This window comes from Notechis scutatus, chromosome 4 (genome assembly GCF_049901735.1).
Source record: "Notechis scutatus isolate UNSWTSFEM ecotype Mainland chromosome 4, rNotScu1.2, whole genome shotgun sequence".
Lineage (NCBI taxonomy): Eukaryota > Metazoa > Chordata > Lepidosauria > Squamata > Elapidae > Notechis > Notechis scutatus.
Genome location: NC_142012.1, coordinates 9,200,458 through 9,436,201, shown reverse-complemented (window position 1 = coordinate 9,436,201; position 235,744 = coordinate 9,200,458). Strand labels below are relative to the sequence as shown.

Below are 235,744 nucleotides of genomic sequence, written 5' to 3'. Positions count from 1 at the left end.
ATTTGTACTTCGCCTATAAAGCCAGTTATGACCCCTACATGACCCCACGGGAGTCTGACAACAATAAAATACATGTTCTTACACAGGAACAGGAAGCTCAAGTGCAGAGCCCAAGAGAAGGTATAAAAACCCACCCACTCTGAACTCCCTGTAGTCAGAATCACACCTGCTTGGTGGTTCTGCTTCATCAATAAATGGGCCCTCTTTTCAATCAGCCTCCAGACTCCATTTTGTCTCCTGTGCCTTTCTCCCAGATTGGAATTGAACCAGATGGATATTTCTTCACACATGGCGGAGGAGGTGACTTTGTTCCTGCACCAAGCAAGGGTGTGGACACGATAGCGAAACCTTCCTCTTGCAGCTGTAAGATTTTATGATCCCTGCATCTTTCCTTATTTTTATGACTCGGCCTGTTTTTTTATGATAAGAGAAAGCAGTTATTTTTATGGCGCAGCTTTTTCTCACAAAGAGCTGCAGAATGTAATGTTTACATTGGGGATCGCCAAATCCCGGGTCCGTGGACCGGCAATGGTCTGTGGCATGCCAGAAACTGGGCCACGCAAACAAGGAAAGCATCGTGGGTGCAGCATGAAACACTCCACTGTGTCCACGGAAAAACCCCACGGAACCCGTCCGGCCCAAAGTTGGGGCTGGTTAAATGGTCAGGTACTTAGCAGCGTTAATTAGTTCTTAGAAAAGGGCAAGATCCCTGGTACGGGATCAAAAGTCAGGCCCTTGGAAACTGGCAGGGACTTAAGACAGCTGTAATGTTCTTAGAGCAGGGGTGTCAAACTCAAGGCCTGCGGGAAGCATCCAGCCCACCGGGTGCTTAGATCTGGCTCGCGGGGTTGCACTAGAGACAGTGAAAGACCAGCCCATGGGGCCTCTGCCAGGGAAAACGGAGCTTGGGAGGGATGCAAGCTTCGTTTTTGCTGACAGGTTGCAGAAGGCCACCGCAGCCAAAAACGGAGCTCCCACACTCCGTTTTCCCTGGCAGTGGGTTGCAGGAGGCCGTTGCAGACGAAAATGGAACTTGGGAGCCCATTTTCACTGGCAGAGGGTTCGGGCGATCCTAGGCGCCCCTGGCACGAGTGATGTTGAGCTGGCCACGTCCTCCTGTCCCCCCCACCCCGAGGTCAAGCACAACCCTGACCTGGCCCTCAATGAAATCGAGTTTGACACCCCTGTTCTAGAGTTCCCATAGCCGCCATTTGTATCCTTCTGAGGCGGCTTCCAACAATCAAAGTCAAGGGGGGAGGAGCCAGATTCGCTTAATGGCAGCATGATTCGTTTAACAACCGCAGCAATACGCTTAACAACTGTGGCGAGAAAGGTCTAAAACAGGGCAAAACTCATTTAACAACCTAACAACCTGCTTGGCCATTTGAAATGTGAGGCTCAATTATGGTCATAGGGCTACCTGTACCTTGCTGGAGTCCTAGAACAGAAAGCGAAGTCATCTCCACATAGGAAGATTGTTTTCCTCGAAGAATATTTGACGGGCCAAGCAGGAAGTGGGAGAACCAGTTCCAGGCGGGGTAACTTCTCCAAACTGATCCCTTCATTTGTAATGGTTCATTACTTAAAAGAAAGCAATGCCATTAAATCCACTGACCTGAAGTTGGGGAAAAGCATACCTATGGAGAAATAAAAAAACTCCAGCGCTCATAGCTATTACCACTCCTCACAAGGTGGAGCTGTGTCCTTCCCACCGAGACATCCAAAGATGAACGAAAACACAAAGGTTGTAGCAGTGGTGGGATTCAAAAATTTTTTACTACAGGTTCTGTGGGTGTGGCATGGCTTGGTGGGCTTGGCTTGGTGGGCATGGCAGGGGAAGGATGCTGCAAAATCCCCATTCCCTCCCCATTCCTGGCAGAAAGTAACTGCAAAATCCCCATTCCTGTTGTGGTTAGCCGGCAGCAGGTGCGGATGGCTGAGGAGAGCGAGGACTCAGATGAGGGGCCAGGACCATTAGAGAGTGGACTGCTGCCTTCAGAGATTGTCGGGGCTGGCAGCAGCGATGAGGAGGTTCCCGAGGAGCCTGTGCCAAGTGCGCATGAGCGCAGGATTGCTTGGAGGAAAGAGCAGCTACAACAGCACGGGCGACTCGGGAGTAAGGCTGCAAGGTAATGGCCCCTCCTTCAAGAAGATAAAAGCCAGCCGTGAAAGGAACGTATTTTGCAGAAAGCAAAGACGTTTTGAAACTCCAGCCTCGTGGACATTCCAGTATCCTGAGTTTGTATTTGAAGATTCTTATTTTGCACATTATTTCTTGTCTGTTATCTTTTGGCAAGTCTTGCACAGTTTGGGAAGACTTGTGCTTATCTCAGCTAATTATTTTGTAAAAGCATTACAAGGTTTCTATTCCTTTTGGATTGTGTTTGATTTGTTGGAAAAGGGTGTAGGTCAGAACAGTTACCTCCCCACCCCACTAACCTGCTTTCCAGCTCCATTCTCCTGTGCCGGGCAACCAAAGAAGACCCAGCCAATCAGCTGGGACTTGGGAGGCAGAGAATAGACGAGGGCGGGGCCAGCCAGAGGTGGTATTTGCTAGTTCTCCGAACTCAAAATTTCTTCTACCGGTTCTCCAGAAACTGTCAGAACCTGCTGAATAACACCTCTGGGTTGCAGTGAATTAGCCAACATGTGGACTATCTGAGTGCCCACTGCAAATATATGAATCTGGCTCTTTGAGGTGTCAACAGAATGAGAGGTTGGAAGGGACCTTGGAAGTCTTCGAGTCCAACTGAGCTCAAGGAGGAGACCCTATGCCATTTCAGGCCAATGGTTGTTCAATCTCTTGTTAAAAACCTCCAGTGATGGAACACCCACAATTTCTGGAGACAAATTGTTCCACTGATTAATTGTTCTAGCTGTCAGGAAATTTCTCCTGGATCTCTCTTTAATGATCTTCCAGCCATTACTCTTTGCCCTGCCCTCTGGTGCTTTTACAGCAGGGGTCACCAACCTTTTGGACCTTAGGGACCACCAAACTCATAATTTTAAATCCTGTGCACCAGAGACCCTGGGAAAATCCCCAAAAAAGTCTGCAGGAAAATTCCTCACCCCGTTTTCCTACCGATCGATTATTTATTTGGGATTGCAGGATACTGTTTCCAGCTCCGTTCTCAGGGAGGGAAAGAGAGAGAAAGAGAGAGAGAGAGACTTTTGGTTTCATGCAAGGAAAGCAGCAGAAGTCTTTCTTTCTCTCTCCCAAACTCCACCGGAAACGAGTCTTTGTGAAACTTGTCATGCCGGTGCAGCCTCTTAGAGCAGGAGGCCTTGCAGGGTCCCAAAGACAGATTTCTGGCGGAGTTTGGGGGAGAGAAAGAAAGACTTTTGCTGCTTTCCTTACATGCAGCCAAAAGCAGAAGAAGAAAGAAGCAGAAAGAAGCAACCCGGTGGCCAGGCCAGGCAGGTGGGGCAAGTGGGGTCCCTCCCTCCTCCCTTTCCCTCCTCCCCTCACTACCTCATGTTGTTCGCAAAGCAAGCGATGCAAATCTTGTGTTCCCATGGCCCATGTGGGTGGTGCAGCCTTGTGTTCCCATGCAGCCTGGATTAATTGCTTTGGGGGTGACATTTCTTCCCATGCAGCCTGGATTAATTGCTTTGGGGGTGACATTTCTCTAAGGACCACCAAAATTTTCTCACGGACCACCAGTGGTCCCTGGCCCACTGGTTGGTGACCACTGCTTTAGAGAATAGGTTGACCCTCTCTTCTGTTTCCAGAAGCTTCCTCCAATATCAGGAGATGTCTAGTTTAATGAAAAGAAGGTAGTCCTTCTTTTTATTAAACCAGGCATACTCAGTTTCTGCAACCGTTCATCATGTTTTAGCCTCCAGCCCCCTAATCATCTTGGTTGCTCTTCTCTGCACACTTCAATGAGTCGAAAATAAAAGCCAACCTAGAAATATATATTTAATAACCGTGACTTGCTCGTTGCTTCCTATTCTTCCCTCGCACCCTCAGCCCGTCGCTAATCTAAGACATCAGCACAAAGGGGCACCCATTCCCCCCTCCGTTTCCGCTTGCAACCAGGTGGGATCAGTTCACAACCAAAGTGAGCTTTGTATCGTTTGTGTAAAAGGCTGACATGGCCAGGAGCTTCTTGAATGAGCTTGTTTACAATCTTTGATGGTCGCTCAAAGTCCAGCAATCTGCCTGCATCCTCCAGCTGCTTGTAAAACTGGCATAAAACTCACACGCACAGTCGGAGGCAGAGAGGCCATTCAAAAACTTATTTTTAACCCCACGGGACTCCAATGCTGAGAAAAGCAGAGATACTACAGGTAGTAGTCCTTGACTTACAACAGTTCATTCAGTGAGCGTTCAAAGCACTGGTGGGATTCAAAAAATTTTTAATACCAGTTCTGTGGGCATGGCTTAGTGGGGGTGATCAGGGGAAGGATACTGTAAAATCCCCTTCCCTCCCCACCCCACTAGCCTGCTTTCCAGCTCCGTTCTCCTGTGCAGGGCAACCAAAGAAGACCCAGCCGATCAGCTGGGGACTCAATGGGAGGCAGAGAATAGATGGGGTTAGCGGGGCCAGTCAGAGGTGGTATTTGCCGGTTCTCCAAATTGCTCCAAATTTCCACTAACGGTTCTCCAGAACTGGTCAGAACCTGCTGAATACCACCTCTGGTTCAAAGGTACAACGGCACTATATAAACAGAGCCATGGAATCAAGATCCCAGGAAGTATTACTACAGTTTTATAAAGCCTGAGTAAGGCCACACCTGAAATACTGAAAACTAATTTTGGTCACCATACTATAAAAAAGATGCTGAGACTTCGGAAAAAGTTCAGAGAAGAGCAACTAAGATGATCAAAGGCCTGGAGACCAAAACATACAAAGAATGGTTGCAGAATTTGGGTTTGGCTAGTCTAGAGAAAAGAATGACTAGAGGGGACACGATAGCAGTCTTCCAGTATTTGAGGTGCTGTCACAAAGAAGAGGGGTGGGTCAAGCTATCCTCCAAAGCACCTGAGGGCAGGACAAGAAACAATAGCTGGGAACTAATCGAGGAGAGAAGCAACCTGGAATTAAGGAGAAACTTTCTGATAGTGAGGACAATTAACCAGTGGAACAGCTTTGCCTTCAGATGTCGTGGGTGCTCCATCCCAGGAGGCTTTTAAGAAGAGTCTAGAGACAGTCACCTATCTGAAATGGGTTTAAGCTCTCCTGCTTGGCAGGGGGCTGGACTAGAAGACCTCCAAGGTCCCTTCCAGCTCATTCATTCATTTAATCATTGCAGTTGCTAAGCAAATCCAGATTTCCCCGCTGACTCTGCTTGTCGGAAGCCATCTGGGAAGAAACATAAGTGGTGATCACATACCCCGGGAATGCTGCAAATACATGCCAGTTTGACAAGCATCTGAATTTGGATCATGTGTCAGGATTCTGGCAGTTACCCCCATTTAAATCATGAGTCTCGAGCCAAACTTCCAAAACTTTAAAAGGATTTATTGGGAGTTAAAATGCCCGGCACTGCCTGAGTGTAGCCGACTCTGAGACACATAATTCATGGTCACCTTTGACCCTGGTTTTCCCCCACTGCCTGGGTGTATCGTAATTCATATTCTCCAATGGGACACATCCATAGCCAAGAGTCATCAATCGTGCTCTCCAGTTAGAATTTTGCGAGGCAGGAACTTCAGTCACCTAGTTACCATCTTTAAAAACATTTATGGACTGCAGTTTCGGTTGCAAGCTGTCGCACTGCTCCCCCCTCCCTTTCTATTGGCAACTCTAAAAAGACCATAGAAATATTTTATGAGTTGACATCGTGTGTCCATGAGGACACTGCAAGAGTCGTGTGAAAAATGGTCGTAAGTCACTTTTTTCACTGCCGTTGTAACAGCAGACAGTCACTAAACAAATAAACTAATATGTCAAGGACTAGCTGTGGCGTGCGATCTGCCCTTGAAACCCATCTAGCCATGAGGGTTGATGCCAACCATGGCTTCACCGTTGAACCTCAGTGGCTCAGTGGTTAGAGTGCAGTACTGCAGGCTACTTCTGCTGCCTGCCGGCTGCCTGCAATTTGGCAGTTCAAATCCCACCAGGCTCAAGGTTGACTGAGCCTTCCAACTTTCTCAGGTGGGTAAAATGAGGACCCGGATTGTTGGGGGCAGGAGGCTGACTCTGTAAAACCGCTTAGAGAGGGCTGGAAAGCACTGTGAAGCGGTATATAAGTCTAAGTGCTACGGCTATTGCTTAGTGGGTGAAAACCGTGCTGTGTTTTGATTAGCAACATTAATTATCGCCATTATCACCATGGTTGTCACCTCTGGGACAACCATGACCTGGATGACTGAGAATCTCCATAGATATTTGATCAAATCTGACAGCACTGAAAGTTTTTGTATGAACTGATTTAAAGGGACAGAATTTATACCAAGGAGGGGGCTGAGCAACCTGCAAGCCTGGCTGTCACTCAAGAGTCAAACATTGATTGCATAAAGAGTTCTCCGCAGTTCCGGAGTAGTTTAGCTACTCCAGGTGTGTCTACAAATTATTATTATTATGATGATCAGAAGAAGCCCCTGAGCTTCTTTTGAGGCAGTTGAACAGGTGCCTAAGATAATTATTACCGTGTTGGTAGTTTCTACTGAGGAAGCTTTTCTCTTTCTTTCTTTCTTTCTTTTTTCTTTTTAATTCATCCAGCCCTTTTTTCTCTCCTTGCATTTTTGCAGCAAGGAATCCCGGAGATTAAGGCAGATAGTGGGGGGGAAATCTGTCAAATGTAATTGCCCGGGGAAACAATGGCAACCAGAACGAATTAATCTTTTAAAGAGCTTATAAAGTTTCATGTGGGATATTACCAAATGTCTCTCAATTAGCCAATTAAAACATCACTTGTCTTTTTCGAGATGCACGCCATGCAGACGGTTTTGCATGATTGTCTTTCTGGAAGAGAAATCCTTTAAAGTTTTAAATGCGGGTTGAAAAGGAAGGAGGCGAGATGGGGCTGAGTGAAAATGGATCCAACCCCCCTTCCTGTACTACCTGTGTTTCCCCGAAAATAAGACGAGATCTTGTTTTATTTTGGGTCCCAAAATAAGCCCTAGGGCTTATTTTCAGGGGATGTCTTATTTTTTTCCTCCTTCTACAGGAGGCCCACTTCTTCTGCATGCTCATGGCGGGGCAAGAAGCCACGTCGCATGCCAGCACCACCGCCGTGAGGGAGAGGGGGGGTGGAACTGCCCCATGCACTCCACACTGGCTTACGTCAGGGCCCCCCCGCAGCCAGGCCACCCATGCCCTGACACCTGCCTTGCCTTGCGGCCACGGCACCAACACACTGCTCAGCCTCCTGCTCCGTTGTGGCCGTGAGCAAGGAGAAGTGGGCCGGAAGCCAAGGGGGCTCCTGTTGCACATGGATTTTTGGGTTGCTGCCGCGAAGCAGGTATCAGGGCATGGATGGTCTGGCTGTGGGGGCCCTAAGATAAGCTGGTGGGCAGCTCCACCACCATCCCACCTCGCCTTGTGGCCGCAGCACCACGAACAACCAGAAGGAATGGCCGACTGGCTGGCTGTGCAGGCTCTTAAGTAGGGCTTATTTTGGGGGGTAGGACTTATATTAGGCACAAATGTGAAAACATGTTAGGGCTTATTTTTGGGATAGGTCTGTATCTGGCCAACATTCATATATCCCATGTCAGCCTCTGCAACCAAAGAACTTAAGTCTTCTGGTAAAAGTAACACCGACAAGAATGCAGAATGGAAACCATAATACAGATAATCCTTCACTTAAAATGACTTGTTTAGTGACCGTTCAAAGTTACAAAGGCACTGAAAAAAAGTAACTTAGGACCGTTTTTCACACTTATGACTGTTGCAGCATCCCCATGGTCACATGATCAGAATTCAGGTCCAGGTAGCCCTCGACGTACGGCCACAATGTAGCCTAGAATTGATGTTGCTAAGTCTGACATGTGTTAAGTGAGTTTTGCCCCATCTTATGACTCTCCTTGCCACGTTTGTTAAGTGAATCACTGCCGTTGTCTAATTAGTAACACGGTTGTTCGGTGAATCTGGTTTCCCTGTGGACTTTGCTTGTCAGAAGGTCGCAAAAGATGATCATGTGACCCCAGGACACTGCAACCGTCATAGATGTGAGTCAGTTGTCAAGCATCTGAACGTAAATCAGGTAGCTATGGGGATGCTGCAATGGTTGTAAGTGTGAAAAATGGTCATAAATCACATTTTTCAGTGCCATTTTAACTTCAGACAGTCACTAAGCGAACTGTTGTAAGTCGAGGGCAACCTGTACTTGGCAACGGATTCATATTTATGACGGTTGCGGTGTCCAGGAATCTTGGGATGACTTTGCGCGACCTTCTGACAGGCAATGGGGAAGCCAAATTCACTCGACTACTGTGTTACTAAGTTAACAAATGCAGTGATTCACTTAACAACTGTGGGAAGAAAGGTCGTAAAATGGGGCAAAAGTCAACTGTCTCGCTTATCAACAGGAATTTTGGGGTCAATTGTGGTCGTAAGTTGAGGATGACCCGTAATGGTTTTTGTGCACTTTTTTTAATCCTTCGCCAAGATTTTGTACCATCTCTTTCTTTTGGTTTCTACCAACATGTTTCTCTGTGGCTACTTAGAAGGCCCATTTCTTGAAGCACCTTCCTTTTTATGGATGTTATTCTGGGTTATCGTCAGGCCAAAGGTATCGAAACAGTAGGAAGTTCAATGTCAAGATTCGGGTTAATGTCAGCGTTCCAACTAACCAACCTCCAAACCAATAAACTCTGAGACAAGTATTTCCTCAAAGTCCCATTTTATTAGAGTTGTCCTATTGGCACATCTGGGAAAACCTGAATCTGAGTATTCCGGGTTTCCCCTTCCCAAAAATAATTCAAAGATCCATCCCCTGCACCCATCCGTCCATCTCATGGTCCAATCAAACATCGTCCCAACTGGAGACATTCCTCTAGACAGTCCTCTCCAGGTGCAGGGCAACATGTCCTTGACTCTGTGAAAAAATGTTGTTGAGTCTAATCTTCCATCTCTCTATGAAATCCCACCTCCCAAATTCCCAGGCACTGAATGTGGCAGCCTCGAAGCTTCCAAGTAAATGTGGCTTCCAAGGCTGACACTCAACTCAAGAAAAAAAACCTCCCAAGCAGTCAGGTAAACAATGGGAAAACAGGCTGACAAAGCCCAGATGAGGTCATTTACAATCATCTGGGCAAAAGGTTAAGATGAAGTCACCAAGTTGAAGTTGACTCCCGGTGACTTCAAGGACATGCCCATGAGGCTTTCTCCACTGTTGTTCGTTGGAACAATAAAACGTTCTACTTTTGTGCTAAGGGACAACTTGTTCTCAAATCGACAATTGGAATGGTCCTGCAAGAAAAACATTTATGTTCTGCTTCCATCTCCATCTGAGTATCTGGCATACGACACCTAAATCAGAGGTGCCCAACTTTGGCAATTTTGTGACCCGTGGACTTCAACTCCCAGAATACCTCAGCCAACATGGCTGACTGGGGAATTCTGGGAGTTGAGGTCCACAGGTCTTAAAGTTGCCAAGCTTGGACGTGCCTGTTCTAAATGATGGATTAATGAACTTCTTCCACCGTAACCAATGCCGATGCAAAACAATCGCACTACAGCTTGTAAGGCTGGGTTGATGGACCTGACGCCAGGGCAGAATTCTAAAAAATTACCCTGTTTCCCCATAAATACAACCTACCCTGAAAGTAAGTCCTAGCTTGATTTTTATACATGTGCCCAAAATAAGCCCTACCCCCTCCCAAAATAAGCCTTAATTAAGATCCCTCCCACTCCAGAGCAACCAGGTAAAAATTAAGCTAGGGTGGGGATGGAGCTGCCCTACTACTTACCTTTAGACAGTTGTAGCCAGGCCTCGCACACCCCGACACCTGCCTCATCGGCCCATTTCTTCTGCAGCTGGCAAGGCTGGCAAGGCTTTCCTGAAGGCCTCTGTAGCTGATGACAAAGCTCTGGATCGATCCAGAACTCTGTTATCGGCTGCAGAGGCCTTCAGGAAAGCCTTGCCAGCCTTGCCAGCCGCAGAAGAAGCAGTTCCTGAAGGCTTCTGACAGCAAAAAGGAGGCAGGGATGACGTGCACAAGTGAGGTTAGTCAGTGGATGACATCCCCCCAAAATAAGACCTGGTACCTTTTTTGGTGGCAAAAAAAATATAAGACAGGGTCTTATTTTCGGCGAAACAAGTACTAGCTGAATAAGAAGCAGAGAATGAGAATCGTCGGTCATGTATTAATAGCTGACTGTTTAACATCTTTGTTCTGTGTGGTCCTGGGTGCTCTCTGAGATTGGTCATTTTCTTACAGACGTTTCATTACCCAACTAGGTAACATCATCCATGCTGGAAGGGAATGGGGTTTGCTTTCTGTTTGTATACAAGTGGCTTGCCCTGTCTTTCTTGGCAATTTCTTGATTTGGCTGTTGTTTACTGTTTGATCGTTTGTCTGATTTGGTAGTTGCTTGCTTGGGGTATTGTTTATTGCCTGATTGGTTTTCTGGCATTAATCTTGGGTGTTAATCTTGGCTTATCTGAGATTGTTAGATTGTTACCTGATTGGGTAATGAAATCTCTGCCAATAAACCACCAAGCTCAGAGAGCACCCAGGGATTATAATGAGAGTGAGTGACGGTATCAGGGAAGTCCTACCTTAGCACTTGGCCACCACAGGTGCCCCCAACATGAGTCCTATACTATGCCCATCCTGGCCACGCCCCACATGCCCCCCCAGCCCTGCGTGATTAAACACAACCCTAATACGGCCCTCAATGAAATAAAATTTGACACCCGTTTTGAGGGCAGCAATTGCTGGATTCAGCTGCCATCATGCATCACTTACAGGCAGGAAAAAAAACCTTACTCTTCTCCTTAATAAAGCAGGTTGGATAATTGTACATGGCTGCCTGGAACTGGGGAGATGGGTGTTGTTAAGCACCTGTCTGAATCCCTGATTGCAATGACCTATTTTAGCACACAAGTCTAGAACTCTTTGGGGAGAGCATCAAACCTGTCCTGTGTCCCAAAATATCCCGGTGGACAGGTGGTAGAAACGAAGGAGAAGCAAGGGAAGATGAAGAGAGCCTGCTGGGCTATAAGGAACACTCCTTCCCCTTTCACTCTGCTCACCTCGATGATAACGTCTACAATCTGTCAATCGGGCTGTTGACAGAGGTGGTCTTCAGCAGGTTCTGACTAGTTCTGGAGAACCGGTAGCGGAAATTTTGAGTAGTTCGGAGAACCGGCCAATCCCACCTCTGACTGGCCCTGCCCCCATCTCTTCTCTGCCTCCCATTAAGTCCCAGCTGATTGGCTGGATCTTCTTTGGTTGTCTTGTACAAGAGAACAGAGCTGGAAAGCAGGTTAGTGGGGTGGAGAGGGAATGGGGATTTTGCAGTAACTTCCCCTGCCACGCCCACCAAGCCACACCATGGCCACCAAGCCACGTCCACTGAGCCATGCTTACAGAACCAGTAGTAAAAATATTTTGAATCCCACCACTGGTCTAGCGTTCTTCTGATACAGGCTTACAACCACAAGTTCAGCCCAAAACATTTGCTGCTAAGCGAAAACATTGCTTAAGTGAGTTTTTCCCCACCACATTTCTTTCTTTCCACAGTTGTTAAGTGACTCACCGCCGTTGTTAAGTTAGTAACCCACCCGGCTGTTAAGTGAATCTGGCTTCCCCATTGTCAGAAGGTCACCAAAATCTGTTCACCTGAGCCTGGGATGCCGCAACCGTCATAAATATGAGCCAGTTGGCCACAGGTCCCAGTTTCGATCACGTGACCATGGAAATGCCGCAACCGTCATTGTAAGGGTGAAAAAGGGTTGTAAGTCCCTTTTTTTTTGGTGCCGTTGTAACTTCAAACAGCCACTGAGTGAACTGTTGTAAGTCAAGGACTACCTGTATAACACTAAACTCATTTTCAGAACTAGCCTGGTCCAGGTTGAAACCGTAGAGGATTGCACTGTAGAGAGGAAAATAAGGTGAAATAAGGCTTCATCCCATCCATAATATCAGCCTCCTGAGTTAATCAATACTATAAAATCTGGCCATACGAAACCCCTCTGCAGCTGTCACCTTCTGAATCTGGAGCACAGACATATACAGGTAGAATTCAGTGACAGGACAGCTGTTGCCCCATTTTACGGCCTTTCTTGCCATAGCTGTTAAGCGGGGTGGGATTCAACCAGTGTTACTACCAGTTTGGTGATTATGTTTTGCTGTGCGTGCATGTAAAAAAACCTTAAGCTGTGCCACCCGGACAGCTGAAAAGCGCTCCGCACAGGTGCACGACGTTTGAAAAGCCTCTTCTTTCCTGCTTTTTCAACCTCAGCTGTGCCGCGCAAAGCGGCTGAGGTTTAAAAAGCAAGAAATAAAGGACAGGTAAGAGCCCAGGTGGGCGGGTGGGCCAAACAGCAGCAAACACAGAACCGGTTCGATGTCTGTTGCTCTTCATAACTACCGCTTCTATAGAACTGGGCAGAACCAGTAGCATCCCACCCTGCCATTAAGTGAATCACTGCAGTTGTTCAGTTAACAACACGGTTGTGAAGTGAATCTGGCTTCCCCATTGACTTTACTTGTCAGAAGGTCATAAAAGGGGATCCCATGACCTATGGCGTGTTTGAAATTTTTTTTTTTTACCACCGGTTCGGTGGGCGTGGCTTGGTGGGCGTGCTTTGCGTGCATGCACACACTTTGCACACACGTGTGCACCAAACATGCACTTTGCACAGGTGCAGAGGCGTTTTGAGTCACCTCCTGCAATCCTGCACTCTCCCTGTTGCTTCAGCAGCTGCCGCGCGGCAATTGCTGGGCCACGCAAAGCAGCTGCGCTTCAAAAACAGGACATAAAAGTTAGTATGGGACCCAGGCGGGCAGGTGGGCCCAACATCAGAGCATTGGAGAGAACCATTTCGGTGTCCGCTGCTCATTGGCGCAACCGGCTCGGCAGAACCGGGCCAAACCGGTAGAATACCACCACTGCACATGACTCTGGGGTATAATCTGTCATAAATATGAGTCCGTTTCCAAGAGTCCAAATTTTAATCATGTGATTGTGGGACACTGCAACAATCATAAGTGTGAAAACCAATCATAAGTCATTAAATGGATGCAAGGAGTACCTCTGTAAGGCTGAAGAAATAACTGAATGGAATGCCATTTTTTTTTTCCTGCTCTTTGGCTGGCAATGAGTGACCAAGGAATTTCAGACCTGACCTTGGAAGCATCTAGAAGCACCCAGGATACATGGGTGGAGAGCCAGTTTGGCCTAGTGGTTAAGGTACCAACCTAGAAACTGGGAGGTGTGAGCTCAAGTCCAGGTGCCTTAAGGCCCGAAAGCCTGCTGGGTGACTTTTGGCCAGTCACTCTCTCTCTCTCAACCCAACCTTTACCTCACAAGATTGATGCTGTTGGGAAAATAAGAGGAGGAAAGTATTTTGGATACGTCCGCTCGCTGCCTTGAGTTATTTATAAGTATAAATGGATGCCAACACAAACATAAAAGAAATTCCATTTCATTCCTTATTGTCCGCACAAGGCGAAGATATATGATGTCATCTGGAAAAGGAACTATTTTATGTGGGAAATTAAACATGTATGTGGAAAGTTCAGAATTGTCCTAAGGGAGGATGACCTCTTTGCCCAACCCAGTGACAGAGTAGTGAGTAGTAAACTACTTTTTCCAAGGTTTTTTTATTACAGCATAATTTGTCACTGGCAGTGAATGACAATAGCAGTTCATTGACAGGCAAAAAAGATGCCTCATTGGTTATTTGGATGTCTTTTTCATTATTGTTATGATTGTTGTTGTTGTTATTATTATTATTATTATTATTAACACTATTTCATCCCAGTTATTAAGATGTTGTTCACGGAGGTTATCCATGGAGCCATGCAGGCTCTGTCCCTTTTTGAGTGGGTACGCAACAACACAAACAAAATAAAAAGGGTTGGTTGGGATTCAGCCAGTTCCTACCAATTTGGGAGAACCGTCTGTTAACTTTCTGAGCAGTTTGGTGAACTGGTTGTTGGAAGAAATCATTAGGGGCAGAGAACCGGTTGTTAAAATTATTTGAATCCCATAACTTGGGGCTCCTACCACAATGCTACTTTCGCCATTCTGCCCTTCCTCCTATCGATGTCACTAGTTGAAAATCTCCTTTTAGACAGGGATCTCCAAATCCGGCGACTTTTAAGACTTGTAGACTTCAATTCCCAGAATTCCTCAGGAGAATTCTCAGAATTGTAGCCCATAAGCCTTAAAGTTGCAATGTTTTTAGAGACAGAAAGACAGAATGTTCAGTTGGGATGGGGAAGAGAGGCATAACATAAAAGGAATGAAAGAGAAAGAAAGAAAGAAAGAAAGAAAGAAAGAAGGAAGGAAGGAAGGAAGGAAGGAAGAAGGAAGGAAGGAAGGAAGGAAGGAAGGAAGGAAGGAAAGAAAAGAAAGAAAGAAAGAAAGAAAGAAAGAAAGAAAGAAAGAAAGAAAGAAAGAAAGAAAGAAAGAAAGAAAGAAAGGAGTTTCTTAGTTTTATGTATATTTCTAGTTCTCATCCTCACACGTTGGCAGCTCTACCAAGAAATGCTACTTTCATTAGGTCTGCCTTAGGATTACAGGAAGTCCTCGACTTATGGCCACAATTCAGCCCAAAATTTCCATTGCTAAGAGCAAGACAGTTGTTTAAGCGAGGTTTGCCCCATTTTTTTTTTTTTTTTTTGCCATGGCTGTTAAGCGAATCGCTGCAATTTCTAAAATTAGTAACATGGTTCTTAAATGAGTTCTGGTTTTCCCCACTGACTTCGCTTGTCAGAAGGTCGCAAAAGGAGATCGTAGGATCCCGGGATACTGCAACCATCATTAATACATGGCCAGTTTCCAAATGTCTGAATTTTGATCGTCTGATCATGGGGATGTGACAAAGGTCATCACTGCGAGAAACGGTCATAAGTCACTTTTGCCATTGCAACTTCAAACGATCACTAAAGGAACAGTTGTAAGTTGAGAACGGCCTGTATTCCATGCAATCAGCATATATGGCTATCATTCTAAGACTTCCACACCAACCCCAGGCATTAGACTGCATCCCTTCCAAGTTAATTTACAGACCTTGGCTTGGACATCCAGCTGACCAGGGACTTCAGGACATAATGCAGGTTGGCTGGCATCTTGATTTTCTCCAGAAGCCCCAAATACGAACTTTTGCAATTTTAGCATCAATGCTGCAGCCTCCTCCAAGGGAATATAAACTGCTCTTAAGAATTCAGTCCGGCACGAGGAGAGGAATGACAGGAATAACAGGATAACTCAGTCGGAAGGGACCTTTAGAGGTCTTCTAGTCCAACCCTCTACACAAGCAGGAAACCCTTTCAGACAAATGGTTGTCCAATCTCTCCTTAAAAGCCTCCACTGATGGAGCACCCACGACTTCTGAAGGCAAGTTGTTCCACTGATGAATTGTTCTTGTCAGGAAATTCCTCCTTAGTTCTAGGTTGCTTCTCTCCTTAGTTAGTTTCCATCCGTTGCTTCTTGTCCTGCTTTTGGGTGCTTTGGAGGATAGCTCTTCAAGCTGGAGGAAGAATCCACCATGGCTTTTTCCTTCTAAAGTTGCTGTGTCCTTCTAAGGTCAATGCTGTTCTTACATCTGTGCTACTCTACAATCCCAGCCACTTGGCTGCAGGCACTCAACAAGACTCTGAAGCCACGGGAGGAAAAAAAAAAAAAATCCAGTGTGTGACTGGGAGGAGAAACTTTAATGAAGTTGGTGATGATGACTGGGGTTGGCCTTGACCTCAATGGAGCCTCTGGAAAATTCCCTTTCATAATTCCCTGGTGATTCTGGGCCTACCCATTTTTTCCCCGCCTGATCTTCCTGCTCACTAGGAGCACTCACTTATGAGCTTTCGTGGGAAGCATCTTCAGTGAACCAAAGGAAATCTGAATTTGTAATGTAGATTCCACTATGATGTGTTGCAAAATCCATCTGCAGTTTGCCAGAACTACCGTGTTTCTCATATAATAAGGCTGGGTCTTATTTTTTTTTGAGCCCTGAAAAAATGGCTAGGCCATCTTTTCGGGGGGTGACTTAATTCCCCTCCCCTTGCATCTTCGGGCGGGCGGGCAGGCGGCGATGGCTTGGATGTTGACCTTGGCGTTGGTGGGGCACTTCGTATCGGGGTCAACGCAGGCAGCACCATATCCGGGTGTGCAACAAAAGTACTTCCTAACGGCAAGCCACCCCACCATTCCCCCCCCATTTCGCATGTTTTAATATAGGCCTTAATTTGGGGGGAGGGGCTTAATTTCATTTCATGCCTATAAAACATGCTGGGACTTCCTATTGGGGGAGGCCATATTGTTGGAGAAACAGGGTACGTATTAGGGTTGGGGATTATAGTCTAGCTTTCCTCCAGAAGCGCACAGCTAGAAAGTGGGCAGCCTTGAGTTCAAGTCCTGCCCTTAGCTGTGAAAGCCAGCTGGGCGACTTTCAGCCAATCATCAAGAGATCATGAGTTCAAGTCCTGCCTTAGCTGTGAAAGCCAGCTGGGCAACTTTCAGCCAATCATCAAGAGATCATGGGTTCAAGTCCTGCCTTAGCTGTGAAAGCCAGCTGGGTGACTTCGGTCCAATCACTTTCTCTCCACCCAACCTTACCTCACAGGGTTGTTGTTGTGGGGAAAGTAGGAGGAGGAAGGCATGTAGGATGTGTGTGTTCTCCGCCTTGTGTTACTTGTAAAAATAACAGGTGGGATCTAAATGAATAAATACTCTGTTTTTCTTAGCGCAACAAATTTGTGAAGACATTTGGCCTAAGAGAGGTGGACCCAACTTTTCCTCTAGACCTTCAATGGCTGAAGAAAATAGACATTAAGTTAAATTTTACTACTCCTAGTCCACTACTTTATACCAAGGCAGGGTTGGGATTCTACTGGTTCGGACCGGTTCAAGTGAACCGGATATTAAATGTGCATCTGGTTTGCCAAACCAGTAACAGATAACAGATAACTAGAGTTGGAAGGGACCTTGTAGGTCATCTAGTCCAACCCCTTGCCCAAGCAGGAGACCCTATACCATTTCTGACAAATGGCAGTCCAATCTCTTCTTGAAAGTCTCCCACAACTTCCGAGGGCAGGCTACTCCATTGGTTGACTGTTCTCACTGTCAGAAAGTTTCTCCTTATTGCCAGGTCCTTATTTCTTTATTTCCAGGTCCTTGTTCGGTTTCCATCCATTGTTCCTTGTCTGGCCTACAGGTGACCACTGCCTGTCCCCTCCCAGGAGTCTCCACGCAGCCTATTTTCAATGCAGGTAAGTGCAAGGTCTGTGCATAGGCTCTGGGGGGGGGGCTTCCGGAAGTCGGGCCTGTTTCAGGCTTCTGGAGGTCCTCCAGAGCCCAAGGGAGGCCATTTTTTTGCCCTCCCAGAGGCCTGAGGGAAGCCTCCAGACCCTTGGGAAGGTGCAAAACGGCCCTCCCGGAAGTTCCAGTAGGCCACGCCCAACATGGCCATACCCACCCAGCAACTGGGCAGCGAACCGGTTGCTGGGATTTTTGAATCCCATCCCTGTACCAAGGGTGGGCAACTACAGCCCCTTTACAACTTGCTTGACTTTAACTCCCAGAATGCCTGAACACCATTCCATGCCGGCTCAGGAATTCTGGGAGTTGAAGTCCATGGGCCGTAAAGGGCCATAGTTGCCTATCCCTGCCTATCCATGCACTACAATTTAATGAATGCTATAAACATCGGCTGCAGTCCACCAGGGAATGAATTTCTAAGCAAGCATATAGAAGCTTGTCCTGCCACTGAACATCTTGGGCATCCTTCTAAATTCCAAATATCCTCTTTTCAGTTCTGCAGAGTTTATGGAGGCTACATTACAGATTTTTTTTTTGTTTGAATATATGTTTCATCGATACATTTTCCTTTTAAAGAGCATTAAAAAAAATCCACGTCTATCTGAACAGCATGTTGTCTGGGCACAATTAATTTTAAGTAGAGAGACAACAATAACCAAAGTCATATTAATAAACTTAATAAACATACCACAACATAATAATGCCATTAGTTTATTCATCTTACAAAATTTCCAAAACAAATTTTTATTATCTTTTTAGATTCTGTTTAGTTTCTAACCTCTGTTTCTATTAGTTAAAAGGTAGAATGTTACCCTTCATTGGTAGAAGGAATCCCATGTTAAAAAATATTCTGTTTCTTCCTTTTCTTTTATCTTAAGTTAAGATATTAACTTAAGAAAAATTACATATATTTTTTTCATCTCTTCACTAACCAACAATTCTCCATGCTTTCTGCCTTTCTGTTGTTGTTGTTGTTGCCAGCAATGAAATGGTGGCACAAACTAGCAGGATTCTCTGTTTCCTGTTCATCAGAGATTCATTCCAAAGATAAAATAATTAGGGCCTCAGAAAAATATCTCACATTTCTGGTTGGAGGACAAGAATGGAAAGAAGTAATTGCACCAAAAACAGCTCATGCCACTTTACCAAATGGGTTCTCCCTAAATAGCTGTTGAAGATACCTGTAAAATCACAGCTTTGCCAACATCACACGGCCAACATATCGCTTGCAAAAACAAAAGAAGGCCCTGGCGAATGGATGCTTTTCTTCTTTTGATATTTCCCCACCCCCAACAGCAGTTAATCTCAGACCACAATTTCAATTCAGATCAGGTCAGGCTCCTTATCTTTACACCACGGATAAAAATAGATGCATAAAAGCTACAAGCATCAATCATAAAGATGCCAGCAAGAAACATTTAAATCTCAATTTTTTTCAGTATTAATAGATATGAATGCGGACAACTGAGAAGATTAGAACTTTTCACTGTATCTCTCCCTTCTTGAAATTCTGCAGGATTGGTGCTCGTTAGGCCCGCAGTTTCAGGATTTTGATTTTTTTTTTTCCCTTCAACACCTATCCTTGGAAGCCTATTTTTTCCCTTATAACTTTGAGTGAAATCTTTAGCTCTTAAATTTCTCCCACCCCTCCAAAGTTAACTGCAATGTTACATGTGAACCTTGTTACCTGATCTCCTTCCTAAGGTACACTCCCAAATTTACAATATTTGTCTTACAAATATTCATTTAGCAGCTGTTCAAACTTACAATGGCACTGAAAAAAAGTGATTTACGACCAGTCCTTGCAGTTAAGGACCATTGCAACATCCCCACAGTCACATGATCAAAATTTGGATGTTTGACAACTGGTATGTCCATATAGACCAGGTGAAACCAGGCTTAATAGCAGTAACTCTGAAATGGATAAATATGAACTAGCAGTGTGCAGCGGCAGCCAAAAAAGCCAATGCAATCCTAAGTTGCATTAACAGAGGGATATAATCAAGATCAAGTGAGTTACTTATATCACTCTATAAAGCCTTAGCAAGACCACACCTAGAGTATTGCATCCAGTTTTGGTCACACATTATAAAAAAAGATGTTGAGACTCTAGAAAAAGTGCAGAGAAGAGCAACCAGGATGATTAGGGGACTGGAGGCTAAAACATATGAAGAACGGTTACAGGAACTGGGCCTGGCTAGTCTAGTGAAGAGAAGGACCAAGGGAGACATGATAGCAGTGTTCTAATATTTGAGAGGCTGCCACAGAGGAATGTGGGGTCAAGCTATTTTCCAAAGCACCTGAAGGCCAGACAAAGAACAATGGATGGAAACTGAACAAGGAGAGATTCGACCTAGAAATAAGGAGAAATTTCCTGACAGTGAGAACAATCAACCCAGTTGCCTTCAGAAGTTGTGGGAGCTTCATCACTGGAAGCTTTCAAGAAGAGATTGGAGGGCCATGTGTCAGAAATGGTGTAGGGTCTCCTGCTTGGGTGGGTGGGGGGTTGGATTAGATGACCTACAAGGTCCTTTCCAACTCTGTTAATCTGTATGTATTTATGATAGTTGTACCGTCCCTGGATCATTTCAGCTGTGGTGGCACAGTGGTTAGAATGCAGTATTGCAGGCTAACTCTGCCGACTGCTAGCAGTTCGATCCTGACAGTCTCACGGTTGACTCAGCCTTCCATCCTTCCGAGGTGGGTAAAATGAGAAGCCAGATCATTGGGGGCCATATGCTGACTCTGTAAACTGCTTAGAGAGGGCTGGAAAGCACCATGAAGCGGTATATAAGTCTAAGTGCTATTGCTATTGTTATCGCCATTTGCAACCTTCCCAGCTGGCTTCCAAAAAATAAAGCTTAACAAGCATGCTATTCATAAATAATGAATACAGAATTAGCCTGCAATACTGCATTCTAACTACTGTGCCACCAGGGCTCTTAAGAGTGGGATATTTTTCATCTCCTCAAACGGTGTGGCATGGCCCAGTATGACATGCCACAGAGACAAAGCACTGAAGCAGAGGTCTCCAAACTTGACAACTTTAAGACTTGTGGACTTCAACTCCCAGAAGTCCACAAGTCTTAAAGTTGCCAACTTTGGGGACCCCTGCATTGAAGGAACAAGCCAATGCAATGAAGATGACTTTAGCAGGACAACCTGATACAGCAAACTATGAGCAGAAGCAATTTATGAACCAATGCAATTAATTCTTGGTAAACAAGAATTTTGTGTTGATCAAGCACAGTTCTGCAAGCGGAGAAATAAGGAAGCCAATGTTATTTCTCACCACAAAATGTTGCTTCCTCCCCCCCAGCCTCTTTATTTAAGCTTTTTGCTGGCACTGTGTTTCTCAACACACCTGTCTGGACCATTTACGTTGGCATAAGCACGCTGGATGGAAATTAATCAAGGAGAATACAACCTAGGAGTAAGAAGAAATTTCCTAACAGTGAGAACAATTAACCATTGGAACAATTTGCCTCCAGAAATTGTGGGTACTCCATCACTGGAGGTTTTTAAGAGAGATTGGACAGCCAGTTGTGTGAAATACTATTCAGGGTATCCTGCTTGATCAGGGGGTTGGACTAGACTAGAAGACCTCCAAGGTCCCACCCAGCTCTGTTATTCTGTTATAATAATGATCAGAGACCCCCCTTCCTTCACTGCATTTGATACACCGTCTGGAATGGTATTTCAATATTCATAGAGTTAGATGTCTTTCTATAAATTAAACCAAATGCCAACTGCTTTCGAGAGTAGAACAGGGCCACTTTACAGATTACAGATTATCAGAGTTGGAAGGGACCATGTAGGTCATCTAGTCCAGCCCCCCCGCCCAAGCAGGACACCCTACACCACTTCCGACAGATAGGCAGTCCAGTCTCTTCTTGAAAGTCTCCAGTGATGAAGCTCCCACAACTTCAAAAGGCAACTTGGTTGATTATTGATCTATTCTAACCTCTCCCCTCCACACACACACTTTTTTCTGGGGCACATGATTTTTGTCTATGGGTGCTTCTTTGACATCTGGTGAGCTTGGGCCGGTCTCTGCAGCTTTCTTGGCAAAATTTGTTGGGAGTGGTTTTTGTGGCTTTCTTCAGAGGACTGAGAGAGATGGATGGCCTTGAATCAGCCAGCTGGCTTTTGTGCCTAAAGCAAGACTAGGATTAACTGTGGAGTTGCTTTCCTTCAAAAGTTGTGGGTGCTCAAGAAAAGCAAGAGACTTCCAATAAGAGACTGGACAGCCACTTGTTTGGAATCGTATAAGATCTGCTGCTCAAACGGGGTTGGACTAGAGGATCTCCCCGTCCAACTCCATGATTCTATGTTCTAAGCCTAGAGCCTTAAGCTCCTTTTTGGGCCCCAAAAATCAACATTATGATTTTGACCTTGAAGGCTGATTACAATTTAACAATGTACAAAGACATTTTCCCCGTGTCATACATACTTTAAATTCCGCATTAGCCTTGCTATGGACACGGTAAGAGATTAGATTTGTATTAAACTCCCAATTCTGTGAGGAATGTGTGGAAGTGATCAAAGGTATCTCCAGTTGTGGAAACACAGGGCATTAATTTTGGAGAAATATCTTGTCAAAGGACTCTCTTTTTTTTCATCTCCCCCCTCCCACTAATTAAATCGACGCTGCTCCTCACCAAATGGCAAAGCATTCTCAAGGGATTAGAGAATGGTTGGATCTCACGTTATCCATTGCCACGGATTCCTCTCATCTGAAGGCTGGCTAATCCATCAGCAATTATTTTCTATCTTTTGTGAAGGGTCACACCTCAAATACCAGCTAGATTCCAAAGGTTCAAAGGCAGGCAAAACAAAACGACTTTTTTTTCCCCCTCAGAAAGTCGAAAGATTTGGGAATGTAAGATCATATGGTCTTCCTTGCAAAGGTCATTCAAGAAGGTGACAAGTTGTAGACTGTAGTAGCCGGTCCAGGTATCTAGTACAGTCCCAAAGGTGCTTTTTCAGGAGGCAACTGGACTTTCTTGATTTTTCTTTGAAGATGTTTCACACTCAAAGGTGGTACTCAGCAGGTTCTGACTAGTTCTGGAAAACCGGTAGCGGAAATTTTGAACAGTTCAGAGAACCGGCAAATTCCACCTCTGACTGGAGATTTTACAGTATCCTTCCCCTGCCACGCCCACCAAGCCATGCCCACAGAAATGGTAGTAAAAAAAAAATTGAATCCCACCATTGGTTTCACTTCTCATCAAAGAAGCTTTTCCAGCTCTGACAGGATGGTGGGGAATGGAAGAATTTATATTCCTTGCAGACAGCTGGTCATTTGCATCCTTTTAGAGGGTTGTTGAGGCCACTTGAAGGTTTATCTGTGCCCTCAGGGTCACCCGAGTAGTGCAAATGGTTGTTGTAGCCTGCAATTTTTCTGGAAATCAGCTCATGCTCCCACACCATTCAAAGGGTGTTGATCCCAAATTGCATCGCTAAAAGTCTGTAGAAAGCAACTGGTTCAAATTCACGGAGGAAGCTTCTATTACTAAGGATCCTCAACTTCCAACCACAATTGAGCCCAATTTCCAAGTGCAAAAATTAAGTGAGTTTTGGCCCATTTTATGACCATTAAGTGAATGACTGCAATTATTAAGTTAGTTGTTAAGTGAATCTGGCTTTGCTTGTCAGAAGGTCGCAAAAGACGATCACATGACTCCAGGACACTGCAACCGTCATAAATATGAGTCAGATAACAGATAATCAGAGTTGGAATGGACCTTGTAGGTCATCTAGTCCAGCCCCCTGCCCAAGCAGGAGACCCTACACAATTTCTGACAGATGGGAGTCCAATCTCTTCTTGAAAGTCTCAAGTGATGACGCTCCCACAACTTCTGAGGGCAAGGTGTTCCATTACTCCTTCCTCTCTGTGGCAGCCCCTCAAATATTGGAAGTTGGAAGACTGCTATCCTGTCTCCCCTGGTCCTTCTCTTCCCTAGACTAGCCATGCCCAGTTCCTGCAACTGTTCATGGTATGTTTTAGCCTCCAGTCCCCTAATCATCCTGGTTACTCTTCTCTGTACTTTTTCTAGAGTCTCAACATCTTTTTTAAAGTGTGGTGACCAAAACTGGATGCGGTACTCTAGGTGTGGTCTTACTAAGGCTTTATAGAGTGGTATTAGTACTTCCCTTGATCTTGATTGTATCCCTCTGTTAATGCATCTTAGGATTGCATTAGCTTTTTTGGCTGCTGCTGTACACTGCTGGCTCATATTTAGCTGGTTGTCCACTAAGACTCCGAGATCACCCAGTCTATATGTGTATTTTTGGTTTTTCTTGCCTAACTGTAGGACTTTACTTTTCTCTACATTGAATTTCATTTTGTTAGATATGGCCCAGGGTTCTAGTCTGTCAAGATCCATCTGGATCTTGAGCCTATCTTCTTGGGTGTTAGCTATTCCTGCCAGCTTAATATCATCTGCAAATTTGGTAAGTTCCTCTTCTTGGTAAGTCCTTTGCCAAGTGTCTGCCTTTTGATCATGTGACCACAGGGTTGCTGCAATGGTCCTAACTGGAAAAAAAGCCAATTTTTTTTCCAGTATCTTGGTAACTTTGAACGGTCACTAAATGAACTGTTGTAAGTTGAGGACTACCTGTAATTAGGAATCTTGGTCTCTGTGCCATTCCAGCACCTTAGCCTGTACATCCCACTGGCTCTTAATAGAGATAACATCTGATTTGATTGGTTCATGCATGAGAAGCCACTTCCATTTAAGGGACTCGCTGAATGCTTGGAGGAATTGTTCTCTATACATGAACATTATTTTGGAAACTTCTTTGAACTATATGGGCTGCCCATTCCCACTTTAATTTTGCATTTCAGGCATGCTGTTGAGCAGGTAGGCCTTCATCCTAATCATACCTTCTGGAAGGCCATTCCTTCCTTCCCTACAGGAGAAAGGAGTTGGTTACACATAATTTTGGAACATCTCATCAATGGGGCATCTTTGAAAAGTGAGCTTCCCAATGTCTGCCAGGGCTAATCATTCCCGTTTCCCCACCTCTGTTAAGTGGCAAGAAACTGGCGTATCCTAAAGAAAGCATCCCTCAGCACCTCACTGTTTTGCCATCGGCATAGGAATATTTCACAAAGGTAAAAAGAAAGGTATTTTTAAGAGAACCCCCGGCGAGATATTAACTATATCTGTACCAGCAAGTTTATCTGCATGAGGTGCGTCTAAAGCAAGGAGGTATAAAAATGGATTTTTTTAAAAAGAAAAATTAAGATTTGGTTTCTACACTGCCCTATGGAAGAATTAAAAGTTTGAAATCTATATTAAAAAAAAATCAAGATGATGATTAAAACCACACAATTAAAACTCAGCATGTGCAAAGCCCATTAAAAAGGAGAGGATGCCCTTGCAGATGGCATCCTGTTACACTCTGTTTAATCTGTCAATATAGGCAATTTTTTGCCTAAAAAGGAGAAAGTGTGTGGGCTGCATGAATTATGAAAAAAGATGATGGATGAGTGGGTGGGTGGGTGGATGGGTAGATGATAGACAGACAGACAGATCAATACATGATAATAGAGACAGATAGATGATGGACAACAGGATAGATAGATAGATAGATAGATAGATAGATAGATAGATAGATAGATAGATAGAGGTGATATAGATAGATAGATGATAGATAAATAGATATAGATAGATGATAGACAGACAGATCTATACATGATAATAGAGATAGATAGATGATAGACAGACAAACAGAGTAGGTAGGTAGGTAGATAGATAGATAGATAGATAGATAGATAGATAGATAGATAGATAGATAGATAGAAAGAGTAGGTAGGTAGGTAGATATAGATGATATAGATATAGATGATAGATAGATAGATAGATAGATAGATAGATAGATAGATAGATAGATAGATAGACAGACAGACAGACAGACGGATGAGTAGATGGATGGATAGAGAGAGATGGAGATGGAGAGAGAGAGATGGATCTATCTATCTATCTATCTATCTATCTATCTATCTATCTATCTAGAGATAGAACTGGTTCTTGATTTACCACTTCTCCTTCGGCAACTCCAGTTCTGAAGTTCCCGTGGCTGCCCCTCTCCCCTATGGTCACATGACCACAACTGGGATACATGGCAATTGACCCGCATTTGTGGTCATTTTTTATGAAAGTCAACATTTCTGTCTGGTTTGGCGCAAAAATGTCCCCAAGTGAACAATGGGTCTGCTTAACGACTAAAGCATTTGCTTAAGAACCACAGAGTCACTTAACGAACATCATAATTCGCTTAACGACCAGAAAAAGGTAGCACAATCGGGTCAGTCATGTGATGAGCTGCTTTATAACCATCATGGCTAATAATGGGTAGGGTCTATTATGGTTGTAAGTCAAGGATTACCTATAGATAGACAGGCAGACCTGCCTTTGTCTTTGTTCCTCATCATGGAGTTCCTGAAAATATTTTTATTTTGACCTAGCATTTAGGGGTAGATTTAATTTTAACCCTTGTTCTTATTTGTATTTGGGAGTAAATGGTGGCTAAATTATCAATTCTCAGATTGTATCACCTGGAATTATAGTTATGGGACATGCATGACCACAAAACTAGAAGTTTCTTTATTATGTTTCATATTTCTTAATAATTCATCTCCGTCAGACTTGCTAAATTAGAGAAGTCTAATCTATACTAAAGTTTTTATATCTTTACTTATGTTTTTTAAAAAATTCATAAACATCAATGGGTTACTTTAAGGTGGCTTTTGGTTTTATTGTTGCAAAAATGTGTTGAGCCATTGTTTATCAGTTGCTGACTGTGAGTTGTTTGATATCTTTTTACTTTTGAAGACGGCCATTAAAATATCTCACATAAAACATTTGCCTCTATCTCAATAGTCAAGAATTTACTGTGGGTTAAACAAACCCCCCTTTTTTAAAAAAAAATTCAGATCCAGATGAATCTTCCCCAATTTATCCCCTCAGAAGTCACTCTTTCTTTTCTACTTGTACATCTCAAGCTGTGAATTTGGCAGAGTCGCCTGCCTTTCAAATTTCACACACACACACACACACAAAAATAAAGCCAGGAATGAGATGAAAAGAAAGTGTAAATCATTGGCTTACAATGTAAAAACAAAATTTAAGAACGTCGGAAGAATCCTGCTGGATTAAACCAAGGAATCCTGTTTCCCACAGTGACTTTCCAGATGCCTTTGGGAGAAGATATCTCAAAATTGGATTAATGGCACTGAGAACAAAAACTAGACGGCCAAAGCTTCTAATGGTTTATTTATGTATTCTTAGTTATTTGTTCCCTGCATTTATTATTTTAACGAATAATTCAAGATGGCGAATATATTCAGCACATCTTCTTCCTCCGATTTTTCCCACAACAACAACCCTGTGAGGGATATTGGGCTGAGAGAAAAGGACTGGCCCAAAGTCACCCAGCTGGCTTTCAGGGCTAAAGTAGGACTAGAACTCACCATCTCCCAGTGATTGGCCCAAAGTCTTAACTACTAGATGAGAAGAAATGCAAATTGTTCTTCATAACTACATGTTAACATCTCATAGCAGTCCTGCTGACTGTTGGCCTTGTTATTGAATTATATGAGATCTCAGGCAGGTGGTGACAGCCTATGAAACTGCCAATTTGCCACACACATGCACACACACACACATAAACACACCTCAAAATAACACCACACCTGCTGGTGAGATTGTGCCCAGTCCACAAAGCCGTGTGACATAATAGATGTGTTAGTGATGCTTCTATTCATTCACCCCATTCTTATCTGTGAGTATTCCAGGCTGCTAGCAGTGAAAAGCAAAACCATATATAAAACAATTAAAAGCTAACAAAAACCAGGGCTAAAATCATTATTATTCCAAGTGAAAACATCGGGCTGAACACAAAGGTCCTGGAAATTACTTCCCACTTGGGGAAAGTGTGTTTGAATACACGTGTTTTTACTTTGATACAGGTAGTCCTTGATTTACAATCACAACTGAGTTCAAAATTTCCAGAGATGGTTGTTAAGTGAATTTTGCTCCATTTTACGACCTTGCTTGCCACAGTTGTTAAGTGAATCACTGCGGTTAAGTTAGTGACACGGCTGTTAATTGAATCCAGCTTCCCCATTGACTTTGCTTGTCAGAAGATCGCAAAATGGGATCACATTGACCCCGGGACACTGCAATCGTCATAAATACGAGTCAGTTGCCAATTTTGACCATGGGGATGGTACAACAGTCGTAAGTGTGAAAAACGGTCATAAGTCCATTCTTTAAAGTGCTGTTATAACATCAAACAGTCGTTAAATGAACTATTGTAGTTTGAGGACCGGCTGTACTTTGTTAAGTTATTCAGTGAGTTTTGCAAGAAAGGTCATAAAATGAAAACTCTCTTTACCACTGTCTCACTTAGCAATGCAAATTCTGGGCTCCACTGTGGTCCTAAGTCGAGGACTACCTGTACAGGTGCAGCAATTTTTTTTCTCTCTCTCTCTTCTGTTTCAGTTTTTATTATTATTGTTGGTGTTGGTGAATGCTTCTAGACACACTTTGCTGGTCCTTTCTAAAAGTCTGTGGAGATTCTTTGGGTCATGGTTGTCCCAAAGATGCTTTTTCAAGAGGCAATTGGACTTTCTGGTTTTTCCTTGAAGAGGTTTTGCTTCTCATCTAAGGAGCTTCTTCAGTTCTGCTGAGGAAGAGGAAGATGTTTCACTTCTCTTGAGGAAGAAGGCGTTTCCCTTCTCATCCAAGAAGCTTCTTCAGTTCTGTTGAGGAAAATGTTTCGCTTCTCTTGAGGAAGAATACATTTCCCTTCTCATCCAAGAAGCTTCTTCAGTTCTGCTGAGGAAGAGGAAGATGTTTCACTTCTCTTGAGGAAGAAGGTGTTTCCCTTCTCATCCAAGAAGCTTCTTCAGTTCTGTTGAGGAAAATGTTTCGCTTCTCTTGAGGAAGAATACATTTCCCTTCTCATCCAAGAAGCTTCTTCAGTTCTGCTGAGGAAGAGGAAGATATTTCACTTCTCTTGAGGAAGAAGGCATTTCCCATCTCATCCAAGCAGCTTCTTCAGTTCTGTTGAGGAAAATGGTTCTCTTCTCTTGAGGAAGAAGGCATTTCCCTTCTCATCCAAGAAGCGTCTTCAGTTCTGTTGAGGAAAATGTTTCGCTTCTCTTGAGGAAGAATACATTTCCCTTCTCATCCAAGAAGCTTCTTCAGTTCTGCTGAGGAAGAGGAAGATATTTCACTTCTCTTGAGGAAGAAGGCATTTCCCATCTCATCCAATCAGCTTCTTCAGTTCTGTTGAGGAAGAGGAAGATGTTTCACTTCTCTTGAGGAAGAAGGCGTTTCCCTTCTCATCCAAGAAGCTTCTTCAGTTCTGTTGAGGAAAATGTTTCGCTTCTCTTGAGGAAGAATACATTTCCCTTCTCATCCAAGAAGCTTCTTCAGTTCTGCTGAGGAAGAGGAAGATATTTCACTTCTCTTGAGGAAGAAGGCATTTCCCATCTCATCCAAGCAGCTTCTTCAGTTCTGTTGAGGAAAATGGTTCTCTTCTCTTGAGGAAGAAGGCATTTCCCTTCTCATCCAAGAAGCGTCTTCAGTTCTGTTGAGGAAAATGTTTCGCTTCTCTTGAGGAAGAATACATTTCCCTTCTCATCCAAGAAGCTTCCTCAGTTCTGGCAGTTCTAAATTCTGTATCTGCCAGTTCTGAAAGAACTGAAGAAGCTTCTTGGATGAGAAGCGAAGCGTCTTCAAGGAAAAACAAAGAAACCAAGTCCACTTGCCTTTTATAAAAATACCTTTGGGGCCCTTTCTAAAAACAATGAAAATAAATAAGTCAAACATCCGTTCTTCAACAGCAGCAAAACGCTGACAAGCATATATATATATACAGAAGAAACGGTGGATTAAACTGGGCAGGTTTAAAATGACAACCCTTTCCATTTTAATTTTTGTGCTCCTAAAATGCCTGTGAGAAAATATGGGTCTTGAACCCTTGATGAAAAGGTAACAGAGGCTCCATTGTTTCATCTCCTCAGGGGTCCATTATGGGGGGGTTATCCTTCTTCCTTAGTTTTAACTCTCTGGTAATGGTCTTTTGAGTATGTTCCTTCTTAGAGGTCTTAATTGAGGGTGCTGCAATGGGATTTGATGTGAAAAATTTAAAACAGATGCCCCCAATGGAAATAATGTGTTTGATGTTCTTCTACTTATTAAGCTTATTGCTATAGGATTACTTAAGCAAGGGCAAATGCCCTAAGACCCTATCTATCCTGCGACCCCTTAAAAAAGTAGATTATATAGAACTAGCTCGATACTCAGGCTTCGCTACGAAACTACTGTATGTGGTTAGTTTTGGGCTTAGTTTGGGGGGAGGAAAATAAGAGGGGGGATTCTGTCTCTGCCTACCAGCATCCACCGGTATTCATCTGGCTAACGTCTTGTCAGTGTGTGAGAGAATTGAGGGCTGTTTGGAAACTGAAACAGTATTTGTTGTGTGAGCAAGAAGGAGAGAGCAAGGAGCCTGGGCTTGGCTTAGCTCAACTGTTCTGTACTAATGTTAGTTGCTGATGTGAAACTAAAACTGAAACTTCTCTCCTCTGCTTGTGTCTTGCATTTGGAGCAGGTTTCTTTTCAGGCTGTGAGGGGGAGTAGAACTCCTCAGCATCAGAGCGTGTTAATAATAATATACAAAATACTAATGCTCTGATGGGGTCAGTTTGAAAAAAAATCCTTTCTTGGTAAGCACCTAGAAGCCAAGAGGAACATATGTGCCAAAGTACCAACTATTCACAAAAGACAAGATTTAGAAGATTATGGGTTGTGGGGGGGGTTAGGGTTAGGGTTTTGGAACCCAATCTGATTATGGAGTTGAATGATGCTGATTTCTGACAGGATGCCGTGCTTCAGAGGCTTAAAATCCCCCTATATGTGATATATTGATCTATTCATAAAAGGATTAGCTAACTTTGAAGGTTAAAGCCTTGATGTGAAGGTGAGTGGAGCAACCGGTTCTCTGCCCGGTTGCTGGGTGGGCGTGGCCATGGTGGGTGTGGCGTAGTCAGCCTCCTGCACCACGGTGAGGGGGGCGTTTTCACCCTCCCTGGGCTCCGAAGGCCTCGAGCCTCCAGGAGGGTGAAAATGGCTTCCCCGGGCTCCGGAGGCCCTCTGAAGGCCATTTTTCGGCCTCCCTGGGCTCCGGGGGCTTTCCAGAGGGGCGGGGCAGGGTGGGCGGGGCCAGCCAGTCATTGCAACTACCAGTTTGGTGAACCAGTATGTAAAATTAGCATCCAGTTCACCCAAACCGGTGCGAACCAGTAGCAGCAGAGGTGGTATTCAGCAGGTTCTGACATCTGGAGAACCCGTAGCAGAAATTTTGAGTAATTCGGAGGGCCGGCAAATCCCACCTCTGACTGGAGATTTTACAGTATCCTTCCCCTGCCATGCCCAACAAGCCATGCCCACAGGACCAGTAGTAAAAAAAAAATTGAATCCCACCACTGAATAGCAGCCCACCTCTGATGATCAAAGAAGAATGCAACCTATGTTTTCATAACTCTTAAAATCATCGTTCTTTTATGTTGCCTTTGATGAGATGGGTGGCTATACCAATCGCATAAATAAATATTTTCACTTTAAAATGATAGAAGATAAGTGTGATGACCCGGGGCATGGCACAAAAGCGACAAAGTCACAAAAATAGGTAAAGTCCCTTTAATTCCTCCACCTTGGCCCCCAGTGTCCAGTTATCATCGGCTGGAGAAAAAACTTTCCCAAGAACAGTTTTTAAAGGGAAGAAATTCCATCCAAAGTACATATAAATTATAAATAAAAACCAACTGAATTAACAAGATAGGGCAGGATAAGGAATTGAAGATTTCAAAAGATAACGAAATACACACAGTTGGCAGGATGCCAGAACCCAGATAAGACTTGACAAACCAAAATAACTCATACTTTGCTTCCAGCAAGGAGCTGTGTGCAAACACCCTCTTTATCCTGTTTTCCCAGCTGCAGCTAATGAAGGGAATCAGGGCCGTTTTCTCCCCCGTAACCCACGTTGCTCCCTTATCCGTTCCTCCCTGCATGCCCTAGGATGAAGAGGGGGTGGCCTGGGTCTTCCTCTGAATGCCCAACTGGACTGTGCCCAGTTTCCTCCACAGCCACCGGAGCCACACTCCCACTCCCTGTCAGCTGCTCGACCTCTCCCTCGGAATCAGATTCCAGCAGGGGCATGACAATAAGGCAGCTGAACCACAGGTTCCATGTTATGAGGATTAAGGTGTAGGTAGTCCTCAAATTACGACCACAATGGAGCCCAAAATTTATGTCGCTAAGCGAGACAGTGAAGTTGAGTTTTGCCCCATTTTACGACCTTTCTCGCCGCAGCCAAGTGAGTCAGTGCAGTTGTTTAAGATAGTCGCAAGGTTGTGAAGTAAATCTGGATTCCCCATTGACTTTGCTTGTCAGAAGGGGATCATGAAACCCTGGACATGAAACCATCATAAATACACGCCAGCTGTCAAACACCTGAATTTTGATCACGTGACCCTGGGGATACTGCAATGGTCATAAGTGTGAAAACTGGTCATAAGTCACTTTTTCCAGTGCCGCTGTAACTTCGAATGGTCACTAAATGGATGTTGTAAGTCAAGGGCTACCTGTATCCAGTATTGCACTAAAAAAAAAACAACCTTTATGCCTGAATTCTGTATCTGCCAGTTTGGGCGCTAATTGTTACTCTATTGTCAGAACTGCCCTTGTGTGTTCCAACAAGATGATTTATTGTTAGTTAATTGCTGGGTCAGAAAGAATGCGGACAAGGGTGTGAAATAAGGAAGGGCTGCTCTATCCTCATTTATTTTGTTATTATGTTTACCTTTGGTACACCAAATCCAGCTAGACTGAACGCCATTTGCTAGGAAGATTTCCAAATATTGTAAAGAACCCCTTTGTTACACGGTGGTAACGCCAGGTCTTAAAGTCACAATCAAGGTTGTTTTTTTGCTTTTTAACTCAGCGAGTGTGTGAATCATACAGCGCCCATTTGAATTTTTCTTCTTCTTTTTATTGCATTAATGCCTATCGGCAAAAAAAAACAACCCTGAAAGCTGAGCAATGGACATCACACATTTGCTCCCTGGATTTTGCCAAGACGCCAGTTTGCACAAAGTGAAGCCCTGGCAGACAATTATCAGAGTGTTCCCCCCCGCCCGGTTCAACCCTTGGCAACCTTCATCACAAAACCGTCCTGAATGGTTTCAGAAGTTATTCAGGTCAAAAAAATAATTCGTGTTTTATCTCCTGGGAAACTGCAGAAACTTTCCAAGAATGAAGTTAGCAAAGCAAAAGGAAGGAGCAGGGAAAGAGCTGGCCGGCGTTAACCTACGGTCTCTTCACAGGCAACAACAAGGCCCCAGTGTCAAAGCAACAAGAGCAAGGGCACACACGCACACACACACACAATCACACACCCTAAGCTGAAAAGAACGCTTCTTTAAACACAGTGCGCAAGCAGGTGGCCAAATTCCAAAGAAAAAGGCATTTAACGGGAAGGTCCAACGAGACACGAGCGATCTGGAATATCTTTGTCCCTCTGCCTGAGGAAATTTAAGGAATTAAAGTTTACCGCACAGGCTTATGTACCGGTCAGTTTCATAGTCTTTATTGCAACATCCAAAAGGAAAAATCCCACAAAATGCAGGGTTTTGCTTTCCTTTGCAGGAGTTGCTAGAAAGGGCTGTGCAAACATGAGGTGCACATTTGAGAGGCATGTTGGAATGGGACATCCTTGTAACTTTAAGGAGAAGTCAAGTGGGACCACCATAATCCCGGGGTGCAGGTCAGAAGAAGGCAAGGACAATCCACCTCTGCACTGTGGGGTCCTTGGTGCTCTCTAAGCTTGGTGGTTTTCTTCCAGATGTTTCATGACCCAACTAGGTAACTTTGTCAGTGCTAGTCCGGTTTGGTACCTGAGGGAAATACAGGTAGTATTGTCTGTAAGAAAACAACCAAGCTCAGAGAGCACCAAGGACCCCAGAGTTCTCCTCTTCCTCCTCCTCCTCCTCCTCCTCCTCTTTACCTCTACAAACCCCACTCCCTTCCAGCACTGATGATGTTACCTAGTCGGGTAATGAAATGTCTGCAAGAAAACAACCAAGCTCAAAAAGCACCACAGACCCCACAGTTTTTTTCTTTCCCTTTCCCCTTTTTATTTTTTATAATTTGTCAAACAAAAACAAAAACATGAATACTATAAAAATAAAATTACAGGGGACGATAGGCGCGTTAGTGCGCTTATGCACGCCCCCTTTACGGACCTCTTAAACATGAAGTAAGGTCCCTGGAAGTCAAATTGTGACTAAAACTGTGAAAATTTGTAACTGAGACAAATGAATCAGGTAGAGCATTCCAGACTTTGACAACTGTATTACAAAAATCGTATTTTTTACAGTCAAGTTTAGAACGGTTTACATTGAGTTTAAAATGGTTCTTTGCCTGCGTATTATTGCGATTTTAATTCAGAAAAATAGTCATTTACAGGTAAAACAATGCTACATACAATTTTGTATGCAATACCTAAGTCCGACTGCAAGCAACATAGTTCCAGGTTTTCCTTCTCCTTCTCCTCTCCATAAACCCCACTCCCTTCCAGTACTGATGACGTTGCCTAGTCGGGTAATGAAACGTCTGCAAGAAAATAACCAAGCTCAGAGAGCACCAATTGATCCGCCAATTTTTGTTGCTAAGCAAGACAATTTTAAACGAGTTTCGGCCCATTTTATGACCTTCCTTGCCGCAGTTGTTAAGCGAATCACTGCATTTGGTATGTTAGTAACACGATTGTTAAGTGAATCTGTTTTCCTCATTGACTTTGCTCATTGGAAGGTCGCAAAAGTTGATCACATGACCCTGGGACCCTGGAACCATCATAAACACAAGCCAGTTGCCAAGTGTGGAAAACGGTCATAAGTCACGATTTTGTGTGCCATTAGAACTTTGAGCGGTCAAGATGGATTTTTTTTTTTTCATATGTGGTGGCAATGCCCCAAAGCCAGAAAATATTGGATGAAAGTACAAAGATGGTTACAGGAGATAACAGAACATCAAATAGAATTTAAACCCGAACTATTCCTCCTGGGAGTAATTAAAGGGAAATTTAGCAAACAAGTCCAATCAATCATATTGCATATAATAACGGCAGCGCTGATAGTTTTTGCGCAGGGTTGCAAATTAGAAAACATACCGTCTGAACAGGTGTTAATGCGGAAAAAAAAAAAGAATTTGCCGAGATGAACAAACTTACAACAGAACTAAAAGGCAAGGAGGAATCAGAATACTATGTGGTATGGGATAGATCCAGGATGGCGAACCTATGGCACACATGCCAGAGGTGGCATGTTGAGTCCTCTTAGTGGGCACACAGGCCGTCACCAGCTGCTCTTCTGATTACTAGTCAGCTGGTCTTTGCAGGTGCTGGAGCGCCAGAAACCAGCCTGAAAAACTGGGCCGATTTCTGGGCCATTTTCTGGCCCTTTTTCAGGCTTTTTCATGCCATTTTGGGCCAAAAGAAGCCCAAAAAAACTGGCCTGCAAACTGCCCAAAAACAGCATGAAAATGGCATGAAAATGGCCCCAAAAAGGCTTGAAAACAGCCCCTAAAATGGCCTGGAAACAGCCTGGAAAACAGCTCAGAAAATGGCCTGGAAATTGCCCGAAAAACAGCCGAAAAGCAGGCTGTTTTCAGGCCAAAAACAGCCAGAAAACGCTTTGGAAAATGGCCTCAAATGGCCCCCAAAACGGCTTGAAAATGGCCCCAAAGCAGCCAAAAACTATGTGTGCATCAGCCAGCTGGTCTTCGATTTTTCGGCCCTCCGGCACGCTCACATGGATGTGCGTTCCAGTTTGGACATTCAGTGCTGAAAAGGTTCGCCATCACTGAGATAGATGGTATATGTGGGTAGAACATAGGAATAAGGATTAATGTATAGAAATAAATGTAAATATATGTAATACCGATGACACAATACCGTTAACAATGTAAATAGAGATGTGTAACTTTGAAAATAAATAAATAAACAAATAAATAAAAATAACTTTGAGCGGTGACTAAATGAAAGGTTGTAACTCGAAGACTATCTGCATTTGGTGGTGAAATTCAGCTGTGATCAAATTTTGCAGAATTTGGCCTGTTTGGAGAATGGCGTGGGTGGAATTCCACTCCTGGAGTTAATCACTCTGAGCAAATACCACAGGGGAAGAAAAAAAATGTTGACAGGCTGCTTGGAAGAAGGTGAAGCTGAATTATTTTCATTAAAAAGATAAGATCGCCCAGGATATTTGGAAGCCGAGAGCTTCGACTCTTCAAACCGTTTATTGTTTTCTTTAATAACCACACAGGCTGCTTTTAACCCATAGCTACACACCCAGGAGGGTCACCCAAGATGGAGGACCTACATACTTTCTGGATTCATTACAAGTGGGAAAAAAATGTTAATGACCGGGAGAAGGGAAATGAAAACGGTTGCTTGTCTCTTAAGGAACAAGACCTCCTCTGTGGGTTTCCAGACAGGAAACCTTGAAATGCTATCAGCACTTTGGAGTGGAGAAAAAAAAGTATAAGACATTCCGATCCCTCGTTGAAATAGCAGCTGGATGCTTCCTGTAAGGGGCAGCTTTAAGCAAGCGGATTAAAGACACATGATTCCCAGGGCTCTGCATATTTTCATTGCTCTAATGTGATGGAACTCGGATAATTCAATGTGTTGATAGGGGTGGAAAGGCAACAGCAGCAGCACTTATATACTGCTTCCCAGTGCTCTACAGCCCTGTCTAAGTGGTTTACAGAGTCAGTCAATGGCCCCCAACAATCTCAGTCCTCATTTTACCCACCTTGGAAGGATGGAAGGCTAAGTCCAACCTTGAACCTGGTGAGAAACTGCTGGCGGTCGGCAGATAGGTTGCAATACTGCAATCTAACCACTGCGCCACCAAATCTCCTTAGAAACTCTACAGATAAACAGCAATAGCCCTTAGACTTACATACTGCTTCCCAGTGCTCTACAGCCCTCTCTAAGCGGTTTACAGAGTCAGCCAATGGCCCACAACAATCTCAGTCTTCATTTTTTCCCACCCCAGAAGGAGGAAAGGCTGAATCAACCTTGAGCCTGTGGGAATCGAACTCCTGGAATGAGCAGGGAGTTAGCCTGCAGTACTGCATCCTAACCACTGTGTCACCTTGGCTGTTTGATGACAGAAAGGTTGAAGAGAATTCTTTTGTGAGAAGCCTCCCATGCTTCCTCCTTCTCCTCTGATTTTGCTGCTGGAGGGACCAGCGGCTGACAGGTCACAACACACATTATTAACTTAACAACTACAGTGATTCACTTAGCAACTTTGGTGAGGAAGGTCGTAAAATGGAGCAAAACTCACTTAACTGTCTTGCTCTGCACCAGAGATTTGGGCTCAATTGTCATCGTAAGTCCAGGATTTCCTGCATGTCAAGAGGATTGCATCTGAGCATTTCCCTAGAATGGAGATCTGAGAACCAGCAGAATAGAATAGAATAGAATAGAATAGAATAGAATGGAATAGAATAGAATAGAATAGAATAGAATGGAATGGAATGGAATGGAATGGAATGGGATGGAATGGAATGGAATGGGATGGGATGGGATGGAGTGGAGTGGAGGTGGATGGGATGGGATGGGATTGAATGGAATGGAATGGAATGGAATGGAATAGAATAGAATAGAATAGAATAGAATAGAATAGAATAGAATAGAATAGAATAGAATAGAATAGAATAGAATAGAATAGAATTCTTCATTGGCCAAGTGTGATTGGACACACAAGGGATTTGTCTTGGTGCAAATGGTCTCAGTGTACATAAAAGAAAAGATACATTCATTGAGAGTCAAGAATCATCAGGTACAACACTTAATAATAGTCATAGGGTGCAATAAGCAATCAAATCATACTAGGAAACAGTCAATATATATCATAATGATACAAGCAACAAACTTACAGTCATACAGTCACAAGTGGGAGGGGATGTGCAATAAGGAGTGATGAGAAGATTAATAGTAATAGTAGTGCAGACTTTGTAAATAGTTGGACAGTGTTGAGGGAATTATTTGTTTAGCAGAGTGATGGCATTCAGGGCAAAACTGTCCTTGTGTCTAGTTGTTCTGGTGTGCAGTGCTCTATAGCAGGGGTCCCCAACCGCCGGTCCGCGGACCGCCGTCCGCGGAACAAGCTTTACCGGGCCGCTGGTTGCTGGGCGCCGCCATCTTTTTTGGTAAAAAGCGCTTCTGGTGAGCTTTTCCGGGTAGAAAGCTCACCGGAGCGCTGTTTCGTCATAAAAGATGGCGGCGCCAGCGCTGGTGAGCTTTTCCGGGTAGAAAGCCATTTCTACCCGAAAAGCTCACCAGAAGCGTGCGCCGCCATCTTTTATGACGAACAGCGCTCCGTGACGCCACCGAAGCGCCTTTTCGTCATAAAAGATGGCGGCGCCCAGTTGACGCTGCACCGGGCCGCGGCGCCAGCTGATGTCGGAACCGGGCCGCGGCGTCGAAAAGGTTGGGGATCCCTGCTCTATAGCATCATTTTGAGGGAAGGAGTTGAAACAGTCCAGGATGTGAAGGGTCTGTAAATATTTTCACAGCCCTCTTTTCGACAAGCTGAATTCCCACCCCTGAGAGCACAGATTGCATCTCCAAATGGCAAGAACCACAACCAAAATATTTAGGGGAAGACTTTTCCCAGCCCTGTTCCCTGAAATGACAAATGTCTCCATTCCCACAGCATGACTGCCAATGTCATTTGCTTTCCGTAGGACCCATTGCTACTCCTTGTTAGATCAGAACAACCATATGGAAGTAAGCAATGTTCCCCCTGGCTTAATTTAGGTTTTCACACTGGGATTATTTTACAGATGGTGTTTGTGTCAGAGGATCAATTTAAATATAGTCATTAGCCAAAATAATCTCTATTTGTCAGGGGGCATAGCTAGGTGGACGTGGCTAAGTGGGCATGGCCACGTGACTGGGTGGGCGTGGTTTCTTTTTTGCAGCAACCGCAGCACACACACACCCTTTGTGCTCCCTTTTTTTGGCCTCCTGGGCTTCAGGAAAGCCTCCTAGGAGGCCAAAAATGGAGTGGGGAGAGGGCACAGCAATCACACACACACACACCCTGCGCGCCCCTTTTGACCTCCTGGGCCTCAGGGAAGTGTCCTGGACGAAGCAGTAAGACAGCGAGGGGGATCCCGGCACAGCTGTTCATCGGAACAGCTGATTGTCAGCAGGAATTTTTTTTTTAAAAAAATATCAGTTCGGCTGAACCGCTAGCTGTTTTTTTTTACTACCGGTTCTCCTGAACAGTAGCATTTTTAACTACCAGTTCACCCAAACCAGGTTGAACCGGGAGAAGGCCACCACTGATTTCCATCCATTGCTTCTAGTCCTGCCTTCGGGTGCTTTGGAGAATAGCTTGACTCCCTCTTCTTTGGGGCAATCCCTGGAGACATTGGAACACTGCTATCATGTTACCCCAAGTCCTTCTTCTCATCAAACTAGACATAACCCAGTTCCGAGACTCTGAAATTTGGCAACCTGAAGACGTCTGGCCTTCTACTCTTGAGGTCTATACATCTTCAAGTCGCCAAGTTTGAAAAACTGCTGCCGCATACATTTTTAAAAATTCATTCTACTCTCTGGTTTAAACATTTTAAGGTTTAACACACACACCCCCACTCCCTGGATTGTGATTACGGCAATGGAAAATTCATTGGATCCTATAAAACTATTTGTCTGCTGCTAATTAGTGTGCAAACTCTCCCAGTATAGGAATTTGGGAGGATGCGACCTTGGAAAATTGCCAGAAAGGATGATTTAATGAAAGGTTAGATCTGTTATTTCTGATGATGCAGTATGCATCATAGATATTCTCGATGACATAATCAGAATAATTGACAAGCAGGAAAAAGGAGTTCCAAAATATGCTTGGGCCTAACCACATTTATCATTTATAATTCCTTAGGATCAAAATAGGGCAGCCACTGCTGGCCTTCAGCATCTAACTGGAACTAGGTTTGTTTTTCTGTTCTTAATTGTTTAGCTATTACCTGCAAAAACACTAGAGTAGAGTAGAGTAGAGTAGAGTAGAGAATAGAATAGAATAGAATAGAATAGAATAGAATAGAATAGAATAGAATAGAATAGAATAGAATAGAATAGAATAGAATAGAATAGAATAGAATTCTTTGTTGGCCAAGTGTGATTGGACACACAAGAAATTTGTGTTCAGTGCATAAGCTCTCAGTGTACATAAAAATACGTTAATCAAGAATCATAAGATACAACACAGTGCCTGTCATAGGATACTAAATAAGCAACCAAAATAATGCTAGGAGCTAAATAAAACAATATAATTTGTAAAGATACAAGCAACAAGGTTATAGTCATAAGTAGAAAAGGAGATAGGTAATAGGAAGGATGAGAAGAATAATAGTACTACAGTCTTGGTAAATAGTTTGATGGTGTTGTGGGAATTACTGTAGTTGTTTAGCTGAGTGATGGCATGCAGGGAAAAACTGTCCTGTCTAGTTGTTCTGGTGTGCAGTGCCCTATAGCCAGGGGTGGGATTCAATTTTTTTAACAACCGGTTCTGTGGGCATGGCTTGGTTGGTGGGCATGGCTTGGTTGGTGGGCATGGCTTGGTGGTCATGTGACTGGCTGGATGTGGCCAACTCAACATCACTCACATCGAGGCACGCATCTCCTTGCCTGGCCTCTCGTGACTGTGAGGATGCTGCAACAGTCATAAGTTGAAAAACGGTCATGTCACTTTTTTCAGTGCCATTGTAACTTTGAACAATCACTCCACACAAGCAAAGTACCAGCAAAGGAGGGGGGAAAAAACTCCAGAAAAGTTCCTGAGACAGGAAGTCTAGTCCTGCCAAGAATGTAATAAGAGTTAATGGAGAGGCAGTTTCTGTAAGCAACACCAGAATGTTTCCTTCCTGGCTTCCTTACAGGATTAGGCCAGTCATTTCTTCTAACAACCGGTTCTCCAAACTGCTTAGAATATTAACAACCGGTTCTAGCGAATAGGTGCGAATCCCACCCCTGCCTATAGCGTAGTTTTGAGGGTAGAAGTTGAAACAATTTATGTCCAGGATGTGAGGGGTCTGTAGTTATTTTCACAGCCCTCTTTTTGACTCTGCACTATACAGGTCCTCAATGTAAGATTAGCAGGATATTATGCATTTTTGTTTAGTATCAAAATTGATATTGTATAATGTGATCAGGCCACAAAGGAATATATTAACCTTTGACCACAGCAGCCTGCTGGGTCACACAACATTCTCTGATGCAAAATGTCTGTTAGCTATATCAAGCAATTAATTTAAAGTTTCCAGAAAACAGGACTTGTTTTATGCCCTGGAACAATTTAAATTCATCAGACAGCTATGTCTCTTTAACAGTGAACAGGAAGCAGATCATAAAAACGAGAGAAAGCAGATCATGAAAAAAAGAGAGAGAAAAGTATGTGCATGCTCTTTCTTGACACAACATTTAGTTGAGTTCTGAGCCAGTTAAAACACTTTTATAATGAACAGCATTAATCTAGGACTGATAAAAGCATATAAAAATAAACTCAGTTTTTGCTCTTCTGAAACTGTGCCCAGAAAAATACTGAGACCTCAACAGCAATCCACCTTTAAAATAAACAAATTTTCTCCCACACATCCACCCTGTGAGCTACTTCACAACGGTACACAGTACACTCACAAATCCAGACTGAAAAAGTACCCTCTGACCGAGGAGATTATGAATTATTTGCAATTTCAAATGAGGTTTATAAATATAACACTGAAAGACCAAAGCACAGAGCTAATTCCTCTAGTGGCCTTATGTTCCAGCAAACACAGCCAACATAAATCAAGCTTTTGGAACCATAACATCGTATTTTCTCACTGGGAGTAGCAACTTTTGGATGTGTTCTACTATCTTTAGTTCAGGGAAGGTTATGGAGCTATGGTACTGTGTCTGCAGGATTTGGGTTTGGCTAGTCTAGAGAAAAGGACGGGATGGGACATGATAGCAGTATCTGAGGGGCTGCCATAAAGAAGAGGGGGTCAACTTATTTTCCAAAGCACCGGAGGGCAAGGCAAAAAACAATGGATGGAAACTAATCAAGGAGAGAAGCAATCTCTTGCTTTTTGGTGCTTTGGAAAATAAGTTGACCCTCTGGAAATGTAGGTCGCTTGTTTCATTGATCAATTTTCCACCCATTGCTTCTTGTCCTGCCCTCAGATGCTTTGGAGAATAGCTTGACTCCCTCTTCTTTGTGGCAGCCCCTGAGATACTGGAACACTGCTATCATGTCACTCCTAAGTCCTTCTTTTCACTAAAGTAAGCATACTCAATTCCTGCAACTTTTTTTTATATGTTTTTGTCCCTAGGCCTTTAATCATCTTAGTTGCTCTGAAAAGCAGCTCTCTTTCTCTCTCTCCTTTGCTTTACAATCCAAAAACTTGAGGGGGGGGGTCCTTTTGAGACATTGGCCATGCCCCCATTCCTTCTACGAGCTCATCTGCCTCTTATCGGACTGCTGATTCACCTACATCTTATCCGATTGCTGCTTAAGCTGTAGCTCTCCTTCTTGTCTCCCAAGGTCGTTCCCACATACCATTCCAACTCCAAATTCAAGAAGATGGAGGCTATAAGAAAAGTTGCCTTTTCCTTTCCCTACTCCCCACTCCATCTGGACAAGGCCAAGACCACTTTGGGCAAAACTCTCTTAACAACTATATCCAGGGATGGGATTCAACCAGCGTAACAACCGGTTTGGTGAGCGCGCGCAGCGTTTGAAAGCCGCCCATTTTCAGCTCTAATACTTACCTTCAGGGGTGGGATTCAAATTTCTTAACAACCGGTTCTGTAGGTGTGAGCTAAGTTGTGGGTGTATGTAAATATTGAATTTTTTATTTAAAAAAAAAGAGCAACTTTTACCCAAAAGCAGGCAAAGCAGGCAGGCAGATTGAGTTGCTCACAGAATCACAGATAAACTTAGAGATCTATCTATCTGCAATCGTCTACCTGAGTCTGCACTGAAAAGCTTCAGTCCTAAGGAAGGTTCGGCTCCGCTTTTAGATTAGTTGAAAGCAAGAAATCCAAGGATTTCCTGCTTTCTAGCTAATCTAAATTTCCTGGCAGAGCAGAACAGCTGATGGTCGGGGGGGGGAAAGGGAAAAATAGCAACTTACCAAACCAGGCAAGTTGGATGGCTCGCATGCCAGGTAAGGAGTGAGTGGGCAGAGAGGGGCGGGGTCAGCTACTGGAGTGATTTGTCAGTTCTCCGAACTGCGGACAATCGTGTGTGCAGCGTTTGCAAGAAATCATTAGCTGTGCCACCTGGACAGCCGACAAACGCTGCGCTCGGGTGTGCAGCAATTGAAAATCCTCTTGTTTCCTGCTTTTTCAACCTCAGCTGTGCTGCGCAAAGCAGTGGAGGAGGGAAAAGCAGGGAATAAAGGACAGCCTAGAGCCCGGGCAGGTGGGTGGGCCAAACACCGAACTGGTTCGGTGTCAGCTGCTCTTTGCAGCTACAGGTTCTATAGAACCGGGCTGAACTGGTAGCATCCCACCCCGGCTTACCTTCTACTCAGCCCCAGTAAGTAAAACAGCTGAGGCGTGGCAATCCGCTGTACCATGCGGATCAGCTGTGCTGCAATACATGGAAATAAATGACAGACTAGGGCAGGGCCAGGTGGGCAGGGCCAAATGATTGCCGGAACTACCGGTTCGCCCGAACCGGTTCAAACTGGTAGAATCCCACCCCTGACTATCCCCTTAGCACAGATGTGGCTAACCTTTTTGGGCTCCTGTGCCAAAAATAGTGCGCGCGCTTGCAGGCTCACTGGCACGCGTGCCAGCACCCAGAAGGCAATGAGCATGCGTGCGCAATCCCCACCCACCCACCCTTGCCGCCCCCTTACCTGCACTGCACCTTACAGCTGATTTTCAGCCAGTTTGAGGCTTGAGGAAGGCTTCTGCAGGCTTTTCAGGCCAAAAACTAGGTCTGTTTCGTCACTTCCGGTATTTCCGGAAAAACAGGAAGTGATGAAATGGGCCTAGTTTTCGTCCTGCAAAGCCTGCAGAAGCCTGTAGAAGCCTTCCTCCAGCCTCTGGGAGGCTGAAAAAGGCCTCAAACCAGCTGAAAATCAGCTGTGAGGAGTGCGTATGCGCAGTGAGGTAAATTTGCCTGCAGCTTGCGTGCCGGCACAAATGGCTCTGTGTGCCACCTCTGTGCCATCATGGACTTAGCAGTTAAATTTTGGGCTCCATTGTGGTCATAAGTCGAGGACTACCTGTACAAGTGAGGTTCCTTCTTTCCGTCATCGAGAAGTGGAGGGAGAGGACAAAAAAGGATGAAGGATGACCCTGAACAAAAAACTAAACGCTAAAACTAAAAAATGATTTTTGTTCCTGGAAGTATTGATGTGGTTTGCTGACCCGCTCTTTCTTCAAAGGATATTTTCTTTCAATAAAAGAAGTCACTTAATTTTGTGACTCTTGCCTGTTAGGGCTGAGAAGACAGATTCCACATTTGTTTCTCTGCCATGACAAGATTTTTTTTCCCCCACAGATTGCCTAGGACAGGGAAATGAGATCTGCATGTTGAAAACCCCCAACCAATTTACTTCACTTTCCCAGCTGCCTGCAGGCCAAATTATTCTCAGGAACCGGAGACAGCAGCCATTCGCCTTCAGGAAACCTGACAGGCCTTGGGTGATAATGATTACCTTTCGATTGGAGAAGGTATCTTCCATATCTTCCTTACAGCAATATCATCTTGCACTAAGATTATCTGCTGTGCTTCCGGATGACCAAAGGAGATTTGGTTGGGTATCTGCAATTTAGAGGATCCTTTGATGTCTGGGATTTCTCAAACTTCAAACGTGAGAGATCCATGTGTGAACTGGGCAGCCGTATAAATTTGTTTAATAAATACAATTAATATATCTTTCATAAATCAACCAATAAATGGGAAAGTATCTGCAGCATTATTTTAAAATTATGTTCCTTTCCTTTCCTGTCCTACCCTTTTCCCTTCCCTTCCTTCTTTCCCTTCATTCCCCCCTCTCTCCCTCTCCCTCCCTCCCTCCCTTCCAACAGGTTTATCTTTAACACGGCTTAAATTAAGGCAAGGGTCTTCAAACTTGGCAAGTTTAAGACTTGTGGACTTCAACTCCCAGAATTCCTGAGCTAACATGACTGGAGGAGGAATTCTGGGAGTTGAAGTCCACAAGTCTTAAAGCTGTCCAGTTTGAAGACCCCCTGGATTAAGAGAAGCAGGCCCAACTGAAGCAAGATGCTGTTAATCATCTCTGTATCAACAGAGGAATGGTATCAAGATCACATGAAGGGATAGTACCGTTTTATATTGCTTTGGTAAGGCCACACTTGGAATATTGCATCCAGTTTGGTCCACCACGATACATAAAAGGATGTTGAGACTCCAGAAAGAATGCAGAGAAAAGCAACAAAGATGATTAAGGGACTGGAGGCTAAAACATACAAAGAATGGTTGTGGGAATTGGGTATGTCTAGTTTAATGAAAAGAAGGACTAAGGGCGATAGGATAACAGTGTTCCAGTATCTCAGGGGCTGCCATAAAGAAGAGGGAGTCAAGCTATTCTCCAAAGCACCTGAGGGCAGGACGAGAAGGAACAGATGGAAGATCATTAAAGAGAGATCCAACCTAGAACTAAGGAGAAATTTTCTGACGGTGAGAACAGTTAACAGTGGAATACAGGTTGTTGGTGCTCCATCAGTGAAGATTTTTAAGAAGAGATCGGACAGCTATTTGCCCAAAATGGTATGGAGTCTCTTCCTTGAGTCCAAAAGTAGGATATTAAGACTTCATAACTTAAATATACGTTAAGTATGCATACGTGGATTACATTTAACTTATTCTCTCTAAAGGGTCTGTCCCATTTTTCTAATGAAAATAATATTCCAAGCAGTTTATAAAAAAGAAACCAGTAGAATACAAGTAGGGAAATGTTTCATGTTTCTAATGTTTTAGTTTAATAATTTTACGGTGGTTTTTTATGCTGCTTTAACTTTTGATTGAGAAGCATCCAGAGTTGGTTATAAGATAGATGGCTGTATAAATGTAAAACAAAACAAAACAAAATATAAAATAAAATAATAAAGTATAAAATAAAATAAAAAAATAAAAAAATAAAAAAACAAAAAAAAAACAAAATATAAAATAAAATAAAAAACAAAATAAAATAATAAAATAAAATAATAATAAAATAAAATAATAATAAAGTCAAATAATAAAACAAAAGAAAGTATAAAATAATATAATACACTAAAATTATTAATAAAATAAAATAATAAAATAAAATAATAATAAAATATAAAATAAAATAATATAAAATAATAATAAAATATAAAATAATAAAATAAAATAAAATAATAAAATAAAATACTAATTTAAAAAAACAGCCACTTGTCTGAAATGGTGTAGGGTTTTCAAGGCCCCTTCCAGCTCTATTCTGATAAAAAAATAAAATAAAATGCAGTAACATAAAACAAAACTCTGAAAAACAGACAGTGTTTATCCCTACATACCAGCCTCTTTTCTTCAACAGATAGAAAACAGCTTCATTCATTACAAGGGATGGGTTCAATCTTCTCACACAGCCAGCCAGACTCATTTCTATTTATTTATTTTTTTAAAAAAGGGCTAAAAGGATTCCTCTCCCCCCTCCCCTCCAGAAACAGAGAGGTGTACACATGTATATAAGGACAATGGTGCAGGAAGGACAAAGCAAGTGAATAATAACCCCATGGAAACTATCCCCAAATCAGAAAACATTTCACCTATATCTATCTAGCTATCTCCCTGAGCATGGACTCAGGCCTCTGTACCAGATTGCTGCATGTGGGCACAGGATAGAGGAGATGAGAGATTTTAATAATAATATTTTTTTAAAAAAAGAGGTTTATTCTTGGTCAGCAGGTTGCTATGGAACTCGAGAGAGATGGCATTCATTCCTACCGCCGGACTCCAAAGCTGTCCGTTCAAGCATGCCACGGGCATTCTTCGAATTCCACCAACTTTGGCAAGCAATACCCCCCTAGACAAACCCCAGACAGGAACTATTCCTGGGACTCCAGACAAGGCAGCGCTCTCTCTATGGGGCTGGTGGGCTGGTCTAGGAGCAGAGCCTTTTGTCTCTTTTGAATCCACCCCCATCAGGTGGGAGCAGGGGGAGGGTTGGAATAGAGAATTCTTTGGAGGGGTGGGAGGCAGATATTCAGACGCGGAGAAAACCCAGGGAAGAGACTCAACCATTGGAGGGCCCAGCAAATTGGCGGGTGATATGGGTAGTCCTCGCGTTACGATCACAAGTCAGCCCCAACATTCCCATTGCTAAGTGAATCATGTGTTAATTTCCCCAGTTTTATGACTTTTCTTGCCACTGTTATTAAGTGAATCATTGCAGTTGCTGAATTAGCAACACGGTCGTTAAGTGAATCCGGCTTCCCCTGTGGCCTTTGCTTGTCAGAAGGTCTCAAAAGCTGATCACATGACCCCGGGACTCTGTGACCAACATAAATAGTCTTGGTTTAAATCACGTGACCTTGGGAATGCTGCCATGGTAGTGTGAAAAAGGGTCATACGTCACTTGTTTTCAGCGCCGTTGTAACGTTGAATGGTCACTAAATGACCTGTTGTAAGTTGAGGATTACCTGTACTAATCAATGTCACCTGTCAGTCATTTTGCACACATCTATCCACAGGGGAGGAGGGCACGGTGGTTCAGCAGTTAAAGACGCTGCGGTTATCAGCTGGGAAACCGAGAGCCTGTGTTTGAGACCTGAGTGTTGTGCGATGGGTGAGCTCCCATGCCTCGCTCCAGCTCCTGCCCATCTAGCAGTTTGAAAACATGCAAATGCGAGTAGATAAATAGAATAGAATAACAGAGTTGGAAGGAACCTTGGAGGTCTTCTAGTCCAACCCTCTGCCTAGGCAGGAAACCCTATACCATTTCAGACAAATTGTCTAGATCAGGGGTGTCAAACTTGATTTCATTGAGGGCCGCATCAGGGTTGTGTTTGACCTCAGAGGCTAAGGTGGGTGTGGTCATGGGAAGGCGTGGCTATGGTGATCATGACCAGCTTGACATCACTTGTGTCAGGGGTGCCTGTGGCCTGATCACTCTGCCAGAGAAAACAGGCTCCCAAGCTCTGTTTTCGGCTGGGACGGCCTCCTGCAACCCTCTGCCAGAAGAAAACAGAGCTCAGGAGGGCCACGTTTTTCCTGAGCTGGTCCTTCGCTACTTCAAGGGTGGCTCTGTAGGCCAGATCTAAGCACCCCACGGGACAGATCTGGCCCCCGGGCCTTAAGTTTGACACCTCTCTAGATTCTCTAATCTGTGCTCTTCAGAAATCCCCATGATCATGTGGTTTACATTTAGCAGAAATTAGGTGTCCAATTCAGCCGTTCTAATCTGTTGAGCTACCGCGCCATCAGCCCCCTCTACCACAAAACAAGACAAGGGCAGTATGGACAACGGTGGGATCCGGCAGGGTGAGAGCTGTGAATCATAAACACAAAGCTTTCGCTGTGTCCCAGCATAATAGATACACTACCCCTGTTGACATTAATAGGGACACCAAGTTGACAGGTCCAGGTAGTTGCGTTGACGATAACTCAAATAAACAGGGGATCGTGGTCTGAGATGAAGAACTTGCTTTAGAGAAGGGAAAGTGGGAATCAGGTATTACACATCGGTCACGCAAGAAGAGCAAGGTATCCAAAAAGAGAAGCCACCTTCTCTTAATAACATTATTAAATAGGTACCATTGGGGAGGTAACAGCGTTCTGTGCGCCTTTGACCAGGGATGGTATTCAGGGGATTCGGACCAGTTCAGGCGAACCTCTAGAGAAAATTTTAAATGGTTCATAGAACCAGTAGGGAAAATTTCGACTGGCCCCGCCCACCCGCCCCTGCTCTTACCTCTCACCTCTCCTATATTCTGCTGTTTCTTAGTTCAGCTGATTCACAGGGCAGAGTGGATTGCCACGCCTCAGCTGAGCTAAGAAACAGCTGATAGTCGGTGTTGCTGTTATCTGCGCGCATGCAAATCGCGTGTTTGGCGCACCCGGCAATGCAAGAAACAGCTGATGGTCGGTGTTGCTGTTATCTGTGCATGCACGAATCGTGCATTCGGCGCGCTCCAGGGAAGGTAAGAAACAGCTGGTGGTCTCTGTTTGTCCCATTTGTGCGTGCACGAAGCAGGGGGCAGGAGGCAGAAAAGTTCAGCCAAGTCTTCTCCTCCTTCTCCTTAGTTTGTCAGCCCACACCCAAAGGTGGAGAGTGTGGGGCAAAGGTACGTACATAGGCAATTGCCCTGTCTCTGCAGCATCGCCCATCTGACTGAGTGGACATGGCCAACTCGACATCCCTTACAAGCTGCTGCCCCACCTTGCCGTGAATGACGTTGAGTTGGCCATGCCCACCCAGTCACATGACCACCTAGCCACGCCCACCAAGCCATGCCCACACAACTGGTGGTGGTGAACTTTGAATCCCACCACTGTCTTTGATGTATACCCATGCTGGCCACGTAACCACAGAAAATGGCCTCATACAACACCAGCTCCCTCAGCCAAGAAATGGAGATGACCACACCCTGCAATTGGACACGAATCAGAAACCTTTACCTTTTCTCTACAGCGGCGGTGCAGACTTCAGCTTGGCTGTGATTTCCCACTAGAGTAGAGAGATACCTCGCAAAGGACTCTAATGACCTATAACTGTCATCCCCTGTCAAGCACTTCCCTCTATAAATATGCTTCTGCCTAGACACGTCACCATATATTCTGAAAGTCCTTCTTTGGAATCACCAATCCGTGGGGCCTCTCTAATTAATCAGTAGTAAAGGGAAGACAGGGGACATATTCATCACTTATACCGCGAATCTGAAGATGAACACATCTGCTTAGGGAATAGTTGGACTTTTGAACACTGAATCAACTGAAGTATGGTGTCAACCAAACTGTTGTGGCCTGTTGGCCACCGGCCCTTCCAGCAGCCGAATCAGAGGAGGAGGAGGAGGAGGTGTGGGAGTCAGGGTCAGCATCAAGGCAACCCAAGAGCTCCAAGGGGGAAGAGGAAATGCAGCTGGAAGAGAGAGAGTCAGAGGCTGAGCCTAGACTATCTGTCAGCCCTCAAATGGAGAGTCAACAGCCTCTAGGTCTGGAGGTGGCTGATGAGGAAGAGGAGGAACAGCTGGGTCCAGTGCCTGACACTGCACAAAAGGCAGAGGAGAGGAGAGCAGTGGAAATCTATGAGCCGGTCCTTGGGAAGGAAGAGCCACCACTGCTAGCAAAACCCCACCCTAGCTCTGGGGATAAAAGTCAGGGGGCAGAGACGAATAGACGTGGTAAAGAACTATTCATCTCCCTGCTGGCGCTCCTAATAAAGGAATCATTTATTTAACTTCAGAGGGTTTGTTGTGTTTGGGGAGCTGGGTCAAAACACAAACACAGAAAACTGTAGCTCTTGAAATCGGGGTATTGTGGCAATTGAAATTCAAAAGCAGTGGGATATATAGCATCAATCAACAACTTGAAGTGAATGTATTTTACCCCCAGGTACACATGAAAGCAGCTGTGTGACTCTAAGAAAAGATGCAACTGCTTTAATGAGTTGCAGACAGGTGGCAAGATGTCTGCCCCATAAGCATGCTCTTTATAAACACAACTTTAGGACCATTTTGAATATGCGGTGGTCATGTACTGTAGTGCAAAATGTCAACAAGTGAAGACAGAGAGCCAGTTTCTGCCAGATAAATAGCAATAGCACTTAGACTTATATACCGCTTCACAGTGCTTTTACAGCCCCCTCAAAGCGGTTTACAGAGTCAGCCTCTTGCCCCCAGCAATCTGGGTCCTCATTTTACCCATCTCGGAAGGATGCAATGCTGAGTCAACCTTGAGCCTGGTGAGATTTTAACTGCCAAATTTCAGTCAGCCAGCAGTCAGCAGAAGTAGCCTGCAGTACTGCACTCTAACTACTGCACCATTGTAGCTAAACCTTGTTAATTCTGTCATCATTGGATGCATTGTGGATTCCTATTTCACCCTAGGCTTCTATTCCATACCCAGTGGCTATTAGCTAGGCCAGGGATGTCCAACCTTGGTAACTTTTAAGACTTGTGGACTTCAACTCCCAGAATTCCCTAGCCAACCATGGAGTTGAAGTCCATAGATCTTAAAGTTGCCAAGATTGGACACCCCCTGAACTAGGCTATTTCTGAACTTGGGTTTAGTCATTTTCCAGAAAAGTATAATAACCTTTCCCGGAAATATCAGCAGGTAGCAGACACAAAGAAGGTATTGTGAAGATCATCTGGAGAACTTCCTGCTGCTTCGCACCTGCTACATGTTAATCATGCAACTTGACCATTGGCCAATCCACCTGTCTAAAAATCTGCTGAAAGTCACCCCACTCCATTTCACGAAGAGTCATTGATGCTGTTCTTCCTGCAGACAGGTGAGATTTGTGGGTTGGAGATCTGGAACCATCCATCCTTTTCCTTAACTCGACTCACAATAAATAACTAGGGACAACATTCCTTGTGCCAGCCTACTTCTCAAGGACTGAGGAATACTTTTTTATTTCATTCCTTGCAATGAATACTTGGGTGAGGGTTTAACCTCACATAATCTAGGGGAAACCCTTTCACTACGGTAACTGGAAATAAATGAAGTTGTAATTCAACATCCATAATCACTAGTTTGATAAACAGTCTGATTTAACCCGTGTGATAGGACATAATCTTCTCCAACGGTAATCTGGGTGGAGGTGGAACGGCACAGTCAGAGCAGGGCTGAGTTTTCTCATGCTTACTGAAAAAAACATTGGGCTCCAGGTAAGTAGGCAAACAGGTAGAATTGTTCTTCCTTTTGAATCCCACCCCTGCTTAGCAGACGAGGCTAACATTCTAATGTTTTTACTTTTATTAAAACCTTCAATGTTTTGTTTGAAAGGCTGTCTTCTCCCTGTTATATCTACCCAACCTACCAGAGCAGGAAAGCAAGGAATACTTCTCCTAAGGAGGTTGATCTAGTGGGACCAAAAGAAGGGACTTCTTTGTGGTGGCTCCTTCTCTCTGGAACATCATCCCTGCAGAAATAAGATTGGCACCGACTTGGAAACCCTTTCGCAAGGCCAGGAGGACTTGCTTGTGCCAACAGGCCTTGAGAACTTAGAGAGGAATGGAACCCATCAAGTAACTTATTTGATTAATTGTTGTCACCAAGGAATCGGGTATGTGTGTGTTGATGCTTTTTATTGTTCTATATAAGATTTTTAACTTTGCAAGCTGCCCAGGGAGTCACTCCTGGTGCGTTGGGTGTCCATGTAAATTTTCTTAAATAAATAAACAAACCTTCTAATTGTTTTATACTGTTTCTTTACTGTGATTTACGGTAATGTAAGCCTCCCAGAATTGCTCCAGAGATGGGTGGCATACAAATAATAAATAATAATAACAATTCCAATGGACTCAAACAGAATAATTGCCAAGAAATTCCACATACATGCCAGTACCTTCTAGCAGAATTATCACTTACCCACTGCAGTGATTCAGAGGTGGTATTCAGCCGGTTCTGACCAGTTCTGGAGAACCAATCGCGGACATTTTGAGTAGTTCGGAGAACCGGCAAATACCACTTCTGACTGGCCCTGCCCCCATCTATTCTCCGCCTCCCATTGAGTCCCAGCTGATTGGCTGGGTCCTCTTTGGTTGCCCTGCACAGGAGAACGGAGCTGGAAAGCAGGTTAGTGGGGTGGGGAGGGAATGAGGATTTTACAGTATTCTTCCCTTGCCACGCCTACCAAGCCACGCCCACAGAACCAGTAGTAAAAAAAAAATTAATCCCACCACTGCGGTGATTCACTTAACAAGTGTGGCAAGAAAGATCGTAAAATGTGGCAAAATCCACTTAGCAACTGTCTCGCTTAGCAACAGAAATATTGGGCTTGACTATGTAGGTGGAGGACTACCGCTAACAGTTTTCCAGAATCACGTGGGGACACAAACCAGAATTACCCCGATCAGCCTGTCATTCCAGCAATTATTTTAATATCTGATACATTTACACAGAATTTCAACTCTCTTAATTGCTAGTTATTAGAGAAGAAAATAGTTGAAGATGATTATAGCATATATTATAGCTACTATTACATTACATTATAGTATATTTTAATAGCTATAGCTACATTTGGCTTTTAAAATCTCAATGGGAAAAAAAGGCTAGCATTGCGATCCTATTGTTTGTACTTATATGTGGGATTTTAAAGAGAATTTTATCTGATTTATTATTGAATTTATGCCCAACTTTGAGCCCTGAAGGCTGATTGACATAATAACTGTATTTATTTATTAATCGTATTTTATTGCCACCCATCCCATTACAAAGGGACTCTGGGTGGTGTACAATAATTGAATAAAACAGGAACTTGATTAAAAAAAAACCATCACTATCAAAAGATAAAAAAGAGATGATTAAAAGAAGAATATTATCGAAAGTTTTGAAATATACAAAGAGCACAGAGAAAGCAAGAACACAAATCACAAGGCAGCCTTCTTCGACTTAGAGTATTTAAATGGCTCCCAGACCTAATGAAGTTCTTCCTGAGAGGCCTCTTAAAGTTCACAAGGTTGAGAAACACTTTGGACTTTAACTCCCAGAGTTCATAGCTGGCTGGGGAATTCTGGGAGTCCACACGCTTTTAAAGTTCCCAAGGTGAGAAACACCATCTTAACAATAGCAGGGAAGGAGCCAGCCTAACTTTTTTTGGCGGGGGAATGTTCCACAAAGATAGGTCCATCTCCTTGGACCTATCTACTGTGCAGACGGCAGTGGAATCGGACAGTGGGGAAGAACCAGAACCAGTCCGGGAGTCTGGAGGGGACTTGGATGAGGGTCCTGCATCCGATGCAGAGATGGGGCCAGGACCATCTGGGAGTGGGGTGCTGACTCCGGAGCCTCCAACGTCTGGCAGCTGCGAGGCAGAGGAATAAGGGGAGCCTGTTCCCAGTGCGCATGTGCGCAGAGCTGCTAGAAGGTAAGAGCAGCTGAGACAAAAGGGGCAACTCGGGAGTAAGGCTGGGCGGTGATTGCCCCTCTCATAAGATATAAAGGACATGCAAAGGTAGAGAAACCTTTGTAGGAAGCAAAGTCGTTTCGCTCTGTTTGGATTAATCCTTGAAGCTCTGTGTGGGCTTTTTACTTCAGTTGGTTTTTTATAATTCATTTGGCACTTTTGTTGTTGGCAGCCATTCAAAGGAGAGAAAGGTGGGTGCTTATTTCGAGGGACTGTTTGGGACTCAATACAGGCCGGGAATGAACATAATTCCTAGCGTTGAAATAAAACCAGAGTTGTTTTAACTAAGCGGTGTGCTTCATTACAGTCTGGGAAGCCTTGGTCAGAACACCTACCAAATGCAAGTCCCTGGCTGATGGAATCCCTAACATGGCCTTTGAGGGAGCCATTAGTCTCTCAGCTTACAACTACTGACCATCTGATGTCACAACAGCACTGGAAAAAAATGATTGACAACGGGCCCTTGCTCTTACGACCGTTGCAACATCCCCAGGGATGCAAGACCAAAATTGGGACGCTTGGCAACCCAATGGTTTTAAGACTATCCCAGAGCCATGTGACCACCATAGGCCACCTTCCCAGCTGGCTTCTGACAAGCAAAGTCAATAGGAGAAGCCAGACTTGCTTAATGACTGTGTGATTCACTTAACAACTCTACTGATTCACTAGAGTGTGGGAGTGCCTGGCCTCCTGGCCACCGGCTCATCTGGGGGGAGGAGTCGCCGGGTTCTGGATTTGTAGTAAAGAACTGCAGAGGGGTTGGATGTAAACATAGACCAGTGATGGTGAACCTTTTCAGCACCAAGTGCTCAAACCAGAAAGCACGTGCATGTGTGTGTATGTGTGCATGCCGGAGTACCAGAAAACTGAAGACCAGTGTGCACATGCCTGTTTTTGTGGTGTTTGTTGGCCTGTTTTCAGGTCATTTTCAGGCCATTTTGGGGCTATTTTCAAGCCATTTTTGGTTGCAAAAAATGCAAAAAATGGCCTGAAAATGGCCAAAAAACCACGCCATTTTGGGGGCCATTTTCCGGTGCTCCGGCATCCACAAAGACCAGCTGGCCAGAAACCAGAAGAGTAGCTGGCGATAGTGCGCGTGCCCACTGAGAGGGCTCTGCATGCCACCTCTGGCACGCATGCCATAGGTTCATCAGCACTAGACCATGGGGTAAGGGGAGAGAGCTTTGGTGCTGGGCCGCTTTGCGAGGGCTGCTCAGAGCCATCTTTTGTGTGCAGTGGCAGGTGGGGTGGCAAAGCACTTCCTACGTTTTCTAGGCTTCGGCCCCAGCCTTTCTCTTACGAGAGGCTGCCGGTGAAAGCGAGGAGAAAGATGCCCAGGCTCCATTCATCCCAGCGGAGGGGTCATTGCTGCACGGAATCCGGTTCCGACTCTCGCCAACCTTAGCCCTAATTAAGGCTGAGAGGTGGCGAAGTGCCTGTTGTGTTTATTTCAAAGGCCAGGTGAGCCGCTCTGTGAGGAGAGGCTGGGAGGGGAAGGCCTAGGCAGGCTATTCAGCCAGTTCACCAAACCGCATGAGAAGTTAGCTACCGGTTCTAGGGAACCGCTACGAACCGGCTCAATCGCACCACTGCTTTCATGGTTAAACCCAGCATCCTGATTTGGACACAGAAGCAGACTGGCCACCAATGAACCTCATGTGTGGGGGAGTAATTATTGTAATTCTGTGATTTATACTCCCAATATATTGGAAATACATTTCATATTTACAAAGTCTGCATTACTATTACTATTAATCTTCTCATCACTCCTTATCGCCCATCCCCTCCCCCTTGTGACAGTACAATTTATATTGACTGTTTCCTACTATGATTTGATTGCTTATTGTTCCCTATGACTATCATTAAGTGTTGCACCTGATGATTCTTGACTCTTGACGAATGTATTTTTTCCTTTATGTATACTGAGAGTATTTGCACCAAGACAAATTCCTTGTGTGTCCAGTCACACTTGGCCAATAAAGAATTCCATTCCATTCCATTCCATTCATTGAGGAAGGTTGGTTCACAAAATTACAGGTAGTCCTTGAGTTATAACCATTCATTCAACGTTACAACAGCACTGAAAAAAGTTTCTTATGACCATGTTTCACGCTTACAACCGTTGTAGCATCTCCATGGTCATGTGATCAAAATTCAAATGCTTGGAAACTGATTCATATTTATGACAGTTGCAGTGTCCCGGGGTCCTGGGGGTCCCCTTTTGGGCCCTTCTGACAAGCAACGTGAATGGGGAAGCCAGATCACTTCTCAGTCATGTTACTGGCTTAACAACTGCAGTGATTCACTTAACTGCCGTGGCAAGAAAGGTTGTAAAATGGGGCAAAACTCACTTAACCATTGTCTCACCTAGCGGCAGAAATTTGGGTATCCATTGTGGTCATAATTTGAGGACTACCTACACCTCAATTTTTATAACATGGAACCTGTGGTTCAGCTACCTTCTCTCATTTTAAAGTGAAAATATTTATTTATTTATCAAATTTGTATAGCCACCCCATCTCACCAAAGGCAACATTTAAAAAGATGATTTTAAGAATTATGAAAACATAATGTAGTATTTTTCTATCATGCATCACCCACTTATTAATTGCACCAGAATGTCCCACTCACCTTACCATCAAGGCTTTAACCTTCAAAGTTAGCTAATCCTTTTGTGAATAGATCAATATCACATATAGGGAGATTTTAAGCTTCTGAAGCACGGCACACTGTCAGATATCAGCATAATAAAATTTGCAGATTTACAAACATTTTCATATCAGAATGGTAGAAATAAATCCACCTTCAAGTCAACTTCGATTTTTACTAATGATATGACCGGGGTCTGTTTTGTTTTCCTGACAAAACCCAGAAGTGTTTTTTTCTACGGTTTCCCTCCCAAAATGTTTGTTTCTTTTATTTCCTCAAACTCCCTGAGATTTCCTGATGGTGCCCATTCCAAATCCTCACTCACTTCAACCCCACCTAGCATTTATTGAGACTAGAGAGGTGCTGCCCCCTACGGAGGATAGCTGTAACTACTGTATGACTTTAAATCTTGTTAAGATTTATTTTATACTAATCTGTCCAGACTAACTGCTTCCCTTTTATCACACACAAGCACAAAAGGTAATTTAATACCATACTACTGCTTTAGCAACATTATTAATTGGCACACTCCGAGCTTTACTTGTAAGACAGTGGTAACGTCATTTCTGAATAATGGAACGCAACGAAAGCAAGAGTTCCATCCCACTTCTCACTGAGTAACTACAATCAACACTTTATGCCCTTTGGAGTACAATTTGTACCGCAACTACAATACATGTTGAACTTTCAGGTTCTCTTCCCTTTTAAAAATAAATGAAGCCAGAAAAAAAAAAGAGAACAAAAAGGGGTTACTGGTTGGTTTGGAAAAGCAAAAAAAAAAAAAAAAACGGAAAAAAAGAACTTATATTGCCTGAGATGATTAAATTCTGTTCAAGGATTTAATGCAACTGTTTGTGTACGTATCAGTTGAATTGAAGAGTGTAAATATTAAAACTGTGAAGCAGCCATAATTAATTTAGTAGCTGTGATCGAATGCAAAAATGGGGAGATAGTAAGGCGCCTTCCTCACACTATATTTCACTCCCATCTAGCTACCATTTCCAGGAAAGGAAGAAAAATATATTAAACAATCAATCGTGGCCAGGCACAACTCAACCCTTTTAATCTTTTCTTAGATCCCTACCATAATGCTGTTAAAATCAGCAAGTGCTTAGATGGGATTAAATCTACTAATTGTTATCTGCTAACTTGCCTCCCTATGTTAACTGTGTTTAAAAACTAATTAGCAAACAGGTGAGGCTTTCCATCGGCAGTTCTGTACGTTAGAAAGATTCAAGAAGAAAGAAAACATAAATAATCTTAATTTTGAATTTGCAAATTAGGCACTTCACTGACAGACTCTGAAACAACTGATACGCGGAGGTGTGACTCACAGGCCTACTAACCTGCATATTAAAATTAATATCTGCTACCACCCAGCAAACAGTTTTTTAATGCTCTAGGCTCTTTTCTTTCCACCTGTAAGACATGAAAATCACAAGTCGGACCAAACTTTCTTCTCTAAGCCAACATTTCAAACAGCTGCGCAAAGTTTGAAAAAGTCATTTTCTGTCTCCATGGGATCAAGGGCCATTGCAAAGTGTTTTCCTAGTCTTCCTGCTCAGTTTAAAACATTAAGCCCAAAGGTCCAATCTTGACTACTTTAAGACATCTGGACTTCAACTCCCAGAATTCTCTACGGGTTGGGGAATTCTGGGAGTCGAAGTCCACAAGTCTTAAAGTTAGCCAAGATTGGACATCCCTGCGTTAAGCAGTTGAGCTCTTCTTTTCGCAGGACGGCTGCTCCATTAATCAAAAATTCCTTACCTTTATAAAATGCCTTGGTCACATCCTTGCTGGTTTTAGCAGAGTTCTTCAAAGAGGAGACAGGACCCGGTCGTACTTGTGGTCATTTCAAGCAGGTTTATTCCCCCCCAAAAAAAAGAGAGAAAAACTTAGTTCCCCGGCTGCTACTTCCTAAACAGCTTGCAGTCCAAAAAGGCAGGTGGATTTCTGCAGACACTCAGCACGCTTGGAGAGCAGCCAAATCGGAGGCTCAGCATAGCTCAGGGCTCAAATTACTTTTCTTTTACCTGCCAATTACCAGCCAGCCTCAGCTGACCAAGACTGGAGTGGTGATGGTGATGTCAGGGGAGAATCGGAGAGACAGGAAGGCGGGTGTGTGTGGGGGGGAGAGAAATCAGTGTGAGTCACTGTCACTCCCTCCCTGTATGTGTGTGTGTGTGTGTGTGTAGAGAACTGACTTGCATCACTGCCGAAAGGAAAGATGGCGGGACTTTCTAACAAGCAGCTCAACACCCTGCCAAGAATATATCTCATGAAAATCACCTCAGAAGGAGGTGATTTCCTGGTCGATTGGCTCGTTTCATAGGACCGCTTTATAAAGCCTGGGACACTTGGAATACTGCATCCAGTTTTGGTCACCACAAGATAAATAAAAGAGGTTGAGACTCTGCAAAGAGTGCATAGCAGAGCAACAAGAAAGATTAAGGGGTTGGAGGCAGTGGTGGGATTCAGCCAGTTGGCACCACTTTGGGAGAACCGGTTGTTAACTTTCTGAGCAGTTTAGTGAACTGGTTGTTGGAAGAAATCATTAGGGGCAGAGAACTAGTTGTTAAATGATACAACAGTGGTGGGACTCATCTCTGAGGGGGATGAGTCTGCCTACCGAGATGAGGTGGACCACTTGCTTTTGTGGTGTGGAGACCATAACTTGGTCCTCAACACCAATAAGACCAAGGAGCTTATAGTGGACTATATAGAAGGAACAGATCAGACATCCAGCCCTTGTTTATCAAGGGAGACCGAGTGGAACAAGTGGCCAGTTTTAAGTTTCTGGGTGTTACCATAAAAGAGGACCTGACCTGGGGTGCTCACCTTGCAGCCCTGGTCAAAAGGGCCCAGCAGAGATTATACTATCTGAGACTTCTCAGGAAACAACAACTGCATGAAAAACTCCTGGTGACCTTCTACTGCTGCACCAGAGAGAGTATCTTAACATACTGCACCTCTGTATAGTTTGCCAGTTGCACAGGGGCAGATAGGAAAGCGCTCCAGAGGGTTAACGTCATTGCCCAGAGGATCACTGGCTGCCCTCTCCCCTCTTTGGAAGAGCTTTATAGCTCCCGCTGTCTTAAGAAAGTTCAAAACATTCTCAAAGATCCATCTCATCCTGGGAACCCCCTTTTTTTGAACTATTACCATCTGGCAGACAGTACAAAATAATAAAAACAAGGACAAATAGGCTGAAAAACAGCTTCTATCCCAGGGCAGTAGCTCTTTTGAATTCTGCTGTATAGTGCAGTGTTGGTGTGGTGTCAGGGGTTTTCAGTTCAATGTGTGGAGGGTGAAGGATGTGTGTTTGTGTTTATTTTCATGGTCATGATGTGCACTGAAGATGGTGTTTGATTTTGTTGTACGAGGTGCAATGACAATAAAGTAAACTAACTAACTAACTAAATTATTTGAATCCCACAACTGGCTGGAGGCTAAAACATACGAAGAACGGTTGCAGGAATGGAGTATGTCTAGTCTAGTGAAGAGAAGGACCAGGGGAGACACGATGGCAGTCTTCCAATATTTGAGGGGCTGCCACAAAGAAGAGGAAGTCAAGCTATTCTCCAAAGCTCCAAAGAAGGCAGGACAAGAAGCAATGGGTGGGAAACTAATCAAGGAGAGAAGCAACCTAGAACTAAGGAGACATTTTCTGACAGAACAATTAACCAGTGGAACAATTTGCCTTCAGAAGTTGTGGGTGCTCCATCAGTGGAGGCTTTTAAGAAGAGACTGGACAACCATTTGTTTGAAATAATACAGGGTCTCCTGCTTGAGCAGGGAGGTTGGTCTAGAAGACCTCGAAGGCCCCTTCCAAAGCTGTTATTCTGTTCCGTTAAACTTTAGCAAATAGAGGTGATTTACTGGTTGGTTGGTTTCATCTTTTTCAAATGAAGTTCTTTTAATGACGTTTTTATTATCTTGAATTGCGCTTTTGAAGCCATCCTGGGGCTGTTAAGGGAGCGGCTTATCTGTTTCCTAAGCAAGTGACAAACAAATCAAATCCAGAGAAGTCCTAACCCTATTTTGAGAATGGTGGCAGACTTCACCACTCGATACAATAGCATCAGTATTTATTTATTTATTTATTTATTTTGTTTTCATGGTTTTTTAAAAATTGTTTTAATGGTATTTATACATTTTAAACTGACGCCCAGGGTCAGTTGGCTGAGTTGGGCAGCTATGAAAAACGAATGAAGAAATGAAGAAATAAATATTTTCCAATGAGTCGATGGTTTGAAAACAGCAATCCGGCCTTTGGCATGATGCCCTTCAAATATTTGGGACTGAAACACCCAGATTTGTTATTTATAAAGTCTACAGTTATGAGAATTGTAGTTCCTTTTGAAGAAAGGAAAGAAGGAAGCCTCTGGAAGTCTAATAGCAAATATGTTTTGCATGCATGGAAATTCCCACCTCCATTAGTAAACAGCTCTGTGGACAAATATTTGTATATTCATGAATAATGTTTCTAAAAAGATGAAGAACTTACTACTCAAAAGGTGATGGTTAACTGAACTAAAGTACATGATGAATGTGTAGTGTTGATGGCAGACAATGTCAACCAAATAGTTGGAATTTATGTGGTGTTTAATACAATACCCCTGTTTGTTTCTCTATGCCACTATGTTTGTATACAGTTTGCAGTTATGCAATTGTGATTCAAGTTTCATCTTCTTTCCTTCCTTCTCATACAACTTCCTTCTTTCTTTTTCCCCTTCCTTCCCTCCTTCTGACATATTTTCCTCTTCTTTCTTTTTTACTTCCTTCCTTCTTTCTCATACAACTTTCTTCGTTCTCTTTTTTCCTCCTCCTTCCTTGCCTCCCTCTCTCCTTCCTTCCTTCCTTCTCATACAGCTTTCTCTTTTTCTCCTTCCTTCCTTCCTTCTGACATATTTTCCTCTTCTTTCTCTTTTTTCCTTCCTTCCTTCCTTCTCATACAACTTCCTTCCTTCTCTTTTTTCTCATCCTTCCTTCCATTTTCTTTTCTGTTCTTTATTTCCTTATATTTCTTTAAATGTTTTTCTTTCCCTGTCTTTTTCTGGAAAACCCTTAAAGAGAAATAAAGAAAAAATCAATTTCAGGAGTCCTTCTCCCTCTCTCCTTTTCATCTCAAAAAATCTCTATCAACATCATCCTTGGAAAGACATTTAAGGCAGCTGCCAAAGAAGCTGACAATTAAATTCACCGCAACTTTTCCAAACTGGCTTTTAACAAAGTCTAATTTTGCATTTTGAAAGCTTTAAAGTTTCGGATTTAATTTTTATTGCATTTCTGATCTGCTTGATTTATTTTTGTATGCCTTCCAATTTGCTTTTGAAGGGGTGGAAAGGCTGTATTGTTTGGATGGCTTGGCCTGGGCTAAAAGCTTTCAAATGCAAGCTCACTTTACACTGATCCATCTAAATCTTCCATGGAAGGAAAAAAATATGAAAAAGAAAAAATATTCACATCAGACCTGACAAGGTCAGAATCCTATGTCTCCAATGCCATCAGTCTGATTCGTTTTGCCTGCAGCCTTATCAAAAGAGAAGAGATGATTAATCTTTGCACAAACCTATCTCAAGCAGAACATTACAAACTGCTGTTTAAGCAAGATGTCCATGGCAGTGATTTTATTCATAACCGCTGGAACCAAATCCATCTGCTAATTGATTTCATTCACAAAAAGCGGGATTGACTGGATTTAATTTCTGCAGGCTCTGAGCCAAAGCTTGCATGAAATGACATTAATACGGTAAGAAATGGAGGGGAGGGGAAGGGACAGGCAGTTTGGTTTAAGGAGGAGTGACTTAAAAATTAAAAATAAAACTACTAGTGGCCTTGTGGTTCTTGAAGAACAATTCCATCTATCTATCTATCCATCCATCCATCCATCCATCCATCCATCCATCCATCCATCCATCTATCTATCTATCTATCATCTATTTATCATCTATCATCTATTTTTCTATCTGTCTATCTGTTTAATCTATCATCTCTCTATGTATCATCTATTCGTCCTCTCTATTATCTATCATCTCTCTATGTATCATCTATCTATTTATCTATCATCCATCTATCTATCATCTATCATCAGGGTATTTATCTATCATCTATTTCTATCTATCTATCAACTCTCTATCTAATCTCACTATGATATATATTATCAAACTATGATCTATTTCTACCTATCTACCTACCTACCTACCTATCAAGGGACATGGTAGCTCAGTGGCTAAGACGCTGAGCTTGTCGATCAGAAAGGTCGGCAGTTCAGCGGTTCGAATTCCTAGTGCTGCATAATGGAGTGAGCTCCCATTACTTGTCCCAGCTTCTGCCAATCTGCCAATGAATGGCTGTACATTGAGGACTACCTATACATGAACCAAAATGCCTCCCAACTTTCTCGTTCTCCGATTCTCCGATCCAAACCAGTAGGTTAAAAAAGTAGATCAGTAGGCAGACAGAGAAATCAAACACGCCCTCCTTTCCCCACCTCAAGGTCAACCACAGCCCTGATGCGGCCCTCAATGAAATTGAGTTTGACACCCCTGATGTCAACTCATAAACTATTTCTATGGTCTTTTTAGAGTTGCCAACAGAAAGGGAGGGGGGAGCAGTGCAGCCGCTTGCAAACCAAAACTGCATTCCATAAATGTTTTCAAAGATAGTAACTAGGTGACTGAAGTTTCTGCTGTGCAAAATTCTAGCTGGAGAGCTTGATTGATGGCTTTTGGCTATGGATGTGTCCCATTGGAGAATATGAATTACGATACACCCATGGGGTGTGGGGAAAACCAGGGTCAAGAGTGACAATGAATGATGTGCCTCAGAATCGGCTACACCCAGGCAATGCTGGACTGTTTAACTCCCAATAAATCCTTTTGAAGTTTTGGAAGTTTGGCTCGAGACTCATGATTTAAATGGGAGTAACTGCCGGAATCCTGACACCTGATGTATATTGCATTGAATCTGTGAGTTCTTCTCCTGAAAACTAAATTGGGAAAACCCACCCACCCACATCGGGTTGGCCAACGATATAACATGCCTACAGTGTTAAGATGCAGCAAGATAACTAGTCCCTCAGCATTCATTCATAGTACATGGAGTCCTTGAACTTTCTGATTTCTTTGGGAACCTGCAGGTGCTTTAAAAAACATTCAACTCCCTTTGGTTCTTGCCAAGGAGCTCCAAAGGGCAACACTGGAAGAAGATGACCATTTGTGGAGTCGGTTTCAGGATGGGAGAGCTGATTGTACTTCCCTGTAACGTATGGGAGGATTAAGGAGCTGAACAAGCTTAGCTTATTAGTCAGCGAAGTGACATCCTTGCTAGGATATGATCTTCGGTTTAGAGCCCTGGTGGCACAGTATTGCAGGCTAACTTTGCCGACTGCCAGCAGTTCGATTCTCAACAGCTCAAGCTTGACTCATCCTTCCATCCTTCCGGGGTCGGTAAAATAAGGAGCCAGATTGTTAAAGACTAGGGGACAAAATTTGGAACTATGTTGCCATACATGTTGACAGCAGCACTTTACACTCAAAAATGGAAGGACACTTCTACCCTGAAAACAGACAAATGGCTGCAAAAGTTGACAGAGGTAGCAGAGACGGCTAAATTAATTGCTTTGACCAAGGAAAAAACCCACAAATATCTTTGTTTCTACCTGGAAACAGGGGTGGGATTCAAAAATCCCACGAGTGTGGGAGCGTGAGCGTGGCCATGGTGGGTGTGGCCTACAGGAACTTCAGGGAGGGCCATTTTTTGTCTTCCCAAGGGTCCAGAGGCTTCCCTCAGGCCTCTGGGAGGGTGAAAACAGTGTCCCCCGGGCTCCGGAGGCCCTCTGGAAGCTGGAAACAGTCCTGTTTCTGGACTTCTGGTACCTCTGATACTTCCATTTTTTGCCTTGCCAAGGGTCCGGAGGCTTTCCTCAGGCCTCTGGGAGGCCCAAAATGGCGGCCCTCCGGAAGCTGAAAACAAGCCCGTTTCCTGACTTCCGGGAGGCCTGTTTTCCTCCCTCCCAGAGCCTCTGCATGGACCCTGCACTTACCTGCATTGAAAATGGGCTGCATGGAGAGTCCTGGGAGGGGCAGGGTGGGGTGAGCATGGCCAGCAGCTCAGTTCAAATACCGGTTCGGTGAACCAGATGCAAATTTAACATCCGGTTCGCCTGAACCGATCTGAACCGGTAGAAGCCGACCCCCGCCTGGAAACCACTTCTGGACTTTGTGCTTGAGGTAGAAAAAAATATGAAACTTTGATTTTGGGCTTTACCAATTAGATGTTAGGGAAATGGCTAGTTTAAACTACCATGTAAAACTAAAAAAATGTGGTTTGATGTTATTACCCTATTCTACTGCACCAAAGAGAGTTGGAAGTCAATGCCTTTTCTTTCTCCCCCCTCCTTCTTTTCCACACTTTTCCCTTCCCTGTTTCTCCTCCTTTTTGCTTTTGTATTTTTTGTGTATGTTATATCATCCATTTTATATATACTGGAAATTCTAAACAAATAATTTAAAATGAGAGTAGGGTAAAATACAATAGTTCTGGGATAAAAATACAATAATTTAATATATAAATATATAAACTAGAATAAAATGAGATAAAATTATTATTATTTTTATCAGCCCCACAATCTACTCCAATCATAAATTAATAAAATTGTCATAAACATTAAAAAAACACCATAAGGTTGGGGGGCAATATGCTGATACTGTAAACTACTTAGAGAGGCCTGTAGCGCACTATGAAGGGGGACATAAGCTGGGGTGGGAATACTGCAGGGTTAACTACTGGTTTGGGATTTACGAGATTCCCTGCCCGCTGTGAGCTGTGCACCTGTAAATCTTCATTAGCACGTGCTGCCGAGAAGCAGCCTTTGAAACAGCCCTCTTTTCTTGTTTTGTTTAACTGCAGCTGTGCCTCGTTTGGCAGCTGAAGTTGAAAAAATCAGGAAATAAAGATCAGGTAAGAGCCCAGGTGGGTGGGTGGGCAAAAACATCAGCAGACATAGAACCAGTTCTATGTCTGCTGCTCTTCAGAGTTACTAGTTCTTCAGAGGTGGACAGAACCGGTAGAAACCCACCCCTGGACATAAGTCTAAGTGCTATGGTTATTGCTGTAGAGTTATTTAGGAGCCGTGGTGGCGCAGTGGTTAGATTGCAATGTTGCAGGCTAATTCTGCTGACCGCCAGCAGTTCGATCCTGACCTCAAGGTTGACTCAGCCTTCCATCCTTCCGAGGTCGGTGAAATGAGGACCCAGATTATTGGGGAAAATAGGCTGACTGTAAACCGCTTAGAGAGGGCTGCAAAGCAATATGAAGCTGTATATAAGTCTAAGTGCTATGGCTATTTCTCTTTCATTAGATTTTGCTTGCAGGATCCATATTTCTTCCCAGAAAGCGCTTGAGTCACATCTGCACTTTTCTCTGTCTATGGAAACATGTGACTCAAGGCTGAAACTGGTCAGCTTTATACAGGAAGTCCTCAATTCATGACCACAATTGACCCCCAAATTTCCATTGCGGAGTGAAATTTGCCCCATTTTACAATCTCTCTTACCACAATTGTTAAGGGAATCACTGCAGCTGTTAAGCTAGTAACACAGTTGTTAAGTGAATCTGGCTTCCCCATTCATTTGGCTTGTCAGAAGGTCACAAAAGGGGATCCCTTGACCCCAGGGCACTGCAACCACCCCAAATTCCTGCCAATTGCCAGACATCTGAATTTCGATCACATGACTATGGAGATGCTGCAATGGTCGTAAGTGTGAAAAACGGTCCTAAGTCCCATTTTTCAACACCATTGTAATTTTGAATGGTCACTAAATGAACAATTATAAGTCAAGGACTATCTGTAATAAAGAAAAATAAATATATAAAAGGAAATGCTTCCCCCCTTGATCAAAAGAATAAAAAAATTAGTAACTTAACCACTGCTCTCTTAAAATATAAGAGATAATCTCTTCTTTCCATATCCAATATCTTATCTATAAACTCACTTAATTGTCTCACTTAGCAACAGAAATGTTAGGCTCAATTTTGGTCATAAATTGATATTATGATAATCTCTTCTTTTCATATCCAATCTCTTATCTATACACCTTATCTAGAAATCCCATACTTAAAAGCATCATCATTTCAGTCCTGATGTCAGCAAAGGTTACTAGAAATAACAAGGTATCTGTTTTAATCTTGATCAAATAAACCAGCTCTTTATTCCTTCCGTTTTACTTCTCACAATCTTGATATTTCCTTGAAAATAATGTCCTATAATTTTTTTTTCTTTTTTTTCTTCTGTTCCTTCTCACAAAATTCTTATACTTGTACGTATTTCAATCTTGTATGTCATATTTAAATTTTTATATCACACAGTATTGCCTTATTTTAATCGTGATGCTTCTGAGATGAATCAAGAAACAAGCAAATAAAATTCTTCAAAGCTTTAACTATCCTCTTGTTAAGAGGGATTAAGGCCACATACAGCTGCCCATCTCACAGCAGCAACTGTGAGTGACATACAAAGATTAAAGTGTTTAACTGGTTGTGAACTTCCACACTATTAAATGCAAAATAATTACAATAATTTCTTGGAACACCTGAGATTTTACCTCTTTATGGATTGCTGAAACTATACCAGCCAGGAGTCAACATGAATTTTATAATTCAATGCTTGGTACAGCTGTAGAATTGCTCTGTTTACATTATTTTTTACTAATTTTGTGGTTGGGTTTCTGGATCCTTCCTCCATCCAGAGATTAAATGATTGGGGCCATTTTCAAGAGCTGTGAATGTCTCTGCAAATACATAAAAATAAATAGGTGCTTCTTCTTACTGGATTAACCCATTTTCTGGGTTCACAGAACATAATAAATCATACACTGATTAAATGAACTGGGCTGGCATTACATTATTGGACAATAAGCCAAATAATCATTAAAACTAATGAAGTTTTACCTTGGGGAAAGGCAATTGCTAGATCTTTCAATATGTTAAATAAATAAGAGACGATTAGGGGGCTGGAGGCTAAAACATGCAAAGACCGGTTGCAGGAATTGGGTATGTCTAGTCTGGTGGGAAAAAAAAGACTTGGGGTGACATGATAGCAGTGTTCCAATATCTCAGGGGCTGCCCCAAAGAAGAGGGAGTCAAGCTATTCTCCAAAGCACCGGAGGGCAGGACAAGAAACTATGGGTGGAAACTAAGCAAGGAGAGAAGTAACCTGGAACTAAGGAGACATTTCTTGACAAAACAATTACTTACTGGAACAAATCAGCTCCAGAAGTTGGGGTGCTCCATCACTGGAGGTTTTCAAAAAGTGATTGGACAACCATTTGTCTGAAATGGTATAGGATCTCTTGCTTGAGCAGGGGTTGGACTAGAAGATCTTCAAGGTCCCTTCCAACTTTGTTATTTGGATAAATATCTATAGTTAAACTTGTGATATGAACTGAATCTGTTCGTCACAAAAGATGAGAAGTTCTCTAAGTGGCAATGAAAATTGAAAATGTTATCCTTTATTCTATTTGACTTCTAATATTTTGGAAATAGCCAATCTACTACTTAAGCTGATTTCTCACAGTTGTAATAGACATAAACTTGTTTTTTTCCAGCAAAATTTAACTCAGAGGTGTCAGTCAGAGACAAAAATATTGAGATGGCAACCATAGACAAGCATTTTAAATCCCCCAAAACAAGACAGGCCTTTTAATTGTACAGTCACAGCCAACTACAATTATGAAATAACTGATTGGAATGAAACTGAACAAGCAGAGATTCAACCTAGAAATAAGGAGAAACTTTCTGACAGTGAGAACAATCAACCAATGGAAGACCTTGCCTTCAGAAGTTGTGGGGAACTTCATCATTGGAAGCATTCAAGAAGAAACTGGTCTGCCATCTGTTGGAAATGGCGTGGGGTCTCCTGCTTGGGTGGGGGTTGGACTAGATGACCTACAAGGTCCCTCCCAACTCTGTTAATCGCTAAACTACCTTGGCCTTTTTCATTCTACAATACACTGGCGGTTAAAACTAAGGTTTAGGGGAAGATACCACACTCTACGGGTCTCCAAAGCTTTTACACAGCCAAACAGGGCCTCCAAATGCTTCTTTGCTTTGGACAAAAGACCACTGGTTGTTTTTCATTGAAAAGAGGGTTGCAAAACACAAAAAGTAATGATTCTGGAATGGCTCACATTCCAGGCTGGATGCCGAATGAACACTTCGGATTGCAATGAGACGGATCTGACTTTGTATTTTGACCTGATTCTCAAGTTTGATAGAAGTGTTTGGGAAGCATTGCGCTCCAGCAAAGTTCTCATTCCGTGTGGGCAGAATTCCAGCTTTGAAATACAAAAGATAGGCAGAAGAGAGGAGGCTTTTAAAAAACAGACTGCAAACAATTTTTTAAATAAAAGAAATGGGGAATGAGAGAGGAAAAACCTTATAATCTGACCCTCTCCCTAGACTGCAGGGGTGTAATATCCAGCAGTAAACAGCATTCAGAATGGTAGAATGTTTACAGAGAATATTTACAGACCCCTCACATCCCGGACATAAACTGTTTCAATTCCTATCCTCAAAACGACGCTATAGAGCACTGCACATCAGAACAACTAGACACAAGGACAGTTTTTTCCCCGAACGCCATCACTCTGCTAAACAAATAATTCCCTCAACACTGTCCAACTATTTACAAAGTCTGCACTACTATCACTGTTAATCTTGTCATCACTCCTTATCACCCATCCCCTCCCACTTGTGACTGTATGACTGTAACTTTGTCGCTTGTATCCTTATGATTTTTACTGACTGTTTCCTAGTATGATTTGATTGCTTATTGTACCCTATGACTATAATTAAGTGCTGCACCTTATGATTCTTGACTCTTGATGAATGTATCTTTCCTTTTATGTACACTGAGAGCATTTGCACCAAGACAAATTCCTTGTGTGTCCAATCACACTTGGCCAATAAAGAACTCTATCTAAAGAATTCTATCTATCTATCTAGAGGGTTTCCTGCTTGAGCCAGGGGTTGGACTAGAAGACCTTCAAGGTCCCTTCCAGCTCTGTTCTACTCTTTAGTCTCGAAATATCAAGGCTTCATATGCAGGTAAGTCCTTGACTTACAACTATTTGTTTAGCGAGCATTCAAAGTTACAACAGCATTGGGGGAAAAGGGGACTTACAAACAGTCCCCACTCTTATGACCATCCAAGTATCCCTACGGTCATGTGATCAAAATTTGGGCGCTTGGCAACTGGCACGTTTTTACAATGGTTGCAGGATTCCCAGGGTCACATGATCAACATTTGCGACCTTTCCAGCTGACTTCTGAGAAGCAAAGAAGCTGAATTTCCTTGATCCGCTTAACAACTGAGGTGATTTGCTTAACAACAGTGGTGAAATAGGCCATAAAACAAAAGATGCAGGTAGTCCTCGACTTACGACTACAATTGAGCCCAAAATTTCTCTTACTAAGTGAGAAATCTGTTATGTGAGTTTGTTCCATTTTACGACTTTTCTCGCCTTCGTTGGTTAAGCGAATCACTGCACTTCTTCAATTAGCCACATGGTCGTTAAGTGAATCTGGCTTCCCCATTGACTTTGTTTCTCAGAAGGTCACAAAAAAGGATCACAAAAAGTGACCTCGGGGACACTGCAACCGTCATAAATATGAGTCAGTTTGCCAAGCGTGTCTGAATTTTGATCACGTGACCAAGGGGATGCTGCAATCATCGTAGGTGTGAAAAATGGTCATAAGTTACTTTTTCAGTGCCTTTGAAACGGTCACTAAATGAACTGTTGTAAGTCGAGGACTACCTGTATTATAAATAAAAATATAGTAAAGAAAAAGTAAAGAAATATATAAAGAAATGGCTTCTCCCTTTATACGCAACAAATATAACCATTTTTCCTTATTTAACTTATCATCTTCTCTTTACATACAATAAAGGATCTCTTTTATCCATATCTAATCTGTTATCTATAAATAAATCATCAAAACCTCCTTGTTCAGTCCTAGTCAGTAAAACTCCATTAGCAGTTACCATAAATAGATAACAACCAGAGATAGATAATGGCATATCTATTTCAACCTTGGTCAGACAAGCCAACTTTATATTCCTTCCCTTTACTTTTAACAATCTTCATTTTCCATCCCTTCAAATAACGTCGTAGAACTTGAGTTCTTCTCATTTTTAATTCAGCCCTTCTCACAACAATCTTCAAAACAAGCCTCATTTGTAAACCCAACCTAGGAAAGTTGCCAGCCTCACGTCTCAATAAGGGACAATACGAGAATCAAAATCCCGGGGTACAACTACTCGTTACACTTCCCGCATGGCTTGGTTATTACCTACCTGCGGACAACTAGCTTCAGTGTTTTCCAAGATCCTTTTACTAAGGAGATAGCTTTCTGCCTGGAGCTGCTTAGATAGACTTCATTGATGAGAATCACTTCATCTCCGGGTTGCAGCCGGGCGTTCAAAAAATCTGCTTTCCCTCCTTTTTCAATCTAGGACAGGACAGGTGGAGAGAAAAGAGACAAGTTAGAGAGATGCTTTCCCCATGCCTCTTGCTGTCTACATCTTCTCGCCTTGAAGAAAACAAGGACCTAGGTTACTATCTGCCAATGCATTCACATGTTTTCATGGGAAATCTACAGGTTGCTTTAATACAGTCAGTCCTCATGACCACAACTGAGCTTGAAATTTCTGATGCACAGCAAAAAAAAACAAAACAGGGTAGAATTATGCAAAGCAATTCAAGGCCAAGAGTAGATTAGAAAGACCAGAATCTGACAACTGAAACTTATTTTAGCATTGGCTCTCCATCCTACCTAAAACAGCAAGTTAAGTTTTGGTAGCCAGAACCCTGTTATCACCCAAAATACTAGAAAAGAACATCCACAGCCATACATTACAAGTGGGGGGAAAAGACCAGAGAACCTTCAATACAATTTTCCACTATTTTTCTCCAATTATTTTCAGTTGATTGCTCCTTCACAATAAGAACAATTTGACATTTTTTTGAAGGAATCAGGCTAAGGAAGTTGTTATACCGCTTTTCTGGACGCTTAACAAAAACTCCGGTGCCTATAAGTGAGACACATTATTCAACACAGCTGGGGGGAAAAAACCCAGCACAGCTAGTCCTCAACTTATTCATTTAGTGACCATTGGAACTTACAACAGCACTGAAAGAAGTGACTTATGATGATTTTTCACACTTACGACCATTGTAGCATCTAACGGCGTGTCAAGTTTTTCAACTTTCCATTTCCAAACATTTAGGGATGCTCAAATGTTGTGACATGCCTTGGAGATTGTAAAGATATTTTGGTTGCTTAAATATAATTTAGATGCACTTGGTAAGCAACTACATAAATATTATAACTTTTTAACATTTTGTTTGTTTCATTCCCCATAGTTACATTATCAAAATTCAGATGCATGACAACTGATTCATATTTATGACCGTCACAGTGATTCACCTCACAAGCGGCTCAAGAAAGTTGGCAAAATGGAGCGAAATTCACAATTTCCCCAAAAATACAACCTACCCTGAAAGTAAGTCCTAGCTTGATTTTTACACATGTGCCCAATATAAGCCCTATCCCCCAAAATAAGCCCTAATTAAGACTCCACCCACTCCAGGTAAAAATTAAGCTAGGGTGAAGATGGGGGTGTGTGGAGCTGTCTTGCTACTTACCTTTGGACAGTTGTAGCCATGCCTTGCACCCCCTGACACCTGCCCTGCCGGCCCATTTCTTCTGCAGCTGGCAAGACTGGCAAGGCTTTCCTGAAGGCCTCTGTAGCTGATAGCAAAGCTCTGGATCGATTCGGAGATCTGTTATCAGCTGCAGAGGACTTCAGCCTTGCCGGCCACAGAAAAAGAAGTTCCTGAAGGTCTCTGACAGCGAAAAGGAGGCCGGGGGTGATGCATGCAAGTGAGGTTAGTCAGTGGATGATTTCCCCTGAAAATAAGACCTGGTGCCTTTCCTGTTGGCAAAAAAATTATAAAACAGGGTCTTATTTTCGGGGAAACATATTAGTTATTTATATAAAGCTTTTCCCCCCATTTAATAGTTCATTTTTCAAATGAAGAAGTTGAAGAAATGAAGTTTCTCCAGAAAAAGAGGAACCGTGAGTTCGAAAAAAGCTCATGTGTTTAATAAAGGAGGTGTATACTCAATGCATCATATCCCATTGACATGGATGAATTAGCTATTATTAGCTATTTTTATCTATAAGGAGGGTAGAGAATTAAAGCCCCAGCTATTATTTCGAAGAGCTGGCTTCTAAAGAATTTTGCAGAGTTTATTAGACCAGCCCATATTGGTCTATTCATCCAGCACTCTGTTTGTTTGTTTTCTTTAAATAAAAGCATGTGTTGTTGAAAAGGCACCTGGATGAAATATTTGCATTTCAGGCGTGGTAGGAATCCTGTAAACGAGAGCAAAAACCAGAATCCTGTATGAAACGCATTGTCATCTGCCAATAAAAGGACGGAAAGACAAATATTATATGTGAATGTCTGTTTCTAAAGATAGGGGAGCGGAGTGTAAAATCAAGAAGTAAGGAGCTTTCATGGCAACCTGAGATGTTGTAAGATACACGTAGTCCTTGACTTACAACAGTTTACTTAGTAACTGTTTGAAGTTACAACGGCACTCGAAAAAAAATGACTCAGGATCACTTTTCACACTTATAACCGTTGCAACATCCCCATTGTTGAATGATGTACATTTGGCAGCTTGACAACTGATTCACACTTATGACCGTCGCAGTGTCCCAGGGTCATGTGATTCCCCTTCGGAAGTTGTGGCAGCTTCATCACTGGAGGCTTTCAAGAAGAGATTGGACTGCCATTTGTCAGAAATGGTGTAGGCAGCGTCTCCTGCTTGGGCGGGGGGGTTGGACTAGATGACCTACAAGGTCCCTTCCAACTCTGTTAATCTGTTAAACCTTCTGCAACCTTCTGACAAGCAAAGTCAATTGGGGAAGTCAGTTTCACTTAACAACCGTATTACTGATTTAACAACCGTGGTGATTCATTTAACAAATGTGGCAAGAAAAGTCGTAAAATGGGGCAAGACTCGCTTAACACATTTCTCACTTAACAATGTCAATTTGGGGGTCAACAGCGGTCTTAAGTTGAGGACTACCTATTTTACTAGGGTACTGTTTCTCAACTTTGGCCACTTTAAGATGTGTGGACTTCAACTCCCAGAATCCCCCAGCAAGCATGGGGATACTGCATGGCCCTGTGAAAAACGGTCATAAGTCACTTTTTACAGTGCCGTTGTAAGTTTGAACAATCACTAAGCAAATGGTTGTAAGTCGAGGACTACCTGTAAAGATTCCCCTTGCACATATGTGCTAATCATTTCTAGCTCTAGGGGGCGGTGCTCATCTCCGTTAGAAAGCCGAAGAGCCAGCGCTGTCCGAAGGCGTCTCCGTGGTCATGTGGCCGGCATGACTAAACACCAAAGGTACACGGAACGCTGTTATCTTCCCACCTATTTTTCTACTTGCATTTTTACATGCTTTCAAACTGCTAGGTTGGCAGAAGCTGAGACAAGGAACGGGAGCTCACTCCATTACATGGTGCTAGGGATTTGAACCTCCGAACTGCCGACCGTTCCGATTGACAAGCTCAGCGTCTTAGCCACTGAGCCACCATGTCCCTCTAAAGAGAAGTCTAATGATAGGAAATGTCTAGTCCTTCGGGCTTTTAAGTTCCTATATTTCACTGGGGATCTGAAAGTATGTAGAATGACTATAGGTGGTCATCGAGTTACAGCAGTAGTCATCGGGTTACCGCGTGGCCTGTTTTTGGCCGGTTGAGTGCTGCGGGAGGCTGGAGAGGCCGAAAGGGGCTGTGGGGAGGGGGCAGAGTGCTGCACGGCAGCTGCTGAAGCGACCGGGAGAGTGCAGGCTTGCAGGAGGTGAGTTGAAATGCCTCTGCACCTGTGCAAAGTGCGTGTTTGGTGCACACACACAAAGTGTGCACACATGCACAAAGCATGCCCACCAAGCCACACCCACTGAACCGGTGGTAAAACTTTTTTAATCCCACCACTGCACCACAGGTGCCCCCAACACAAGTCCTGTGTCATGCCCACAACGGCCGTGTCCACCCGTTTTGGCCAGCAGAGGCACCGCGGGCTGGTCCTTTGATATTTCCAGGCCAGGCCTGCAGGGCGGATTTAAGCATCCCACAGGCTGACACCCCTGCCTTAAACTCCACTCAAGATGCTACCTAGCCTGGTAACGAAATGTTCGGAAACCAACCCACAAGCTGGGAGAACGAATCTTTACTCTCATCCTAAACCCGAGGGACAGATATTCGCCGCTATTTGTCATTGAGTAGGATTTTAATAACATGGGCCTATCTGCAGGGGTGGGATTCAAAATTTTTAACAACCAGTTCTGTGGGTGTGGCTTAGGTGATGGGCGTGGCTTGGTGGTCATGTGAGGGGGTGGACATGTTATTGGCTGGGTGTGGTGAACTCAATATCACTCACAGCGAGGCACGCATCTCCTCGCCTGGCCTCTCATGACTGTGGGGATGCTGCAACAGTCATAAGTGTGAAAAATGGTCATAAGTCACTTTTTTCAGAGCCATTGTAACTTTGAATGGTCACTCCACACAAGCAAACTACCAGCAAAGGACGGAAAGAAAACTCCAGAGAGGTTCCTGAGACAGGAAGTTTAGTCCTGCCAAGAATGTAAAAAGGGTTAACGGAGAGGCAGTTTCTGTAAGCAACATCAGAATGTTTCCTACCTGCCTTCCTTACAGGATTAAGCTAGCTTGCCTTTTTTATACACTGTGTTCCCAGCTGCAGTTAATGAAGGGAATCAGGGTCCTTTCCTCCCCCGTAAGCCAAGCAACTCAAATTGCTCCCTTCTCCGTTCCTCCCTGTGTGTCCTAGGATGAAGAGCGGGTGAGCCTGGATCTTCCTCTGAATTCCCTCTCCCTCGTTCTACCTCTTCCTGGCTCTGCCCAGGTGGACTTTGCCCTTCCCCAATTTCCTCCACAGCCAACTGAGCCACACTCCACTCCCTGTCAGCTGTTCGGCTTCCTCCTGGATTCAGACTCTGACAGGGGCACGACACAATGGAACAGAAGTTGCCTTCAGACATTGTGGGAGCGCCATCACTTGAGACTTTCAAGAAGAGATTGGACTCTCATCTGTCAGAAATGGGGAGGACCTGTAGGGTCTCCTGCTTGGGCAAGGGGTTGGACTAGATGACCTACAAGATCCCTTCCAACTCTGATTATCGGTTATCTATTAATGATCAAAATTCAGATGCTTGGCAATTGACTCGTATTTATGATGGCTGCAATGCCTTGGGGTCATGTGATCCCCTTCTACGACTTTCTGATGAGCAAAGTCAACGGAGGAACCAGATTCACTTAACAACCGTGTTACTAACTTTCTAAAGTTACAACGACACTGGGGGAAAAAAGAGATTTATGACCGTTATCCATGCTTACGTCCATTGCAGTATCTCCATGGGCACATGATCAAAATTAAGAGGCTTGGCAGCTGGTTCGTATTTATGATAGATGCCGTGTCCCTGGGTCACGGGATCCCCCTTTTGCAACCTTCTGACAAGCAAAGTCAATAGGGGAAGCCAGATTCACTTAACGACCGGGTTACTAACTTACTACAACTCCCTTAACAACCATGGCAAGAAAAATTGGCAAAATTCACTTAACCAATGTTTCTGTGATGACTCAGGGCATGGCACAAAAGCAACAAAGTCACAAAAATAGGTAAAGTCCTTTCAATATCTCCAACTTGGCCCCCCAATGTCCAGTTATCATCGGCTGGAGAAAAAAAACTCTCCCAAGAACAGTTTTTAAAGGGAAGAAATTCCATCCGAACCCAAAGTACATAAAAAATACAAATAAAAACCCAACACAAACCACACTGCCACAATTAACAAGACAGGGCAGGATAAGGAATTGAAGACTTCAAAAGATAATGAAATACACACAGTTGGGAGGATGCCAGAACCCAGATAAAAATAATTCACGCTTTGCTTCCAGCAAGGAGCTGTGCGCAAACACCCTTTTTATCCTGTTTTCTCAGCTGCAGCTAATGAAGGGAATCAGGGCCTTTTTCTCCCCCGTAACCCACATCGCTCCCTTATCCGTTCTTCCCTGCGTGCACTAGGGTGAAGAGAGGGTGGGCCTGGGTCTTCCTCTGAATGCCAGCCGGACTGTGCCCTTCCCCAGTTTCCTCCACAGCCACCAGAACCACACTCCCACTCCCTGTCAGCTGCTCGACCTCTCCCTCGGAATCAGATTCCAACAGGGGCATGACAGTTTCACCTGAGGAACAGAAACATTGGACTCGATTGTGGTTGTAAGTCGAGGGTTATATCTGTATTTTTCATCTCAATGTACCCAATTAGGCAATATAACATTATGAAAGTGTTGTCATATATTGAAAATTACCTAGCTAGAACTTGGAATGAAGCCTGTTAGAGAATCCCAGGATTGTAAAATGGACCGGGAAAATCCGAAGAACATCTCAGAAGTTGACAAATAGAAAACAATTTCTCCTTTGTTGCTAGGAAACCAAGATGAAGGCATTCGTGAAGTCATGGGGAGATTTTTTTTTTCATACCTTCATCCAAGCAGTCAGTGGTGTTGGGTGTTGGGCAACACCAGCAAATGGTTAATTGTCTTATTTATGGCCACAGCATTCTTGCTGCCATGAGGAATGGTGGTTTGCGGTTCGGCCATTCTGTGCCAAATGGCCAACTTCAGTTTTTATGCACCACCAAGTTGCAAAACCTGATCTGAAAGAATCAGGTGCAATGGGAAGATTTTTTCCCCCCTCGCCTTTGAGAGGTGAGCTTCACCTGCTTGCGTGAGAGGCCTCTCTGAAGACCAAGCTAGGGAAAATCCCAAAGTCCAGAAAGTACAATGGGTCTTTGAGATGTCCATTTGGGTTAAATGTAGTGGTATTCCTTGACTTACAACCAGAATTTCCACTGTTAAGTAAAATGCTTGTAAAATACAGGTAGTCCTCAACTTATGACTACAATGGAGCCCACAATTTCCTTCCTTGCTTCCTTCTTCCCTCTCTTACTTCCTTCTTTCCATCTCTCCTACCTTCTTTCCTTCCTCCCTCCCTCCTCTTTATTCGCACACAACTTTCTTTTCTTTCTTTTGTTTCTTTCTTTATCTTTCTTTCTTCCTTTTTTCCTCCCTTCCTCTTTTTTCTCACACTTTTTCTTTCTTTTTTCTTTTTCTTTCTTTCTTTCTTTCTTTCCTTCTTTCCTTCCTTCTCTTTCTTTCCTTCCTTCTTTCTTTCCTTCTCTTTCTTTCTTTCCTTCCTTCTCTTTCTTTTTCTTTCTTTCCTTTCCTTCTTTTGTTTCTTTCCTTCTTTCTTTTCCTTCTTTCTTTCCTTTCTTCTCTTTCTTTCCTTCTTTCTTTATTTCTTTATTTCTTCCTCCCTCCCTCTTTTTTCTCACTTTTTCTTTCTTGCTTTTTTTTCTTTCCTTCTTCCTTCTTTCCTTCCTTCTTTCTTTCTTTTCTTCCTTCTTTCTTTCCTTCTCTTTCTCTCTTTTTTCTTTCTTTTTCTTTCTTTCCACAGTTGTTAAGTGAATCATTGCGACTGCTCAGTTAGTAACATGGATGCTCAATGAATCTGGTTTTCCCGTTTGACTTTGCTTCTCAGAAGTTTGCCAAAAGTGATCACATGATACCAGGACACTGAAACCATCATCAATGTTGCCAACTGTCTGGATTCTGATCCTGCGATGGTCATAAATTTTAGAACCAACTGTATGTCTTTTTTTTTTCAGAGACGGTATAACTTTGAATCGTCGCTAAACTAACAATTATAAGTCAAGCACTCTTCTTCCTAGCAATTACTCCTGCACTATGGCAGGTTGTAAGTCGAGGACTACTGTACTCAAAATTCTTGGGAATTTTGCTTCCCTGTGTTGTGAGTGCTCCATCACTTGAGGTTGTCAAGAAAGTGTTGGATGTTTGTCCTGGTTGATACAAGGTGTCCCACAGGGGGCAGGGGGTTGGACAAGAACAGAGGGGTCAACCTCAAGGCCCATGGGCTGGATCCGGCCTGAAAACAGCAAAGGACAAGCCCACTGGGGCCTCTGCCAGCAAAAACAGAGCTCAGAGGGCTGCCCCCCTCCACGAGTTCCATTTTCATGGCAGAGGGCTACCAAAACACACTAAAAGAAAAACAAAAGGAGAAATGTTTCCCCTTTTGCATTTGAGCATCCAAGAAGGGACAGGAAAGGAGAAAAGGAAAGAGGAAAGGCAAAGAAAAAGGAAAGATGAGAAGAGAGCAAGGAAGGAAAAAGAAGAGGAAGGAAGGAAGGAAGGAAGGAAGGAAGGAAGGAAGGAAGGAAGGAAGGAAGGAAGGAAGGAAGGAAGGAAGGAAGGAAGGAAGGAGACAGGTAAGAGAAAGGAAGGAAGGAGGGAGGGAAGAAAGAAGGAGAGAGATAGGAAAGAGGGAGGAAGGAAGGAAGGAGGGAAGGAGGAAAGAAGGAGAGAGAAGGAAGGAAGGAAGGAAGGAAGGAAGGAAGGAAGGAAGGAAGGAGAGAGACAGGTAAGAGAAAGGAAGGAGGGAGGGAGGGAAGAAAGAAGGAGAGAGACAGGAAAGAGGAAGAAGAAGGAAGGAAGAAGGAAGGAAGGAAGGAAGGAAGGAAGGAAGGAAGGAAGGAAGGAAGGAAGAGACAGGTAAGAGAAAGGAAGGAAGGAGGGAGGAAGAAAGAAGGAGAGAGACAGGAAAGAGGAAGGAAGGAAGGAAGGAAGGAAGGAAGGAAGGATTATAATGAGAGTGAAGGAGGGTCTCAGGGAAGTCCTGCCTTAGCACTTGGCCACCACAAGTGACCTCAACACGAATCCCGTGACACGCCCACAATGGCCATGTCCACCCCTTGCCATGTCCACCTGCCCCTCCCCCTCCGGCCCGGCTTTCCAAGGTCAAACACAACCCTGCTGTGGCCCTCCATGAAATCGAGTTTGACACTCCTAGACTAGAAGACCTCCAAGCTCCCTTCCAGCCCTAGGAGTCTATGGTTGTGTGAAGTGAGAATTAATGGCCCAGGGTTGCAAATCACCAGCTTTTACGGAGCTGCCTTTAGAGAAGTGAGTCACTTCTTAACAAGAAAAGTGGGTAGATTTTTTTTTTTTTTTTTAAACAGCCCTCTCATAAAGCCGGAGGCCATATCGAAAGAAGGTCAACAAAAGATGTGAAGTACAAGTGCCTCCATTGAGAACAGGGCAGTCAACGGAGAGCAACAGCCCAGTAAAAGCTGCTGGGTGCCAGAGGTCATGCCTGGCCTTCTCAGCCCAAAGGGGAGCCGTGGAGGCGGGGCGGGAGGGGGCTGCTTGTGCCCTTATGGCTTGTTTGAGGATTGCTTTTTATGAGCCATGCACGTGTCCTCGTAGACCGTCAATGGCAAGTCCCACAAACAGGGGTGGGGAAGGCGGGTGGCCGTATTAAGCAGCAGAGATTTCTTCAGGAAATGCAATGAGCTGCTTGTAGGCAGCTTAGAGGGAAATATGGCCACTGTTTATTGAAGCTGTTGCGTCAAATGTATATACCGTCCATCCTTTTTCTCATACAACCGTTCTTCTTTCCTTCTCCTTTTTTCTCAACCTTCCTTCTTTCCCATACATCCTTCCTTCCTTTTTTCTCAAACAACCTTCCTTCCTTCTCCCTTTTTCTCAACCTTCCTTCCTTCATTCCCATACAACTTTCCTTCCTACCTTTGTCTCATACAACCTTTCTTCTTTCCTTCTCCTTTTTTCTCAACCTTCCTTCCTTTTTCTCATACCTTTCTTCTTTCCTTCTCCCTTATTCTCAACCTTTCTTCCTTTCTTTCTTCTTTCCTTCTCCTTTTTCTCAACCTTCCTTCCTTCCCATACAACGTTCCTTCCTTCCTTCCTTTTTCTCATACCTTTCTTCTTTCCTTCTCCCTTATTCTCAACCTTTCTTCCTTTCTTTCTTCTTTCCTTCTCCTTTTTTCTCAACTTTCCTTCCTTCCTTCCCATACAATGTTCCTTCCTTTCTTCCTTTTTCTCATACCTTTCTTCTGTCTCCTTTTTTCTCAATCTTCCTTCCTTTTTCTCATACTTTTCTTCTTTCCTTCTCCTTTATTCTCAACCCTCCTTCCATCCTTTTTCTCATACCTTTCTTCTTTCTTTCTCCTTTATTCTCAACCTTCCTTCCTTTTTTCTCAAACCTTCCTTCCTTCTCATTTTTCTCAACCTTCCTTCATTCCCATACAACCTACTTACCTACCTACCTTCCTTCCTTTTTATCTCATACAACCTTCCAGCCTTCTTTCTATCCTTCTTTCCTTTTCTTCCCTCCCTCTCCTTTTTTCTTTCTTTGTTTCTCCCTCTCTCGCTCCCTCTCCCTCCCTTCTTCCCTCCCTCCCTCCTTCCCTCCTTCTTTCTTTCTTTTTCCCTTTATTTAAGTAAATGCATCAGAAACAGATAGAAAATGAATAAATAAATACATAAATAAAACACGTCCAATAAACCCAGGGAAGTGTCTCTGCGTAGCATTTTAGCCCAGCCGCCGCCGCCGCTGCATCAGGAGGTCAAGAGGGCATGCGCCATTCAGTCCAGCTGTCAAACCAGATAGCAGAAAGTTTAGACAAGGCAAACATAGCAGTGAAACATCTCTGATTGTTCTCTGCTTCATTTACCAAACATCTTAACTTCCAGATGGCGAAACACAAAACTTTCAACAGCAGAAAGTCTGAAACAAGCAGACGCTAATGGAGGACGTGTCGACCTCCATTTGGTCCTGCAGGATTTGTTTTCATATTAGAGCATGAGAAAGTAGTTTTTATTATTGTCACACTATTGTATAGCTGTCCTGGGACTGGCAATAGCTGCCTGGGCCAGCAAATTTCCCCATCTAATGAGAAATGCCAAATCCCATCGGCACTCAGAAATGTCTACATGCAAAGAATAGGCTGTACTAGCTAACCTGCGCTTTCTTACTAAATTATAAAAGCAAAAATAGAAAAAAAGTAATTGCTATTACTTCATTATTGGAGTAGTTGGTCCAATCCCTTTTAGGAAACATGTCCAGGACAGTGGTGGGGTTCAAAAATTTTTACTTCCTGTTCTGTGGGCGTGGCTTGGTGGGCATGGCAGGGGAAGGATACTGCAAAATCTCCATTCCCTCCCCACTCCACTAACCTGCTTTCCAGCTCCGTTCTCCTGTGCAGGGCAACCAAAGAAGACCCAGCCAATCAGCTGGGACTCAATGGAAGGCAGAGAAGAGATGGGGTTGGCGGGGCCAACAGATTTGCCAGTTCTCCAAACTACTCAAAATTTCCGATACCGGTTCTCCAGAACTGGTCAGAACCTGCTGAATACCTACCTCTGGTCCAGGAGGTTCCAGCATGTCCATGCAGCATGTTCAGCATCCTCCTGGACATGTTTCATAAAAGGGATTAGAGCGCTCTCATTCCCAAATCATGTCCCGTGGTATCTTAGGAAGCTATGGAATATTTTAAATTTTCAAGGGAAACACAACAGTACTTGATATTTGTCAACTACTAGATTGAGATAGTTCAGTTTTGATCTAGGGGTACCATGAATTTTTTTTTTCAGACACCAAGGGTTCAGAATTTCAGAATAACCATTGGAAGGGATCTTGGAGGTCTTCTAGTCCAGTTCATTTAGTGACCATTCAAAGTTACAATAGCACCGGAAAAAGTGACTTATGACCATTTTTCACACTTACAATCGTTGCAGCGACCCTGTGGTCCTGCAATCAAAATTCAGGCACTTAGCAATGATTCATATTTATGACATGCCATCCCCTTTTGCAATCTTCTGACCAGAAAGTCAATGGGGAAGCCAGATTCACTTAACAACTGTGTTACTAACCTAATAACTTCAGTGATTCACTTAACAACTGTGGCAAGAAATCTCGAAAAATGGGGCAAAACTCACTTAACAAATGTCTCAGTTAACAACACAAATTTTGGACTCAATTGTGATCATAAATCAAGGATTACTTGTGTTGGTAGGGTAAGCTACTGTAATTGCAAGGAATCAAATTCACTCCACAGCTGAACCCCAAGGTACAAATATTCTTTACTATTGGAATATGAAGCCTGATTTGCAAAGGAGCTTCCATTTTTATTTATTTTATAGATACACAATTAACACAACTATCTTTAAACTTTAAAAGTTAGAAAAGAGAAAACTACAAACAAATAAAAATGTAACGAAATAAAAAAGGAAAAGAAGGAAGGGGAAAAAAATCTATCTGATATCTATCCATGCATGTAAGTCACTGGTTTACTATGATTTGATCCAGACAAAATATTATTGTAAAATATCAGGAAATCTTTGGCATAATAGAGATTTCTTACATAGTGCTGCTTCCAGAAAACATTAACTTTTCCTACTCTTCTCCAACACTCATTCCTTGACATTTGGAATAATGTCACATTTCCAATTTTTCAAATATTGGAAAATTCTTCAGTCCTTCACTTATGACCACGAACTGAGCCCAAAATTTATGTTGTTAAGCAAGACAGTTGTTACAGGGGTGGACTTCAAAATTTTTAGCAGGGTTCTCCGCCTGGTTGCTGAGTGGGCGTGGCCATACTGGGCGTGGCCTAGTCAGCCTCCTGCACCATAGCCGGTGTGTGTGTGTGTTTTGCCCTCTCCAGGCTCCGGAGGCTTTCCTCGAGCCTCTGGGAGGGCGAAAACGGCCTTCCCGAACTTCTGGGAGGCCCGTTTTTTGCCGTCCCCGAGCCTCCGCACACATCCTGCACTTACCTGCATCCAAAACAGGCTGCGTGGGGACTCCTGGGAGGGGAGGGGTGGGCGGGGCCAGCCAGGAGTGGGATTTGGGGGTTCTCCAAACTGCACAGAATCTAAGTTGGGGCTCTCCCAAACCCCTTCGAACCTCCAGCAGCCCATCCCTGACTGGGTGTTGAAGTCCACAGATCTTAAAGTTGCCAAGGTTGGACACCCCTGTTCTAAGCCTTGGTTTGCCTAATTCACCATTGGCTGATGTTGCTCAACACTCTATAAGACAAGACAAAAATTCCTTGTGTATCCAACCACACCTGACCAATAAAGAATTCTATTCTATTCTGTTCTGTTCTGTTCTTTCTATTTCTATTTCTATTCCTATTCCATTCCATTCCCTATTTTCTATTCTATTCTATTCTATTCTATTCTATTCTATTCTATTCTATTCTATTCTATTCTATTCTATTCTATTCTATTCTATTCTATTCTATTCTATTCTATTCTATTCTATTCCATTCCATTCCATTCCATTCCATTCCCTATTTTCTATTCTATTCCATTCCATTCCATTCCCTATTTTCTATTCTATTCTATTCTATTCTATTCTATTCCATTCCATTCCATTCTATTCTATTCTTTCTATTCTATTCATTCCATTCTTCCATTCCATTCCATTCCATTCTATCTATTTCTATTCCATTCCATTCCCTATTTTCTATTCTATTCTATTCTATTCTGTTCTGTTCTGTTCTGTTCTGTTCTATTCTATAAATCATGATTTACAAAGCATGACACCTGTAAAGGAAGCCCTTTTCTTCCAAAAAGATTTGGAAAAGCACAGGAAGGGGAATCTTTGAAAGTGTGATTTTTCAAACCTGAGGCAGGAGTGTTCAAGGGGTAGGACAAAAAGAAAAATCTTGCCCACTTTTATGCTTCAGCCCAGCACCAAGCATTGGGTGTTCGTGCTGCAGAACTTGACTGCCCCCATATGTCAAGTTTAAGAACTCTTGTTAGTGCTTAATCCAATTAGCTACTTGTGTTGCTTTTAGAGGCTTTCTGCAATCTATATCACAACATTCCTGTGATGACCCAGGGTGGGATACGAAACAAACACAGTCACAAAAAAACAGGTGAAGCCCCTTTTATTCTTTCACTTTGCTTCCAAGCTCCAAATATCTTTGACGGAAGACAAAAAACCTCCCACACAAACAGTTACAAGAAGGAGGGGGGAAAAAACGTCACAAACCAGGCAAGATAAGGGCTGGAGGACATCCACAGATAACAGAACACACACTGGGAAGGACGCCAAATTCAGAGAGGAACAATCAACTAGAGATATTTCCACGCTTTGTTTCCAGCGTTTGCCGGGACGCATCTTATTCAGTTGTCACATGAAGAGGATCAAGGCCCTCTCCTCCCCAGTAGACCACATCTCTCCCTTATCCTCTCCTCCCTGCGTGCCCTAGGATGCAGAGGGGATGGGCCTGGTTCTTCCTCTGTCTGCCCAGCCGGCCTCTGCCCTTCCCCAGCCTCCTCCACAACCTCCGGAGCCACACTTCCACTCCCTGTCGGCTGTTCCTCCTCTCCCTCAGAGTCAGTCTCCACCAGGGGCATGACAATTCCTGTACAGTTAGTCCTTAACCTACAAGCGCAATTGAGCCCCCAAAAGCGAGACATTTGTTAAGTGAGTTTTGCCCTATTTTACGACCTTCCTTGCCATCGTTGTTACGTGATCAGTGCAATTGTTAAGTTAGTAACACAGTTGTTAAGTGAATCTGGCTTCCCCATTGACTTTGCTTGCCAGGAGATTGCAAATGGGGATCACATGGCACTGCAGCCATCATAAATATGAGACAGCTGCCAAGTGACAATGGGGATGCTGCAGTTTCACATTTTTCAGCGCTGTTGTGATTTTGAATGACCACTTAACAAATGGTTGAAAGTCAAGGAACCCGCTGTAATAAGTCTACCCCATGACAGCAATTTAATAGTGAAACTGAGCATATAAATGAGAACACATCTCCTTTTCTACAAACATATCAGTTTGCATTTATTTATTTGTCTACTTATTTATCAAATTTAGAGAGCCAACCAACTCCATAAGACTCTGGAGCAAAGTCAATGGGGCTAGCCAGAGTCACCTAATGACTGCAGGATTCACTTAACAACTGAAGTGATTTGCATAACAACTGTGGCACAAAAAGGCGAAAAATGGAGCAAAAATCACTTAACAACTGTCTTGCTTAACAATGCAAATTGTGATTCAAAGTCAAGGACTACCTGTATTCCATGTAGCATTCGATTGCTCAGAAAACTAATCAATTCAGTGTGATGGATGGTGGGATTTCCTTCCATCTTTCTTTCAAAAATGCGGCTAAACTACAATTCCCAGCAGAACCCTTGGAGAGTTATCAAGGAGCCAGAAAGTAGCATTCACTCTTTAGCTAATTACCATGATGCAGATCTTTTATTTTGGATCTCTAATTGAGTCCCTCAGTTGCTAAATAGCTTTATAGGCTCCCTGCCCATTAGAAGAAGGCTATTTTTAGAACACAGCAGGAATGGTATTCTTGGAATCAAGAAAATGACAGCTGGTTCCCCCCGGCTGAATTGCTGTCTAGAGCCATACTTTTTCTGCAGATTTAACCCAGAAATGACATTTTCTAGACCACGGGTAACTTAAAAACCTGTGGACTTCAACTCCCAGAATTCCCCAGCCAGCTGTGCTGTCTTAAACTTGTCAAGGGTGGATATTTCTGCCTGAGTTCATGGCAGTCAAGACGGCTTCCTGACCATTCCCACATGTCCCCTCAACACTCTGTACCCCAAGCCATGACGTTCTTTAATTCTCAGATGAATAAAGCTATAGAAATCACTAAATTACTTGAGTGTATGTTGATTTACAGAACCTGTGGTGATTTATTATTTCTTATGGCTGTGCAATGCTTCAGGCTTCCCCATAGCACTGCAATTCCTTTAAGCAGTTGCTAAGGTTCTCTTCAAAAAGAGCAATCAGCCTTTTGAGGTGTTTTTGCTAAAAGTTGAAAATTCAATTAAACCAGTAGTGTCTTGGCAATTTTAAGACATGTGGACTTCAACATCCAGAATTCTCCAGCTAGCATGGCTAGCTGAGGAATTCTGGGAGATGAAATCCACATATCTTAAAATTGCCAAGGTTGGACACCCCTGAAATAAACAAAAATTAAACTGATAAAATCAGGGGTCTTCAAACTTGACAGCTTTAAGGCTTGTGGACTTCTCAGAATTCCTCCTCCAGTCATGTTAGCTCAGGAATTCTGGGAGTTGAAGTCCACAAGTCTTAAAGCTGTCAAGTTTGAAGACCCTTGGATAAACTGATGAAGTGGGATGCCAATAATTCTCTTTGGGCTGAGTGACGTGAGTTCTGGTCTTGTTCCTGATGGTGTTGCATGATGTTTGGATTTGGGACAGTCCATCAGCAGCTCATATGGAGTTCCCATCTGATTAGCGTGTCACCTGGATTCATGCCAAAATCCAAAAATAACATCAAAGAGGTTCAGAAGTATTTAAGATGGCTAGAGGCACTGTATTCAGCGTGAAGAAGATGCAGCTTCCATGCAGAGCTTCTCCAAAAGCAGGATGGAGGAAGGCCCTTTGACAGATTCCAGGAGATAATTTATTTATTTGTATCCCACCTTAGTTCCCCAAAACAGTGAACATATCATATTTCTACAGTATTTTCCCCAGAACAACCACCCTATGAGGTGAGTTGGACAGAGAGAGTGACTGGCCCAAAGTTACCAGCTAGCTTTCATGCCTAAAGTGGGACTAGAACTCACAGTTTCCTGGTGACTGGCTTAAAGTCACTCAAGTTTTTCATAGCTAAGATAAGATTAGAACTCACCATCACCCACTTTCTAGCATGGAGCCTTAATCGCCTATTTAAAAATATATTTCCTATGTATGAATATAAAAATGTAGAGAAATATGTCCTGTTTCTAACCTCTAACCTGTTGCTTTTTTTTAAAGTTACTCTGTCACCCAGTTTCAGCTTTCAAACATTTTTTTGGAGTTTGTAACATTGACACATTATCAGCCTGGACAGTGGGATTATAATCGCAGAACCAACTGTTCAAATTCTTTTTTATTTTTATACAGTACTGTATATAATATGTGTATGTATGTATGTTTGTATGCATTGGTGTGCATGTGGATGGATAGCTAGATGATTGTTGATAGATAGATATAGATGATAGATAGATAGATAGATAGATAGATAGATAGATAGATAGATAGACAGACAGACAAACAGACAAATGGTGGATAGATGATGGATAGATAGTTAGATGATAGTTGATAGATAGACAGATAGACAGACAGACAAATGATGGATAGATGATGGATAGCTAGATGATAGTTGATAGACAGACAGACAGAGAAATGATAGATAGATAGATAGATAGATAGATAGATAGATAGATAGATAGATAGATAGATAGATAGATAGATAGATAGACAGATAGACAGACAGACAGATAAACAGACAGACAGTCCTGGAGTCCATGTCTATTATCGTATATATTATTGCATGGAAAAACTGCACACTCTTTTTTAAAAAATCCATCTATAAAAAACATTTTTGGAAAGATCAATTCGTTGAGATCTAAAGCTCAAGGCAGACACCTCTTAATACAGTTGGAAAAACCACTATGCCTAGTTTGCCAATTGCTTAACTTTAGACCGCATGATCTATTTTAAAACACAAAGCCCTGCTTTTCCCCCCCCCTTAATAAGATGCCAAAGTGAAGTTTGTCTTATGGGAGCCTTGGAGGCAGGGTGATATTTCTGCTGGAAACTGGAAGTGGATTTCGGGCCAACTGATTACCAAGGGATGATCATAAGACTGAAATGACACTGCACTTGGATTGACAATGTAGCCAGTCCGACATTACAAGTTTCCAAGGCGAAGAGCTAAGGAGATGGCAGGAATGTGTATAAATCCTGTGATTTTTTAATAGGATTTTGTAGCAAATCTCACTAGCCCCTCTAAAATGTACCCCACGGCTTCTTCAGCTATACAAAATATCAATCACACAGTTGTTCTGTCAAGGAATTGGGCAGCAGCTGTCCAAATGAAGTCAAAGACACGGATACAAACACGTAGTTTTATATAAATAAATACACTGCTCAAAAAAATAAACTCCAAGTCAATCACACTTCTGTGAAATCAAACTGTCCACTTAGGGAGCAAGACTGATTGACAATCAATTTCACATGCTGTTGTGCAAATGGAATAGACAACAGGTAGAAAGCATAGGCAGTTAGCAAGACATCCCCGATAAAGGAGTGGTTCTGCAGGTGGTGACCACAGACCACTTCTCAGTTCTTATGCTTTCTGGCTGATGGTTTGGTCACGTTTGAATGCTGGTGGTGCTTTCACTCCAGTGGTAGCATGAGGCGGAGTCTACAACCCACACAAGTGGCTCAGGGAGTGCAGCTCATCCAGGATGGCATATCAATGCGAACTGTGGCAAGAAGGTTTGCTGTGTCTGTCAGCGTAGTGTCCAGAGCATGGAGGCGCTAGCAGGAGACAGGGCAGTACATCAGGAGACGTGGAGGAGGCTGTAGGAGGGCAACAACCCAGCATCAGGACCGCTACCTCCACCTTTGTGCAAGGAGGGACAGGAGGAGCACTGCCAGAGCCCTGCAAAATGACCTCCAACAGGCCACAAATGTGCATGTGGCTGCTCAAACGGTCAGAAACAGACTCCATGAGGATGGTATGACGGCCCGACGTCCACAGGTGGGGGTTGTGCTTACAGCCCAACACTGTGCAGGACGTTTGCATTTGCCAGAGAACACCAAGATTGGCAAATTCGCCACTGGTGTCCTGTGCTCTTCACAGATGAAAGCAGGTTCACACTGAGCACATGTGACAGACGTGACAGGCTCTGGAGACGCCGTGGAGAACGTTCTGCTGCCTGCAACATCCTCCAGCACGACCGGTTTGGCAGTGGGTCAGTAATGGTGTAGGGTGGCATTTCTTTAGGGGGCCGCACAGCCCTCCATGTGCTCGCCAGAGGTAGCCTGACTGCCATTAGGTACCGAGATGAGATCCTCAGACCCCTTGTGAGACCATATGCCGGTGCGGTTGGCCCTGGGTTCCTCCTAATGCAAGACAATGCTAGACCTCATGTGGCTGGAGTGTGTCACCAGTTCCTGCAAGACGAAGGCATTGATGCTATGGACTGGCCCGCCCGTTCCCCAGACCTGAATCCAATTGAGCACATCTGGGACATCATGTCTCGCTCCATTCACCAATGCCACGTTGCACCACAGACTGTCCAGGAGTTGGGGTATGCTTTAGTCCAGGTGTGGGAGGAGATCCCTCAGGAGACCATCCGCCAACTCATCAGGAGCATGCCCAGGCGTTGTAGGGAGATTATACAGGCACGTGGAGGCCACACACACTACTGAGCCTCATTTTGACTTGTTTTAAGGACATTACATCAAAGTTGGATCAGCCTGTAGTGTTTTTTTCCACTTTAATTTTGAGTGTAACTCCAAATCCAGACCTCCATGGGTTGCTAAATTTGATTTCCATTGATAATCTTTGTGTGATTTTGTTGTCAGCACATTCAACTATGTAATGAACAAAGTATTTAATAAGAATATTTCATTCATTCAGATCTAGGATGTCTTATTTTTGTGTTCCCTTTATTTTTTTGAGCAGTGTATATTTCACATTTGTATTTAGAGCAGTCAAGATGGTCAGGAGCACAGGAACCTCATGAGGTAAAAATTCAGACAGCATACAAAGCCTGCCGAAGAAAAAGACGGGGAAAAAAGGGAAACTCCCCCTTTACATCCACGGCAACCAATTATAGCGCAGATTGCCTCATCTGCATGAGCCCACACTCTCCAACCAATCAACTACAACTGTGTATTCTGGTCCATTATAGCAGGGGTTTCCAACCTTGGCAACTTTAAGACTTGTGGACTTCAATTCCCAGAATTCCTCAGCAAAGCTGGCTGGGGAATTCTGGGAGCTGAAGTCCACAAGACTTAAAGTTACCAAGATTGGAGACCCCTGCATTATAGGATTTACTGTTCCAGCTACTAAATTAAATAATACATTCCTCTCTGAAATTCTCACATTCTTCCTATTGCATGAGTTAATATTTCTCTCTGAGGTGTATAATAAACTGAATTTAGAGTTACTTCCCAATGTATTCAATGCAATGAGTCGATCCCTTTGATATCCTTTGGCACTAAAATGCAATGAATCATTAACAACACGTGCGGTTTAACTTATTCAGATATCTATAGAAATATAGAGTTACAGACTTGATTTGATTCAGCAAATTATCTAATGGGAAGGGAAGCGCTCGGGGCCTTAAAAACATTTATTGTACCATTATTATGGGAAAATGTAAAAGAGTAAATGTGAAACGTTCAGAGAGGCAGTTTGGTCTAGAGGTTAAGGCACCAGGTGGAAACAGGGAGACTGTGAGTTCTAGTCCTGCCTTAGCCATGAAAACCAGCTGGGTGACTTTGGGGCAGTCATTCTCAATCCAACACACCTGATAGAATTGTTGTGGGGGAAATAGAATGAGAAAGATGTGATCCAGAACACTGATCACTAAGTGGAGCAGTGAAGTGAGTCATGGCCTATTTTACAACCTTATTGCTGTGGGAATTAAGGGACTCACATGGTTGTTAAAGAAATCTGGCTTTCCTATTGATTTTGCTTATCAGATGCCAGCTAGGAAAATCGGAAATGGCAACCATGTGACTCCAAATACATGACAGTTGCCAAGCACCCAAATTTTGATCATGTGACTAAAAGAATGCTGCAAAGATTGTAAGTGTGAGGACCACACTTTATTAGGTGTTTTTCAACATTGTTGTAACTTTAAATAGTTACTAAACAAATGGTTGTAAGTTGAAAACTGCCTATTATCTGCCATCATCTTCCCATACAGGTAGTCCTCAACTTATGACTGACTCCCATGCCTCTTCCTCCTCCTCTGATTCAGATGCTGAAGGGGCTGGCGGCTGACAGGCTACAACAATAAGTGTGGAAAACGGCCATAAGTCACTTTTTTCAGTGCCATTGCAACTTTGAACGGTCACTGAATGAATGGTTGGAAATCAAGGACTTTCTATATGGATGAACTCAGGCAGCACCCCTGAGCTGTAGTTTTGACTCTGTTATCGCACGTAGGATGTGATGTGACATGCAAAGCAAACCATGGCTTAGTGTGACACCGCTCCTAATCCATGAGGAATAAAGCATTTCAAAAATAAAGTGCTTTAATAGTTAGTTAGTTAGTTAGTTAGCTAGTTAGTTTAGTTTGTCAAGCATGTATGAGAAAACAAGTATAAGTATGAACATAACATATAAACATATAAGTATATATATAATAAATGAGTACAAATAAATGGGAACCGTAGGACAGGGATGGCAGGCACGCTGGTGTGCTTATGCACGCCCCGTACAGACCTCTTAGGAATGGAATGAGGTCCACAGTAGACAGTTTAAGGTTAAAGTTTTGAGGGTTTGAGGATGTAACAACAGAGTCAGGTAGCGAAATAACAGGCATACGATATTCTTGGTGTTCTTGAAATACAGAATTGGCTAAAAGGAAAAAAAAAGCCAGAAACTAAACTCATGATGATGATGTAAAACACACTTTAAGCATGTCTGACCTTAAGGGAATTGGTTGTTGAAGAAACCAAACCCCACAGGCCCATTGTTGTTGCTTGAATGGGCTGTATTAGCTGTAATAAGCCTTTTGTTTTTAAAGGCAGGATGTGGTTTCCTCTCTTGTAAATGTTTTTAGCCCTGGAAGTTTATTACTGTATGCCGGTAAATGTTCCTCTTTAAAGTCATGGAATATCTTGCCGCATTTGGCAGCATCCTTGGTTTGCATGGCAGCTTGTGTTATGGTTGATTTCTATTATTTATATAGGGAGTTTTTAATGCCATTTTTAAAATCCTGTGGTATCCTGTCCAGGGTCCATTAGGGTGGTAAAAACAAACAAATAAATGCATTTTGTATTGCTTTGTGGAGAGCAGTCAATATCTCTTTGGCTTAAGTTCACCAACAGAATAGTCCTCGACTTACGATTGGTCACTTAGCAACTGCTCAAAATTATGATCAACTTTGAAAAAGATAATTTCAACCCAGATCCAAAGTTCCAATGGCCGGCCCACCCCCCTGCAGTCACATGATCAAATTTTGGGTGCTTGGCAACTGGTCTGTATTTATGGCCATTTGCATCTTCTGAAAGGCACATGATTGCAATTTACTATGGGCTTTTTTTCTTTTCTGGAACCAGAATTTACTTTGACTTTCTGGCAAAAACTTCCCATTATAGCAAACTACAGTTCAGTTACTCAATTCTGTTTTTTGTTTTTTTCATGGAGCCAGCAATTAAGACATGAAGAACTGGGTCCATAATCCTCTTGTTTCCTTCTTCTACTCCTTCCTGGAGGACCTAAGGCAGCTGGATGTAAGCAGTGATTTGATAGTCTTTATTTCTTGTTGTGGGTCTCTTGGTGCTCTCTGAGCTTGATGGTTTTCTTGCAGACATTTCAACTGGGCAAGATCATTGCTGACGCTAGCACTGATGATGTTACCTAGTTGGGTAAAGAAACATCGACAAAAAAACCACCAAGCTTAGATCACGTAACACTACAACTGTTATAAATATGTGATGACCCAGGGCGTGGCACAAAGGCAACATAGTCACATAAGTAAGAAGAGTCCCTTTAGTACCGCCAACTTTGCCCCCAATGTCCAGGTTACCTTTGGCTAGAGAAAAAACTCTTCCAAGAACAGTCTTTAAGTGGAGGAAATTCAGTCCGAAAACAAAGTACATACAAACTGTAAATAAAATTCCATACAAACCATGCTGCAGTAATTAACTTGACAGGTCAGGAGAAAGAATTGCAGACTTGAAAGGCCACACAGTTGGGAAGACACCAGGAACCCAGATAAGCCTTGACAAAACCAGATAATTCATGATTTGTTCTCAACAACTTGCTGTGCACAACTTCCCTTTTTAAACACTGTGTTCCCAGCTGCAGCTAATGAAGGGAATCAGGGCCCTTTCCTCCCCCGCAAGCCATGCAACTCACGTTACTCCCTTCTCCATTCCTCCCTGCGTGCCCTAGGATGAAGAAGGGGTGGGCCTGGGTCTTCCTTTGAATTCCCTCTGCCTTGCTCTACCTCTCCCCTGCTCTGCCCAGCTGGACTTTGCCCTTCCCCATTTCTTCCATAGCCAACAGAGCCACACTCCCACTCCCTGTCAGCTGCTCGGCCTCCCCCTCTGAATCAGATTCTGATAGGGGATAGGCTGATAGGCTTTTTTCCCCTTTACAAAATCCCGAAAGAAAAAGGGAAATTACTAGATAGCTGATATTTTAGAAATCTTTTGTTAATTTTTTGAATACTTCTTTGGTAATTGAAGTAATTTAGAAAAAAATGCATAACTAAAATTTCATACTATAAATCTAAGGAACTAAACTATAGTTCCTCAAAGCTTGAGTCTCAAAAGCTACATAGCTAACTTTTTTTTGGAGATAATTTAATACAAACAATAATTTGCCATATTCCCACTTGATAATTTTTCCTGTTCAAGAGACATATCAGACCACACTCGTTTAGTTTAGTTTAAAGAAATGCCAAATGGATTCTAAAAATAATTTCACACACACACACACACACACACACACACACACACAATGTTAAACCATAAAGTGGTATTTAGCTATAGTTTAACATGTAAATCGAATAGTGGCTTAGCTAACAAATCATTAAAGAAAAAGTATGCAGCACATTGTGGAAAGAAACTGAGAACAGCTTCTGCTCTGAAATGGAAGATTCAGAAAGCAACAAATCCCACTTTTAGCCAACATATTAAGATTTTTTTTAAAACTTTGAATGGAGCAAAAAATGTAAAAGTTGTTATACTCGGAAAACTCTTTATCCCTTTTGCAAAATGTTCAGTGAAACCTGATGGCTTATATATGCTTGTCAGTTGATACTGATTCAAATAAAATTTGTACATATCTAGCACAAGCCTAGCACATTCTATATTTGCAACTAACATTTAATGCAAATAAAACATTTACATTTTTTTAAAAAAATGAAGAATATATTAACTAAAAAAACCAAAATATATAGATGATTGGGTCATTTTTTGCAACCCTTGCTGGAGCCCTATTAAACTTTTCAGTTGAAATATGTAATTTTAAGCACCCAATCGATTTAAATAACCTTAATCCTCCTGAAACGAATTAGCCTAAATCATGTTAAATCCAAGCACCTCATTCGTTATTGGTTACAAATTAGCTCAGAGGTTACAGGATCTACCTTAAGCAGATAAAAATTGTTTAAATCAAAAATGTATGTCTCCATATCTTTGAAATGTGCTCTTTCGAAGGATCTATATAAAACAGTACCTAGTGGTCTGTGCCAAATACAAAGGTTTTTTTCCCCCTTTGGCTTCACAATGGCCTAAAAATGTTGAACAACCTACAAATCACAAGACAAATTCTCACTCCTTCCTCATTCTTTCCTGGAATGCTTTGCTTCATCTGGTACCCTTGTAACGAATTCTAGCTTTTAAATTTGCTTTAAATTCCTGTTAAACTCTTATTTAAATCAAATAAACAGGGTTACCTTGGAGATGATTAATGGCTCTTTATGCTCCAGTCCGCCTTTCAGTGTAAATCCCCATGGAGCTCCTCCTTGGAGCGATACTTCCAAGTAAAGGTATCTCCCTTTATGGGTTGAGTTAGCTTCTGAAGAAGAAATGACATTTCTGTTTACATTGTCCAACATCATGAACCTCATAACTTTGCCTTTCCAAGGGCCCTCTGAACACACCCTCAGTAACCTGAAGAGTTTGGGAACGGGAGCATTGAAGATGAAAAACCTCCACATTCGTGATGAATTATCTCCCTTTCTGCCAGATCGTAGGCTGCAAGGATCACCAAGAAGGACAAGTCCATTTTCCTGGTGGCTACAAGAAGTCCACGGTGCTAGACAGAGAATTCTTTAGAACATTCGGGCACCTTAGCTGAACCAGTCCAACTTCATGAGATGTTTTCAACTCGACACGTTTCTCCTCCCTCTGCAAAATCCTTCTCTCTGAAAATCTCTTTCCGTGAACATTGCCCAATCTGGGCCTTCTTCACAGCGTCAGGACCAGGAAGAAAGCGAAAGAAAGAAAGAAAAGGAGCAAGAAGATAGAGAGAAAGCGAGACATTTCAATCTGTTGGGGAGCAAACTTTTTAAATGAGCTCCTAGTGCTTCGGCTTTGATTGATGATTGGCCCTTTCTCCCAGTCCCTCGGCAATTTACCATTACAATGGCTGTTTTTTCCTCAGTTCATTGCCTCTGAAGAATGAAAGCATCTTCTCCGGTTCTTCAACAGGCTTTTCTGCTAGCTTCACTGTTTTGTGGTTTGTCAGAAGTAGCAGGGACAAAAAAGGAGGGTGGGAGGGGAGCAAAGCCCAGACTTTCCTTTCTTTTCTCTTTTCTCTTTTTTTCTTTCTTTTTCTTTTTCTTCCTTCCCTTCCTTCCTTCTTTCCTTCTTTCTTTTCTTTTCCACTTGCTCTGTAGAGCTTGGATGTCGAATGACTTGCCCAGTTGAATTTATACAGGGGGAATGAGACTGTGCCAGGAAAACAGGAAAGGCAGGTGAAATTAATCCCTTGCAAAATGTGAAGGAGATAGCTTAGCTCTTTTCAGCTTTTCCCACTCCGCTGCCTCTGTTCTCAAGCCTTCTGTTGTTGAAGGAGAGTGTTCAGAGCAGAGAGGCAGCAACAGCCAGAGAGAGAGAGAGAGAGAGAGAGAGGAGTGATTTGTTAAGGATTCCAGAAGCTGCTAGGTACAATTGATTAAAAGTGCATGCAATATAAAGTTGATAGCGGTCATTTCCACACAATTGCTGTACTGGAAATGAAACTCCGCAAACTTCAGAACTCTGATGGCCTCCAAAATAGTTTGATATCCACTAGAGATGACAAGACAGAAGGGTTTCAGTACTTGAGGGGCTGCCGCAAAGAAGACGGGGGTCAACCTATTTTCTAAAGCACCAGAAGGCAAGACAAGAAACAACGAATGGAAACTAATCAAGGACAGAAGCAACCTAGAACTAAGGAGAAATTTCCAGACAGTGAGAACAATTAACCAGTGGAATGGCTTGCCCCCAGCTCCATCACTGGAAGTTTTTAAGAAGAGATTGGATAGCCACTTGTCTGGAATGGCATAGGTCTCCTGCTTGAGCAGGGGGTTGGACTAGATGACCTACAAGGTCCCTTCCAATTCCCTTACTCTGTTAAATGTATGAGACTACAGATTCCGTTATTCCCAGGTTCAGTTAAGAGAACTGTAGGTCAACACATAAAATAAACTTAAAACCTTCATGTTATGTTTGTCTGACTTCATACCACGATATGTGGATGCTTGCATGGAAAGAAGGCAACCTTATCATTTGTAGAACATTGTGAAAATATTGTCTTATTGCACCAGAATCAAAAATAAACAACCTATCTCTGTCTTTTCAACCTTCTTCAGAATCAACTTTTTCAAAATGCAAAAGTGAAAACATACCAAGAACTCTCAACTGCATTAGATGTCATACTTACAAATGGAATACTCCAGGTTCCTAATTTCTAATCCAATCTAGCTACCAAATATGCAACATTTTCAATGAAAACAAAACAAATGGAAGATGAAAACAGCACTCAAAATAAGACAAATTCATTCTGATATCAAAATATATTGTATGATATGTCTGCTGATAGGTAAGTATTTATTAGATCTGGTGAGGAAAACTATGTTTTAAGCACAGACTTTGAATGTAATTAAAAGACAAAACCTCTAGGTGTCAACAGAAAACCAGATTCTGTGAAATGTTTTAATCCATAATATCTGTTTGAGAGATCTAGAATGCACTGGGTCCATTATTCTCTGACCTGATTACCAGTTTGGACTGGATCAGTTAGCAGAGGTTCATTATGTCAGGATGACTTAAAATTCTTTTCTACAAAGTGATGATTGCTATTTAAAAAATCCATAATCTAAAGAGTAAAGTCAACAGGTCTTCTTCAGGATCAATAAATAGTTAGAAGAACAGGAAGAAGATGGCGAGCGTAACAAAAAGTTTCCACAATAATTTCCAGGCCAGGTTGGGGAGTTTTCTTACTCCCAGTGAGGATAAAAGATGCCATTGAAAAGATATATGAGATATTTGTGTGTGGGTGTACACCAGAGGTGGCATTCAGCAGGTTCTGACCAGTTCTGGAGAACCAGTAGTGGAAATTTTGAGTGGTTCAGAGAACCAGCAAATACCACCTCTGACTGGAGATTTTACAGTATCCTTTCCATGCCACGGCCACCAAGCCATGCCCCCAGAACAGGTAGTAAAAAAATTTGAATCCCACCACTGGTGTACATACAGCTCTCACAGAAGCCAGACAGGAAGGAAGGAAGGAAGGAAGGAGGGAGGGAGGGACGGAGGGAGGACGGAAGGAAGGAAGGAAGGAAGGAAGGAAGGAAGGAAGGAAGGAAGGAAGGAAGGAAGGAAAGAAAGACTTGCAAATTAAAATTAAATTCCTTGTAAAATAAGGCACCCTATTAATAAAATTATTATCATATCTCAATATACTGACTTTTGTCTTACATAAACCACTCTCACACAGAGATATGTACCAGCAATTAGATACTTAGAAGATGTTAATCAAAGCAAGGAAAGAATGGACAGGAAAAGGGACATTTGAACCGATAAAGGGCTTCATAAAAGAGGGAGGGAGGGAGGGAGAGAGAGAGAGAGAGAGAGAGAGAGAGAGAGAGGTGGAAATTTTAAACCTTTTTTTGTTATACCCAAACAGCGCTTTTCTTACTTTCTGATTTTTCCTGGCTCTGTCACCTTTTCTCTTTGGTTCATCTATTTTTTCTCTCCTTATTGTTCATTTTCTGAGGATTGATGGATTAACTGTTGTCATTGTTGACATTTCACGGCATCCCAGACAGGCTTTGTCCAGGATGAATTTTCTGAGGGGAGCATCTTAAACTTTTACATGGTCTTTTATCAGGATAAAAATAACAATGCTCTAAAAGACAGGGATAAAAAAATTCAACAGTAATCTGACAACTTGCAGAAAATAACAGAATGAACTTTAATAAAAACAAATTAGGTTTCTTCACCAGCGAAAAAGAGATCAAACGCACAGCTACAAGATAAATGGAATAAAATTTAATAAAAATAAGATTCTTCACAAGAAGAATGAGATCAAGAGCACAGTTACAGGATAAATGGTGCTTTGTTTTGGTAATGTTACACTTGTAAAATATCTTAGAATTGTAGCTGATCACAACCAAATATAAGAAATGTTGAGTCATGATGGTTGCTGAAAAAGGAAATGCAATTTCAGTCTACAACCTAACCCCATATTATGGAAAGTAATAGTTCCATTGTATCTTAATTCATCTGGTGATAGCAGGTCCAGTTTTGGCCGCCCAAATTTATAAGAAAGAAACTATACAGGTAGTCCTTGAGTTACAACCACAGATTGAGCCCAACATTTATGTTGCTCAGTGAGATGGTTTTTAAACTCAATTTTGTCCCACTTTATGACCTTCTTATCACAGTTCTTAAGTGAATCATAGCAGTTCTTCCATTAATAACACGGTCGTTAAATGAATCTGGCTTCCCCATTGTCTTTGCTTGACAGAAGGTTGAAAAGGGAGTTACATAACCCTGAGACACTGCAACTGTCATAAATATGAAACAGTTGCCAAGCATCTGGATTTTGGTCATTTGACCATGGGGATGCTGCAACAGTCATAAGTCGCTTTTTTCAGTGCCATTGTAACTTCAAACGGTCACTAAATGAACCATTGTAAGTTGAGGAGTACCTGTTTTAGAAAAAAAAGGTTAATGAGTTATTGAGGAATACAGTATTACAGTATTTTGAGCTGGGTTTCCCCAGGCAATCCTGTTATGTGGATGAAACTTTTTTTCCCTTTTTCTCATGAACTTCTAGATTTGGACTCACCAGTGGGGAAGATCATCTACAACAAGGTGTCCAACCTTGGCAGTTTTAACCTCTGTGGACTTCAGCTCCCACATTTGGAGCTGGGGAATTCTGGGAGTTGAAGCCCACAGGTCTCAAAGAGCTGGGGAATTCTGGGAGTTGAAGTCCACAGGCCTTAAAGATTTGGGGAATTCTGGGAGTTGAAGTCCACAGGTCTCAAAGCTGGGGAATTCTGGGAGTTGAAGTCCACAGGCCTCAAAGATTTGGGGGATTCTGGGAGTTGAAGTCCACAGGTCTCAAAGAGCTGGGGAATTCTGGGAGTTGAAGTCCACAGGTCTTAAAGAACTGGGGAATTCTGGGAGTTCAAGTCCATAGGTCTCAAAGAGCTGAGGAATTCTGGGAATTGAAGTCCACAGGTCTCAAAGAGCTGGGGAATTCTGGGAGTTGAAGTCCACAGGTCTTAAAGAACTGGGGAATTCTGGGAGTTCAAGTCCATAGGTCTCAAAGAGCTGGAGAATTCTGGGAGTTGAAGTCCACAGGTCTCAAAGAGCTGGGGAATTGGGAGTTGAAGTCCACAGGTCTTAAAAGCTGCCAAAGTTAGACACCCCTGATCTACAAGGTTTGTGGCATGGCTTGTGAAGCGTGACAAAGAGCAAGGGCAGTTCTTTTTTCTACAGCAATTGAACAGGCCCACCTTGCTAGCGAAACTGGACACCCGAAGTTGTTGAGTGTGGTTCCCACACAAGCACATAGCTCTTATCAGAGGTGGAGTCTGTTGCCTAGGTGACCCCACCAGACAAAGGCAGGACACTGGCTGCTACTGATCCCGCGGTTTTGCACCTCAGCAGCTCTCTTTGGTGATCAGTGCTTCCCTGTGTGCCATGTGCATAAAGAAGAGTAAAGCATGAATCCCAGGGCACCCCTCAAAGTCTCCTTCTCTCCTTGGATGCACACAGCAAGGTCATTGCATGAGCCAGTTCCGCACCAGAACTGGCACGAGAAGCACTCATATTTGCAAAGTACAACAAAACAGAATTTCGTCAGAGGCACGTCAGAGGTAGGTGTCTCATTGCAGTTTTTTGCTTCACAATGTCTGGCTTTGTTCAAACTTTGGGGAACCCCCAGATTCTAATTCAGAATGACCTCTCCCTGCACTTTTTGCACACAATTATTTTATGGTGGAAAAATCTAGTCTCTTTCTTAGACAGTTTGGCGGAAAGAGGGCTGTGGCATCACTGAATTTCACAGGAGAGAACGCTGTGCTTAGATTTAAAGCTTGAGGGGTATTTCCCAGTTAGACAGAGAGATTTGGAGGGACAGAATAACAAGAGTTGTAATATTTTAGCAGATAAGTATATGGGGATTAGGATGTGCTGAAAACCTACACAACCTATAAGCAGCCACTTTACAACCTGATACACAAGTGCATGTGGATAGAATCAACAGATGAAGTTATCGTGTAAATGATGCATTAAATGATAAATACATTAAAATAAATAAATTAAAGCTGTCAGGGTTGAGAAACACTGAACTAGCTATATTGAGCTAGGCTCGAATACACCTTGTAAGCCTAATTAGGCTTTCCATTCCTTCCCCCTTATACTTATACGTCAGGGAGAAAAATCTTTTCCTCAGCTTTTCCCTGTTTCCTGGATCAAAACACATTTTGGCAGATGCCATTGTTGAAACAATCTTTGTACAGTTTCTCCACGCTATTCTTGGCCCTCAAGTCAGCCCCTGCAGTGCCACCTCCCAACAGCAGAGGCCACTGTGGTTCCGTAGGCCCCTGCTGATCTGTCCAGTCTATTTCTTAGGCCACTGGTCCTTCTCAGGTGAGTTGCCAGGGGGCGGGGCAACCTGCAGCAGGTGGGACACACCTTGGGCCTCGGGGAGCAGGCTCTCCCCAGCGTCCCCCATTTCCTTGTGCTTTCGAGGCTGCCAAACCTCTGGCTGTGTTGAAGGGAGATGCTTTCAAGGTGGGGCAAACCAGCCTCACCTGGACGCCATGGGTAGTCCAAGCTGCCTCCTAGGATCAGAGACCGATTGAGCCCTTTGAAGGGGGTTGGACCCCAGGGTGCCATCCAGGCCTGGCAGACTGCTCCAGCAGATGGGTGAAGCTTTCCAGGCACCCAGACGTCTTAGCAAGGGCTCCTAACTGGGATTTGAAAGGGGGAGAGACCAGGGAGTCCGACAGATCGCCCTCCGTAAGTCGAGATTTTGTATGAGATCCTTGGTTTTCTATAAATAAACAAATACATTTGAATTAGCAGAGCATAACAAACCGAGCAAAATTCATATATGATGGTACGGTTAAAAAATAATTGATATTTATTACAGTGATGAGTACAAGGAGAAAATATATCTCGGGAAAAGAGGAAAAACTAAGGTGTAATTATATCCTTAGATGAATCCTTAGATCCTAAGTTGATCCCTTAATCTATTCTGGACCATACTGCTCCATCTTCTCATTTTTAGATATGAAGACCTTCTAAAGCAGGTGCTCCAACTCATGGCCCATGGGCTACATTTGGCCCTGAATAGCTAGTAGTATGGCCCCATATGATCACATTTAAAAAACAAAAACAAAGAAACAATGGAAGTTTGCTATTGATATACATCAACTATATTTTATGTGAGTCCCAAGGTAAGGCAGTGCAGCTCAGGCTAGCCAAAAGATTGGATAACCATACTGATGGATGAAAAACACACAAATAAGAATATTTTTAATATCAGAATAAGTTTCGTTTCCTCTTAGTTCTCTTATCTAAGCTCTAAGCTCCTGTTATGTATAAATGAGTGTCTCACAGAGGCTTAGACTCACAAACAAGCCAACGTCATTTTGGTGTAGCCAAGTTTGAATCCCAGTTTACGAGATTAACTTACGTTTAACTGTGTTGTGCGAAGCTAGAGAATTGAGTAGAACAAAACAAAGCGTACCATGAGATTAAAATTGTGAGGTTCAATAGCCACACAGAGTCACCTTATAGGAGAGAACACAAAAAGTGTAATAAATAAATAAATAAATAAATAAATAAAATAAACACAAAGGGGAATCTGGAATTGTTTGCAGCCTTCTGTCAAGCACCAAACATCAAGATAGTTCAGCCTCAGCACAAGTACACCTATTCATTGTTAATAGGTGATGCCTTGAAAATTGGTTTTCTGAAATTAGAAACTACCCTCAAATGAGTAGACTAACCTGTTCATATTTCCAGATAGCAGCTAACCAGTTTGTCACAAACTCAGCCATTTCTGCTACCTCCTTAGATATGAACTCCTGGGATCATTTTTCTCCTCCTTAACCAATCACAGCCACTTTCGACATTCACCTCCTATTGTTCAGTTACCATTTTCAACTACTGTTGTTGTTGATGATTTATTTAAATTTATTATAGCCTCCACTCCCATAGATTCTGGGCTCTTACAAATACAACAAAAAAACTCTACCACTTTCTTGTTTCTTATCTCCTGGCTTTTATAAGTAGGGCATGTGTACAGGTAGTCCTCGACTTAATGACCACAATGGAACCAAACATTTCTGCTGCTAAGCGAGTCCATGGTTAAATGAATTTGCCCCATTTTACGACCTTTCTTGCCGCAGTTGTAAAGTGAATCACAACAGTTATTAAGTGACTGTGACTCTGTGACACTGTCACTGTCACCGTCATAAATACGAGTCAGTTGCCAAACTTCTGAATTTTGATCACGTGACCAGGAGGGTGTGGTAATGGTCATAAATGTGCAAATTGATCATGTCATTTTTTTTCAGTGCCATTGTAACTTGGAACAGTCACTAAATGAATTGTTGTAAGTCAAGCACTACCTGTATTCATTTACTGACGCACAACATCTCAGTGGTTGAAGATAGGCAATGATGTGAATATTCATATATATATATATATATATATATAAGTGAACATAAGCTAGGAAAAAAGGCAAACTTCGTGTTTCTATTGCACGCTGCTGTATTAATGATTAAAAGATTGCTTGAAAATTTAATGGTTAATGATTGTTCTGCTATAACACAGAGATGCTTAAGAGTGTAAGGAATTCTTGTAAATTTCCAGTGATGGCATACCTCGTTTTATCATGCTTTGCTTCCTTGTGCTTCAGAGACCCTCTGCCAGCAAAAAGATTGCAACTTGTTGAAAACTCAGATGATGGTTAGCATTTTTTTTAGCACTAGGTGTTATTTTATTAAGGCATTTACATTGTCTTTTTAGACATAAGTGCTATAGCACACTTGGGGACACGGTGGCTCAGTGGATAAGACACTGAGCTTGTCGATCAGAAAGGTCGGCAGTTCGCCAGTTCGAATCCCTGGTGCTGGGTAACGGAGTGAGCTCCCGTTACTTGCTCCAGCTTCTGCCAACCTAGCAGTTTGAACACATGTAAAAAATGCAAGTAGAAAAATAGGGACCACTTTGGTGGGAAAGTAACAACTAGCACGTATGTGCGAGGAGAACCTTTACCTATAGCACACTTAATTGCCGTGGTGGTGCGGTGGTTAGAATGCAGGATTGAAGGCTGACTCTGCTCACTGTCAGCAGTTTGATCCTGATGGGGCTCAGCCTTCCATCCTTCCGAGGTCAGTAAAATGAGGAGCCAGACTGTCGTGGACAAAATGCTGATGTTGTAAACTGCCCAGAGAGTGCTATAAAGCATCATGGAGGGGTTTATAGGTCTAAGTGCTATTGCTAATTGATTAGAGACATAGGGTAAATAATATTTATACGCATTGGGAAGTCCCAATATTTTGTGTGATTTGCATTGTTACAATATTCGCTTTATTTTGATGATCTGGGCCTGAATGTTGTAAGCTGCCTTGGGATGAGATGGATGGCAAATAAATTTAATGAATAAATAAATAACCCACAATATCTCTGAGGTTTACCTGTAGTCCCTGGGATTCATTTCTCTGATCACATGACCATGGGGATGCTGCAATAGTTGTGTGAATAATAATCATAGCTCCCTTTTTTCAGTGCCGTTGTAACTTCGAATGGCCACTAAATAAACGGTTATAAGTTGAGGACTACTGTGTGTTTATGCAATTGGAAAAATTAAGGCGCATCTTTTAAGCATATGATTGAACCAAATGGCTTTATATTTAGAATAGAATAGATAGATAGAATAGAATAGAATTCTCTATTGGCCAAGTGTGATTGGACACACAAGAAATTTGTCTTGGTGCAAAAGCTCTCAGTGTACATAAAAGAAAAGATGCATTCATCAAGAGTCAAGAATCATCAGGTACAACACTTAATAATAGTCATAGGGTACAATAAGCAATTAAATCATACTAGGAAATAGTCAATATAAATCGTAAGGATACAAGCCACAAAGTTACAGTCATACAGTCACAAGTGGGAGGGGATGGGCGATAAGGAGTGATGAGAAGATTAATAGTAATAGTAATGCAGACTTTGTAAATAGTTGGACAGTGTTGAGGGAATTAGTTGTTTAGCAGAGTGATGGCATTTGGGGAAAAACTGTCCTTGTGTCTAGTTGTTCTGGTGTGTGCATTGCTCTATAGCATCATTTTGAGGATAGGAGTTGAAACAGTTTATGTCTGGGATGTGACGGGTGTTAAATATTTTAGGAGACAACCTTAGATCAAAATCAGATCTGCTCTTGGTTTGAAGTAAATTAGAAGACCTTTTCACAGTTATGCAGTTGTGCAGGTTCTGGCAAAAAACCCTAATTTTTAGAGATGTTAATTATATAATATAACCATTTTCTCTCCCTGTATGATTTAGGAGCCCCTTCATTTACCTTTTATGGAATCTGGTGTAAGAGATATATGATGCTTGAGAATGTTATTTGCGTGTATTGTTTTTGAGATTGTGAAGTCCATTTTTAGGAAAGCATTTTGTTAGTTTATTTAATTTATTTACCACCCATCTCGTAGTGAACGAAGAATGCATTGTTTGACACCAGTTTTGCAAAACCAGCCTTATTTTTAATCAAATCTCCTCCAGAACAATCAAACTCCACTGAACGTAAGAGAAGTGAATTATACTAACACAATCTCCTTAACACATCTGCACCACAAAGCCCATTTTTTCTATTTGTAGCTCCCAGGATTCATTATTTTTCCTTCTTCCTAGTAATTTTATGGGCAGATCAAAAGCCAGGTCAAGCCCATCAAAATCGAAAGGGAAGACAAAAGACTAATCTTTTATACATTTACCTACCTTACATAATAATAAGCCATTGCTCTTGATTGAAGCAGCCAGCCAAGCTCCAGGATATAGTCACATCAGAAACTCTTAGCTATTTAATGTGTGTTCTTGGAATACTTAAAGTACTGCACAATATAATATAATTACACAGATGATAGCTCTGAAGATGTATGAGGTTCTTACCATCCCCAAAATGATTTGATTTGTTCCCCTGTATTAGACTGTCACCAGCTCCATTGAATTAACTTGGATGACTACATTAACTACAATGAATACAAATAAGGGACTTGATTCTGCTATTCTGTCAAGAGCTGATTAAATAGCATTTGGAGATCCGTTCTTATTTAGCCATTTACATCTCCTTCATCTGTTAAACAGCCATGGTTGCACTGAGGCAACAGGGTTGTAGTCGTTCTGAATATTTGCAATTTGCTGTGTGTATGTGTGTTACACAGGCAGCCCTCGATTTATGAACCACAACTGAGCCCAAAATGTAGCTTGCGAAGCGAGAAATTTGTTAAGTTGAGTTTTGCCCAATTTTGCGACTTTTCTTGCCACGTTTGTTAAGTGAATCCCTGCAGCTGTTAAATTAGTAACACCGTTGTTAAGTGAATCCGGTTTCCCCATGGACTATGCTTGTCAGAAGGTTGCCAAAGGGAATCACGTGACCCAGGGACATTGCAACCGTCATCAATAGGAGTCAGTTGCTAAGTGTCTGAATGTTGATCCCGGGAGGCTGCAATGGTCATCAGTGTGCCAAATGGTCATAAGTCATTTTTTTCCCATGGCATTGTAACTTCAAACGGTCACTAAATGAACGGTTGTAAATCGAGGACAACCTGTATGTATTGTATATTTTGGAAAGTACGGGCAAACAGTTTTAGAAAACCAAACCCTATCTATCTATCCTGCTTTGTTAGTCCTCGACTTATGACTGCAATTGAGATCCACATTTCTGCTGCTAAGTGAGACAGTCCTTTAGTGAATATTGCCCTATTGTACAAGCTATCTTGCCACAGTTGTTAAGGGAATCACTCAATGGTGGGATTCAAATTTTTTTACGACCGGTTCTGTGGGCGTGGCTTGGTGAGCGTGGCATGGCTTGATGGGTGTGACTTGGTGGGCGTGGCAGGGGAAGGATACTGTAAACTCCCCATTCCCTCCCCACCCCACTAACCTGCTTTCCAGCTCCGTTCTCCTGTGCAGGGCAACCAAAGAAGAGCCAGCCGATCAGCTGGGACTTGGGAGGCAGAGAATAGATGGGGGCAGGGCCAGTCAGAGGTGGGATTTGCCGATTCTCCAAACTACTCAAATTGTCCACTACCGGTTCTCCGGAACTGGTCAGAACCTGCTGAATACCACCTCTGGAATCACTGCAGTTGTTAAGCTAGTAACGTGGTTATTAAATGAATCTGGCTTTCCCATTGAGTTTGCTTTAATCAATCAGAATAGAACTAGAAGGTCCTCCAATCCAACCCTTGGTCAATGGATTGGTCAATCCAATCCAACTCTAGCAAGAAACCCTATAACAGTTCAGACATGTGGCTGTCCAATATCTTCTTAAAAGCCTCCAGTGATGGAGTCCCACAACTTCTGAAGGCAAAGCTGTTCCACGGGTTAATTATCTTGACGGTTAGGAAGCGTCTCCTTAATTCGAGGTTGCTTCTCTCCTTGATTAGTTTCCACCCATTGCTTCTTGTCCTGCCTTCTGGTGGAAAATAATTTGACTCCCTCTTCTTCGTGGCAGCCCCTCAAATACTGGAACCCTGCTCTCATGTCACCCCTAGCCCTTCTTTCCTCTAGACTAGCCAAACTCAAATCCTGCAACCATTCTTCATATGTTTTTAGTCTCCAGGGCTTTCATCCTCTTAGTTGCTCTTCTCTGCACTTTTCCCAAAGTCTCAACGTCTTTTTTGTAATGTGGTGATGACCAAAACTGGATGCTGTATTCCAGGTGTGGCTTTACTAACCAGTCTTGCTTGTGTGGTCTTACTGGCTGGTCTTGCTCGTCAGAAGGTCACAAAAGTGATCGCTTGACCCTGGGACCCTGCAGCTGTCATTAATGTGAGTCAGTTACCAAGCCTCTGAATTTTGATCGCATGACTGACGATAGGAATGGTGTAATGATCATAAGTGTGACAACTGCTCATATATTGCACTTTTTTCAGTGCCTTTGTAACTTTGAACAGACTCTAAACGAACTGTTGTTAAGTGGGGGATTATCCAGTGGTGGGATTCAGCCATTTCGCACCAGTTTGGGAGAACTGGTTGTTAACTTTCTCAGCTTGTTGTTGGAAGAAATCATTAGGGCAGAGAAGCGGTTGTTAAATTATTTGAATCCCACCACTGGGATTACCTGTGTATGGAAAATGCCAGGTCTCTATTCATTCAGGCGGGCGGCGATGCTTGGATGTTGACCTCGGCGTTGGTGGGGCACTTCGTATCGGGGTCAACACAGGCAGCACCATATCCGGGTGTGCAACAAAAGTACTTCCTAACGGCAAGCCCCGCCACCATTCCCCCCATTTCGCATGTTTTAATATAGGCCTTAATTTGGGGCGAGGAGCTTAATTTCATTTCATGCCTATAAAACATGCTGGGACTTCCTATTGGTGGAGGCCGTATTGTTGGAGAAACAGGGTATTTTAGATTATAGTAGGACTCGAGTGATTGAACATCTCTCTATGTCTTTAGAAATGCAACATTCCTGAACAAAGACAGTCTCTAGTTCAATATCTCTCAACCTTGACAACTTTAAGATGTGTGGACTTCAATTCCCAGAATTCTTCAGCCAGCATGGCTAGCTAGAGAATTCTGGGAGTTGAAGTCCACACATCTTTAAAGTTGCCAAGGTTGAAAAACATTGTTCTAGCTTTGCTTTTCTGCAAGATGCTAGTTTTCAGTGAGCAGACCTGTTTTTAAAAATCTGTGTATACTTCCATTTGCACCCCAGCAGGAATGAAAAAAATCAATTATAATTAAGTCAAGTTAAATTTCTGTGTCAGGTCTTAGATCCTGGAGGATAGGTCTGGGAAGCTCTTGTCTATTTTCCCATACAAGTAATCCTCAACTTACGACCACAATTGAGCCCAAAATTTATGTTGCTAAGCAAAATATTTGTTAATAGCTATAGCACTTAGACTTATATACTGCTTATAGTACTTTACAGCCATCTCTAAGCAGTTTTACAGAGTCAGGGTATTGCTCCCAACAATCTAATATAAATCACGTATTGTAATGTCTTTTTAGTGACATGATTTTGTCAAAACATTTATGAACTTGATTTATAGTGTTGCAATAAAATAATTGTTATTTTTTGCAGGTTTTACAAGAATGAGTAAGAATATTAATGAGCTAAGGTAGTACCTGCTTTTACACTATTACAGACCTTTCAATTATGATTTGCAATTAACGTTTTGCTCAACATTTTACCATTATAGGTGGGATATTATAATAATAAAATATTTTCTCTGAGTAAGTGTTAGCATTTCTCTGAATAATAAGAAACCTCTGGACATCTTTAAATTTGAAAGGCATTGGTGCTTTTCACTTTCACTTTACATTTAAGAAATGTATTAACAATATAGTAGGGCGGTACCTATTTTGGAAACTATTCAGAAGGATTCATTCAGAATTGGAATTTGCATGAACATAGCACCTCTCTGCTGCTCATTAAAGCAGCTGCCTCATTCATTCTTAGACTTCTATGTGTTTAAAAAAGGATGTAGTTGCTTCAATAAGTCAAACCATTAAAGCAGCTGTGTCTTTTAACACAAAACAGTCACAATTCTTTTTCCTAGTCTTATGCAGACGTTTCGGGGAAAAACACAGTTGCTTTAATAAGGAGTAATAATCTTCTATATATGTAAAAGCGAAATACCACTCATGCATCATCACAAAATCTCCAGAACCGTAAAGCCTACAAACTTGAAATTTGGCATGTGTGTTCCTCTTGGCTTCTAGGCGCTCACTAAGAAAGGATCTGATGCTAAGGAGTTCTACTCCACCTCCCCACTTGAAAAGAAATCTGCTCCAAATGCAAAACACAAGCAGAAGAAAGCAGTGTCAGTTTTAATTACACAGCACCAAGCAGCTTTAGTACAGAACAGTTGAGCTAAGCCACACCCAGGCTCCTTGCTCTCTCCTTGCTCACACAGCAAATACTGTTTTAGTTTCCATGTTTCAGTTTCCAAACAACCCTCAACTCTCTCACACACTGACAGGACGCTAGTCAGATGAATGCCGATGGATACTGGTAGGCAGAGGCAGAATTTTTTTCTCCTTATTTTCCTTCCCAAAAACCAAGCCCAATCACATAGTTTCATAGCGAAGCACAGGTACCTAGCTGGTAGACTTATATACCACTTCACAGTGCTTTACAGCCCTCTCTAAGCAGTTTACAGAGTCAGCCTCTTGCCCCCAAAATCTGGTTCCTCATTTTACCATAAAGAGGTATCGTGCCAGTAGGAGTCCAAAGTAGCTCCTTTCGATCTATTCTGAAGAATGCATAGTGTTAGAATCCAGCACAGATTCCATTTACGATTTACCACTGAATTGCACAGGGAAGCATTGAAGAAAAAATCACAAGAAACCTTGAAACTCCAGGAAGAAGCCACCAAGTTCTCTTCAGAATCCACTGGACGTCGGGAAGGAAAGTCTTCTCCTTTCCTTGCCACAGGTATGTTTAATTAGCACGTACTGCAAATTATAGCTGGCCTTTTTTCTGCAGACGGACCAGAAACATTTTCAGATCGCCGAGGCCAAACCTGGCTCACCTAAAGCAACCAAATCGTTTTGAAGGTGCAAACATTATTTTATTTGCATACATACAGTATATACTGGGGTGCTAGGTAAGTTTTGGTATTTTGCTGAGCAGTCCGGCAGCATTCTCAAGAGCAGGAGGAAAAGGAAAACACAATTGCGGTCAGGTAATTTCCTACTTGGCGTCCATTTCCCAATGGTGGTCCCTAAACAAGGACTCCCTATAAATTACTTTAATGGAACAATGTTGCTGAACAATGCAGTTTTATGCTGCTTTATTAGTTGCTATGGGTTACAGTTCTGAGAACCTCACTGTTTGAGAAGTGTTAATTCCTCATCATGGCAAAAAGGCAAAAACCTTGACATTGTGTGTGTGTGTGTATGCGCACATGAATGTAGGGAAGCTGTTATGAGCAGTTATCCAGGGGTGGGATTCTATTGGTTCGCACCTATTCACTAGAACCGGTTGTTAACATTCTAAGCAGTTCGGAGAACCGGTTGTTAGAAAAAATTACTGGCCTAATCCTGTAAGGAAGGCAGGAAGGAAACTTTCTGGTGTTGCTTACAGAAACTGCCTCTCCATTAACCCTTATTACATTCTTGGCAGGACTAGACTTCCTGTCTCAGGAACTTCTCTGGAGTTTTCCCCCCCTCTTTTAGTGGTACTTTGCTTGTGTGGAGTGACCATTCAAAGTTACAATGGCACTGAAAAAAGTGACTTATGACCATTTTTCACACTTACGACTGTTGCAACATCCCCACAGTCATGAGAGGCCAGGCGAGGAGATGCGTGCCTCGATGAGAGTGATATTGAGTTGGCCACGCCCAGCCAATAACATGACTACCAAGCCACACCCACCAACTAAGCCACGCCCACAGAACCGGTTGTTAAAAAAATTGAATCCCACCCCTGCAGTTATCCCCTATCTTATCAGGTGTCATGGTTGTGACTGCTGATTAGAGACATAAGCAATCACTTTTATTTTTCATTTCTTCATTAAATTTATATGCCGCCTATCTGACTGTTGGAGCGACTCTGTTGTGGCCTGACAGCACCCAGCGGAACTGGCTGCAGATTCGGACAGTGAGGAGGTTTGGGAGGAACATGAGCCAGTCCTGGAGTCTGGGGAAGGCTCTGACGAGTGCTCTGCGTTGGAGGCAGAGATGGGACCAGGGCCATCTGACAGTTATCAGCTGGCTTCAGAGTCGGGCATTAGTAAGGCAGAAGAACAGCTGGAGCCTGTTCCCAGTGTGCGCATGCACAGAGTTGTCAGAAGAAGGGAACAGCTGAGGAACAAAGGCTGACTTGGGAGTAAAGGCACAGGTGACGCCCTTTTCCAACAAATCAAACACAATCCAAAGGGAACAGAAACCTTATAATGCTTTTACAAAATAATTAGCTGTGATAAGCACAAGCCTTGCCAAACTGTGCGAGGCTTGCCAAAAGATAACAGACAAGAAATAATTTGCAAAATAAGAATCTTCAAATACAAACTCAGGATACTGGAATGTCCACGAGGCTGGAGTTTCAAAACGTCTTTGCCTTCTGCAAAGAACGTTCGTTTCACAAGCTGGCTTTTTGTCTTCTTGAAGGAGAGGCCATTACCATGCAGCCTTACTCCCGAGTCGCCCGTGCTGTTGTAACTGCTCTTTTCTATGAGCAACCCTGCATGCAGGCGTACTTGGCACAGGCTCCTCGGGAACCTCCTCACCACTGCTTCCAGCCCCCACAATCTCTGACGGCAGCAGTCCACTCCCTAATGGTCCTGGCCCCTCATCTGAGTCCTCGCTCTCCTCAGCCGTTTGCACCTGCGGCCGGCTAACCACAACAGGTGGATGGTGAATGGCCCCTCCCATAAGGAATAAAAGAGGAGCGAAAGGGGAATGGGACTTTGCAGGATTAGTTCATTCCGGCAAGTATTGCGGCATCTGAAAGATACCGGCCTGGCAACTCTCCATGCCTGATTAAAAGTCTGTAATTGGGAACTATTGTGAAAGACTGTTGGCCGGGACTTTGTTGGAGAGGAAATTCATTATAAATCAAATAAAAGGGGTTTATTGGGACGAGGACTCAGCTTCGCGCTGTTGGGGAAGCCTGAGGTCAGAGCAGACTCTGAGTGGTGTACCGAGTAATAAAAAAAAAGAGAAAATATAAAAACAGTTAATATGAATTTAATAGAGATGACCATTTCTCCCACCATTATGTCATTCTGTGTTTTCTTCAGTTACTGTCTAATTCTTGGTCCATCTGTGTGTTTTAGGGGTTCACATGATGACCAGCCCAAAATCATCGTCCAGTTTAAACAAGCACAGCAGTACAGTCCTGGATGCCACCTCCTACGCTATTCCTAGTTCACACAGCAGTAGTCCTCCGAAGACAGTTCCTTCCAAATATGACTCGGAGATCAGGAGCCCGAAAAAATCAGTTAGCTTTTCTGGGAAAGAGCAGGTGGAGAACATCCTGGGAGAATATGCACAGCAAGTGAGAGACTTGCAGAAGAAACTAAGCGACGTAAGTATCAAGTTTGTCCTGAATTTTATTTTATTTTTTAAACTTTATTTGTTTATTAAATTTATTAAAGGCTGCTCGTTTAGCTCTTTTCGGGGCAACTCTGTACAATTACCTGCACGGTTAATATTCAACTTACCACCATTCATTTAGCGACCGTTCAAAATTACAGTGGCACTCAAAAGCATGGCACTGACGACCTGTTTTCACACTTACGGCCGTGGCAACATCCTCAAGGTCATGTGATCAAAATTCAGACGGTTGGCAACAGATAAGTATTTATGACATTTGCAGTGTCCCGGATTCATATAAATCTCCTTTTGCCACCTTCTGACAAGCAAAATCATTGGGGAAGCTAGATTCACTTAACAACCTGTTCAGGGATTTTGGTGCGCGATTCTCAGTTTTGGCTTTGCAATATTGCAATGCACATGATCTCTAATACATTGTACCTTTCTCAACAAATGGAGTCAAGGATCATTTCTAATTAGAGATTTAAGTGGTGTCAGGTCCAACAGGTCATGTCACTTATTTCAGTGCCGTTGTAACTTCAGTCACTAAACAAATGGTTGTAAGTCAAGGACTACCTGTAGCAGGAAAGCTCTGAGTCAATTAGTTTCCTAAGGAATACTTTCTTTCCGTTGCTTTTGTTCCAGAAAAATCTCTCCCCTGCTTCTCTCTCTTTGCGGTTTCCTCTGTCCCTTTCTCCTAGCATTTATTTAATTATCTTATTTCATCTCCTGTAGAATACAGAACAACACGAGCAACAGAAATTCGCTTTACGGCAATCAATTATTGAGCTGCAGACGAGTCTGGAAAACGCGATGAGAGAGAAAGAATCCCTTAGTGAATTAAGGTCAGTCTCCTCATAGCCTAAACCAGAGGTCTCATTCTCGCGGCCCGCGGGCCAATTGCGGCCCGCAGGACGATATCCTGTGGCCCCCACCGTGATATGAAAGTATAATATTAGTGTATAATATAAATATAAAGTATAATATAAAGTATAATATTATGTGGCCCAGCCTCACCCAGACTCTGCCTCCAGCGGCCCCCAAGTAAATTGTGTTTGAGACCCCTGGCCTAAACCGATCAGAGTCACCATTCCCAGGTCAATCTTTCTTGGTGATTACTTTTTCTGAGTTGGCTCCAAAATGATTTCAGTAGGAAACAATTTCAAAGCCAGCTGAGTCTTTCTTTCTAACTCACTGTCCACTGTCCAGTTGGGGAATTCAGAAAAAGAAACTCCTGGGACATTATTTTACTGAATAAACCACATTGGCACAGAAGAAGCAAAACCAGCTCTGGATTTCCCACGCAAAAGCAAGCATAATCCATTCTCCCTTTCCCTATATGGGCCACCCATAGTCCATTATGTCCACCAATCTCTTCAGTTCATTTGGTTATGGGAACTGGCTGGCCACGCTGGGACATCTACTCGGGTTGTCCTTGAGGGGGGATCAGTGTCTCCCGGGAACCAATGATGCTTGGAGGCCATTCCCCCCACCCTTGCATTCGAATCCACCACCACCTTTGTCAAGCTGCAAGCGAAGCAGAATTTAGGCGAAGGTTCGAATCAGTCTTGATACTCATCTTCCCAGACAGGGAACAATAAATACAATAGCAATGGCAGGGCTTCTCCTTATCCTTGTGGAATGGAATGGAATGGAATGGAATGGAATAGGATAGATAGGATAGGATAGGATAGATAGGGTAGGATAGGATAGGATAGGATAGGATAGGATAGGATAGGATAGGATAGGATAGAACAGAATAGATGATATGGAATGGAATGGAATGGGTTGAATAGGATAGGATAGGATAGATGGATGGATGGGATGGATGGAATGGAATAGAATAGAACAGAACAGAACAGAACAGAACAGAATAGAATAGAATAGAACAGATGATATGGAATGGGATAGGATAGGATAGAATAGATAGGATAGAATAGAATAGAATAGAATAGAATAGAATAGAATAGAATAGAATAGAATAGAATAGAACAGATGATATGGAATGGGACAGGATAGAATAGAATAGAATAGACTAGACTAGACTAGACTAGACTAGATAGAATAGAATAGAATAGAATAGAATAGAATAGAATAGAATAGAATAGAATAGAATAGAATAGAATAGAACAGAACAGAATAGAATAGAATAGAATTTTTATTGGCCAAGTGTGATTGGACACCCAAGGAATTTGTCTTGGTGCAAATGCTCTCAGTGTACATAAAAGAAAAGATACATTCGTCAAGAGTCAAGAATCATAAGAAATAGTAATAGAATAGAATAGAATAGAATAGAATAGAATAGAATAGAATAGAATAGAATAGAATAGAATAGAATAGAATAGAATAGAATAGAATAGAATAGAATAGAAAGATACAGAAGAGTCAAGAATATGAAAACCAAAGCATGGTTGATTTGTGATAGTGGCTCTTTATTGGCCAAGTGTGATTGGTTAGAATGCAGTATTGCAGGCTAATTTTGCCCACAGCCAGGAGTTCGATCCTGCTGTGGCTCTGGGTGGACTCAGCCCTCCATCCTTCCAAAGTTGATAAAATGAGGACCCAGATTGTTGAGGTCAATATGCTGACACTGTAAACCGATCTGTAAAGCGCTATAGAGCGGTATATAAGCCTAAGAGCTGACTGCTGGCTGAATGCAGTATTTGATAGTTCGAATCTCACCAGGCTCCAGGTTCACTCAGACTTCCATCCTTCTGAAGTAGGTAAAATGAGGAGCCAGATTGTTGGGGGCAATAGGCTGATTCTGTAAACCACTTAGAGAAGACTGTAAAACACTGTGAAGCAATATATAAATCTAACTACTATTGCTATCACAGAGTTGGAAGGAACCTTAGAGGTTTACTACCCAACCCCCTGCTCAAGCAGAAACTCTATGGTATTTCAGACAAATGGTTGTCTCTTCTTAAAAACCTCCAGTGATGGAGCACCCACAATTTTTGGAGGCAAGTCACTCCAATGGTTTATTGTGCTCACTGTCAGGAAATTCCTCCTTAGTTCTAGGTTGCTTCTCTCCTTGATTAGTTTCCATCCTTTGCTTCTTGTCCTGCCCTCCGGTGCTTTGGAGAATAGCTTGACTTCCTCTTCTTTGGGGCAGCCCCTGAGATACTGGAACACTGCTATCATGTCTCCCTTAATCCTCCTTTTCATTAAACAAGACATACTCAATTCAAACGTTCTTTGTAAGTTTTAACCTCCAATCCTCTGGTCATCTTTTCTTTTTGTAAAAAGTTTTTTTATGTTTTAACAACAAACATAAACGCAAAACAACAAATAAAATCTTCTTTCAATTATACAGTGTGTCGGTTGGTACATATTTCTTGTGCCCAATATCTATCGTCTTTCCCTCTTAGATTTAAATTTATATTCATATTATACTAATCAACTTTCCATATCACGTTATGTTATCATTACATCATCATTAGACTTTAGTTGCAAGTTCACATTGTCCTTTTCAAGCAAATCTCAAATTTTTACAAATACTAACTTACATGATGCTGTAATTCCTTCCATAATAATCAATTATAAGATATCATTACCATTATTTTATATTTACTATTCTATTGCCCTCTGATCATCTTTGTTTTTCTTCTCTTCACTCTTTTTTGGTGGGGAGGGTTGGATTCTTTCCTGACCAACAGACGAAAGGAATCCCAATCGCAAGAAGGTCACAATAGCAGGCTGAGGGCCACGGTGGACGAGTTGCAGACGGCCAGCCTGCTTCAGGAGGAAATGATAAAGGAATCCAGTAGCCAGATTGATTATCTGAAAAAATTGGTCCAGGGCCACGACGAGGTGTTTGAACAGCTCCGCAATCTTCTCCTGCACTACGAAGGGGGTCCAGACCAGAAGACGTATGGATACGAAAGTGTTGCCAGTCTCCGTATCTCCTACCTGCCCGCTGCTTTCGCCAGGATTCTCCAGGACTTTGAAACGGAGGTGTTGCGTTTGAAATCCCAGTTTGTCCCAGTACGTGATTTTTTCCCCCCCTTCTTAAGTTGCTTATCTTCACCCCAAATTTGGAAATGTACAGGTAGTGCATCGACTTACGATCACAACTGAACGCAACGTTTATGTTGCTGGGTGACAGAGGTGGTATTCAGCAGGTTCTGACCTGTTCTGGAGAACCGGTAGCGGAAATTTTGAATAGTTCGGAGAACCGGCAAATACCGCCTCTGACTGGAGATTTTACACTATTTTTATTTTATTTATTTATTTGATTTGTCAATTGTTTACAAGATAATAAGTATAAGTGTATACATAGTTGTGAATACATGAGATGGGTACATATAAGGAAAATAAAAGAATAGAGAAACAATAGGACAGGGACGGTAGGCACGTTGGTGTGCTTATGCACGCCCCTACAGACCTCTTAGGAAAGGGGTGAGGTCAATGGTAGACAGTCTAAGGTTAAAGTTTTTGGGGTTTGGGAAGAGACTACAGAGTCGGGTAGAGTATTCCAGACATTGACTACTCTATTGCTGAAGTCGTATTTCCTGCAATCAAGTTTGGTGCGGTTTACTTTGAGTTTGTATCTATTGTGTGCTCTTGTGTTGTTATGGTTGAAGTTGAAGTATTCATTGACAGGTAGGACATTGCAATGTATGATTTTATATACCATGCTTAAGTCAGACCGAAGACGGCGTAATTCAAGGTTTTCTAGTTCTAGAATTTCAAGTCTGGTGGCATAAGGTATTCTACAATGAGTAGAAGAGTGGAGAACTCTTCTTGTGAAATATTTCTGGACTTTCTCAATTGTGCTAATATCAGATACGTAATGTGGGTTCCAGACTGATGAACTGTATTCGAGTATTGGTCTAGCAAATGTTTTGTATGCTCTGGTTAGTAGTGTGATATTACCAGAGAAAAAGCTACGTAGGATTAGGTTAACAACTCTTAATGCCTTTTTGGCTATGTAGTTGCAGTGGGCTCTAGCACTCAGATCATTAGAGGTGAGTATTCCAAGGTCCTTTATAGAGCTTGGGTCATCAACAAGATCTTGACTATTCAGCTTGTATTTTATTTTCTGATTTTTTTGCCAATATGTAAGACAGAGCATTTATTTGTTGAGATTTGAAGTTGCCATTTGTTTGACCATTCGGATACATAGTCAAGATCTTTTTGTAGGGTAGCAGTATTGTCTGTAGTATTGAACAGTTTTACATCATCAGCGAAGAGAACGCAATTGCTCTTAATATGATCACAGAGGTCGTTTATGTAGAGTATGAAGAGAGTTGGTCCTAGAACACTACCCTGAGGGACACCACTATTGACAGGTACTGGATTTGATAGGACTCTCCGATTTTGACCATTTGTTGTCTGTTTGATAGGAATGCTTCTATCCAGTTATTCAGTTGTCCAGATATACCATAGGATTTTATTTTTAGGAGTAGTTTGTCGTGTACCACTGAATCAAAGGCTTTACAGAAGTCTATGTAGATTGCGTCTATTGCTTTGCCCTGGTCGAGTTGTGTCGTCCATATGTTTTTGCAGTGTAAGAGTTGCAGATTACAGGATAGTTTTTTTCTGAAACCAAATTGTTTATTGGAGAGTAGGTTGTTTGTCTCTAAGTGGAGGATGATGGATTGGTTAATAATTGATTCCATGACTTTGCAGGTGACGCAGCATAAGGAGATTTTCAACTAGGCTTGGGTCTCCTTTTTGAAGATGGGGATGACTGTGGCTTGTGACCATAGGTTAGGCAAGGAGCTGGTCCTGAAAGATTTTTCACATATTCCATCCAGTCCAATAGATAGAGATGGTTTTAGATTGCGTAGTGATTTTTCAACATTGTCTTCTGTGAAATCGATATGTATTAGGTCATTGTTGTTATCTGTGGTACGGTTAGGAAATACTGGGCAAGATCCATTGCTGTTTACAAATACTGAGCCGAAGAATGTGTTAAGATGTTGGCTTTAATGGTGTCGCGTTGCAGTCTTTACCATCAGGTCCTATCAAGGGAGGATGGACCTTGAGTCTTTTAGTTTGTTGTTTACAAAATTGTAAAAAGCACGGTGGAATTGGTGCTTAGAAGGTTTTCTTCTTGTTTAATGTGATAATTGGTGCATTCGGTCTTTATCTGGTGGCATAAGTTTTGTATCGGTTTTTGAAATTGGCAACGTGACCAGATTTGTTTTTCCGCCAAAGTGATCTCTTTTTGGATTGAAGTTTCATTATTGATATGGGTAATCTTCTTTTTGTTTTGTTTTGGGAGTTGTTGTTGGAACATATAGTATGATGACTCTTTTGATTTCAAGTAAGAATATGTTGTAATGGTCTTCAACGGTATTGCATCCAGAGAATAGAGATTGCCAATCAAGGGATGAGAGGTCGTTGTCTATAAGATCATAGTTGCCTTTTTGAAGTTATAATTGGGATTACATCATTGAGGTGATTTTCGTGTGGACGATGTTGAGACAAAAATCAATCATATTGTGTCACTGCTGGAAAAGGGGTTCTTTAGTTTGTATTCCGTAAATTAAATTCAAACTATTGCAGAAGATGAGATCGAGGCAGTTGTTTAGTCTAGTGTTGTTGGTTACTAGTTGTTCCAGTCCCAGATTTGTAATAGCATTGTAGAAGGTTGTGTGTATGATTTCAGTTGTACAATTATTTAGGTCCAGTCGATATGAGGTAGATTGAAATCTCCAAGAAAGATAAAAGGGTATGGGCAGGATGTAGCCCATGTTAGTAATGTATTTAGCTTGTTTACATGTTCGATGTCATAATCAGGTGCTCTGTAACATAGTAAGAATCGAATTGTGATATTTAAGGATAGTTCACAGATGATGGTTTCAGGAAGGCAGCTCTGGGTAACTTGGATATTTTTTAGATGTAAGATTTTTATAGAATATAGCAACACCACCTCCTCGACGATTTTCACGATCTGATCGGTAAACATGATAGTCTGTTACTGTGGTAATGGAGTCGGGAGAGATGCATTGAGCCATGTTTCACAGACAAATATAATGTCAAGTTAGCCGTATTAAGGAGGATGAGAAATTCAGGTATTTTATTCACGAGGCTTCTTGTATTGAGTAGTTTGCATTTAAGTCCGGCAGTAGTTAGAATTGAGGTAGTTGGGCGCGCATGCCTAGTCTTGGGTGATGGTGGATGGGTTGAGGTAGGGTTGTGGTTGAGGGTAAAAGTTGAGAATTGGGTTTGCGTGGCTTACTTTTGATACAGTCAGCATGGTAGTCAATGTACAGGTCCTTCTCTCCATTGTCTAGACGGTTTTTGAGTTCGATGCGGAGTACACGGGAGCGGGCACGTTGCTGTATGGTTAGGTCAGGGCGGCAACGGAGGTTCTTGTGGTTGGTGTTGGTTTTGGCGAGTGAGTTTATAGTATAAATGAATTTACGTTTGCTTGATTCGCTTTTGCAAATGACCCTGCACAAGCGTGGGGGCCACAGAGCCGTCTCTATTTTGAGCTCTCGGTCGATGCGGGAAATGTCAAGTATTTCATCAGCGGAGATGGTTGATGCTTGATAATTTCTGATGATGTTTCGGACAGTTGTGATGTCATCATTGACTATCCTTCCCCGCCCACGCTCACCAAGCCACACCCATAGAATCGGTGGTAAAAAAAAATTGAATCCCACCACTGCTGGGTGAAAGTGAATTATTTGCCCCATTTTATGACCTTTGTTGCTGGGAAACTTCCCTCAGTTTATGACCAGATTGAGTCCAACGTTTCTGCTGCTAAGCAAGACACTTGTTAAGTGAATTTACCACCGCCGTTGTTAAGTTAGGAATATGGTTGTGAAGTGAATCCAGCTTCCCACATGGACATTGCTTGTCGGAAGGTTGCAAAAGAGGATCGCATGACACCCCCACCCCCCCCCAGGACATTGCAACCATCATAAAGAGGAGTCAATTTCCAAGCATCTGAATTTTGATCACATGACCATAGGGACATTGCAATGGTTGTAAGCAGTGGTGGGATTCAATTTTTTTTTACTACCAGTCCTGTGGGCGTGGCTCGGTGGGCATGGTTTGGCTTGGCGGGCGTGGCTTGGTGGGTGAAGGGGAAGGATACTGTAAAATCCCCATTCCCTCCCCACCCCACTAACCTGCTTTCCAGCTCTGTTTTCCTGTGCAGGGCAACGAAAGAAGAGCCAGCCAATCAGCTGGGACTCAATGGGAGGCAGAGAATAGAGGGGGAGGGGCCAGTCAGAGGTGATATTTGCCGGTACTCAAAATTTCCGCTACCGGTTCTCCAGAACTGGTCAGAACCTGCTGAATACCACCTCTGGTCATAAGCAAGGGTGGGATTCTACCAGTTCGGCCCAGTTCAGGCAAACCAGTAGCTCCGGCGTTCATTTGGCCCCGCCCACTCGCCCCTGCACTAGTCTGTCCTTTATTTCTCTGTTTTCCAGCTCAGCCGATTCACGCGGTAGGGCAGTTTTGCTGCACCTCAGCTGTTTTACTCACTGGGGCTGCAGTAGAAGGGAGATATTAAAGCTAAAAATGGGAGGTTTTCAAATGCTGCATGTGTGTGTTTGAACCGGCTGTTAAACCGGTTCAATCCCACCACTGGTCATAAGTGTGAAAAATGATCATAAGTCACTTTTTCCAGTGCCGTTGTAACTTAAAACGGTCACTAAATGAACTGTTGTAAGCAGAGGACCACCTGTAGTCAGAGAAAACAGGAGTGAGGGACCATCTAATGCTATCTTATGGAAATGTCGATGGAATTCCTCAGAAAACATGTTATCAGCCCTGGCAATAGGAGGAAGTAAATATTGATTGAGGCAGAATGAAAATGATTGTCAATGTAAGTGTAAAAACAGATACTCAACAACCGTGAGGCTATTCCTCTTATCTGTCTCAGCACCCACGTTTCATAAACGGGCCACAGTCCTCTTGAGTGCTGAGGAAAATTCTTTTGTCATTTACGCTATATAGTTGCTTGTATTAAAATAAATTTTAATCATCCATAACTTGTGACATTTTTATCAGCTGGAAGAGCAAATGGATATGATGCAGAGAGAATCAGAGTCGAAAACTGAAATTTTGCTTCAGCAACATCAGGACAGGTATGCCATTTCCGGTTTCTTCGTTCTGAATGTATTTCATATCACTTTCCTGTCACTCATCAAGAAAGTTCCCACAGCAGATTACAGATGGTCCTCGACTTACCACCACGATGGGGAGGAAAAGTATGATTGTCAAGAAAGGCAGTGTGATGACCCAGGGCACGGCACAGAGGTCACACAGGCAGCTGGCAGTTCAAACCACCCCTTTATTGCTCCAAATTTCTCCAAACGCTCCCACCTTTCTGGCAAGTCCCAGAGCAAAGTGATCTCTCTCTCACACACACACACACACACATGCCTCAACAGCCTCTGGCTGCAGGTAGTCCCAATGCTGTGAGCACCACGGCCGCAAAGCAAGAAATCCAGCAAGAATGCAAGGAATCCAAGAAAGTTCCAACGTTGGCACTCAACACTCCTGGAATTCAGCATTCGTTCCCGACAAGTGCCTCTCCTCACAGCGTCTCCTTAAGTCTCTGTCTCCAGGTGTCTTGTGAAGAGGGGTGGGGTGCTCTCCTCCCAAGTAGCCGGGTCAGTCTGCGCTGTTCTCCCCTTCTCCCCTTCTCTCCACTCTCCGTGCTCGTAGATCAGGAGGGGGCGGTCCTTGCTCATCGCCTGAGCTCCGTCTCTCATGTTCGCTGCTTAGCCTCTGTTGGTCATCCTGTCCCTCTTCCTCCCTGCTTACAAGCTGTCCCAATCCCGAAAGGGCCCGGCCTGACTGGGCTTGCTCCTCCCCATTTTCCTCCCAAGCCAATGAAGCCGCCCCCCCTCGATCTCCGTCTGGCTTCCCCATTGACTTCGCTTGTCAGAAGGTCACAAAAGGGGATCGACACGACCCCGGGACATTGCGACCATCATAAATGTGAAATAGTTGCCAAGTGCCTGAACTTTGGTCACATGATCCTGGGGATACTGCAAAGGTGGCAACGATTAAAAAAACAGTCATAAGTCACATTTTTCAGCGTCGAACGGTCACTAAATGAACCATTGTAAGCCGAGGGCTACCTGTATATATTCTCATGGCAAAAATCTTTTCCTATTTGCCGTGTTTTATCCTAGATTTCTAACTTGATCCTGCTAAGGCTTGGGGAGAGATAATCGGCGCATTAGATCGCAGGTGCTTTAGCACTATGACTTTATGGCCTTTTTCGTTTTCATTCTGTTTTAATAACAGCGTTGAGAGGCTGATCGGCGAACATGAGCAGGATTTGGAAGTACTGAGGGAGGCAGCGAAGGCTTCCCACAGCCACGCCAGCAACATTCAAAGCCAGATGGAAATCATTCAGTACGTAAAACACTTCCAAAGGGGCATCCCACCAAATGTTCCCGAGCAGAGTTTTATGAAACTTGGCCACTTTAAGACCTGCGGAGTTCAACTGCCCAGAATTTCCCAGCCAGCACATCTAAAGCAAATCAATGGTGGGATTCAACATTATTTTTACTACTGGTTCTGTGGGCGTGGCTTGGTGGGCGTGGCAGGGGGAGGTTGCTGCAAAATCCCCACTCCCTCCCCACCTCACTAACCTGCTTTCCAGCTCCGTTCTCTTGTACAGGACAACCAAAGAAGATCCAGACAATCAGCTGGGACTCAATGGGAGGCAGAGGATAGATGGGGGCAGGGCCAGTCAGAGGTGGGATTTGCCGGTTCTCCAAACTACTCAAAATTTCTGCTACCGGTTCTCCAGAACTGGTCAGAACCGGCTGAATACCCATCTCTGAACCAAATGCCCCAAAGTTGCTTATTCCAAAGGGCAACTGAACTTCCTTGTTTTTTGTCTCCTTTGAAAACATTTCTCTTCTCATCCAACAAGCTTCTTCAAACATATCTCAAAGGCAACATCCACTTGCCCTTTGGGGGTGAGGTGGGGGAAGCACCTTGGGGACAACCGTCACCTGGATGATTGACAATCTCCACAGACATTCAGCTGAGTTAATGTAAGACACCCAGTCTGGCCATCGGAACTCTTGTTTCAGGCATTCCAGCCAAAGAATGAAAGAGAAAGCCTTCAGCACAGCGTGGTGACCTCCTCCCATCAGGCTCTTTGTCCCAGGGTCCTGGCCCTCGGAGGCATAGAAGGCGCAAGGCACAACGGCCCGCACGAATGGACATACCTGTTTCCTTCCCTCCCCCAACCATTTATCAAGCTCTTCAAACTGCACGTACAATATTTATTTGCCATAACTGCAAAACTGCAGGAGTGGTGCGGTGGCAGCGGGTGGGATTCTACCGGTTTGGACCGGTTTTATCGAACCGGTTGTTACGATTCTGCACAGTTTGGAGAACTAGCAAATCATGTCCCCTGGCTGGCCCCGCCCCTCTCTGCCCCTCCCCTCCCAGTCAGTCCTTATCGCGCATTCACAACATCGCTGACTGTGTTCTCCCCCGCCCAGTATTAAGGTATTTCTTTTTTCTCTCCTCCCAACGATCAGCTGTTCCGATGATCAGCTGGGCCAGGATCCCCATTGCTGTCTGACTGCTTCGCCCAGGAGGCTTCCCTGAGGCCTAAGAGGCAAAATGGTGCGCGTGGAGGGGTTGGGGGGGCAGGGAGGGAATGCTGCTCCTCCCTGTGCTCCATTTTTTTGCCTTCCTGGGCCCCAGGGAAGCCTTCTGGGACTAAAAATGCCCCCCAACAGGCTTCCCTGAGGCCTAGGAGGCAAAAAAAAAAATGGGGGGAGGGGGTTTGCTGCAAAAATGAAAGAAAGAAAGAAAGAAAGAAAGAAAGAAAGAAAGAAAGAAAGAAAGAAAGAAAGAAAGAAAGAAAGAGAGAGGAGGGGAGGGAGGGAGGGAGGGAGGGAGGGAGGGAGGAAGGAAGGAAGGAAAGAAAGAAAGAAAGAAAGAAAGAAAGAAAGAAAGAAAGAAAGAAAGAAAGAAAGAAAGAAAGAGAGGAGGGGGGAGGGAGGGAGGGAGGGAAAGAAAGAAAGAAAGAGAAAGAAAGAAAGAAAGAAAGAAAGAAAGAAAGAAAGAAAGAAAGAAAGAAAGAAAGAAAACACACCCACCCAGTCACATGGTCATGCCGACTTAGTCACGCTCACATAGCCACAGCCACAGAATCGGTTGTTAAAAAATTTGAACGCCACCCCTGTGCGGTGGCCTGGAGATGGAGCTCTCGCCTCACAATCAGGATCCTAGGTAGAGGCAGATATTTCTCTCTCTGGACACACCTGAACAAAAACTCCGTATTGGTGACAGGAAGGGCACCCGGCCATTAAAACACTCGGCCAGCTGCATTCAGTTGCCTAGACTCCTCCCTGCAAGGGATTATGGGGTCATTAAAAGAGGATAATAACTGCATTTCGGGCAGTGATTTGTCACATCTCCTTGTCTGCTTAGATTGCAGGCATCATTCTCACCTTTATAACCATGTGGTCTGCTCCTGAATATTTCAGATTCCCATTTGGGTTTGATTTCCTTTCTTTATTCTCAGAGAACAAGCCAAAAATCAGAAATCTCTGTATTTGCGCCAGATCAGTCAGCTGGAAGGCACGATTTCACAACTGCGCTCTGAGCTACGGGAAGCCATGAGAATGTCCCAGGATAAGGTGAGTGCAAGAGGGTTCGTGACCTGTGAAATGTGGGCGAAATTCACCCTGATGATTATAAACACAGCTCATTTCCTGACCACAGGTAGTCCTCAACTTACAACAGTTCATTTAGTGACCGTTCAAAGTTACAACGGCTCTGAAAAAAAGTGTGTTTTTCACACTTAGGACCGTTGCAGCATCCCGTGGTCACGTGGTCAACATTCAGACGCCAGGCAACGGGCTCCTATTTATGACCATTGCAACGGGCTCCTATTTATGACCTTTAGTGACCTCCTGGCAAGCAAAGTCAACGGGGAAGCTGGATTCGCCATACAAACTTTTTACTAACGTAACGGCCACAGCGACTCACTGAACCACTGGGACTAGAAAGGTTGTAAAGTGGGACAAAATTCACTTAACCACTGTCTCGCTTAGTGACATAAATGCCGGGCTCAGTCGTAAGCTGAGGACTGTCTGTATTCTGAGACACTGTAAAAAAAATCATCAGTGCAAGTTGCCCTCAAGTTACGAGGCGTTGCTTAGCGATCGTTTGAAATGCTTGAACAGGGGGTTGGGCTAGAAGACCTCTAAGGTCCCTTCCATCTCGATTCTGAATCTAATTGAATTGAAATTTCAAGGGATCTACCTGTGGGGGGTTTCAAAGTTCACCAGGGAGAAAAGACAACTCTTAATGGCCTTCCAGAAGCCCATGAGAATCAGGGATGCTCTGAATTTCCTGAGGAAACCAAACTGGACATTTTGTTGGTAGCTGGTCTTTCTTTTTTTTTCTTTTTTTCCCCTTTCCGGACCTCTCTTCCTATCTTGTAAAATTATTTCCAGCTTCGCTTCTGTCAAAAACCTGTGGAGTTTCGCCATTTGCAATTCTTCCTCTCAAGAGGCTTGTATGTGTCATATCGAGACACAGATACATCCAGGACTGAATATTTTCTAAAAATGAAAGATGAGGGGTTCATCCCAGAGAGCACCTGAGGCACTCCTTGGTATCGTAAACTGAAATATTTTAACAGCTGCTCTGTGTCCAGGGGCGGGCTGCCCTCAATAACCTCAGAGAGACTAGAATAATAAACCAACACCTTTTTTGGAGGCTTTTTTCCTTTCTGGGCGTTCAGCCAAGAGCATTTCACACCTCGTAAAAGTGTTGCAAGCTAGATAAACAATCCATTCAGCTAGAGAGAGAGAGAGAGAGAGAGAGAAGATAATATAGCCACTAGCCTCCGAGGGGATTAATTCTCAAATAATAAGAATCACGTAACTCACCAGAAACTCCACTAAGATCCCTCTCACAGTCACTGCTATTAAGCCTGGTTTCACCCAGTATTTTATTTAAGTATTAAATTAAATGCACAAAATAATAAACCACTTTTTGGTATATTACCTTTTTTTAGGTAATTAGGGCAAAGAAGCGAAGTCAAATTGGCCACACCCCAGTCACATGACCACCTAGCCATGCCCACCTGGCCAGTTATTAGTGCAGAGAGCCCCTTGCTAAAAGCCCACCCCTGTCTATTTCCCTACCTGCCATCTAAAGACTGAATCTAGACTCTGTGACTTTAACATCAGCCAACCATTTATCTTGCCATTTTGGTGGCCTAGCTAGGTGAAGAGTTCTAGTGTAGGGGTTTCCAACTCCCAGTGCAAACAAGCGAAGCCCCATCCGTGGGATCCAGGTAGCACGTGAACCAGTGGTGGGATTCAAATATTTTACTACCGGTTCTGTGGGCGTGGCTTAGTGTGGGTGTGACTTGGCTTGGTGGGCATGGCAGAGGAAGAATCCTGCAAAATCCCCATTCCCTCCCCACTCCAGGGGGAAGATTACTGCAAAATCTCCCCTCCCCACCCCAATAACCTGCTTTCCAGCTCTGTTCTCCTGTGCAGGGCAACTAAAGAAGTCCCAGCTGATCAGCTGGGATTTGGGAAGCAGAGAATAGATGGGGGTGGGGCCAGTCAAGGTGGTATTCCAAACTACTCAACATTTCCGCTACCGGTTCTCCGAACTACTCAAAATTTCCGCTACCGGTTCTCCAGAACTGGTCAGAACCTGCTGAATACCACCTCTGATGTGAACCCACACCCCCTCCGATCCATGGAAAAACTTCCCTCCACAGAACCAGTCTCTGGTGCCCAAAAGATTGGAGGCCACTATTCCAGAGAACCCAGATCTTAAACACATTTCTTTTATGACATTTCTGGCAGGCTTTATAGTGATAACGTCACCCTACTATGAATTTTAAAATGAGGGAAACTCATCCCTGCGTTGCCCACCCAACTTCAGTCACACCGGATTCCGCATAATTATTGTTAATTATTACTGCTTCCCTACTACACGGATACACTGGACGAAGGAAATTTCAGTTACTGGTCTATGCCTACTCGGAAATAATCCCTGGTTAGTTCAATAAGCTTTCTCCAAGGTTTCCGACATGCACAGAATGGTGGCTTAATTTGTTGTCATATTTATTTCAACTTAACTATATGTACTATTGCAACTGAAATCTTTCTGTATTTTTCTCAAAATTCCCGGATAGACCATGAACAATACTAGCCTGACAGGTTTCTAATAAGTACTACAGTAGTTTGGAGGTTTTTAACAAGAAATTGGACAACCATTTGTCTGAAATGGTTATAGAGTTTCCTGTTTGAGCAGTGGGTTGGACTAGAAGTCCTCCAAGGTCCCTTGTTCTGTTAAAATTCTGTTAATTAGCCTTTGATCTGCTCATTATTTCTGAGCTGGTTTATACTGAGACGAAAGTATCTGCAGGTTGTGGTGGGAAAAAAAATATCAAGATGGCAGCTATGGCAATGTGATTGAAGCGCTACCTGGTTTTCGTGTGTGACCAGACACAACTTCCATCACACCATCTTCAGTGGACACCCTTGTGTTGGTGCATGCACGAACACCTGTGATGACCCAGGGTGGGATACAAAACAAACACAGTCACAGAAAACAGGTGAAGCCCCTTTTATTCCTTCACTTTGCTTCCAAGCTCCGAATAACTTTGACGGAAGACAAAAAAAAAACCAACTCCCACACAGATACACAAAGAAGGAAAAAAGCAACACAAACCAGGCAAGATAAGGGCTGGAGGATGTCCACAGATAGCACACACTGGGAAGGATGCCAAACTCAGAGAGGAACTATGAACTAGAGATATTTACATACTTTGTTTCTAGCATTTGCCAGTACGCAGGTCCAAACTCTTATCCAGTTGTCACAGCTGCAGCCCATGAAAAGGATCAAGGCCCTCTCCTCCCCAGTAGACCACATCTCTCCCTTATCCTCTCCTCCCTGCGTGCCCTAGGATGGAGAGGAGACGGGCCTGGGTCCTCCTCTGACTGCTCAGCCGGCCTCTGCCCTTCCCCAGCCTCCTCCACAACCTCCGGAGCCACCCTTCCACTCCCTGTGGGCTGTTCTTCCTCTCCCTCAGAGTCAGTCTCCACCAGGGGCATGACAACACCTCTCTTACATAAAAGTCCAAAAAATTAAAGAACACGTAGTATGGTTGATGTTAGTTGTGGATACCTAGAATTTTTGGCCGCAGTACAGAGGTGCATTTGAGTGGTGCGGTGGCCTAGAGGTGGAGCTCTCAACTCACAATCAGGAGGCTGTGAGTTCGATCGTAGATAGAGGCAGATTTTTCTCTCTCTGGGCACAATGAGAATGTAACTACTGAATATAACTCCGCATTGGCGACAGGCAGTGGTGGGATTCACATTTTTTTTACTACCGGTTCTGTGGGCGTGGCTTGTTAGGCGTGGTCGGGGAAGGATACTGTCAAATCTCCAGTCAGAGGTGGTATTTGCTGGTTCTCCGAACTATTCAAAATTTCCGCTACCGATTCTCTAGAATTGATCAGAACCTGCTGAATACCACCTCTGGCGACAGGAAGGGCATCCGGCCAGTAAACACTCAGCTCCATTCAGTTGCCCAGACTCCACCCCACAAGGGATTATGGGGTCGTTAAAAGACGATGATGAGTACTGAGGTGCATTATTGAATTATTTACCATATCCTGAATGAAACTTGAAAAATCAAAGCTGTCACACTTCTAGTCCAGGTAGTTCTCCATTTACAACAGTTCATTTAGTGGTCATTCAAAGTTACAATGGCACTGAAAAAAGTGACTTATGATGCTTTTTCACACTTGCAGCATCCCCATGGTTACGTGATCAAAATTTGGACGCTTGGCAACTGGCTCGCACTTATGACGGTTGCAGTGTCCCAGAGTCACGTGATTCCCCTTTTGCGACCTTCTGACAAACAAAGTCAATGGGGAAGCCAGATTCACTTAACAACCGCGTGACTAACTTTAGCAGCTGCAGTGATTCACTTCACAAGGGTGGCAAGAAAGGTCGTAAAATGGGGCAAAATTCTCTTAGTGACTGCCTCACTTAGCAACCCAAATTTTGGGCTTAACTGTGGTCGTTCGTCTACTTTTACCAATGTAGCGGGAAGGATTAAATGTTGTTAAAGATCGTGAATGAAGTTAAACTCCAGAATTCCAATATTTTGGTCGGCACATTCCACACGTGAAAATTATAGGTTGAAAGTTAAAAAGACTCCCAAGTTGGTACTTGATTTGTGATGTCTTCATGGATGTGGACAATCATGGACGTGGTGGCTCAGTGGCTAAGACACCAAGCTGGTCAATCAGAAAGGTCGGCAATTCGGTGGTTCAAATCTCTAGCGCCGCGTCACGGAGTGAGCTCCCATTACTTGTCCCAGCTTCTGCCAACCTAGCAGTTCGAAAGCATGTAAAAAGTACAAGTAGAAAAATAGGGACCACTTTGGTGGGAAGGTAACAGCATTCCGTGCGCCTTCGACGTTTAGTCATGCCGGCCACATGACCATGGAGACGTCTTCGGACAGCGCTGCCCCTTCAGCTTTGTAACGGAGATAAGCACCACCCCCTAGAGCTGGAAACTAGCACGTATGTGAGAGGGGAACCTTTACCTTTTAATTCTCCATTGCTGCCTTCTAAGGTATTTTTCCTGGTGGTCTCTCAGCCAGCTCTTAACTAGATCTGGCCAGGTTTAGCTTTTTCAGCTCAACAAAAGCCAGCTAAGCATTCCCACTTTCTTGAGCCAGGCTACAAAGTGAAGTAAAAAAAAATAAAAACTCTGAGATTCTTAGGAACCTGCATTCTGTGCCCACCCTGAGGGTCATTTCTGAGTGTGTTTTTGTGTTAATGCTTTAGATAGAAGATCTGGAGAAGCAGCTGCACCTGGTTCACTCTGAGATGACTGAGGCTCAGATTGAAAGGGATCAATACAGCCAAGAATCTGGAAACTTAGATGATGAGGTTCAGCAATTGTTGGTAGGAATCTGACACAGGTCATAGCCTCAATTTTTTTTTAAAAAAAAAGGCTTTTGTAAATCTCGGGGTTCATAATCGAGCTAAGTCGGTCAAATTCCATGACTTTACAAGGAGCTCAGGTCATTAGATCTTACACTAGAGGACCAAACTCATCTTCATGATAATGTCACACAATCATACTTTCCACTTCAGAGGCACTGACTCTGGAGCCCTTCGCAACCGACTGACCAAGTGTCCGTGGGGTGTAGGTAAAGAGTTGCAAATTTACTCCCACTCCCCCTTTGTCACACTGCTTGTTGCTTAAGAGATTATGAGTCTAGAGTTGCTTCCTTCTGCCTTTCCTTCAATGGTGGGATTCTATTAGTTTCCCTACCAGTCCAGTGATCACACACCGCGCGCGCCTGCAGCTTTCCAAACACCAGCTGAGGCTCTGCCACGCCAATCAGTTGAGGCAATAAAGAACAGAAAAGTGCAGGGTTGAGTAGGAGGACCGATCCTTCACTTTACTTTTCTTTCAGCTGATCATCGGAGCTTTTTTTTTACTACTGCTTTGGTCTAACTGGCAGACATTTTTGCTATTGGTTCAGGCAAACCGGGCCGAACTGGTAGCATTTCACCACTGCTTTCTTCCCTGGCATATGTGCGTGGAGTACATACTCTTGATTATACTTTTATTTTATTTTTTATTTATCAAACTTGCATGATGCCCATCTCGCTAAAGGCAACTTTATCTACATGCACCTCTTGGTACAATGTAGCTAATTAAGTACTTTACTTATCTCTATAGAGGCTGTTGTTAAATAAATCTTATTTGTGTTAATTGTTTGATGTTTTATATGTGTATGTATATGTGTGTGTGTGTGTGTGTAATATATATGTATGCGTGTGTGTGTGTGTGTGTGTGTGTGTGTGTGTGTATATATATATATATATATATATATATATATATATGTATATATATATGGCATTCGGCTTTGTTCGGGTATTTTCCCACGTCATTGTAGTTGTTCTTTTAAAGTTGTAGCAACGTTTCAGCAGAATCTCATCTGCCATCATCAGGCTTCTGTATAGTGTTCATCTGTATAGAACTGTATAGTGTTCATCTATACAGAAGCCTGATGATGGCAGATGAGATTCTGCCAAACGCTGCTACAACTTTAAAAGCACAACTACAATGACGTGGGAAAATACCCAACAAAGCTGAATGCCATACATGTAAGTCTTTGTTCGGTATTTTCCCCGTCATTATGTTGTGCTTTTAAAGTTGTAGCAACGTTTCGGCAGAATTTCATCTGCCATCATCAGGCTTCTGTATTGTGTTCGTCTGTGAGTCCACAATACAGAAGCCTGATGATGGCAGATGAGATTCTGCCGAAATGTTGCTACAACTTTAAAAGCACAACTATAATGACATGGGAAGATACCCGAACAAAGCTGAATACCATAGATAGATAGATAGATAGATAGATAGATAGATAGATAGATAGATAGATAGATAGATAGATAGATAGATAGATAGATATAGATATAGACACAGACACAGACACAGACACAGATACATACATACATACATACATACATACATACATACATACATACATACATACATACAGTGTATGTGTGTGTGTGTGTGTGTATACCAGTATATATACTGTATATCATTTTCATGAATATAGGGAACATTTCTTCTACCACAGTAATGGCTTTAAAAATGCCATTAGATCCAATGAGAGAAATATTAAGAATATTTCAAGTTTATAAAGTGATTTTGGGACAAGGACTTAGCTCTATTCAATCCATTGTTTGGATACTCATGTGAAAGGAAAATAGATAGATAATAGATGATAGATGGATGGATAGATAGATAGATAGATGGATGGATGGAAGGAAGGAAGGAAGGAAGGAAGGAAGGAAGGAAGGAAGGAAGGAAGGAAAAGAAAGAAAGAAAGAAAGAAAGAAAGAAAGAAAGAAAGAAAGAAAGAAAGAAAGAAAGAAAGAAAGACAAAGAAGGAAGAGAAAGAAAGAAAAGAAAGAAAAGAAAGAAAGAAGGGAGGGAGGGAGGGAGGAAGGAAAGAAAAAGAAAGAAAGAAAGAAAGAAAGAAAGAAAGAAAGAAAGAAAGAAAGAAAGAAAGAAAAGAAAGAAAGAAAGAAAGAAAGAAGAAGGAAGGAAGGAAGGAAGAAGAAGGAAGGAAGAAGGAAGGAAGGAAGGAAGGAAGGAAAGAAAGAAAGGAAGGAAGGAAGGAAGGTCAGCTAGCAGTCTGAAGCAGGAGCCTGGTTTGGGGCATGAAAAGGAAGATGGTAAAAGAGATGAGCAGCAAGAGAGAAAGGAACCTGTTACATCTCTTGCATTTTTTTCTCCTGAAAACGTCTATTCTCACTTTTTTGCTGCTGCTAACCATTGCTTATTATTATTTTCACTACGGAAAGAGGCATAAAAATTCAAGCAATGCAGTTCAGTTCAATCTCACACTGAGCTTGTAGCTTCAGAACCATCATTTTGGAGATAAGAGGACTCTCAGGAGAAAAAAAGACATTCTGGATCTAGTCCCAAGAAAAACCACCATGTTTCTGGAGTGACCAGCTGAACATTTTTTGCCTCCCGGACTAGGAAGATCCTCAGATATTTCTGCTTAGTAGATTGTAAAGCATACTTTCCTTTGAGCTTTATTTCATTGGCCATGCATAACTTGAGCGTGAAAATGTTTCATTTGCTTAGGATAGACTGCTCCTGGATTGCAGGGTTATCCTCCATTTACGACAGTTCATTCAGTGACCATCTGCAGTTACGACGAGGCTGAAAAAAAGTGACTTATGACCGTTTTTCACCATTACAACCATATCAGAGTCCCCATGGTCACGTGATCGAAATTCAGACGTTTGGCAAGGGATTCATATTTATGACGGTTGCAATGTCTTGGGGTCATGAGATCAGCTTTTTGCGACCTTCTGACAAGAAAAATGGGGAAGCCGGATTCACTTAACAACCGTGTGACTCATTTAACAATGGCAGAAGTCTGTGGAGATTCTCCGTCATCCAGGTCATGGTTGTCCCAAAGGTGCTTTTTTTCAAGAGGCCACTGGACTTTCTGGTTTTTCTTTGAAGAAGTTTCGCTTCTCATCCAAGAAGCTTCTTCGGCTCTTTCTTCTCTTATCCAAGAAGCTGAAGAAGCTTTTGAGATGAGAAGCGAAACCTCTTCAAAGAAAAACCAGAAAGTCCAGTGGCCTCTTGAAAAAGGAAAGCACCTTTGGGACTTTACAATGGCAGATTGACTTAGCAACCGTGTGGCTAATTTAACAACGGCAGATCCACTTAACAACAGTGGTGAGAAACAACGCACAATGGGACAAAACTTACTTAACAAATGTCTCATTTAGCAACAGAAATGTTGGGGTCGTAAGTCGAGGCCTACCTGTACACCTTTCAAGCTTTATTTAAAGGGGTTTTATATTTCCCCACATTCAGAAACGATGAAAGCCTTGCTTAATGGGTTGCCTTGCCTTGTAGGCTGAGCTCCACAAGAAAGACGTGGAGCTGAATCTGGAAAAGGAGCAGAATAAGAGGCTCTGGGATCGAGACACGGGGAGCAGCATCACCATAGACAATCTGCGGAGAGAGCTGGACAACAAAAACATGGAGCTGCAGCGCGTGGACTCCGTCGTCAGGTCCTTGCAGATGGAGTGTGAAGGACAAATTCAGCGTCAGGTTAGAAAAGGAAGAAGGCCCCACCAAACCTGAGGAAAGCCCAGATCCTGAGCATTTCCCAAACTCCTAGAATACTTTATTTGGCCAAGCATGATTAGACACACAAGAAACTTTGTCTCCGGTGCAGAAATTCTCAGGATATACAATGCAAAGCCACCAAGTATTAATAATTATGCTATGATACCAATAACAGGGAGGTGGTAGACAAATTGAGAAGGATACTAGTAATACAGGTAGTCGACGTATGACCACAATTTATGTTCTTAAGTAAGACATTTGTGAAGTGAGTTTTGCCCCAATGGAGGTGGTAGAGAAGATGAGAAGGATACTACTGATAGAGGTAGTTTTTCGGCATAACGAGTAATGGATTTGCTTAACGGCTGGAGATATGCTTAGCAATCCTGGTGATTCTCTTAACAACCACGGCAAAAACGGCCATAAAAATGGAATTGGTTATATGGCTGACGCACTTTATGATGGTCGTGACTTATGACCATGACGGGCAGGCTCCATTGTGATCATAAGTTGAGGACTACTTGTATGAGCCGTGGTGGTGCAGTGGTTAGAATGCAGTATTGCAGGCTAGCTCACTGCTCACTGCCAGCAGTTCAATCCTGAAATGGCTCAAGGTTCACTCAGCCTTCCATCCTTCCGAGGTGGGTAAAAGGAGGAGTCAGATTATTGGGGGCAATAGGCTGACTCTGGAAACTGTTTAGAGAGGGCTGTAAAACACTGGGAAGCGGTATATAAGTCTAAGTGCTCTTGCTATTATTTTGCACGCTCTGTGTTTAAGAATATTAGAAGAAAGGACAGTGGAAGATTACGATGCTCTCATGGCATGGGTCCCCAATCCGCGGTCTGTGAACCAGTACCAGGCCATGGCATGCCAGAAACTGGGCCGCACAAGAAAGCAAAACTCCATCTGCATCCCACAAAACCACACCCACTTCGGTTCATGGAAAAACGTCTCTCCACGGAACTGGTCCCTGGTACCCAAAAGATTGAAGGCCACTGTCAGCTGGTGCTCTCGTTCAAAATCCAAGAAAGAAATACTTAGACTCTTGTAATTAGAGAAAAGATATCTTTTATTGGAAATTAAGTGGTAGCAACGAGAGAATTTGAATCTGAGGAAATAGGCGCGTACATCACATATATCAAGGAGTGAAATGTCCCCACCCCCAACAGTTCAAACGGTTCTTCCAATTAAAAGTTGTGAAGCTCAGCATGTGGACATCTCCAGGTGGTGATGATTAGTTGACCTTAGCTTACTCAGATAAAAGTTTGCAGTTGCGCAGAGAAGAGAACGCCAAGCAAGAAATAGAAACCTCCTCAGTTTATACAATATTAGTTAGTAACATCTCCAGCCTTCCCCCTTCCTCCCCCCATTACTCATGACAGCCAGAAAGAAGATCTTGAAGGCTGACAGCCACTGCCTTATGTCTATGGAGATTCTCAGCCATCCAGGTCATGGTTGTCCCAAAGGTGTTTTTTCCAAGGGACAATTGGACTTTCTGGTTTTTCTTGGAAGACGTTTCACTTCTCATCCAAGAAGCTTCTTCAGCTCTGACTGGATGGTGGGGAAGGGAAGGATTGATACTCCTTGCAGACAGTTGGTCATTTGCATCCCTTTAAAGGGTCCTTGAGGCCACTTGGAGGTTTATCCATGTTCTCAGGGTCACCTGAGTGGTGCAAATGGGTGTGGAGTCTCCTTGGAACTGTTGAAAGGACGGTGTTGTAGACTAGAGATTGGTGATGTCGTATCCCTCCCGCTCTGTTGAGGGAGGGCTGTTCAGTTTTGACATAGATGGCCTTCTCCAATCTACAACATAGTCCTTTCAACAGTTCCAAGATGGCTCCACCCCTGTTTGCACCACTGAGGTGCAAAAGAATGCAAATGACCAGCTTCGAGCAATCACTAAGTGAACTGTTGTAAGTTGAGGACTACCTGTGCTGGCATGATAGGAGAATGCTCCAACCCTTTTGCTAGTTGCCACATTAGCGAGTTTTTGTGAGTTAGGAAAGACGCTACCAGTCTCCCGGTTATTATTAAAATGCTGATTATGTACATAGGTGGAGAGAAAGAATCATGGCAGGACTCTGATACGTTCCCCAGTTGAAGGAGGATTGCAAATTTCAACTGGTGTAGTTTCACACACACACACACCCCCAAAAAAATGGTTTACTGCAGAACCTCATCTAGAGTAGAGAAGTTTTAGTGAAAAGAAGAACTAGGGGAGACATGATAGCAATGTTCCAATATCTGAGGGGCTGCCACAAAGAAGAGGGAGTCAAGCTATTCTCCAAAGCACCTGAGGGCAGGACAAGAAGCAATGGGTGGAAACTAATCAAGCAGAGAAGCAACCTAGAACTGAGGAGAAAATTCTTAACAGTGTGAACAATTAATCAGTGGAACTACTTGCCTCCAGAAGTTGTGAATGCTCCAACACTGGAAGTTTTTAAGAAGAGATTGGATAACCATTTGTCTGAAGTGGTGTAGGGTTTCCTGCCTAAGCAGGGGGTTGGGCTAGATCACCTCCAAGGCCCCTTCCAACTCTGTTATTCTGTTCCAGGGGTCTTCAGACTTGACAGCTTTAAGACTTGTGGACTTCAACTCCCAGAATTCCTCCTCCAGTCATGTTAGGTCAGGAATTCTGGGAATTGAAGTCCACAAGTCTTAAACTTGCCCAGTTTGATGGCCTTTGCTCTATTCTCTTCTAAATTATTAGCCAGTGGTGGTAGGATTAGAGAAATGAGGCTCCCTCCGTCATGTGGTCCAGAGACTATCTCTGAGCCTGGTCTACTTGTCACGATATTTTTTTTATTATTGATTGATTGATCGGATTTATATTGCCGCCTATTTGCCCATGGCGACTCAAGGCGGCCTACAAGGTATAAAACCACATTTAAAACATTAAAACTAATAAGAAGAATCAAATAAATTAATATAATAAAATCACCCCCTCCCCACCTCCCACCCCAGCAACAGCAGATCATATGAGCCATTTAATGGGCTCCATCTTATTCTGGGTTCCCCAGGCCCGCTGGCAGAACCAGGTCTTCAGCACCTTCCGGAAGAGTGTTAGAGTGGGGGCCATTCTAATCTCTGGGGGAATGATGTTCCAGAGAGAGGAAGCCACCATGGAGAAGGCCTTTGTGAGGAGTAGAGTGGTGGTTGGTGTCTCCCGAGGCTTGTAGGCCAGAAGCCAGGTTTCCCTTAAGCCGCTCCTCTTCCTAGTTCTGTTCCATTTGGGAATAATCTCCTTCGCTGCAGTGAAAGCATTGGGGAAAACCATGTCTCTTTCCTTTTCCAGATGTCTGCAATTAAAGAGAGGAACGACAGCCTAGAGAGGGAATCTGCTGTCTTGGCCCAGCTAAATTCAACCAAAGAAAAGCTCCATAAAACTGTCCAAGATCTGAACGAAAGGAAATTAAGCCTGGATTCTGCAGAGAGGGTCATCGCTGATCTGAGATGCTCCCACCTGGAGAAGGAAAGAGTCATCGAACGCACCAACGATGAGATCGAGAAGCTGCGCGGACGGGTGGATAGCAAACGGGAGGAGTTCCAGCAACTGAAAAGTGAAAGCGAACTCTTGCGGAACGTGCAGTCCGACTGCGAGTCCCTGAAGGTGCAGCTGGTGGAGAAGGAGAAGGTGATTGAGATCCTCCAGAAGCAAATCGAGAGCATGACCGAGATCGTAAGCCAACATGGCCGGACAGCTGGCTCCATGGAGACAGAGAAGTCTCAGCTCATAAAAGAAGTCGGCGAGAAGAAGGTGGAACTCCAAGAAATGAAGGTGCCTAACTTTCACTGCCTTGCCTCTGCTGAAAGACGCATTTTTCTTTTTGATCCCAGGGAGTCCTCGACTTACGACTGCAATTGAGCCCGATGTTTCTGTTGCTAAGCGAGAAACTTTTTAAATAAACCCCATTTTACAGTCACTAAATGAACTATTGTAAGTCGAGGACAACCTGCAGTAGACCACCACTGGTTTTGAGATATGAAAACCACAGGCAGAGGTGGCATTCAGCCGGTTCTGACCAGTTCTGGAGAACCGGTAGCAGAAATTTTGAGTAGTTCAGAGAACCGGCAAATACCACCTCTAACTGGCCCCACCAACCCCATCTATTCTCTGCCTCCCGAGTCCCAGCTGATCAGCTGGGTCTTCTTTTATTGCCCTGCACAGGAGAACGGAACTGGAAAGCAGGTTAGTGGGGTGGGGAGGGAAGGGAGATTTTGCAGTATCCTTCCTCTGGAGTGGGGTGGGAATGGAGTATCCTTCCCCTGCCATGCCCACCAAGCCATGCCATGCCCACAGAACTGGTAGTAAAAAAAATTTGAATCCGTCTATCGACCACAGGGTATCACTTGGTCCTGGAAACACTAACTCCATTCCCTTCTCCTTGGCTGATTGCTCTGTCTTTTGGCAGATGCCATGCAGTCATTGCACTGCACTAAAGCAGTAAGCCTTTCACCGTTCTCATTCCTGAAAACAGACACATTGCGATTGTTCAGGACGAATACAGAGATGTGGGAGAAGGAACGGCAGAATCTGGAGGTAGAGTGAAATGAGGGATCCGCCTAGAATCCCTACATAGTCACAAGCAAACTAAGTCCAACCCCCCTTGAGAGCCACTGTCCCTTATCTAACTCTTAACCACGTGATGACCATTACTTGAGATGATGGCCGTGCATAATGAGGGAAGATACCCTTCTCTTAGGAGAATGAAATATTTTGAGAAATATTTAAAAGGCAGAATAATTATATTTCCCTAAAGGAGGAATGGAGAAATATGCTCTTGGAGACAGAAAAAGACAGCCCCCACCTTTCTTAATAGCCTCCAGCAGATATTTTTTGCCCATTAAGAAAGACTGGGCCATCCTATTTAGAAAAACAAAAGACCTTCAGCTCCTGGATGATGGGATTAAGACACGACCCTCCAGGACATAATAGGATTAACCCACGAGCCACAGAGCTCACTACATTGCACAGTCTCCTCAGGCAGGGGTCTTCAAACTTGACCGCATTAAGACTTGTGGACTTCAACTCCCACAATTCCTCCTTCGGTCATGTTAGTTTAGGAATTCTGGGAGTTGAAGTCCACAAGTCTTAAACTTGCCAAGTTTGAAGACCCTTGTCCTAAGGGCATTGCATCAGTGTCCAAACTTCAACCAAACCTGAGAGCTCAGACAACCTACAGAGCCAGCTATGACCCTCTACAACAGCCAATAGAATACATGTTCTTGCACAGGAACAGGAAGCTCAAGTGCAAAGCCCAAGAGAAAGTATAACTACTCCCCACTCTCCACTCCACCTGGTCAGCTGCCCAGGACCACAAACCCATGTGGTTCTGCTTCATCATTAAGCCATTTTTCCAATCAGCCTCCATGTTTCCAAGTGTCTATAAATCAGCTTAACAGGACCTTTCTTTGGTGTGTTTTTTTTCTCTCCCCCAACCTAGAATTTGCAAGAGAAGAAGGACAGCCAGATTCGTGAACTGGAGGCCGGCCTGAGCGACATGGAATTAGAAAAGGTGAAACTGATGAACGTGTGCTCGGAAAGGCTGCGGATCCTAAAAGAGATGAAACTGGAGCGAGAAGAACTTGTGAATGAAATCAAAGCCAGCCGCATTGAGCTCAGTGCCCTCGCAGGTGTTCGTCAATTTCATCGCTCTTTCTTGGAGTCTTTATTCTCAGATCCCTGAGACACGTGTTTCTCAACCTTGGCAAGCTTTAAGATGTGCGGACTTCGACTCCCAAAATCCTTGAGCCAGCTGTGGGAATTCTGGGAGTCGAAGTCCATGCCAGGGTTGAGAAACATCTCCCTAGGGGTACTTGGGATTGCAGGGTTTACGTTTCCCAAACGTGAAGGTGAACCCAGAAAGATGTCCAAATTGTGGAATTCTGATTTAGGGGAAGACATCCAATTGGCAGAGTGTTTAGAAGGTGGCATTGCAGGCTAACTCTGCCCACGGTCTGGAGTTTAATCCGGAGCTTGACTTAGCCTTCCATCCTTCCGAGATTGATCAAATGAGAACCCAGATTGTTGGGAGCAAAATGCTGACATTGTAAGCCTCCCAGAGAGTGCTGTCAAAGCACTATGGAGTGGTATATACAGTAAGTCTAAGCACTATTATTATTGCTATCAAATTGTGCTGTTACCAGGGTGTGGAATTCTGATTTTATCAAACACCAAATTGTTGATATGAGATCTTTCTTTCTCTCTCTCTCTCTTCTCTCCCTCTCTCTTCTCAGACCTGCCTCTTTTATGAAACCCTTTATCAGTTCAAATGTCCCTTTCCCTGTCCACTCTTTCCTCGCTTTGATTGACATCTTCTAAGTAATTGACTTGGGATTCCAAGAAAGATCTGCAAATCCTTCGCTTGCAACCCTGCTGCGCCCTTCTTGCACTTCCTGGAGATCACCAGTTAGGGAGGGGCCACCAATCAGTTCATGCAAGAAGCAAAACTTCAGCCGTCTGGCCTATGCTAAAGGCTTTCCTTTACTAGAATAAGCCCCGTGAGCTCCATTAAGAAGTTAAATCCTTAGTATATATAACGAGGACGGAGCTGGAGAAGATAGTTGAAAGGTAAAAAGTGAAAGCAAAGTCGCGGTTAAACCAGGGATTGGCCGGGATCTCAAACACATATACCCATGCACTCAAACCCACATTTACCCAGTCTCAGTGCATGAGAAAAAACAGAATAATCCTGCTATTAGCTTCACTGTTTCAAATGTTTGCTTCCCCAATTCACTAGATCAGGGGTGTTAAACTCAAGGCCCACCGGCTGAATCTGGCCCGGGGGATGTTTAGATCCAGCCTGCGCGACTGGCAAAGGACCAGTCAGATAACAGATAACTGATAATCAGAGTTGGAAGGGACCTTGTAGGTCATCTAGTCCAACCCCCTGCCCAAGCAGGAGACCCTACACCATTTCTGACAGATGGGAGTCCAATCTCTTCTTGAAAGTATCAAGTGATGACGCTCCCACAGCTTCTGAAGGCAACTTCTGTTCCATTGATTGATGGTTCTCACTGTCAGAAAATTTCTCCTTATTACCAGGTTGAATCTCTCCTGGATCAGTTTCCATCCATTATTCCTTGTCTGGCCTACGGGTGCTTCAGAAAATAGCTTGACCCCTTCCTCTCTGTGGCAGCCCCTCAAATATTGGAAGACTGCTATCATGTCTCCCCTGGTCCTTCTCTTCACTAGACTAGCCATGCCCAGTTCCTGGAACCATTCTTCATATGTTTTAGTCTCCAGTCCCCAAATCATCCTGTTAGCTCTTCTCTGCACTTTTTTTCTAGAGTCTCAACATCTTTTTTATAGTGTGGTGACCAAAACTGGATGCAGTATTCTAGGTGTGGTCTTACTAAGGCTTTATACAGTGGTATTAGTTACCTCACTTGATCTCGATTGTATCCCTCTGTTAATACAACTTAGGGGTGCATTAGCTTTTAGGATTGTCTTAGCAGTCCATGGTGCCTCTGCCAGCAACTCTGTTTATTCTGTTACTATCTTGCTTCAATCAACTTCAAAGAAAAAAAACATACACAAACCTCAGAAGACAAAACGAAGACTTCTTCCCTCTCTGCTTATTTTTTGTGAATGCGCCTACCTAAGATTAAATTCTCAGCACTGGATTTCTCCCAAATTTTGGTTTTCCCACCTGTGATCTGGTTAGATGGATCAAGTAGGTTTCTCTTACTCCTTTCAGTGTCTGACCATCTTAAAATGAAACCTCCCCACTTTCAGACATGCAAGGGCATTCTCCCTGGAGCAAGTGATATTGCACGCATCACAACATCGTCACACAAATGTGAATTGTGTTTTTGCATTATCAAGCAAGCGGGCGAGTTGGGTTTTATTCCACCACGGTTATAGCATAACACAAGCCCAGCGTGACTTTGATTCAGTTTGTTTCTCTTTCGCTGCAGAGGAAGCAGAAATCATCAAGAATGACTACCGAGAGAAGAATGAAGAGATGGAAGCCATTGTGAGCAAACTGAAAATGCAGCTGAAATCTGCTCAGATTGAACTGGAGCAAACCAGGGCAACTTTGAAGACCATGGAGGGCTCGGATGGCCATGGTAATGGTGCGACTTTCGTTGTATACAATTATTTTTTCTTGTCTGCGGAGGAGATTCTCAGGTCATCATGTCTCTGGAGATTCTCAGCGATCCAGGTCATGGTTCTCCCAATGGTGTTTTTTTCAAGAGGCAACTGGACTATCTTTGTTTTTTTTCTTTGAAGATGTTTCCCTCCTCATCCAAGAAGCTTCTTCTGTCAGTGTTCCAGCGATTGCCCTAATTAAATCATGAGCCTCGAGCCAAGCTTCAAAAGAATCCAAAAGATTTACTAGGAGCAACATATCAGCATTAACCTGTATGAAGCCAACTCTGACACATGTGATTTATGGGTCACCTGTGATCCTGTTTCTCCCCTCCCCCCGGGTGTGTCATAAATTAGATTCTCCAACAAAACAGTTCACAGGCTGGTTGTCATCAATCAAATTCTCCAATGAAGGATTTTTGCAGGCAGAAGATCAGGTAGCCTAGCTGCAATCTTTGTAAGATAAGTGTGGAATGTACTTCTAGTTTTAATTTCCTAATGCTCCTTCAGGCTTCCCCCCCCTCCTGCTTATGACAACTCGAAAACAAGCATAGGAATGCTTTACGAGTTGAGATCTTCTCATCCAAGAAGCTGAAGAAGCTTCTTGGATGAGAAGCGAAACATCTTCAAAGAAAAAAAAAACAGAAAGTCCAGTTGCTACTTGAAAAAGCACCTTTGGGATTCTCAGGTCATGATTGTTCCAAAGGTGCTTTCTTTCTCCAGAGACATTTAGCTATGCACTTTGGGATGTCCAGAAAAAAAAAATTGCAGACTACAGGATTCAGGGGACCCTGAGGGCGCAGATAAACCTCCAAGTGGCCTCAACGGCTCTCAGAGGAAGCGCTAACGACCAGATGACTGCAAGGAATATAAATCCTTCCATTCCCCACCATTTAGTCGGAACCAGAGAAGCTTCTTGGACAAGAAGGGAAACGTCTTCCAGAAAAAACAAAGAAAGTCCAGTTGCCTTTTGAAATTAAAAAAAAACAAACACCTTTCAGACAATTATTTTCCTTCTTTTGCAAGGGGTAGAATGGTTAAACCTGTTAATTTTAATCGATTTTTCACATGAATGCCATCAAACCTGATCAGAGCATTTCATCTGAGATTATAAGAATGATTTGATTCACAAAATAGAATGGAATGGAATGGAATGGAATGGAATGGAATGGAATGGAATAGAATAGAATAGAATAGAATAGAATAGAATAGAATAGAATAGAATAGAATAGAATAGAATAGAATAGAATAGAATAGAATTCTTTATTGGCCAAGTGTGATTGGACACACAAGGAATTTGTCTTGGTGCAAATACTCTCAGTATACATACAAGAAAAGATACATCGTCAAGAGTCGAAAATCATAAGGTACGACACTTAATGATAGTCATAGGGTACAATAAGCAATCAAATCATACTAGGAAACAGTCAATATAAATTGTAAGGATCAAAAGTGGGAGGGGATGGGAGGTAAGGAGTGATGAGAAGATTAACAGTAATAGTAGTACAGACGTGCCGATTATTAAGCAAACCCATTGTTCACTTATGAGGCATTTTTGCCGAAAACCAGAAATAAATGCTGGTTTTCTGCAAAAATGTTGTAGATTGCAGTCATGTGACCAGGGGATGCTGCAAATGGCCGTAAACTCTCAGCTGCTTGCTATTGCTGAGCACCTGATGTGAGGTCACATTACTATGGGGAATGGCTCGTTGGAACTTCAGAACTGGGTCATAAGTACCTTTTGGGGTCTCTGCATAACTTTAAATGGACGCTAAGGGACTGATCATAAGTTGAGAATTACCTGTAGTCAATGAGCATTAGTTAATAATGGTCATTAGAGACTTGAAATTGGTGTCTTTCCTTTTCTCCAATAAAAGCAGGAATTGTGGTTGTTTGGGTAGACAGAGATGTGTAGCAAAAACTTCTTGGTATTCTCACTCAACCACAATTCCCAGCATTCTTTGGGGAAGAGTCGCCACAGACAAGCCACACTAAAGGGTTATAAGTTGGCACATATAGATATATAATAAATGGACGCTTGCAATGTAATTTATCTTTATTCTGGGTAGAGAATACCGTAAAAGGCATTGCCCTTCTCTGCTGGAGTGTATGGTACTCATTGATTTTTAAAAAGAGTCAAGGTTCCTTCAAGTTATGGTAGATTTATAAATTCAAAATCGATGTAGAATTATGTCTAGGTTAAAATTACAGGCCTGTTCCCCTCATCAGAAAAAAAATTGTCTCGAATTGTATGAGGCTATTTCTGTGCTGAAAAAATTGTTCCAGGATCTAATCTGGGTTGGTTACTGGAACCAGAGGTTTCGTCTTCTGAGCTTTTGGACTCAGGGAACTTCTCCCTAGCAGTGTATGTGCTTTGGGCTATTCTGTGCATGGCATGTATATGATGCCTGCTGTTGTGTGGCTTTTTAGATGTTGGTTGGGGTGTCGATGGCTGGCTATTAAGTCATTGGCTGTAGTTTCCTTGTACTGCCAAGCCCACCCCTCCTAAGTACTTGATAAGCTGCTGGTAAATCTACTTGATAAGCTGCTGATAAGCTGCTGGTAAATCTGTTGACTGGTGAGGGGCCCATTTCCAGGCTTCAATCACTTCCCTGGCTGTTTTTGTCCCTGTTCGTCCGACAATCTTAGTAGCTGGAACATTGAATGTATGGTCTTGTTCATTGCAGTGTGAGGCTACCAATGAGTTAGTTCGTCTGACCGCTCGCATGTGTTCTTGCAATCTGGTGGTTAGCTTGCTTCCTCCCTGTCTGTTTTACATAGTCACAGGGGCAATCTGTGCAGGGGATCCAGTGGATCACATTGGAAGTACCTCCCATCTCCAAGCAGTCTTTACCATGCATAATTTGTCCTTGTGGCCATGGATCAACAGGAGTGCTGATTTACCACCAGCTTATCCAATACTTAAAAGGAGAGGGCTTGGCAGTATGACAGTCAGCAACTTAATAGCCAACCATCAACACCCCAATCAACATCTAAAATGCCACACACAACAGTCTCCATATACATATCACACACAGAATGGCCCAAAGCACTTAGATTGCTAGAGAGGAGACTCTGAGGATGGATTCCAGCAAAAATTTGAAAGCTCAGAAGACGAAACCTCTGGTCCCAGTGACCGACCCAGATTGGATCCTGCAACATTATCCCGGGACGCGTACTACATTCGCCTTCATTCGTGGGAAAAAATCTTGTGCCAAGAATGTTCAAATTTCCACTCACGCCTTGGACATCTTCTCTTTGACAGCCATGAAAGTTGCGATGGGGATGCAGAAGCAGATTACAGCCAAACGAGGGCAGATCGATGCTTTGCAGAGCAAGATTAAGTTCTTGGAGGAAGCAATGACGAACGCAACTAAGGTCCAATAATTGCCGAATTATTGAACTGTGATAATATATGTGGCCTAGTACAGTCCTCAGGCCAAACGTTGAAAGATTATTATGGGTTCAAATCTGCCTACAATATGATTGAAAGAATGAAACATATGAAGCGCCAGTAAATTGCCATGAGCCTTTACCACAGCCTCTATACATATAGTTTTTCTCTAAAGAGCTTAACGAGTGATTCTCAACATTTTCTTCCCCATTGACCCCAATTAAATACCTTTTGTGGCCATGGACTACGGCCATGGACCCCCAAGACTTAACTCAAGATTTAAAGCATAACATTTCTACAAGTCTTTGAGTGGTGCTGTGGGCTAGAGATGGAGCTCTCGCCTCACAATCAAGAGACTGTGAGCTCAATCCTAGGTAGAGGCAGATATTTCTCTCTCCTGGCACAAGGAGCATATATCTGCTGCAAAACTCTGCACTGGTGACAGGAAGGGCATCTGGCCTGTAAACACTCAGCTCCATTCAGACTCCACCCTGCAAAGGATTATGGGGTCATTAAATGATGGGGAAAAAATTCTTCAAGTCTTTGTGAGGCCCTTGTGATAATATACCCCCCCACACATAGAGTAGACAGCAGGTTGAGAACCCTGACCTGAACTATAACTGAGAAGTTATTTCTTCTAAAATTGAATAAATATTTCCAAAATGAATGAGCCAGAGATGAGATAGGGCTAAGCAAAGTGTTACAGAGAGTTTTCCTCCATTTTAAATTAAGCACACATTAATTTATCCCAGTGTTTCTCAACCTTGGCCACTTTTAAGGTGTTTGAACTTCAATTCCCAGAATTTCCTAGCCAGCCATGGGAATTCTGGGAGTTGAAATCCAGACCCCTTAAAATTCGCAAGGTTGTGAAACCCTGATTTGCCTTGTCAATTTATGATGGTTAATCTGACTAAGAGATTACCAACTGGGTTGGCAAAATAAGTGAAAAAATTAATTCTAATCACATTTAGTAGAAACAAATCGATTTCATTGGAGTGGATTAATTTTCCACTGATGGAATGGATTAATTTTCACTAACCATAATTAAGCTGTAGTTTAAGATTCAGTGTAATGTTTCAGTAAGGTGAATCACAAACATGAATTAAAGTTTTTGAACCACATCAGTTGAGGAGAAAGTTGCGTGCCCATGCACAAATATTTTTTACCGCTTATCCTTACAACCTTCACTGAGAAGCTGTTTCACAACTGCCTTGTGGAGTAGGCTGAATGGGCATATTTTTATCTGTTCCTTGTTCAAGATTTTGCAAGCTGGTTATGCAGTGTTTTCCCCCCCACCTATCTTGCCTATAACAGGAAAAACATTACTTGAAAGAAGAGAGGAACCGATTAAGTCAAGAGCTGGGCTGCATGGCTGCTTTAAACAACAAATTGGCTGGAGAATTGGAAATCCTAAAGTCCCAGGATAAGCGTTTGAAAGACAAACTGGTGACGATGGAAGCTGCTCTAGATAAAGTAAGTTTCCTTAAGCCATCCATGCGTAGTTTCCGACTTACACCCATTCATTTAGTGACCATATGGAGTTACAACAGCCCTGAAAAAAGTTATTTCTAAATAAAAATAAAGATGATTTTATTTTATTTTATTTATAATAATTTTTATTGTTCTTTTCTACCATTTACACATAGTAATCTTAACTTTAACAGTATTGTGTCATCATTATTATACAAATTATTAGTAGTTCTAGGTTGTCCAGGTCCAAAATTTCAAGCCTAAATCAGGATTAACACACAGTATTTAAAACCAGAGATGAAATAAAATCTGTGGATGAAATAAAAAACAGTCAAGATGGAGGGCCCGACTGAATGATCAAAGCCCCGTTCCTTTTTAACGTGTCGAAGGCGGGATTTTGATCATGGAGTCATGGCCGCCATCTTGAATTTTGGGGCCTCATCCTGCCTCAGACATCTCTTGAGATTGACAGAAATAAATACATTTGTTGGTGTTTTTATATACAGATGAGCACTGACAAATGTATATGGACAAATACATAGTAGAACCTCTCATCATGAATGCTTCTGACCATGACCAAATCGGGTTCCAACCAAAAAATTCACATTTTTTTTCACAGCCAATTTCCCCTTTCACACCTTTTTTTTGTGTGAGCACCAAATTTCTAACAGTAGGTTTGTGTCACAACCAAATCAGGTTGCAACCAAAGTTATGGAACGAACCATGGTCGTGACCAGAGGTTCTACTGTGTATATATATATATATACATAGACATATACATACATACATACATACATACATACATACATACATACATACATATCCTGAGGGTTTGCCCTATTCCTGATGCCCCAAAACTTTGTTATTAGGACTCTAATATGGAGTTGAATACGGTTTCCTTCTCTCTGGAAGGACTTAGAGATGGGAAGCCCTGAGCTTCCCGACAGACTCTGATCCTTCAGTTCTTGCTTTTTGCCAAGCTAAACACTTTTCCGAACATGATGTTGAATCTTCTACATCTCCTTCACCTTCCTGGAGGGTGGCCTCAGGATTTTAATAGCATCAATTAACATAGTAGATTACTGTTCCTCAACCTTGGCCCTTTGAAGATGTATGGACTTCAACTCCCAGAATTCCCCAGCCAGCCATGCTGGCTGGGGAATTCTGGGAATTGAAGTCTGCACGTCTTCAAGGGGCCAAGGTTGAGAAACATTGTTGTACATGTGAAGTTGGGTGTTGGAGTTCTTCACTAACGATTTGGTGATTCTTATGTGGTCTAGTTGGGATGGTTGGATGCGGCAAACAGACCATAAAGTGAAGTTGAAAAATCTTCAGTAGTGCACCATATTCTAATATTAAAACAAACCATTACTGATGTTGTGGAATTGGCATGCTTAAATAAATGGGATTGAATTTGTCTTTTCTTTGAGAGAAGTATGAACCATAGAAGAGATGGCTGAATTCCCAAATAGAGTTTCTTGTTTGCTCAAAAACTGTTCAAGATAACTGGAAACCTGATTGCATGTCTTAAAAGCGACTGATAATACTGGGTGTAAATCATGTCCCAAATAGTAAATAACTCACTCCCGATTTTACCCAGGCGTCTCTACAGTTTGCAGAGTGCCAGTGCATCATTCAGCGGCAGGAACAAGAAGTCATGCGCTACAAACTTCAGCACACTTTAGACGTGAAAGTAAGTCTTTTGTTTCACGGATCCTTTCAAAATATCTCGGAATCATTACAGGTAGTCCTCGACTTACAACAGTTCACAGTGAAATTTCGGAGTTACAACGGCACTGTAAAAAGCAACTTATGACCGTTTTCTCTGCAGCACCCCCATGGTCAAGTGATCAAATTTCAGATGCTTGTCAGTTGGCTCATATTTATAACGGTCGCTCATACCAGCTCCTGCCAACCCAGCAAATCAAAAGTGGGTGACTGCAAGTAGACATATGGGTACCACTTCAGAAGGCAACTTAAGAGGGAGACAAAGGGAGCGCCCAGTGGGCTCCCCTGGGCAACAATGATGTCACTGGCTAATCCTTCCTTCCGACCCAGAAGTGCTTTGATGCTATATTGCACAAATGTAGCAGTAATATTGCTTCTATGCAATATTTCATGGTGGCACAGTGGTTAGAACGCAGTATTGCAGGATGACTCTGCCCATTGCCAGGAGTTCGATCCTGACTGGCTCAAGATTGACTCAGCCTTCCATCTTTCCACGGTCAGTAAAATGAGGACCTAGATTGTTGGGCTGTAGAGCATAGAGACAGCCGTAAAGCACCATAAAGTGGTATATAAGTCTAAGTGCTGTTCTTCACAAGCACAAATTCCAGATGTGATATCCAGATAAGAACATATTTTCTTCTTTAAATAGAGTAATCAAGTTAACCATTCCTACTTTATCTTCCTTGCTATGGAAATAACGTGTCTTTCTATTTGCACCTAGTGACCTTTGTGAGCTGTCACCATTTTTATTTATAAAATTTATTGTATTCTTTCAAATCCTTTGGTCTTACTGAAAGAGGGGAAAATGAAACTGTGATCTTGGTTTTGTTGATTAGAAAGATTTGGTGTTATAGATATTGCTAGTTATATATGAACATGTAAAAGCAAAATATGGATGTTGGAGTGTATTTATTTTGTACTGTGCTTGGAAGAGTTGGAAGTCAATGCTCCCTTTTCTTTTTTTTACTCTTTCCCCTTGAATCTCACACCCCCTTTTCCCTGTTTCCCTTCCCTCCCTTAATTTCCTATTTTCTTTTCTTCTTTGTATTTTATCTAATAAAAAGTAAAAATGATAATGATAATGATAATGATAATGATAATGATAATGATAATGATAATAATAATAATAATAATAATAATAATAATAATAATAATAATAATAATAATAATAATAATAATAGTCTAAGAGCTATTGCTATTGCTAGTCATAAATATCTCCTAACCCAGGAGCTGCAGGGACCAGGACACACTGTGGGTTCTTCCACCCTGAAGCAGCGCTATTCAGCCTTGCCTCATTCATCCAGCGCACCGTCATGTCAAACTTTTGCAGGCCACATCTCCCATGTAAGTACGGTGTCTGCTCTGGCCCATGAAACATTACGGCAGCCTTCTTAACCAGGGATGGGCTTCAAAAAATTTAACAACGGGTTCTCTGCCCGGTCGCTGGGTAGGAATGGCCATGGTGGGCGTGGCCTATTTGGCCTCCTGCACCACAGCGGGGTGTGTGTGTGTTTTTGCCCTCTCTGGGCTCCGGAGGCTTTCCTCAAGCCTCTGGAAGGGCAAAAACCAGAGGTGGTATCCAGCAGGTTCTGACCAGTTCTGGAGAACCAGTAGCGGAAATTTTGAGTCATTCGGAGAACCGGCAAATCCCACCTCTGACCTGCCCCCGCCAACCCCATCTATTCTCTGCCTCCTGAGTCCCAGATGATTGGCTGGGTCTTCTTTGGTTGCTCTGCATGGGAGAACGGAGCTGAAAAGCAGGTTAGTGGGGTGGGGAGGGAATGGAAATTTTACAGTATCCTTCCCCTGCCATGCCCACCAAGCCACGCCCATAGAACGGGTAGTAAAAAAAATTGAATCCCACCATTGGCGAAAACGGGCTCCCCGGGCTCCGGAGTCTCTCTGGAAGCCGGAAACAGGCCGATTTCTGGCCTTCCCAAACTTCCAAGAGGCCCATTTTTCGCTCTCCCTGAGCCTTCATGCGCCCCCTTCACTTACCTGCCTCCAAAACAGGCCACGTGGGGACTCCTGGGAGGGGAGGGGAGGGGTGGGCAGGGCCAGCCAGGAGTGAGATTTGTGGGTTCCTCCGAATCGCACAGAATCTTAGCTAGGGGCTCTCCTGAACCCCTGCGAACCCCCAGCAGCCCCCCCACCCCTCGATTTCTTAACTCTGTTCCTCCGTCTCCTACCCAGCTGTGGTCTGGGTTGCCTCTCGTTTCTCTCCCCGACCCTTTTGGGAATGTCTTCCCTGCTTCTTAGGAAAGTACCGTTTCTGTTGCTAAGCAAAGCATTTGCTAAGCGAATTTCGCCCCATTTAATGACCTTTCTTCAACCACCGTTGTTAAGTGAGTCACTGCAGATGTTAAGTCGGTACAGGTAGTCCTCGACTTACAACAGCTCACGTGGTGACCCTTCGAAGCTACAGCAGCGCTGGAAAAGGCGACCTATGACCGTTTTTCACACTTACAACCATGGCCGCATCCCCCATGGTCCCATGATCAAATTCGGATGTTGGGCAACTGATTCATATTTACAACGGTTGCAGTCACGTGATCCCCTTTTGTGACCTTTTGACAAGCAAAGACAATGGGGAAGCCCGGATTCACTTAGCGACCGTGTAATTAATCTAACTGCCCTCAGGGATTCATTTAACGAACGTGGCCGAGAAAAGCCGTCAAAAATGGGACAAAACTCACTTAACAAGTTAATCTACTCTTTTCTGCCCATTCCAATATTTTCTTAATCACCTCCTCCTCCCCCAGAATCTTTTTGTTCTTCCAATTTTGAGCAAATACAGTTCTAGCTGCTGTTAATATATGTATAATTAAATATATATATTATTCTTTACTATAACTCTCAGGTAGGATTCCCAGTAAAAAATATCTCAGGCTTTAAGTCTATATGTTGTTTTATCATCTTTTCTAATCATGTATGTATTTTTGTCCAATATCTTTTAGCTAGTTCTTAGGGAGATTAATGGTGTGAAACTACATAGTAATTTTTAGTCGTTGGTCAGATCTTCAGATTCTTTTAGAAAATGCTTGATGAAACACTAAACTGTTTCTTGTTACTATCAAGGGAAATAGTTGGTTAGGGAAAGGGCCTTTGTGTGTGTGTGTGTGTGTGTGTGTGTGTGTGTGTATGTGTGTGTTTCACTAATCAAAATCCATCTTTCCATTCAGATGCCCTCCAAGCTTAATTACACCAAGGAGGATCCATTGCGAGATTTGAAACAACTCCTTCAAGAGTTACGAAGTACAATTGATGAAATTCCTTCTGCGATTCTCCCCAAAGCAGAAAGTGACAGCGATCCTGACTTGAGCAGTACGCTGTAAGGATATGCAAAATATTGGTAACTTCTGTGTTTAGGATTCTCATTTTGGAAATGAATGACCTATAGGCAAAGGGGACTTTGCCAAGGATAATCACAGACATCAATGGACGTCTCACCTACGCTGAGTTTGTGTTAATCCATTGAGATTAAATTTTCCAAACTGAGCTCGGTCTGTCTTTACTTCCTGGATACCCCCCTGTTGTTGTTCTTGGCAATGGTTGAAAGATGACTTGCCAATGTCTTCTCCTGGGATGTTTTTGTGATGCCCTTGTGTTTTTCATGGCAAGTACAGGTAGTTCTCGGCTTACAACCATTCATTTAGTGACCGTTTGAAGTTACGGCACTGAAAATACTGACTTTTGAAGTTACGGCACTGAAAAAAGTAACTTAGGACTGTTTTTCACACTTACGACTGTTGCAGCATCCCTCTGGTCACGTGATCAATATTCAGACTCACATTTATGACGGTGGCAGTATCCCAGAGTCATATGATCACGTTTTACGACCTTCTGACAAGCAAAGTCAATGGGGAAACCAGATTCACTTAACCAATGTGTTACTATCTTAACGACTGCAGTGATTCACTTAACAAATATGGCAAAAAATGTAATCAAATGGGGCAAAACTCATTGAACAAATGACTCACTTAGCAACAGAAATTTGGGGCTCCATTGTGGTCGTAAGTCGAGGACTGCCAGTATTAACCAGATCCAAGCTTTCATAACTCTTTGAGATCAATCAAGATGGCTAGATGTTGCGTCCTAGCTGGATGGGTGGGTGGATGGATGGATGGATGGATGGATGGATGGATGGATGGAAGGAAGGAGAGAGGTATGGTATATACACAAGCGCACACATAAGGTTTAATAACCTAGATCTCCCTTTGACAGAATTTTGTTATCAGTGTTGAGAAATTCTCAAAACTCTGAGATCTATTTCCACATGGAACAGAAATCTGGCTAGATGAAGACGTGGTGCAATCCAATGTAGGAGAAATTCATGTCATCATAGGGATGATAAGAGTAGTATCATGGAACAGCTGTTTAAACCTCTCAGCTGAGTAGTAGGAGACCATGGAGTAAGGCAGGATTATCCAACCGTGGCAACTTTAAGACCTGTGGACTTCAACCCCCAGAATTCCCATGCTGGCTGGGGAATTCCGGGAGATGAAGCCCACAAGCTGCCAAGGCTGCCGGACACCCTCGGAGTAGGGTATGTGGTTGAACTTATATTTTCCATTATCACTCGCCAGAAGCCATAGACAAAGCACCTGCACCACAGAAAAGAGAAAAGAGGCGAATTCTGCTACCTGGGCATACATTACAGGTGTTCTACTCCTGTTGACAAAGAGCTTTGTGTTTCTATTTTTATAACTGTGGGAGGTCATTTTGCCTACCTTTTGCCTTTTGTCTAGTCCAGAAGTCTCCAAACTTGGCAACCTTAAGACTTGTGGACTTCAACTCCCAGAATTCCTCAGCCAGCTATGCTGCCTGAGGAATTCTGGGAGTTGAAGTCCACAAGTTTTAAAGTTGCCAAGTTTGGGCATCCCTGGTTTAGTCTGTGGCCTATTTCCAGATGCTACAGATCCTGATTATTCGCTGTTAGCACTGTTTTTTATCTTGCAAGCAGTAATTGAGGAAGCTTCTTTTTTAATTAGTTTATAAAATACAATCCAAAAATCCAAAAAGAAAATTATAGGAAAAATAGGGGAGGGAAAAGGAAAGGGGAAAGTGTAGAAAAGAGGGAAATAAGAAAGGAAAGGAATTGACTTCTCTTTGATGCACTAGAATATAATAACAACATCAAACCTCAACTTTTTACTTTTACCTAATAATATAAACCAGCCATTTCTATAATGACAAACTTATCTAATCAGAAAAACCCAAAATCAAAGTTTCATTTTCTCCCCCACTTGAGCACAAAAAGTCCAGAAGTGGTTTCCACATAGAAACAAAAGTAATTGTGATTTGTTCTTTGACCAAAGCAATCAGTTTAGCCATCTCTGCTAACTCCCATCAATTTTTGCCGTCATTCATCTATGGTGGAAATCACGGTGTCCTTCCATTTTCGTGCATAAAATGGTCTCGGTGTCGACAACATATATAATAACGTCAATGTTCCAATTTTTTTCCCCCGAATCTTTTTAATTGGGGAAGGGTCTTGCTTGTTATTGATTGTTCCCTTTTGCTTCATTCCGCATCGGTGATATCAGCTGGAGTCTGGATTGCTCTTGAAAATGGATTTAGAGCAGGGGTATCAAACTCAAGGCCCATGGACCAGATCCGGCCCATGGGGCGCTTAAATGTAGCCCGCGGGGCCACCCTGGAAACAGGGATGGGATGGCCTGCGGTGGCTCTGCCAGCAAAAACCAGAGCTTGGGAGGGCCCATTTTCAGCCGGGACGGCCTCCTGCAGCCATCTGCCCTGGTTGCTGGGTGGGCATGGCCTAGTCAGCCTCCTGCACCACCCAGTCCTGGGAGCAAAAACGAGCCACGGGGGGCCATTTTCACCCGCCCCAGGCTCCGAAGGCTCTCTGGAGGCTGGAAATGGGCCCGTTTCTGGCCTTCCCGAACTTCTGGGAGGCCCATTTTTTCGCCCTCCCTGAGCCTCCATGCAGGCCCAGCACTTTCCTGCAATCCAAAACAGGCTGCGTGGGGACTCCTGGGAAGGCCAGCGTGGGATGGGCGGGACCAGGGTGGGGTGGGATTTGCCAGTTCACCAAAATTGCCATAAAATTAACAACCAGTTCGCCTGAACCGGTGTGAACCGGTAGTAGCCCACCCCTGTACACCATGCGCTAACGAAGCCACCACTCAGCTATATCTCTTTTCCCAGTCAGGAACCCACTTTGTATAAGACAGTGAATGACTACCCAAAACTGTGTCAATAATATGATGTATTACGTGGTGTTTGCATTCCCCCCCATTCAGTGACTTTACTAGCAGAGAAAACATTGGCAGAAGATCACATGACCCTGCAGGTGAGGCTCTGAAATTTTGACCTGGAAGATCAAAATATTCTAACTGAGCCAGATGGAAGAAAATGTGTCTTTTTTTTCCTTTTCCCTTTTGCGTTTCTAGCACCGCATGTTTTTATGTATTTTTATGGGGTATCAAACATCTTTTGAACATTAACAGCCTATCCAGAATGCTGTTATGGAGAAAATTTAAAAAAAGATATTCTCTTTAGCCTTCACTCGTCCCACATTAAGGGTACAATTACAGATTCTGTGGTATCCTTGGTGCTCTCCGAGCGTAGCGGTTTTCTTGCAGACGTTTCACTGCCAAACTCAGCTAGCCCTGATGATGTTACCTAGTTGGGTAATGAAATGTCTGCAAGAAAACCACCAAGTTCAGAGAGCACCAAGGAACCCCAAAGTTCAACCCTGAGCTTTCGATGTTCTTTTCTCACAGCCATAGATACATCTTGCATCTTGCATCTATAGATACATCTTTCTAAGATAGTAGAATTTCTCCCACAATGAAAGCAAAGCTTGTTCCAGAAATGCCCCTCAAAAAGTTCCATTTTAGGGAAGCATCATTTCCCAGGTGAATTTAAAAAAAAAAACTATAATGCTCCATCAAGTCTATTGTATTCTAATATGGAAAAGTCATCAATCCTTATTTCAATTACTGGCTGATGGGTTGGAAGCCAACATCTTCTTGTGGGGGCTTTTAGAGTCTGGTCCCTGCTAGCTAAAGAAATAATCAGGGAACGAAAACTGCCTTGGTTAAGGACATCCTAAGCAAGGTTCTTTCAGAAACTGGCTTGGTTTGGTTCATATTTTACACCGAGGAGACTGGGCCAATCCTGGGATTCCATAAACCTCCTCGTTTTTCTCAAAGGAGCTTCTTCGCTTGCTTTGTCGTTGTTATCATATATTTATTTCACCAATAATCAGCTTTCTTTGATGGCTTTCACAGAGTTCTATCTCTCGATACAGGGAGGCTGCAGTCAGAGACTTACCTTCAGAGGTGACCAGGGGGCAAGAAGCCTTTAGCAGGTGAGAAGTGATGCTTGGTTTGGTCCTTTGACCCAGCAAAGGCATCAACTTGTCGTTAATAGTACAATTTGAACACTACTACCAGTGGTAGGATTCAAATTTTTTTTTACTACCGGTTCTGTGCCGTGGCTTGGTGGGCGCGGTGTGGTTTGGTGGGCGTGGCTTGGTGGGCGTGACAGGGAAAGGATATTGCAAAATCCCCCTTCCCTCTCCACTCCTGGGGGAAGGTTACTATAAAATCCTCATTCCCTCCCCACCCCACTAACCTGCTTTCCAGCTCCGTTCTCCTGTGCAGGGCAACAAAAGAAGACCCAGCCAATCAGCTGGGACTCGGGAGGCGGAGGATAGATGGGGGCGGGGCCAGTCAGAGGTGGTATTTGCTGGTTCTCTGAACTACTCAAAATTTCCGCTACTGGTTCTCCAGAACTTATCAGAACCTGCTGAATGCCACCTCTGATTACTACCTGTGGAATGGAACGTCCAGCTGCACCTCTTTCCACATCTTTTTCGGAGAGTCCTCCTAATCCTCCAGTCTTCCCCCAACCCACAAGTGTTGAGCGTTTGTGTGGGCCTCAGGAAGAAAGAAGAGAACCCCTTGTCTGTTCCAGTGACGGAACCAAGTCTGTCTACCAAACTAATAGTTGCATTCTGCTTTCATAAGATCTTTAGTTTTCGGAGGCACAAATGTTTCAGATAGAAAAGATCAGTTCGGGTTTTTTTTTTCAACAGAGACAGAAATGGCCTTCTCTTTTGCTTAAGCTTAGGGCACCAGGCTGAAAACTAGGAGACTGGAAGTTCTAGTTCTGCCTTAGGCATGAAAGCCAGCTCGGTCACTTTGACTCAATAACCAGGAAATTGTGAATTCTAGTCCTGTTTTAGGCATGGAAGCTGACTGGGTGACTTTGAGCCAATCACCAGGAGATTGTGAGTTCTAGTCCTGCCTTAGGCATGGAAGCTGACTGGGTGACTTTGAGCCAATCACCAGGAGATTGTGAGTTCTAGTCCTGCCTTAGGCATGGAAGCTGACTGGGTGACTTTGAGCCAATCACCAGGAGATTGTGAATTCTAGTCCTGCCTTAGGCATGGAAGCTGACTGGTGACTTTGAGCCAATCACCAGGAGATTGTGAGTTCTAGTCCTGCCTTAGGCATGGAAGCTGACTGGGTGACTTTGAGCCAATCACCAGGAGATTGTGAATTCTAGTCCTGCCTTAGGCATGGAAGCTGACTGGGTGACTTTGAGCCAATCACCAGGAGATTGTGAGTTCTAGTCCTGCCTTAGGCATGGAAGCTGACTGGGTGACTTTGAGCCAATCACCAGGAGATTGTGAGTTCTAGTCCTGCCTTAGGCATGGAAGCTGACTGGGTGACTTTGAGCCAATCACCAGGAGACTGTGAGTTCTAGTCCTGCCTTAGGCATGGAAGCTGACTGGGTGACTTTGAGCCAATCACCAGGAGATTGTGAATTCTAGTCCTGCCTTAGGCATGGAAGCTGACTGGGTGACTTTGAGCCAATCACCAGGAGATTGTGAGTTCCAGTCCTGCCTTAGGCATGGAAGCTGACTGGGTGACTTTGGGCCAATCACCAGGAGATTGTGAGTTCCAGTCCTGCCTTAGGCATGGAAGCTGACTGGGTGACTTTGGGCCAATCACCAGGAGATTGTGAGTTCCAGTCCTGCCTTAGGCATGGAAGCTGACTGGGTGACTTTGGGCCAATCACCAGGAGATTGTGAGTTCCAGTCCTGCCTTAGGCATGGAAGCTGACTGGGTGACTTTGGGCCAATCACCAGGAGATTGTGAGTTCCAGTCCTGCCTTAGGCATGGAAGCTGACTGGGTGACTTTGAGCCAATCACCAGGAGATTGTGAGTTCCAGTCCTGCCTTAGGCATGGAAGCTGACTGGGTGACTTTGAGCCAATCACCAGGAGATTGTGAGTTCAATCCTGCCTTAGGCATGGAAGCTGACTGGGTGACTTTGAGCCAATCACCAGGGATTGTGAGTTCTAGTCCTGCCTTAGGCATGGAAGCTGACTGGGTGACTTTGAGCAAATCACCTGGAGACTGTGAGTTCTAGTCCTGCCTTAGGCAGGAAAGCCAGCTGAGTGACTTTGAGTCAATCACTAGGAGACTGAGAGTTCTAGTCCCACCTTAGCCATGAAAGCCAGCTGGGTGACTTTAGGCCGATCACTAGGAGACTGTGAGTTCTAGTTCTGTCTTATCCATGAAAGACAGCTTGAGTCTTAGCCCAACTCACATCAGAGAGTTATCTTTGTGGGGAAAACAGGAGGCAGAAGGAATATTAGGTATGTTCACTTCCTTATTTATAAAAATAGCAATGGTATAAATGGTATATAGCAGCTGTAATTTTGTGGTAGAACTTTCAGACCTGAAGAACCCAATGAGTTTTCCAGAAATTTTCTACCGCATGCCTTGGGCCCAAAATTTCTCTTGCTAAGCAAGACGGTTGTTAAGTGAATTTGGCCTCCTTTCACAACCTTTCCTGCCATGGTTGTTAAGTGAATCACTTCTGTTGTTAAATTAATAACACGGTCGTTAAGTGAACCTGGCTTCCCCATTGAAAGTCTCAAAAGGAAGTCACATCACCCCGGGGACTTGGCAACAGTCATAAATATATGAGGCAGCTGCCAAGCGGCTGAATTTCAATCACGTGACCATGGGAGGGGTTGCTGCTGCAATGGATGTCGTAAGGGTGAAAAATGGTCACCAGTCACTTTTTTCAGCACCCTTGGTGACTTCGCATGGTTATTAAATGTTTGAATGTTTGTAAGTCAAGGAATACCTGTAATTATTTCTTTTGTTTATAAATGTCGGGCCGTATTCCTGATTTTGTAGGTGGCTCCTGAGTAACAGACAGACAACTTGGTTTTCTTTTTCCTTTTTGTTTTATTTACAGGGATGCCTTAAACTTACATCCTGGGGATCTCGAAGATCAAGAATCGACTTTCCCTTTTACATCCAGTGGTGAGCTTCTTCTTGGACATTAAACGAGGGAACGTTTGTGTAATACGTAATCCCACCTATCCAGGGGTGTGGCTGCTGGGGGTTCGCAGGGGTTCGGGAGAGCCCCTAGCTAAGACTCAGTGCAGTTCGGAGAACCCCCAAATCCCACCTCTCCCATCCCAGGAGTCCCCACACGGCCTGTTTGGGATGCAGATAAGTGCAGAGCATGTGCAGAGGCTCAGGGAGGGTGAAAAATGGCCTCCCAGAAGTTCAGAAAGGCCGGAAATGGGCCCGTTTCCAGCTTCCAGAGAGCCTCCGGAGCCCGGGGTGGCCATTTCCATCCTTTTAGAGGGTCATTGAAGAACTTAGAGGTTTATCTTCCTCAGAGTCTTCTCAGTGCCAGGAGTGCTATTCAGGTGATCCTGAGGCCTCAGACAAAACCTCCAAGTGTTTCACAGACCCTCTAAAACAGGGGTGTCCAACCTTGGCAACTTTAAGACTTGTGGACTTCAACTCTGGGAGTTGAAGTCCACAAGTCTTAAAGTTGCCAAGGTTGGACACCCTGCTCTAAAAGGATGCAAATGGCCACCTGTCTGCAAGGAATATAAATCTTTCCATTCCTCACCAACCAGTCAGAGCTGAAGAAGCTTCTTGTATGAGAAGCGAAACGTCTTCAAAGAAAAACCAGAAAGTCCAGTTGCCTCTTGAAAAAGCCCCTTTGGGACCACCGTGACCTGGAGGACTGAGAATCTCCAGAGACTTCATAACCAGTTGTTTAGCGACTGTTCAAAGTTATAACTCCTTCCACCTTACCCCAGGGCTCACATAATCCCACAGCGAATGTTAGACGGTTGCCAAACACCCAAAATACAATTATGATCACAATTTTTAGCATTTTTTGATGGCTTCTGGTGTTTATCCCAAAGGTGTTTTTTTTTTTTTTCAGGAGGCAACTGGACTTCCTTGTACTTTTGTTTGAAGACTGTGCTGGTTAGGCAGCATATAGTTAGTTTGGGAAGGAGAGCTGTCCCTTTAAGGGAATGCTTCATGGGAAATGTAGTTAATACCTCTTGGGAGATGTCGTTCATGTCACGTGGTCACATCTGTAATCCTGATTGGTCACTGAATTGGCCTCTGGTTGGGTTGGGGGGAGTTTTGGTCATTCTTACCTGGACCCCAGCATCGTGCTGGAGTCTTCCCTTGCTTTATCGTTATGGGACGAACATAACTATCTTTTCACACTATGAAGATGACAATGCAAAGATTGGACATTAGATGAATCTCAGCATAACTGTGAGTTATACCTTGAGGATGCCTGATATAATCCAATAAAGAAACTTTGTATGGAAGCCTTTGTAGTGTTTAGCTGCCTGTCTATATTCAGCCAGAAAATTAGAGACTTGATAAAGACGTTTCACTTCTCATCCAAGAAGCTTCTTCTTCAGCTCTGACTGGATTAGTGGGGAATGGAAGGATCCAGTCAGAGCTGAAGAAGCTTCTTGGATGAGAAGTGGAATGTCTTCAAAAAACAAACAAAGAAGAAAGTCCAGTTACCTCCTGAAAAAAGTACCTTTGGGACAACCATGACCTGGATGATTAAGAATCTCCGTAGACATTGTCTTATGGAAGTATAACATCAGCAAGAGAAATGATAGTTCACATTTGTAAGAGAAAAAAAAAGCAGAAAAAACAACCCCTTGGGGGTCTCTTGAAACACTCTCTTTTAACAACCATTATCTTTGCTCCCTGTAGTGTCCCAACTCTCCACTCGCTATACCTCTTCAAAGAAACCCTCCTTTGAGGACCGCTACAAAGATAGGTCTCCTGTACACTCCTTGCTAACTGCTCCTTTGGATGACCTTAAGGCAGCTCCTGCACCATCCTTGGAACGACGGTCCAGTCTGAAGAAGAACTGCTCCCCCCCAGAAGCCACAACTACGACCACCAGTAGAAGTAAGCGGAAAGTAATCACAGAGGATCTTTATAGACACAGTCAGCTCTTCCTAGCAAAGCAAAGCCTAAGGAAAAATATCCAGAAGCCGCAGTGGGCTCAGAATGGGGCAGACTGTGTGGTTTTGTGCAAGTCTAGTTTTGCACATGCGTTTACCTCTCTTGCGAGAGGTGCCAATTCGCTTCCAGGGCTAATTCAAGATGCTGGGTTGCCACTGTTTTGACCCGGCTCCCAAACACGACAAGCCCTTTGTAGTTAACAAAGCATTCCCTTTGTTAGGCGCACCAGCAGCTGCTCTCTCGCAACACGCTAACGAAATCTCTAAATCCTGTGGAAAGTGATGTTGGCTCCCTTTCCCACTAAAATGGCCGAACACACCAGGAGTGTCTATTTCTCTCTCCCCACACTTGCAAAGGAAGTCCTGGATATGCACTCACTTTATTCCAGCAGCAGATACACACACACAAACACACACACACACACATGCTTGGAAGATGCTGCAGATTCCAAGAGGAATTCTGGTAATTTCCAGACAGAAGTGCAGGCTATCAGGGGCTGACCAGCAGGGAGATGAATAGTTGTCTGCCACATCTATTCATGTCCGCCCCCTGCCCCCCGCCGTCTTATATCCCCAGAGCTAGAGTGGGACTTTGCTAGCAGCAGTGGCTCTTCCTTCCCAAGGATCAGCCCATAGATTTCCACTGCTCTCCTCTCCTCTGCCTTCTGTACATTCCTATGTCAGGCACTGTACCCAGCTGTTCCTCCTCTTCCTCATCAGCCACCTCCAGACCTGGGGGCTGTTGACTCTCCATCTGAGGGCTGATGGACACCCCAGGCTCCGCCTCTCTCTCTCTCTCTCTCTCTCTCTCTCTTTTTCTGCCAGCTCCATTCCTTCTTCCCGCTCGGAGCTCTTAGGTTGCCTGGATGCTGTCCCTGATTCCCACACCTCCTCCTCCTCCTCCTCCTCTGATTCAGCTGCCGGAGAGGCCGGCAGCTGACAGGACCGTTATTTTGAAGGACTGTCTATTCCCAATTGTATCTACCTGACCCACCAGATTAGGGAGGTGGGAATGTGATGGGTCCCCAAGAAGTTCCATCTAGCGCAGAGTTCCCCAACTTTTTTAGGTTGGCGGTCCGAAGCGGAGGGGAGGGGGGAAAAGAGGGGATGATTTTATGGGAGAAACAGGTGCATGTGCACAAGTACGCGCGACGTTCTCAGCAATGCTCGCGCGAATGGGACCATGATCACCCACAACAACGCGGCCCACAGGTTGGCGACCCCTAATCTAGGGGAACCAAGAAGAAGGACTTCTCTGTGGTAGCTCCCTCCCTGTGAAACACCAACTCTGTGGAAATAAGATTGGCCCTTACTGTGACACTCTTTCAAGACTCTGAATATACAGTTTTTGTCAACAGGCCTGGGGAGCCCAGAGTGATATGGAGCCCATCAAGTGGATTGATCTGATTGTTGTGTCAGGCGTATAGGGAATTCTGGGGAGTTGAAGTTCACAAGTCTTAAAACCGCCAAATTTGAAAAAAAAAAAAAAAAGGCTGGTTTATTCCAAGGTGTAATTATCATGCGTAAGAATTCATAGAGAGAGGAATGAAGAAGCAATTTTTAGTGCTGTAAATATGATTTTTTCCCCCATCAATGGAAACATCACATAGTGTGTTTTTTTTTTCTTTTCGAACAGGTGTTTCTTTCAGCACCTCTACTTGTAAGTATATTTGTATTCCTCCCCCCCCCAAAATTTCCTGTTGACTGATAAAGCTGTTTCTGACCCAGTCTTCACTACGGAAAAATGGGCATTTTTTTTTCTTTCCCGATGCACAGAAATACGTAATGAGAAAATAAACATTGTGTAGTCCAGGTTGGTTCAACGCAACAAGCCAAACAAAACACAGGCAGTCCTTGACTTACAACTACAATTGAGCCCACAATTTCTGTTGCTAAGCGAGGCAGCTGTTAAGTGAGTTTTGCCCCATTTTATGACCTTTCTTGCCACAGCTGTTAAATGAATCACTGCAATTGTTAAATTCATAACATGGTCAGAAATGGTGTAGGGTCTCCCGCTTGGGTGGGGGGTTGGACTAGATGACCTATAAGGTCCCTTCCAACTCTGATTATCTGTTATCTGTTTTTTGGTTGTTAAGTGAATCTGCCTTTCCCATTGACTCTGCTTGTCAGAAGGTCGCAAAAAGGGATGACGTGACCCCAGGGACACTGCAACCGCCATAAATACAAGGCAGCTGCCAAGCACCTGAGTTTGAATCACATGACCGCAGAGAGGCTGTAACGGTCATAAGTGTGAAAAACAGTCATGTCACTTTTTTCAGTGTCGTCATAACTTCGAATAGTCACTGTACAAATGGTTGTAAATCAAGGATTACTTGTCATCTATTTTGTCTTGCCACAAAGTGTAAACTCATTCTTAAATTCATCCCTCTTCTCCAATGACAGGGGTCCTTTAATGTGATTGTCTTTTTATTTTTCCTCCACAAATAAAACATTTCAGGGATTTGGGCTCAATTATCCCCAAAAGCTAAGCGGATATCTTTATTCTGTTACTAAAGATTAGGGGTTAAAAGCTGAAAGGGATGGGAAACCATCCGGTGGATTGATGGCTATACTCCACTTTTCACATTCATTTCGCTCTGGAAATTTCTCCTCTTGATGAGGCCTCCTAGCCCTTTTGATGGATCTGGGAATCATCAAGGTAGAGGCAGATATATCTCTCTGTGGTCACACTGAGAATATATCTGCTGAACAAAACTCCATATTGGCGACAGGAAGGGCATCCGGCCAGTAAACACTCTGCTAGCTCCCTTCAGTTGGCCAGACTCCACCCTGCAAGGAATTACGGGGTCGTTAAAAGAGGACAGGATAGGAGTACAGAATAGAATAGGAATTCTTTATTGACCAAGCGTGGAATTTGCCTCCAGTGCATAAACTCTCAGTGTACATACAAACAACAAAGTGATAGGTCATAGATCATAAATCATAGTTACAATCACGAATCATAAGATACAAACAACAAGTGATAAATTATAAGATACCAATAGGAGAAGATAGAAAAGATGAGAAAAGACGGGAAATGAGAAGATGAGAAAATGAGAAGGATAACAGCAATGCAGTCCTACTACATGGGTAAATATCTTTAGGCCCAAGGCAGCACTGTAGAAATTAGGTGTTCAGTAGAATTATAGCTTTGGGGGTAGGGGGACTGTCTAGTTGTTTTGCCATGCAATTTATTTATTTTAACGTGTCTGTCATTAGAGACTTGGTCCCTGGATATTTTCACATGCCCATTGGCTCTTATTTTGTGCAGATGTGATCCTTTGTGGCCCTCCAGTGTTCCACATGGGTTCAAATTGAAAATATTTCATGAACCTTCATGTAAACCTAGTTGTTTTGCCTATGTTCTTTGGTTAAAAAAAAACCCAATGCAAATTTGAGGCCAAAGTACACATGATAAGGGAGCTCCAGCTACACCATTGATACAGATTCTGTCTATACTGTATACTGCACGAGTCAAAAAGAGGCCCTCACATCCCGGACATAAACTGTTTCAACTCCTTCCCTCAAAACGACGCTATAGAGCACTGCACACCAGAACAACTAGACACAAGGACATTTTTTTCCCGAATGCCATCACTCTGCTAAACAAATAATTCCCTCAACACTGTCCAACTATTTACTAAGTCTGCACTACTATTACTATTAATCTTCTCATCCCTCCTTATCACCCATCCCCTCCCACTTGTGACTTGTTAGGTATAACATTGATACCAAATATAAGTTTGGGTGAATAAATATATAAAACTTAGATATCATGGTTTAAGTGCTTATCACTTTAAGCACAATGCAGCAGGCAATTAGCCGATTAAGGGTGCGGTTAGAAGTTACAATATAAGGAAGCATTAGAAGCTGGAAAGCTTACTGACTGACTGTAACTGTGTGCTGCTGCGACTTACTGTGTCTTACTGTGACTAACTGTGATTACTGACTGTGAGTGCCTGTGACTGAACTGTTTTTGTTTGCTACTGTTTGCTGAATATCCAGCGTTTGTTTCTCTGGAGAGTGAAACCGGAGGAGGAGAAGATATCTTTATCGGCTGATAAAGATATTGCAAGAGACTCTTAACTTGGACTATACTAGTGAGTCTTACTGGATGGAAATACTGTGAATGACTTAATGGACTGAATGACAATGCTTAAACTCTAACTGGATTAAAAACTATTTAAACTACAAACAGTGTTTGTGTTCAGTGTGTGTATACTCTGGGGCCCTTCCGCTCTCCTTTGGCTTCCTGGCTTGACTACTGCTGCAATACTCTGCTAGGGTTAATCCCCAAACCCTAACATTGGTTATGGGCCCAGCAGCATAGTCTAACTAACCAGGATATAGCAGAGAGAGTTGGTGTGAGTTGCACATTACTGTAAAAACAAACTGTTTTAATTAGTTTAAAATAGTCAAAATATCTGAAGAGCAATGGCACAAGTAAATTTGTCACAACTGTCCATGATATCCAGGCTGGATGGAACAAACTATGTTTCATGGTCAATGAAATGTAGTTTACTTCTACGCAAAGAAGGTTTGTGGGACATTATAGCAAACCCACCAGATGTGAGTAGCTGGGATCCTGCTAATGATGATGATAAAGAAAAGTTACAAGACTTTAAACTGAAGAATGAGCAGGCTTTATGCATCATAGGACTGACTCTCTGTGATCAGCAGCTTGTCCATATTCGTGGAGAAGAAAATGCTGCAAACTGCTGGGAGAACCTCAGGAAGATTTATGTTCGGGACAGTGTAGGAGCACATATAAATCTTACACGGAAGCTTTTTCGAACGCATCTTCAGAGGAATGGAGATATGTTAGTTCATTTAAACTGTATGAAGAGCATTTTTCAAGATTTGCAAGAAAAAGAGCTTATATTTAATGAACTGCAACAAGTCTACATAATATTATCTTCATTAGATCAAAGCTATGATGACTATGTGACTTCGTTGGAAGTATTGCCAAAAGAAAGCCTCTCATTAACCGAGATTACAGGCAGGCTACTAGAAGAAGCCAGAAGAAGGCGTGAGCGTGACGAGCTGAGAGAAGATAAGGAAGAAGAGAAATTATCTTCAAAGCTTGAAAGAAACCAGCAAAGCAAAGTAAAGCACCTGGAAGAAGAGAATTTATCTTCAACGGCATACACAATTAAAAAGTGTTTTAATTGTGGAGGCAGAGGACATTTGGCAAGATTCTGCAAAAAGAGAAAAAGCCAGAATGTAAAAAAGCCAAAGAAAGCATTTGAACTAGCCACGATTAGCAACTCTGATGTGAAGAATAATTTATGGGTGGTTGACAGTGGCGCATCCCACTGCATCACAAGAGATAAGACAAAATTTATAAAAATGTCTACAAGTTCTCAACATATATCACTTGCTAACGGCTGGAACCTGAAAGCGAAAGGTCAAGGTTTTGCACGTTGTCCGTACATAAACCAGGATATAAAAATGTTGTATGTACCGCAACTAAAGTTTAATTTGCTCTCAGTAAGGGTATTAGATAAATTAGGTTATGTAATTACTTTTAAAGATAATAATTGCATAATTGAAAAAGATAACAAAAGGGTAACTGCAGCTTTAAATGGAACATTATATGTATTAGATAATAGTAAGAAAGGGGAGGCTCAAACTGTATTTAATAATATAAAGCCTCATGATGAATGTATCCATTTATTGCATAGGCGTTTGGGGCATGTAAATTTTAAAATGCTAAAACGTACAGTTGAGTTATCTGAAGGAATAAGGTTAAAACCTTGTGATAAATATTTGCGTTGTAATGTTTGCTGTGAAGATAAGAGTAAGGTATTGCCTGCAAATAGGCTAAATGGTTTCAAAACAAAAGAACCTTTAGAAGTAGTATTTGCAGACATAATAGGTCCAAAGAAACCCAGTATGGGGGTGCTAGATATATACTGAGCATTATGGACCATTATTCTAGATATGGGTTTTGCTATTTAATGAAAAGCAAAACTGAAACATATCAACATTTTTTCAATTGGCTTAGGTTTGCTGAAAGAAAGTCTAAACGTCAACTGATAACCCTGGTGACAGATAATGGTACGGAATTTATTAATAACAAATTCCAGAACAGACTTAAGATATCTGGAATAGAGCATAAGAAGTCTGCTCCATACAGGCCAGAACATAACGCTTTTATTGAAAGAAGAGGCCAAACACTACAGGCAATGGTTAGAACAATGTTAAATGATTCTGGGTTACCTGATTCTTTGTGGGGGAGGCTACAATGTGTGCTAATAACATATTGAACAACGTTGTTAATACAACAACAGGTGAAATTTCATTCACCAGGTGGCATGGCAGGAAACCTGATCTAAGTTACTTGCACACATTTGGTGCACCAGCATGGGTGCATATCCCTGCAAAACTCAGGAAAAAGGGCAACATAGAGCTAAAAGATTTTTCTTCGTTGGTTATCAGGCAAACCATAGGGCATATAGATTTTGGGAGAAAGGCACATCTAAAGTGTTATGTAGTGCTAGTGCCCAATTTCTAGAACATGAAGGATGGGAGAAATTAGAACAGGATGCCAATAAAGATGTAATTATTGAATCCTATAGAAATCCCATTAGTTATCCCTGTAACTTTAAAAATAAAGTAAAGAGACAAATACAGGATGAGATAGTGCCCATAAAGGAAGAAACAGATTCAATAGCTGAACAGGATGAGGAAGATGAACAGATAGTAGTTCGACAAAGTCCTCCTGTAAGCCCTGTAATTCCCAGAAGAACTACACGTATATCTAGACCGCCTGATAGGTACCAGGCTAACACAGTGTGCCAGATTAATCAAGTTCCTAATTCTGTTGAAGAAATTAAAAAGTATCCTAATAAGGAAAAAGAAAAATGGTATGCAGCAATGAATAAGGAACTGAATTCATTAAGAGATATGAAGGTGTATGAAAATGCCAAATTACCTGCAGGAAAGAAATCCATTGGCTGCAAATGGATATTTAAGGTAAAAATAGATAAGGATGGTAATTTAATCCATAAGGCAAGGTTAGTAGCCCAAGGTTTTAGGCAGAATGCTAATGACTACGATGAGGTGTTTGCACCTAGTCTTAAGGCAGCAACCTTGAGAGCAGCTTTAGTGTGGGCAGCTAGTAAAAACTATATAGTTAACCATCTAGATGTGGAAACTGCTTACTTGCACGCCCCATTAAAACACATACTATTTACATGAAAAAACCTGTTGGTATTAAAAGTGAAAATAAGGATAATAATGATTGTTGGTTGTTAAAGAAAAGCCTCTATGGTCTTAAACAATCAGGCTATGAATGGAACCAGTATATTGTAAAGGAACTAGAAAATATAGGATTTAAAGCTGGTTTAGCCGATCCATGTCTGTTTAAGAGGGAGATAAATGGGAAAGTATCATTATTATTACTATTCACAGATGACATTGCATTGATAACTGAAACTAATGATGAAGCAAATAAAATAATAGCATCATTAGGAAAGAGAATAAAGATCAAGCAATTAGGGGAGATAAAGAAGTATCTCGGTTTGAATATAAAGAAAACAAGGAAAGGTTTTAAGATATCTCAGGAGGATAAGATAAGCAAATTGCTAAAAGATTACAAGATGGAGCTTTGTAAGCCAGCTAAGACTCCAATGAGTCAGGAGTTTAGCAACACTGATGAACAAAGCCCTGAGTTTGATAAGGTGATTTATCAATCTTTAATTGGTAGTTTGAGTTATATTAGTAATTGGTCTAGACCAGATATTTCATACTGCGTGAATCAGTTGGCTAGATTCAATTCTGCACCATGTGAAAGACACTGGATTGCAGCTAAGAGGATATTAAGATATCTTAAAAAGACAATGAATTATTCATTGTATTTAGAACCAAAGGGTGATTTAATTTTGAGTGCATATGCAGATGCTAGCTTTGCATCAGAAAGAGACACTAGAAAGTCGACTTCAGGAACAGCCATAATGCTGGGTAATACATTAATAGGCTGGAAGTCAATAAGACAACAGCATATAAGTTTGTCTACTATGGAGGCAGAATTCTCCTGTTTATCATTGTTATGTACAGAATTAATAATGTATAAACAAATGTTAATTGATATAGGTATAACTGTAGATTATCCTATAATTATACATGAGATAATCAGGCAGCAATTCAAATGGCCACAAATATTGGAGTAAAAACAAGGAGCAAGCATACAGATCTAAGATACCTAAACGTAAGACAATCTGTAAGAAGTAAGATGATTCAGCTAGAGTACTGTATGTCGGAGGACAATTTAGCTGATAATTTTACTAAAGCCCAAGGTGCCAGTAAGCACCAGGAGAGTTGTGAAAAATATGGGATAAGATTGTAAGGTATTATATATTTATTTCACCCAAAAGGGGAGTATGTTAGGTATAACATTGATACCAAATATAGTTTGGGTGAATAAATATATAAAACTTAGATATCATGGTTTAAGTGCTTATCACTTTAAGCACAATGCAGCAGGCAATTAGCCGATTAAGGGTGCGGTTAGAAGTTACAATATAAGGAAGCATTAGAAGCTGGAAAGCTTACTGACTGACTGTAACTGTGTGCTGCTGCGACTTACTGTGTCTTACTGTGACTAACTGTGATTACTGACTGTGAGTGCCTGTGACTGAACTGTTTTTGTTTGCTACTGTTTGCTGAATATCCAGCGTTTGTTTCTCTGGAGAGTGAAACCGGAGGAGGAGAAGATATCTTTATCGGCTGATAAAGATATTGCAAGGACTCTTAACTTGGACTATACTAGTGAGTCTTACTGGATGGAAATACTGTGAATGACTTAATGGACTGAATGACAATGCTTAAACTCTAACTGGATTAAAAACTATTTAAACTACAAACAGTGTTTGTGTTCAGTGTGTGTATACTCTGGGGCCCTTCCGCTCTCCTTTGGCTTCCTGGCTTGACTACTGCTGCAATACTCTGCTAGGGGTTAATCCCCAAACCCTAACATGACTGTATGACTGTAACCTTGTTGCTTGTATCCTTATGATCTATATTGATTGTTTTCCTAGTATGATTCGATTGCTTATTGTACCCTATGACTATCATTAAGTATTGTACCTGATGATTCGTGACTCTTGAGGAATGTATCTTTTCTTTTATGTACACTGAGAGCATCCACACCAAGACAAATTCCTTGTGTTTCCAATCAATTCTGTTCTATTCTATTCTATTCTATTCTATTCTATTCTATTCTATTCTATTCTATTCTATTCTATTCTATTCTATTCTATTCTATTCCATTCCATTCCATTCCATTCCATTCTATTCCATTCCATTCCATTCTATTCTTCTGTTCTATTCTATTCCCATTCCATTCTACTCCATTCCATATTTTCTATTCTATTCTATTCTATTCTATTCTATTCTATTCTATTCTATTCTACATCACTGTTTTTCTCAACCTTGGCTGCGTGAAGTTGTGTGGACTTCAACTCCCATAATTCTCCAGCCAGCATGGGAATTCTGGGAGTTGAAGTCCACACATCTTCAAGGGGCCAAGGGTGGGAAACATTGGTCTATATAAAAAAAAAAATCATAAGCAGAATAGAGCTGGAAGGGACCTTGGAGGTCTTCTAGTCCAGCCCTCTGCTCAAGCAGGAAATCTTATACTATTTCAGACAAGTGACTGTCCAGTCTCTTCTTAAAAACCTCCAGGGATGAAGCACCCAGAATGAGGGACAGATGGAGAGAGTCAAACATTATTTTGCCTTCTTCTTCCTTAGCCGATAACATGAAGCAGCCTCGGTCCTTAAAGGGGCAGTGGAAATATCCACACTTCTTTTTCATGGAAAGAGCAATGCATATAGATAGTCCTTGGTTTGCAACCATCCATTTAGAGACCTTTCAAAATTACAAGGGCACTGAAAAAAAAAATGATTTAGTCCTGGCCTTCGTGGTTACAAACATGGTAGCATCCCCACGGTCATAATTCAGGCAGTTGGCAACCAGCATGTATTTATGATGGTTGCAGCACCCAGGAATCATGTGATCTCAGTTTGCAACTTTCCCAACCAGCTTCCAACAAGTAACATTAATGGAGGAAGCCAGATTCACTTAAAGACTACGTGATTCACTTAATGTCTGCAGTGATTCGCTTAACACTTCCTCACTTACCTGTGAGCAACAGTTCACAACAACTTTGGCAAGAGAGGTAGTAAAATCAGGCGTGGCTTACTTAACAACCGCCTTGTTTAGCAGTGGAAATTCTGATCCCTGACTGCGGTCATAAGATGGGGACTATGTATTCGGAATCCATGAACTTTGTTTCCATGGGGAGAAACCTGAGCGGCTCCGCCAGTCCCATCAATCTAGTTTGGTTCGGAAACAGCCGGGACTTTGTAAATGATAATGTAATGTTGTAGACCAGGAGTATCAAACTCAAGGCCTGAGGGGCGGATCCGGGCTGCAGGTGCTTAGATCTGACCCACAGGGCCGGCCTAGAAATATCAAAGGACCAGCCTGTGGTGCCTCTGCCAGCCAAAACAGGGCACGGGGTGGGGCATATGCGGTCCCCCCACACACACAGCCCATTTTCGGCCTACACAGCCTCCTTCAGCACTCTGCTGGCTGAAAATGGACTGTGGGAAGGCCTCGCCCAGATCCCCGCAGCCTGTTTTCGGCTGGCAGAGTGCTGAGGGGACTGTGGAGGCCAAAATCGGGCCGGGGGGCTGTGCTGCAGGAGGCTGTGGAGGCTGAAAACGGGCTGCAGGGAGGGCACAAACCCACGCCCCCCCATGCCCCATTTTGGCCAGCAAATTACTGGAGGCCGTGGAGGCTGAAAATGGGACACGGCCCCCCTGAACGCCATTTTGGCTGGCAGAATGCTGCAGGAGGCTTCCGTCCCGTCTCGCTCCCTCTCCCCCCACAGCCAGCCCATGGAGGAAAACTACAATGCTGGATCCTGGAAGAAATCCAGTTTGACACCCCTGTTGTTGATCAACACGACTACGGTTTAATAATGTGTTGCTCATAATACACTGAACTGCATGAGCTGACTGGTGCTTTTTCCTTCATCGCTGGCAGTCCCGCCTCTGGATGTGTGTGCTTTTTATATCTGTGATAGTATATACACGACTGACTATTTTATCCCTAGTGATTCAGACGGGGGAATCCAGAGAAAATGCTTGCAGGAAATTACAGAATAAGATGGAGAATCTACAAAACCTTGTGGAAACAATGCAGTTAAAAAACCAAGGTGGGAGAATTTGGGCTTTGCCCTGGCACATTTAGGATGTCCTTTTGGTACTGCGAGGCAGGAAATCACTTGGAGGAGTTTAAAAACATCTTGATTGGCTTGGTGAGACAAGATAAATTGAAACCAGTGGTGGGATTCAAAATGTTTTATTACCAGGTCTGTGGGCGTGGCTTGATGGGCATGGCTTGGTGGGCGTGGCAGGGGAAGGATACTGCAAAATCCCCATTCCCTCCCCACCCCACTAACCTGCTTTCCAGTTCCATTCTCCTGTGCAGGGCAACCAAAGAAGACCCAGCTGATAAACTGGGACTCGGGAGGCAGAGAATAGATGGGTGTGGGGCCAGTCAGAGGTGGGATTTGCCGGTTCTTCAAACTACTCAAAATTTACGCTACCTCAGGGGTGGGATTCAACTGGTGTTACTATCGGTTTAGTGAGAGTGCATTTTGCTGCGTGCGCGTGTACAGCATTTTCAAAATGGCGCCCTGACAGCTAACAAGCGCTGCACACGGGTGCGCAGTGTTTGAAAATCCTCTTCTTTCCTGCTTTTTCAACCTCAGCTCTGTCGCACAAAACAGCTGAGGTTGAAAAAGCAGGAAATAAAGGACAGCCAAGAGCCCAGGGGGGCGGGTGGGCCAAAGAGACGACCAAAAGGTCGTCGCAGCGAACTGGTTCTGAGTCTGCTGCTCTTCTGAGCTACCGGTTCTATAGAACCGGGCCGAACCAGTGGCATCCCACTCCTGCGCTACCGGTTCTCCAGGACTGGTCAGAACCTGCTGAATACCACCTCTGATGGAAACCCTCTACTTTCTGATGAATTTCGTTTTGCAGCAGCTTTCACCAGGCACAACTACCCTAGGGAAGGCTGGCCCTATCTAATACAGGTGGTCCTTGACTTACAACCATTCATTTAGTGACCATTTGAATGAAAACGGCACTGAAAAAAGTGACTTAGGACTGTTTTTCACACTTACGATGGTTGCAGCCCTCCTGTGATCACAGTCAAAATTTGGATGCTCGGCAATCATCTCACATTTATGACGGTTGTCGTGTCCCGGGGTCATGTGATCACATTTTACGAACTTCTGACAAACAAAGTCAATGGGGGAAGCCAGATTCACTTAACAGTCGTGTTATTAACTTAACTACAGTGATTCACTTAACAACGGTGGCAAGAAAAGTCATAACATGGGGCAAAGTTTTTTTTAACAAATTTCTCACTTAGCAACATAAATTTTGGACTCAGTTGTGGTCGTAAGTCAAGGACTACCTGTACCAGTTTCATTAGTATCCATGGTGCTTTTACAGTACAAATGAACTTCAGGCCACCTCCTAAAATTGCTATTCCTGACCTCTGATAAGAAGGACCACTGTGGCATCTGTCTGTAGCTGACAAAGGTCCACTTCAGAAATGTATTTATATATTACAAGTCCTTTTCTGCCATTTCTCTCATTGGATTTAATTTAAAGCAGGGGTGTCAAACTCAATTTCATTGAGGGCCGCATCGGGGTTGTGTTTGACCTCAGGGGGCAGGGGGGCATGGCCAGCTTGATGTCACTCTTGCCTCACAATCAGGAGGCAGTTTGATCCCAGGTAGAGGCAGATACGTCTCTCTCTGGGCACGATGAGGATCTGCTGAATATAACTCCGTATTGGTGACAGGAAGGGCATCCGGCCAGTAAACACTCAGCTCCATTCAGTTGCTCAGACTCCACCCTGCAAGGGATTATGGGATCATTAAAAGAGGACGATAGCTATAGCCACTTTTATGGAATGCATTGACCAAGGCAAGAACTGGTTACTCTTGACTTACAACCATTTGTTTAGCGTCCATTCAAAGTTACAGCAGAACTGAAAAAAAGTGACTTATGGCGAGTCCTTGCCTTTGGCCCGAGTGCTCTGCCAGCAAAAATGGGGTCCCAAGCTCCGTTTTCAGCTGCGACAGCCTCCTGCAACCTTCTGCCAGCAAAAATGGCGTTCGCGATAGTCGCACACGGCCCTCTCGAGCTCCATTTTTGATGGCAAAGGCATTGCGGGCGGGTCCCTTGTTGTTCCCCGGGCAGCCCCACGGGTCAGATCTAAGTACCCCTTGGGTGAGATCCAGCCCACGGGCCTTGAGTTTGACAGCCCTGATTTAAAGCATCTTACAAGATCGGCGTGCCAATGCATAACGCAGCTATCAAAATGTCAGTGTATCACGTGGCAAAATACAATCAACAATTCTGGTATTGCAATCATAAAACCACGGTGCCAGGTGTGCTCAGGCGCCTATAAATTGAGGGAGTCCCCTGTTGCTTCCTGGGGGAAAAAGCATACTTTTAAAAGCTCCCTGAGGAAGGTAGATCTTACATCTGGAAAAAGATTGCTCCAGGTGAGAGGAGATCCTGCAGAGGGTGCTCGCCTACAAGTCTTTTCCTATTGCCCCACATGAGGAGTAGAGAAAAAAAAATATTTTTATTTATTTGTATCCCCCCTCCCCTTTATTATTTTTACAAATAACTCAAGGTGGTGAACATACCTAATACTTCTTCCACCGCCTATTTTCCCAACGATGTGTGAGGCTATGAGTGTGGCTAAAAGAGAGAGATTGGCCCAAAAATCACCCAGCCAGCTTTTACACCTAAGGCAAGACTAGAACTCACTGTCTCCTAGTGATTGGCCCAAAGTCACCCAGCCGGCTTTCATGCCTAAAGTGGAACTAGAATTCCCAGTCTCCTAGTGATTGGGCCAAAGTCACTCAGCTGGCTTTCATACCTAAGGCGAGACTAGAACTCACAGTCCCCTGGTTTGTAACCTGGTGCCTTAACCACCCCAAGAGCCATTTTTACACAACCTGTGACATGAGAGAAATGCCATTTGTCTTCCAGACCTATGTGGTGCTAACAACCATTCCTTTCCTTCGTTCTTCTTCTAGCAATGTCCACCATGATCAGATGTCAGGAAAAGAAAATAGAGCAAGCCAAGGAAAAGGAGAAGAAGCTCTCCAAATAAATACATGGGCACGGTTTTCAGTCCCTCAAAGAGGTATCCAGATTGCATTTCGACAAATGGAATATTTTTAAGCCTCCAGTTCTTGTTAATAATAAAAGTTGAGCTAGTTTTGTAATCTGTCCTTTGGTTTAGGGAAAAAAACAAAAAACGGACCAAGGCTGTTAGCTTCTCCGTGACCTGGAAATGACCCAAAGGCCCCAAGAGAATCCATCCTGTGCCATTATGCAGATTTGGAACTAACCCCTGTTCTAGGCTATTTCAGGAATGGCATACAATTGCAGGGAAGAAGGGCAAGGAATTTGTGACTCTCCAAATTCAGGCATTAGTCCCAGCCAGCACGGAGAATTAGCAGATGACAGCATTGAATCTGATGTCATCTAAGTCAGCGGTCGCCAACCAGTGAGCCAGGGGGACACAGTAAGCCAGGGGGACCACTGGTGTCTGCAGAAAATTGTGGTGGTCCGCAGAGAAATATCACCCCCAAAGTAATTAATCCAGGTTGCGTGGGAACACAAGGCTGCGCCGCCCACATGGCCCACAGGAATGCAAGGGCTGCGTCGCTTGCATTACAAACAACACGAAGTAGTGAGGGGAGGGGGGAAGGACAGAGGGGGAGCTTGCCCCACGCGCTCCACACACCTCGCCTGGCCACCAGGCTGCTTCTTTCTGCTTCTTTCTTCTTCTGCTTTTGGCTGCACACAAGGAAAGCAGCAAAAATCTTCCTTTCTCTCCCCCAAACTCCGCCAGAAATGAGTCTTTGGGGCCCTGCAAGGCCTTCTGCTCCAAGTGGCTGCATCAGCGCAACAAGTCTCACAAAGACTCATTTCTGGCGGAGTTTGGCAGAGAGAAAGAAAGACTTCTGCTGCTTCTCTTGCATGAAGCCAAAAGTCTCTCTCTCTCTCCCCGAGAACAGAGCTGGAAATGGTATCCTGAGTTCCCAAATAAAGAACAATCGATCGGTAGGAAAATGGGGTGGGGAATTTTCCTGCAGACTTTTTTTGGGATTTTCCCAGGTTCTCTGGTCCGCGGGATTTAAAATTAGGAGTTTGGTGGTCCCTGATATCCAAAAGGTTGGCGAACCCTGATCTAGGTTGCAGGTCCCTTACCTCTGATTGAGAATACTTTTCCCTGCTTCACTCACCAAGTTTACATTTGATCTGGTTTTTTTTTTCCTCCCTTGTGAAATACCTCCTTGCTATACATAGGTACACTCAGTACTTATTCAGACTTCGGACTTTTAGTTAGCTTTCTCAGTGCTTTTATAAACCTCACCTAAGGTAAACAGTGCTCCTTTTTTAGACAATAAGAGTTCCTTGGACTGCAAAGTGATCAAACCGGTCACTCCTAGAAGAGATCAACCCTAAATCCAAGGTGGTATTCAGCCGGTTCTGACCAATTCTGGAAAACCAGTAGCGGAAATTTTGAGTAGTTGAGAGAACCGGCCAATCCCACCTCTGACTGGCCCCGCCAACCCCATCTATTCCTGCCTCCCATTGAGTCCCAGCTGATCGGCTGGATCTTCTTTGGTTGCCCTGCACAGGAGAACGGAGCTGGGAAGCAGGTTAGTGGGGTGGGGAGGGGAGGGGGATTTTGCAGTAATGTTCTCCTGCCACGCCCACCAAGCCACATCACTAAGCCATACCACGCCCGCCACACCACGCCCACAGAACTGGTAGTAAAAAAAAAAATTGAATACCACCCCGACTGCTCTTTAGAAGGCCAGATCCTGAAGATGAAACTCAAAGTCTTTGGCCACCTCATGAGAAGGAAGGAGTCCCTGGAGAAGAGCCTGATGCTGGGAACGATTGAGGGCAATAGAAGAATAAGGGGACGGCAGAGAATGAGGGGGCTGGATAGAGTCACTGAAGCAGTCGGGATGAGCTTAAATGGACTCCGGAGGATGGTAGAGGACAGGAAGGCCTGGAGGAACGTTGTCCATGGGGTCGCGATGGGTCGGATACGACTTCACGACTAACAACAACAAAAGAGGCCACAGCCTTACCTGTTAGTTCAGTTTCAGGCCAGGAGAACAGTGTCCATCCTAGTTTCCTTGCAAATAATTATGCAAATAATTATGGTGACCTCCCGACAAGTTCTCAATTCAGTATTTCCCCCTCATTTTTATGATTGACTTGTCGTGCAAAAGCAGGCTAATGAAAGGCCAGCCACCTGTTCCAGCACCAGTGCAGGAAACTTTGCACCGGTAGTTTAAAAATAAGTACAAAAATGTTGAGCACAATATGATATAGTATATGCACGCCTCGCCTGCAGACATCTGTCATTGCTATGTTGTACGTGTGCTTGAACTATTGCATTCAGTTTCAGTTGCCGTAATATAAAAAAGATAGAAGTAGAGAGACTCTGGAAAGAGTGCAGAGAGGAGCAACAAAGACGATTAGAAGACTGCAGGCTAAGATAGGTGAAGAATGGTTGCAGGAATTGGGTAGATCTAGTCCAGTGGTGGCTAACCTTTTTGGACTCCTGTGCTAAAAATTGTGCGTGCACTTGCACGCTCACGCTCGCGTGCCAGCACCCAGAAGGCAATGCGCGCCCCCACGCCCCCTAGGCATGCGCGCTCAATCCCTCACCCGCCCACCCACCTGCTGCCCCCCCCCTTACTTGCACTGCACCTCACAGCTGATTTTTGGCCGGTTTGAGGCCTTTTTCGGCCTCCCAAAGGCTTGAGGAAGGCTTCTGGGGGCTTCCTCAAGCCTTTGGGGCTAGTTTTCGGCCTGCAAAGCTTGCAGAAGCCTGCAGAAGTCTTCCTCAAGCCTTTGGAAACCAGCCGAAAATCAGCTGTGAGGCGCAGTGCATACACAGTGAGGTAAGTTTGCCTGCAGCTCGTGTGCTGGCACAAATGGCTCTGCATGCCACCTCCAATATCTCAGGGGCTGCCACAAAGAAGAGGGGGGTCAACCTATTTTCCAAAGCCCCTGAAGGCAGGACAAGAAGCAACAGATGGAGACTAATCAAGGAGAGAAGCAACCTAGAACTCAGGAGAAACTTCCTGACAGAACAATAAACCAGAGGAACAACTTGCTTTCAAAAGTTGTGGGTGTTCCAATGCTGGAGATTTTTAAGAAGATATTGGACAATCATTTGTCTGAAATGGTATAGGGTTTCCTGCTTGAGTAGAGGGTTGGGCTAGAAGACCTCTGAGTTCCCTTCCCAACTCTGTTATTCTGTTTAAAATCTTCAGTATTCCCCTTTGCAACGTTAGAACCTTCTTATCCTGAGCGTGAGTTAATCGCTTGGTAAGATGAAAGCAGGATGAATAACAATTTAAAACGGCAAATGATGCAAAGCAAGCTATGGCATGCCCCTACCGAAAGTCTCAGGGCTGCACCGTTTGCCCAAGGGCCTATTTTACTCCAGTCCTCCTGCAAAATAATTGAACGCAGTAAGATCAAATTAAATGGGGTGCAGTTTCAGAAGGTACCCCCATTCCTCCAACAGTCTAGAGAGCCGTAACCCAGTATCCGTCATGAAAACCGAAGTAAGCTGTGCTATTTAAATTTCTGATGGCTCATACTGAAAATAGGCCACCCAGATTGGAAAGGCTCTGTCAGCATGGATCTGATTATAATATCTCTCTAAGCGATTTAAGTATTCTTTAGATGTGGCAGACACAGATGTTTAATGGCAAGGGCCGTGTTATTATGATGACCGGGGCGTGGCACAAAAGCAACAAAGTAACAAAAATAGGTAAAGTCCCTTTAATTCCTCCAACTTGGCCCTCAATGTCCAGTTATCATCGGCTGGAGAAAAAAACTCTCCCAAGAACAGTTTTTAAAGGGAAGAAATTCCATCGGAACCCAAAGTACATATAAATTAAAAGTAAAAACCAACACAAACCACACTGCAGCAATTAACGAGACAGGGCAGGATAAGGGATTGAGGACGTCAAAAAAATAACAAAACACACACACTTGGGAAGACGCCAGAACTCAGATAAGACTTGACAAATCAAAATAATTTCACGCTTTGCTTCCAGCCCTGCGCAGTTTGGCCTTTTAAACTTTGCCCTGCGCAGTTTGGCCTTTTAAACAGTCTTCCCAGCTGCAGTCAATGAAGGGGATCAGGGCCCTTTCCTCTCCCATAAACCACACAACTCACGTTGCTCCCTTCTCCTTTGCTCCCTGAGTGCCCTAGGATGAAGAGGGGGTGGGCCTAGGTCTTCCTCTAAATGCCCAGCCAGTCTGTGACCTTCCCCAGTTTCCTCCACAGCCACCGGAGCCACACTCCCACTCCCTGTCAGCTGTTCGAACTCCCCCTCAGAATCAGATTCCAACAGGGACATGACGGTTATTTTAGTAGTGAAAGGCAAATGAAAAGGATTTCTGCCAATCAAACTCAGATTCTGTCTTTCAGATGTCTTTTTATCCATACGAGTAGGTCTCAACGTTCAACCATTCATTGAGTGACCGTTTGAAATTATAACGGCACAGGAAAAAGTGATTTATGGTTGCTTTTCACACTGATGACCGTTGCAGCATCCCCCCCTGTGGTCACCTGATCAAAATTCAGATGCTTGGCCCCAGGTTTATATTTATGATAGTTGCAGTGTCCTGCGAATCACCTTCTGACAAGCCAAGTCGGCGGGGAAGCCAGATTCACTTAACAACCATGTTACTGACTTAACAACCATAGGGATTAACTTAACCGCCGTGGCAAGGAAAGGTTGTAAAATGGGACAAAACTCACTTCACAGCTGCCTCGCAACTGTCTTGCTTAACAAAGGAAATTTTGGACTCGATTGTGGTTGCAAATCAAGGACTACCTCCATTTAGAATTAGAACAGAACTGGAAGGGACCTTGGAGGTCTTCTAGTCCAGCCCCCTGCTCAAGCAGGAGAACCTATACTATTTCAGATAAGTGGCTGTCTAGTTTCTTCTTAAAAACCTCCAGTGATGGAGCGCCCACGATTTCTGAAGGCAAGCTGTTCCATATTGGTTAATTGTCTTCATGTTGTGGCCTCCTCCTGCAGTCAAATCAGAGGAGGAGGAGGAGGAGGAGGAGGAGGAGGAGGAGGAGGAGGAGGAGGCAGGGGAGTCTGGGTCAGCATCAAGTCAACCTGAGAGTTCTGAGGGGGAAGAGAGAATGGAGCTGGCAGAGAGAGAGGGAGGGAGGGAGGGAGGGAGAGAGAGAGGGAGAGAGAGACGGAGTCTGGTCTGTCCACCAACCTTCAGATGGAGAATCAACAGCTCCCAGGTCTGGAGGTGGCTGATAAGGAAGAGGAGGAACAGCTGGGTCCAGTGCCTGACACGTGGGTGTGCAGAGGGCAGAGGAGAGGAGAGCAGTGGAAATCTATGGGCCGGTCCTTGGGACGGAAGAGCCACGCTGCTAGCAAAGCCCCACCCTAGCTCTGAGGATAAAAGGCAGGGGATGGAGATGAATAGATGTGACAGACAAACTATTCATCTCCCTGCCAGATGGACTTGTTAGCCTGTAGTGAGAGAGAAAATTTTTTGCCTGGGCTGCCGGCGCTCCTAATAAAGGAATCATTGCTTCAATTACAAAGAATTTGTTGTATTTGGGGAGCTGGGTCAGAACACCTGTTAGGATTCATCATCCCATATAAAGAAAATGTACATCCTATAATTACTCTCCACACACACAAAAGAGTCCGTTTGGTTTCCAACAGAGAAATTGTCTTGCTAAAAGAGAGAGCAGATGCTCCTTCTACTACTTTCCTGTTATAAGGGAAGCCTCCTAGTTAAAAAATGACCCCATGGCACAGAGTAGCTCTTGTTCAAACTAAACCAGGGATCCTTGAACTCACTGTTGACCGGGCTGGCTCTCTCTGCCATTATATTAATCATTGCTTGAACAGGAATCCATCAGCTGGCAATGGTTATTACATGCTAACAGTAGTATTTGTGCTTTTTGAGCATTCTTTTCCCATTTTGAGGGAGGCTTCATTGAGAAAATAATGCACCGGCACTTTATTAATAAGCAAAACACAAGAAACAATTTGGCTTCCCTCTTGTGGTTCAGCTCTGCTTCATAGAATCTCATGGCACATTTGTTGTGGCTCACCAGTGGATCTGGCAGATTTGGACTGTGAGGAGGTGGGAGAGGAACATAGGCCAGTCCTGGAGTCTGGGGAAGGCTCTGACGAGGGCTCTGCATCGGAGGCAGAGATGGGGCCAGGGCTGTCCAATAGTTATCAGCTGCCTTCGGAGTTGGAGATCAGTGGGGCAGAAGAACAGTTGGAGCCTGCTTCTGATATGCGCATGCACAGAACTGCCGGGAGAAGGGAACAGCTGAGGAACAAGGGTTGACTCAGGAGTAAAGTGGACGGTGAATGGCCCCTCCCATAGGGAATAAAGAGGAGTGAAAGGGGAGTGGTGTTTGCAGGAGGCAATCAGTTCGTCTAATTAGTGTAAAGATTTGTTCCTGCCTCTCAGACACTCCTTGCCAAGTATTTTCTTGTACAGCATTGCGCTTGGAAGCAATCGGCCTGGCAACAAGTCACATTAGTGACTCTTTAGAAAGAGTACAAAGAAGAGCCATGAAGATTATCAGGGAACTGGAGGCTAAGATATACAATGAACGGTTGTGGAAACTGGATATGTCTAGTCTAACAAAAGGGCTAGGAATGACTAGACAGGAGTCTTCCAATAATTGGGGTGCTGTCACAGGGAAAAGGGGGCCTACAAAGCCCCTAAGACTGGACAACCACTTGTCTGGAATGGTATGAATCTCCTGCTTGAGCAAGGGTTGGACTAGAAGACCTCCAAGGCCCAACTGTGTAATTCTATCATTCTGACATAATATTCTGTGGCTTTATGGTTATTGGACATAAAATAGTACTGTAATACAGGGGTCCCCAACCACTGGTCCCCGGACCGGTACCAGTCCGTGGATCATTTTTTACCGGGCCGCAAAGCTTGGCCACTGCCATCTTGTTTCGACAGCGCTTCAGGGTTTTCGGTTGCTTCCGGGTTTTTGGTTGGAAAGCGGCGTTTGGGTGCTCGCACCTTAGTTTCGTCGAGGGGGGGGGGCGGCTTCGAACGAAGAGCCATCCCGATGGCGGTGGAGTCTCACGTTACTCAGGTACCGGTCCGTGGAAGAATAAATAATCGTGAAACCGGTCCCTGGTTCGAAAAAGGTTGGGGGCCACTGCTGTAATATACTTCACGGAATGCAGAAAAGCAGCAAAACAGGGACAAGATTAAGAAAAACTAAATCATAATTCAGAGAAAGAACTGTTTAGTGTTAATAACTGCCAAACTGGATTTGGTTTATTGCTTAAAACAACTAATCAGGAATTTCAAGTAAGGCCTAGTTTAGAGTTTGGCAATTGTATTATTATTATTATTCACAAAAACGATAGTGTACACAGCAAATGAGATAACTATGTTGGGTTTCGTATCACAAATCACTAGTCGAACACTTCCCAAGTGATTATTATTATTTATTTAAAATAGCAATTTCAGGGAAGTGATTTCAATCATTCAAATAGTTCCCATCTGTCGATTCAAATTAGTATGAAGATAATATAATTACTAAATACATGTATAGAATCTTAAGTTTTCTTCCAAAGTGCAAGTCATTTAGGATCAATTTAAGCTTTTTAACTTACACTGAAGTGAAGGAAGCTTTTTCCCTTTGTATTTTGGAGAGGACATGGATCCGTTATAATTATTAATGGTAAACTAATATTACTTGTACAGATAATTGCATTAGCCAAGTTATTTTTAGAAATTCAGTGTTTATTTTAAAAATACATCCAGGTTAACTTTAACTTTATTACAGTGTTTATGTCATTGTAATAACATTGTTTAACTTTTATTACAGTATTTTTGCCTAATCATCATCCTAACCTTTTCAATAAGCAGAAACCGGCAACCCAGTTATGAAAAATATTAAAACAGTGGGAGCTTAATTTTCTGCCTCTTTTTATACGTGCTCTATTTTAATGAATTAATATCATGCCTAAGACTGTGCTGGGCACAGGGCAGACATGGCAAAAGGGCAGCTTTTTGAGGGTCTCCCAGATAAAATGCACCCAAATCAAGACCACTCCTTATTTAGCAGCCAAAATATAAAGACCAGCCATCTTCAACTTGGAAACCAGTACTGGACTTTGTGCTTGAGGTGGGGAAAATATGAAACTTTGATGTTGATTTTTGCTGATTTCATATGTTTACTGTTATAGAAAATGGCTGGTATATATTATAAGAGTCAAAAGTTGAGGTTTTATGTTATTAAATTATTCTACTGCACCAAAAGGAGTCTAAAGTCAATGCTTTTCCTTTCTCTTTTCCCCTACACTTTTTTCTCCATTCCCTCCCTTACTTACTCATTATCCGCATTTTGTTTGTATTACATATTTATTGAATCCCAATAAAGGCTTTTGCATATATGCCAACCATCACTGTAAAAAGTCCAACTTTATTGCTTTCGGATGCAGACATCATAAACTAACAATGTTTTAGAACAGTTACAGAGCAGTCAAACTATCATTTTCTCATGTCCAGCGTCCCTGATTCACACACCTGTCTCTTCACACAATACAATGTCCACTTGGGAGTTGAAAGTGTTTTATTCTGAAACATCGGCCCCTACAGCACCTAACTTGTTTGCTATTAAGGAGTTGTTGGGTTTGATTTCATTTGAAAAACTCGTTTCTAACTTGAAGCCCAGCCTAGCGGAAGAAAGATTTGACTATGAGGCAGCACTAGTAAAACAACACAGCAAGGAGGAGCACTAAGATAGGTAAGTAAAGACAGAGAGATATACTCCTTGTGTTCAGTGGTACCCCCAGGACTTATGGGCCACCTGATCTTCGTGTTCGGTTACTAGCCTTCGGTTGGAGCACTCTTCCCATCGCGCCACTTTGCCACTCTCCAACAAGACAAACTTCCACTCAACGCTGGTATCAAATGGCAGAACCACAGAGTCTGACCAGAAGCCATCTTTGTCACACCGGAGGGGTATGTAATGGCGCCACTGGCCCAGACACTCGTGGTCCCCTGTGATCGCGATCTGCTGGGCTTCCAAATGAGTGATGTAGTGGACACGGAAGACCACATGCACAGTCTGAGGCATGGGAGGCACAGCCGCAATTCTCTTCCCTTGTTCCGAGTCCTTGTTGCCAATGTCGTCTGTGTGAGGTTTCCAGGTGGCCTCAGCATCTTCAGGATCCGGAGTTTCTGGACCCAGGTCTTGGTTGAGTTTCTCCTCAGGCTTATCACCAAAGCTGCCTACTTGGGCTGACGTTTTCTCCTCCCGGCGTTCCACTTCATGGCTTTGGGGCAGTTTGGAGGCTGTCTTGGGGGGACTGGATGCTTCGCTCCTTAGATATTCTGAGCAGTTCATGAATGGGATTATAGGATCTTTGACCTCTACTTCTAATTCAGGAGGCTGTACGAAACCGTCAGGGGTGTGATGATGTCCGGAGAGTGTAACATGGTTTTCCAATGGCTCTTGTGGGCTGGACACACATGCTGGTTTTGTTTCCGAAAGGACACCATCACCGGTTCTCTGAAATGGTTCTAAATAGAAAGGGTATTGTTAGCCAGGAAAACTCAGTCCTCCATTCCTTGTACATGTAATTTGGAACACCACCACCACACCGTGACTTTTTAAGGCGAGGAAAATGTCCTGATGATTTAATCCCACACAAATTGTATTTGCTTCCCTGACACAGAGTTCCTCAATAAAAAAAAATGGCTTTTGCGCTCAGTGGCAATTCGGATCGACAAGAGTTCCATGTCTAGCATCAAAATCCTCACTGGGATTCCCTATCTTATTTTCAGCACCTTTTGATCTTTTTTTAAAAAAATCAGTGGAATATAAATTGTGCTGTAAATGCTAGGGCGAATCCCAAAGGTTCTTCTTCCCAAAGGCAACTGGACTTTCTTGGTTTTCTTTTTGAAAACATTTCGCTTCTCATCCAAGAAGCTTCTTTGCTTCATTGAAGAAGCTTCTTGGATGAGAAGTGAAACATTTTCAAAGGAAAAAGAAAAATCAAGAAAATCCAGTTACCTTTTTGAAAAAGCACCTTTGGGACAACCATGATCCGGATGACTGATCCTCTCCATAGACAGCTAACATGAATAATAATACAAAAAAAGCTAGAATGATGTTTCTATGATATAAGAATATATTATATATTAAAATGATGTAAGCTTGAATTAAAGTGCTTGGAAACTGTTTCCAGATAAGAGATTTCTTGACTGCACATTAGTGAGCAAGCAGTAGCAATTCACTGCTATTTCCTGGATCTGATTAAAACTGTAAGATGAAAATTAGACCAGCATACAGAAGGAAAGCTGCAAAAATAGTATAGCAAATGCCATCAGCCCTCGCAAAGAGCTGTTATAGTTCCACACCTTCCTTTCTGGACTGTTCCTGCTCGAGTCAAATGCCAGACTGTACTCCAAGCCAGCTGGCAAAGGAGAACCTATTGTGAAGTTAAGGCTTCACCATAGCTGAAATGCTAAGAAATTGTTGTCCATTGTTTAATTAGATCCCACCCTTCTTTTTCCCTTTCACCAAGTTGGTCCAAATGACAAACTTAGCCATGGCAAAAATAATAATAATAATAACAAAAATGCAAGCAATTCAATCACAAGCAATTATTATCTTTACTGAAGAGTTATTTTCAGCAGTTATTTTCCAGTTCTGGTTTTCCCCTGGCTGAATTTATTTTTAACTTTGCAATAAGAGTTTTCTTCCGCTGTACTCTTGCAATTGATTGATTTGGGCTCTGTTAAATTTTAAGAGCAAAGGCTCTGCCATGAATAAGCATAACGGTTAGCAGGGCAGTGGCACAAGGGAGCTAAAAATAGCCGAAGGCCGGTTTTGCATGGCCTGTCCATATATTAGGCAAACACACAGGCCCAAATGCCAAGGATTCCTGTGGGGCCTGTAGAACTGATGGCAGGCCGGGCACCGCAATCCATGCAAAGGTCGCACAGTCCAAGATGATACTTTGCATAGTTGCCCTTCTATAGCTATAAGAATCCTGCCAAGGTGCCGCTGAATTGGCTGGCCAAAGGCATTCTAGCTGTCCGATTCAGTGCCAGCCACCATCCAATCTTCTTTGATGACCAAGAGCAAGCAATATCTCATGCTCTAAAAACAAGGGTGTCCAAGCTTGGCTACTTTTAAGACCTTTGGATTTCCAGCCGGGGAACTCTGGGAGTTGAAGTCCACAGGTCTTAAAGTTGCCAAGCTTGGATACCCCTGCTATAAAAGCTACTGCACAAATATCTGCCTGCAACTTTTCTCATTCTTTCCCACACCAATTTTCTATGAATCGCCAGCCGCAGCTTAACCCCAGGCACGTCCCCAATATTATCCTCAGCAAAGGACTGATGGGTTTGGGTGTCCCTTCCCCCCTCCCCCAAAAAAAGTGCTCAAGAAGGAAGATGGACAGTTGTGAAGGAATAGAGGAATAGAGGAGGGTGCAAGGAGAAATATAGTAGGAGCCTGCAAAGTTGCACAAGAGTAGGTTGTGTAGCTCTCTGTGGACGTGCACAAACTGAGCACCGCAAGGCCTGGATGAGCCAACATGGTTTTGGATAGAGTCCCACAATGATTATTAAGGCCATCACCTTTCATATACTGTACCAGTACCAGTTAACTATTATGAAATATATTGAGGAACTAACTTTACAGAAGTTAAGTTTGCCCTCTGGGGCTGCGTTGATTTGATTACCAAGAAATTTCGACAGAAATTTCCCCATCCTACTCCCTCCCTGCATTTAAAAATGGATGCTTAAAATGTTTAATAGCAATAGCACTTAGACTTACGGATTATACAGATTAACAGAATTGGAAGGGACCTTGGAGGTCATCTAGTCCAACACCCCCCCCCCCCAAAGCAGGAGACCTTATTCCATTTCTGACAGATGGCAGTCCAGCTTCTTCTTGAAAGCCTCCAGTGAGGAAGCTCCCACAACTTCAGAAGGCAACTTCTGTTCCATTGTATACCGCTTATTCTGGCTGCATTCATACAAGGCACTGGGGACGGAATTAATCCTAAACGGGCTGGGATTGTGCCACACACTCACACCCCACCACACACACCCATGCCAAGGTTAGCACTAATATTTCTAGCAGGGATTTTTGCCCGACCCGGTTGGAAGAGGGGGGGATGGTTGTCGTGTGAAAGAGGCCTTCGTGCCTCTCCAAGGCGAAAGAGAGGCGAGTGACCCCACCGCCACACAACTGGGGGAGGGGGGGCACTAAACTTAAAGAACCAAATTGTGGTCTAAGGCTGGTCAGAGCGAGAGGGCAGCAAGGATAAAGGCGGGAAGAAGGGAGGCCGGAGCCCGCCCGAAAGAGGCCTGCAGCAGGGCGCGCGTCCCTCTCCAGGGCGCCACAGACGCGTAAAAAGCGCCGGCGGTTCTGGCGAGCAAGCCGTTTCTTGAAACGCCGACAAAGAGTTGCGGGCGCTCCCCTCCCTGGAGGGTTTTCAGAAACAGGCACCCGAGAACCATTTGAACGGCATGGTGTATATAAGGTCTCCTGCCTCGAGCAGTGGGTTGGACTAGAAGACCTTCGAGGTCCCCTTCCAGCTCTACGAGTCTGTGTTCTAGGCTAGCCCCGAAGAAGCGGGGCGGCAGAAAGGGAACGGGCTCCAGCGGGCGAGAAGCGGCGAGGGAGGAAGGGAGTGAAGGAGAAAGGCATGAGTTGAGAGGAAGGGAGGAAAGAAGGAAAACAAGAAAGGAAGGAAAGGAGGGAGGAAAAAGGAAAGAAGGAAGCGAGGGAGGGAGGGAGGAAGAAGGGAAGAAAAAGGGGAGGGGGAAAGAAAGAAGGAAAAAAGGAAGGGAGGGAGGAAAAAAGGAAGGGAGGAAGGAGGGAGGAAAAAGAAAAAGAAAGGAAGGAAAGGAGGGAGGGAGGAAAAAGGAAGCAAGGGATGGAGGGAGGAAAAAGGGAGGGAGGAAAGAAAGAAGGAAAAAAGAAAGGGAGGGAGGGAAGAAAAAGGAAAGAAGGAAGCAAGGGAGGGAGGGAGGAAAGAAAGAAAGAGGGAGGAAGGAAGGAAAGGAGGGAGGAAAAAAAAGGAAGGGAAGGAAGGAAGGAGAAAAATGACGTGAGAGAGGTTGGGGGAAGAAAAGAAAGGAAGAAAAAGACAGGAAGGAAAGGAAGGAAAAAGTAAGAGGGAGGAAAAAAGGGAGAGGAGGAAAGAAAGGAAAGAAGGAGGGGGAGGCAGACAGGCAGACGGGCGGTACCTTTGGACTCCTCAGCCGTTTTCTGTTGCCCGTCGCCGTCGCCGTCGCCACCCCCCCCGAGCCACAGCCAGGTCATGAAGGCGGCCGCCACCGCGGCCAGCAAGGCCTGCCACACCCCGGCCAGGAGCCCGCCGTCCTCGCCCTCTACCCCCATCCACGCCATGGCCACGGCGGCCGGAGCAGCAGCAGCAGCAGCAGGAGCAGCAACCGGCGCTCGGGGCTCAGCGCGGAGCCCGAGCGAAGCAAGGGCCGCGCCCTCCCGCCCAGGAGCCTTATATGGGCACCGGGAACGAGGCAGGCACCTGCCTATAGGGCCGGGGAGGAGCCTGCGGCCCGTTGGGCTCGCTGACCCAACGAGAGGAGCAGCCCAAGTTGCCCGGCATCCCAAGTTTGCGCTCCGATCAGAGCGCAAACTTGGGATGCCGGCGGCCTTGCTCCCCCGCCCTCGCCTTTCCTTGCAGCCCCAAAGCGAAAGCAACCAAGAAGCCACCTTTTACCCCGTTGCGAGCCATATAAGGACGGGGCGGCGCTTCCTTCCCAGCGATCCTGCCCGTCGAAGAGAAGAAGGGAAAGCCGCGCAGGGGTAAATGCCACGCGCAAACCTGCCCTCCCCCCCCCCCCAAAAAATTTTTTTCAAAGCGAGGGCGGCGGGGGGGAAAAATAAAGAAAAATCCCTGCCGTCGAGGCAGAAGAGCGCCATTGGAAAGCCTCGAGAAGGAAACTTGGCGTTGTTGGCGGACAACATTGGGAGGCGCGCAGAGCAAGAGGTGGTTCCCGAAGGCGGAGGGGCTTTAAAGCCGCTTAAAGGGGCTCGCGGAAGGTGCGGAAAGCAGAGCGGCTTCCTCCCGGGAAGGAGGCTTAGGTTAGCCCAGCGTTGAAGAAGAGTAGAAGGCTAGAAAAATGGAATAGAGCTGGAAGGGACCTTGGAGGTCTTCTAGTCCAGCCCCCTCCTCAAGCAGGAGAACCGATACTATTTCAGACAACTGACTGTCTCTAGAGCAGGGCTCTCTAAGAACCTTGGCCACTTGAAGACTTGTGGACTTCAACTCCCAGAATTCCTCAGCCACTTGAAGACTTGTGGACTTCGACTCCCAGAATTCCTCAGCCACTTGAAGACTTGTGGACTTCAACTCCCAGAATTCCTCAGCCAACTTTAAGACTTGTGGACTTCAACTCCCAGAATTCCTCAGCCACTTTAAGACTTGTGGGCTTCAACTCCCAGAATTCCTCAGCCACTTTAAGACTTGTGGGCTTCAGCTCCCAGAATTCCTCAGCCACTTGAAGACTTGTGGGCTTCAGCTCCCAGAATTCCTCAGCCACTTGAAGACTTGTGGGCTTCAGCTCCCAGAATTCCTCAGCCACTGAAGAGCCACTTCCTCAGACTTGAAGACTTGCTTCAACTCCCAGAATTCCTCAGCCACTTGAAGACTTGTGGACTTCAACTCCCAGAATTCCTCAGCCACTTGAAGACTTGTGGACTTCAACTCCCAGAATTCCTCAGCCACTTTAAGACTTGTGGGCTTCAACTCCCAGAATTCCTCAGCCACTTTAAGACTTGTGGGCTTCGACTCCCAGAATTCCTCAGCCACTTGAAGACTTGTGGGCTTCAGCTCCCAGAATTCCTCAGCCACTTGAAGACTTGTGGACTTCAGCTCCCAGAATTCCTCAGCCACTTAAGACTTGTGGACTTCAACTCCCAGAATTCCTCAGCCACTTTAAGACTTGTGGACTTCAACTCCCAGAATTCCTCAGCCACTTGAAGACTTGTGACTTCACTCCCAGAATTCCTCAGACTGAAGATGTTCAACTCCCAGCAAAGCTGGCTGAGGAATTCTGGGAGTTGAAGTCCACAAGTCTTAAAGTGGCCAAGGTTGGAGAGCCCTGCTCTAGACTCTTCTTAAAAATCTCCAGGGATGGAGTGCCCAGAATTTGTGGAGGCAAAGCTGTTGCACTGGTTGATTGTCCTCCCTGTCAGAAAGTTTCTCCTTAATTCCAGGTTGCTTCTCTCCTTGATTAGTTTCCATCCATTGATTCTTGTCCTACTATCCTACTATCTCATTGGACCCATTCTTCTATTGTGGCAGCCCCTCAAATACTGGGATACTCTATCATGTCACCCCCAAATTCTTCTTTTCTTTAGACTAGCCAGACCCAGATCCTGCAGCCGTTCTTGGTATGTTTTTTAGTCTGCAGGCCTTTAATCCTCTGAGTTGCTCTTCTCTGGAACTTTTTCCAAAGTCTCACCTGGTTGGGTTGCTTGCAGTGTTTAAGATGGAGTCTCGCAGCTCGGGATCCCCGACAACTGGACCTCCAATCAATGACAGGTCATGGTTGTCCCAAAGGTGCTTTTTTTCAAGAGGCAACTGGACTTTCTGGTTTTTCTTTGAAGACGTTTCGCTTCTCGTCCCAGAAGCTTCTTCAGCTCTGACTGGATGGTGGGGAAGGGAAGGATTGATACTCCTTGCAGGCAGCTGGTCATTTGCATCCTTTGTATAAATCCATTCCCCATCATCCAGAGCTGAAGAAGCTTCTGGGATGAGAAGCTAAATGTCTTCAAACAAAAATCAGAAAGTCCAGTTGCCTCTTGAAAAAAACACCTTTGGGACAACCATGACTTGGATGACTGAGAATCTCCATTGACAGGACAGTTGCAGCAGCAGCCTGGACATCTTTGCTGCCTCCTCGTGGCCATCTGGAGCATTACAGGCAAGATCTGAGTGCTCTAAGCACCCCACTGAGTCCCATTACAAATTTTAGCAATGGGTTCTCTGCCTGGTTGCTGGGTGGGCGTGCCCATGATGGGCATGGCCTAGTTGGCCTCCTGTTGGCGGGGGGGGGGTGTTTTTGCCCTCCCCGGGCTCCAGAGGCTTTCCTCGAGCCTCTGGGAGGATGAAACCGGGCTCCGGGGGCTCTCTGGAAGCTGGAAACGGGCTCATTTCTGGCCTTCCTGAACTTCCAGGAGGCCTGTTTATCACCCTCCCAAAGCCTCCAGGCCTCCTGTTGAAAGCCAGTTGTTGACTGTGCCAATCACCTGTGGACAGTGAGTTCTAGTCCTGCCTTAGGTATGAAAGCTGGCTGGATGACTTTAGGCCAATCACAAGTGGAGGCGAGTTCTAGTCCTGCCTTAGGCATGAAAGCCGGTTGGTGACTGGGCCAATCACAAGTAGATGGTGAGTTCTAGTCCCACCTTAGGCATGAAAGCCGGCTGGTAACTGGACCAATCACCTGTGCTCAGTGAGTTCTAGTTCCACCTTAGGCATGAAAGCCAAATGGATGGCTTTGGGCCAATCACGAGTAGATGGTGAGTTCTAGTCCCGCCTTAGGCATGAAAACCGGTTGGTGACTGGACCAATCACCTGGACAGTGAGTTCTAGTCCCACCTTAGGCATGAAAGCCGGTTGGTGACTGGACCAATCACCTGGATAGTGCCTTAGTTCTAGTCCCCACCTGGACAGTGAGTTCTAGTCCCACACTGACCAATCACCTGAAAGCCAGCTGAGTGACTGGTCCAATCACTCTTACACTCAGGCATGAAAGCCAGCCGGGTGACTGGGCCAATCATTCTCTCCTCAGCCCAACTCACCTCACAGGGATGTTGTGGGGAAAATAGGAGGAGGAAGTTTTGTTGGATTTGTTTGCCATCTTATTTTGTAAAAAAATAAATAAAGGTGGGATACAAAAAAATAAGGACAAAGCGCTCCTCTTTTCCCACAAACTATAAAAATACAACAGCCCCCTTTAGGGGACACGTGAGAATCAAGCACAGATAATAAAACAATAAAACTTTTTATTAAACATTGCCAGTGTGAAAACAAGCTACATGGATTTTTCCCATTCGACTAACATTGAAAACGTTACTTTTATATTTAAAATGAAGCTCTTCCTAAAACATACTTATCTGAAAAACTCGTTCCATCCCCATTTAATCCACATAAAGGCCAATCATTTTATGGCTGGACTTGTTCTTACGTTCCTTTCCTTTTCTTTTCTGGACTTGTTTCTCTCTGCATTTGTCTGTGACTGACTCAACAGCTGCTGAGGAAGACGAGTGAGAACATACAAGAGCTCCGTATGGCATTTTGACTCGGTTTTACAAAGGTTAAAACTATCCCCAGTGAGGCAGAATGGACACTTAAATGGTCGCCAAAGACTGTGATCTAAATTCTTGAAGGACCTTCATCGACAGTTTCCTGGAGAGAAGCTCGCTGTCTTCTGCTATCTTGTCAGAATGACCTGCAGCCAACATCTGCAGAAGAAACTGAAACAGAGAAGCATAAGCAGTACTTAAAAATCACATAATTTCCTCAGTCAAGTAGACACAGCACTATATCTTATGAGTATTATATGTCACAGCTTATGTGAGATGTTCACAATCCCCACTCATAGCCCTCTGTGACATCAAACATTACATACAAGACAGGTTGGTGGGCAGAGAGCTAGGTTAGTAACTAGAAGACGTGAACAGGTCAAGGTGGACAAGTTAACACTGAGGATGTGTTGAATTCACAGCCCCGAAAATAGTATTAACTCCTTTGTTCCTAATGGGATTATCACAGGTTCCTCACTCAATTTCACCGTTTTGGAAAAGCCTAGTCACTCTTCAATCAAGACAATTTTAAACAAATCACCATTGGGAATCAATCCTGAACATTTTGATAGTTACCAATATCTGAGCAGGAATCCACATTGGAAGAGAAAAAGAAGCTATAATAATTTGGTGGAATTGGTGGAGAGGATTTAACCCAGTGATCCCCAACCTTTTTTACGCCGCGGCCCGGTACCGGCATCAGCTGGGCGCCGCGGCCCGGTACCGGCATCAGCTGGGCGCCGCCATCTTTTTTTGATGAAAAAGTGCAAGCACTTTTTCATCAAAAAAGATGGCGCGCAGCGTTTCGGTGAGCTTTTCGGGTGAAATGGCTTTCTACCCGAAAAGCTCACCGAAGCGCTACGCCACCATCTTTTTTGATGAAACGTGCTTCCGGTGAGCTTTCTACCCGGAAAAGCTCACCGAGCGTGCCGCTTTTTTTGATACGGCTTCCGTCAAAAAAGCTCACCGGAAGCACTTTTCATCAAAAAGCGGCGCCCAGCAAGCCAGCGGCCCGGTAGGACTTGTTCCGCGGACTGGTACTGGTCCGCGGACCGGTGGTTGGGGACCCCTGATTTAACCCAAGCATAGAACTTTCTCCCCTCAAATAACATTTGATTGTTAGTCTGTAATGTTCTACTTTGGACTCCAAAGAAAATCGAATGAATCAATCCGAAAAAACTACTATCGTGTTCAATTTCTACTCCAAAGGTAAGAAGCAAGCTAATGGAAACCAGATTCCCCCCAAAAAAAAAAAATAGCCAGATTGAGATCCAATTATTGGCATCATGTTTCAAGATGTTTGTTTTTTTATTTTTATTTTATTTTATTTTTAAATATACATCAACATCAGTGTGGCATCTGGGTATTGCTTTATTATTATTATTATTTTATTTTTATTTTATTTTTTACATAAAATTTTTATTGATTTTTAAAACAAACATAAACAAACAAAACATAAAAACATCAGGCCATCTTCTATATATGTACATACAGTGTGCTGGTTGGTTTACAAATTGTTTTGTGCTTCCATTTCGTAGTCTTCAATTACCATTAGATTGTATATGATCTCATATTTTCAATCCAATATTAAATACATTGGTATTATTATTAATCAGTCATTTGACTATACTTTTATTCATTCATGCTTTGGAAAATAATCATGTTTTACTTAATTTGTTTTGTGACAATTCATATTATCATCCCAAATCTATCCTAAAAACATTTTGTAGATATAATAAGAAAAGAATACATCTTTATATATTTAGTATTTTCTAAAAGTCTACATATTTCGTTACTATACTTTATTGTCTAACCATTGATAGAAGAGATCCCAAACTTTATAAAATTGTTTATCATCCTGTTCTCTAATTTCAAATGTCAATCTGCTCATTTCAGCACATTCCAATATTTTCTTAATAATTTCCTCCTGTGATGGTATTTTCTCATTTTTCCAGTTTTTAGCAAATACAATCCTTGCCGCTGTTAATACATTTACAATCAGGTATTTCAAATCTTTACTATATATTTTATTTTTAAATATACATCAACATCAATACATGAACAGTGTGGCATCTGGGTATTGTTTTTAACTAAAATACAAGTAGTCCTCGACTTACGACCCACAATAGAGCCAAAAATTTCTGTTGCTCAATGAAACAATTGTTAAGTGAGTTTTGCCCTATTTTATGACCTTTCTTGCCACCGTTGTTAAGTGAAGCACTACAGTCCTTAAAGTTAGTAACATGGTTGTTGAGTGGTTCTGGCTTCCCACTGACTTTGTCAGAAGGTCACAGAAAGGAGATCCCATGATCCTGGGACACTACAACTTCCAAGCGTCTGAATTTTGATTGCATGGCCATGGGGATGCTGCAGTGGTCATAAGAGTGAAACTTGTTCATACGTCACTTTTTTCAGTGCCGTTGTAACTTCAAATGTTCATTAAAAGAACCATTGTAAGCTGATTGTGTCATCTAACAGATAATCAGAGTTGGAAGGGAACTTGTAGGTCATCTAGTCCAGGGGTCCCCAACCACCGGTCCACGGAACAACTCCTACCGGGCCGCAGCTTGCTGGCGCCGCCATCTTTTTCATGAAAAAGTGCTTCTGGTGAGCTTTTCCGGGTAGAAAGCTCACGGAAGCACGTTTCATCAAAAAAGATGGCGGCGTATGCGCTCGATGAGCTTTCCGGTAGAAAGCCATTTCTACCGGAAAAGCTCCGAGCGCTAGCGCCGCCATCTTTTTGATGAACGTGCTTCGGTGAGGTCACCGGAAGCACTTTTTCATCAAAAGATGGCGGCGCCCAGCTGATGCCGACCGGGCGCCCAGCTGATGCCGGTGCCGGGCGGCGTCAAAAGGTTGGGGATCACTGATCTAGTCCAACCCCCGCCCAAGCGGAGACCCTACATCATTTCTGACAAATGGCAGTCCAGTCTCTTCTTGAAAGCCTCCAGTGATGGCGCTCCCACAACTTCCGAGGGCAAGCTGTTCATTGGTTGATTGTTCTCCCTGTCAGAAAGTTTCTCCTTATTTCCAGGTTGAATCTCTCCTGCATCATTTTCCATCCATTATTCCTTGTCTGGCCTTCAGGCGCTTTAGAAAATAGATTGACTCCCTTCCTCCTCTCTGTGGCAGCCCCTCAAATATTGGAAGACTGTTATCCTGTCTCCCCTGGTCCTTCTCTTCCCTAGACCAGCCATGCCCAGTTCCTGCAACCGTTCTTCATATGTTTTAGCCTCCAGTCCCCTCATCCTCATTGCTGTTCTTCTAACATCTAACATTTCTCTGGAAAATTCATGTCTTGTATTGATATTATTATATGCTACCCAGAGTGTCAATGGAAGTAAGAGTCCAATTCCAAATAAATAAGTAAAGCAATGTAGACCAAAGACCTTTTGCAACCTCCTGAGAAGCCAAATTTCAATGAGGAGACCAGATTCACTTAACAAACACATTACTAACTTAACAACTGCAGTGAATCACTTCACAAATGTGGCACGTAAGGTCGCAAAAATGGGGCAAAATTCACCCAACAAATCTCTCACTTAGCCACTGAAATTATGAGCTCAGCTGTGTGGTCGTAAGTCAAGAACTACCTTTACTGCATTTTTGGGTTTGTAAACTGACCTAATCACCTCCCTACTAATTGCTTTATATTTTAATCTATGAATAACTGATAGTTAAAAGAAGCTCCTCCCTCAAGCCCAGCGCTTGAAAACCACACAGACATATCCATATGAAGCAGTGTCCCATTCCTCTCTTCCGTTGTTTATTTTTCTTCTTCAAAAGCATGCAGTCTCGTCAGATTTCCTCATGATTTTTGTCATTTAAGTTCTAATGAAGTTTTGCTCTGCATTGTTTCCCCCACCCACCTCAAGCGTGGTAAAGCTAGTCAAATGCTGCTCCCTGGTGGGACAGTTAGAGATTCCCAAAGTTCTCAGAACTTTGGAAAGATTTCTTCTAAACTTATTTCTGCAACCCGAGTTTCTCAGCCTTGGGGACTTGAAGATTAGCCCCCACAAATGGAGGAATGGAATTGAAAAGATTTTGGAACTGGAATATATGGTAAATCCGGCTGCATTAATTGGGCACTTCATCACTGGAGGTTTTTAAGACGAGATTGAACAATGATTTATTTGAAATGCTTTAGGTCAGGGGTGTCCAACCTTGGCAACTTTAAGACTTGTGGACTTCAACTCCCAGAATTCCTTTGCTGGCTGAGGAATTCTGGGAGTTGAAGTCCACAAGTCTTAAAGTTGCCAAGGTTGGACACCCCTGCTTTAGGTTCTCCTGCTTCAGCAGGAGGTTGGACTAGAAGACCTCCAGGGTCCCTGCCAGCTCTGTTATTCTATTCTATATTCTATTCTATTCTACATTCTATATTCTATTCTATTCTACATTCTACATTCTATTCTATTCTAATGAGAGACAAGAATGCAAATAGTTTTGTAGTTATTTGGAAACAGCTGGACTTTCTGTGTGAAACAGAGGGGGGATGAAACTTTGACTTTGAGCTTTGACAATCAAGTGGATTATTATTATTATTATTATTATTATTATTATTATTATTATTATCATCATCATCATCATCATCATTATTATTGCTACTATTATAGAAATAGCTTGTGGTTATTATTTGCAATAACTACAATGTTGATATTTCAACTTGCTATGTATCTTACTGCACTGAAAAAAATCAAAAGTCACTGCTTTTTTATTTATTTATTTTTCACTTTTCCTTCACTTTATCCCCTGTATTACCTTTCTTTTCCATTTTTCCATTGTTTTTGTTTTTATTTGTATTTTATATTAAGAAATCAAACCATAGATAGGTAGGTAGGTAGGTAGATGGATGGATGGATAGATGGATGGATGATAGATGGATGGATGATAGATGGATAGATGATAGATAAAGAGAGAGAGAGAGAGAGAGAGAGAGAAAGAGAGAATGGATGGATGGATGGATGGATGGATGGATGGACGGACGGACGGACGGACGGATGGATGTACGGATGGACTGACACTTCAAGTCCCAGAATTCCTAACCTGCAATGCTATACTGGCTGGGGAATTCTGGGACTTGAAGTCCAGACATCTTCATGCTGCCAAGATTGAGAAACACTGGTCCAGACTGTGATCTAATATAATAGCCGAGATAGCACTATAGCCAGAATGACATTCCTAGGAGAGATTAAGCATTATCCTTCCTTAATCTAAGGACAGGGTCTGAAACTCTTAAAGGCTGTATTCCAATGGTCAGTTTGAGCAGCATTAAACTAAAATTAAATGCACAGCATCCCACCTGAATAACCTACTCTAGCATGTGACCTTCTGCTTACCACCTACACTTCAGGGTATAGCTAGAAGATCATAGATCGTTTGTTATTATGAACTAATTTCATTTCTTAGGGTGTTAAGGAGGCAGGTATCAGCTCAATCAGTTTATCAGATGCTTCTGAAGGTAGATATGTGAGCGTATATTTACATGAAACAAGACTACAGAAGGAATATATATCGTAGGAAGGAATATATTTCTGTACTACAGAATTACAATAGCCTGGTCTTCCAGCTTGTGAGAAAATTCCAGGCATGCAAAAGTGTGTTGAAAAGGCGGGGGGGAGGTGTACTTCATTGACACAACCCAGCAGTAAAATTACACACCTAACAACATTACACAGCTTCAAAAGTGTTGCAGTGCTGCGCAAGAACGGAATGAGAAACAAAAGCTGATTATAAAAGTGTAGTAGGAGCTTGTTTTCATCCACAGATTGTATCTGGAGATCGAAAGCAAATCTCAAGTCTAGAAATGCAAAATTAAACCCCGTGTGGCTTTCGCTAAACATGGATAATGCCATACTGTCCTTTTGGTCTCCCCAGCAATCTGTCCATCCTAAACTCTAATAAGAAACTCGCCTCAGATACACCTAAGATGAATCCAAGATGCACACTCATGGGATATTGGAACACTGACATGATAGCAGTCTTTCAATATTTAAGGGGCTGCTTTGAATTGTAAGTTTATAAGGTGTGATTGCTTCTTTATCATTGCAAGTCAGCTCTGGTTTTATGATTTACCATCCTTTCAAACCACACGTACCAAGAATTTTTTCTTTATGTGGCTTGATTTACGCTTGTAACCATTGCTGTCTGCCTCTTTGGTGTTTTATTTTTCTGGAATAAGTGATAAGAGGCTCACACTGGCCATGAAGCAGCAAGTAAACTAACCCTCTTTATAATTCCTGTTTCTGCAAAAAATTATCTGATGACAAGAGTGAAGGTGATGATGACTTAAATCCCTCCATTCTTTTAGGGCCATATGGCAGTGTGCATAGTGCTTCTCCCTTCTATTTCTCTTGTACAGAAAAAATATGTATGATATCTAATCTACAAAGTGACCTTTAAACTATCTGTGGGTGTAGTATATGTAGTCTGAATGCCTGTTTTCGTCAGAGTAGTGTGTTTGTATGGATATGTTAGCTCTAAAAAGACAGGAGCCGCTAGGTAAAAGGTTATTCCTCATCATTCTCCCCTTCTCTGTTTTTTTTGCTAAAGAACTTTGCAAATATTTACTTAATGCTTCAGGAACCAGCCTCGTAACAATTCCTGCCAATAGATTCCCTACTTAGTTCGATACATGTTCAGACTCTTAAAAGCCTATCTGCTTTATGAACCAGAATTATTGTTATTATTATTATGACTATGGTTCGTCGCAGTCAGCCAGATGTTCAGGCTGGATTTGGCATTTTTATCTACCTATCGAGTCTGTTCCAAGGAACTGGAATAGGCCAATTGATGGTGTTACAGGTTTCATTGCAGGATGTAAGCTGTTCCAAAAAAAATCTGCCTTCTGTAATTGACTGGTGGTGAATCTGTCAATGCCGATGATGTTCAAATGGTGTTCCAGTTGTTTTGGGATTGAACCCAAGGAGCCTATGGCTATTGGGACTACCTTTGCTTGCTTCTTCCACAGTCATTCTATTTCTATTTGCAGTTCTTTATAGTCATATTATCTTCCCCAGTTGCTGAACTACAAAATACCCAATGCTTAATGCAACTTAAAATGAAGATTTTTAAACAGATAGTCTGTTTGGACAAAGGCAACAGGAGAGCTAATTCATCTGAGGAGATCAAGGGGCCAAAATGTGAATCAAAAAAGTCCCTGGTTCAGTCTTCCTTCTACATCAATCAGTTGAACAGGTGACTTGAGTAATCCTGCAAGAAGAGAGTAATAAAACTGACCTACGTTACAAGGTTCTTGAAAGGAATCGTGTGAATCTTCTAGGGCCCGCAGAAGGGAAATTTTAAAGGGGGGTGGGGAGAATGCAGAAATCTTGTCCTGCCCATGTTTTCTTTATTTTTCTTTGGCTTGAAAACTCCTAATGGCTGCTTGTCTTTTTGCTTTCTCTCACCACCCTCATGTTTCTCTCAGAGCGATCCATGATGCAAAGCTACTGATGTGGTAATGAATAAAGCAAGACTCAAAGCAGATGAGTGGTGGGTTATTCGGTCTTACCTGGAAAAACAAAGATTTTGAGCAGGCCTCACAAGTACCTCACAAGTACTGGGCAGGGGGTTGGACTAGAAGACCTCCAAGGTTCCTTCCATCCCTATGATTCTATCCCATCTACAGGTACATCTTTGACGTAGGACCACAATGGCGCTTGCATCAAGCAAGCCAATGATTCTCTAGGAGCATGGTTTTGTTGGTTTCTGCAAAATGCAGTCATGTGACCATGGAATGCCGCAAACGGACATAAAGGCAACTGTGTTGTCGAGTCATGTGACTGAAGAGGAGACTTGACCGTCAGAAGTTCAAATCTGGGTCATAAATCCCCTTTTTTTGAGTCAATTGTAAGCCAAGGACGACCTGTATTTTCAAACAGCAAGAGGCTACCCAACGGTAGGCAGACAAGCAGAGAGGTCTCACTAGGTTGGGGGTCCTGGCAGTCACCAATTTAACCACTCTAAGGTAGACAGAATAGCAATAGCACTTAGACTTATATACAGCTTCGTGGTGCTTTACACCCCTTTCTAAGCGGTTTACCTATCACCTCCAACAACCTGGGTCCTCATTTGACCCACCTCGGAAGGACAGAAGGCTGAGTCAACCTTGAGCCTGGCGGGGATTCGAACTGCCAAATTGCAGGCAGCCAGCAGGCATAAGAAGTAGCCTGCAGTACTGCACTCTAACCACTGCACCAATGAGGCTCTGCCGCTGCCTCCTTTGGTCTGCGGGGAGCCCGGGTTCGATATGGGATCAAATCCCAGGAGTTCACTCACCTGAGGCTTCCTGTAACCTTTGGTTTCGAGGAATTGTTCGAAGGCATACGTCCCATGCAGTGGCGATTCTAATTCTGCCTCGGCCTGCAAGAGATTTGGGTTCATTCCTCCTGTCAAGAGACTACTTAAATTCTGTTAAGGCAGTGGTCCTCAACCTTTTCTTCTCCACGCCCCCCCCCCTTTAAATACCTCTTGTGGCCACGGGTCATGGCCACAGACCCCCCAAGACTTAACTCAAGATTTAAACCAGGGGTGTCCAACCTTGGTAACGTTAAGCCTGGAGGACTTCAACTCCCAGAATTCCCCAGCCAGCAAAGCTGGCTGGGGAATTCTGGGAGTTGAAGTCCTCCAGGCTTAACGTTACCAAGGTTGGACACCCCTGGTTTAAACCATAACATTTTTCCAAGCCTTCGCAAACTCTGTGATGACATCGTGAACCGCAGTCTGTGTTAGGGAATAAGATGTAGTGACAGCTATCTTCTCAGGATCCATAGGTCTTGATCTCAAGGTCTGGAGCCAAAAAGGGAACCCAGTAAAGTAGAGGTAGTCCTTGACTTACGACCACAATGGAGCCCAAAATCTCCAATGCCAAGCAAGACAGTTAAACAACTGAGTTTTGTCCCATTTTAAGACCTTTCTTGCCAAGTGAATCTGGCTTCATTGCTTGTCAGAAGGCCGCAAAAAGTGATCCCATGACCCCGGGATAATGCAACCATCATAAACATGAGCCAGTTGCCAAATTTTGACCACATGGCCGTGGGGATGCTTATTATCATTACCTTTACTGTCAGAGTACAACATGTGTGCAATGTGATGCTGCAAAGTGTCAACTCATAAAATATTTCTATGGTCTTTTTAAAAGAGTTGCCAACAGAAAGGGAGGGGGCAAAGGGGTTTCAAAGAGTAGTGCGGCAGCTTGGAAATCGAAACTGCATTCCATAAATAGTTTTTCAAAGATAGTAACTAGGTGACTTGAAGTTTCTGCCGCGCCAAATTCTAACTGGAGAACATGATTGATGACTCCTGGCTATGGATATATCCCATTGGAGAATATGAATTATGATACATCCAGGGGGTGGGGTGACAATGAATGATGTGTCTCAGATTTGGCTACACCCAGGCAGTGCCAGACATGTTAACTCCCAATAAATCCTTTTGAAGTTTTGGAAGTTTGGCTCGAGACTTAATTGGGGTAACTGCCAGAATCCTGACACAAAGGTCATAATTGAAAAATGGACATAAGTCACTATTTTCAGTGCCATTGTAACTTTGAACGGTCGCTAAACAAATGATTGTATGTCGAGGACTATGGTACCTGTATCATTGAACATTATTCCCCAGAAATATTATAGGAAGCGTACATAAGATTAGAATATTATATATTTATACATATACCCTATAAGAACATCATAAGCCTGCAGTGATACCATTCAGATAACTCTGTCTTAGATTTACCATGCACGCTGTATTTTTTCACAGATGCAGTTTCATCTGAATAAGTAATGGAAAGAGGTTTTTCACGGCTATTCCTCACCAATAAAATAAACAACATTTCTGTGTATTATTTTGTGCGGTGATCAGGGATTTGCCTTCGTATTTGCAAACTTTGGTGTTTTAGAAGCTGTAACAGGGATGCAATCCCATCTTTTGACCATGGTGAATCTTTTTATGGGTGGTGATATGGCAGATGGAATGTATATTGGGGGAGGGGTGTTGCTGTTTTTTGCTGTTTTTTGAGATGTGCTAAGCCCAGAAGTCACGTCACACCACCTTCCTAACTAGCAAACGTGGGGAAATCGTATCTCAGGTGATCAGCAGTGTGGAATCAAATTTCAGCGAGGTTTGAGGACCACCCCTCCAAAAAAAACAGTTTTGGGTTACAGATCGTTTGTGGTGTCCCCTAGGTTTTATTTCAAATTCCCTCAAAAATCAAAAATGACAGTCTATCCATCGTCTCAAATTGGTCTATAATATCCCAGAAGGTACTTCATAAAACTGGGGAACAGGAAAAAAAGATTACTACCCAGAGAAACTGTGTTTTCCCTCCTCGGATAGTCCTAAAGAATTTGAAAGGCAAATCCAAGATGGAACTGAGGAAAAAAAAATTTAAGTAGGGGTCCTTGAGGCTCTCTGAGCTTGGTGGTTTACTTGAAGACATTTCATTACCAAACTAGGTAACATCATCAGTCTAGAAGGAAGTGGGGTTTGCAAGGAGGAAGGAGGGAGGAGGAAGGCCAAGGGTAGGTGCTCTTTGAGCTTGGTGGTTTTCTTGAGTCGAGGTAACATCATCAGGAGGAGGGGGTTTGCGAGGAGGAGGAGGAGGAGGAGGAGGAGGAGGAGGAGGAGGAGGAGGAGGAGGCCAAGGGGTACTTGGTGCTCTTTGAGCTTGGTGGTTTTCTTGAAGACATTTCATTACCAAACTAGGTAATACCATGAGTTTGGTATTAATCAATAATTTAAAAAACCAATAAATTTAAAACGGGCCTAAAACACACACCAGAAATAGTGAGGAGAATCAACCCTGAGGGGAGCCTGCAAAGAATACAATACGGAATGCTGTGAATTTACCTTTTGGACAATCTTCTTCCTGGCCTTCAGGAAGATTTGTAGACATTCCGGAATTTCTTCCTTCTCAGTTGCTCGTTTCTTTTTCCATGTCTTTGGAGGAAGGTACCAGGCACCATATTTAATCTTTTCCCATTTGGGCTCAGAAGGGGTTAGCTAAAGACAAGAGATGTCAGGCTTGTTTTTCCAACGTCCTGGTCATTGGTGCATTTTCTGCACTCAAGCAATGGTCGAGGACGTCACCAGACCGATAGTCTTTTAGTTCTTCAACTCATTGGGTTGCACACAATAACAGAGTTGAAGGGGACCTGGGAAATCAACTTTGTAATTATTGCAAATAATAAACCACTAGCTAGTTTTATAATAATAATAACCCACTTAATTGTCAAAGCCCAAAGTCAAGGTTTCATTTTTTTTTCTCTCTTTCAAAAAGTCCAGAAGCTGTTTCCAAATAACCACAAAACTTTTTGCGTTCTTGTTCCAGAATAGAATAGAATTAGAGGTGGTATTCAGCAGGTTCTGATTAGTTCTGGAGAACCGGTAGCAGAAATTTTGAGAAGTTCAGAGAACCGGCAAATGCCACCTCTGACTGGCCCCACCAACTCCATCTCTTCTCTGCCTCCCATTGAGTCCCAGCTGATCGGCTGGGTCTTCTTTGATTGCCCTGCACAGGAGAACGGAGCTGGAAAGCAGGCTAGTGGGGTGGGAAGAGAATGGGGATTTTGCAGTATCCTTCCCCTGCCATGCCCGCCAAGCCACGCCCACCAAGCCAAGCCACGCCCACAGAACCGGTAATAAAAAAAAAAAATTTGAATCCCACCACTGAATAGAATAGAATAGAATAGACACAGTTGGAAGGGGCCTTGGAGGTCTTCTAGTCCAACCTTCTGGGCAAGCTGGAGACCTTATACCATTTAAGACAAATGGCTGTCCAATCCCTTCTTAAAAACTTCCAGTGATGGAGTACTCACAACTTTTGGAGGCACGTCACTCCACTGATTTTGGGAGCTGGTTACTGCCAGTGGTGGGATTCAAAATGTTTTACTACTGGTTCTCTGGGCATGGCTTGGTCGGCGTGGCTTGGCGGGCATGGCAGGGGAAGGACACTGCAAAATCCCCCTTCCCTCCCCACCCCACTAACCTGCTTTCCAGCTCCGTTCTCCTGTGCAGGGCAACCAAAGAAGACCCAGCCGATCAGCTGGGACTCAATGGGAGGCGGAGAATAGATGGGGTTGGCAGGGCCAGTCAGAGTGGTATTTTCCGGTTCTCCAAACTACTCAAAATTTCCACTACTGGTTCCCCAGAACTGGTCAGAACCTGCTGAATGCCACCTCTGGTTACTGCTACATCTGGCCTTGCCAAAGCCTGACGAGGCTAAGCTGGCTAGGGAATTCTGGGAGTTGAAGTCCACCCCTCTTAAAAATTGCCAAGGCTGACAAACCTTACCTACTTATTTCTTTTTACGTGACATGCACATTATCAAATCCCTCAATAATTACCTCAGTATCTGTTACCGTTCATTTTGGCCTCCTTACCTTTGTGGGAATCCTCTTCCGGACCGGATGCCCCCCTAGATATTGTCTCAGCTCTGCTGGTATTTGATAGAGCTCCACTATTTTAATGGGTGTAGCTGTCTTGATATCACTTTCGTACCTCGTGTCAAAGAGTTTCATGATGGTGTCTTCATCAATGTTGTACTTGTCTCCTCCCTGGGGTAGTAAACCAAGAATACACACTCAGGTAACATTGCAAGCACTCAGTTGAGAGCAGTGTTCTCAACTTTGGCAGCTTGAAGATGCCTGGACTTCAACTCCCAGAATTCCCCAGCTAGCATCTATGGAAAACAGCAACCGTGAAAGGGATCCTAGAGTCTTAGTGGACAACCAATTAAATATGAGCCAGGAGTGTGCAGTGGCAGCCAAAAAAGCCAATGCAATCCTAAATTGCATTAACAGAGAGATACAATCAAGATCAAGGGAGGTACTAATACCTCTCTATAAAGCCTTAGTAAGACCACAACTAGAGTACTGCATCCAGTTTTGGTCACCACACTATTAAAAAGATGTTGAAACTCTAGAAAAAGTACAGAGAAGAGCAACCAGGATGATGAGGGGACTGGAGGCTAAAACATACGATGAATGGTTACAGGAACTGGGCATGTCTAGTGTAATAAAGAGAAGAACCAGGGGAGACATGATAGCAGTCTTCCAACTTCCAATATTTGAGGGGCTGCCACAGAGAGGAGTGGGGGGGGGGGGTCAAGCTATTATCCAAAGCACCCGAAGGCCAGACAAGAAATAATGGATGGAAATGAACAAGGAGAGATTCAACCTGGCTATAAGGAGAAACTTTCTGACAGTGAGAACAATCAGCCCATGGAATAGAAGTTGACTTCAAAAGTTGTGGCAGCTTCATCACTGGAAACTTTCAAAAAGAAACTGGACTGCCATTTGTCAGAAATGATGTAGGGTCTCCCACTTGGGCGGGGGGTTGGACTAGATGACCTACAAGGTCTCTTCCAACTCGTTAATAAAAACAGCCATAAGCCACTTTTTTCAGCGCCACTGTAATTTCGAATGGTCAATAAATGAATAGTTGGAAGTGAAGGACTAACAGTGATGAATTCCAATATTGGCATTCAGCGAGTGAGCAGAAATTTGTCTTCGTTGCTGCATGCAGCTTTTGTTGGATGTAAACACACAGAAGTGGTTTTGTTTGTGGCTGATCTGGGTTGAAGCCTTCAAGGTCAGAGTTTGAAAATCACCAAAGGGAGCCATCTTTGATCCAATAGGTATCAGGCAGATTGTGAGGTACAATTACAACCAGTCGTGAGGTCAATTATTTTTGAAAATCTCGAGAGAAATGGTTAGTTTGTTGATGGTTTGTTCACTTAACAGTCGGGTTACTAACTTATCAGCTGCACTGATTCACTTAATAACTACAGCAAGAAACATTGTAAAATGAGGCAAAAATCACTTGAGAAATGTTTCCCTTAACAACAGAAATTTGGGGCTTGACTGTGGCCAGGGACTACCGGTATTGGAAAAGGTTATAAAGGACTGAAGGTTTTTCAGCTGAAGATATCGGAAAGCCATTTTGCTATGAGAATGCACACAAAAGTGGAGCAAGTGGCCAGTTTTAAGTTTCTGGGTGTTACCATAAAAGAGGACCTGACCTGAGGTGCTCACATTGCAGCCCTGGTCAAAAGGGCCCAGCAGAGATTATACTACCTGAGACTTCTCAGGAAACAACAACTGAATGGAAAACTGTTGGTGACCTTCTACCACTGCACCAGAGAGAGCATCTTAACCTACTGCACCTGTGGATGGTTTGTCAATTGCACAGTGGCAGATAGGACAGCACTCCAGAGGGTTAACGTCATTGCCCAGAGGATCATGGGTTGCCCTCTTCCCTCTTTGAAAGAGCTTTATAGCTCCTGCTGCCTTAAGAAAGTTCAAAATATTCTCAAAGATCCATCTCATCCTGGGCACCCTTTTCTTGAACTATTACCATCTGGCAGACGGTACAGGACAATAAAAACAAATAGGCTGAAAAACAGCTTCTATCCCAGGGCAGTAACTCTGAATTCTACTGTATAGTACACTGAAGATGGTATTTAATTTCGTTGTACGATGTGCAATGACAATAAAGTAAGCTAAACCCCCAAATCTTCAACATTAGACTGTCTACTATTGACCTCACCCCTTTCCTAAGAGGTCTGTAGGGGGCGTGCATAAGCGCACCAACGTGCCTACCGTCCCTGTCCTATTGTTTCTCTTATTCTTCTTTTATTTTTCTTATATGTACCCATTTCATGTATTCACAACTATGTATACACTTATACTTATTATCTTGTAAACAATTGGCAAATCAAATAAATAAATAAAATAAATAAATAAACTAAAAACGTAATGCAAGCAGCAGAAGAAGGGCTCAGGCAGGAAGGTTGACTCCCAGAAACCTTAATAATGTGAAAAATCCAAAACATCCTAAGAACTGAAAGGCAGAAATTGCTGGAGGCTGAGAGAAATTTGCTTTAAAGCACCCGTTCCTTTTTCAACTGATTTAAGTTGAAGATTGAATTTACAACGATTTGCCTGAGGGTGAAAGCTACTGGCAACAGTGGAGGATCTTTGTGGAATGATGGATCAGTCATATTTAGGTACATTTATGGCACCTTAACCTACTCTTTGAAAACTGTTTGAAACTGCAGATAGTCCGTGACATACGACCACAATTCATCCCAAAATTCCTGTTGCTAAGCGAGACAGTTGTCAAGTGAATTTTGTCTCATTTTATGACCTTCCTTGCCACTGTTGTTAAGTGAATCACTGCAGTTGTTAAACTAAGTAACAAGTTTGTTAAGCGAATCTGGCTCCCCTCATTGGCTTCGCTTGCCAGGTAGTCATAAAAACATGATCGTGTTACCCTGGGACATTGCAACTGTCATAAATATGAACCGACTGCCAATCGTCTGAATTTCAATCACGCGGCCATGCAATGGTTGTAAGTGTGAAAAACAGTTATAAGTCACTTTTTTCAGTGTGGTTGTAACTTCAAACGGTCACTAAATGAACCATTGTAAGTCGAGGGCTACCTGTATGACTATGATAATGATCTATTACTATTGTTGCATGTACACCGAGAGCTTTTGCAGCAGAGGCAAATTCCTTGTATGTCAGCCTCCAAGAATCCTCCTTCTCCTTGTCTTTCCGGCTGCCAGAGAAACAGGGGGAGGGAAGAATAATTGGGCTTCATGTGGGGAAGTGTGCTGGAGGTTTAAGTTGGTGAAATGTAAAAGTTGGGATGTTTTCTTGACTATGCTTACTGCGCAGAGGTAGCCTCTTATCTATTCAGGCCAAGGTCAAAGGTCCTGGCATACCAAATGTGTGAAATGGCCACCTGAAGATGCACCCACAAGACATTATACACACCTCAGATTGGACGGCCAGTTTGAATTATTGGGGGTGGGAACATGGGAAAACTTTCTATATGTGATTTTTGTGCCTGTTGCCTCAGATCTTGCATTTCTTCTGATGCTACCACTTCAATTTTCAGTAAAAGTCCTTTTCTCTATAACAATGGAGTCTAAGGTTTTCTTTCTTGGATTTTGAATGGAGGCTCACCCCAAGTGCCTAATCACACCTGGCCAATAAATAATTCTAATTCTATTGATATTAATACAGTTGAGAAAGTCCAGAAATATTTCACAAGAAGAGTTCTCCACTCCTCTACTTGTTGCAGAATACCTTATGCCACCAGACTCGAAATTCTAGACCTAGAAAATCTAGAACTACGCTGCCTTCGGTCCGATCTAAATATAGTATATAAAATCATACATTGCAATGTCCTACCTGTCAATGAATACTTCAGCTTCAACCATAACGATACAAGAGCAAACAATAGACACAAACTCAAGGTAAACCGCACCAAACTTGATTGCAGGAAATACGACTTCAGCAACAGAGTGGTCAATGTCTGGAATCCTCTACCTGACTCTGTGGTTTCTTCCCCAAACCCCAAAAACTTTAACCTTAGACTGTCTACTATTGACTTCACCCCTTTCCTAAGGGGTCTATAGGGGGCGTGCATAAGCGCACCAACGTGCCTACCGTCCCTGTCCTATTGTTTATTTTTATTTTTCTTATATGTACCCATTTCATGTATTCATAACTATGCATATACTTATACCTATTATCTTGTAAGCGATTGACAAATCAAATAAATAAATAAATAAACAAACACATGCTGTATTTCCATTTTTTTCTCTTTTAACCATGTCTAATGAGGGGATTGTTTTCATGCCTGTACTAGAGGCATAGCTTAAAGCAATATTGTGTGTTCTTCTTTAAGTCCTTTAAACAGTGTGCTCCACCATTTACAAAAATAATAAGAAGGGAATTTGCTTTTATATATGAGTCTTTAATAAGCGCAGGGCACCCTTCTCTTTTTTTCCAACCACTATGTCTTACACAAGAGTAAAGCATGATTCACGACCAGAATATCCGAATCAGACTTTCATCCAGGCTGAATCATCAAGCTTCTTTAGACAATCCTTTCCTACTTCCTCTTCTTTCTTTTTTTTATACCCCTTGCAAAAAGTTCAAAACAATGTCAACATTTTCATTCGGTTTATATTTCTGCATTCTGATTTCCGAATTGGTATCCAAGGCTGCTTCTGCTTAATCATGCGTAACTAAAAGAGAATCAAGACAGGACATGTGGCAGGCTTGCCGAGAGAGTCAATGACCTTCTGACCTGGGGAAGTGGTTCAAAAAAGTCAAATATTTTCTAATATTTCATTGCAGTAAAGTCAGATAGGAATTATAGCTCCAGGTAGTCCTCAACTTACAACAGTCCATTTACTGGGCGTAGAAAGTTACAACAACACTAAAAAAATAACTTATGTGTGATGATCTGCGGCATGGCACAAAAGCAACAAAGTCACCAAAATAGGTAAAGTCCCTTTAATTCCTCCAACTTGGTCCCCAATGTCCACTTATCATCGACTGGAGAAAAAACTCTCCCAAGAACAATTTTTAAAGGGAAGAAATTTAGTCCGAACAAAAAATACATATAAATTATTAATAAAAACCACCACAAACCACACTGCAGCAATTAAAGAGACAGGGCAGGATAAGGAATTGCAGAACTCAAAAGATAACAAAACACACACAATTGGGAGGACACCAGAACCCAGATAGGACTTGATAAAGAAAGATAATGCACGCTTTGCTTCCAGCAAGGTGCTGTGCGCAAATCCCCTCTTTATACTGTTTCCCCAGCTGCAGCCAATGAAGGGAATCAGGGCCTCCTTCTCCCCCATAACCCATGTTGCTCCCTTCTCTGTTCCTCCCTGCGTGCCCTAGGAGGGGGGTGCGTCTGGGTATTCCTCTGAATGCCCAGCCGGACTGTGCCCAGTTTCCTCCACAGCCACCAGAGCCACACTCTCACTCCCTGTCAGCTGCTCAACCTCTCCCTCGGAATCAGATTCCAACAGGGGCATGACATTATGACTGTTTTTCTTGCTTACAACTGTTTCAGCATCCCCATGGTCATGTGAACAAACTTGGGACACTTGGCAACTGACTCATATTTATGATGGTTGCAGTGTCCCAGGTCATTTTTTTTTGCGACTTTCTGACAAGCAAAATCCATGGGGAAGCCAGATTCACTTAACAACTGAGTTACTAACTTAAAAACTGCAGTGATTCACTTAACAACTGTGGCAAAACAGGACGTAAAATGGGACAAAATTCACTGAACAAATGTCTCGCTTAGCAACAGAAATGTTGGTCTCAACTGTGGTCGTAATTCAAAGACTACCTACATTCAGAAGGTTCATCCAGGTGCCTCCTTGTGGCCTTTAGTAGAGACCTGATATTTTGCGTTTTGATTCAATTATTTGATCAATTGAATCAAATAGAATCAAATAGTCTTCTAATAGAAGAGTTGAATCAAAGAGAATTGAATATTCTTCTAATAGATTCTAGAATTAAATATTCTTCAATTCTAGAATGGAATAGCCTTCTAATAGAATAATTGATTCAATTCTTCTATAAGAAACATTTGCTTGTCATCAATCTGGATTGTTGTTGTTCGGTCGTTAAGTCATATCCAACTTTTCACGACCCCATGAACTATAGCACACCAGCCCCTCTGCTCCCATCCTCCACTGTCCCCCAAAGTTTGCCCAAATCCATGTGATTAAATGAATAGTTGTAAGTCAAGGACGCGGTGGCTCAGTGGCTAAGACGCTGAGCTTGTTGATCAGAAAGTTTGGCGGTTCGAATCCTTAGCGCCGCGTAATGGAGTGAGTTCCCGTTACTTGTCTCAGCTTCTGCCAACCTAGCAGTTCGAAAGCACGTTTAAAAAAAATGCAAGTAGAAAAATAGGGACCACTTTGGTGGGAAGGTAACAGCATTCAGTGAACCTTTGGCGTTTAGTCATGCTGGCCACATGACCACGGAGACGCCTTCGGACAGCGCTGGCTCTTCGGCTTTGTAACGGAGATGAGCACACTGCCCCCTAGAGCCAGAAAAGACTAGCACGTATGTGCAGGGGAACCTTTACCTTTTACCTTAAGTCAAGGACTACCTGCATAAAGCTATCAAACCAGGGATGTGGGTTTACTGGCTGCATTTACATTGCCTGCTCAGTTGTGGTTGTGGTTCTCATTCAACTGGCTTTTACAGTTATTTGTACTTACCATTTCATTAACCCATTCACAAAATTCCTTTGTCACCCTCTTGACGTTTTCATCCAGGGGTGGAACGTAATCTATTTTGGCTGCCTGTTGCCTCTGGGCCACTTCTTTCTTACTAAACCACGTGTAAGGGTTCTTTTTTTTTTGCACCCAGCTGCAGATACAAAAAGTGTAGAGTCTGTCATTAAATGAACGAGACCCAAAATAGAACAACGACAACAAAAATGCTAAAGTACTGGCAGTCTTTGACTTTAGTGAATGTCTATGGAGATTCTCAGTCCTCCAGGTCATGATTGTCCCAAAGGTGCTTTTTTTCAGGAGGCAACTGGACTTTCCTTGTTTTTTCTTTGAAGACATTTCGCTTCTCATCCAAGGAGCTTCTTCATCTCTGATTGGATGGATGGGAATGGAAGAATTTATACGCCTTGCAGACAGCTGGTCATTTGTGTTCCATATTAGCAGGCTTGAAACCCTGCATTCCTATTGGTCCGCTTAAACCGTTATGTGATTGGACAGCCTGGGCAGTCGTGATTGGCTCGCTAAGAGTCTACCGCAATTGGTTGAAACCAATCGCGGGAAACTCAAAGTGGTGTCATTGGCCGCCAAGCTGCGGCGAGCTCTATAAAAGAGCCACCGCGAGTGGCTGCTTTTACTCAGATCTAGCCTGTAAATAAAGAGCTGTTGTTCACTTGATTTGAGTCTCTCGTCTCTATGAGCCCGACCTTCCGAACTTAACAATTTGCATCCTTTTAGAGGGCCGTTGAGGTCACTTCAGGGGTGGGATTCTACCGGTTCGCACCTATTCTCTAGAACCAGTTGCTAACATTCTAAGCAGTTCAGAGAACCGGTTATTAGAAGAAATTACTGGTCTAATCCTGTAAGGAAGGCAGGAAGGAAACATTCTGGTGTTGCTTACAGAAACTGCCTCTCCGTTAACCCTTATTACATTCTTGGCAGGACTAGACTTCCTGTCTCAGGAACGTCTCTGGAGTTATTTTTCCCCTCCTTTGCTGGTACTTTGCTTGTGTGGAGTGACCATTCATAGTTACAATGGCACTGAAAAAAGTGACACGACCATTTTTCACACTTACGACTGTTGCAGCATCCCCACAGTCATGAGAGGCCAGGTGAGGAGATGCGTGCCTCAATGTGAGTGATGTTGAGTTGGCCACGCCCAGCCAGTCACATGACCACCAAGCCACGCCCGCCACATAAGCCATGCCCAGAAAAGTGGTTGTTAAAAAATTTGAATCCCACCCCTGGGCCACGTGGAGGTTTTTCTGTGTCCTCAGGGTCACCTGAGTGGTGCAAATGGATGTGGAGCCTTCTTGGAACTGTTGTAGACCAGAGATAGATAATGCCGTACTCATATCCTTCCCTCTCCGTTGAGAGAGGGCTGTTCAATTTTGACACAGAAGGCCTCTTTGACTCCTCTTTCAAACCAGACTGCAAAAAAAGAACGCAAATGACCAGCTGTCTGCAAGGAATATAAATCCTTCCATTGCCTTCTATCCAGTCAGAGCTAAAAAGCTTCTTGGATGAGAAGTGAAACCTCTTCAAAGAAAAAAAGACAAGAAAGTCCAGTAGCTTCTTGTAAAAAAAAGTACCTTTGGAACATTTTGTTTAGTGACTATTCAAAGTTATAAGAGCATTGCAAAAAGTGGTTTAACACCGGTCCAACCCAGTCTTAAGATCAAAATTTGGACACTTGGCAACTGATATATATTTAAAATGCTTGCAAGCGCACTGGGGTCATGTGATCACTATTTGTGATCTCCCCACCCAGTTTCCAACAAACAAAGGGATTCGCTTAAAAAATGTGTAATCCGCTTAACAACGGCTGCAATTTGCTTAACTGTCGTCTCTTTTCCTAAGGGCCTAAAGACATGGAAGGGTATAAACCAGGGGCTCATGCCACAAGAGTTCGCCTCCATGTTCCTTCTTCACCTCAGCCCACAGCAAGGCCCAAGCGCTGCCCATCATTGGGCTACAGCATGAGAATTGGATCTCACCTAAGGGTTTTTTAAAATTTATTTCATTTTTATTTGTTAAATACTGCACTAATGGAATCAAATATGAAGATCTGAGGCACACTTTAGAAGGGTATAATCCAGAGATTCATGCCACAAGAGTTCACCTCCATGATCTTTTTCACTTCAGCCCATGGCAAGGCCAAGTGTACAGATCAAATACATACAGAGTAACAGAGTTGGAAAGGGTCCTTGTAGGTCATCTAGTCCAACCCCCTCCCACACATATGCACACTGCCTATCATTTGGCTACCTCATGGCAATTGGGTCACCTAAATTGTGTTTTTTTTTAATTTCATTTTTATTTGTTAAATACTGCACTAATGGAATCAAATATGAAGATCTGAGGCACACTTTAGAAGGGTATAATCCAGAGATTCATGCGACAAGAGTTCACCTCCATGATCCTTCTCACTTCAGCCCATGGCAAGGCCCAAGTGTACAGATCAAATACATACAGATTAACAGAGTTGGAAGGGACCTTGTAGGTCATCTAGTCCAACACCACCCCCACTGCCTATCATTTGACTACAGCATGGCAATTGGGTCACTTAAATTTTTTTTAATTTATTTCATTTTTATTTGTTAAATACCGCACTAATGTAATCAAATATGAAGGCACACTTTGGAATGGAAGTGTATAATCCAGATGTTCGTGTGACAAGAATTCAACTCTATATTCCTTCTCACCTCAGCCCATATCAAGAGCCAAACATTCCCCATCATTTGGCTACAGCATGGGAACTGGGTCACCTAATTTTTTTAAAAAAAATTATTTCATTTTTATTTGTTACATTTGCACTTTACTTATTTCACTACTCACGGAAGGGTGGCACTGTAGCTTCTGTTTGGGGGCACATCATATCTGATGTGATATTGAGTAGGCGAAGGGATGGTCGAATCGTCTTTACTATAATCTGGCGATGTTCGAGTCAGCTCCATCCCAGGGTCCAGGAGCTTCATCACATCATCAAAAAGCTGTGAGGGCACAGCAAGATAGAACAGGTTGTGTGTTGCCTTGACTTATGACTGAAATTATGGGCGCTCAACTGTGGCCATAAATCAAAGACTAACTGTACCATTGATTAATAATGAAGGAGATATTCATTTTATTACATTTTTAGATCATTCGGTCTAATGGTGAAGGCAGCAGGCTAGAAATCAGAAAATTGCGAGTTCTAATCCTGCCCTACGCATAACAGCCATCTAGGTAACTTTTGCCCAATCACCAGGAGACTGTGAGTTCTAGTCCAACCTCAGGCATGAAAATTTATGTTTACATTTGCACTTTACTTATTTCACTACTCACGGAAGGGTGGCACTGTCATACAATATATGTGGGTATATATGCATAATTTTGTATTTATTTATTTATTTAGGCAAGTTTATGTAGCGTATATTGGAGGTGGTGACCCTTTGAGAGCTGTATGAAATGAAATTTCATTTTAATGTATGCCAATTTAAAGTGACAATAGAATAGAATAACAGAGTTGGAAGGGACCTTGGAGGTCTTCTAGTCCAACCCTCTGCCTAGGCAGGAAACCCTACACCACTTCAGACAAATGGTTATCCAGCATCTTTTTAAAAACTTCCAGTGTTGGAGCATTCACAACTTCTGGGGGCAAGCAGTTCCACTGATTAATTCTTCTGTCAGGGAATTTCTCCTTAGTTCTAAGTTGCTTCTCTCCTTGACTGGTTTCCACCCATTGCTTCTTGTCCTGCCCTGTCTGTCTGTCTATCTGTCTGTCTATCATCTAATCTATTTATTTTTTCCAAATATCCTCCTCCTCGTCTTCTTCTACTTCTTCTCCATCTGTGTAGTTTTTTCAAATATATTTCATATCAATCATGTCTATCTACCATATCTATCCATCTATCTATCATATCTATCATCTATGTATCTATTATCTAGTCTATCTATATATCTACCCATTTTTCCAGATATCCTCCTCCTCCTTCATCTTCTTCTTCTTCTCCCTCTAGTTTTTTCAAATATATTTCATATCTATCTATCATCTATCTATCTATCTATCTATCTATCTATCTATCTATCTATCTACCATTATCTATCTATCTATCTATCTATCTATCTATCTATCTATCTATCTATCTATCTATCTATCTATCTATCTATCATCTATCTATCTTCTATATATCATATATCTATCTATCCATCCACCCACCCATCCATCTCTTTCTATTATCTATATCTATCTATTTATCTATATCTATCTACCCACCCGCCTGTCTGTCTGTCTGCCTGCCTGCCTGCCTGTCTGTCTGTCTCTAAAACCAGCTGAGTGAATTTGGGTCAGATACTCTCTCAGCCCATCCAACCTTACAGGGTTGGTGTTGTGAGGAAAATAGGAAGAGGAAGGTGTGTTGGATATGTTTGCCGCCTTGAGCAATTTATAAAAACAATAAAGGCGGGATACAAAATAAATAAACGAATGCACCCATTTTACCTCTGGAGGCACACTCTCTTCCAGGTGTGGATACAGTGCCAGTGGGTGCTGCTCCTGGGTGAGCTTGGTCTGAGTCATGGAGTCCATCTTGGATTTCAGAGGTGTAGGGAGTCTGGAGTGAACCGCTGTGTGTTTCCTCAGCAAATCTCTGGATTTGTAAGGGACAATCTGCGAAGGATGCAGTTTCTTATACTGTAGGATGATCGGAGCGGGCCCTTTTGTGCCTTGAATTATTAGGCTGCCCGAAGGTGGAGGACACCCACTTCTGAAATCATCCAGGCCACTTTTCAGGAATCTCCATCGCTGACCGTTGAGAGAATCCGAGAATCTCTCTTTATTACTGGCCTGCTTTTGAAAGCACTTGGAAGGTAATTTTTCCTTGTACCTGTATGGAAAGAAGGTACAGCCAGCATTGAAAGCAAATATCTCTTGGCTACCATACTTCTACAATACATCTTTTCTATCCTGATCTATGGAGTGGAGACTTGGTCTCTGACAGAAAGCCACTTGAAGAGACCAGAAGCATTTGAAATGGGGATTTACAGGCAGCTGTTATGTATCAGCTGGGTTGACAAAGTCAGAAATGAGGCCTCCTGGGAAAGCTAAAGGAAATCTGTCATGCCCCTGTTGGAGTCTGAATCCGATGAGGAAGACATACAGCTGACAGAGAGTTGGATTGTGGCTCCGTTGGCTGTGGAGGAAACTGGGGCAGGGCAAAGTCCGCCTGGGCAGAGCAGGAAAGAGGTAAAACAAGGGAGAAGAGTTCAGAGGAAGACCCAGGCCCACCCCCTCTTCATCCTAGGGTACACAGGGAGGAACGGAGAAGAGAGCAATGTGGGTTGTGTGGCTTACGGGATAGGAAAGGGCCCTGATTCCCTTCATTAGCCACAGCTGGGAAGAAAGTTTAAAAGGAATGCATGCTGATTGTGGCAGCTCCTGGGAGCAAACTTGAGTTTATCTTGTATTGACTTTGATTATCTGTGTTCCTGGCGTTTTCCCAACCGTGTTGAGTTATTGCAATGCCTTCACGTGTGGAATTCTTGCTCCTGCCCTGCCGAACGAATTGCCTCATTTTGCCTTGGTTGGACTTAAAGTTACAGTTTTTGTTGACCACGTTTTGGACTTGATTCTCTGCAGCCAAAGGCTGTTCCTGGAAGACTTTTTCTCCAGCCAGAGGGTAACCAGGACATTGGGGGCAAAGTTGGAGCTAATAAAGGGGCTCTTATTGATTATCTGCTTGTGTTGCCTTTGTGCCACTCCCCTTTGGGTCATCACAGAAATCATCAAAACCATTAAAAAACAAAAGTTTTTGGACATGGGATGTGACACCCAGAAAAATGCGGCCTACTTCATTTAATCCTCCAAGGAAAGATTGAAGGCAGATGAGGTCCAGGCAGAAGAAGAACATCAGGGCTTCCAAATCTAAGGGACCGGTTTGGACAAAACTCAGCAGCATGTTTTCCTACAGCTGTTGATAAAAATAGGATCGCCAACATGATTGCCAATGCCAACGATGGATAGGGCACAAGAAGACAATACTTCTAAAAATGAACTGGGAGTCTACCAGCTTTCATAACAATATTCACTTCATCAACATTTTTGCTTGTGTTTTACTAAAGGACATACAGGTAGTCCTGGTTTGGCAACTGCCTCATTTAGTGACCATTCGCAGTTACAACAGTGACGAAAAGAAACTTTGCAACCAATCCTTGCATTGATGGACTTTGCAGATCTATAAAGCAAAGGAAGGCTCAAGGAAAATCATAGTCACTGTTTACTTTAGAGATCGCTTCACTTAATGACTGATTTGTGGTCATTAAATGAGGAGTAGATGTATTTAGTGTTCAATATAATCCTGGCTGGACTTGCAAGGTATTCAGTTACAAGCTATGATTGGATGATCCCCCTGCTGTTAAGTTTCCATGTTATTCCAGGGAAGCATCTACCAATTGCTTTGCTTCATAGGATAGCTTGTATGTATGTATGTATGTATGTATGTATGTATGTACATACGTATGTATGTATAGGTGTGTGTACATAAATACATACATGCACAGACAAATAACTGAGGCAAGGAAGGTCGTAAAATGGAGCAAAACCCATTTAACAACTACCTCATCTACCAACAGAATTTTTGGGCTCCATTCTGGTTGTATAATTCGAGGACTGCCTGTAATAATTTAAAAAACACACCCTTTCTACTAGGTTTCACAGCCAGCAATTTTACAAGTCACCTTATTTAACATTAAAATGATATAACCTCTGCTGCAGGCATAGGTAACTTACAAGGCGAGGTTTGTGAGGAATTTACATTCAACAAACCAGATTGTGCAGAGTATGGCTACCATCCAAGATGAAAACTAGCCAAGAATCAAGTAAACAATACCCCAGTCATGGAACTAGTAACACAGACAAATCAGCTAACCATAAACAAGGACCCATCAAGAACACTCCCACCAAAGCTACCAGGCAAGCCACTAATATATAAAAATGACAGCAAATCTTACTCTCTTCTAGCACTGATGACATTACCTAGTTTGGTAATGAAATGTCTGCAAGAAAAACAGCGAGCTCAGAGAACACCAAGGATCCCATAGTCCAACTCTGAGCTACAAATAACTCTCTGCTCTTGGGGCTACCATCTCTAGATTGGAAAGACTACACAACCCCTAGATGTCAGCAAAGAGCTTTTTTTCTTGAAATAAGTTTTCTTGAAACCTGACAAGCTCCTTTAAGGCTTTTCAATAACCTATTGGAGCGTCCTTGACGGAATTTGTTAGCATTCCTGACCTTGGTGCTCTCTGAGTTTGGTTGTTTTCTTGCAGACATTTCACTACCCAACTAGGTAACATCATCAGTCCTAGAAGGGAGTGGGTTTGATCTCCACTCTCCACTAAATCACAAGCAATGTAAGACAATATGTAGGACAAACAGGCAGAAGTCTAATAATCACATCCATGAACACAACAACTAGTAGTCAAAAGACATGATGAAAATTCCTTATTTTCACAACACATGGACAGACTTAACCATAGTTTCAACTGGGAAAATGTGAGCATCTTAGACCAAGCCCAATTTTTGATCTTGCCTTATGTCTAGATGTCAAAATAGGTTAGTTTGGTTACGGCAGAGGCTTTAGTACCAGCCAATTGTTGCTTATCCAAATAAACTATGTTTAAGCCCTTTAATTTAGGTCATTGTTTTGAAGACAGCTTTAACTGGGGTTGAGTCAGCTTTCAAGGCCCTACAGTTCCTAAAATAAATCCTAGACTGGCTGTCCACCCACGATGCTTGCTGCAAATGGACGTCCCTTCCTTGTTATCCGCACACTTTAATCAGCCTACTCTTACTTGCTCACCAAGGGGCAGGACACATGTTGACTGGCATTAGGGCCAGCTCTAGCAACAGCTGGCCAAAGGGATCCAGCTGCCTCTGTTAAAAAAGGAAATGGTAGAGCTAAGGATGCTTGTCTCCCAGCAACAGGATGCTTGGGTTAACCATTTGTTCCCGTTGCTAGGAGACAACAGCCAAGCCATGGCAACCATAGAGATGAATAACTGCCACACTTGTTTGGGCCTATTTGCTCTTGCTAGAGAAGTCTTCTCCGCACTGATGTTTCCTAGATGTGTTGGAATACATGTTTCTTGAAGTAACCCACCTTGGCTGCTGTGCTCAGTGGGAATTCTGGGATGTGTAGTTCCAGATCTTTCCAAAGGCCATGAGGCCACCTTGCGGTCAAAGCCAAGGCCTCCCCGCTTCAATCCTTTTGCAAACCTGGATGCTTTATTTATTTGCTGGGTTCAAAGGTGGCTCCAGTTGAAGAACTAGCAGCAAGCACTTGGATTAAAAATGATGCATAAGAATAAAATCCAGAAGGCCCCAAGGACCCTTAATAACAATTCACATATAAACATGCTCCTTCACAGAAAAGCAAAATAAACAGGCTAATGTTAGAATTGTAACAACTGATCCTTCAAAGTAAGGTTATGATACTTGTCCTCCAACAAGGTGGTTTTATTTGGGAAATGTAATTATGAAATTACATTTCATAAAATTAAATTACTCATGAAATTTTAAGTTCTCTGTCCTAAGCACATTTGATGGAAGTGTACATTATTCATACACATTTAGTATGTAGCCTTATATGCCTGCAGGTAGTCCTTGATTTACATTTGCTCAGTCACCAAAGCTACAAGACCATTCAAAGTACTGAAAAAAAGTGACATGGCTATTTTTCACACTTAGACAGAGGTGGTATTCAGCAGGTTCTGACTGGTTCTGGAGAACCGGTAGCAGAAATTTTGAGAAGTTCGGAGAACCGGCAAATCCCATCTCTTCTCTGCCTCCCATTGAGTCCCAGCTGACCGGCTGGGTCTTCTTTGGTTGCCCTGCACAGGAGAACAGAGCTGGAAAGCAGGTTAGTGGGGTGGGAAGGGAATGGAGATTTTGCAGTATCCTTCCCCTGCCATACCCATCAAGCCATGCCCACCAAGCCAAGCCACACCCACCAAGCCAAGCCACACCCGCCAAGCCAAACCCAACAAGCCATGCACATAGAACCGGTAGTAAAAATGTTTGAATCCCACCACTGTCTTACAACCATTGCAGCAAGCTCACAGTCATGTGATCAAAATTCAGACAGTTGGAAACTGGCATGTGTTCATGACATGATAGCGGTCTTCCAATATTTGAGGGGCTGCCACAGAGAAGAAGGGGTCAAGCTATTTTCTAAAGCGCCTGTAGGCCAGACAAGGAATAATGGATGGAAGCTGATTCAGGAGAGATTTAACCTGAAAATAAGGAGAAACTTTCTGATAGTGAGAACAATAAACCAATGGATTAGAAATTGCCTTCAGAAGTTGTGGGAGCGTCATCATTTGAAACTTTCAAGAAGAGATTGGACTGCCATTTGTTAAAAATGGTGTAGGGTCTCCTGCTTAGGTGGGGGGTTGGACTAGATGACCTACAAGGTCCCTTCCAACTCTGATTATCTGTATCTGCAAGGCTGACTTTGTGTGGTTCAGAAATATAGCTATGCTGCTGGTATTATAAATCCCAGAACAGTTTTTTTTTAATGGAACACACTGTTCAGTTCACACTAATATTTGAAATCAGCTTGTAACATGTGGGAAAAATCTGTTTCTTGATCTGTACGAATCAGAATCTACCAATATGCTGCTTTCTTTTAACAAATGTGTGTGCTGAAAAGGACCTCATTATGCATCGCACTAAAACCTTCTTGCCTAATTTATTCTTTTTCAGTCATGAGGAAGGACAAAATGCTTTCAGTCATGAGCTGCACAAAACGCTGAGGAACTGGAAACTCGATTCAACCGCAGGTTTCTGAAATATTAGCAGCATCACCCACATATTTCCTTACGTAATCTTGCAATGTGTTTTAATATGAGGGCAGAGATGCGCAAAGACCGCAGTACCATGTCTGCGGACTTACCGCATTCAGAATTGGAGTGTTCTCATTTTTTGTACCCACGATGAGATGATTTTTTTATCTATTAACAGGTTTTTCCAGCTGTCTATACTTTTATCCTTCTTGGTTGGATAAACTGGAAGAGCCAGTTTGGCAGAGGGTGCCAACAGCGAAATACAGCAAACTGAAAATGAAAGAAAAGAAACTTTATTTTGGGGGGAAGAAAAGGGTGACAATCAAAAGAATTTTTCCATTCAACAAAGTGGTGGTTGGAAGGGTCAGGGAATCTGTTACCCAACTCAACTTTGCCCCTGACCTCCCCAATTTATTTAAAATGAATATAGATAGATAGATAGATAGATAGATAGATAGATAGATAGATAGATAGATAGATAGATAGATGAAAATGTGTCACTTGGCCTATGCAGAATACAGGTAGTGTTCTGACCCAGGCTTCATCAAACTTAATAAAACACAAATTGATTTTAAAAGTAAAACCTATTTTAACGTGACACTGGGAATTACTTGCATTCCCAGCCAAAACTAATTATACACAGTTCCTCCAGATAAGAGGACACTTCTCAATGCTGTAGAATGCTTGCCAACAAACAGATGTCCTACTAAGGCTTAACATAAACCAACCCCAAAACCCAGAAAAAACTGACCAGAGTACAGAGCTTCAAGACGGACTCGGAAATTACTGAACTGCTTTGCTTCCTGCAAAGCTCTTCGTCATTGAGGTCTGACTTTTATCCCTGATGGGAGGGGCAATCATCTCCCAGCCTTACTCCCGAGTTGCCATTTTTGTTTCAGCTGCTCTTGCCTTCTAGCAGCTCTGCGCACACGCACACTGGGAACAGGCTCCCCTGGGTCCTTTGCTTCGCTGCTGCCAGACTCCGAAGGCTCCGGAGTCAGCACCCCATTCCCACATGGTCCTGGCCCCATCCCTGCATCGGATGCAGGACCCTCGTCCGAGTCCTCCCCAGACTCCCTGATTGGTTTCCTTTCGTCCTCACTGTCCAATGCCTCTGCCGTCTGCACCAGCTGCCAGTGAACCACAACAGGTAGTCCTCAACTTATGACCCCAATTGAGCCCAACGTTTCTGTTCCTAAGTGAGACATTTGTTAAGTGAGCTTTTTGCCCCACTTTTCTTCCCATGGTTGTTAAGTGAATCACTGCAGTTGTTAAGTTAGCAAACATGGTTGTTAAGTAAATTTGGTTTCCCCATTTGACACTGCTTGTCAGAAAAATCACAAAAGATGATCCCATGATCCTGGGATATCACAACCGTCATAAATACCTCCCCATTGTCAAGCAACCAAATTTTGACCATGGGAACGCTGCGATGGTTGTTAAATGTGAAAGACAAGTCACTTTTTTCAGTGCTGTTGTGACCTCAAATGGTCAGTAAGTGAATGATTGTATGTCAAGGACTATCTATGTTGATTTCGGCTCTATTAACAAAATTTTAAAAAGTTAAAATTCGAATTGAGAGGAGATAAATAAAATAAAATTGAGAAAATTTAAAAGAGAGGAGAAGTTATATAGAAAATTGAAAATGCTAACAAGATATGGAATGGTATATAAAATGAATATGAATTTGAATTTGTGTCTGTATGAAGAGTTTTAACCCGGGACTAAGCAACTTTCAGAAAAGAGATTTTTTATGCTTTTATGTTTTGTGTTTCTGTGTATTTATGTTTTGTATGTCTTTAAAAATTAATAAAATTTGTTCAAAAAAAAATTTTTTTTTTTTTAAAGTTGACGGAGTTACCACTGTCCTCCCACTTATTCCCAGAGGGAATCAAGATGGACCAATCTTCCTAACCCTTTCCTGCCTTTCTGGGCTGGTCCTTTTATAACACCTTCTTCCTATCTTCTTCAAAACTATCTCTTGTATTCGTCCATGCTGTAAGGATATGACTCATGGATGCTCTCGCCCGTTAGCGAAGAGGGCAACCTATCACTCGGTTTATCACGTGCGCATCACATGCTTAATCAGATCAGCACCATTTGGCAATCACTCAGAAAACATGCAGGAGAAAGCAAGGGAGGGATCAACCATGGGGGTAAGGGAATCTCACACTGGTTCAAAGTTCTGCCAATTCAAAAACTAGGAGATACACTTGAAAACATCACTGAGGAAAGTGGTGAACTCACAAGACTTGTTTTTTCCCACCATGTACATGTCTAGATCCGAACTAGACCGCGTTGTTTCTCCATGTCACACAATGTATATGGATATATAGCAGTGGTGTTCAATTTTTTTTTTTTACTACTGGTTCTGCGGGTATGACTTGTGGGCATGGTGTGGCTTGGTGGGCGTGGCAGGGGAAGGCAACTGCAAAATCTCCATTTCCACCCCATTCCAGGGGAAGGATACTGTAAAATCCCCTTCCCCACCCCCACCCCACTAACCTGCTTTCCAGCTCCGTTCTCCTGTGCAGGGCAACCAAAGAAGACCCAGCCGATCAGCTGGGACTCAATGGGAGGCAGAGAATAGATGTGGGTGGGGGCCAACCAGAGATGGTATTTGCTGGTTCTCCAAACTACTCAAAATTTCCGGTTCTCCAGAATTGGGTCAGAACTGGCTGAATACCACCTCTGGTATATACATAATTCTGTTATTTATTTATTGATTTTGTTAATGTAGTCTATATTATCGGGTTACCTGAGGGAACGTCACATCCCAGTCACATCTACCCGACCCATTAGAGTTGAGGAGGCAGGGAATGTTGCGGGTCCCACCCCTGAGGGAGATACACCTGGTGGGACCCAGAAGAAGGGCCTTCTCCATGGTGGCTCCCTCTCTCTGGAATATCATTCCCTCAGAGATTAGGATGGCACCCACTCTAGCTCTCTTCTGGAAGGCACTGAAGACCTGGTCCTGCCTGGGGATCCCAGAGAGGGATGGAGCCCATCAAATGGCTAGTGTGATCTGCTGTCGTCAGGGTGGGAGGGGTTGGTTTCCCCCCCCCCCAATTTTTTTTTGTTCTATTGCACTTTACTAATTTATTTGACTCTTTTTGTTAGTTTTTATTAGTTTTTTTATTTTTTTATTTTTTGTTAATATGGTTTTACATTCTGTAAGCCGCCTCAAGTCGCCATGGGCGAATAGGCGGCAATATAAATTAAATAAGTAAATAATAAATAAATAAATAAATAAATATTGGAGGTGGAGACCCTTTGAGAGCTGTATGCAATGAAATACCGTATCATTTTAATGTATGCCGATTAGTGTGCAGTCAAAGTGGCAATAAAGTTATTCTAAGTTGTTCAAAAAGGTCTCCTTTGGCCACAGAAGTTTTGGAAGACACAGAAGGTTATGAAAGATGGACTTCATTTTACCAGTGGTTGGAAAAAAGAGGTGGAGATTAAGAACGTAATCTGTATTGTTAAACAAATTGAATAACCCTGACAACACAATGTTTATTAAGCACTAACAAAATGTAAACAATAGAAAACCAATAAAATCTTTTTTTCTTTTTCTTTTTTTTAAAAAGAGGTTTCAGGCTCAATTGTCGTAAGTTGAGGACTACCTATATTCTGTTTGGGCCAAATAAAGATGCAGGGGAACTGCCCATCACCTTTTGATGGGCTTTTCTGTACTTCAGTACATGTAGTCCTCGACTTATGACCACAGTTGAGCCCAACATTTCTGTTGCTAAGTGAGACATTTGTAAAGTGAACATGGTCTGATTTTACCACCTTTCTTGCCACAGTTACTAAGTGAATCGTTGCAATTATTGAATTAGTAACACAATTGTTAAGTGACTCCGGCTTCCCCCATTGACTTTGCTTGCCAGGAGGTCGCAAAAGGGGATTACGTGACCCCAAGACACTGCAACTGTCATAAATATGAGTCAGTTGCAAAGCATTTGAATTTTGATCATGTGACCAGAATTTTGATCATGTGATCGATGCTGCAATGATCATAAGGATGAAAAATGGTCCTTAGTTCCTTTTTCCAGTGCCGTTGTAACTTTGAACAGTCACTAAATGGACTATTGTAAGTCAAGGATGACTTGTAGCCCTCAATTTATAACCATAACTGGGCCCAAACCTTTTTCTGGTAAGTGCCCTATTTTATGACCTCTTTTGCCACAGCTGTTAAGAGAATCACTGCAGTTGTTGAGTGAACCAGGTGGTCATTAAATGAATCTGCCTTCCCCCACAGACTCCGATTGTCAGGAGGTGACTGAGAAGGCTGCAAATGGTGAACACAGAACCCCAAAGCAGTGCAACCCTCATGAATGCAGGCCAGTTGCCAACTGCCCGAATTTTGATTGCCGCAAAAGGATCTTAAATGTGAGAGCTTCGGTCATAAGTCAGTTTCTTCAGTGCCGTTGTAACTTTGAATGGTTACTAAGCAAGGGCTTGCAAGGACTACCTGGATTGTTCTCCTTTTCTTACTTCTCTTATGTCACAAGGTGCTGCTCTATTTTTCTAGCGTGCTGTTCATTGGAGGCAAGCCAGAGGTGGTATTCAGCCGGTTCTGACCGGTTCTCCAGAACCGGTAGCGGAAATTTGGAGTAGTTCGGAGAATCGGCAAATACCTGCTTTGACTGGCCCCACCCCCATCTATTCTCTGCCTCCCAAGTCCCAGCTGATTGGCTGGGCCTTCTTTGGTTGTCCTGCACAGGAGAAAGGAGCTGGAAAGCAGGTTAGTGGGGTGGGGATTTTGCAGTATCCTTCCCCTGCCATGCCCACCAAGCCACATCCACAGAACCGGCAGTAAAAAAATTTGAATCCCACCACTGCAGACAAGCGGATTGGTTTCCAAGCCTTAGGAACCTGACGAGGTGTTTTTTAAGGTGGTTTGTCTGCCTTTCCTTCCACCCCACAGGTAGGTCTTTCCCAAGACATCAGGTAAAAAAGAAAGAAAAAAAAACCCAGAGAGAAAAGGGAGGCTACAGAGACCCAAAAATGAGAGGGTATGGAGAAACTACGCAGAGGTGTTTACCAAAGGACATGTACACAAAATATGCTTGGAGGAGCCCAGGAAACCAAGAAAGCATTAAGGAAGAAACTCCAATCCGGTACCACCCTTATTTTCTGAATTATAAGTGGGAAGGATGGGAGAATCAATTAGGCTTTCAAGAGTCTGTTGTTTTAGCCTATTGTCAATAAAATATAGTTCCGGTGAAACTGCTGGAGACAGTGTCCTGGTTTGGCCTACCTTGAAGAGCTGAGATACTTGTGCAACTTGCTAGGTACTTGGATTGTGTAGTGTGTAATGACCACACAAAAGTTGCAACGACAGCGTATCAGGCTTCTCCATTGACTTTGCTTGCCAGAAGGTCGCAAAAGGGGATCGATCACATGACCTTAGGGCACACTGCAACCATCCTAAATAGGAACCAGTTGGTCAAGCGTCTGAACTTTGATCACGCCACCGTGGGAATGCTGCAACGGTCGTTAAGTGTGGAAAATGGTCCTAAGTCGCTTTGTGACTTGGAAGGGTCACTAAATGATCCCCGTTTTTAATATCGTGCCATAAAACACAATTGGACTATAATGTGCAGATCGATGGCTTTTAAAAGTGTGCCTCTCAGACAGAGAAGGCCAAGCCAAACCCTTCACTCTGTGCTGTGGATTAATATTATTCCCCTCTTGTTTTATTTTCTTCTTCTTCGTGTGCCCTATCCATTATCGGGCATTGGCAATCATGTTGGCGATCCTATTTTTATCAACAGCAGCAGGGAAAAATTGCTGCAGAATTTTGTTCAAACCGGTCCCTTAGATTTGGAAGCCCTGATGTTCTTCTTCTGCCTGGACCTCCTTTGCCTTCAATCTTTCCTTGGAGGATTAAGCAAAGGATGCCGTATTTTTCTGGGTGTCGCATTCCATGTCTGAAATATTCTAACTTTGATGGTTTTGATGATTTCCCTTGGCTTTCCCAGGCGGCTGATTTTCAGACCAAGGCTTCCCGAGACCGTAATTAAGCACACGCTTAGTTAAAACAACTCTTGTTTTATTTCAGTGCTGGGAATTATAGTCATTCCCAGCCTGTAATGAGTCCCAAACAGTCCCTCGAGATAAGCACCCACCTTTCTCTCCTTTGAATTGCTGCCAACAACAAAAGTGCCAAACGAACTATAAAAAAAAACCCACCGAAATACAAAGTCCACACAGAGCTTCAAGGATTAATCCGAACAGTAGATAAATAGGTACCACTTTGGTGGGAAGGTAACAGCATTTTGTGCCCCTCGGTGTTTAGTCATGCTGGCCATATGACCATGGAAGCGTCTTTGGACAATGCTCAGCCAAGAAATGGAGATGCTGGCTTGACAGCCAGAGCACAAAACATTGTGGGCTGTTCCCTGGTACCACTAATTCAGGGGTCTCAGAGAATTTCAGAGAATTCTGGGAGTTGAAGTCCTCCAAGCTTAAAGTGGCCAAGGTTGGAGACCCCTGAACTAGATGACCTCGCTAGGGCTCACTGCCTTAGAAGAGTGAGGAAAATCCTCAGGGACGACTCACACCCCGGTCAGCACTTCTTCACTCTCCTACCATTGGGTAGGAGATACAGAAGCATAGCCAGCCGCACCAACAGGCTGAAGAACAGTTTCTACGTGTGGGCTGTCAGACTTCTGAACTGAAAATAACTTCATGTCAACATAGTATGACAGACTTGCGGGCGCATTGTGCAATAAGGTTCACATGGTGCAATAAGATTGGGACTGGGTTAGGGACTTCTGTCCTCACTGTGAGTTGTGTTGGGGTGGGGGTGGGGAGTGCTCAGCCAATCTCATTGTACACATGTTGTACTCTGAAAGTAAAGGTAATAATAATAACGGGCACTACATCCTAGAATCAGACGTGACTGGACAAGGATACTTTTTTTTAACTTGTGAATGGAAGTGACTCCTCTGATAAGGTTGGGCTTTGAAAAAAGATTTATCCATCTGCTCACAAGCTTCGTGAAGCAGATTCTCCTGACTTTTTTTTTCTCTGATGCCCAGAAAAATCCATTACGAGAGTATTTGACAATCCATTTCTGCACCTCTGTTTCTGCAGGGATGTGGCTGAAAGAATCTCTGCAGAGAATGAAACTTTTGCTGGCCATTCCCAGATGGGTTCCTGAGGTTTACCAAGGACACTTGCAGATATTAACATGATTCTCTGTGGTTCCAGCCTATTACAGGTTTACTCTCAGAGTAAAATCAAAGACATCGTGCCTTTATTAAACTTAGGAAAGCCTTCTGTGTGGGTTATTGGCAGAACCTGAATTTCAAGAATGAGCAGGAATGTGCTAAAAATAGCACTTGGTAGTCCTCAATTTATAGGTATACAGGTAATCCTTGATTTACAACAGTTCATTTAGCGACCATTGAAAGTTATAATGGCACATGCGGTGGTGGACATGCATAGAAGCTAAAAGATATTGGACAAAAATACATACATGCTTGGAAAAGATGATACAGCAACATATTGATTAAAAACCTGAAATATTTCTATTGGGGATTATACCTGAAACTTACAGTAAAGAGAATGTATATTTAATTATTCATGTATTAATGTAATTAATTACTGTATTAACAGTAGCTAGAATTGCATTTCTGCACAAAACTGGAAAAGTGAAGAGATTCCAACTGAAGAGAATGTGATTAGGAAAATATTAGAATGTGCAGAAATGAACAGGCTAACACTGGCAATTAAAGAGAAGGAACAAACTGAACATTATATGATATGGGAATTATTTTATCAATGGCTGGAGAATAAATATGGAAGTTAGAAATGAAAGACTAGCGAGAAATAATAAACATGTGAAAAGAATTTAAAATGTTAAGATTCCTTCTCTTTAATTGCCAGCGTTAGCCTACTCATTTCTGCACATGCTAATGTTTTCCTAATTACATTCTCTTCAGTCGGAATCCCTTCACTTATCCAATTTTGTACAAATTAGATATATTATGTATATTAGTATTAAGTAAGAATAGAGTATTAATACCAAACAATGAATTTGTATAAACTGTACTTGTTATTGCACAAGATATTTGTACCCAGATGACACAGTTTAAATAGAAAATGTGTGTGTGTGTGTGTGTGTGTGTGTCCAATGTGTGTGTGTGTGTGTGTGTGTAGGCAACGTTTGCCGAGGTCCCACTCGCCATATATAGGCTGGTGCTTCGGCTTAGTGCCAGTGCAAGCAGACTGCTTGCACTGGCACTAAGCCGAAAGCACCAGCCTGAAGATGGCGAGTGGGACCTCACGAAACGTATACTATCTTATATAAAGATCCATATATATATATATATATATATATAGAGAGAGTATAGAGAGAGAGAGAGGGGGGGAGGGAGAGAGAGAGAGAGAGAGAGAGAGAGAGAGAGAAATAATGGCACTGAAAAAAGTGACATGACCGTTTTCACACCTACATCTCCATAATCATGTGATCAAAATTCAAATGCTTGACAACTGACTCACATTTATGATGGCTACAGTGTCCCGAGGTCACGTGATCCCTTTTGAGACCTTCTGACAAGCTAAGTCAATCCAGATTCACTTAACAACCGTGTTCCTAACTGCAGTGATTTACCTCACAAGTGTGGCAAGAAAGGTCGTAAAATGGGGCAAAACTCACTTAACAAATCTCTTATCAACACAAATTCTGGGCTCAATTGTGGTAATAAGTTGAGGACTACCTGCATTGCAGACCTAGCTGTGGAGATGATGAACATTAAGTGAATTCTCATTAGCATCAACAATTCACTTACGTTGCTGGTTTCTGATCTGTGTTCTCCAAGTTTGGATCCATTCCAATGGAAATAAATTAATTTACAATACATGAGACACATCATGTATTTTAAATAAAGACTCACTCAAGACAAATATGCAAGAAGAAACTAAATTACAAATAAGGCCCTTAATATATTTCAAATAAATTACTTTAGTTCAGCTGCATGGAGTAAAATATTGTGCTCAGCATTACCTCAACCTTCCTGTACACTAAATTCTAAAGCTACCTCATTCCCTCTTAAATGTTTTATAATTAAAATGTTAAAATAATTGTAAAACATTAGATTGAAATTATATAGAACTCCAGAAGAATGCAAAGTCAAAAAGAGGGCTGTGAAAATATTTACAGATCCCTCACATCCCGGATATAAACTGTTTCCCTCAAAATGATGCTATAGAGCATTGTACACCAGAACAACTAGACACAAGGGGAGTTTTTCCCCGAAAGCCATCACTCTGCTAAACAAATATTTCCCTCAACACTGTTCAACTATTTACAAAGTGTACACTACTATTATTGTTAATCTTTTCATCACTCCTTATCACCCACCCCCTCCCACTTGACTGTTTCCTAGTATGATTTGATTGTTGATTGTATCCTATGACTATCATTAAGTGTTGTACGTTATGATTCTTGATTCTTAACAAATGTATCTTTATGTATACTGAGAGTATTTACACCAAGACAAATTCCTTGTGTGTCCAATCACTCTTGGCCAATAAAGTATTCTATTCTATTCTATTCTATTCTATTCTATTCTATTCTATTCTATTCTATTCTATTCTATTCTAAAAACTCACCAACGAACTCTAAACATTTTTTTAAATCTAATAAATTAAGAAACAAAACTGAAAAAGTTGCTATTTGATTGTTATCTGCCACGCGGTTGCAATTTGGGAATAAGCAGCTATGTAAATTAAATAAAAAAATAGAAATATTGCAAACATATCACTTATACATCAAATGCTTAGAAATATATAAAGATTTCAGAGTCAACATAGGTTTATCTTGTTGTAAAATAGTACTTTTCAAACTTGGCAATTTTAGGATGGGTAATTTCAACTCCCAGAATTCCCTAGTCAGTCTACTGGCTGGGGAATTTTGGGAGTTGAAGTTCACCCATCTTAAAGTTACCAAGTTTGAAAAACTATTGTAAAGAATCGTGACATCTGTGCCAAATGAAAACATAGTGTATCATTGTTTGATTAATATATTGACTTACTTGAAATATGCAAACCACCCTTTGATATCTGGTGCAATATTTCTGATTCCTCACAATAATTCTTTTAGGCAGTTCCCACACCCACCCAATGTTCAAAAGCCACGCCATCTCTGGATTTGTTCTGTTTACTTCAAAGGAGCAAAGGATTCCAATAAAGAATTCTTCCTGGCTTTATTTTGTGAATATTCTACACAAGAGAAATACATTATCAGAGAACGGAGATGTTTAATTCTGTGTGCAAAGAAAAACAGGAAGCAATTATGCCAGCCAAATTTCCTTTTTAAAAACTATTTGCAGAATTCTTTGCTTCAAAACTTTATATTCTATTCTGTTCTTCCCCTTTTCTTAGAGGGACGTGAGAAAACAGGTGGGAGAGAGAAAAGATAAGGAAATAAACGTATTAAGCAATCTCACACCTGTGCCTGTTCTCCCAAGCAAATTTCAGCCTCCTGCATGGCTGGTTTTTGGCAATTTTTAAAAACCAGAGATATAACTCCATAATCCGGTCTGTTTCGTGTATCTGGGTTATTCCCACATCAGCAGGGAGGTTTATTTGAGCCATGGTGGCGCAGTGGTTAGAATGCAGTATTGCAGGCTGATTCTGCCCACAGTCCAGAGTTGGATTCTGACCTAAGTGCGTATTGCTGCTGCTATTTTTTAGATTTATATCCTGCCTTTTTCTCTAACTCAAAAGAGAACTTATATGGAGATTGCTGTTCATTTTATCTATGGAGATTCTCAGTCATCCAGGTCATGGTTGTCCCAAAGGTGCTTTTTAAAGAGGCAACTGGACTTTCTGGTTTTTCTCTGAAGACATTTCACTTCTCATCCAACATTCAGCTGTAACTGGATAGTGGGGAATGGAAGGATTTATACTCCTTGCAGACAGCTGGTCGTTTGCATTCTTTTAGAGAGTCCTTGAGGCCACTTGAAATACACTTGCAACTGGCCTTAATGTCTGTCTGGAAGGATGCAAATGACCAGCTGTTTGAAAGCTGAAGAAGCTTCTTGGATGAGAAGGGAAATGTCTTCAAGGAAAAACAAAGGAAGCCGAGTTGCCTCTTGAAAAAGCATCTTTGTGATATTTATTTTATCCTCACAAGAACCGGATGAGGAGGAATTCAAAGTCATCCATCCACTGGGCTTTGAGTTCCTAAAACTGAGATTTTCCCCATTCCTACCTCAATACCATAATCTCTACACCACATTGTTAGACATATGGATTTCTAAAGCAGGTGCTACTCCATTCACTCTGGTAATATTTAGTTAGTTGATTAGTTAATACAAGTAATCCTCAATTTATAACCATTCAAAGTTACAACGGCATTGAAAAAAGTGACATATGACTGTTTTTCATACAACCATTGCCCCATCCCGAGGGTCACATGATCAAAATTCAGACAATTGGCAACTGGCATGTATTTATGATGGTTGCAGTGTCCTGTGGTCATGTGACTACCTTTTACAACCTTCTGCCAAGCAACGTCAACGGAGAAGCCTGTTTCGATGAACAACCATGTTATTAAGTTAACAACTGCAGTGATTCGCTTAACTGTGGCAGGAAAGATCCCAAAATGGGGCCAAACTCACTCAACCACTGTCTTGCTTAGCAATGGAAATTCTGGATTCAGTTGTGGTCGTAAGTCAAGGACTACCTCCTTCCTAATGCAATCAGGAAAAACTTGGGGTGATTCATAAACTGGCTGTAATTAGATGTGGAAATAGGGGAGATAAAGGGAAGAAGTATGGCTAAGGGAATGATCAGATAAGAGTATAGGGAGCCCCAAAGCTGCATAATGGGTAGAAAAAGAGACTTCACAAAGGAACCGCCCTACACTCCCAGATTGTAAAAGAGATGGTGGGAGATTTGTACTTTCAAACTTGCAAGGTTCTGTGAAAGTAGCGTCACAATAGAGTTAGCTCATTCTAGTGGTGTTTCCTGTTTGGTTTATTGAATAAGGCTGACTGTGGCTACCCTTAAAAAGATTGTCTGGATGTTTCAGCTGGCACATAATGCAGCTCCAGGGGCAGTTATGTGTGGCCAATGGTGGGCTGCAAATTTTTAAACAACCGGTTCTCTGGCTGGGCAGGCATGGCCGGTGGCTCATGTGACTAGGTGGGTGATGTCACTCATGACACCCAGCCCCGCCTCCTGGCCACTCACCTCAAAGGCAGAGGTAAGGTTCAGCCAGTTGGGGGTAATCCCACCACTGGCTGGCCCCACCCTGGCCTTGTTTTCGGCCATTTTTTGGCCCTTTTTGGGTCCTTTTCAGGCCGTTTTTGGGTGGTTTTCAGGCTGTTTTTTGGCCCAAAAATGGTCTAAAACGGCCTGAAAAACAGCCCGAAAAATGGGTGGGGGCAGGGACAGCCAGTGGTGGGATTTGCTGGTTCACCAAACTGCACCTAATCTTAACTACCGGTTTGCCAGAACTGGTGCAAACCGGCAGGAGCCCACCTCTGAGTGTGGCTGTAGAACAGGGATGGGGAACTATGGCCCTTTTATGAAGTTTGGACTTCAATTCCCAGAATTCTCATGGCTGGCTCAGGAATTCTGGGAGTGGAAGTCTACAAGTCATAAAGGGGCCATAGTTCCCCAGTTCTGTCCTAGAACAGGGGTGTCAAACTCAACATCCAGGGACCGGATCTGGCCAAGGGGTGCTTAGGTCTGGCCCGTGGGCCTGCCCTGGAAACAGTGAAAGACTGGCCTGCGGTGCTTCTGCCACTGAAAAGGGAGCTCAGGAGGGCTGCCTGAGGCCCTCCAGGGCTCCATTTTGGGCCGTGACAGCCTCCTGCAACCCTCTGCCAGTGAAAATGGAGCTCGGGGAGTCCGTGAGTGGCCCTCACAAGCTCTATTTTCACTGGCAGTGGGATGCAGGAGACTGTCGTGGCCCACAACGGAGCCTCAATGAGTGACATCGAGCTGGCCACGCTCACCCTGGCCATGCCCCCCCCAGCCCTCCCAAGGTCAAACACAACCCTGATGTGGCCCTCAATGAAATCGAGTTTGACACCCCTGGACTAGAAGAACATACATTACACATTGGTTCAATGTGCTGCTTTGGTTACCATTTTTTTTCCCTCCGGTTCAATTCAAGTTACTGGTTTTGATCCTTAAAAGTTCTACAGGGTATAGCACCAGGTGATTGGAGGGCCCGCCTCTTCCCAACTACAGGTAGTCCTACCATTCATGTAACAACCATTTAACGTTGCACTTGAAAAAGTGACCTACGACCGTTTTTCACACTTATGACCATTGCAGCATTCCCCATGGTCACAAGATCAGAATTTAGACGCTTGGCAACTGGCAGGTATTTATGACGGTTGTAATGTCCCAGGGTCATGGGATCATCTTTTGTGACTTTCTGACAAAGCAATGTCAAATGGGTAAACCAAATTCACTTAACAACCGTGGGAAGGTGTTATTAACTCAACAACTGCATTGATCAAGATCAAGTCATTCTTGTACATAAAAAGAAGCAGCATGCTTATTTTCCTAAATCTAAAAACAATTTAAAGTTAATTTCATTTTTTTAATTCTAAAAAGCTTTAAAAATCAGGGCAAAGGTAATCTCCAAGAATAGCTTAAGTTTTGTTAATGTGAAACCTTTCCAATCTCTTTCTTTAATCTGTTTATTTTGCTTGAAGATGAAGCCACTTTGGGAATTGAGCTGGTTTGGTATTTTCAATGGGAGATTAAGTATTGTTTGCTCATTTAGAAATAGATTAACAGAGTTGGAAGGTACCTTGTAGGCCATCTAGTCCAACCCCTGGCCTAAGCTAAATATGAGCCAGCAGTGTGCAGCAGCAGCCAAAAAAGCCGATGCAATCCTACGTTGCATTAATGGATAAAATCAAGATAAAGGGAAGTAGTAATATCACTCTATAAAGCCGTTCAGGTAACATTGCAAGCACTGCATCCAGTTTTGATCACCACATTATGAAAAAAAATGTTGAGACTCTAGAAAAAGTGCAGAGAAGAGCAACCAGGATGATCAGGGGACTAGAGGCTAAAACATACCATGAACAGTTGCAGGAACTGGGCATGGCTAGTCTAGGGAAGAGAAGGACCGGCTTTTTTGGCTGCTGCTGCACACTGCTGGCTCATATTTAGCTGGTTTTCCACTCCAAGATCCCTCTCCCGGCTA

The 235,744-nt window shown here is 43.1% G+C and overlaps 4 protein-coding genes and 1 long non-coding RNA gene across 9 annotated transcripts in view; 2 read left to right on the top strand and 3 right to left on the bottom strand.

Annotated features, from left to right (window-relative positions):
- LOC148130649 (uncharacterized) overlaps nt 1-44,936 on the top strand; it is a 76,935-nt gene extending 31,999 nt beyond the window's left edge. For both annotated transcript variants that reach the window (XR_015749154.1, XR_015749153.1), the window contains exons 2-3: nt 42,076-42,251; nt 44,050-44,936. This is a non-coding gene — a long non-coding RNA (uncharacterized LOC148130649). The remainder of the gene's footprint in view (nt 1-42,075; nt 42,252-44,049) is intronic.
- The window catches only part of SHROOM3 (shroom family member 3), a 178,205-nt gene extending 119,887 nt beyond the window's left edge, over nt 1-58,318 (bottom strand). Inside the window, exon 1 of one of the 2 annotated variants that reach the window (XM_087962741.1) lies at nt 58,022-58,318. The gene's annotated coding sequence lies outside the window, so the exon portion shown is untranslated. Of the gene's footprint in view, nt 1-166; nt 324-58,021 lie in introns of those variants that run through there. The other variant, XM_087962742.1, reaches the window with a different exon arrangement.
- A 41,611-nt stretch (nt 58,319-99,929) lies between these two features.
- Nucleotides 99,930-175,500, top strand: CCDC158 (coiled-coil domain containing 158). 3 transcript variants are annotated; one of them, XM_087962736.1, is made up of 24 exons: nt 100,006-100,139; nt 108,590-108,626; nt 109,830-109,945; nt 112,290-112,540; nt 113,284-113,393; nt 116,208-116,535; nt 121,528-121,604; nt 122,776-122,886; nt 125,027-125,141; nt 133,965-134,162; nt 137,474-137,956; nt 139,623-139,812; nt 142,099-142,251; nt 145,539-145,651; nt 146,982-147,140; nt 148,738-148,830; nt 150,093-150,209; nt 152,048-152,196; nt 156,142-156,201; nt 159,113-159,180; nt 160,912-161,112; nt 162,805-162,828; nt 172,294-172,395; nt 175,309-175,500. In XM_087962736.1, the coding sequence occupies exons 2-24, from the start codon at nt 108,601-108,603 to the stop codon at nt 175,383-175,385; spliced, it is 3,321 nt and encodes a 1,106-aa protein (XP_087818862.1). In that variant the 5' UTR covers nt 100,006-100,139; nt 108,590-108,600; the 3' UTR covers nt 175,386-175,500. The 3 variants fall into 3 exon arrangements, with proteins under 3 accessions (XP_087818864.1, XP_087818863.1, XP_087818862.1); XM_087962738.1 differs by lacking the exon at nt 133,965-134,162 and having other exon boundaries at nt 99,930-100,139; XM_087962737.1 differs by lacking the exon at nt 162,805-162,828 and having other exon boundaries at nt 99,933-100,139.
- Nucleotides 175,501-183,085: 7,585 nt separating this feature from the next.
- STBD1 (starch binding domain 1) lies at nt 183,086-188,826 on the bottom strand. Its single transcript, XM_026676465.2, has 2 exons — nt 188,576-188,826; nt 183,086-184,888 (listed from the first exon to the last, which is right to left on the bottom strand). Exons 1-2 carry the CDS (start codon nt 188,736-188,738, stop codon nt 184,143-184,145), a joined length of 909 nt encoding a protein of 302 aa, XP_026532250.2. The 5' UTR covers nt 188,739-188,826; the 3' UTR covers nt 183,086-184,142.
- Nucleotides 188,827-192,586: 3,760 nt separating this feature from the next.
- Nucleotides 192,587-228,703, bottom strand: FAM47E (family with sequence similarity 47 member E). The gene is made up of 9 exons (XM_087962593.1): nt 228,613-228,703; nt 227,685-227,703; nt 216,206-216,590; nt 214,564-214,718; nt 211,714-211,864; nt 205,040-205,213; nt 203,508-203,660; nt 200,940-201,023; nt 192,587-192,833 (listed from the first exon to the last, which is right to left on the bottom strand). The coding sequence occupies exons 1-9, from the start codon at nt 228,701-228,703 to the stop codon at nt 192,708-192,710; spliced, it is 1,338 nt and encodes a 445-aa protein (XP_087818719.1). The 3' UTR covers nt 192,587-192,707.
- Between the last annotated feature and the right edge of the window lie 7,041 nt (nt 228,704-235,744).

Bases quoted from the DNA above. Each gene is read 5' to 3' on its own strand.
- CCDC158 (XM_087962736.1), top strand. From the start codon at position 108,601: ATGAGTAAGAATATTAATGAGCTAAG. The intron at 150,210-152,047 runs GTAAGTACGGTG...CTTTCCATTCAG, and splicing joins TTGCAGGCCACATCTCCCAT to ATGCCCTCCAAGCTTAATTA. The intron at 152,197-156,141 runs GTAAGGATATGC...CTCTCGATACAG, and splicing joins CCTGACTTGAGCAGTACGCT to GGAGGCTGCAGTCAGAGACT.
- STBD1 (XM_026676465.2), bottom strand. From the start codon at position 188,738: ATGGCGTGGATGGGGGTAGAGGGCGAGGACGGCGGGCTCCTGGCCGGG. The intron at 184,889-188,575 runs GTACCGCCCGTC...CTTTCTATTTAG, and splicing joins AACGGCTGAGGAGTCCAAAG to AACCATTTCAGAGAACCGGT.
- FAM47E (XM_087962593.1), bottom strand. From the start codon at position 228,703: ATGGCCAGCAAAAGTTTCATTCTCTGCAGAGATTCTTTCAGCCACATC. The intron at 205,214-211,713 runs GTAAGTACAAAT...TTACTACCCCAG, and splicing joins GTGAATGGGTTAATGAAATG to GGAGGAGACAAGTACAACAT. The intron at 203,661-205,039 runs GTAAGGAGGCCA...TCTTGTCTTTAG, and splicing joins GGAAGAGGATTCCCACAAAG to CTAACCCCTTCTGAGCCCAA.